The sequence below is a fragment of the Anopheles moucheti genome, chromosome 3, assembly GCF_943734755.1.
Source record: "Anopheles moucheti chromosome 3, idAnoMoucSN_F20_07, whole genome shotgun sequence".
Lineage (NCBI taxonomy): Eukaryota > Metazoa > Arthropoda > Insecta > Diptera > Culicidae > Anopheles > Anopheles moucheti.
In genome coordinates, this window is record NC_069141.1 from 54,868,399 (window position 1) to 55,075,033 (window position 206,635).

Sequence of the window (206,635 nt, forward strand, 5' to 3'; positions counted from 1 at the left end):
TAAGACATAGAATTCCATCATAGCTTTGCCAAGTTCAATGTCGATAAAACAAGCATAAGGAATAATTCAACATGAGATTTTTTTTTATTAATTTGCGGTTTTGTGTTCCACACTGATATTAACAAACTGGTTCGAGTGCTAAGCATAATATCGGAATTTATTAAAATAAATTTATACCAAGCCGCAATGATATCATTTCCCATTCCCTTAGAAATGTATAAACCATCAGATAAGTTGTTACTAGTACGATACGGAAGTAGCAAGGACTGCGGTTTTAGCTGCCAATCATTCGGAATGGGAGAAGTTTTCGAAAATGGACAAGGGCCCAGCTAAAAACCGGTGACGGTTTTTTGTGGGTTTTCCTTCAGTCATTGAAATTTGAAACGGATCCGTTAGAAGCAGTTGGCCGTTGACGAACCCGTTGACGTGTGCGGTGCGATTTGATTCCTTTTTGCTAACCTGGCCAATTAAAGCACGCCCTCCATCTAACACCTTTCACTAAAGCTTTGTCGCAGGCAAGGAAGGAAGTGTTGCTAAACGATCTATGCTAACTTGCTGCTATGGCTACTCGCGCGGGGGTACATCACGCCATGGCTGGAAATTGGAGAACAACACTTGAGTGTCGATCGAACAGCCGAGGGCTGTGTACGCTGTTGATCGTTGATACCTTCTCCCTAAAAAAAACACAACCAACCGAGTCGTTGACGCTCTTCTTTACGCTTCGAGCCCGCTTGGAATAGTTCTCCCCGCACAAGGTGCCGGTTAATTAGGGTCATTAGCAATTCCGTAGGGTAGCCGGAAATTGAACGCTCGGGCAAAGTGTTCAGGTTCCAACCGGACACCGGACCGTACAGGGAATAAACGTTCACTGGAACTGCGGTTATCGTAAGCAGAATTGAATCGGTTGTGAATTAGTGTGTAGCCGTCGGTGATCACATGATGTTCAATGAGAGAGAAGCACGTGGTAGTGTTTGCGAGATGTTTGGAAGAGGTTCTAATTACATAGAACGCGAACGTTTCTGATGTACTCCTGCAATGTACTGGATCAACCTTAAGGGCGTGAAGCCCCGCGAGTTCTGAGCAAGGGTTTGGTTGGTTTGATACGACTTGACAGATCGTGAACCACCAAATAATCGTAAAAGATAATAATTACATGATACACTGAGCCATGGCAGATAAGACGGTAGATAAATTTCAGATATCTACCGCATTAAAGGATTAGTTCGCTTGGTTAAAAATATAATCACGACAGCGCCATGCCCTTTGGGTAGGATGGGGTTTTGAGGAGGATTAAAAGATACCGCTTAGTGAGTGACTGACATTGGAGTATGCAAACAAGTTTGTGCTATTTTAGTGAGATTTCGTATGGATATTCATGAGGTGCTTTGGAATAATTATAGTTGACTTTTGACATGTAATGCTTTGAAAGTTGTTTTTTCTTCTACAGACGAACGGAATGATCTTTTAGAGGGAGTCGATTTTTTTCCACCGACCACCAATTAAAATTTTAAACAATAAATCCTTTAATTATCCAACATAATGTGGTTGCATAGATGGCTAATCTGTTGATTGATACTTTTTGCATACATCTTACACCATTAGGTGCAGGGCCGCAAGCGTTGATAAAATGTTGACAAATTTGTCAAATTTGTCACTTTTTGTGAGCTTTGTACTTCATTTTGTAGAAAAACGACTAAAAGTTGACAAAATTTTGCACCGCTTACTAATTAAGGCATTATGTTAATATTATTTTTATCGGAAAATAATCTCCTAATTTATTTTATTTTGAAAAATATTATATTTTATATTATTATATTATTATATTTAATTTTAAAAAATATTTTATTTCGTATTTAAAGTACATAAGCTTGATTTTTGAATGAACTGTTACTTATATTTTATCATTATTCCTCAAATCTCTTGATATTTACACAAAAATTAAAAATATGAAATCAGTTATTTTTTTGGTAACAACTGTCGAAAGCTGCTTCGATCATGTGGATATTCTTGTAAATTTATTTTGTTAAAGAGTACAATTGTATACGCGGCAACGGTATAGTGGTTTTACGCAGTTGACAAGCTGATTTTGTCACTTGACAAATTTGTCAGCATTTTGTCAACTCTCGTGGCCCTGCACCTATTAATTCGACAATTCGGTCGAATTAGATAATAACCATACCTCTCACTATTATCAAGCCGGCTAATCTGGCCTTGCAATAGTGTACGGAGGTACTTGTGTTGCTTGGAACGATAGTGTAGACAGGTTACTATTTGTTAAAGGTTGTCATAAAATTATGCTTGACAATATCGCCGATTAAACCGTTACATTTTCGCCACAACCTGTCCTGTCAGGGTTGGGTGATGCTGTCGATCTGATTGACAATCTTGTGAACAACCTTTTCGTATCGCTTTTATTTGTCTTCAGATCGTTGCGGGATGACAAATTGCTCGTTACTGGGCAGTGACTTTAAGACCTCCCGCGAGACAAATTATAAACATGATCGAGCAACATCGTCGGCCCACTTGCCGCCGATCGTACGCTGTAATGGTTAAGCATTACAATTATAACAACAAACGCAGGATGATGAAGTGCGTGCCACGAACCGATGGTGTAAGCATTTAATTATGCAAATTGTTTAATTATAATCTGGCCCGAATGAGCCGGGCGTTAAAGATCGCGATCGAGCTGTGGACAGTCTTTGAAGGTGTCTGCCAGACGTACCGTTTTGACGGTAGACGGTAGAGCAGATCATTCGGGGGCCGGTTTTGTTGGACAAGGGTGTATGCTGTGTTTTACTCGAATAAAGCGGTACCGAATTGAAAGGTAATCCACCAATCGTTTCGAGCATTAGCAACGTTAGTCGGGGTGAAAATAATTATGGGTTGGCTCAGTGACCAGCAATATATTTATTGCACTCCACCGGAGTCGCTACATGGGCAGGCGGTAAGGAACTGGCATAAATCTTTCGAACGAATTCCGGTCGATTTCGGATGAAAGGAAAGGGAAAGCGCGTGTGTGTTTATTTAAATTGGTGTAACTTGATTTGATACAGTGAGTAGGGAAAACGGTCCAGAAAATGGAGGAGTGAAAGTGAATGCTGTGGGCAAAAATATAATTTGTTTACAAGTAAGTCTTTTGCTGCACGATAGTGATTGAGTTCAATCGATTTTGGGTGTTGGAGTACACTCTACGAGGAGCACACTCGCTATAAAAGGCCCTCGCTATAAAATTGTCCTGAAGCATCAGGACAGTAATGAGTGCAGCGTAGGTGCATTAAATAATCGATCGAATTGCAACGAACATATGAAGCATGTACTCCGCACACCGGTGAAAGTGGTGTTGATGCCGTTCATACAGCTCCCAGTACAGAGCATCCCTCCCCGGGCGTTCGCGCGATAAAAGGAAATTAATCTCGCAAAAATACGGTGTACGGTTAAAAATGGGCGACGAGGAAATAGCCGAAGGAAACAGCTCGTAAAAAACGCCGCCCAACACACATGAATGCACTAACCTCTCGGTTTATGGTTTGGTTCGCTCCACTACGTGCTGCGTGTGATTATTTGTGTGCAGAAAATCCGGTCATAAAGTATGTCTATGAGCGGTGGGGTTTTTTTTATGAGTGGCGGTGCCATGCGTGTGCCGTTTGCCTACCAGACGCTGGGTCAGTCTTGGGAGAACGGTTACTTCGGGTGACTCTGAAGATGAGTGCCTATTTTGGGGTCGGGCAACCGGTCAGGTAGACCGGTAACATTTTAATTACATGCGTTTCTTCGCCAGGTGGCGCGTTCCTGAGTGGCGAATCTGGCACGTCCAGCTTGACGGATTTTCGTCTTCGTCTAAAGAGATTTTATTGGCGCGTTTCCGGATCCGTTGGGATGAACTTTGCGTTTCCGTTCAGTCCTTCCGAAGCCGCTTCGCTTTATCACCGCTTCGCAGAAAAGGTGCACTTTCTAAAGCGATAAATTTCTAAAACTTGCTAAATTAAACCACCGCCGCAACCTTTTTGCTGGTACACCCGTTTGGAAGTGCTTTCTCCAGGCGCTAGAAATCATCTCTTACCCTGGTGGCGCAGAAGATCGCCCGCTAATTGAAAGTGGTGATGATTTACCCGTCCATTCGCCAATTCTCTCGCGGGAGGGAGATTTTGCTTCTTTCACCGCAAAAGGGTTTTCCTGCAAATTCTGCAGCGAAAATTGGTCCACCCAACGGGTGGTGTGTTTGTTGGCGGTGTTTTATGTGCTGCAGATTAGTGCCGTTAAGCTACCGCAAATTGCATCGTCGGAGAATGCAAATCGGAATCGCATATGTGGCCAAAGCAATGCGGCCCAAATCCTTGGAAAGAAGTGTGTGCCAGATGGGGCACAAACAGAACAGCTCTCCCATGACAGTGTGTACCGCATTTGGAATCACAATCCGCCGTAAGGGAGGGTAATTATTTACAAGTGCGAGAGTTTCCATGTAGCATCATGGTCATGGAGCTGCCATGGGAATGCTAGAAATGAGCAAAATAAATCTTTGTTCCTGTTTTTATTATTCGATAATTCACATGTAGCTTGACATTTCATAACTTAGATTGATACTGGTATTCTTTTTTGAAACCTCGACACAATATTGTTTAAACTAGTTTGCTCGGGGGCATTTGGAATAATATTTTGATGTTAATTAAATGAGCATTACACCGTTGGGAAAAATCCAAAAAAACCTGGTCCTTTTTTGTATGATTGTAACCTAGCTAAATATCTATTGTAACCTAACTATTTTATGTAACACAGTTCGTGGGAAGCTAACTTATCTAATAACCTAGTTTGTCCTTATATCTATATTGCTATCCCTATTTGGGTGGGTATTACGTTTTGCAACATATTTGTCGAATGTTATATTGAGGTACTCAGATAAACATTGTAAGTTTGTTTTCCTATGAGTATCTTTTGTACTATGCCATGGTGGTTGGTTTAAAATGCGTTTCAAACATTTGTTTTAGAATATTTGCTGTCTTGCAATGTTGGGCTTTGCACATTTGGACCAGACCGGGTTGGCATAAAGAATGATCGGTCTTATTATGGCTTTCTCAAGTTGAGTTTTGAATTCCTATTCATGAAACAATAAAGGGACTTTACAGATTTTTCTCCACTGATGATTTTTTTTGTTTATGTGACTTTTAAAAATCAATCTTTTATCCAATGCAACTCCTAAATAAGTTACATAGTTGCTCCATGCAATATTCGAGTAGTTAATCATTTTATTACGATTTGGTATTTTATTTGAACTAGTGCAACGTGTGAAATGTATTGCCTCCGTTTTATCGTCGTTTATTTTTAATTTCCAAGTTTTGCAGTAAGCGACATTTTTTTTAATGCCTTGGTTAAGGTTTCTAGTAATTGGTCCTGGAAGATCGCAAAATCATCGGCAAAAGCAAAATATTTAGCAGACTTCGTTTTTGGGATGTCTGACGTAAATATATTAAAAAAAACAGGGGACAAAACGCTTCTCTGGGCGTAAACCGGCAGGGGGGATAAAAGGGTCAGATGTGGAAAATTTCAGCTTTGCAACTACAATTTGTTAGGAAGTAACGAATCAATCAACCTTTCGGACGGAAGTTGAAGCTAATGGGTTTAAATATTAAGCCACGATGCCAGACAGTGTCGAAGGCTTTCTCCAAATCAAGCAAAACTGATCCAGCAGATCTTTTTGTACTACGCTGTTTGGAGTTTGACAACCTATTAAGTTGGTCGGTGGTTGAGATACAGGGTATCCCGCAATTCTTTAACAGTTTCCCATCAATTTTTGAATTCGTCCCGAGATTTTTTTTATTGTGTCGCAGATATTTTTGAATCCGTCCCACAATTTTTTGAAAGCGTTTCATCAATTTTTGAATTCGTCCCGAGGTTTTTTTACGGTTTCCCATATATTTTTGAATTCGTTTGTCGGTTTTTCAATTGGGGTGGTCCGGTGATGTATAGGTATCGGCGCCGGTCTTCACTCGACAGGACCAGTTCAAAATCCCATCCAGATCAATTTTCTGTACACAGGACAGACTATCCGGCTACGGAAAAATAGAGACAAAGAAAGCCAGAAATGATAGGCCTAGGCCTTTTGAGGTTGTTGGGCCGCTACACAAGAAAGAACGATGTTGAAGGTGAATCAACCATTGGTGATAAGCTTGACGGTAAAATCTCTGAGGATTGTTACCACGCTAACCAAGCACCTCATCCGCAGCGGTCGATTTTCTCTAAACTTTATTCACCTCAAAGATGACATACGGAGGCCAACAGTTTTCTATGAATGCATCTGAACCTGTGATCTTCTCTCCCTTATATGTGGTTAAATACAATTACAGGATACTGTGGTTAAGCGAACGACAATCTATTTAAAGTAGCATTCCAAACTATTTGGGAAACCGTGAAAAAACATCGGAACAAATTTCAAAAATATAAGGGAATTGTGGGACGCATTCAATTATTGATTTGTGACGCAGTCAAAAAATCTCGAGACGGATTCAAAAATAACTGGGACGCAATCGAAAAACCTTGGGAAACTGTCAAAAAATTGTGGGATACCCTGTACCTTGTCGGAAGCCAAATGGAAATGAAGGAATAATTTCATGACGCAGAAGATGTTTAGATATTTGCTTTTCTAGTAATTTTTCAAATATTTTTCATATATATACATATAATTAGCGCGAAAAATAAATCATACTTTAACTGAAGTATGGTGGTACAGTTTCAAGCATTTCCATGTTTGTAGATGGCTATTATATTGCTATCGGAGGTATTTTCTTCCTTTTATTTCTCTCATTCACACCGGAGCTTTAAAACGTCGTCGCTAGTGATGACTTCATCGCTCTACTTTATCGCGGAAGTTGACGCCTTTGTTAATAGGCAGTGTCCGGTGCAGATAGACGCATTTGATAAGAAGTGTCAAAAATTGCAGTGAAAAGCGTGACTTAATTGTGACTGTACGGTTGATTCAGCGCGGATGCCGCCGACATCTTGTTTGGAGTATAATTGCAGGTGCGCTATTTGCGCAAGATGTTTGCGACCACTTGACGACGCGTGAAGTAGCCAAGATCACGTTTGGGTGGCTGTTTGTTTACGTTGCCGTAGAATCACGTGCGGCTGTACCCGGTGTAAATTGGCAAGAACCGACCCGTTGAGTGTTGATTGGCAAACCCTGTTTCGTTGGTATCATTGTTGCTGGGTGTTTTGACTAACACAAGAAGATGGCTGATGTTGTTGTATTTAAATCATTAAACAAGAGCATTCTTCATCTCTAACAAATGGGGAAGAAAAACGATTGAAACAATAATTATAATGTCTTGCTGATCACTTCCTGTGCTGGTGATGTTTAAAGCGATCGTAACACGGATGGAGCGATGGGTAAAACGGTTGATCTATACAGGTTTGAAGGTATACTGTCCGTAGATAGTAATTATACAACAGAACCCGCTCTGGTGACGACGACCACGAACGGTACGTGTCGGAATCTCGGAAGTTAATCAGTTGCCCGATTCTGTCACCTTACCGAGCATGGAGCACCTTCTCCTCTGCGCCATGGGTCGAAGGCTGACCTAGAAGGTGGTACCGGCTGTTCCGAGATCTCACACGTTTTTTCGTCTGCCCAGTGACGTCCGCGGTGTGTGAGATGAATGTCTCGTGTAGGAGGGTTAGGGGAAAACGGAACCACACGTGGCCTCCGGAGATCACCGTGTGTTTGCGTGCCTATGCTGATTAATAGCCCTTGGTACTGGGAAGGTGAACGGCAAGGTGCTTCTGAACGCGTCTAATTACACCCAGCCTAGGAGAGTGCATTTTTGCTTGATTAGATGAGCTTTTTTAATCGAAATTAAATCGAGAATGGATTTAATTTTTGTCCCCGAACGAACCCTTGGCATCTTCTTCGTATGATTTGCATGAAGCATCCCGGAAAGGTCGTGGATGCCACCGAAGGAAACAAGCTTAGCATTGATCTCTATTTTCCTTTTATGGACAGCATGATCTGAGTGCATCGGATGCATCTCGCACCTGTATGCATATACAGATTAATGCCAGACCATACGAGACGACGTTCTCGTTCTGGGGTCAAGCGGTTAAAATGTATTGCAAACGACACGATGTCAACGCTTCTGGGTGTTACGCTTTGGTCTCGGATTCGCCGATGCTAAGGTTGGGCAGCATACGAATGGATTTTTCGAGCCAGTTATGGATGTTGGAGGTTTTGTTTCCCCTTTTTTGACGTGTGCCGCAATGTCACGGGTGGGAATGTTTCCTGGGCGGGCGACATTTTGTTGCTCTTGACAGGCCATAAATGCTTGTTTTAAGGTCCAATGCTCAGATGGTGTAGAAGTAACGAGCGTGGTAATTATAGGTATAGTTTTTTTTAAATTCACCAAGGAAATATGTTCTTCCTTGTTCCTGAAGTCCATATTTGGGGTTGATTAATTACTTAATTGATCAGTTTTATTTTTGTATTTGTTTTGCAGTTGCTCCATAAATAAACAGCTCGCACAGCAGGATCAAAGTATTACTTTAATAAACAATAACTCGAATGTATATTCTTGTTAATGAAGGCGGTGCTTAATTTAACTCGAGCTGTGTCTAAAATAATATCTTCGCTTGATTATTAAAATGCTGCTCTCTAAATCGATTCAATGATACTTTTAAAGTGCACTCCATTAAAACCCATTTATCATCATCATCATCATCATCCTCGTCTTTCAGCATTATCATTCGAATGCGTACAGTTCATTACGTCCAGTTATGGTACGAACAGTTTCGTGCGAGTGACAACAGCAACCGGATTCCTGCAATTATTATGTTTTGCGGCATGTGCTGAATGTCTCTGCCCGCGATGAGGCCATCTTGAAGTTGAGTGATGCGTAGATCACGTTCATCTTCGAGTGCAGTGACAAGATGGGTTTAAGATTTGATGGAAAACTACGTTGGCAACTGTGCTGTTGGCATGCTGAAAAAATATCGTAAAGTCTTACTCTGCCCAAGAACTTTAAATCGTTCGATTTCATCGATTTAAAATCATTTTTAAAATGGTCACCCAAGGAGCAAGGAGCAACGTTTTGCGCTGCAAACATCCAATGTCACGGTCATGGTCGTTCGGTGATAATATTTACTTCTTGAAGCAATCCAATAACGCTGCATCCCCATCCAACCGGTTCCGGGCGTGTAACGCGTGCTAAAATTGTGTCCCATTTATTATGGTCAGTATTTTGTTTTCTCGCTCTCGGTGCAGCTCATGGGGATGTCTCTGCCCTTTAGGCCCTTTAGCACGTTTTTCGAAACGGTCCCATCTCGTTTGGCCGTGTTTCTCGCGCGGGGAAAAAGGGTCACTGTCGCCCGTACACGACGGATGGTGCATGGTGCGCTCGGTGACCGTCTCTCGGTGTGGGATGGGATGGCCCGGAGACGGCTGAACCCAATGGTCAATGGTTGTTGAACGTTGATTGTTGTTTTGATTAGGGCAAATAGTAGATGATCGTTATGTATGGTAATAATCGGTAATGCTTACGAACGGAGCACGGAGCAGCGGACCTGCAGAGGGACAAGATTCGTTGCCTCTTCTTCACAAACGCGCGCGTGATGACGCTCGGTCCATTGCATTGGTACGCTTTACGGGCGGTATTGGAACTGGGCAGTAATGAGGAATCGCGGGGTGGGTGGATAAAGTTCTTGATTTGTCGTACGGGGTATAGGTACTGAGGGGACAATCAATGGTTTGCATTAGAGTAAATGAAGAGAGTCCGGTTGCATCTAGCGTAGGATCAATGTTGGGCTGAAAAGGGTTTTTAATGACACTTTATGCGCCACACTAATCATGCCGATGCTGCAGTCCAACAAGCGACTGTAGACAAACGAGCTGGTAGAATGAAGACGTTCGGGTGGCAAATAAAATGATTTTCCAAAGTCTATTTCGTTGCAGTCTGTGTTGTACTTTTGTGCCTAACCACCGAAGTGGAACTTGACTGTTATACTTGTCCAGACATTTTGCAATGTCCAAAGATGTGTTAAATCTGCTTCGTCTTACACGAATGCTTTGTAGGTCTTGTCTGTTAAGGAATGGTCTATTGAACTTAATTGTAGCACGGACTCGATGTAAATAATATTCAATTATTTCTTAGATGACCTTCAGCTTATAAGACTGAATGCTTCTAAATTAATTCCTAATTAAATGGAAATCGTTGACAACAATGAGATACTAACGTACCGATGGTCCTGTTCTCTGTGTCTGCTTAAACCAGACATTTAAAACATGCGGCCGGCGAGGTCTTTGAATCCGGCCCGCGAGAAGGAATAACGAGAACATTGATTTTTATATCGATAGTTATATATTTTAATGAATATTAATAAAAAACAAAATGCGTTCAAGATTATCACAAAATCATCTCAATAGTGTATTAAAAGTTGCTTGCACCCATACAATGAAACCTAATATTCAAAAGTTAGTCGAAGATAAGAGAAAGCCTAGAGGTGTCAGGAAAATCAGGTAATTTATTATGTTAAACATGCAGAAAAATATAATTTTTAAAGTTCTTTACTGTTACTGATACTATAATACGACTGAATTTAATTTTCTTACTTATTTCTTCCTATGTTTACTTACAATAAAATAAATTAATCTAAAAAACATAGTTACTTGAAACATACAAATGTACGAGATCGTATCTCGTATCTTACGTGTAAATTTTTTGAATTTGAATATCTTTGCAAGAGTATTATGTATATTAAGTATATCCAAATATAACGGGATATGGGTTATGCCGTTTGTAACTATTCTGTAATTAAATCACGAAAAATGTCCAGGCTGGATGCATGTAAAGTGAATAGTCAGGCAGGTTTTGCAACACAGAAGTGATATTTTTAGAGTTGGCCCGTAAGATCATTTTTGGTAGAGTTTGACATCACTGGCTTAAACCAACAAGCTACACACTAACCTGCAAATTTTAGACTCCATCGGACATGACTCACTGTGACACTAATTCCCGCAAACGTTACTGTTCCCTTGATGCTCTGACTTCATTCATTTCTGCCAGCGTGGGTCAAAACCTGCCCGGCACCTGCATTTTAGGTATTTTCCATCGCGTCAACCGGCCGTCCGTCATACCGAGCCGTCATGTGATGTCTGACCTTGAATTATACAATTTCTTCAGACACGGGCGTGTTGTGGGGTTGTGTGTCACGTTTGCACCAGGCGCCCACTAATCCACCCACCCCGAAATGGTACGGTGCGGGCTGCACTACGTCTAAATGCTGTCCCGTCCGAACGGGTGTCGTCAAAAATCGCTCCACAGACAGTCCTCAGCAACCGCCACAGATTTGCCACCGACGAGGAGGAGGCGCACGCGAGTGAAATTTTCCTTTCGATGGTCGTTTTTCTTTCACTTTCAAACGGTTGCGACGGTGCGGCCAGTGTATGGGTGGGGTAAGTACACTGCCGATGCCCCCCCCGTTCTGTCCCGTTCGTCGTCAAATGTCGTCAAATGCCAGCGACAGTGACCTTTCCTTTTCGCGTGATGTTTGCTTGCGGTTTTGCCGTTCGGTACGCCCGTACTGCGTCGAAAAATCCGTTCGTCTAGCAGCTATTCTTAGTGAGGAATCCATACCGATGCCGCGCGAGGAACTGGGGATGGGGTGGTGTTGGTTGCATTCGCCGTACAAATTGCATCGCGTTTGGGCCTCGATGTGTTTTTGACAATGGAAACTGTTTAAGTGGCAGGGGTACAGTGCGAAGGAAACGGAAACAATTTTCCTTATCTAACAGTGGCGCCGCCAACACAACCATCGGACTTTGCGAAAAAAGGGACCTCGTTCGCACACTAGCTCTGCAACCCATGTACATCATTTGGGACAACACTTTAGACAAGACAGTGCGATTACCGCGGACGGCTGTGGTTGTCAGTTCAATGGTGGATAGCGTAGCGATAAAAATACATTAGCGTTCAATGAATTGCGCAAGACGCGCGCGTGTGTAGTTACCTGATGGGTACCTTATCTTAAATATTGGAATGGATTTTTTGTATTGAAGAATGACTTATGCACCGACGTCACTATCCGTCCAATAGAGTGTCCTGCATTGATATTGGAAGCAAAAGTGAGAATGCATTTGCACCTCCTCAGATGCAGAAGTTTTGTACATTATTTTATATTATTTTCCCTCCAAATTGTCCCCCTCTACAAACTCTGTGAATATTTGAAGCACTCTCTTGAAGTCTCAGACCTATAGACTTCGGAACTACGTTAAGGAGAGTCGTGGTCCAGGTGAGATCTGTACCCAAGTATTCAATGTTGTGTGGTGATCTTCGAAATCATGAGAACATTATACACTGACACCGAACGTAATGTGTGCTGAGGAGAGTTAAGACCATATTTTGAAGAAGTTTGTTTACTTTCCGTTCAATTCTTACGAACTCTGGTGAATTACGATCGGATGTAAATATACCTTCCTTTGCAGCAATGTTAGTTATGTGAAATGAACATGGATATGGACATAATCTAACTGTAGAGAGCATGCGTTACTGTTAAATCTCACTTACGCAATCGCCGTCGATCGTGTGAAGGTCAATTCGATTGTGAATATCACGGACTAGCAGCAACGGAAGTGTGTGGGACTTAAGTGTTCTACTTAAACGTTCCAACTAGACTAGTGGCCTTGGAAAAGAGAGTGTGCTATCGAAGCACCACGTTTAATACGCTTCCGTTACGTTTGATTTATTGGCACTTTGAGAAAGAACATTTGTATATGATCAGGTTTTGGCAGTAGCTGGTTGTAAGTTATGCAACACAGGAACCGCGTAGAATGAGAAACATACTTCCTACTTGAAGCACGTTATTGGCAAACACTTTTGGGCAACAGGTTTGGTCACAGGCGGTCTACCAAGAGCACACTGCTTCGGCGACCCTGAGCAGCTTGTAGCAGCGATAAGCGTCTTATCAGCGTCCAACCACACAATCGATAACACTGCTGCTGGTGTTGTGAACTTTAGGGAGAGGTTCGTACGGTCCCAGTCACTCTTTGCATCAGTCGATCTTTCGACCATGTGGCCAAAAGAACGTCCCGTGAGCGTTATCTATTTTTTTTTTAATTTCAGCGTAACGAAATCGATGGAATAATATAGGAAGTTTTGTATTTACTTTCAGATTTCTGGAGTACGTTCGTGTGAGAAGCGAAAGGATGGCTAAAAACTACTCGAAATGTTTGGTGCTGCTGGCCCTACTAGCCACTGTATGCTGGAGTACAAGCGAAGCCGAAACGACAGCTACGACGACATCGACCAAATGTCCACAGCAGTGCACTTGTGAATTCAACGCTACCATCCGATGTACGAGTGTGATTGGTTTGAGGAGTTTGGATAAGTCGCTGCCGATCGCCCGATTGGATCTGTCGGGGTTGGAGCTAACGAAGGTACCGGGAGTGTTGGAGAATGTGCGAAACATCACCGAACTGGACCTTTCGGACAACAGGCTCGCGGAGGTGAGTCACTTGGGTAAACGCATCCGCAAGCTCGATCTCAGCCACAATCGAATCACGTCCGCCAAGTTGGCCCGCATACCACCGTTCGTGGAGTCGCTTAACCTGACGTACAACGACATTACCTACCTGCCACTACACCTGATGAAGCTGAAGAGGCTACGCTACATCGAGCTGGCGAACAATCCGATCAACTGCACGTGCGAGACGTTACACATCCGCAATTGGCTTACGTCCCGGCATGTGTGGTCAGACCAACACATCAAGTGCATGGCACCGGCAGAGTTTAAGGGTCAACCATGGTTGCAGGTCCGTCAGTTTGACGTATGCAATCCGTCGGTGGTGGAGGAACGCAAAGAAGGTTACCGTTGGGATGACTATGAGGACGACAACGAACTGATGCTGGGAGATGCTGCTCATCACGAGGTGAATGATCAGGACGAAGATGACTTCAAGCGGGAATACCTGCCCGTGGGTGAGAAAGTGAAGCGCAACGAACCGCCGATCGTAGTGCACGACAATGAAGATGAGGATGGTTCTGGAGGTGGTCCAGCAATTGGCGAGGAGTCTCCCATTGGAGAGGAGGAACGACGAAAGGTGTTCGAAGGTCCGGCTGATGAAGGCAGTGGAGAGGATGCTTTTAGTGCACGTGTGGTCGATTCGAATGATGGTGAGGAAGACGAGGACGTAACGGATGATGGTAGCGGTAGTGGTGGAGGATTGTTCAAGGGTTTCGGACATATCAGTCATGAAGATCCTCGTGGTGCCACGACTGAAACACCGATCGATGATGGTCAGGAGGAGGAACCAGATGAACCTCCGATGGAACCTCCTAGCATTAACGAAGGCCTTGGTATCTTCCGGAAGGATGAAGATGACGTTTCGACCGAAACGGACTCGACCGAGACCACATCGGAGCCAACGAATGCGCGCGTAATGATTGGAGCGGCGGGCGTAATGAAGACGGCTAGTGACGCGGGTAATACTGGTGGATCCCAACATCCATCATCAGAGACGCCTTTGGTGGAGGAGGGTGCAACGGTAGCAACGCAATCCGAGGAAGACAACCAGAAGACGTACTTACTGCTGGCAATTCTGGGCATCATCGTAGTGTCACTGATCGTAATGGTTGTGTGTAAGCGGAAGCCTGACTCACGCAATCGGCGCGGCAAGTACGATGTGGAGACGGCCAACGGTCAGGGACGTGAGATGAAGGAGATGAACAAGAACCTGCTCGAGAAGGGACCGGGCGAACGGAATGGACATGGTGGTGCCGGAGCACCCGAACAAACCCCACTGATGGCCCCGGACAAACCAGACTACGAGCGGGTGTTTGGCGATCCACAAAAGACCGCTTTCAGTCCAGTGAAACCAGTGCGAACGTCACTCGAGAAGCCGATGGAATCGTTCAAACCGATTGCAGCCGAACGGCGAACGCACGAACCGGTACAGGGTGCACCGGCTACGGACAACAACAATACGACCGGTTTACCGAACGGGAACGGTGCACTCCACAACGGCGATGCACCGGCCGGTGTTCACAAGCCCAACCATGTGCCATCAACGAACGAGGACGTCACCGATCCAGACGGTCATCTAGCGGTCCCGATGGAATCGCCCCGCTCCAAGCGCTACAGCCCAATTTATGTGCCTACCTCACCGAAATCAGATCGCTACAGTCCGGTGTACTCGCCGGAAACGGGCCGTGTGAAAATTAAGCTTACCGAGACGCCGAAACCGAAGACCCCGATCCTGGTGACGCGGAGTCGTTCGCGGGCGGGCGATATCATTACCACGATGGATGATCAGAAATTCTAGGGTACGGTTGCGCAGAGGTGGCTCAAGCAGAGCAGCAGTGAAAAGACTACGATACGTCATACCTCGTGACACACACCGCCTGTTGCTCGTGACCGCGTGTGACGTTCGATTTTACCGTATACCGTGATATCGGGGTGTGTCGCGATTGAAATCGCTGCTAATCTACTAATCCTACCTCGACCAAGGTGAACTCCTGCGTGTTGGAATAATAGTCGAGATCAGGATGGACTGCTTTCATTGCTTTCATTGTTTTTCCCCTTTTGTGTGATCTTTCGTGAGTTGGTGCGTGTTGGACAAAATGCACAAAACCATATTATTTGCCTTGGTGCCTACCATCTTCCCTGAAGCACGTGCCGTAGTCTCATCTGTAAAGTCATCCTCTCACATGGGACCCTTGAGAAGCGATGATGATGATACCATCAGATGTAGCCTTTTCTAACCAATACGATCCTACAGAATCCTTCTTCCTGCCTATCGCAACGCGCTTGTGAATGATGAAGAGTTCCAGCTATAGAAGGTTTACTATATCGCGACAAGATCGATGAAAATGTACATAGTGTTTAGAAAAAGCGAGGGTCGGTGAGATCGTTATGAGAGGGGTAGGTGTAGAATAGTGGTAGTAGCAGTGGTAGTAATAACACCGTAACACAACACACACACACATGTATTCTAATTTGCCAAAATGCCAATTGCGTTCGATGAGAGAGAAAGAGAGAGAGAGATGCCTACAAAATTTATCCTAAAATATGAAAAGAACCTTTAGAGAAACTAACCATCGAAAAGAAAAAAAGAGGAAAAGAAACCATTAGTATGTAGATCGGAATGTAGGAACCGGCAGCATTGTGGTGCTGAAATGGGAACGTATCGTTAATCATATTCAGTAAGTCATATAAGATCGTTTAGGATAGAATGTAGAGAGATCAAATCGGAATCGAGCGTTCAGCAACAGAAGAGGGCAAGAATGTTTTGGAAACCTTTTTACGAGGAGCAAGAAGCAATGTTACAGCAAAAAGCGTTTACTAGTTCATGAAAGAGAAAAGGATATATAGGGAGAGTAAATACGATTACATTACTGTAGTTCGATCCAATGGTGCGAAATACCTAGAGGGGTAGCTGAAGAAGTTGTACATTAATTGCGAGGATCGTCAGGATAGACACAACAACACAAGCAGGCACACAGATAGAATGGGAGGGTGCGAATAGTTAGAATAATTATATGTGTGGTTGGGAAATCGGATGGTCTACGGCGAATATGACGATGTGTCGGTCTTTTTAATCGAGTCTAGGTTGTTGATGTTACTTGTTGTAAAAGTGGTATATAGGTGTGTCTTTTATACGGAGCCCTGTTTTATACAGCCTGGCTGTCACAAACACACACACACATATCCTTCATGTCCATTGCTTTCATCCTGTTTGTGGGCCACCATCAAACCGCCGAGGCGTTAACAAAGTGCAACACCACTCACTGCTGGTGCAATGAACATCCGTTTCCAGCGATGGAGATTGGGATTGCCACAGACAGAATCCGAAGAAGATAACCGAGTCAAACCGTTTTGTTTTCTGCTTCGATGCGTTTTGTGTAGGAAGAAATGTATTTAAAATTTTATAAATAATTTATACTTCGCGTGCGAAGCTAGAGAGACCGATTGTGAAAAATAAAAGCGACAAAAAGTGGTAGAGTAAAAATGAACGGTATTGCTTTGATTTTGGAAAGAAATTAGGTAAGCGAATGTTTTGCAGCTTTGAAATATGAATAATTTAAACATTTTGTAGAGGAAGTTGATACAACACGTAGACTTGAGCTTAAATAGTTTGTTCAAATCAACTATGAAATAAAAGGATTATTTATGTCAAACATTTGCATCTATTTTTGTTATTCAAGAAGAACGGGCCTGGCCGTATCGCTTATAACTATTAGCGACTTAATCTAAGCTACAGCTCACTTTCGTTGCAAGACATTTTCTTCTCCAAACTGTGCAAGGACACATTATCCCGGGTGTACTCGGCCGTTTTTAAATTTAATATGAAGTAAAGTTGTTAATTTTATTTATTCAATGAGCCTAATATGGTCCTTTTGAAGCTTAGATATACATATACATTTTACACGTAGTATAGATATAAATGTTCATATAAGGCTCATTGAATAAATAAAATTAACATATTGGGTAATATTAGAGAACAATTAGACTTCCAACGGCCAAAATTAAAGAGTGCTCTTTCCAACCGCTGTTACTCTCCTGCTTGTTCTCTCGCCGAATCGAAAGCTCGCTCGATGACTGTTTCAAACCTGAACGATATTCTCATGCTGTTCGCTTCTTCGGCGTCATGCGCTCTCGCTCGTGCTCATTATTGGATATTGCGCACACACATCCCAAAAGGTCGCGCGACCCAAAACTTGGAACTAATCGCGACCGTTTTTAGACGTCGCGTTTCGGTCTTGATTATGTGCCAAAGGAAGCAGGTTCATGAACCATTTCTCACCGCTTCCGTTATACGCCTGTATCTATGCAATGCGCATCATGAATTATTTCAAATTCAATATGGCCGAATACTTGTCCAACCTGGAAACCACGAACCAACTTGTAGGCCTAGGCCTGTTCTAGTTTTCCTCGACTCGTTTAAAATTATAAAAGAAAAACAGTGTCAACGGTTGTTTTTTCAAATATAATATTGTTTTAATATTGAAGGTGTTCACACGTACGTTGAACGATTCGGAGCGTGAACGGCCCGTTTGACAGCGTTCGCGCCTAGTTCTCGCCTGTTTCTACATACGTGTGAACACCGTTAATGATTATTTTTCAATGTCGCCAAAGGTTTTTATAATACAGGCAGTCCCCGAGATACGCTATTATAGCGGACCGCTATAACCCGGGAAAAATCCGCGTAACTCGAATTTCCGCGTAAGTCGAATCCTGGTGCAATTTCGTTTATACTTCAAAGTCACAAAGTCGACTTCCTGCTCCGAACCTAAATTATTCGACGAATCAGGCGATTTTTAGAAACATTACATTAATATAAGTTAGAAAGAAATGTTTATTGTGAGAAAAAAAGGTATTTTTGACCAATTTTGAGCATTTTGCTTAGATTTTGTGCTATAAACTAGCTCAGCAGTCAAATTTTCAAAAACCACGTATCACGGGGACTGCCTGTATATACATGCGAAATAGTTACAGTAGTCCTTTGTAGAACTGTCAAATAGTGCAGGATTTGCTTTCCTAACAAGTTTCAGTCGTCGTAAACAAATTCCTTCACGCTTCTTTGCAGCCAATCAACGAAATGAAAAAGACGTCAATCTGTTGTGGACACTGCTCGGGTCACTATATCGGACGGTGGAAGGTTACGATATCGATGCGGTGCTAAACTTCGAGAAGGATGATATTCCTCTGAAGGTAATACAGAAGCTTGAGGAGCGTGTCTTTACCAACGAAAACTTTGATCCGGAGAAGGTGAAGGCGGCGTCGACGGCTACGGAAGGATTGTGCAAATGGGTCATTGCGATTGCAAAGTACGATAAGGTAGCAAAGGAGATAGCACCCAAGAAAGCAGCATTAGCCGAAGCTCAAGCGAGTTATAATGTAGGTTCTTGAGTTCTTTTTCCGGTTATCTCACTACACCACATTAGCATCCATTAACAAACTATTGTGTATTATTTCTCCTAGTCCGCTATGACGATACTGAATGCAAAGCTGGAACAGCTACGTATCGTCGAGGAAAATCTTGCGGATCTCCAACGTAAGCTGGACGAACAGATTGCTCAACATGCAAAGCTGCAAGCAAATGTAGAGCTGTGTATGAAGAAGCTGCAACGCGCTACGGAGATCATTACCGGTCTGGGTGGTGAGAAGGATCGCTGGCAGACGGCGGCAGAAACGCTGGCACTAATCTACGACACGCTCACCGGTGACGTGTTGATTGCATCTGGTATCGTTGCGTACTTGGGACCCTTCACGATGCAGTTCCGGGCACAGCAGATCGAACAGTGGATCGAACGGTGTACGGATCGTGGAACCATCTGTTCCCAGGACTTCCAGCTCATGAACGTACTGGGAAACCCGGTCGATATTCGGGCGTGGAACATCTTCGGTTTGCCAAGTGATGCATTTTCGGTGGAGAGTGCTATCATCATTCAGTAAGAATTGACCAGGGGCTTTGGGAATATTTAGAGAATAGCGATCGTGTTTTTGTATCGATGCGATGGTAAGACTCGAGATGTGAAGTGTAATGTGTGCTCTTTTTCCTCTTTTTAGCAATGCTCGACGCTGGCCTCTGATGATCGATCCCCAAGGGCAGGCTAACACATGGGTACGCAATATGGAGAAGGCGAACCGTATTTGTATAATACAGTTAGAACACAGTAACTTCCCGAAACAGCAACGTCCGCAGATCCAAGGGCAGACGTAAGACAACACCGGCCACGCTCGCCAAGATGTTTAACAACACCGGACATGCTTAGACATCAAACACCCAGTCACCCGATCGCGAACGTGACTGCGTCACCGTGGGAACCGTGCATCAGCAATTCCCGTGCGTTCCGGAGTAGGCTGTAGCCAACAAATGTTCACAAAGATAGTTAGTTGCGGTATAACCTCGGTCTAGGAAAGTCGATTGTAACTTAGGATTAGTGAAAGAAAATAAAATACTTTTTTTTATGATATATTCATAGAAGAAAAGTTTAACTATACGTCTCTCACACCCTGACTATACACGCGTACTGGAGAACGCCATACAGTTTGGTCTACTAGTGCTACTGGAGAATGTCGGTGAAGAGATCGAACCAATGCTGGAACCGATTCTGTTGAAACAAATCTTCCGACAGGGGGGAACAATGTGTATCAAGCTGAGTGACTCAATCATAGAGTACAATGATTCGTTTAAATTTTACATCACAACAAAACTCCGTAGTCCCCATTACTTGCCGGAAATAGCGGTGAAGGTGACGCTACTCAACTTCATGATCACCCAGACTGGACTGCAGGATCAGCTGCTTTCGATAACAGTGGCGCGCGAACGGCTCGAACTCGAGACGGAAAAGAACGCATTGATCGTGCAAGGGGCGGAGAACAAGCGGCAGCTGCAGGAGATCGAAGACAAGATCCTGCAGGTCCTCTCGTCCGAGGGTAACATTCTCGAGGATGCAACCGCTGTATCGGTCCTAAGCTCGTCGAAAACGCTGGCCAATGAGATCAACGAGAAGCAAATCGTTGCCGAGGGGACCGAACGTCAGATCGATGCAGCCCGTCTGCAGTACACGCCGATAGCGGCCCACTCGACGGTGCTGTTCTTCACGATTGCCGACTTGGCCTGCATCGATCCGATGTATCAGTACAGCCTGAACTGGTTCGTAAACCTCTTTACCGCGACTATCGACAATACCGAGAAGGTGGATGAGGTACCAGCCCGCTTGGAGGATCTTAGGACCTACTTTACGTACAGCCTTTACGAGAATATCTGCCGCAGCCTGTTTGAAAAGGACAAGATACTGTTCTCGCTATTGCTGGCTACGAATCTGCAGCAGGATGCCGGCCAGCTCGGGTCGCCCGAGCTGATGTTTTCGCTTACCGGAGGTGTTGGATTGGACAATCTTGATCCCTACCCGCCAGCCGTTTGGCTGCCGGGCAAAAATGGGGATGAGATCTGTCGTTTGAAGATTTCGCCCCGCTGAAGGAACATGTGGTTCAGAACTGAAAGCGGTACTTTGACGACGATACATCACATGAGGCATCCATTCCGGAGCCGTGGAATTCCACGGTGACAGCGTTCCAGAAGCTGCTGGTACTTCGATGTTTCCGGGCGGATAAGTTGGTTCCCACGATCGAGTTATATGTGGCAGGTAGGTGAACAGTTACCCTATAGGATATCGGAGATTTGATTATTGTAGACTGACTGTTCCAATCAATCAAGCAATCAATTCCAGAAACAATGGAACCGAAATACGTGGAACCTCCGGCCTTCAATTTGGCTGCATCGTACGACGAATCGAACTGTTGTGTGCCATTGATCTTCGTGCTAACACCGGGTACCGATCCGATGGCCACGCTGATAAAATTTGCTGACGCCCAGGGTCTGGGGGCAAATCGGCTCTTCTCACTATCGCTCGGACAGGGTCAGGGACCTATCGCAACCAAAATGATCGACGAAGGTACCAAGTTCGGCAATTGGGTTCTGCTGCAAAACTGTCACCTCGCCCAGAGCTGGATGCCGACGCTAGAGAAGATCTGCGAAAGCTTCCAACCGGACACAACGCATCCCGACTTTCGGCTCTAGCTAACCTCCTATCGGACGGAACACTTCCCGGTGGTGGTACTACAAAATGGAATCAAGATTACCAACGAACCACCGAAAGGTCTACGCATGAACGTGTCGCGCTCGTTCATGAGCGATCCAATATCCAACGTCGAATGGTTCGAGGCGTGCAAACAATCGGCCAACTTCAAAAAGCTCCTGTTCAGTGCACGGTGTCGTGCAGGAGCGGCGCCAGTTTGGTCCGATCGGTTGGAACATACCGTACGAGTTTAACGAGACCGATCTGAGCATCAGCTTGACGCAGTTGCGAATGTTTTTGGACGAGTATGAAGAAGTACCGTATGTGGCACTACGCTACCTAACCGGAGAGTGTAACTACGGTGGCCGTGTAACGGATGATTGGGATCGTCGGTGTTTGAATACGCTTCTAGCAAAGTTCTACACGGCGCAGGTGCTGGAGAACGAGAGAACGGACACTTTGTTGGCCAATACGCTCAAGACACAGGTATGTCGGTTGTTAGGTGTAGTACATCTGTAGTCAGTAACGCCATTTTCTTATCGGATGCAAACTGAAGGATCGTACCGTAAGTATGCCAGGTATTCTTCTGGTTAATTCCCACAGTACCTCACTGATTAGTAAATATAGGTGAAATACATTTAAACTGCCTTGACTGACACACACTGGAACTTTAAAACAATTTACTTTTCAATGTTAAGTAACTTTATTATCTGAATTTAATGCTACATTGCCAAAATACCCACCATTAGCATTTGCTGCAAATGAAGGTAATGTAAAATTAGGTTAAATTGCCAAACCTGGTTAAAAAAATTTTAAACAAAAATTGATTATGTTTCATTCTACTAATTGGCTAAATTTCCATTGGATTTCCACATTCAATTGACAATGGTAGATTCTTGAGGATTTAAAGGTTTGTAAAAAATTGGAAACTGTTTGATTTTGTTTTTAAGTTTCATTAAATTACTGTAATCAATTCTTGATTTTCTAAAACATTAACGTAACGTAAGTAGTCTACTAATTGAGTATGTTATTCTCGCACAGAACACATCAACCGGTGTGTTCAGGGAAACTCCTGCCGAGCTTGTGATTAGCGTATCGTCAAACATTTTGAAGCTTCTTCCGCCAGAGTTTGATCGGGACGCCGCACTGGAGAAGTATCCGACCGACTATCATCAGGTAACTCGTCAGCTCTCGCACTGAGATTTCTCTCGATTACAGGAATGTTATATACACGATACTCCCTTATCTTCTGCAGAGCATGAATACGGTACTGGTGCAGGAGATGGTACCGTTTAACAATCTACTCATCTGCATCCGGGGTAGACTCCAGACGGCTCGCAAAGCCATGCAGGGTCTTGTCGCCATGTCACCAACCGTGGAAGAGGTGGTCAGCGCGATACTGGTCGGCAAGATCCCATCCGTCTGGGCGAAGCGTTCCTACCCGAGCCTGAAAACGCTCGGCTCGTACATTGCGGACTTTATCGCGCGGTTAGAATTCCTGCAAAAATGGTACGACGAAGGCCCGCCAGCAACATTCTGGGTGTCGGGCTTTTTCTTCACCCAGGCATTTTTGACCGGCGCACAGCAAAACTTTGCCCGCAAGTACGTCATACCGTGTTCGATAATGGGATAGGGAAAAGGGCAGGATGGGATCTGCAGGAGTCTATACCACGCGTCCTGTTTGATACCGTGCCATACGTGAGTACTGCTTAAGATGGTAAGGTTTTCCTGTCGCTAAATTCATATTTGCTCTTTTAGATTCTGCTGAAACCGATGAAAAAAGACGATTTTGTTCCGCGGCACACGTACCGCTGTCCGGTATACAAGACGGTCGAACGGCGCGGTACGCTTTCCACGACGGGCCACAGTACTAACTTTGTCATAGCGTTGTTGCTAAATTGTGATCCCAATGTGAAACCGGACCATTGGGTTTTGCGTGGTGCGGCTATGCTTTGTCAGCTTAGCACGCACAGCACGGAGGAAGAAGCATGAAGTATAAAATAGGCTCCTAATGCTTGTTTGCCCCTTTCTGCGATCAATGACGTAGGGGATTTTCGTTTAATGAGGGTTTTTCAGAACTACAAGTCATTTTACAAGCAAATTAAGACATGATACGAAAATAGACATGATACGAAATACATATTTAACAAAAGCAACTTTTTTACGTCTAAAATATACACAATAATTCAATTTTTACAAATATTTCATGGATATCTTATTAAAAATGGTTTGAGTTGCAAAACATAATATAAGCTACACGTGTACTGCTACCGTTCCGTCGACTCAACAATAATAAAGCACCAGGCACCGACTGATAAAAAATTGAGGTTGCAGCACTAGAAAACAAAATTCATCGCATTTTAACTAGGTCGTTACGCCAGGAATAGTAGTTGGAAACTATCACACAGGGAAATCAACCACCACCACCGAATCAACCACCGAAACGGGAAATCAACCACTGATCAGATGCTCTCACTATGCGGCAGATCTTGGAGAAGATGACGGAACAGCAACTCTATTCTTTCCATCTCTTCAATGACTTCAAGGCCGCATACGATAGCATAGCCTTGATAGTCAGGTTAGCCAGATAACGGTTACGACGCAATGAACTCTGTTGGAATCCCGGAGAAACTTGCCATACTAGTACGAATGATAATGACCAAAGTCGACCAAATTTCGGGGACCATCTTCTATAAGTCAAAGTGATAGACTTTCGTGACAGCTAGAAATTACGTTTAGTTATCTTCCCAAACGTTGGAGGACTCAATCCCCTCCTTTTCTGCGTCACCATCTACATGGGGTTGTCAGGATCATCAAGTGGCTTCGGATCATACCCCATTGCAAGAGCAAGGTAAATTGATTTGAGTCAAAGACCTATTAAAGTGAGTACAGCGGCGGATCAAACGGTAGGCGGTGTAGGCGGTCGCCTAGGGCCTCGCCGTGTCGGGGGCCCCAAAAAAATTGTGTAGTAGTAACTTTCCACTTTGCACTTTGCACTATGCAAAATTTGCCTCTTCCTTTCGAAGAAACTTGGTGAGCGAGAGTGTAAATTGTTCAGTTTTTCATCGGAAAATGTTTGCCACTTATTTTTGACGAAATTGTTGTTCAGACTATTAATACGGTTAGATTAGTGTTTTAAGATGTAGAGAAAGACAATTTATTATAGGACTTGTAAATTCAGTTCACCAAGAAAGAAAATCTACAGCATTTCGGATGAGGAACGATGTAACAAAAGAATAAAAATCACTGTAAAGTTTAGCATTACACAATTAACAAAACAATGGCTCATAAAGTATGAAAAGAAGCTAAAAGAAGAGAAAACAACTTGCAACATAAATATAAAAATAAAAAAGGTTACTTTAAGGTTAGGTTACCACGGAATTTAAAACAAAATTTAACAAACAGAATGTAAAGAAATTACCATTAAAATTGAAATTTATGTAAAAAACCAGGTAAGATAATTTGTTATAACTTTATTAAAGCCTTAGCTGTCTTCGCTTGACTTGCATAATTGCCAAACATTTTCAGTAAAAAATTAGCTATGCATCATAGGTATAGTACAGTGAAGATATATGTTCTCGTTGAAACAGATGTGATTTAAAACACACTTTTATTAATTTCAACTATTCGACAACTTCAATACTAATTCACCTTCTCTTAAGAAAATGAAAACATATTACTAAAGGGTGCACTCCAACTCATTATTGCATCATTTAATTGTTGACGAGTGCAAAGCGATGACATAATGGCAACATGTGTCATCGTACCCTTTTTAATTGTCACGAGGTTCACGTTAATTTCCACTACGAAATTATGCACTATCCGAGAAATTATCTTTCCCCTCCACATTTACTACTGCTGAAACTGCTGGCAACTAAATGTGCCGAATCTAAAGCCGTGTTTGTTTAACTGTAGCTGTAAACTGTAGCACAAACGCAGAAACAAAAATGGAAACATGCAGAAAAATAACTATTACATTATTTAATGAAAAAATCATCATGCAGTACTTTGTTTTTAGTATCTTTAATTTCATCTTTTATTAAAACATTCCAAATTTTATTTGATTGGTGTAACAAAGTACGGCAAAAGAGTAGAACAGGCCTACAAGTTGGTTCGTGGTTTCCAGGTTGGACAAGTATTCGGCCACCCAAAGAGAACAATTAGACTTCCAACGGCCAAAATTAAAGAGTGCTCTTTCTAACCGCTGTTGCTCTCCTGCTTGCTCTCTCGCCGAATCGAAAGCTCGCTCGATGACTGTTTCAAACCTGAACGATATTCTCATGCTGTTCGCTTCTTCGTCATCATGCGGTCTCGCTCGTGCTCATTATTGGATATTGCGCACACACATCCCAAAATTTTGGGTTGGGTTCGTTATTTTGTTGCGATATTTACTAGCGCCATCTATTGTGGAAAAAGCTTGTAAACATACAGCGTCCTCTAGCGGCAACGTTAGCAAGCTCGCGTACCTTTCTAAAAGCTTGGGTGCTACATAAAGCATGCATGGCGTTTTCTGCAGCACTGTGGAGTTCATAAGTGACATTTTTTGTTATGATTTAAAGAACTTAAATTACCAGTAAATAATTTAAACTTCTTGGTGTATTTTTAATTTAAATTTTTCAATTTATTAAATTTTGAATATTTTTTTTATTTTGCTTTTTGCATTCGAACATCTAAACTATTAAGATGTAATATATTAACTATGAAAAATGTGTCTAAAGAGGATCTCGTTCATACCTCGTTGAATGCCATTATTAGCTTAAGTTTGTCTCACGTTTATCAATGTAAAGGAACTTTATTAAACATTCACTTAAAAACTACCGTAATCAGCAATGTAAACTGCAATATATTTTGTTTTAAACTAGTAAATTTATCCCAACTCCCTTTTCGGAAAATGGAATTGTTCTATTTCTTCGGCACCAATGGTGCAATAATTTCTATACTGCTGGTTTCACTAGAATCACTCGCATTTCTCGCTGCGTCGTCTTCTATCGCTAACAGGATAGGTTTTACCCTACCCGAGGTAGACGGTTGTGGTTCGGTCACACTTACAACGGCCAACGCGGAAGCATTCATCTGTAGCGGTATGACGGCATAATCGTCCAGCTCATCGATGATGTGTTGCTGATCCGTCGGCTGGAAGTAGTTTTCGACTAGATTGATCTCGGACGAGCGGGCCGATCCGGTCGTCGGAATGGGTGGCGGTGGTCTGTCCGGTACCGGCGGAAGCTTTCGCTTTTGTTCGCGAGGTCCGGACATCAGCGGGCCACGCCTTTTCGCGTACGGACTCGACTGCCGATCGGCGAAATCCGTAATCTCCTCGATGCTTCCGTTCGGGTTAAGGTGTTGGAGTGGTTTAACTTTGCGCTTCGCGTAAGGACTGTGGCTGATGCCGGTGAAGCTTTCCATCGGTTCGTTGCGTAACGTCGCAACGGAACTGAGCCGGGGCGGTGGTGGTGGTGCCGAACGTTCACTAGCGGATGAGGGTTGATGGTTAAGGGTTAGAATATCGATCGAATGGTAGTGCAGCTCTTCGTCTTCCTCCCGATCGCGCTGCTCCAAAGGGACCGGTGTGGACGCGTGTACCTGTGCCTCCGTGAGCGATACGACACGGTTCGACGTGGGACGTTCGTAGATGGATCGTGCAGGCGGCTGATTGAACGCCGGTTCCAGCGAGGACGGGTCTTCGAACCGTCGCGACAGGACATCCTCGCTGCGAGTTCTCGCGCGCTGACGTGTTTGGATGCGCTCTTGTTCATCAATGTCATCGTCATCCTTGACCTCGGTTCCGGACGCACGGCGATTACGGCGCCGTTTGCGACGCTTACCGCTCAGCATCAGCTCGTCGAGCGAGGCGAACGAGGCCGCATCCAGCTTGGGAAGTAGTAAGGCATCCTCGTAACAGGGAGGTCTCGATTCCCGTGCATCTGGCGCATTCTGAGGTGCATCGTGCTGTAGCCGCACTTGATTATTTCGAGCACTGAAGGTAAGAAAATAGGGAAAAAACCATTAATAACAGTGGAAATTCAACTGCACGTGACAAGAGACTCACATTTCTCTTAACTCCTGCAGGTTCTGTTCCCGGTCACGTTCGGCAGCAAGCTTTCTGCGCGACGAAACGAATTTCTTCACCGACGAGATGAGACAGAACAGACCGAAAAAGGACAGCACGCCCACCATTAGCCAGGTCCAGATGCGTTCCGCGTTGCCAATCGTCTCGTACGGATACCAAATCGATCGGCAAGCACCTTCCCAGGAGGCACCAAAAAAGTCCTCCGGTGTGTTGCACTGCAGGTTCTTCCGATCGCCAATCTGTCGGAGGGAAAGGAAGAGAAAACGCGCCCTCTTAAGCATGCTTAAGTAAGCTCACCAGCGCAAAAACTCCACTTACTCTTCCCGGTGGATCGGTAAGATATTGGAAAAATTGAAAGAACTCCTCGCTGCGACAGTCACACCGCCACGGATTGTCACCCAGCCAGATTTCGCTCAGAAAGGGATTCTTCTCGAAAAAGTCCACCCGAAACGGTGTTGTGAATCGATTACCGGACAGATTAATGCGCACCAGCTCTGGCAACCCGGAAAGCGTTCCGTTGCGCATCGACGACAGCCGGCACATCGAGAGATCGAGCGTTTGCAGCGTACCGGAGGACAGTGTGTCCGGTATGTCGGATAGCAGGTTGTTGGACAGATCGAGCTCGATCAGCTCCCCCATCGACGCGAGCGCATCCCAGTCGATCGTGAGAATTTCACACCAGCTCACATTCAGATAGACAAGCGAATCGGCCGAGATGCGGCTGAACCGGCTGATGTAGTTCCGGCTGAGGTTGATGTGCGTCAGCAGATCGTTCGTTTGGAACAGCTTGCCATCGATGCGCGATATCATGTTGAAGGACAGGTCGAGGGTTTTGAGGTGCTTCAGCGCACGGAACGCTTCCTGGTGGATGCTGCTGATGGAGTTGTAGGACAGGTCGAGATGCTCGAGCAGTCCGGTGTCGGCGAACGAGTCTCGATCCAGCTGGCGGACCATATTGCTACGCACGATCGCGGTCATGAGGTTCGGGAACCCGTGCAGATCCAGCGTGTCTATGTTGCAGTGGGATAGGTTAATTTTGCGCAACGATCCCGACTGGACCGGTGTGTCGTCGTGGACGAGCGACAGCCGATGGTTGCGCGCGAGGTTAACCTCCTTCAGGGCGGTAAGACCGGCGAAGATAGTTGGCTGCAGTACGGCCAGCTTGCAGCTGTTCAGCTCGAGCCGTTTCAACGTGGTCGATTGCATGTCCGACACGGACGCGATCGGATTGCCGGATAGCTTCAGATGCTCCAGGCTGCGCAATCCTTGTATAACTTCGTTGCCGGAGATTTTCGAAATTTTACACTCACTCAGATCGAGGTAGCGCAGTGACAGGCTGGTCAGTACGAGATTGTCATCGTTGCTGGAAAAGCTGGTGAACGGGTTCTTCGCCAGGCGTAACTCTTTCAGATTGCTTGCTGGTAGCAGCAAGCGGTTCGGGTGAATGTCCGCCCAGTTGGAGATGTTATTCTCCGACAGGATCAGTATCGACAAGGAGGACATCCCGGCGAGTGCATCCGCCGGGAGGCGGGTGATGGCGTTCGCCGAAAGATCCAGATAGTGCAGCCGGCGGAACTGACCCAGCTCGGGCGGTATCGTTGTGAACGCGTTGTCGGACAGGTCCAGAATTTCGATCTGTGGAATGGCGTATCGATATTTCGGTTATACGCTCGGAAGAAGTCCCAGCTCGGTAGCGTACTTACATTAACGTCCGCAAAAACGGGAAGCTCGGTTAGGCCACGCCCGGAACAATCGACACACGCCATGCTTTCCTCACAGTCGCAGCTGCACGGTTCCGGGCATACTTCCTGTCCCGCACCGAGCACCACTATCGACCCGAGCAGAAACACTATCACAGGTACCATTGGTCGTTCCATGCTGTCGGAAGAGAGACGGCGGATTACAGGGTGCCCCCGAAAGTATTAGCACGATTTCTAAATGACGTTTCTAGTAAACGGATGACGTAAAACAGCTGATTCTTGATATGCTTGATTGTTTACATTCAGAGCTACTAGCTAGTGCATTGAAACTATTTTTTTCAATTGCGTCTGTTGCAATGCGGGCCATTTCCATCGAAAAGCGCAAAAGCATTCTGCATAAATGGTGCTCAACTCATAATTCGGAAGGTGTAAGTATCGGAGCCGTACGAACTGCCATTCAAAAGTTTCGGGAGGAGTCCAGCTTTGAGGATGCGCTAGAATGTGGCCGAAATCCTGATCCTGTCGATCAGCGCTTGGACCGGGACATAGCAAAAGCGTTCAAACAAAGAAAGGAAAGTTCCATTCGCGATGTCAAAAAGTAACATCCAACGTGCTAAGGCAAGATTGAATTTAAAAACGTATAAGAAGCCAAAGAAACCGAAACCTAGTACAAAACAGGCCGCATGTCTTAAATATCGGGCTCGGAAGCTGTACGACAAGCTGCTGTGTCGCCTATCCTCATGCATCGTGATGGACGATGAGTCGTACGTAAATTTTGACTACAAAAATCTTCCGGGGCGTCAATATTACACCGTGCTTGTAAGATAAATCTATATTTCCCCAACAAATCGGAAAAAGGCGATGTTGTGGCAAACCATTTGCGAATGCGGTATGATGTCCGAATGAAGACCGATTGAGTTATTTTGGGGCGCAAACCAAGGCACTCTCGAGAAAGCATTTTAAAGCTGCGGAGGCATCGACAGTTTTCAAAAAGACTGGAAGAAAGTGTCGAAATTCGTTTGGGACAAGTCTGTACTGAACCTGACGGGAGGTGTCAGATCAATAGTGCGATCATTGGCATACGATTAAACTTTTTTTTTATTTTAACACTCCACAAATTCTATTTATCGAATAGACATAAAGTTTCTGGAACAGGTTTTAATTTTTGTCTAACTTTTATATCGTGCTTATACTGTCGGGGGCACCCTTTACTTTCACGCCACTGTGGGGTGTTGCTATTTTGCAATCGCACGAACGCAATCACTACTAAAAGCACAAACCAGATAGGAAACTTCGAATAAAGTCTGTAATCGGTATGAATCATAGTACACCGCGTTTGGACAAGAGACACCTCAAGAATAGCAGACCCCCGTTTTATCTGTGTGTGTGCGTGTGTTCTGTTGGGGTTTCTCGTTGCGTTCGGGGGGTTGCGTTCACCGTTCGGAATCTATCACACACACCCTAGATAAGATAGCGATTATCTGTTCGCTGAGCATAGTAGGCAACATTTTTGGGGACAACATTCTGTCGGCACTGTTTCGATCGGAATTTTCGCCGCTGGCCGGTTTTATCCACACCAACTTCGGTCGGATTTATCGATTACAGCCCGATTTGCACCCTATTGTATAACCGGGGTGTGTGTTGGGCTAAACCGGATACGCAATATCTGCAGGCCACTTTGCGTACAATCGATCGGCAACACTTACATTTGCTCATGATAATCTCCACTCTCGCTGTCACACACTTGAAGCGCTGTCGCAGCTTCGTAACGGGCCGTTCTGTTTGAGTTTTCTCGTACACTAACACGCACACAATGACGCTTGGTTAAGTATTAACTAGTACGCTTAGTATTCGGAAAGGATGTATAGAATATGAATAATTCAACGAAACGACACTACACGGCTATGGCCCATGGTCCCGTAAGCGACTTAACGAGTGACATGATCGAACGGCGCGCTTGGAATGGGGCGTTTGTGTCGCTTCCGATGGGTTCCATCCCGGGGGTTGCCTCACAACACACCTATACCGGTGTGATAAGATAAGGCGTGTTGAGGAGTGCTTTCGTACGGCCGGGGGCGAAAAAAAAGCTCACCATTCCTAATGAACCCATTCTGCTGCCATGGTGATTAAGCGTGGTGGTGAATATGATTTAGTGAACCACTTTTCCAACACCACGCGCACTAGGGTTGATTCCTTCAAATGGGGCTAATATTTGGGGCTAAATGTTTGGCCTGGCGGTGCTTAATCGGAACCCATAAATTGTGCACAAAATCTGACAAATTCCACTCATAAATTTATTAATCACGAAACTATAAGAAGGTGGACAAGAAGGGGGCAGGGCAGGACAAAGAAAATGCGTATCTTATTGTGATAGTTTTCGCTCCGTTTTTCCCCGTATTTGCACCATCCGTTAGCGTTAGTCGGGTGCGTGCTGGAACATTCGCATTCCAGCCCCGTGGTGGGTAGGATGATAATTAAGTGAGCTTATGATTTGCTCATTGATTTTAATGAGCAGAAAATCACCCCATTTACGTCACTAATCGGAAAATGGGGGACCCCAAACCCGGGAACTATCGCTGGGCCCGGGCTGGATAATGGGGATGTCGCCCGGTGGGATCGGTTTTTATGAGCAAACATTTACTGGGCCATGTATCCTTCGGAACACGTTATCGCTATCGGGTACGACAACGAACGAAAGCAACATAATTGTATTGCAACCCTTGGCGCGTGCTAGAGTTTTCCCGATTTTTCCGCGCGTTTGAAGGTACGGCAGAGGGTTGGCATGTAATGACCAGCAGGGATAAAGTGTAAGAGTGCAAGTACGGACGGCTCGAAGGGTGAGCTCGAACGGTTCGCTTCGTACGCTCGGCTAGTCGCGTACGAGCTCGTGCCGAAGCAGCGCTTGGATTGGGGTAAAGTGAGATAAATATAATCCTTCGTGCGACGTGCGCCTTAAGACGATGATGATGATGCCGTGTGGAGTGTGAGGGAAGAGGAAAGAGGGACCCGCGGAGGGGGGGGAATTTTCCTGCCCATCGTGGAACGAGACGCGGAGTGATTTCAGCGGGATAGATGAACGGAACCTGTTGTCGTTTGATGTCCGTATTTCATTGGATTAATCGCTGCTGGATTGGACATAAGATGCGATATGGATGAAAAGTAGGAACGTGAAAATTGTTATCGATTTTGTGTTTTTCCTATCGGTTTTATTATGTCTTATATGCAGAATAAATGAGATTGATTTTTTTAATAAAAAGCCCACAATTGTTTTATTAGTGCTTTCCACTGCTGATAAGTGTTTACATTTTTTCAAGCGTTCTCCATGGAGTTTGAATCATTAAAATTGTTTTTAATAATATTGACAGATCATGTTGTTACTTAATACTTTAAAAAAATATATGAACTTGACTTTAGAGATAAATAATGGAGGATTTACAAACATCCAACGGCTCCTACTGGTTCGTGATTATCTGGTAAATGATCTGATTAGACGAGAACATTTTTCTTTTCAATTTATTGGTAGTACATCATGCAAATATCAATGATTAACCTATGGTATATTAACAATTTTATGCTAAGCAAATAACTTTCAAGTTCAAGTAATTTTCAATTGAGTTTTAAATACAATAGTTTTAATTTTAAATATACAGCTTTTATTTCAATTGGGTACATTTGTTATTGGCACCAGCCAATTGCTGGTGCTGTGGTTTGAATCGGACCTGTGTAATCGATTCTAGCAAGTGAAGGAGGATAATGAGGTTAAGAGGAGGAGGACATTGTTCAGAAGCACTTCTAGAGTTCTTTAAGGGAGTAACTTGGGATCACTGTTGTTCTCGCTATACATAAACGATCTTACATCTGTAATACCTGAAGATTACCTTTTTTGTACGCTGATAATGTCCGGAACGAGCGTTTCCTCCATTACTGATTGTCATACTTTGTAAACCATCTGTGATTAAATTGGTTGTTGGTGCGAACTTAACGATCTTTGAATATTTGTTGATAAGTTTTGTGTCGTCACGTACCATAGATATTAGAAGTTTCCTGACTATTCATACACGTTATCCAATTTCACGATGATCGCGATTTGGGTGATATTTTAAATACATAACTTAATTTTAATGTGAACTACAGATATACATTCAGTCCCAGCTCTGAGGATTCTTGGTTGTATTGGTAAGATTTAAAAAAATATTAATGTCTAAAATAATAGCTCTTCATGTGTGTTATGTCCTTGCTATAGTTTTGATGCTATCCTACCTATTATCCTGTCCTACCTGTAATGAGCTTCAATATTGTTGCTTTCAGTTTTTTTTTTCAACTCCTCCGTGACACAGTTTGAAAATCCGCTCGGATTACCGAATCGGTGGCCACACTTATTTAGTTTATTAAATATTACTTTTATATTATTACATCATTCAAATAAGATTTATAATCTAGTTTAAGCATTAAAATATATGTGACATGGTAGTCTAGAACACAAATGTTCCTACTTAAACTGTTTCGTAAAACAATAAAATCTTACATTTCCTTAACAGATCCTCACGTTTCACTCCATCAATCATCGCTTTACGGACGATAAGAAAAAAAACCCTCATTCTACAACTAACATCCCCAACGACATTAACCGAACAGCTTCATAAGAATACAAACACATCCTAGGTCTTGCGTTTGGTCATTGAGAAGAAAATGTCATTTCCGAAGCATTCACCAATCGTCGTTAGGACCCCGGGTGTTTCATTTTTTTGCTTATCTAACACACATCTAGTAAACGGGGCCACAGAAATCCTCAACCGCACTGATTGAACAATATCAATTTTATGGTTGCGCGCGCGACAAAACGGCCAAAATATGCAAATTAGAAATCGTTTTCCTCGCACTCACAGTCGCACATGATTACCGCTTGGTGATCAGTGGGCTGAGGGTACCGTGCATTCCCGCGCCGCTGATGTTTTCTTTCTTTTAAACGGCAATAAATGGTGGTTCAGCTGCGTTAGCGGTGGGCGCGCCTGCAATCGCTACATATGTCTTCCGGTGGTGAAGAGACGCATCCGAACGCCGAACTAACCGTTCTAGGCGCGGCGGTACATCGTCTCCCTGGGAACGGTGCCAGAGTGTATCATCTAAATCAAGCATAAAGGTCGATTTGAAATAATCACAATCAATGAACGGGGCATCACCCACGGGGGCATTATTTTTCCTCCGAGCTCATACACTCTTCTGCCGGGAATATCGCACCCGGAAAAGGTTGCGCTTAAATGACAATCGTAAAAAAATGCTATCGAAGACAGACAAAGAACTGCGAGGAATCATTGATAGAATCAGTGCAGCAGGGTGGGAGAAAAATGTCGTGGAAATTCTATTTAGTTTTCCCGCAGGTTTGTGGTCGCAGTGGGCATGGGAGGGTGGAAAACGTGGAATGCGCGATTGATAAGCCACCCGGTTGGATAGAATGAGAAGAGGTACGTTAAAGTGTGTCTCATTTGAATAAACATAATATAAGTCATTTCTATTAAATGCCTAATGGCCGTTGCGACGTTTTTCAGTACTTTGTACACAAAAAAATGTTAAAAGGGAAAAAAGGAATGCTTCAGGGATTTCATATAAGTATGTTTTTATTTGACTCTTTTTATTGCTTATGTTGATCATGCACATATGTATACCTCGGGAGGCGTTTTAAAAGTAGTATTTTTTTTTAATTTTCTTTTCTATATTGTAGTTTAATAAACTTTTTTCCTCTCCTTCGTTTTCTTTTGTCTGTTTTCGTTTTTTTTTATTAATTTTACATTATTTATGTGACACTTAAAAATAGTTTCATATGTTATTAATAAATTTATTCATTTTTTAATACTTTTCCATTTACTTCCATTTCCCTTTATCCATTTTTCATTTATTTTCGATATATTTAACATTAATGCATCTCAAAAATTTTAAAACAAAGCTAAACACGCCATTATGAGACGGCAATGGGGATGAATTATGCGACATAAGTAAGTACGGCCAAGCTCATCAATTTGGCGGCGCACAGATTCCACCACTTCGGCCAGGAAGGTTTTTTTTCCTGTGTGTGTGTGTGTGAGCGTTATTGAAAATAGTGATAGTGACTCGCGCACTGTTCTACGGAAACACGCCCTTCGTTCTGCATAAGAATCCCATTAATAGTGCCCACACCGAAGCGAACCAGAAGAATTCGTAGCAGAAGTTCACTAACGTTCACATAAATAAGCAAACTGTAGCTGAAATAAACGTCAAACAAAGTCCGATAAAGTGTGGCACAGCAGCGGGACGCGCGAGGCTTGAGAGCGATACAAGCGGGAAAGAGAAATGCATTTTCATTAGTGCAGTTGCACATGCCCGTAGAACGTGAACGGGCAAGGGGACAAGCAATAAAGGATGTAAGAAGAGGAGATCTTTCTTTTACCATTTCATTTGGAGCTTTGAGAAAAGGTTTTTTTTTGCGGGTGTGTGTGTGTGATATTCTTTGTTATAACGATAAGATACTTTTTTTCTTCGCGCGGGCAAATTTTGTATCGTTCCTTTCGCAGTGCAGTGCAGGTTAATTAATTAGAAAAAGTTCTCTGCTCCAGCGGAAAGCATTAGGGGATGATTTATGTATGGAAAGTGCAGGAAAATTGTGCCGGAAGGTAGTTTTTATCAGGAACAATTGTATGCTAAAGTTTAGTTGAAAAGGAATGATAATGTTATAACAAAGTATGATGTGTTCCTTGAGAGAATTGAGATCTTTTTTGCGTATGTTTGATATTAAAATTGACTGAAAAGATCTGTAAGTTATTTTAATTAAGGCACACAAATAAATCTATCCAAATTTGATTTCTTGTGCAAATCTTGGACATCTTTCTTAGACCACACCTGGCTTGCTGGAGGATTGTTCACTTTGTGGAAAACAAATGCTTCCTAAGTAAACATTACGACACCGTAGGCAAACACCCGACTGCTTACAGGACGATAAGAAAATATTATTTACACCCCGCCATTGGCCGGTAGCCAACGGATATGCTCGAGAGTGCACAAGAATGTCGACCCAAATGTCGGCTAATGGAATTATTTTTGATAGCATAGAGCACTTTGATCATCGTAATTAATCGGTCATCTTCGTTCGGGCACGTGCTTACCGTACAAAGCTGCAAACGTTTTGCAAGCGGATATGTGACGTTACGTGTTCGCTCCGACCAAACGACACTGGGCACTTCTCTGATTTGGGCAAAGCATTTGTTTAATTGCGAAAAGTGAATTGACCGGAGATGATGGTGACGAATTATGAGGTTGAAAATGAAGGCAATGTGTTACGGTAGGAAGGAATTTTCTTAAGATGGGATATTTATCTTCCGAAAATCATTACCGTGCGTGTGTCAATGGATGGATGTTCGGATGGAAGACGACGCTGGCCAGTACCAAATGGAAGGATGTGTATTTGTTTAGGATTCTTTCTTAAGGCACCGAGCGCAGATGGGTGGGACAAGCAAGATGACAAGGGATCAGTGTCCAGTTTACCTACACATTCGGCATGGAAAATCGTATCAAAAGCCAAATGAAGTTTGGCATGGAAATGTCGTGACATTTCGTCAGCCAACTTCCAACCAAATCGTATTATTAGCATGTAAGAAAAGCAATGATAAAGTCATGTTCGTTCGCTGCGCTGCCTGCCCATTGCCCTGCCATTCGATGGGCCGTTTTTGTCTAACAGGATAAGCATGGCTTACACATTTTGCTGGCCTTTCGAAAAAATAAAATCCGAAACCAGCCGGAATGATGCCACATTTTGCCAACAGACAAATCGCATAACGAGTGTAACACTCGTACCAAACAAAAGCAAATCTTACCCGCGGAAAGCGCACTCGCTTTTCGTAAATCGGATTTTCCATTCGACAGATTTTCGGCCGGGTTTGAAAGCCTCTTCTTTGGAATGCGCGTGTGTGTGTGTATGTGTTTTTTGGAACATAAGTTGAGTTCAGTTTGTGCAGGTCTGAAGTAGTGAAAAACCTTCACAGTACATCGCAACACAAGGCGCGGTTAGGGTTCAAGGGTTGACTGGCTGTATGGGATCCTTTTTTTTTGTACATCGAAACAAACATATTCAGCGGATTCTTTAAAAGGGGTAATATTATCATCCAATAAAACATTCGCACAAATGATTCGATTGGGACATTACTGGAGAGAGAGAGAGAGAGAGAGAGAGAGCGAGAGACAACGGTGGAAATTCGCCTTTCATTCCGTATGCTGGTAAGGTTGTGTTCATGGCGGACAGATGTGCGATATAAATCCGAGTGAAGTAGATGGTAGATATTTTTACTGGTCAATATATATGTCGTTTCTGGATGCCTAAAGAAAATGAAATTGCTATGACTAATCCTGGTATTGGTAATCGATCAGGTCATCCCCCAAATATCGTTAATGCATGCAAATGTTGGCAATGTTTTCGACATGAATCAAAGATGGTATAGATTAGGGATTACTATAAATGTTTGATCAACTTTTAAGAGTTGTGTGCAGTTGCTGTATGCTACTTTCAGATCCTTGTTTTGTGATGTTTTTAAAGAGATAATAGAGAGATGCTTAAAAGGGGTTGGAAGAAAGAAAAGCGAACGATGTAAAGTTTTAATATTAGCAATAACCTTTGCCAATATTTATTTATGTTGGTTTACGATTGGTCTGTTTGTTTCAGATCCAGAAGATCCTTCGGAGAAGTTTCCATTAAGGAAGGTGTTTGAAAGAATACTGTAGTAAATAAAATAAAAATAAATAAATAAATAAATAAATAAATAAATAAATAAATAAATAAATAAATAAATAAATAAATAAATAAATAAATAAATAAATAAATAAATAAATAAATAAATAAATAAATAAATAAATAAATAAATAAATAAATAAATAAATAAATAAATAAATAAATAAATAAATAAATAAATAAATAAATAAATAAATAAATAAATAAATAAATAAATGTCTATCCCTATGTCTTGAATGCTTCCCTTCTAACTTCTAGTGTAGCCTAGGCTTTTGAGGCTTTTTGACAGAAATAAATTGTTTTAAAAATTATAAACAATCCTGAAACAATGAGCAATGAATAAAAACGGAAGAAAATAATTATCTAATTCTTTGTTAATTCATTCATATCTACATTTACTTATTTTTTCTTTTTTGCTTATGCTTGCTTTTCATCTTATTGTACTGTTTTTTTAAGTTTATGTTTATTGATTTTTTTAATTACTTATTTCTTATCAATAATGTTGTTAACAAATTGCACGAATGATGCCATCAATTTTTTTATTGCTGCTCGGTTGTCATTCTTTAATGATAAAACCATTAAAAAAATAATATGTTGAATTCCTGCTTCAATTGTGTTAAGATTTCATACAAAACTCTTTTCATTTTAAGTCTTCTGTATCCTATAATGTCGTAAGATATAATATTAATGCCCAAGAATGCTTTCAATTTCAATAGACTTCATCTGCTGCTCCTCGAAAGTTTAAACGCCTGAAGGTATGCAATAACATGCTTTCTTCTGCAGATGAACCCTCATGCTCGTTGATCATAAGGATGCAACGATCATAAACTAGCCCCAATGATTTTATCAAACGCATTACTTTCCCCCACACTTCCCTTGCTTCGCCAGCTTATCTAATGGCAATAAAAGGCCCGCATTCAAAAGACTGTACGCGGCTCAAGAAGAAATATCACCTAGAAAAATAAAAACGGCCGTCACACTTAAATCCTGCACGGTGAAATTTATTTAGCGCCCAATAAATCAGTTCTGCCTACACTGCCAGACCATAATTACGTTGCGGGTGATGGTGGCGGATGCTGGCTGCGAAACGTAGGCGCCACAAAATCTATTTTCCTCGCTATATGCTATCATGCAAAACACGACACGTTAACGCCACTAAACCACGTGTGGTAAGAAAATGGTTTGGCCGGACGTCAAATAAATCGCGATGGTCGACCAAACCGCGGGGCGCGTAGCAACGGAAACCGGTGCGGTGCTAGCATAAATAAGACAATAAATAGATAAATACTTATCTAAACTTTTAGATCATGAATGATTCGCATCCCTCATAATGCTCGTAGGTTGTGGTTCGTTCCCACTTCCGTTAGAGAAAGCGAGGGAGAGTGAGAGTGAGATAGATTTTCTTACGAACGGTTGTAGAACAGATTTGATTTAAGATTTTGCTCCGTGCGTCTGAAGGCATCCGAGCAAGCAGCCACGGGGATATAATTTGAATAGGAACCACCGTGAGGCACTACAACCGTTGAACGAACCCGTAGAAGAAATGATGTAAAAATAAGGCTGTCATGGTTGTCTGTACTGGCGTTCCAGCGCAAGCAAACTCTTCACCGTTGGAACCTTATGGGCTTCAGCAGCTGTAAGCCCTAGCACAGCCACATACGTAAGTTCGTATCCTTCATGGGCCCGGTGGGACCAATGCTGGCCGAGCAAATCGGAACAATATTTCACATTAAACTAAATGAACGGGGAGATGAAGCAAAGAGAGTAAAACAGATCGAATGAGAAAGAAAAACCGCAACTCCGCAGTGAATTATTCGTCCCTGTGTGAATTATTAGGAAGTTGCCAGTAGAACCCGTGCGCACTGTTTCGTTTTGTGAAGGAAAGAATAAGAATAGAACGAAAAAAAACCGAACGTGCGGGCATACATGTGAGCGAAATGTAATAAAAATCTGATTTAGAAAAATTATGTAGGGCATATATTTCTATTTCATTCAAATTTCCACCTTCTCGTCGTGGTACATTGTATTTGCTGGGAACCTCTTTTCCCATCTCACGGGAGTGCTTGCGCTGAGGTGAGGTTAGCGAGCACGAAAGAAAGAGGGAAATAAGACGGGTTGTACTGAAATAAAGACAGGACAAGGTTCGTTTTATGAGAACAATTTTTCATACTTTTACTAACCAACTGAACTTCCACGGACAACTGCACGCTGCGGCTGGATGTGGATTTATGTGAAAACTCACCCACGTGGTAAGGGAGGGAGATTTTTCCGCAGTCCTCAAAATTAAACACTATTTCATCCCGTAATTTCCCTCGCGCAGAACACAAGTGCTGCATGGGTGCGTTAACTAGCATGATAAAGATTTATGAAATTTCACTGTAAAGGTGTTTCATCCATCAGCTTGGGTGGTGCAGAGACGGACAAGATTACATTTCCGTTTTCCGTCACAAACATCGGAAACGAAATCCATCGTAGTAGTCGGTTTGTGGCTTTCTGCATCACCGTCGCACATCAACGCAAAGTTCGCACTGTTGTACACACGCGGCAAAACGGAGAGGCAATGGGCGAAGGATGAAACAACTATCACACCGTGGGCAAACAATAATTTTCCTCCCGAAGACAGGTTAGCTGCCCCAAATCCTTGGCAGCGTAGAAAGGGCGAAGGAAAGGAAGCGGAAGATGTCACCCGAATAGGGCCGGAGGTTTTGTCTGACAGGTTGAACGACGCTATCTGAGGCCGGTTCGGAAATGTAGTTTTTCGGATAGTTTCCCTAGCAGCCGGATTCGTTTGTCGGGCTTAAAATGATTACCGCACGGTACGCGCTGTCAAATATCGAATAGAGTGGAGAAATGACATAGCATTTTAGTGTACGATCGAGGAAGTACATCATAATGGTTTACTTACGGTGTTTTCACTAAAAATCGGTTAATAAAAAAAATTGTTGAAGGAAGGAAGGACGGATTCATTAAAATAAATATGAACTGTCAAGATTAAGTAAAATTTCATAAGCAGTGTTGTAAATCTCTGATTGATTAAATGAAAGGCGGGGGCCTCGGATATTGCAGCGATAATGCAAACGTGAGTTAAAATCCTCTTAGTTTTGTGCTTGAATCAGCGGCGGATCAAACGGTAGGCGGAGTAGGCGGTCGCCTAGGGCCTCGCCGTGTTGGGGGCCCCAAATAACTTGTGCCGGTTGTGCGATTTTTGGAAATTTAGCAGCAGAATTAATTTATTGCACAAAATCTTATTAAAAAGGTAGAAGATTGATCGAATATTTCCTTAGATTTTATATATCCTTCTTTAGATAATTTTTTTTTATTTGATTTGCTATATCGGCCCGGTTACACTGCTACGCAAGAGCAGTATGCAGTGTATTCAAACTCCTTCTTCTTTATCGGCACGTCATCTTCAGGAAGTTTAAGCCTACCATTTCTATTTTTATTTTTACTATATTTACCCGTAGGATAGTCAGTACTGCGTACGGAGGTTTGGTGGTCCAAATGAAATTTTTCCGTGGTCCTGTCTTGTGCAGACCGGCTACGCTACCAATACACCATCTGGCCGCCCCGTGAACCCTTATATGAAACCGTGAAAATGTTTCGAAACAGTATTTTGGTGGAGTATTGTGTTTAGTATTTCGATTGTCATAATTTCTGCAAGTTTGCAAGCCGGTAATGCTGTCAGTGTACTACGAAATAGCTAGCATTGTCATAGATTATGAATAAAATCATATTGCAATCATTAGAACTCTTTTTTCCGTTTGATATGTGATACTTCATGGTTCTTGGAATATCATTTCTTTTTTTTTCTTGATTATTACTTATTCGAAGCTGGATTGTAGGTCCAGCTTATGTCCAACCATCCCAAACTGTCCAAACACTTCATCATATCCCCGTGTAGAATACTGTTCAAACTACATTGTTCCCAACAAACAATTCGATCTGGTTCGAGGCTCGAACAGGTCCGGTTCGAGCGTCGTTCGAGCCATTGTTCGAGCTCGCAAGGAAGACGCGTTCGAGCCTTTTCGATGAAAATCGAGCGGGACGTTTTACGAAAGCGCCATCTATTGTGCATTGCAGTAAACAATATTTAGGACAAGATTAATAGATGCGCAATATTTGTAAAAATAATATTAATTTTATTATTTGATGCTACCTACAATCTAGTAGAATCTTAAGCATTTGATCTGCTCTCATTAAATTGTTCGTTGTTCCATATATTGGGGTATTAATCTCCGCTGTAGATATATTGTGGTATTGTATCGTTTGAATCCGCTTTCCGATCACCCTTCTTTGAACCATAATGGCGCACAGCTGAAGAAAACAACAAAACCATCGTTGCGCGTTGTCTGGAAAAATATGTCCTTAATTAATGGGCAAGTTGTAACGAATGTTGATATCACTCACCGTATCCTGTGTTTGGCCGCGTCGCAATGTCCTTCCAACACATTCGTCATATAGTTGTTAAGATGAAGATGAAGTTATAAAATGAAGAGCAGGTCGAATATTGAGGATCTTGTACACCAAACCAGTCGCACGGCTTCTTTTGGATTCCATTTTGCACCTAGCATGGGAAGATCCAAACAGAGCGCTGTTTTCAAAACAACAATGTTGGCACGAATATTGTACGACATGCACACGTTATTTACTTACCAGAGTATTCAGAAACACCACAGATTGAAAATATTAACACCAATGAAAGATTGTTGCACAGATTTAACTAAAAGGGCAACTTTAAGCAGAGTAGATGTTGTTTGATCACAGGTCAGGCTTTGTTTACATTTCTATTTCATTCAATCTGTCAAAGCGGTAATCACCGCAGACAAAATGCAAACAAGCCATGGAAAAAGATGAAGAAGAGCAATAGATCGCACCAATTCGATCTTTTCATGCGGGAGGAAATCAAAGACGCAAACCTTTGACGCAAATTTAGCCAAGATTCGGAACCACTCTTGCTGATTTAGCTGCGCGCAGAACCAAACGACGCTTGATTCGACCAAAAAGGCTCGGACAACGTTAAAAAAATCGTCGAATTGTTTGTTGGGAAATCCATACGCTTTTAGATCATCGCCACGAAATCGTTGATCTATATTAAAAAAAGAACACGAAAAAAGATACTTGAAGAAATCAGGTATTGATATAAAAACGACATATTCAGTAAAGAACCTATCATAGTAGTCTTGCTAAAACATTGTCGTGCGTGCGGTCTCGTTTTTTTTGCATTGAAAACTCAGTTTCTTTGAGAAAAAATAGTTAGTGCTTTGTGGTGTTGTATCCCTATAATTGGCTACTGATTATCAAATTGTGCCTGAGGAGCACATAGTGTGTTTCATACTGATGTAAATGTGCAAGTGTAAATGTGACGAAATGATCGCAAGTGTCTTCACAATGAGCGAAGAGATCGACCCAGAAATTCTTGGATTTCTTGACGCACGGACAACCGATCTAAAATTGGAGCATCAAACTTCATACGTGAATCAAGCGAACGTTCGAAATTCACATTAATATGTGCAGGGCTACGAGGGTTGACAAAATGCTGACAAATTTGTCCAATGACCAAATCAGCTGGTCAACTGTGAAAACCACTATAGCGTTGCCGCGCACACAATTGTTTTCAGATTTCCGATGCCAGGAGAGCATGTTTTTCCAGAGGTGACATCTGCAGCTTGGGACAAATTTGCCCATTACAATTGCTATTGCATACTATCAAACACGTGAGAACGATCGCTAATTTAAGGAAAATGGATGAAACGGAAAGCATCCTTCATCTCGCTCAAACTTTCCGTCGGTTGGTACGAAATTCCATACAAAACCATCTGTTTTCAGATTTCCGATACCAGGAGATCATCCACGGAAGAGGTAGCACCTAGTACAGCAATTTTGGTCGAAAACCGCCGTAAGGTATGCAATTTTTATACACTAACTTTCCCGTTTTTCGTGAACAATTTCTTCGAAAACTACCAGTTTTCGAATGTATTGTACCAGGAGAGCATCCACGGAAGAGGTAGCACCTGTTGATTTTGCCCGCCTAAAGGTATGCAATGTTTAAACACTAACTTTCCATACAAACCAGCTGTTTTCCGATTTCCGATACCAGGAAAGCATCCACGGAAGAGGTAGCACCTTGTACAGCAATTTTGGTCGAAAAACGCCGAAAGGTATGCAATATTTAAACACTAACTTTCCCGTTGGTCGAGTAAAATTTTGCAGCAATTATATTCGAAAACCGCCGAAAGGTATGCAATGTTTAAACACTAACTTTCCCGTTGATCGTGAAAAATTTCTTCGAAAACTACCAGTTTTCGAATTTATAGTACCAGGAAAGCATCCACGGAAGAGGTAGCTCCTGGTATTGCGCCGTAAGGTATGCAATGTTTATACACTAACTTTGCAACCAACTTTCCGCCGTAAGGTATGAAATGTTTATACACTAATTTTTCAACCAATTTTCCGCCGTAAGGTATGCAATGTTTATACACTAACTTTTCATATAAACCAGCTGTTTTCAAATTTCCGATACCAGGAGAGCATGTACTTCAGGAGGTGACATCTTCCTTCCCCCTCCCCCCTTCCCCACCAAGATGGCGAGCAAGATGGCGGCCAAGATGGCGGACATGATGGCGGACAAGATGGTGGACAAGATGGCGGACAAGATGGCGGACAAGATGGTGGACAAGATGGCGGACACAAGATTGCGGACACAAGATGGCGGCCAAGATGGCGGACAAGATGGCGGCCAAGATGGCGGACAAGATGGCGGCCAAGATTACGGACAAGATGGTGGACAAGATGGCGGCCAAGATGGCGGCCAAGATGGCGGACAAGATGGCGGACAAGATGGCGGACACAAGATGGCGGCCAAGATGGCGGACACGATGGCGGCCAAGATGGCGGACAAGATGGCGGACACAAGATGGCGGACAAGATGGCGGCCAAGATGGCGGACAAGATGGCGGCCAAGATGGTGGCCAAGATGGCGGACACAAGATTGCGGACACAAGATGGCGGCCAAGATGGCGGACAAGATGGCGGACAAGATGGCGGCCAAGATTACGGACAAGATGGTGGACAAGATGGCGGCCAAGATGGCGGCCAAGATGGCGGCCAAGATGGCGGACAAATGGCGGACAAGATGGCGGACACAAGATGGCGGCCAAGATGGCGGACACGATGGCGGCCAAGATGGCGGACAAGATGGCGGCCAAGATTACGGACAAGATGGTGGACAAGATGGCGGCCAAGATGGCGGCCAAGATGGCGGCCAAGATGGCGGACAAGATGGCGGACAAGATGGCGGACAAGATGGCGGCCAAGATGGCGGACACAAGATGGCGGCCAAGATGGCGGACACGATGGCGGCCAAGATGGCGGACAAGATGGCGGACACAAGATGGCGGACAAGATGGCGGCCAAGATGGCGGCCAAGATGGTGGCCAAGATGGCGGACACAAGATTGCGGACACAAGATGGCGGCCAAGATGGCGGACAAGATGGCGGCCAAGATGGCGGACAAGATGGCGGCCAAGATTACGGACAAGATGGTGGACAAGATGGCGGCCAAGATGGCGGCCAAGATGGCGGCCAAGATGGCGGACAAGATGGCGGACAAGATGGCGGACAAGATGGCGGCCAAGATGGCGGACACAAGATGGCGGCCAAGATGGCGGACACGATGGCGGCCAAGATGGCGGACAAGATGGCGGACACAAGATGGCGGACAAGATGGCGGCCAAGATGGCGGCCAAGATGGCGGTCAAGATGGCGGACAAAATGGCGGACACAAGATGGCGGACAAGATGGCGGACAAGATGGCGGACAAGATGGCGGACAAGATGGCGGACAAGATGGCGGCCAAGATGGCGGACACAAGATGGCGGCCAAGATGGCGGACACGATGGCGGCCAAGATGGTGGACAAGATGGCGGACACAAGATGGCGGCCAAGATGGCGGACAAGATGGCGGACAAGATGGCGGCCAAGATGGCGAACACAAGATGGCGGCCAAGATGGCGGACAAGATGGCGGACAAGATGGCGGACAAGATGGCGGCCAAGATGGCGGCCAAGATGGCGGCCAAGATGGCGGACACAAGATGGCGGCCAAGATGGCGGACACGATGGCGGCCAAGATGGTGGACAAGATGGCGGACACAAGATGGCGGCCAAGATGGCGGACAAGATGGCGGACAAGATGGCGGCCAAGATGGCGAACACAAGATGGTGGACAAGATGGCGGCCAAGATGGCGGCCAAGATGGCGGACACAAGATGGCGGCCAAGATGGCGGACAAGATGGCGGCCAAGATGACGGACAAGATGGCGGACAAGATGGCGGACACAAGATGGCGGACAAGATGGCGGACAAAATGGCGGACAAGATGGCGGACAAGATGGCGGACAAGATGGCGGACACAAGATGGCGGACAAGATGGCGGACACGATGGCGGCCAAGATGGCGGACAAGATGGCGGACAAGATGGCGGACAAGATGGCGGCCAAGATGGCGGCCAAGATGGCGGACACAAGATGGCGGCCAAGATGGCGGACAAGATGGCGGACAAGATGGCGGCCAAGATGGCGAACACAAGATGGCGGCCAAGATGGCGGACAAGATGGCGGACAAGATGGCGGACAAGATGGCGGACAAGATGGCGGCCAAGATGGCGGCCAAGATGGCGAACACAAGATGGCGGCCAAGATGGCGGACAAGATGGCGGCCAAGATGGCGGACAAGATGGCGGCCAAGATGGCGGACAAGATGGCGAACACAAGATGGCGGACAAGATGGCGGACAAGATGGCGGACACAAGATGGCGGACAAGATGGTGGACACATGATGGCGGCCAAGATGGCGGACAAGATGGCGGACAAAATGGCGGACAAGATGGCGGACAAGATGGCGGACAAGATGGCGGACAAGATGGTGATCAAGATGGCGGACACAAGATGGCGGCCAAGATGGCGGACACAAGATGGCGGCAGAGATGGCGGACAAGATGGCGGCCAAGATGGCGAACAAGATGGCGGACAAGATGGTGATCAAGATGGCGGACACAAGATGGCGGCCAAGATGGCGGACACAAGATGGCGGCCAAGATGGCGGTCAAGATGGCGGCCAAGATGGCGGACAAGATGGCAGCCAAGATAGCGGACAAGATGGCGGCCAAGATGGCGGACAAGATGGCAGCCAAGATGGCGGACAAGATGGTGGCCAAGATGGCGGACACAAGATGGCGGCCAAGATGGCGGACAAGATGGCGGACAAGATAGCGGACAAGATGGCGGACAAGATGGCGGACACAAGATGGCGGCCAAGATGGCGGACAAGATGGCGGCCAAGATGGCGGACAAGATGGCGGCCAAGATGGCGGACACAAGATTGCGGACACAAGATGGCGGCCAAGATGGCGGACAAGATGGCGGCCAAGATGGCGGACAAGATGGCGGCCAAGATGGCGGACAAGATGGCGGACACAAGATGGCGTACAAGATGGCGGCCAAGATGGCGGACAAGTTGGCGGACAAGATGGCGGCCAAGATGGCGGCCAAGATGGCGGCCAAGATGGCGGCCAAGATGGCGGCCAAGATGGCGGCCAAGATGGTGGCCAAGATGGCGGCCCAGATGGCGAACAAAATGGCGGACAAGATGGCGGACAAGATGGCGGCCAAGATGGCGGCCAAGATGGCGGCCAAGATGGCGGACAAGATGGCGGACAAGATGGCGGCCAAGATGGCGGACAAGTTGGCGGACAAGATGTCGGACACAAGATGGCGGCCAAGATGGCGGACAAGATTGCGGACACAAGATGGCGGCCAAGATGGCGGCCAAGATGGCGGCCAAGATGGCGGCCAAGATGGTGGACAAAAGATGGCGGCCAAGATGGCGGACACAAGATGGCGGACAAGATGGCGGCCAAGATGGCGGACAAGATGGCGGCCAAGATGGCGGATAAGATGGCGGCCAAGATGGCGGACAAGATGGCGGACAAGATGGCGGCCATGATGGCGGACACAAGATGGCAAACAAGATGGCGAACACAAGATGGCGGACAAAATGGCGGTCAAGATGGCGGCCAAGATGGCGGACAAGATGGCGGCCAAGATGGCGGACAAGATGGCGGCCCAGATGGCGAACAAAATGGCGGACAAGATGGCGGACAAGATGGCGGACACGATGGCGGCCAAAATGGCAAACACAAGATGGCGGACAAGATGGCGGACAAGATGTCGGACACAAGATGGCGGCCAAGATGGCGGACAAGATTGCGGACACAAGATGGCGGCCAAGATGGCGGCCAAGATGGCGGCCAAGATGGCGGCCAAGATGGCGGACAAGATGGCGGCCAAGATGGCGGACAAGTTGGCGGACAAGATGGCGGTCAAGATGGCGGTCAAGATGGCGGACAAGATGGCGGACAAGATGGCGGCCAAGATGGCGGACAAGATGGCGGACAAGATGGCGGACAAGATGGCGGCCAAGATGGCGGACAAGATGGCGGACACAAGATGGCGTACAAGATGGCGGCCATGATGGCGGACACAAGATGGCGGCCAAGATGGCAAACAAGATGGCGAACACAAGATGGCGGACAAAATGGCGGTCAAGTTGGTGGACAAGATGGTGGACAAGATGGCGGACAAGATGGCGGACAAGATGGCGGCCAAGATGGCGGACACGATGGCGGACAAGATGGCGGACAAGATGGCGGCCAAGATGGCGGACACGATGGCGGCCAAGATGGTGGACAAGATGGCGGACACAAGATGGCGGCCAAAATGGCGGACAAGATGGCGGACAAGATGGCGGCCAAGATGGCGAACACAAGATGGCGGCCAAGATGGCGGACAAGATGGCGGACACAAGATGGCGGCCAAGATGGCGGACAAGATGGCGGACACAAGATGGCGGACAAGATGGCGGACAAGATGGCGGACAAGATGGCGGACAAGATGGCGGACAAGATGGCGGCCAAGATGGCGGCCAAGATGGCGGACACAAGATGGCGGCCAAGATGGCGGACACGATGGCGGCCAAGATGGTGGACAAGATGGCGGACACAAGATGGCGGCCAAAATGGCGGACAAGATGGCGGACAAGATGGCGGCCAAGATGGCGAACACAAGATGGCGGCCAAGATGGCGGACAAGATGGCGGCCAAGATGGCGGACAAAATGGCGGCCAAGATGGCGGCCAAGATGGCGGACAAGATGGCGGACAAGATGGCGGACACAAGATGGCGGCCAAGATGGCGAACACAAGATGGCGGCCAAGATATGTTGTGAGATATGGAGGTGGGTGTTTACCCGTGGGAGGTGGATGGTGACCTGTGGGAGGTGAGTGGTGACCCGTGGAGGTGGGTGGTGACCCGTGGAAAGTGACACGTGGGAGGTGTGTGGTGACCCTTGGGTGGTGACCAGTGGGTGGTGGGTGGGGACACGTGGGAGGTGGTGACTCGTGGGAGGTGGGTGGTGACACGTTGGGGGTGGGTGATGACACGTGGGATGTAAGTGGTGACACGTGGGAGGTGGGTGGTGACACGTGGGAGGATGGAGGTGACACGAGGGTGGTTGGTGACACGTGGGGGGAGGTGACACGAGGGGGGAGATGACACGAGGTTGGAGGTGACTGCTAATTGACGGCTTATTGACGGCTTATCGACTCTTAATTGACGGCTAATTGACGGCTAATAGATGGCTAATTCACGCCTAATTTACGGCTAATCGACGGCTAATTGACAGTAAATCGACGGCTAGTAGACGGCTAATCGTCGGCTAATAGTCGGCTAATCGACTGCTAATCGACGGTTAAATGGCATGGAATTGGAATGGAATTGCATAAAAAGTTGCGCGCCATCTACCGCCATCTTGCTCGGCTGGAACCAGGTGTCACCTCTTGAAAAACTTACTCTCCTGGTATCAGAAATCTGAAAACAGCTGGTTTTGTATGGAATTTCGTACTAGTCAATGGAAAGTTTGAGCGAGAGAGATGCGGGATACTTCCCATTTCATCCATCTCACTTGCACTTGGGATTTGCAACTATCATCGGGAAGCGCCGGGAAGTGTGCCGGGAAAGGGGGAGAGGGGGAAAGAAGATGTCACCTCTTGAAAAAATGCTCTTCTGGTATCGGAAATCTGAAAACAGCTGGTTTTGTATGGAATTTCGTTCCATTCGATGGAAAGTTTGAGCGAGAGAGATGAGAGATACTTCCACTTGCACTGGCGATCTCACGTGTTTGATAGTATGCAATAGCAATAGTGATGGGCAAATTTGTCCCAAGCTGCAGATGTCACCACTTGAACAACATGCTCTCCTGGTATCGGACATCTGAAAACAATTGTGTGCGCGGCTACGGCATAGTGGTTTTCACAGTTGACCAGTTGATTTGGTCATTGGACAAATATATCAGCATTTTGTCAACTCTCGTGGCTCTGCACATAATGGATCAAAGAATGCTATAAAACATAATCAATTGTTGAAATAGTTCAATAAATAGAAGCCCACCACAGAAATCAACCCTTAATTTTTGTTCATCGCCTAAAACATTGACGTCCCAACAAACAATTCGATCTGGTTCGAGGCTCGAACAGGTCCGGTTCGAGCGTCGTTCGAGCCATTGTTCGAGCTCGCAAGGAAGACGCGTTCGAGCCTTTTCGATGAAAATCGAGCGGGACGTTTTACGAAAGCGCCATCTATTGTGCATTGCAGTAAACAATATTTAGGACAAGATTAATAGATGCAAAATATTTGTAAAAATAATATTTATTTTATTATATGATGCTACCTACAACATAAAAGTATCTTTAGCATTTGGTCTGCTATTATTAAATTATTCGCTGCTCCATATATTGTGATATTAATCTCCGCTGTAGATATATGTGGTATTGTATCTTTAGAATCCCCTATCCGGTCACCCTTCTTTGAACCATAATGGCGCACTGCTGAAGAAAACAACAAAACCATCGTTGCGCGTTGTCTGGAAAAATATGTCCTTAATTAATGGGCAAGTTGTAACGAATGTTGATATCACTCACCGTATCCAGTGTTTGGCCGCGTCGCAATGTGCTTCCAACACATTCGTCATATAATTGTTAAGATGAAGATGAAGTTATAAGATGAAGAGCAGGTCGAATATTGAGGATATTGTACACCAAACCAGTCGCACGGCTTCTTTTGGATTCCATTTTGCACCTAGCATGGGAAGATCCAAACAGAGCGCTGTTTTCAAAACAACAATGTTGGCACGAATATTGTACGACATGCACACGTTATTTACTTACCAGAGTATTCAGAAACACCACAGATTGAAAATATTAACACCAATGAAAGATTGTTGCACAGATTTCACTAAAAGGGCAACTTTAAGCAGAGTAGATGTTGTTTGATCACAGGTCAGGCTTTGTTTACATTTCTATTTCATTCAATCTGTCAAAGCGGTAATCACCGCAGACAAAATGCAAACAAGCCATGGAAAAAGATGAAGAAGAGCAATAGATCGCACCAATTCGATTTTTTCGTGCGGGAGGAAATCAAAGACCCAAACCTTTGACGCAAATTTAGCCAAGATTCGGAACCAATCTTGCTGATTTAGCCGCGCGCAGAACCAAACGACGCTTGATTCGACCAAAAAGGCTCGGACAACGCTTAAAAAATCGTCGAATTGTTTGTTGGGTTCCATTCAAGCGTTGCCCAACAAACAATTCGACGATTTTTTAAGCGTTGTCCGAGCCTTTTTGGTCGAATCAAGCGTCGTTTGGTTCTGCGCGCGGCTAAATCAGCAAGATTGGTTCCGAATCTTGGCTAAATTTGCGTCAAAGGTTTGGGTCTTTGATTTCCTCCCGCACGAAAAAATCGAATTGGTGCGATCTATTGCTCTTCTTCATCTTTTTCCATGGCTTGTTTGCATTTTGTCTGCGGTGATTACCGCTTTGACAGATTGAATGAAATAGAAATGTAAACAAAGCCTGACCTGTGATCAAACAACATCTACTCTGCTTAAAGTTGCCCTTTTAGTGAAATCTGTGCAACAATCTTTCATTGGTGTTAATATTTTCAATCTGTGGTGTTTCTGAATACTCTGGTAAGTAAATAACGTGTGCATGTCGTACAATATTCGTGCCAACATTGTTGTTTTGAAAACAGCGCTCTGTTTGGATCTTCCCATGCTAGGTGCAAAATGGAATCCAAAAGAAGCCGTGCGACTGGTTTGGTGTACAATATCCTCAATATTCGACCTGCTCTTCATCTTATAACTTCATCTTCATCTTAACAATTATATGACGAATGTGTTGGAAGCACATTGCGACGCGGCCAAACACTGGATACGGTGAGTGATATCAACATTCGTTACAACTTGCCCATTAATTAAGGACATATTTTTCCAGACAACGCGCAACGATGGTTTTGTTGTTTTCTTCAGCAGTGCGCCATTATGGTTCAAAGAAGGGTGACCGGATAGGGGATTCTAAAGATACAATACCACATATATCTACAGCGGAGATTAATATCACAATATATGGAGCAGCGAATAATTTAATAATAGCAGACCAAATGCTAAAGATACTTTTATGTTGTAGGTAGCATCATATAATAAAATAAATATTATTTTTACAAATATTTTGCATCTATTAATCTTGTCCTAAATATTGTTTACTGCAATGCACAATAGATGGCGCTTTCGTAAAACGTCCCGCTCGATTTTCATCGAAAAGGCTCGAACGCGTCTTCCTTGCGAGCTCGAACAATGGCTCGAACGACGCTCGAACCGGACCTGTTCGAGCCTCGAACCAGATCGAATTGTTTGTTGGGAAGTCAAAGAATAAGCGACAATAAAAATGGATATTGCATACATTTAGGCGTAAGTGTCGTAGGCTTTCTTGGGCTTCCTTTCCTTGGCCCACCTATCCTACTTTTAACGATCATTTGCGATCACCTGAACGAACCGAAGCTCAGCATATCGACTCAGACCCCCTATGATTAAATATAAATTACAAACCAAAGCGGAAAAGCTGCTTCAACCTCTAGTGCATTTGTACACACATGAAAATTAGTTATGCATGCTTATCTTGCATAACTTGTTTATGAAGTGCATTAGAATTATTTTTTATTCGTCTCCAACAAAGCTATTTCAGAGTAAGAATATAGCAAAAAGCTATAATAAATGTGGTTATCAAAGGCTTACAGCTTACGATAGCTTTAAACCATGGGCTTTAACCACCAGTAATTTCTGTAATTTACGTGGAGTTAAAAATAATACATTTGGATTAAAGTTTTTTCCCTATTCTTACTAAAGTTCTAGACGAAAGGCAATGATTTCTACTGTTTGGCTTACCAATATACCTAGAATGCAGCCCAAGCGACCAGAGGAATATTTCTTAATAAACCGGCAGAATAGTTGGAGTACCCTGCCGTCACACAACGACTTAATGTCGAACACATTAATAACCCCCACTTTTATCAGCATGATCCCGACACGGTTTGGAAAGAAAGCTTCCGAAACGGCTTCACCGAATAGTGCAAGGTTCAGGTGGAAATTTCTTGAATCACGCTTTCTCACACGCTTCTTCCATCCTCCTTTCCAACGCTGGGTATTTGCAACTAAAATATTAGCCACAAGCACACTGGTTCCTATTCACAATTACGTGAATTCTTCCGGTAGCGCGAGATTTACTGCCATTCCGTTACGGGGTGCGCTCCGTTCGCTGGAAACGATCAATGAGGTTAGCATTAAAATGGGAGGACAGACCGCCACCCGGATGTACCACGCTGCCGGTGGTAATGCAAAGAAACGGTTAAACAAACTACTCGACGGTGTAAAAGAATGCCCACAGCGTCACCGACCAAGAAGGTGGAGCCAACCAACTCATCTGGGATGAAGTATCCTTCGTTCGCGCACATTCCGTGCCTCCCGCGCCTGTCGTCATGCGTTCCCGAGCTCCCGCAGCAGCCCGCCAGCTAGGCGAAAGATAATAAATAAATTATCTTTTATGCCCGCATGCAATAAATTAATAAATATTAAACCTTCATTAAATTTGGCTTGCGGTTGGTTGTTTTTCTTTTGCTCGGACGGGGCTCGTACGGTGTTTGTTCTAGATTCGGTACTGGCAGGAGATATTTGGTAATTAGTGGTAAAGCGGGGCAGCACTAGAGGGAGAGAGAGTGAATGAGAGGGGAAAGGATCCAGACCCCTGCATCCGTGTGTGGTTGTATGCATGTAGCTGCGCGGCACATGGTGTGCAAGAGAAAATAATCTTTTCTTAACATTAATATGCGAAGATGTAGCCAACGGAAGCTTTAGCCTGTTTTCCTGTGGAAAGGGCGGATCTTTTGCAGCGTGGCAACGTTTCGCTATCGTGCCGATGGTTTCGGACCAGTAAGGCTCCGACCATATCGTCTTTCACGTTCCTCTCCCATTGGGCGGGCAGGGTATGAAAACGGTCATAAATAGTTCGTTTGAAGGGGCAAGTAAATGCCACGTATGAGCGGGATTGTATGATTTGCAGGCTCGTCTTGGTGAATCGTTTAAGCCTCGACTTGGGGGCTGCTGGGTGGGGTGTTTATGTAAGGCGCTTTCCGGTTTGTTAAATAGGCATCGGCAGTAATAGTGAGCAGAGAGGCACTTGCTTTCGGTGGCAGCAAAAAGGACCGTTCACTTGATGGTTTGATTAGTTACACTTGATAAGATTGGGTTGGTAGCTTCTTCACCGTAGAGCGCTAGTTTGGCTTTTCCTGTACGGTTTATGCTGTTTTGTTTTCATTTCCTTTTTTTAGAGCCTGAATAAGTGTGATATAGCTGAATGCAATTTCACAGCAGCCTGGAAACAGTCGTAAAACTGCACGAGAAATAAAAGAGAACTATGATGGTAACATGCATGGCATGGTTTGTGTGTAAATCGAGTTTTTATTTTGCCTTGCGACCTTCATTTTTGCTTATAGTACGGCTAAATTGTCACAACCATTTTAGTCGGGTGTATCATTCTTTTAATATAACAACAACAAAGTAATAATATATAAGCTCTTCATTTAAATAACCTCCTTCCTGTTCTCTTTTATAAACTTTTCGGAGTTCGTATAGTAAAAAAAAAAACACAAAACGAATATAACAGCTAAGGTTAAGCCAAAAAGTGTGTTCGATTGGCTTCTAAATCAGAGATAAAACACTTTTTTTTTATTCATTTTATAGAAGCTTTGAGAGATAAAACACTCTCATAGAGCTTTCTCAATGCTTTTGATGATGTTATATCGCTGAAGGCTAAAGTTTAACCGTTGATTTCAATTATTATTACAATAATTCGTATTGCAATAGATACCAATTCATTATAATTAATAATTAATTACAGTTTCTAGCACACTATATTGTCTGATGTGTTTTGCATACTCTCTGGCGCCATCATACGGAGGTGCTGTGTGCTAAAGGTAATTTTCATAATTCCAAAGTAATTGTTTTGTGACATAAAATTATGTTTCCAATTAAACAAGTTTGCGGTGCTACTAATACTACTGTTATTTCTGTGTAAAATTATTTTAAGTTTTTTTTAAAGTGTTAATAATCCACAAAATGGCAGACGTTGCTAGGTTAGAAAGATACGTGAAATAGATTTTTTTTGAGTATTTCGATTATAAATATATACAGAGTACAGTGGAGGATCAATCCCCATGGAGGCCCAGGGCGGCATTTTTAAAGGGGGGCCTATAAATTTGCTACGGCATTATCGGTGTTAGGGAGGTGTACTTCAAACATGATTTAACAACACCAGCAAAGTCTCGGAAATGAACGCTCCCTTGCATACACTTCAGAGTTCTGTTGCGTAGCCCTGTAAATGGGTCTAGTAAGCTAGTCTATATATAAACGTTTGTATGCGCTAAGGAGAACCATAACGCCACTACTTGGCGCATATTTATTTACGATTTACGTACATTTACGATTACTGATTAGTCCAACGCCTTCTACGATTTTTCGCCCAAGAAACAGTTTTCAATCGGTTTACTTTACAGTAACAATCAGAGAAATTTCTTAGAAACCTGTTTCGCTCATGTTGATGTTTAAGACCATTGATTTCAGATTTGCAAGAACACAATTGTTTTCAGATTTGCGATACCAGGAAAACATGTTTTTCAAGAGGTGACACCTGCAGTGTGGAATAAATTTGCCCATCACTTTTGCATTGCATACTATCAAACCCGTGAGAGCGATCGCTAGTGTAAGGAAAATGGATGAAACGGAAAGCATCCTTATTCTCGCTCAAACTTTCCGTCGGCTGGTACGAAATTCCATACAAACCAGCTATTTTCAGATTGCCGATACCAGGAAAGCATCCACGGAAGAGGTAGCACCTTGAACAGCAATTTTGGTCGAAAACCGCCGAAAGGTATGCAATGTTTATACACTAACTTTCCCGTTGTTGAAGAAAAATTTCTTCGAAAACTACCAGTTTCCGAATGTATAGTACCAGGAGAGCATCCACGGAAGAGGTAGCTCCTGGTACTGCGTCGTAAGGTATGCAATGTTTATACACTAACTTTGCAACCAACTTGCAATGCAAGTTGGTGCATGCAAGAAACTTGCATGTACTAGCCGAGCAAGATGGCGCCCAACTTCGTACTTGCATGCAACAAACTTGCATACAAGCTTGCATGCAAGTTATTGCAAGCAATTTCTTGCATGCAAAGTTGCATGCAAGTTTGCATGCAAGAAATTGCATGCAAGAACTTGCATGCAAGTTTGCATGCAAGTTTGTATGCAACAAACTTGCATGCAAACTTGCATGCAAGTTCTTGCATGCAAACTTGTATGCAAACTTGCATACAAACTTGCATGCAAACTTGCATGCAACTTTGCATGCAAGAAATTGCTTGCAATAACTTGCATGCAAGCTTGTATGCAAGTTTGTATGCAAGTTTGTTGCATGCAAGTACGAAGTTGGGCGCCATCTTGCTCGGCTAGTACATGCAAGTTTCTTGCATGCACCAACTTGCATTGCAAGTTGGTTGTAAAGTTAGTGTATAAACATTGCATACCTTACGGCGCAGTACCAGGAGCTACCTCTTCCGTGGATGCTCTCCTGGTACTATACATTCGGAAACTGGTAGTTTTCGAAGAAATTTTTCTTCACCAACGGGAAAGTTAGTGTTTAAACATTGCATACCTTACGGCGGTTTTCGACCAAAATTGCTGTACTAGGTGCTACCTCTTCCGTGGATGCTCTCCTGGTACTATATATTCGGAAACTGGTAGTTTTCGAAGAAATTTTTCTCGATTAACGGGAAAATTAGTGTCCTGGTCCTGGTGCAATTTCGTTTATACTTTAAAGTCACAAAGTCGATATTCTTCTTTGGATTTATTTTATTACGTAGAAACAAATGTTTTATATAACCCAGGAAGATGTTTTTGATCGCTTTTTTACCTTTTCAATTAATTTTTTTGCTATAAATTTACTCTGCTGTAAAATTCCCAAAAAACACAAAATCGGCACAAAGTTTTTGGGGCCCCCAACACGACGAGGTTCTAGGCGACCGCCTACTCCGCCTACCGTTTGATCCGCTCCTACCGCTGACAGAGTTAAGTAACGACAACTACTAGTAAACCATTCAAAGAAATTTAATAAAATTTCAAGCCAATCGGTTTACAGAAGTTGATAAAATATTGTGTAAAATAGTTGAAATTTGTTTTTTTTTGTAAATATCGAGTCTGAACATTAAAAATTCAAGTATTTTATTGCGGATGGGATTACCATATAGATTAAGACTTTGAGCTCGAAGGAATTAAAAAATAAATAAAACAGTTGAATAAAACTGAAAAATAAAACAGCTTAATGTAATTACGATGTTTCGAGAAGCGTTGTCAACTGATTGAAAGATTGAAAAATCAAATTTTAGTTGATAAAAGAAGGTTAACTTACTCTGATATATTTTTTTTCCTATGATTGTAAGATCGTAAGTAAACATTCACTGTATCAACATTGGAATAGCCGTCTTGGCTACTTATGATTAATTTCATCTAAGTACAGAATTGTTATTACAAAACGAGAGATGTGTGGTGAAAACATTGGGAATGCAAATGGGAATATTATTTACACTGGCAGGAAAAGCCATGAATAGAAAGCTCCACGAAGTGTTGTGCATGTGAAGTGGTGTAATTGAGATAATAATTCATTAGACATGTGATTGAGTCTAATAAATGAAGCTCCATGCAACTTTCCTATTTTCGCTGCTCGTTAGATGTAGCAGATTAATCATCTGCAAATCAGTCGAGATTGCTTAATGGGATGCAGGAATGAGTTCACCGCCGTATGATTTTAGCGCAAAGGAATAAACAGGAAGCAACAAGAAAAAAAAACTGCAACCAAATCTCATACGCTTCCACTCCGCATCGTGTTGACAAACGCAATGTTAAAAGCTCGAAACGCCGTGAGACCTCCGTAAGACTCATAAATTACTCCGCAAAAGCTACCGGTGAGATTAAACGACTCGCAAACGAGACACGAGCAGCCCCGGCGTAGATGAAGTGAAATCGTTCAAAAAAGTACGCCATTCATTTTTCCGTGCCATGTGCGATGAGTAAGCCCACACCGCAACCTACGGAACCTTCGCCCCGCTCGGGCACAAGATAAGCCGGCAAACGGGAAAACTCATCCTGGCAAAGGCAAGTCGGAATGCTGGCCCGAGCCAGCATCAATCTGCAAACACCGACAAGGACCGTTTGAGAGTAGCGTAGCTGGTGCGAAGGACAAATTCTTCGCCCAAAAGTAGGTAAAAGGTAAATTTTTCTTTCCACTACCTACCGGAATAGGAGGAAGATTGGTTGTCTCTCTCTCAGGGTGCAAAAGACCTGCGGAACAAGTGGAGGAATTGCATGTTTGCCGTGTTTGCCTCCCCCCTTTAAGACGGCCAGAAGAAGATCTTATGAGACAATAAATCATGCACATAATCGTTTGGAGATAATAATAATTTAATTCTATTTTCTTTCACACTTTTGCGTGCGGACAAAAATCCTGCTTTCTTCCGCCACGCTGCGGCCACGATTATCATGCGCCCCGGCAAAGGAACCACCCCGGGAGAAGAAATTTTCGGATGTGTATGGAAAGTTTTAAGATTTATTGTTCCGTTATTTTTACACCTCGTCCACCTTTTGGGGCGTGCGAGGGCCGGTTTGGGAGGGTCTTGGTAAGGATTTGCACGACAAACGCTCCTTTCACGTGCGGAATGAATCCTTTTCACATAAAATCTCATCATTCCATATACTACCGCATTCCCTTCTCGTATGCCCTGCTGTTGAATCGCGTCAAAACGAAGAATTACGTGTAATTGTAATTAACTGCGGTGTGAATGTTTTTATTATCAATTTTACAACTCACACCACCATCGGGGGAAGTTGTACAAACCGCTCGTTATAATGCCATCTTTTTGGAAGGGAAATGAATATTTAAATTTTAAGCCCAACAAGACAAAGCAAGGATGTCATCTTACAGGGTTTTTCAAGCACGAGTAGTTCAGAAGGAATCATTTTTTTTATTATTTTACAAGTTCATCAGGAATGGGTTCAGGTATTTACATAAACTATGTCACATACGGAGAGTGCGACTGACCACCAAAATAGCATGAACAGACTGATCTTCTGTTATAGCGGTTTTGATAATAGCTGTTAAATAACAGATGAAACGGTCTGTACTACTAACAACGACTGGCTGGAATAAACTGCACTTTACATCTGAAACTACAAAAATACACATGTCTTCATATCAAAATAGCTTTTTTGATGCATTGGTGCAAATAGCAAATAGCACTATTACTAATTGGCAACGATCAGCCACAGCGGCGGATCGAACAGTAGGCGGAGTAGGCGGTCGCCTAGGGCCTCGCCATGTTGGGGGCCCAAACAAAATTGTGCCGATTGTGCGATTATTGAAAATTTTACAGCAGAGTTAATTTATAGCAAAAAAAAAAATAATTCAAAAGGTAACAAATTGATCAAACATATCTTCCTTGGTTATATCAAACATTTGTTTCTATGTAATAAATTAAATGCAAAGAAGAATATCGACTTTGTGACTTTAAAGTATAAACGAAATTGCACCAGTTAGGAAAGTTAGTGTTTAAACATTGCATACCTTACGGCGCATTGCAAGTTGGTTACAAAGTTAGTGTATAAACATTGCATACCTTACGGCGCAGTACCAGGAGCTACCTCTTCCGTGGATGCTCTCCTGGTACTATACATTCGGAAACTGGTAGTTTTCGAAGAAATTTTTCTCCAAGGGGATTGATCCTCCACTGATCGGCCATGCGCTTTCAGAGCAGTGCTTCTATTCCCACGCAAACGTTAACAAATTGCACCATTTGGGTGATCAAAAAAGAGACAAATTTATCGGCGGGATATTAATAAAATGCCAGAAAAAGAGTCCTGCAATGTGTGTCTAGCAACGGTACTTACTTTGAACAACTTTTGTTTAACAATTTTGGGGTAACAAGAAATAAAAATTTGTAAAAAAACAAACAATTTTTATAAATTTATAGACCTTATATATCGGAAAACTTGACAAGGTGCAGAAACTTTGAGCAGATTCATGACATCGGATCCAGCGTTATAGAAAAGTTCTAGAGAAAGATTAAATGTGAACGACTTCTTATTCTACTTCAATTGGAAAAAGCAAAAACCAGCAATGCCTACAACTTCGCCCCTTGAACGTGAAAACCCTGTAAACTTTTGGGTTAGCATACATTTAAGATGGCTTGTTTATGGAGAACAAACTGTGTGTATATTTTTTAAAAAATTCAGTTACTCATCCTCACACTGTCACCATAGCAACATACACGCGCAATCGTGCGTTAATCGAGGGAAAGGAAATATCACGCACCCATCGCACGCAAAGAAATGAAGTGGAAGGATAAAGAGCAGAAAAGAGATTAGAGTACCTATTCTTGGGCACTCGCCCCTTCGCACATGGACGTGGAGGGTTAAAATCCGGTGACCTTTTTTCCGCTTCACCCTCCACAAACCGATCCAAACAATGAAAATTATCCTTGCATTCAAAGCGCCATTGCAATCAGTGCAGAAATTTATAATCTTACACCGAGCAGCGTTTGACTAGATCGAATTATAAAAGGGACTGGCATGCCTGACGCTGTAATGATGGTTGTTGTTAGCAGCTTACAGTAAATAAAAAGAAAAAAAAGAAACAAAAAATCAATACCCAAACTTGTCATCATTCATATGCGAATCGCGGTTCCGGTCGAGTGCGTTTTGTTTTGATAATTTATGTACGAGCTTTGTGTTTTATATTTCTTGTTTTGCTTTCATACAGCTTGAAGAAGTATTTACGTATTTAATTTGCTTTGTTTCTAACGACCTTTACAATTTGTTTTGTTGGGTATTAAGAGCGCGTTTTGCAAACGATCACGTGCGTAATGACTACCGGTGTTCCTTTTTTTTGTTTCTCCTATGGCGTCGTCCTCATTCCTATTGCCCCCTCCAAAAAACGCTTAGTGGAGCTATTTATTGTGAGCTTTGCATTTCTATGTTTTGCTTAAAACGTTCAACTGCTACTGCTTTTGCGGGGGGATGGAGGTTTGCTTTAACTTAGCATAATAGTGCTACGATATCGGTCAATATTTGTTTTTTCGCTTACTTACGGGTACGGTTCTGTATCTTTATTTTCGCGATTAGAATTCACATACGGGAAGAATGCTTAATATTGGTTTTGAGATACAGCATGCAAGTGGCTGGGTGTACATCTACCATCCGTACAATTTTTACTCGTGACTTTCCTATAAGCTACACAATTTTGATTGGGGAAGGGGAAGTGTTGCATTTGTGTGAAAAGTGTTTAAGTGTATCGTGCAGCAGAATGGTGATGGGATGGAAAAATGCTCAAAGAAGGTGTCCTTAGGTGTGTGTGTATTATTTGTGATGCTTTAAACTTGAGCTAAATCTTACAGCTACGTTTGCTTCGTATTCTCTATTGAGCCTATCCTTCATGAACGTTCATTTCATTTTGCTTTATTTATGACTACGATTAAGATTAAGTGTGCTATTTACAGTTAAACGTTTTTCAATCATCACTAGCATGTGTGTGTGTGTTTTTGTTTGCTTACACTAACGCTTATATAGTTCGCACCCTAGCTCGCATCCGCGAGGGTGTCGCCTATGATTTGATTTTCGTCATACATGTTTTGTTTTGCTCTAAATTACGTATAAAGAATTGGGTTAAGAAATAAAATTATGCCAACATTCGTTACTATTCGGTTGGGATTAAGAACAGCAAACGAGCTGGGTGTGGGAAGGAAAAAAACAAGCAGAAACAAAACGAAACAAGTTAAGAATTAATCAACGGGAAAGGTATTTTATACCGTGCATTTGTGTACGTTTTTTTTTTCGATGTGTTTCGTCTTTGTTTAGCGTAAGGGAAATCATGAAAACTTCATGGTTTCTGATGTTTTTTTTTATACACACTAACTCAAGAGCACTTGCACTAAAATGAGCTAAAAATAAATAGTTTTCCCTTTTGCAGGCAAGCGCAACTAATAAAACCTACACATCGCTTCACCATTCTCTCGATTGATGGCATCCATGGCAAAACGGCTATGGCCTCAGGGCGGTATTGTTGCTATTAAAAAGTGCTCGCGCGCAAACGCACGCATGTATCCACCGGCACGAAGGGTAGCAATGAATGCCTGAAATGCAACTGGTTCACTAGCGGGTGTTTATCCATTGTATCGTAATCGATGTACTATCGGGCGCCCCGGGATCCATCAATAGCTGATTTAGTAACGCTGCTCACTCTGCTGGCACTCTCGGGTGAGCTTTCCCCATTAGGTATTTTCCAATTAGCGGTACCGCTGTCTGCCTGCCAGTGGTAACACCGTAAGCCTATTTGATGGGAGGATTTATCAAAAACCGATGATGCTTCACCGCAAGCGCCTTGCCACTATCATCTCATCTCGGCAGGAAAAAGCTAAAATGGGGGCACATTTTTCCCTTTCCCTCTTGTACCGCGAAGGGGTAGAACCTTTCCCTGTTGGTGGTGCATGTTTTAATGTGTTTTTAAATGCTCTCCTGTGTGCAACTTTGTCACAGCGCAAATTAGTGCCTGCGAAGGAAAACCGGAATTACTTTCCGGAAAAACACACACCATAAGTAGCTCTGGAAAATGGGCCTGCCCACCATCCCGAATGGGGAGAAGAAAAAAACGATTACCAAAATTATTATAACCTGATAATGTAATAAGCACTGTTTTGTCGGTTTTTCCTCGCTGGATACACGCGTACGTATCGTGGGGTACACCCCTTTTGATTGATCGATTCCTCTTCGGTGCAAAATAAGCCACAGCACTAAACCCAGCAGCCATTGGTTGCGGAGGGGGGGGGGGGGGGGGGGGGGTGGAGGCTGGAAAAATATTTGCACCCAATTTTCCAACTGGAAGCCGGGTGAAAACCGCGATTCGGTCTCGCACAACCACACCGGTTCGGAAATGAAATGCACCGCAAAATTATCCGCTCGCGCTGATTGATGGGAACCGCTACCGCAATATATCCCCCCACGGCGGTAAGTTGCCATGGAGGGGGGGTGGGGAGGGCGAGGTGGTGGGTGGTTTGGGAAAACCATGGTTGGGGAGTTTATTTTCCGCCTATTAATTAATAAATAATCATAAATATTATGCCAGTTGCGTGCCAGGTCCGTGTGTGTGTTGCCTGTTGAGCTTTCGAGCCCCCCCGGTGTACGCCTTTTCCCTTTGGTCGAAAAGTAATTCGACCAAGGGTGGCAAAGGGTGGCAAAAGATGGAACAGGGAAGAAAATGAGGATGATGCGCTCAAATACGAAATAAAAAGTCTCCCAACCGCACACACACACATTTACATCCCGATACTGCGCGATACAGGCGCAGAACAACGAGTTGAATGTGTAAGCCTTTTTTGTGTTTGTGGGCGATTCGGTAGGCAGGTGCGCATCGAACACTGGGAGTTGCTTTGTTGTTGAACCGGAAAATCTCTTCATTTCACCACATTATACCATGCGCCTCCATCACACATCAGGGGGTGATCGGGTGATGATTGTCGGCGTGTGCCGATGGTGTTGCTTTCCATCATTAAATCAATCGAACTTGGACGCATCCACCTCAACTTGGACCAACCAACCCCTTCCTTGGGGGTGGGGCATTTTGTGTGGCAGGTGCGCTCTTTCATGAAATTGTCAATCAGGTTTTCCGGCCGATGGCGTTTCGGGTGATTTTCATCCATTTTCCATCGTGTACGTGTGTGTGCGTGTGTGTGTGAAAAGGGAGTTTGAGGGTGGGGCATAATTTCCGCCCGTTCCAAAAATGTTTCGGTTCCGCTTTTTACCAATTCCATTCGGTTTTAATTATATAATTAGGAGCGTAATTCGCAACAAACTCCCTCCACGCACGCACATTGGGCGCGGAGCGGGTGGACACCGATAATAGCGCACCCAAATTGTTCATGGCGTACAGCATGGCGATCATAAAACGTTGCTGCCTGTGAGTGCGTAAAACAATCACAACAAAGAAGCGATTGCGTGCATCCACGCACACACACGCACGCAAAAAGCGGGTTATGAAGGTTGCAAAAATCGCCGCCAGGCCTTACATTGCATGCATTATTCCGCAAAAAGAACTTTAACCGTTGATCGTTGATGCGCTGATGAAAGCGCTTTTAAGCGCTTCCACGGAAATGGTGAAAGGATTTTTGACTCACCAACCGTTGCATTATTGCGACGCGGTGCTTGGGAGTGCGGAGTGATTTTGGGAAGTGAACATGATCAAGTAAACAGAGGCTCCTGGCGATCTTGGAGAGTAGGAGCAATGCTGGGACACAGTGCATCCTTTCGTTGAATGGTACGGCAAGAGCTTACCAGTTGTGGGACATGTGAGCGATGGATGTGCGTCCAATAATACACCTCGGTGCATTATTGTGTTTAATTATTCCGCGCCTACTTGGTGTATTTTTAATAGGATGTACAAAGCGTTTTGCTGACATTCTGGAACAAGGGTTTTTGGTGCACACACTATGGCTCACAAAATTATGAACGCGCTGCGTGGATAAACAATCTCCCGAGCTTTGTAAAATAAGCTTCCATTTTCAGGGGATTAGTTTATTGGAGTTCATTTGCAGCGTGTTGAAATCGACTCCAAGCGACTGTGGAGTGTCGAAAAAGAGAGAAATAGAGAGAAAGAGCAACAGTAGCGCTAGGGAAGAGTGGAATGTGATCTTCTTAATAGTGTTTCGATTCGTTGGTTAGTAAGACTACACCGTCTGCTGACGTGTATCCGAGCAACAGTAAATGACTAATACTTTTCTTACAATCCGTACATCTCGGAGGAACTGACGGAGGACACCGTGTTTGCTTACTATTCTAAAACGTTAGGAAACGAACTGTTTTGTTGCTCCAGCAGAATTCTCCACCAGTTTTGCTCCGCTCTGTTTATGGTCTTTGGTTCTTGAACGATCTGTGGGTCCTTCCTTGTTTGCCTGCGACGACTCAACCTAATCCCGATCGGCATGATGGAACGGATGCAGCTGCGATGCTTCGTGTAAGCCGGATAGATGCGGTGCATCGTGCAGCGCCGCCAGATGCGCCTGCTCGCCCAGGTTTGCCAACTGGGCCGGATCGTACAGTGACATCTTGAGCCGTTTACACTTGGCCCGCCGATTCTTGAACCAGAACTGCACGTTTTTGCTCTCCAACCGGGGGAACTTTTGGCTGCGGGGTGAGAATAATAATATAGAGCGATCGTAAGTTGGACCGTTGTGGAAATAATGTTACGCTTTTTTTAGAGTGCATAGACAAAGAACCTACCGGTAAGGCATACGGTTGAGATCCTCGGTGTACTTCAGGATGAGATTATGCGACGGGTGCGTGTTCATCGAGAACCACTGCTCCAGCTTCGGTACCTCCGTGACCGGATCGATGAAGGTTCGGTTGCGCTTCCGCCGCTCGTCACTGTTGAACGACAGGTTGAGACCACCCTGCCCGAGCGGACCATGACCGCCGGGACTAAACTCGCTCTTCAGGTGCATCCCGGCCGCACCCTGCATCGCGGGTATGTAGTGCGACATGTACATGATCGAGTGGGACAGCATCGGATTGTTCATCGGAAAGGGCAGCTGACGTTTCGAGTCCGGCGACGGTGACCGGTAGTCGTCCATGTTGCTGACGTCCGGTTCGTCCATGTCCAGATCCTCCGAGGCGGGCGAACGTGACGAACGCTGCGGGGAGCTGCTGCGCTCGTTGGAGTAGTTCGACTTTGGCTCATCGTTCATCAGCGTCGAATCGTTGGCGGACTCGTTGTTGCCGTTGTTGTTGTTGGTGCTGCTGGTATTGTTGTTGTTGTTGATGCTGATGCCGCTGGTGTTGAGACCGGTGCCGTTGTTATTGCTGCCCGCACCGGAACCATGGTTATTGCCCGCGTTTCCGATGTTGGAGTTACCCGAGCTATGCTCATGATTCGGTGAAGGTGATGGCGGCGGACTGGCCGAGCCGGAATTGTTTTCCTGCTTGATCGGTGTCTGATCGGAGGGCGTGAGCGGATGATTGCGTTCGTGGATCGTCAGCGAAAGTGGCAGCTGCGGTGACATCGGCCTATCCAGCTCGTCGTCCATTTCATCCTGCGACAAGTTGTCGATATCTTCCGACGGTGCGCTCGGCGAGCTTTTCATGTAGTCCGCCTGGGACAGCATCATACTGGGCGTCCCAAACCCATTCGTCATGCCTTGACGCATTTCGGCCCGCTTCTGTGCAGCCCGCGCATTCTTAAACCAGTACACCACGTTGTTCACGTCGAGCGGTTTCCGGCCACGGCGCGATTCCAGCGAGTTCAGCTGCACCACGTACGACTGGATCTGTTGCCGGGATGGGTGCGGATTTTCCTGGAACCAACGCTGCAACTTCGGCAGCTCCATCTCCGGATCGAAGCTGGTCCGCATGCGTGTCTTCTGGTTGGGATACTGCGAGTGGACGGTCTGCAGGGCGGGATGCACCACCAGATTGTGATGCTGGCTGGCGTGATGGGCTGCCGCGGCAGCAGCCGCCACCGCACCGCCATCCCCGACCAGCAACGCCGCGTCCCGTTTGGCCGCGTGCAAACTCGGAAAGCCGTGACTAGAGAAGTCGAGATGATCGTTCTGCTGTGGGTTCGCAAACGGCAGTATCTTGTGGGCGATCGGGTTTGGTTGCGGGGCCAGCTGGTTGCTCCACCACTGGTCGAAGTTACGGCGCGTCTCCTCGGTGATCTCGGGCGTAAAGGGGAACGCGTTCTGCAGTGGACTGCGGCATATTTGCGATAGCGTTATCTGAAAGCAAACGCGTGGGGAGAGAGAGAGAGAGGGTGATGAACAGATTAGTTTTCCGGGGCACGATTTAGCGCGTCGCTAACAGAAGGGCGAGATTAGACGGCATGTGCTGATCCGTACCCACTTGGTAGGATTAACCACACGACCTGCTGTATTGGCCCAGTGGCCACGTTTACGTATCACGGTGGGGTGCACACGGCTCGGGAAAGGTGTTAAGTAAATATAGCATTTATTAAACTCTCTGCTTTACCGTATCTTTTACGGTTACTAGCTGCGAGATTCAGCTCCAATGAAAAATAGCGCTGGATTCCGAACCTTACCTCCAGCGTTGGATAATATTTACGGTGATCTTGAGCTACACACGCAAACAGAAACTGTCTTTCAATATCCGCATTATTGTATCAACACCCATCTCAAGTACCTAATCAGTACACGGGTCGGCGAGGTAAATAGGCTCGGGTTGTCTTTTATTTTTCGTCAAATCATAATAGGGGATGAGGGCGATTTTAATTTATCTTATCACACCGACACCGCCGCACGGCGTCTTGTCATCGCCATGTCTGTGTGATCACTTCAAACGGTGGTGTTTCGTTTGCGAACCACACTTACAGCGAGGTCACTTTGAGATGATAGGAAGCGGGACTAGAAAGGTAACCTGAATGTGAATGCTTACCCGTAACCTTCGGCAAGTGCCATTTTTATCGTGCAGTTAGTTTGTATACGTTTTTTTTTTTACAAAGAATTGACACTCAAACAAATTGCTATTGTGGGAGGAGGATGTAGATTGCTTTAAAGTCTTCCCCTCAAAGCGTAATCACGTCACGTTAGCGTTGAAGCGAGGGTGAAATATTTCAATGCAAATAAAACCCTCTATGGAGCAGTTTCCTGCGAGCATATTTTTTTGAGCTGAAAAGTGTAAAAATATTATACTTCATCGCCAAAAGTTTATGAAACCTCCTATAAGCTCGGGTTCAAGTGTTGAAAATTGCTTCGTTCCATCCAAATCATCTGGAGGATCCTCTCAGGAATCAGCATCTTCTAATCTTATTAGGATAAGCGGAGCTGTTTTGCTTCTTTAAAGGTAGAAGTTTCACTGCACGAACTTCCCGTGCTGCTGCTGTACAGCTTTCCCGTGCACGATTAGGCGCCCGTTTGGTACGATCTTCGAGACGCGTAAGTGCCTATTGGAAGAGTTAAATCCTTAACCTTCACCTGCGGCGCATATCGTTTTGCTCGCGTACAGGATACGCGGACCGAACGCCGCTCCGTACCATTCTCATAATAAATAGATTTGTTTTTCAGAAAAGCATTCCCCCATACTAGCACGTTCCGTTCCAAGTGTGAATGGGCTGCAGGCTGGAATTAAGGATCGCTTGCCAATTCCGGTCGGCGCTTAAGAAATTCCGAACAACACGCAAGGATTCATCGTGCACGCACACAAACAAACACACACACAGTAGTACGGATGCTAGTGAGAGCGATATCAAGGACGGTTGCTTTTGTCCATACTGCCTGAAGATGTGTTTATCTCTTGGGATATCGTTGGCAGGTTGGTACCAACCGAACGGGGCCAGACGGTGCGGGAACTGTGGAACTGATCCGCTGTTAAAAGCCTCCGTTTGGGAATGTTTCAAAACAGTAAGGTGGACATAAATGTTGGTGAGCAGTGAAACTAAGCTAAAATTGATAGAAATATATTCCTTTTATAGTTGTTCTAGGAACAGTTTATTTAAAACAGAATTGTAATTCAATTTTCCACTATTATGGAATGTTTCGCCCACAACTGTGGGTGTTAACACCATATGCAAATAGCATACAATTCTACAAACAAGCACACCACTGTACATCTTGGCCCGAAGGCACTCTAGACGATGCCCCCGATCACCCCTAGTGATGTGGGGATTGGGATAAATTCTTATACTTAATACTTCTTATTTGTTTGTCTGATAGAAAACCGTCGAGACGAGATCGTACTCCTGCCCTTTACGGGCCCCCACCGTTCCGCACGTCCCCTTGCTCTCTATAATGCGTGTATTTGCGCCATTTTCTGCAAATCCGCTATTTTCAAGCTCACACGACGCCGTTGAGCGGGGAATGTTCTCATGCTTGTAAGTGTGCTTCACGAACACGAGCTCGTTGCCGGGTTGCGTCGACCTTTTGCGAAATAGGAGCACTGCCTTACACCGGTAAGCCGGTATCGGTATGCAAATGTGAGCATGGTTTCGTCTGCGTGTGCGTGCGTGTGTGCGTGTGTGTGTGATCATTATCATTAAGAAACGATATTAATTTTAATTTCGCTCCGTAAGAGATTACCGGGCAAACTTATAATCTTGCGAAATTCAATCTTAATTCTTTGAAATATATCTTGAACCGATGGCAAAGTCCTCGTGCGTTTAAAATCGGTCGTCAGTATCAAATCGGATCAAGACTTATCATTCGCTTCAGAGTTCGTAGCAGTGGCAGTCGTCGGCATTTTGACTGGTTAAGAAGGAAGTGGATAAATCGGTACCATGCTCATCAGGCTGTCAGTTGCGAGAGTGGGGGCCTACCGCTACCGTACGGCCATGATGAATTGGGGGATGGGTTTCACAACATCCGGGTTGTAGTTGTTGGGAAAGCCCGGAAAACTTATGATTAAAATCGTAGGCAACGCTTACAGCACGTGAAGCATCCAACCAATGGGGAGCAATGCGGGGAACGGATGAACTCTTCACATTGAGATGTTCGCGCGCAACAGTAGTAGCATCATAAAATCAATCACCCGGTTTTTGCGCCCGGCAGCGGGAAGTCCGTGGTTCGTGGCTTATGATTGATTTCAATTACCCCAATAAAACATAAAAGCCGTGTGTATCAATCAGGGCAGCAAATCACGGCACCGAGATTGTGTGTGTTTTGCCCGGTAGCCGATCGCAAACGTCTGAACGTGAATCTGAAGCACAACGCACAGCTTTTATGGCAGGTACTTCAATCGGGTTAGATGTGGAGAGATTGTAGAGCGTTTGGCCGGGGCTGAAGATATGGATCGCACGTGGGGGAAGGAGTAAAACCACCCAGAGGTGTTGTATGCTGGGTAGATAAGTTTGGCAACATGTATGGCAGGCTTTTTTTGGAAGCAAAAAGCCACCAATCGTATGTTTTATCTGAACGTTGATAGGGCATTTCGAGAAGCAACTCATTACAGGGTTGATAAGCAGAAATCTATCAACAGTTTAGGATCGAGATAGAGTACCTAATATCCTCTAGAGACATCTGTTCTTTATTATCTTTATCTTTATTTAAAGAACAAATCGTTTTTACTATTGCTTTATTTTACAGTATTCTTTGAAATTTGCACATGTAAGATTGTCTAGGTCATCTTAATTCTAGTCTAGTAGCGATTTATTTCTAAATAGTTTATGAACAATTTTAAGCTACAAAGAGCTCCTTCTCAAAGCTTTAAGGCATATTTTTTAAAAAATTTATTTGATTTTTTCAAGAGGAACTGACATTTTAACACAAATCATATTTTGTGAGAATCATTAAGATTTAGAAGTTAATGTTGTAAAACATTTTCAGTTCTTGGTGCCGTCGAAACTCACTGCTACTGTCCATCGAAAAATGTCAAGTAATGTCCTTGTCAAGATGCAGATCTCTCATTCGTTTTGACTACAACATTGAGAATAGGTTATTGCATCGTGCGGATAGTGTTAGACTGAGGTGTCGTTCTTGACAAGCAACTCAGTTTTAGACCTCATATGACAAATCTAATTAACCGTGGTAATCAGACGCTAGGCTTACTGTTTGGAGTGACTAAAGATTTCCTTGACCCCATGTGCGTAAAATCCTATTTTGTTCGTTGGTCCGACCAATCCTAGAGTACGCGAGTATAGTTTGGTGTCCTTCAATACATGCCTGGAGCCAACGCATCGAAGCGATCCAACGGAAGGCAACCCGATTTGCCATTAGGCTTCTTCCCTGGAGAGCCAACGACACACGCCCAGACTACGCAGTACGACGCCTGCTCTTGGGACTTCAGCCATTGGCGGATGATGGCGGGACAATGGCTCAATGTATGTTTGTTGCTGGCCTCATCGGTAACGATATTGATGCACCGGCTCTTCTTAGCTCCATCAACTTTTTTGCCCCGTCCAGGAATCTAAGACAACGGGAAATAATTGAAACTACGCGGTATAGAACCACTTTCGGTCAAACAGATCCCGTTAATGTAATGTGGACAGTTTTTAATGCTAATTACAATGTGTACGAATTTGGTATTTCCCAACCGGCATTTCGCGAACGTCTCCGTTTCTGTCCATCAATGTCCAACTCGTCTTGTTAGGTCTGTTGTCTCTTTGTCACATTACCAACTAAGTATTCATTAAGACACGTGCATGTCCGATGAAATAAATAATAAATAATAAATAATAAAGATATTTCCTACCTATATTTGATGTTAAATTTGATATTTTATGGAAAATAGAAGCGAGTAACATAACTTTTGTGGATTTTTTCTTAAACACGTTGTACAAAGTTTACCAACGTCATTTTACGGATTTTGGTTCTTTAGTACCGAAGAAAGTATTTTTTTGAAAGGAATAATATCACTATAAACTTATGTAAGATGGTTATGCGTAGTGCACTGCAACAGCTTTGTCTGCTAATTCAAAATCACATTCAATGTTTCCTTTCGGTAAAAGCTTACAACAAAGCTGACCGATTAGTCAAAACAGCATCAGATTAACGTTGCTCTTCAGTTGCCGATTGTGCTCTTTGATGAGTGAAAAATGCAAAACCGACAACAAATACGAGCAACTTTTAATCAAAATTCATTAAAACCTTTAAACCATGCAGATGGAATGAAAATAGCACTACAGCAATGAGCGATTGTTAAAAGCATTTTTGTGACGTTAAACAGTGTTTAAGAGGATGGTGAGATTTCCAAACACCGACAAAGTCATCCATTCATCCCAATAGAATCGGATTCCCCCGGGCTAGCGGCGGGGCAGGCAGGTTTGGAACCGAATAATTTAATTAGAATTAGCTAAGTAAAACCACTAACGTTCGGGCATGGTGAGGTTATTGCGGAATGTTAGCAATCGAACGCAGGGCTGGCACATTAACCGAAGGGAAATGTTATTTCCTTTTCCCTTCCATCGCGTTCTTTCTGCAATTGAACTGAAAGTGAACCATTTCACCGTCTTGAGATGGCATCCAGCTGCTGTAGAATAAATATTTGTGCAAGGAATTTAGCATTACTACCATCCCCTTGCTGTTTCGACGGATCCCGTACGCGTGGGAGCATTTTTAAAAAAAGGCGAGGAATAATGTCTTCGATATGCTAAAATGGAGACTGACTGGAAGAAAAGCTTACCTCATCGAGGGGGCAGCCGGTCGATCGTAGCAGTGCGTGCGACTGGAGAATGAGCAGCTTCAACAGTTTATCCTTAATTTCGGCCAGCTGGGACGGTTTGTTGCGCAGGATCGTAATCTTGAGCGTTACGACCGAGGTCAGCTCGCCGAGTATGTCGCTGACCGACACGAGCGGATTGTCCGAGATGGCATCGAGCGATAGGGATTTCCAGTTCTTGATTGATATGGAGCCTGTGGAGTTGAAGTTGGTGAAATTGAAAGTTATTGTGTTAATTTCAAATAAGTTAATATAAAAAGCTTCAAATCAGCTTCAATAAATAAAGAAATAAATAAGACAGGTAATAAAATGAGTGGGAGTGTCTTCTAAAACTATTTTAAATGTACAAGTCAAAGTGAAACAAGCTTAAAGTGAGCAAATCCAATTTTTTTTAAAACACTCCTGAATCTAGTCGTTACAGCTAAAATGCTTAAGATTTTCGATAGCATCCTAATAAGGATAACGATTTGCCTTCTTTATCACAAAAACGAGCCACTGCACCTACCTCTAGCTGCATTGGAGATCTCTGTGGAGTAGCCGAGCCGCTGGAGCGCGGTCGTAACGATATCACAAAATGGTGTCGAAGCCGGGATGATGACGTAGCTGTCCGTTTCGATGTTTGGCCGCCGCTTCCAGGGGCTGCGGGTGTCAAAGTTTAGCGTCGCCTGCAACGAACTGACGGACTCAACCACGCAATGAAGCGGCAAGGATTTAGCTGAAATAAAAGCGGAAGAAAAAGGAAGAACCGAGTCAGACACAACACAACCATTTAGCCCGAAAGCTTCACTTCCATTTCCGGGCGATACCGGGCGCCGGTGTCACTCAAACCGTGCCATTTCCCTTTTTGTGTCGATAAAATCTTTCAATAATCTTTTCACCGAGATGAAGTGATGGACCCTTCCTTCCTTCCGGGCGGGGCGGGAATCGCTTCAATCTTTCGCCCGCTCCCGAAACGGGCGAAACGTCAATTCGATGCCGCGGGATGGATTTTTGCGAAGCGCAAAATTTTAATCCCTCATCGAGGAAATTTGGTGGCAGCACCAACGGCAGCACCGTCTTGAGCTAATTCCATTTCGAAAATCATAAAGTCAACATTTTAAAACCGTTTCATCAGGGCAAAACGCCCCCGCCGGCAAGCTTATAGTTTTGTGGAGCGGCACGGAAAGAAAATCACTTAAAGAAATTTGCCAATACAAAATGTCTAGAGCCCGGAAGGGATTTCGGTGCACGCCGTGGTAAGTGTGCTGAGTAGTGGGACGTAAAATTATCTCTTCATTAAATTTGATTCCCGGGACGCGGGGGGTTGGTTTGATTGAGACTTTCAAGTCATCTTCAAAGAGCACGATGCGGGTGGCGGCCCGAGTGGTGGCGATGTCGGTTCAAATCGTACTTATCCTTCGGGAGTGATAAGACCAACCGGGGATGGAAAAGCGTAAAGCGATGGTGAAAAATTGGCAGGCTGGAAAATCTGCTACGGTACGCCTTTTAGCGTCAAGCGTCAAACATCGCAAACGACCGTCAATCCGCTTTACCAGTTTGACGACCAACGTACGGCAGGTGCCGGAGGTCGTCCTTTGGAGGACTTTTCGTGGAAAAAAATCTCTTCCTGGTTGCTGATCGCCACTATCTGATGGAGAGGTTGCTTTGAGTCGACATGTTTTACCGGTGAAGCGTTCGCTCGGTGCAGTGAAGCAATGTGCAGGTGGGAGATGTAATGAAAAAGGTAGGAATGCGGGAGTTTAAAAGATGCGTCGACAATTTGTAGTCAAGTCAATCGAAATCAAAGCTGATGGTGCAGAAAATCGTTGTTACTTTTGAATGAAATTCTTTCCTAGAAGGAAGTCGAATGAGGCCTCATAAAGTACGTTATTCTGTTGCTCTTGAAATAAAATTAAAATACATTTTTAACCAACGAATTACCCACAACAGTGTCGAACAGGGTCGAAATTTTGTCAATATTTTCATGCATTTTTTTCATCTCGCACGATCCTTGTCTTTTACAAAAAAAGTTAATAAACCCCTTAATTCGACCTCAAAATCCCAAAACCCGAAAGTTTAATTCTCCCCACCAAAAAAATATGCTAAAATACAGGTGTAATTCACGTACAGGACATAATCCTTCAAGAGAGATTAGTTCATTCTTGAGCTCCTTCTCTTTTTTTCTATTGTTTGCTCCTTCCCGCATTGAATGTCCTTTCCTGTTCCGGGCAGGGATAAGACGAAAAACGGACTAAGCCTTCCCCCTTAATGCGGAAAAACACACGGTGACCCCTGGATCGCGGAAAACACGCGGTAGGGAAAGCTCTTAAAAATCTGATATTCATCCGCACGCCGATGCGCCTAATGTGTGTGTGCGTGCGTGTTTTAGTGCGAGTCAGTCTCTTTACCTGGCACCATCGTTACGGTCACAGCCATCCGTTGGGGATGGCACACAAGAGATTCATCTCCAACTCAACGTCAATGTCCTTTACAAACCACAGCACATGATCGTGCGGGTGTGTGTGTGTATGTTTGGTGATGAACAACAGTAAAATAGATAAAGGTGACCGAAGACAACACTGGTTGTTTGTGTGGAAAGCAGACTGAATGCAACCCCTTTTTTTCCCTCCCCCCCAAAAGCACCTCACCGTTACTCCCGCCGTCCCATCGGCGGAGGACAAATCCTCGATCCTAGACACGCTCTCTTCGGAATGTATTATAAATAAAGGATGAAAGATTTCCACTCATCCAACTTAAGAGGGTTCGAGTCCTCGGGCATTCGGATTAGCGTCGTCTCCTTTGGATCCCCTTTGGAGCAAGCGGAAACTGTGAAATCCATGCTGGATCGATGGTTGGAGGTACGATGGGGAGATGGGGAGATGGGAAGAGAGATGAACTTTTTCCTGCGCTGTTCTATCCACTTCTATTGAAGCGTTTCGTATCGTTGAGCTGGATGAAAACTAAACCACCTACTTTGGCTTTTGTTAAAAGGATATCCGTCTATCCGTTCACCATTGAACCGTTGAGATTGTCATGTGAAGAGTGGGTTGTTTGCGTTCACTAGAGGACTCTAGCGGGGATGGGTGTTTGGCAGCTTTGCGTGAAAAATGTGTTTGCAATACTGTTTGACAATGATTATTTCCGATGAAATATTGTAAAAATAATTTTAATATTTTTATTATTACTGTTACTAATATTGTTATTATAATAAAAATATTAAAAACTATTATATATAATAAAAACTAACTAACTATATAATAAAAACTTATTATATAAAATAATATTGTCATTAATAAAATTATTGTTATTATTATTTTTTGACACACCTATTGTTTGCTTCTCGGAATTTGCAATATTTTTGCTTAGTGTAGGGTGAATCTGATTCAGATTCGTGAAATGTATTCATGAATCTTTTGAGAGTCGGCTCCTGATTTGAATGGATTCTCACCAAAGATTCATATTAATGACTTTTTTCAAAAGATTTATTAAGCTCAACACTAATTACTAACTAACACTGACTCTATTCTCTCTCTCACACTATTGAAAATTATGATAAGCTGCAGGAGCTAGAGTAGTAGCCAGGACGAAAAATAAAAACGACAAAAAGAGAAAGGGATAAAAAACGAAAACGTGAACAAAGGAAGAAAAACGAAGTAAGACAGAAGCAAGTTACTAATTAAAAGTAAATGATGATATAGACGACAGACGAGAGCGGTTGAAAGATGAAATAAGAAGATGATAGACAACTCTTGACAACCTCAAGAGTTCTAGACCTGACATTTGTAACTTTCTTTGACTTTATTTAGAAGTACCTGAATAGTCAGTAAAAAGGAATGGTCTGGAAGGGATTTTGGACCTTCAATGACGTGTGAAGTCCGGGACCACTATAAAGTACAGCAAGATGGTCAGAATAACTTAGAATAATATGTTTAAAGTGTACAGGTACCTGTGTACTGTAGATGTTAAAGATCAAGTGGAAGAATATATGGATTTTTTCCAATTTTTTCAACAGCAATGCTGGTGTCACATAAAAACATAAAAGGTTTCTAAGGATCATTGCAGTTGAAGGTTTTTCCAATGCTAAGTAATCGTGGCATAAAATGTGTTTTATTAGAAGATCAGGACTACGAAGATCGCAATTCTAACGTTGTTTAATGAAGCAATTTTTTGCATTTAAGTTAAATATTAATGGCGTTAAATAATCGTGATAATATTTCTCCTTCGTCTTGTTTAGAATCGATCTTGTTAATGCATTACTTCCTGCGGGAAGAACAAAGTATTCCCAAAACCCCGAATGCACCAACATCCGCACTAAACGGTTCTGTCAGACACGGTTCGGTTCACACCGTGATGACGCCGTACCCGATCGAGGCATGCAAGCATTTTTGAGTCTTCCTTGGAAAAACAACAGTACTCTCATTGAAGGATGCTTGAGAGCTGCTAAGACGGGCGAAGGTGTTAACTCATCTGCATGGCCGAGCCAAGCTGGGGACCAGGGTGAACACACTGCTTTAGCAAAAGGGGATTTTTGATAGTTTCTAGCACACCGTACATGCTGCCCGGCCGGGACGCCCGTTGACGATACGATGCGATCTGACGTGGTGCCGGTAAGACGGATACTTCAAGACACCAGACCAAACGATGACGCGATGATGATGGTAATCGTCGGGTGGAGGTGGGGGCCAAACGAAACAGGCAAGTGTTATTATGATTAAAAAGGAAGTTTTTCGCTACTTTGCCCAAAAATCCCATCTACCCTCCTCTATTTTACTGGATGGGAAATTTATTTTCCAATCGGGTAGAGGAACGTGCGGCTCGGCCGCCTCGCTTCAAAACCCATCCAGCCAGGGAAGAAGATGCACACCATTTGATGTACTACACCTCGGTATGTGTGTGAACGTGCCCGAGTAAGCAGCGCTGCTGCTAAGTCCCTAGTTAAGAAGCATCAGGATTGCACCCGAAAAACCGTTCGAGTTTGTATGCAGTTTCCTTACACCGGAAAAATGGCAGAACCATGCGAAGCGTTTTAATTTGCATAACACGCTTTTCGGAAAATAATTGTAACAGCATTATGTACTGCAGCTGCAGAACTTTTTGTTATTAAAGACGAGAACAAAAAGAACAAAAAAAAAGTCCCGATGAAGAAAAGCCGTCAGTGTGTCGTAAGCTGGTAGCGTTTTTCGCTTGTCAGTTGCGAGCGGCTCGGTACGTCAGGATTTGGAGGAAGCTTTAAGAAACTGAACACAAACCACCGGGCGTACCGAATCCCATCAAAGGGAAGGGGATTGAAAGTTCGTGAACTTTCATCGCATCGGTAGCAAGACACTGTTACCATGTACACTGTGCCATTGTTCTACTGCACACCGAGGTGGTGGCGGAGGTCCTGTTTCTTAAAGTTACCGAAAGGAACGGTTCATTTCACGCGCGCCACTTCTACGGCACACAACCGACAAGGACGACTTCCATTCGGAAAAACCGACAAAACGAAAGCAGTGCATTATTAAATGTGTTCCGATGTTGCCCACCCCATCCGAAAGCGCTCCGAAGGTTGGTAGAGTAGAGTGGTAAAAATTCATCATCGTAATACGCTGCCCTGCGCCGTCAGAGGTTGGTGGGATGTGCGAAGAGAATATTTTAATTAACCCCTTTTTGAGAGAGATTAAAGTATTTACGAATGTGTAAGCACTGATACTGACCACCGGTGACTTCTTTTCCCGCACGCTTTCTCTGGGTGGCTATCTCGGTTTTCCGAAACCCCTCCGGGCACCCATTGCGTCCGGTGAGATGGGTTAGAATTTTGCGCCCAAGAGCCTGTCCATACCTGTGTGTTACCGGCTCGGCTACTACGCTATGGTCAAGGGCTGTGTCTTTAGGGTGGTCAGTTTTGCTTTCAACAATCTGCTTCCTTCGTTCGCTCTCGCTTTGCCAAACGATATGAAATATGAAGTGTAATCCCCTATGTTAACTCGATAATACCTCTTTAGCCATGGGGGACACACCCGACGTACACATCTCGATGTGTCTTTTGAATCCTTGCTGTACCTCTTCGTGGAATGCCTTCCAGTAGGTCCATGCCAGTGGAGGGTAGATCCCACATCCCACTACGTCCACTAACCAGCAGTTGCAGGAGCACAAAAATTTAAAACTATTAGCTCTACCCGTGTGCCTGACCCTGATAACTCACCAACCCGGCCACCACTGGGGTGCATTTGGGTGGAACGGTGTGAGAGTGACCTTTTGCGGTGGGCGATGCGTTTTAACTCGGCTGTGGATCTGAAGAACTGAAGCCGACCTGGGATGTGGTCCTTGGGAAAATCCCGTTTTGTTCCGAAGTCGATAGACAGTGGCTGCCTGTAAGACAAAGGGCAAGGAAGGGGCGAGAGGAGAGGGGAGGGGAGGGGGAAACGAGCAGCGAAAGCTTAAATCCCAGGCCACAACAAACTGATTCTGATTCTTGCTGATTGTCGACATGTGTTAGCTTAACCTGTGTGCCCCCGTACGTTTCGGATGTGGCCGGAACCCAAGGTTCCCGGTGCTAGGCCAATCCCGAAATCCTGGTGCTGCACACGTGTGTGGTTTGCGTGTGTGCCTGCATTGCTCAACTGACCGTCCGGGGAGGATGACCGTCGGCAAACGTATGTCTTTGGAACCGAGATATCGTCAATGGGGTTAAAAGTTTTAGGCCCGTGTTAGATGTCCGGTGTGTGCGTCTCGGGCGGGATTTAAGGGTTTGTTAGGATTCTGGATTCGGTGTCTTTGAGGAGCATGACGTGTTTCTGGGCGCAATATAGATATCGAAAAAAAAAATGCTTCACTGGTGAGAGAAAAATGTGAACAGTTTTGATAACAAATGCTTGTTTTGATTACCAGAGCTCACTGAATCGATCTCAAAACCCGGAATGCTTTTCCTTCCAAATCCCAACTCCCAATTTCGTATCCACTTTCTTACTTTCGGTCGCTGGGTTACGTCTTATGCAAAAAGGGTTGACTTATCTGTTTGGCAGTACGGGGTTTGCGGAGCGTTCGGTTTATATTCCACTCGGATTTATCGTAATGTATGCTTAAGCGGCACAGGTGTCTTACGGTGGCTAGCGCAGACAGGAAGCAACTTAAAACAATACCCCCTACCTACAATTTGAAGCACGAGCAACCGAAGATGCTAAAGATGCCGTTTTGCCCTTCTTAATCCTTACCCGAAACCTGGCAAACTCGTAGCAGGCGGTGTGGAATTTGTCACTTTCCAGCTGGTGGATTCTGGTGCGAATTCCTGTAACTAGCGCCATGCCATCCGGTTGGTGTGTGTTTGTGTGTGTGTGTGTCCGGTTTCCGGTCATCCTTTTGGTGTGAACCGTTTCGGGTTGGACCAACTAATGCTACATAATCGTCTCCGGTTCGTCGGACAAAACAAACACCGACCTGTCCCCTTACTGCTCTCGAACCCTCTCCGTCTCGAAGTCGAATGTCTTAGCGCACTTTTCTCAAGGAGCATACCTTGAACTCCTTGTGCATGTGTGTTTGTGTGGAATAAAAGGGGGCAGGCTTTGTTTTCCTTCCCGGGTGGTGGCGGGTTGTACCAGACGGGGGGAAAACCTCGAAGCCTTACAGGGATGCGGATTTGTGCGAACAAAATCCTTTTTCCATCAGCAGCGAGAGCTTGTATCGATTGGCGCCCGGTTTTGGGTGGAGAGTACCGTAGAAGCCACCCACGGTTTGGAGGGAAACCTTGGGAAGGGAGTGGTGTGTCCGGGTCAAAGGCAAACAATGGGGCGATTTTGGTACGCCCCGAAGAGCGTACCGATTAGATTTCGCAAAATAAACCAACTGAAACGGACTAATCCATTTCGGTGTATATTCACGGTGGCGGAAATCTGTCAACTCTCTGGGCGGTGAACTTGCCACAGTTCCACTATTCCGACAAACGGAGACACACACACACAGGGCACAATGGACCCCGTGAAAGTGAGCAGTGCGGGTGAAGGATGAAGTATTTCCGAGGTTTCGGTTTCGAGATTTGTCACCTCCGCGACTCGCCATTCCTCCCGACGGGCTGTCGGAGTTTCGCGCGGAGATGGGCAGGATAGATTGATACAAATCCTACGGTCTGCGGCACAGACTACCGAACTATCGATACGCCGTGGCGCCGCGTACGGAAGCAGGGACAAGGATAACGAAAGCCACTTTGGAAGCATCCTTCCCAGCCGGGTTGGCAGAGTGAAGGAGATTTGGAGAAAAGTTTGACGGCAACATGCTCGCCGCCGTAAGCATCGCCGCCCTGGGTTCATTGTTGACCTACGGACATTTCTGATCGAATCGGGGTTGGATTGCGATCGGTTCACTTGCTCCCGGTAGGGATGACACACACGGGTGGAAGTTAATCTCATCACTCAATTGCCTGACCTGGCGGACGACCGGTGCCGGCAACGGGAACAATTGGGACAAAATGTCCCATCCGTCGTAGCGTCGACGCGTCAACTTCACTTTCGGCGATGGCAGTTAGTGGGTGGATAGTGTTTGGATAATGGAACGGGGATGGTGATGCAACAACAAAAAAGTAGCGGCTTAGCCCGCTTGCCACACTAACGCCGATCGGTGAAGGTGCTCAGATTGGATCCGGAGCGGAATGGGATCCGCGTGCGAACGGACGCGGATTAACGATATCGGAGACAAACCGACTCGCAAACGACGACCAAGGTTGATATAGACGGTTTTACTTCGATCCACCTAGAAGCCGTTAATATTTAACTCAATTTTAATGATAGCTCAGATCTTTGGTTATGAGTTTGGTTATGAGAATAAAAAATCGTGATAGGAGGTATGACTTCTTTAAAAATAAATTGCATTAATTGTTTTCATTTTTACAGGAATGTTTGTGTTTTTTAAATTGTGTTTTTTGTACTAAAATATCTTTATTTAAAATATCTTATTTTAGATTTTACTATAACTATATTTAAATAATTTAATAATACTACTATTATTTCCATTCCAGACTCCATTTCGAAAAAAAAGGATATCATAACCTTTCCATCCAGACAGTGTGGAATCTTCCGTTTCGAATATCCGGTATCAGTTGATGAAAGTCAATTAAAATAATTCCAAAACAGCTGAGACAAGCGCTGGTGTGGCGATAAAACTTTTTCTGCCAACCCACCGAGCTTGATCCGCACCCAGCATCCAGTTAAATTCGAACCGAAAGCCGGAGGAAAAGTATAGGTCCGTGTGGGTGTGTGTGGGTGTGTGTTAGAGAAAAAGAGAAAGAGAAAGTAGTCACGGGAGAGTGAGAAACCATTCCTACATATCCTGCCATGAGGAGCTTTATGGACGGTGCCGGCACCATCGATGGTTTAATCCTTCGGGTAAATCCCTTTATAGAAAAGTAACCCAACCAGCAACCTCAGCTCAGCTTACTTTCCAGAGTTCCCAACCTCTAAATCACACAAAAACACACACACAGGAAACTAAACCGGATTTCCGTCCAGCGCCCGGTCGGTCGTTTTTAGCACAAGACGGATGGATGAATGGATGGATGGATGGACCCGGTGGTGGATTAAACTTTGTCAAATATAGCCCATGACGGCGAAATGGAACAGCGGCCAAGCTACCCCAAGTCACTCGGATCCTGTCTCGCCCTTGTTTGGCCACCGTACCCATGAGCTATTTACATTTGGATATTGCCAACTAATAAGGTGCTCACAAATCACTATCATCATCCCGGTTCGGTTGGCGGCTTTTTCAACAATGTGTGCTGGCGCTGGGCCCATCTCATCAACATCGGGTTACGGGCAAAACGCAACATGTGAGAGTCTCTCGTACCACGTGGTCCACGCCACGCGGCCTGCGCTTCCGCGCGTAAGTCTTACCCTGGAGTGCTCGGAATACGGTGTGCGTCTTAAGATGCTGGCGCAGTGAGTACGCTCCGGAGAAAATCTCAACTAATTAGAATGGGATAAGCCGGTGCTCACTATGTGGCGAAGTGAGGAACTAGGGCGAAGTACGGTAGGGGTTAGAAGGTTAGTTCTTTGCCTTTGGTTAAAGGCGGAATTATTTCTTCCATTTAATTCCTTCCTCGCATACCACACTCTCTCTTCCATTGCCACATTGGGATATTGTTGGAAAGTCGAGATTCCCAACAAGCCCGCGTAGGACACTGGAAACATTAAGGACACCGGGGGAGAGCGTGTCATGGGGGGGTAGGTATTAGAAGCCACACGCACACACACACACACACCCCGGCCTTGTGTGATGAATAATGATAACAATAGTAAAACTAGCAAAGACGACGCCCGATAACGATAGGACAGACGCCGGGACGACGACTTCACCGATGGGATCAAGAGCCGGCCGCATCACTTCACTTCCAAGTTTCCCCGCATTCCAATCCTTCCAGGATCTTATTAAGGCGTTCGGTTTAAGTCGAACCATGGGTACCGTGCAGTTCCCGGCAACGCACCAATACGCAAGCTGGCACAGCTGCGGCGAGCCCTTCGGCAAATCTGCAAACGGAAAGGATTAAGCAATTTGTCGGTACCGGTGTGCGTTTCCGAACGCTTATTTCGATTTGCCGAGCGTGTACACTCTTGTGAGTCGAGTGCGTGGGATAGCTTCCCGGTTTTGATAAGAAATACACGGCCACGGGGTGGGAAAAAGATGGCGGCGGAGGTGGCGGAGGTGGGATTTTACGATATGTTTATCGTGCTTGCGACGATGAAGCAGTTCCTTCGAAATTCGTGTTCACCGAAACCTTTCGCATGGTCTTGCACCTGTGCTCACGCCCGGGACACCGGCCTCTCTTTTCGATGAGACTTCGTTGTAGAAACGTCCTAGATGAGGGAGTGAGGGTGAGCAGTGGAAACGACTCGGATCGGAGGTTTAAGAAGATGTTTAAGAATATATTTATTTGATTAATAATACCTTTTAACTCTTCGCCCTCCGCCTCTTTTCCTATTCATCCGCAACCATTGGTGGTGGGTCCCTCTGCACTGAGATGTTGGCACCGATTGCCAAAGCCTTCACCGCCAAAGGCTCGAGACAGGTTTTGTGTGCTAGGGCTCCTTCCGAGGCAGCACGACACAGTGGAGCCTACCGAAGACGGTTGATTTACCGAGGCTTGGGTAGACTGTGGGCGTCTCGAGCCCACGGACATGCGAGATGAGTTAATGTCGAACTACGAAGACAACGAGCAATCCGGCGCTGCTAGAGCGTTTCGAAATCCTTTCGAGCGTTTGAGATACCTCGTGGTATGGCGCGGGGGTGCTATATTCCTAGAAGAGCCGACATGGCATAGCAAGTAGCCAAGGTTCTTATTGGAAGTATTGAAGAAGGAGATTTAATCAGCATGGTACGAGCGGCCACAGCGGCGGAAGATGAGGAAAGGGAATTTAGAGTTCCCTTCCTTACCCCCATCCCACGGAGCTGTTCTTGCCCCGATGAGCTCTCGGTGCCGTGCCATAACCGAAGTGAGGGATTAGAGACTTCAGGAGCGATTTATGGAAAATTATAAGAGCAAGGGATAATGATATAGCGGGGTTCGCGTTTTCCCGTCGCTCGCGTGGACTTGTTGGTTTTCGGCGATGGGGAATTATGTACCGAAGTACCGGAGAGTGCGTGGAATGCTTTGCTTTTGGTTGAATCGAGATACTCCACGGCACGGTGCGATAGTTGCCGTGATAGACCTATAGGGATGATTACCCCGGGTAAAGCTAACCGGCTCTAACCAATTTCCAGCTGTAATCGCCTACACGCCCAGACGATGACGTTTGGTTTCGGTAAATTCTGTGCAACTATAAAATGAATGATTCATTATAATTGCTTTCAACCTAAAAAAAAAAATTGTCTCCTCCCAATCCTTATCAAGAAAAGTCATCCTCCAATCCAAACCCGGCCTGTGATTAGCTACCATCCCTTCCGCCTTCAGCTAGTGTGGGGGTGGAAAAAGGACACCCTTATCCCACACCCGCTCGGTAGCCGGCATTAAATGTATATCTTCGCTTTATCGTGCTTCTTCAGGAATCGTTAATAAGCCCGCTTGTCTCCAGCGTGGAGTCCGAACCGCAGGTCCCCGCAGTTTGGCGCAGCTTGGAAGGAAGACTTTAAGTGGAACAAAACATAATCCGACTCGATTGATTTCGTCTCGGCTAATTCTTCCTTTTCCTTCCCCCCCATGGTATTTAAGCGCCTGGCGCCCCCCAGTCGATACACTTCCGTCGTCCGGCGTCTTAAGTATGTCCCGTCATTCATCCGAACGGGACATTCGCCTGGTTTTTTTTGTTTTGCGTTGGCAAACTTCATTTTTGAGGTTACCGATGTCACATTCGGGGCCATGGTAGGTTTCGATCGGGCAGGGAAGGGATAAGGATTAAATCCTTCATTAAAATTAATTCAAGATAAGAATTAAGAAAAACAAAATCAGCCTGCCACTGTGCCGCGGCTGGGGCAGCAGCTAGATGATTAAGTCTTTTGGGGTTGGCTAAGGGAACGACGCCCTTTCTTGTGTGGCATAATTTGTGTTTTGTGCAAGGGATTTCAGTACAAAGTGTGCAAAGAGTTTGCAAAAAGCCCGTACTTTATCTACTGATTATCATATTTGGAGGCGGAACAAAAAATGAAATTGACATCCATCAAGGAATTAAAGGCGGTTGAGGCTAAGTTAAACATGCAAACTTTTAAGCGATGTGATGGACAGTAGATAATGGAACGAAGTTGATTAGCGATTTAGGGTTTTAATAAAAAATGGAGTCGAAAATGTTATTATTAAAATATATCAACTATTAAAAATATATTAAAATTTTTATCTTAAGGTTTTTCCATCGACAGGCAATGATCACTTACTACAGTAGATATCCAGGGAAAGGCATAAAATCCCATCAAGACAACTTATCAATAAACGCATAGGAAATGGAGCAATGGATCAGACGTGACAGAGGGAAATAAAATTTGCCAGAAATGTCACCACGAAGCAACGAACCAGGCAAGCAAATCCTCAAATCTGTAGCGTGAAGATTTCCGTGAAGCCGAATCAGGCACAGCACAATTTCTGGCTAAGTATGGTGATACACAGATAGGAGCAGAAAAGTGAGCCGCGAGAAGGCAAATATTATTCAACGAGCAATGAGTGATCAGGCAGTGCTTGGATGTTGACTCGAGATTCTTTTTTTTCTTCTTGCTTCTCCATTTTGCTTCCTCCCTTCTAATGCCAATCGGGCGGATTATTGGCGATACCATTTATTTTATCATAACGATTATTGTTTCCTATTACTGTAAAGGGCACGGGATCGTTCATTCCTTGGTGGGTGCCCGCTGTAAGCAGCATGTTTGTAAGCGTGGAAAACTCGAACGTCTGCCTTGGATTGAAGGTTAGGTCGTTGCTGATTTGGTTAGCTTCTTCTATTTGCTGTACGAAGAATTTTATTACCATCTCCATTCTCCTGCACCAACTGGAGGCTGATCGATCGGTGCAGCAAACAGCAGCAACTGGAAAAACTTAGCCGCGAATGCGGTTTTATTTTCTCGTGGCAGCGGAAGAACGAGAAAATCAGACCATTTGCGAGTTCATCATCGGTTCAGTCGCATTATGCGTTCACAACCCGGGTGCGCAATGATATTCGCGTAAGTGGGTGGTGATTATGTTGGCTTTTATCTTCCCTTTCTCTCTTTTTCTTTTTCTCTCTCTCTCTTCATCACTCTCAATATCCCTCGGTCTTCCTGTTTTCGCTAAGATAGAATGCGATTTTATAATCGTAACAGTCAATCAGCCCTTGGGGTTGCCGGGGATCGATCAGCAACATTTCTCCTGGTCACCACCACCGTTAGCTTCCGTCACCTGTGGCATCACCACAGTCACGGAATGCATATTAGTGGCATTACCATTTGCTGCTCATAGCCGTTCGTTCAATAATATAAATTTAATTCCATAATAAGCGGATAACTTGCTGCGTAACCGTTTATTTCGTCGGGTGTTTGCGGCATGTTGTCGGGAAAGGGGTTTACTCATTTCTCTCTCTTTCACTCTCTCTCTTTATCTCTCTCTGTCTATAAAATACATAAAAGAAATGTTAATTTAATGTGTCGCTTTTACTTTTCTGTGAGGATGTTTTATCAATTGCATCGGTTGGTAAAGCCTACGTGCGGATTATGGACAGCATTACTCAATATCGGATTGATTGAATTGTGCCTTTAAATTGGTAAAAGTTCGTACAATAAATGCATCAGGCATGAGATTAAATACTCATAATTTGAAGCATCAGTTAGCTTCAATTCTATATTCGGGAAAACTAACAACCACTTTTATTATTCACGTTACATTACCGTTCATGTTTCGGTTGGTTTTTATGTTTAAAATTAATTATTTCCCATCTAGGCACAGATGTAAAGTAGTGCAACCATCATTCGGTACTGTGCATCGGATCGAGCAAACGTACCCATTTGTTGAACAGGATATTTGCACCGTTAAAAATCCTTTCCATAATCCTTCTTTACCATCCTGCCCAATCCCGCGACCCGCTAGCTTCAGCACGCTCAGTGGTTGAGCTATAATTACCATAACCAGATCAATTAGTTGCCACCGATGAATCAAACCAATGCAAACAGATGAGTGAAAAGCGCATGAACGCAAGCAGACTGCATCGTTCTGTACTGCAACGCACACCCATCGGCCACCGGCCCCCACGAAGCAGGTGGTAATGAGTTGCAGGGTGTCAATAATTGAATCGAACGGGGCACTAACCGGGCGAGCTATTTTCAGTCCGCTTACCATTTGCAAAATACTCATCCGCGGCATCGGGATTTTCTTCCATCATCCCCTGTCCCTGCTGCGTACCCAATTTTCCCACAGTTGAAAAATACGAAAAAAAATAAAATACAAGCATTAAAGAGAGAAAAAAAAATAAAACTGCTCCCCGCTGGACATAATTCGCGAAACCAATCATTCGCCCATCGGTCGAGGGATTAATCTTATAAGCTTTTTCACTCGATACTTCCCGCCGATTACGCAAGGGATTTGTGGCCAATTGATGGTACACAGTGGAATGATGATGATGATGATGATGATTCGATTCGATAATTACGCAGGTGGCGTTTGATGGGGATGAATGGCGATTTAAAAAAAAAAATACTCAAATCTATGGCTCATTGGTTGGCTGATGGATGCGTTTTGGGTGGGGACATATAATTAAATATTTAGTTTCTTTTGGCTATCGGCAAATGAATCAAATTTAAAGGCAAAAATAAAGGATCGAAAATTGTTGGACCGGTGGTGGAGACGCCTAGCTGCTTGTAATATTTTGACAATGCGGTTTTCAAATTAAAAGTAATTTGTGAGATAAAAAAAATTAGTGAGACGAGAACACTTTTTTAATTTAGTTTTGAATATGGTCATCAGTTCTTACATTTTTTGACAAAAAATTTAAGTCCTGCATTGCCACTATCCATTGGAATTCTTCAAAATAATACATTCCAGCATACCCTTCACGGACAACTTAGTTGCAGGCATGTATTTCTTCCAACCATAAATAGGTAAAACCATCCATCCACAGAACCCACCCACCCAACCCTGTACATCCTTCCCTTCCCCTTACCCCATTCATGGACGGTTAGACTAAAAGCGCAACGCATTAGTACATACAACTTGCACCCAAAGTAATGCCGTTTGTCGTCTGCTTAAAAAATCAATACGCCACAAGAGAACATGACACGAAAAATAAAAGAATAAAGGCCACGCGAAGGAGGAGATTATAAATTTTAATACCTGCCGAGGTTTTGTGCACATTGCGTCTCCTCCCCCCACCCGGGCCACAACAAACTACAACCTGCCGCGCGGCTCCGATTTGTGTCCGTGCTTCTTTTCTAGCCCATACCGGACCCCGTGCTGGCCAGGCTCAAAATGGTATTGATGCGGTAAGGTGGTGGCTCGGTCTAGAAAGGGGTTTACGGTTACACCAGCCACGTTCACGTTGAGCTCCCGTTGGCAAATGGCTTAGGTTATGCTAGCTGTAGGTCACGGGGTGTAAATCAGATTCAGGACCGATTTTCCTGTCCATTTTTTTCCTGTTGTTACTGTAAACCCCTTTTTTAACATGGAAGTGTTGAAACGGTGGAATGATCCAGCGAGTCGCTTCAGGAAAGCAAGAAGACGAAAGAAACCCCGATGTAATATGATTAGGAGTTTTGCAACTGAGCCTAAGACACTGCCAAAGGGGGTAAAGCTTACATTCCCGCGGTAGCGGGAGTTGGAAATCTGTTTAAACAAATAAGATTGTGAGACCGTGTCGGGTTGAGAGTTCGCATGGTGGAGCTTGTTATCATAGCTCCTGGTCAGTCCAGTTTGACTGGCGATTTGGAACAACAGTTGTAAACCCGGTAGAGAGTTCATTTTTGAGTGCATTTTTCATGTTTTTTCATTTGAATATTTCATCACACAGCAGAGATCTTCATAACTTCAATGATTCAGTAAGGGAAGATTGATAAGTGTATCCGGACACCGGATGGAAAGCTGTCCATTTAGAGCTCTCAACCCCTATTGGTACGATTCGATTGGAAATGCAGGAATGCAGCGAAGAACAATTGCATCAAAGGCTGCTTTGCTGTCTTCACAGCAGAAATGCCTTAAGTCGAGACACCGACGATTCCTCACCGGGCATGCACAAACCGAGAAGATCCACCAACTGTCTTCGGGAAACATGGGAGGAAACTTAAGATCCACCCCGTCTGATGATTGGATGAGGGCCCTATTGCCCAATGCCACCGTTCGTCGAACGCTGCGCGTGCATTCGAAAAGCGAATAAAAATGATCTTCTTATTGTCGAAGCGACACAGACTGAGGTTCGATAGTGGCCAGATAGTATAAGTCGCCCGACTCAAACCCCCTCCCCAAGTTTGGGCATCGTTTGCGAACGTCGTGCGAATGCATCAAGACGAGAGACGAGATAAGATTTATTCAAGATTCAATCAAGAGACGCAATCCACCTAGCGAAACGTAAGGAAATTATCTGTCAGAGGTTTTGTGTCACCGGCTCGTGGACAGCACAAGCTCGAGGGTCAGCTTGAGCGTGTTGGGTTGGGCGAACAGACGGCATCGTTCGGTAGGAAAACGGGGTTGACAATATGAAGAAGGGATGGTGGCTTTCGATTTGACAGGTGCGCCACATTTGCAAAACGTGCAACGGTTCGGAAATGGGGGAAAATGGGAGATCGAGGAAATATTGCGGAAAGCAACAACCCCAGGCACCGGTGGAAGATGCTAAGTATGATATATATTCGTTTAATACTTTATAGGAAAGGAAAAGATCTTTATAATTTCTACCCCATCGATTCGCCCACCACGGGGCCCAAGTTGCTCTTCTTTCCAGTGCCCTTGCTTAAGCCTTCGAAACAGAATACCTTGCTCTTGCATTGCAAATACTCATCATACTCCATTGTGAACACATACACACACACACCCGGTTCCCGTTCATCGACGCTCAGCTTCAGATCTTAAGACAGCAGTAGCACTGCAGTCGTCTTCACTGTGCAGTCGTCGTATAAACACGTTCGTCTATGAAATAAAGCGATCCCAATGAAGCAGAAAGGTCTTCTCTAAGCAGGTGATACGCTAGTCAAGACACATAGTCTTCACCGCCGTACCTCCCTGAACCTTCACCAGTTCAGTGGCTGCCGGGCTTTTGCACGGTTTGTCCTGCAGACCGGCAGACACCGATTCGGAACGTGTATCGAAGGATTTTCAGCCAAATCCGTCCTCGATGCCTTAATCCTTTTAGGCACAGCGTACGGCAGACAACCAGACCGGGCGCATCTCCGAAGGATGTCCCCGCTGGTCGGATCGTTTCTGTGGCATCTTCGATGCTACCGGAACGATGACATCCACCCCGCAAGGGGAGAAGAAACTGTCGAAGGCTTTCGGCTACGGTACGGATGCATCCCGTACCTTCCGATGCCGGTCCTGGCCACACGGTCTAATGCCCGGTCCGAGCCTCCACAACCGTTGTATCCCCATTATCCCAAGACAAGCTCCAGGCCTTTGCCTTTCTTCCCAGTGATGACGATTTCTTTCCCCGCAGTGTCTACACTTCGAATCATTTCTCACTCGCCGAGATAAACTGTGGCAAACTGTGTGTGTTGGTTTTGTTTTGCAAAGTTTGTGAAATTAATTAACTCGTCCATCTTTCCGGTTGTTGCTCACGGCCAGTGGGGCACCGTCGCAAAAGTGCGTACTTGCGTATGGCCCCGAACAACTGATTAGCCGGCGTGCGTGAATGTGACTGGTGTGGTGCCTGTCGGCACGGTTGTGGCGGGAGGTTGAGAAATGTTGCTTGGCAAACTTGGGGAAGTTTTCGCAGTGTAAATATTTATTGCTATTGCGCTGACCGGGATGCCAGGATGCTGCGATTGGAACAATATTGACTGGAAAATGAGTTCCCATTATCGGCGAGATGGACTGTTGGCTAAATGTTGATTTGTTTGCAGGGCAAAGTTTCCGTCCGAATGGTTTGACTTTTGGCAGTGTGTAAGGCTGTTTGTGATGTTATTAATAAATGAGTTTTGCATTTTTTTATACGTTTCATTTAAGATTTTTGTAATCAATCAATCGGTTGAATCATAATACGGCGAAAGCCGTAATAATGGAATTATAAATAAATAACAATCAATTGGTTGAATGGTTATAAATGTAAAGGAATTGTGAAACATTGAGAATTGTCTTGCCTCTAAGTCCATGAAGTGTGTTAATGGTAATGCTACTAAGACAAGGACTACCTGTCCTATCATCATCCAATTTAATCCAACAAAACCTTTTTTGGTATGTTAAATTTAAATAGGGTAGTTCAAGGAATGAAACAAGAACGAACTATAGACATTCACATTTTTCACTTACAGTAAGAACTACGACAAATATTAGAAAAAAACAATTCAGCTCTTGGAAGCCGATTCTAAAGAAGCTGTAAATAAAAACAGAATGTTGAAAACATCTGGGGAGTTAAATACTAATTTCTATTGCCAAAAGTTTCTTCACTTTATAAGTATCTTTTATCGAAAGCTTAGGAAGCAAGTGGTTGTCTAACACGTGCAGCTTATTTTTTGTATTCTGTAATAATTGTTTGATAAACTTAAAAAATAGAATAATGAGCTTTGAAACCTATTTCATGCCGGGGGTACATTATTATCATTTGGTCATCTGCCGAACCAGAGATATCTCAAGAAGAAAACTTCAAATTTTTAGTACAAAATCCTTATTTTTTTGTTACTTTTGTTGGATTTTGTTCAATAAATTTTACTAATCGTTATGCGGTTATTTTATCACAAATTTATTCTGTTTTAGAACATGTTTAAATTAAAAATTTTTAAATATTGCTTTTTCGATCTTTTAACACTAAAAAACAATGACAATGAACCTCAATGACAAAAATTAACTCTGGAGTATTCCTGGCACTAAAAGGCCCGCCTTAATTATTACCTGATATCTTCAACAATAAGTTGGGCCACTTATTTTAATAAATACATCTTCTCGAAAAGAATATTTGTGCGAATGAAATTCGAGCTGTTGGAGATCACTTTGGAACGAATTGGGTGGAGTCGAGTACAGTTAATAAATAACTAAAAATTAAATAAAAAATCCGAACATTCGTTTGATTTGCTAAAATATTGTATTGTTGTTGACTAGCCTATTCAAGATGTTATCGTTGTGCTCAGTGCATGACCGTCCACGTCCTTCCGACACAACTGCGAGCAATTAGCATCCTGCAATCCTTGGGCTATAAAAATCTCACCAATCAGGAAGCAACTGGTTGGATTAGTAACTCCAGCACATCGTGCCAAGTAGCAGCAACGAGGGCATCGTTTGCTACCCGTTCCTATGCATCGATGCCCGCGTGATAAAGAAGACCGACGAAGTCAGGCGTACGGAAATCCATCGCTTCACGCCACTACTGCTCCAAGTCGAAACTCATCCGCCCCCAAGACGCGTTGCCGATGTGAAAACAAAACAAAAAAACAAGCCGTTGCACGCTTCTTACGCCACCAACCAGGGGTACCCCCCCCAATGCGTTACAAACAAACGGCACCAGCTAGTAGTGCCGCCCATGCTCCAACGGTTCCTTCACTTCACTACCAACCCATGGCACAAATATCATATTTTCCTTAATCTCTAATCCTACTTTATCTTGTTATGGCAGAAACGTATTCCCTTTTTCGGTCCGTTCGTACCGGTCAGCTTTTGCCTACCGTCACCGTTTGTGGTTGTCGTGGTGGAAAACCATATTCATATTTCCCCCCCCCCCCCTTCCACCTCCCACCCTCCTGATTTCTCCACCCCCAAACCGCGCCACAAATACCGTGGCCGTACCTTGAAGGTTAACCTGGTGAGTGCAATTTGCGAGTGAAGCATTCAAGTCAACTTTGTCACAAGGGGCCGGACCTGATTCCTGAGGGGGTGTACATTCCGGTGCACCCAAACACACCGGCAAAAGTGTGTGTGTGTGTGCGTGGTTGTGCGCAAAATGATCGGTCAATGACGGCGCCTCGAGTTGTTGGATTTATTCGAGCTACAGCCTCAGACAAGGGCCGAGAATCACCAACGGGACGTAAAGTCACACTAATCCCCCCCCCCCCCTCCCTCCACCACCTCCACGAACGCGTGGTGACCTTCGAGAGGTGTAGCGTGATTGTTGGATTTGCAGTTTTGCCCAGTAAAACGACTATCGTCTCGGCGCTTCAAGATTGCATCGGATGCTAATCCCTTGCCGTGAAGTTTGTTTATGGACGCGCGGATTAATGTGCCGAGAATGGTGGCCCGCGTCTGGGACGTTTCGCCGGTGTGTGTGTGTGTGTGTGTGTAATTAGCATCCGGGGCGGCAATGGGGGAAAACAACACGACACGACACTCACCCCTGAAGTTGGAACGGTGGCGGCCATCTAAGCAACAACCGATTAACCCTCAGCATCGTAAGATGGCGAGATGGGGCTGTCGACTACGTGGAACTCACCCGATTAATCTCATCTCACGCGGGAGAAACGATCTCAGCATTTTCGCTCTCAGAGAGCCGAGCAAGCGTTAGAGTTTCGCCTGTATGTACATAATGTGCGCTCGTGCACCACACGCGTGTTCGGTTCGCGCGAGTATACAAAACAAACGTCGAACATAGTCGAACGCAATAGGAAATCGTTCAAGTGGGAACTTCCATTTTGGTATGTGTGTGCACGTGAGCAGCCATTCCTCATCCGCTTAATCTCATCCACCACATCAATGGGGCTTGTGCTGCGGAAGGGCAAAAGCGCAACATCCGGCTCACATCCACACCAACCCCCGGGGTTTTTGGGGGTAGTTCTTTGCCGTTCCGTTCGTTCCGTGGCTGGGTGCCGATGCGAACGTGTCCCCCCACCGTCGTTCACTTTCACTCGCAGCGCTTCATGGGCTGGCGCTGGCGAAGGGATTAACACATACTGGGAATTAGAGCATTAGCTCGTGAGTTTGCCGGATTACTTTTGCCGGAGGGGGTGTAGGATTCAGTTTTTGCGCGCTCCGTGCGCCACCGTTCCAACGGGTGCACCGGAAATGCGGAATGTGGCTACACATACAGTTTTCGGCCATGGAGGGCTCATATCCTTCCCTTTCCCATGCGCGAAACAGGAAGTTGTTATGCGGATGAGCGTGTTTTGAATGTCGCGAGCCGGACGGATGGTTCGCAAAGTGTCGACTGCCATGTAAGGGGGGAGCGCTTTTCAAGGGAAGGTCTACGCAATTCGTTAGAATGGGAAGCAATTGGAATTTGGCGCCAGTTTTACCGCTGTTTGAATTGTGATCTTTATTTTTGTGTTAATACGTATACAGCAGGTTTACTATTTGCCACCACGATTTGATTCTTTCGGTGCAGTACAAGACAGCTAAAATTTCTGCTAAAATTAAAGACAAAGTTTAAATATTAATGAGTAGTACTGAGGCGAATATTTGATGTAGAAAGCAATTATCATTAGAAATGTTAGCATTGGTGGAGCACAAGGCCGCTCCTTATATGCAATTACTAAAACCTTAATCCTCATATTCTAATCGATGTTAAAGGCAAAATGAACTTACTTATTCGTGATCCTTAGAACCTTAGAATAAGAAGAAGCAATTTTAATCCTTCCTTATAAACTCCACCCCTCCAGCAAGTTCCAACGCACCTCGTCCTACCACATTATAACAAAAATAACTCTACACACACACACACCCGGGTAGGCCGCAAAGTTTCCTTTCGGATCAGTTTCCTTGCATAATCCTTCCTCAAAGTGGACCCCGGCCTGGTGACGTCTTCTCCGCATCAGGGTGACGTTTTATAGTTTTCTCAACCGTCACCCGTCCGGGATGCTTCACCGATATGTGTGTCTGTCTTGCCACTCGCAAGTCGGACGGGATGGAAGCGAAAATGCCCCCTTTCCCCCCTCCCCCCCCCCCCCCCCCTCCCATCACTTTGTCCAAAGCTGCTTTAAACCTTACTCCTTCCGATTCCGCAGTTTGAGGGGGTTTGAGGTGGGGGGAGGGGGGAAATCCATTTCTTCGACTTTTCTTAAATCCAAAATCTATAAATTCTATAGAATTTTCGACTTAATCCTATCGTCCTGCTTACCACCCAGCATATATACATACACACACATACACAGTGTCGCTCTCTTCCTTCGCTCTCACACGAGTGACGGTTGTCTTCAAGATCGTTTGGGAAAACTCACTTCACTACACAAACGACCGCTCGGTCTTGCTGTCTTCGACTTCCGGCACCATACCGGAAGCGTCAGCTTCACGTACAACAATCGCTACCTGCGGGAAGATTTTTCCCCATTTTCATCACTCGCCCACACGCCCACCCATGGGTCTCCACACGTCTTCTCGGTCTCGGTGGTTCATCCCCATTCATTCCGGTGAGGTGAAAGCTTTCAAACACATACAAACAGGGAGTGAGTGCACGGGACGGGAGTCGTTGGGGTGGTTTCGGTAAATCTTTACTCCACTTACTGGTCCGTCGTATGAATGGCGAAGGATCAGGATTTCCCTTCGCCTTCTCTCGATTTCGCTCTCGCCTTGGTCTGGCAGTATGTACTACTGCGAGAATTTATCCCAAAAACCACACCAACCAAGTCGAAAGAAACCGGCATTAACGGTGTATGTGTGTGTGTGTGTACAATACATCGTCCTTTGGTGTGTGTGTGTGTGTGTGTGGCGAGACCACCATCGCGAGCAACGGATATAGACCGGGTGGTCCTCGAAATTCTTCCAAAAACAGCTGGCGAAACGGTGGCTCGGTGGAGTAGTGAGCGGGATGGGATGGTGGTTGCAGTATCAGTGTTAGGATAGAGATAAAGCTTCTTAAGGATTCTTTCCTTCCCTCTCTTCCCGGTCCCACATCATACTCCCCTTCTCCCTCTACCAAAAAAAAGGTAACCAGTTTCCTTTCGGTCGTAGCCGGATATCTTAAGAAGAGGTGAATGGGGTTTGGGTTTTTGGGGCTGATTTTGTGCTGCCCGGTGCCGGCAGACTATTGCCTACGGAAAAGGGAAAGGTGGTGGTGAAAAAGGGATCAAGAAACAACGAGAAAACGGTGGTCGGGTGTAAAAAGGGATTTAACTTCCATTCCTTCCCCGCCCGTGCGGTGCAGGCGCGCGTTGGATTTTGTGCCCTGATATGCCCTCACCCTACAGAAAGATTTCGACCACATTTCTCGACCTTGGGCACTTGAAATCCGGACGTCGGTGGATCTTAAGTGGAGCGCCAAACGGGATACCACTGCTTGCACCACGAGCAGCACGAATAAAAGAAAGCCAAACCCGGGAGAGTTGACAGTTTAAAGCGGTGGCACCCTTGTGTGGGAAGACAATGGGGTAAGGTGGGTGATGGTAGTTTGGTGTGTCGTAGCAGATAAACATAAACCGGAATAAATCACGTCGCACAATCCATTCGCACTCCGTTCGCTGCTGGAAAGCAAATGGAATGGGGGGGATGAATTGTGTTCACTTCGCTTCACACCGCTCCACCGATCTTACCATCGAGAATGAAGGATTCTTTTCCTGCAGCTCTTTTTTTTTGTCATTTCCCGTTACCATATACGTTACTCAAGACGTTATACCCTTTCAGCGACGGTGGCACGAAACGTTTCCTAATTGGGTGACGATAAATCATAAATTATAAGTACACCACCACTATATTTCTCTGCCGTGCTATTCGTTTTCCCCCATTGGCAGGGGTGTAGGGGCTAGCAGTATTGCTGCTGGAACCCCTTTTTTTGTAGTTCGCATTTGCCTTCTTTCTTACAGTTAAGATATTTGCCATTTGATTTCCCCGCGCCCGGAAGAAGTAAGACAACAAAACTTTGATCCAAACTTCCACCGCCAGATTAGTGCGTTTACGCGTTTTCGATTCTTTTCCACCGAGCCAGAGGAATGATAATAATAATAATAATAATCCCACCCCGGTGAAGGGCGTACGGTGTAGTGGGAATTGGCAAAGCGACCCACCCGACACGAGACCCGAACAAACGAAATACGCACAACTTAATTTGTTTGTAATGAAAAGCCATCGCGCGAATGGCGAGGGAAGAACGGAGAAGGAAGTCCTCCGGAAAACCCCCGCCTGTCTTCCATCCCTTCCGCTTGGCACGCTTACCACCCCTTTGCCTACAGGGGCGCACTCCTCACACTGATCGGAGGGTTGGAAAAATAAATTGTTATCGTTTACTATTAATTAAGTGGTGTACAGGCAGGACGTCACGAGAACCGATAGAGTGCCGAAGAGGAAAAACCCTTGTTAGAGACACACACCGAGCAAGGATTCCATACCGGTGCGGCAGTTAACATTTTCCCCCTATAGCGCCGGGTAGAGCGCGTGATTCGAAAACCATCAGTTGCAATCGCATGCAGCAGACCGGGACGCATTTCGACCGTACGGTTTCGGATGATCCCTGCCGCTGCTTCTTCATCTCGAACGCGAACGCCACTCTAATCCTCCGGCCCAGCTTAAACTCATCCGTTCCGGGGAAGAGTGAAAAAGGGAGAGTGGGGAATGGAGACAACGGCGGCTTGTGTTTATCTATCACTTCGTTCAACGTCAACCATCCGTCAGAAACGCACACCCCATAAATCTCGCCGATGCTTTGGGATCGGAAATTCAGCGAAATTCGGGCATACATACAACCACGGCTGTGGCACACATACACGGGCAGGAGAGGCAATCGGGTTTATCCTTTTCCTGAAGTGAGTGCGCCCTAACTACTCCCGGTGCAGAAAGAGACCAGAAGTGGGATAACTGTGTGTACGGGCGAGCGTACTATGTTCGTGGATCAACGCGTCTACAGTGCGGAACGCACCTGTCGCACCATTTGATGTTGACTTTTTACAATCGCGCAGTAATTAATATTATAAATAGTTTGTTTTTAGTTAATTGAAGGTGAATAATAACAATTAAATGTTACATTTGTAATAAATTTATTTTAAAAATAATAAAAAAAGGTGGAAGAACTAGACAGCCCATCACTGTAGCAAACTTTATTCACCACCGGATTGAGCCCAAAAGGATCAGCCCGAACCCATTCCCGGGGTTGGGAGGGCGCTAAAATCACGCATCAACAGTTCAGATTTCGATTCCTTTCCTCCTTTAGTCTGGGATTTCCTTCCACTTCTTTCGCGTGCATGTGCCCGCTTGTGAATGTGTGTGTGTTTGTGGATTTTTCGAAGTTTCACCCACAACCTAGCGCGATTGTTTGCGTGACTCACATTAGCAGAACGACGGGGGGAATGGCATTTGCGTCAAGATGCGTTTGTGTTTTGCGGGAAGATGGGAAAGGGGTTCCTGGTGCCCCTTACGCCTTTATGCGCGGGATATATGGGATTAGGGATTAAATGTGGCCCGAACGATGCGATGTACTGTTGAGCAAGTTTGTTTGTGTTTTTTTTTAAATATTGCTTAATTATTAATTTATGTTGAATTTATTACTGTCTTTGTTTTCAAAACTTTAGGAGTATTTAAAATTATTTTTCAAAAAAGCGAGTAAACTTTTTTACGAAAACAATTACCGGTTTCAGTTATTGAATAATACATTATATTTGATTTTTTTTATAATAATATATAAATTATTATAATAATAAATTATTATTATTTTGAAAGAAAATATAAAAGCCTTTTGAAATAAATAAGATTATCTCGAATTGTTATCAATAGTTTAAATAAGTATTCATAAATATTAATTGCTAGCAATAGTAAAGACATTATTTAGAATATAAAATTTACTAAACTCTCCACCGAACTTTATGTTTTGCTAAATCAAATACAATGTAAACATGATTAATCTCCCCACTATCCGCTTGCCTTAATTAATCAATCTCGCTTACGCAGAGTATCGTTCCGTGATCGGGGTTCAAGGTTCCGATTCGATACGATTCCATTATTCCTAAGCCCGAACCGAGCGTACATGCTCGCCTGCCGCTCTAATCCGGTTGAAGAAGGTAGCGGCAGAAGAAACACCAGCCCAGGGACACAAAAGGCCACAACCGCACCATCCTTGGAGATCCTTCTGGGCCCACTGTTTGCTATCGGCTTAAGACGCAACTCCTTGCACAACTCCTTTGCTTACGGTCGTGATACGCGGCGGCGCGGGGCAAAAGGATAAAAAAGGATTGCCGACGGGACGGGATGGAACTGGGACGAGTGTGGCCGGGCTCGAGAGGTTCGAGAGCTCATACTCAAGCATGAACACGCCTGGCGACGCCGTGGGTTGAAAGGATGATAAAAAAAGGGGGAATGACGACAATGGGTCCCGTTGGCCGAATATCCGGCCCTATCATTATCTCTATCCGGACGCGCGCGCTACCCACCGATATTGCACATTTCAGGAGATTGCTAACATACGCGCACATACAAACACGCACACACACACACACCAAGCCACGTGCACATGTATACGGACGCAAACACAAACACGGCGGAAAACGGATAAAAAGCCGCGGATCAAGCATCCCTTCGAAGGGGTGATGTCGAAGGGGCCAGCATTCGATCCGCTTGCCAAATCTGCACACAAACACGCTCACTTTTCTCATCCGACTCACACACACACACAAGGACTTTTCGGGCGAAGAGATGGAAATAATATATAAATCCTTTATCCCTAATTCTTTATCCTTTCAGCGTTAGGGGATGTATTATGTGTGTGTGTGAGAGATTTTTTTTTATTCGCTGATTCGCTATATCGCGCGGATTGGTTATGGAAGGCACTAAATGTGTGTTAAAGGGAGAAGAAGGTAATGGGTGTGTGTATGTGTGTCTAAGGTACACATACAGCCAAGAGAGAATTCCATGCCACGTTCGGTTTGGTACGGTTCCATTCCGACTTGATGGGATTAGGAGTAAATCCAGATAAAAGGATAAAGCATTATTCTTTGCTCGCAAGAGGGAATGTGTCCCCGCTCCCGTTCGCTTCCTTCCCCATCCCTTCATGTTGCACACATTCAAAGCTACGTGTGTATTTCCTACCAAGCTTGAATATCCTTTTCTTGCTGATATCCCACACATCCTACCGTTTCGATGTGTGCGGGGCGGCACGAGTCCTTTCGATCCGGATCCGGACCAGCTCTGGCTCAGTCTTTCCCTCCGGTATGATGTGTGAGATCTTTGTTGGAATATTCCGAACCGTTATTCCTCGTGTCGTGCCGGAGAAGGAAAAGTTTTCCCTGATCCAATACGTCTCCAAACACACGGCCCCATACCGCATCCCGTACGGCCCGTTCTGCCGGAGCCGTGCCAGTGTGGCGCACAGCAAAAAAAAAAAGAAAAGCCCGGGAAATCCATCGCACCGAACCGGACGCGGCCGTGGTGAAATGAAAATGCGAACGCGGAGGGATTTATTCCCGGTCTCCCGGCTAAGGATTTACTCACAATAAATCTTATCTTGCGCCCGACAGCTAGCAGAGGGACACACACAAACACACAAAAACGCCGGGATTTCGGATCCCATGTCCATGCTGCACCGTGCCCGTGCCCCCCCTAAAGCCTCCCCGGTGCGATACGATCATCCGCATCCGGGATATGGTGTGGGGCAGCTCGAATTTCGGCGCAAATGCAGGTTCGCTTTCTTCGCCTTTTTTTTCTCGCTGGTGCTGGGTAAGGATTTAGCTGAGACGATGGAAAAGCGAATGGATTTGTGGATTTCTTTTCTGGGTGCCTAGTGCCGTACACACCCACCGTCTGGCCACCTACCTGCCACCAGTTGCCAGCCCGGCTGGTGGTAAAGGCTAGAGTTTTATTTTTAATCGATACGACGTTGTTGGGTTAGCGCTCGGTTGAAGCATTTTTCAGACGGTGATTAAAAATTACGCTGCCGGTAAAAGAGTGGCTTAGCTTAAATGGAAAAATCATTTACAATGTGAATAATATTTGCAACAAAAAATAATGATGTTATGCATTTCTCGAACCAAACACAAAAATTTTATTTAAAAATTATAATTCAAAATAAAGCTAAAACAAATAAATCCATCCATTGCTTTAAATGAATCCTTTCATAGTCAATTTTTTAAAAATAATTTAAAAACATTATTTAAATAAATTGCTGAATACTGAAAAATACCTTTTTGGAAGTTAAAAAGAATGGTTGCAAGCAATTTTATTTAAAAAATATAATTCAAAATAAAGCTAAAACAAATAAAAACATCCATTGCTTTAAATGAGTCCTTTCATAATCATTTTTTTTTAAATAGTTTTAAAAACATATTTTAGGAAATTGTTTAATATCGTAAAAGAAGAAGTTTTAGGAAGTTGAAAAGAATGTTTACAAGCAATAGTGAAAATTCAAGAAACAAACATAAAATTATAAACGAAAAAAAACTAATTTGAATTGTTGTTAAATGAGAAAAAAGCACATTAAAACAAAACACTAAAAAACAATAAGAGAAACAATATAATTTCAAAGCAAAATCTTCTAATCGGACTTAGAATATGAAAATAATTCTTTCAATGCTTCATAAAATGTTAAACATATAAAACAATGCCTATAATTTGCATAAATATGTTTCATCATACATGATTGGTACAACAGCAAAAAAAAAGCACGCTAAATCAGTCAACAACCTTACCCAGTGTGCGTGCTTTAATCTACCAGCAACCAGCGCTAGGTCGGCGGATAAAACGGAGAAATGGATGTCGTCGACACCGACTACCGACTCGGTTGGAAATCTCGAAGTGTGTGTTTCCTACACACCACCGGGGCAGTGCACACGGGAACCAGGGAGCCGGGAAGAAAACTCGGCAAAAAGGATGAAGGATGGATTAAGTCGATCATGTGTGTGCGTTTCTATTTTGAGCTGGCGGGTATATAGAGCCTTATCGAGATGTTTTGTGCTTGGCGGAAAACGGATGGCAACAGCCGGGATAAAAACCGAGGGGGGGGGGTGGGGGGTGGTCGGCACGAGGTCGGCCGGTTCCATTGTATGGGTGGAAACCGGTAGCTCCGGAGAGATGAGCTAAGACGGAAAGATTTTCCCCTCGCTGGCATCCCTCTTTCGCCATAAAGCCCACCCGCTAGTGCTAACCTCTGGTGTCGGTGCTCCGGATCCGTTTCATCCGGGCGGATGGGTAGGTGTCTGTGTGTGTGTGTGTTTGCATGCATGCCTGACGGTTGTGTTTGAGGAAGGATTTAGTCTCATCCCGGTAGCAAACCGATGCGGACCGAGCGAACCGCGCGATCCTTCGCCATTCCGAAACCGAAAGCCATTGAACTAACAGAGAGAAGGAGAGTGGGAGAGCAAGAGACGCCGCAGACGTGGAAAGGTGGCGTGGTCGGAAGCTTGGACGGCAGAACAATATCCTTGCGAGACGTTCGCAATGGAAGATTCGTGATGCTTCACACGCCGCTAGACTGAAAGGAGCAGAGAGAGAAAGAGTGAGAGAGGAAGGGAAAACGTTCTTCCCATGCCTTCCTTCGCCGGAAGTGGGGAGGACCTTAACCAGTAAATCTAAGAACGTCGTCGTTGTTGCCGGCGTCTTGTCGAGTTTATGTATGTTCGGATTAAGGAAATCCTTGCACGAGAGGATCCTTCGCTCCAAAGGCTACCGAACGCGAAAGCCGAATGTTGGAACTTGCATCCGAAACGGAAGGGGAAAAAGGGGAAAGGCGTTGCGGTTAGGGGCACAGAATAAACGGGGAGAGCATTTGGATTTAGTCCCCGTCCCATTGCCACCATCCACGCCGGGTCTGCCCGGTAGCCGGGAATGCTGATGATGAAGGTCGGGATTTTGAAGAGGTAAAATCGATACCATTTGATTCTGGCAGGAGCTACCGGGCAGTGTCATCGCTGTTACCACCATTGGTTATGTCCACCCAATACGTGATGTTGGGGAGCAAAAAAAAAGAACCGCGCGAAAAGAAATTATTCATCACGGCGATGTGCGCCAATGGGTGTTATAGGTAGTGTGCCTTTGTTTTTCTTCTTGTTGGTTCAGGCTCCACTAAAAAAAAACACTTGGCAGATTTGGCACAATCACGAGGATTAGAGGTTCGCCCGTTTTTCCTGAAGTACCACGAAATATCTCCATTATTGAGTAAGGCCCCGGGCTGGGTTTTCAAATCCATAGCGAAAAAAAAACGAGGAAAAAATGCACATACGCCACGTTCCGTTCGGTTCGTATGGATGGATCTCCGGTGAAGATCAGCGTCACACTATTTTTTTTGTTTGCCGCTCGCTCATACGACCAACTACCGGGACGGCTTCTCAGACGGCCCATCAACAGATGCACCTGCTATGGGAGAGGCTATCGAGGATTAAGTGTTTGTCCGGTTGTCCCAATACGGGTGTTGTCCCCCAAAAGACCGGCAGCACACCGTACAAATTGTATCCTTTCGGTGTCTCGACACTACGGCCGACGGTGTGAAGGTGGATTGGTGTTTATACTCTTTATTTCGCCCGTATGAGTGTGTTGCCCAGTCGAGGCTTTTGCTTTCCCATGGCTCAAGAACATCCCCGACCGGTGCGCGATGGTGAAGGTGAAAATCGCGGCTTCCATTGGGGGGAGCCACGATGCGATAGATAGACACATCGGTGGACGGATGTTTGGTGGCCTGGGTTTTATAGGTTAGAGCGACGGTTATACATAAATAAAGGCTAAATCCCCTTTTCATCCATACCCGGGGCCAACTCGGGGAAAGGTGTACTGCCAGACTGCCACCGATGAGGTCACCATTTCGCGATTTCGGTTCTCCCCAGCTCAGCATTTGTTTCTTGTTCGCGTTTGTTTGAAAGTTGGTGTTTTTTGTGTGTGTGTGTCGCGCTCAGTCGTATTGAAAATGTCGAAATGGTTGTTAAACATCCCGCGCCACGATCGTATTGCTGATCGCGTACACGCACTGTACGCCTGATCACCCCGGCCTGCCGGCCGGCCAGCCGGCCGGGATGCGTTCAACTCATTCTTCATCGATTCCCATAAATCCTTACGGGGTGGTAGGTCTCACTCGCATCAGCTGACGATGATGGTGCTGTGCAAGTTTCTATACCAGCGCTCCCGAAAGCGAAAGGAACACAATCTCCATCCGCTCCATCCGGGGCGCGTAAAACGGGCCGGTGCCAGCACTTTCGCAGACCAGTTTAACGGTCGCGACTCTAATCGCGTTGCTACTGGCATGAAAAACGCAGCAAAACAAAAATGGCCACCGGCAACGGCCAGCGTGTCATCGTCGTTACCTTCTGTGGTGCGCTCCAAAAACCCGGGCGACCATCCGCGAGGTGTAGGCATAATCCCAATTCGACGACCTGTTTTTTGAAATCCAAGAGGATTAAGCACCAGCAGTTTGGCGTTTTTTTTTTTTGCTCGCTCGTTCGTTTGTTGTTGCTTCAAATGTCCCGGTCGCGGGTAGCTATTTTTGGGCCCGGCCAATGCCAACGCTGACAACGGTGCGTGAGCATCCGGAACCAGCCGGAACCGTACCGGGGCTGTTGCAGTTTTGCAGTTGCCGGATTTGAGAAGAGGATTTTCCAGCGGGCTATACATACACAGGATACGAACGAATTCGCTGTCGCTGGCCACGGAAAGGATTGCGCGATGGGATGGAATGCTCGCTCGTTTGCTGGTTGGTGCTGGTTTGCAGGCGATGGAAGGCGAAAGGCGTAAAAACGAATAAGATTGATACTCAACGGTGAAGTGCACAGCAAGAAATAAAAACACGCAAACATTGTTTGTGTTTGGTTTGTACACAGTAACTGATTTCTAACGATTTGGAATATTTTGCATCGTTCAATATTACAGCGCATCTTGCTGTTGTACGAAGAGATCCTGAATCACCTGCCGATAGGAATCTCCGAAACAAATACATATAGTTTTCACCAACCCAGAACAAATCCGTTTCCATTTAGTTCAATCTTCCTGTTGGAATCCTTGGAACGGTGTCCGCTATCGTGTCCATTGGTCCGACCGCCCAAACCGCGGTTGTGTTATCATATTTCCGCGAATTTCCCCCGAGGCGCTAAAATGCAAATAAACGAAACAACGCCAACAGTATCCGAATAATGATACCGGATCTAAATCTCGTTCATCCGCGGTGTCCATTCATGGCTAGACGCACACACACACACACACCAACCGTGGAAGGTATCACCGGTTTGCGATCCAAATGCGTACGATCAAACGGCCATCGAACGATCCGCAAATCGCTTCCACCCTTGCCGGTTGGTCAATCGATTAAAACTCCTAAACGACCGGGGTGTGCAAGCGCGAATCCTTCTATTCGCGAGATTCTTGCACGAACTACTACGACTGTTCGCTTCTACGCGTTCACATTGACCCGGTGACCACGCGCTCAGCTATGGGCGCGGAACGATTTTTCTAAATCCTGCTAAAATCTAGACTCACTTCATGTGCGTGGAGATGCAAACTCGCAGGAAAGGTTTGAAACGTACAATTTTACATCCCGTTGTCGATGCAAGGATTAAATCACTTCCTGCAAAATGGTGAAACGATGGGAAACGAAGGATTATTGTATGTTTTCCATTTGTTGTATCATGAAGTCTAACTTAAATAGATTCAGATTGTTAGGATCTCCATTAAAAAATGTAAAATTATTGTGAAAAGTGTTACTAGTTCAAATTAAAATTTGATATAGATCGTACGAGTTGTGAGAATAGAGTTCCACTAGTAATTAATCTTTGGTTCTCTTCAATAAACTTCACAAAACTGACATCGCCGTGATTATTTCATTTATAGAGTTCATTTAGTTTATGAGTAAGATATTTCCCACATCCAGTGTTCCGGTGCAATCGAAATCAGTGAGGTTACTAAGGAGATACGACGTTGAGTTCGCTGGAATACCCTCACATTAGCGTGTGGCCGGATCCTCCCAATCAATGCACCATGGCAACCTGTCCTTTTACCTAATCATTCAGTTTGTGCTTTGTTTGTGTTTACCATCTCAATGCTTTGAGGGAGGGAGGCAACAACGAGTGATTGGGATTTAAAATAAACGTTACGATTATTGTTGATGGATCAGGACTACAAGACCCAGACAACAAAACACACAGGGTTTGGGGGAAATGGAGTAGAGAGCATATCGTTCATTCAATTGTATTTATAAACCAACGGATTATGATCAATTAGCGCACCGTAGGGCCGTTTGCATGAGTTGATAGCAAAAGAGCTAAAAAAATGCATTCCCATCCGTTCAACACTAAACGTCGCCTAATTGAGCGATGAGTCGAAGATTGAGATTGCGATAAAAATTGTCGGATGATGTAAGCTTTGCAATAAATCGTACCCGATACCGAACAAACTCGCCTCTATTTAGCCAGAGCTACGGTATAAACTGTTCTTCCGGCACCGTACGTGACTGGCTCGAGCATCAGCACGTGTTTATTTGTCCATTTCGTGCTCTTTGATCTGCTGACGGCACTGCCATTCCCGACAGGAAGAGTAAATTGATATCCGGGAAACGGACCGATTTATACGCGCCACTTCAATTCTTCATCCCGAAAAAGGGTGGAGTATATGCAGATTTACCGCACTAATGGATAGCAAGGCGTTAGAACCTTCGGTATTGGAGAGTTCGTTGATCTTCTGAAGAATTTTTTGTTCTCTCTCTCTCTCTCGTTGCGTTTCACAACATTACTCCCAGCCCTGGGGTTGATGGGCAAAATGATGCATGATGGTACGTTACCACCGGCAGGCGAACTCCCTGGATTTAGAAGGATCTTCATCCGCACGCATCGATGGATAACGCATCTTCAAGCACCGAAGGGCACGTAGCATGCAGTTTTGGGAACAGTTTCCCCAAAACAACACTGGATGTAGCCCTAGTCGGGAATTCGGCAACAACGAAGCATGCTTTTGTGCTGTGTGCTCGTGTTTATCGAAGGATAATTCCCTCTTTTCAACAGCGGCAGCCCAGGCACGCACGCAACAGCTCGGGTGGCATATCACATCACGCGTTTTCGATAGGTTTACCCCGATATCGGACGTCATCATTGTGGATGGAAGGATAATGATGATCACCGCCACCACCGGTCGCCAGTAACGCCGGAAGCTTTGAAGGTGATCAGTGTAAAATCATGTATTCTATGTGGCATGGCGCAGGGATGCATGGTTGGACTGAAACCAGGTTCAATTAATTGAGATTTTTTGTTTGCGGTTTCTTTGCAATCGATGCAGTTTCATTTAATCTCCTTCGCTTTAATTTATGTAAATCATTATTTCATTCCGCGATACGCTGTAATTGGTTGTGTTTAATGGTCTAAATTTTCTTCGTTTTTGTCACTTTTTTTATATTTTTTTAATCTCCATTCAAATTTTCATTTAAAATTTAAATTACTTCGCCTAATGTCAGCTATTTTTATACAACATATTTAGGCCAATATTCAACCGAAGGACATTCACACACAAATGCCTTGAATTTTGTTCCAAACGTACTGTTGATGCAAAAGCCCACTGTTATGCCTGAGTCTGTTTCCATGTTAGAGGGACATTACTAGTCCCCTTTCACATTCAATACCAGTAGAGCGGATAACAATGAATAAATCCTTCGGAAATAAATAAATCGTGGATTCAATTTCGAAAAGCATTTCAATTAATCAAACCTACCCGGCCTACGAGGAGGGTTATGGGTAGAATGGGAAAGTCCATGCTGCGATTAAACAGTGTCCGGTTTAGCATTAGGAGCAAATAGTGCGTTCGATATTGGACAAAATTATTCGCATAGTAGCATGTTCGTGTGTTATTATAATTTAGTTTCACTTCAACTCATATGTTTTGTATAGCCTTTTATAGCAAAGAAGAATTTAAAAAAATAAATAACAGCAGTGTAAACGCCTAATATGTTAGCCTGGGAGACAAAAATGATTCATGCGCTCAAAACAAAACCATCCCCACTTCGGGATAAAAGAGGGTGGCAGGGTGGTATGAATTCCCCACTATCTCTTACCCAGCTACAGCTCAATCCATTAAACTATCCTATGCGGGAATTAGTTAGTTCAACAGTTTTGCCAGACTGACCTCTCCACTTTTTACGACCTCGAAACACGGGCAAGTGTGATACTCGACAAACACACCCCCCCATCTACACAAGCACCCTTACCATTTCCCCAATGGCGTGTGGGTAAGTGAAAAGCGACGGCCTGGAAAGCCCCCGGTCCGCGTCATAGGCTCGGGTGATGCGTGATTTTACCATCCCCCACGCAGCAAACCCCTAACAGCGAGACTTTAATCTGGCCTCGGAGGTCTCGCGCTTAGCGCATTGGTGTTTTATATGTATTTAACGGATTATGCGCTACATGGAAGCCAGCACAGGCAACCCCATCCATGCCATCCCCATGTTGTCCCCGAGCGTACCGGACGTGTTGTTGGGTGAGCAAAAATTTGTACTCAGAACACAAGCATCACGCCATACGAGCTGGTCGGTCGGAGGGCATGGGACCGGTGTCGCTTTTGTCGAAACTTTGCAGCGCGCTGCACGGTGTTTTGGGATTTGAGGATGGGTCATAATTTAAAAGATCACGCATCGATGTAATCCAGGAAGTTTGGGGATCCTGGACACACCTGGTGGAAGAGGGCTGCATGCTGTGTGGTGGAAAGGGAGGAAAACAGGGATGAATAAAATCGTAAGAAGATTAATTTAAAGCAGTCGTATTCGCGATGCAATGTGCCCGTGCCCGTGTAGCTGACACAGGATGGGAGAAATTATGTGACACGAACAGGAACGCCTCATCGATCAATGGAATATTCATAATTTTAGCCGTGCTTTGAAATAGGAATTAAAAATACGAATCAAGCAGAGCTCTCGATAGGTGCATATTAAATCATTACATTAAAATGCTTTGCAAGATTAGCAATTTTAGTTATGAGGGTTTTTTTGTGTCAAATAAATTTTAATTCACTGTGCCAATAATTCCTTCCAATGAAAATACAAATTAATTTTCAAAATCAAAACGCTGCCACGCTTCTGCGGCTGATGGAAGAGTGCGCTCGAATTAAATAGCTCTTCAACAGCAGCAGAATAAAAAAACGATAGCATTGCAAAGGACTCCCGCTTAACCACCGATTTGTGGACATTACTTTGCCAATTGCCACTCGAGCTCGCGCCACGAAATTAAAATTGCCCCGTGGGAGCAGAGATGGTGCTGATAAAATGTTTAATATTTTAAATGGAGTTTGCCTGCAGCGAAACCCTCTTCAAACATCAAACGCTGCCAACTGGTACGCTGGTTGCGAATGTTTGTGCACTGCTACTCACCGTTCACTTTGCTGAAGTCGAAATCCTGCCTCCGATCCTGCATGGCGGCGGCGGCCGCTTGTACGGCGGCCACCGGTGACTGTAGTATGGTCCGATCGATGTGTGGACCGTTGACGGGGTTGCCGCTATCACGGCCGGACAAACCACCCGGCCCGTTCGGTCCCGGTCCGTTGTTTTCCGGCGCCGTCAGTGAGTTCGAAACGCTGATGCGTGGCGTTACGGAGCGATTAACGGTGGCAGCGGCTGCCAGCAGGGACTGTGACACGCTGATGGCCGGATGGAGGTTGGTCGCCAGTTCCACGCGCGACTGGCCGGAAGTGGGTGCGTTGGTGGATGATCCCGCCGCACCATTGCTGGGAGCCGGTAGGTGATGGTTCGCGGAACCGTTTACATCGGTCGATTGGGAACGATCTGCGGGCGGGTCGGCGGTGCTGCTATTGCTGCTGACCGACGAGGACGACGCGGCCGTGCCGGATATTGCCTTTGGGCTAGACATTTCTGCGTCTCGTTCGGTGGTGTGAGACGGGGATACTGGCATCGATGAGTCCTTTTTGGGAGATTTGGAACGCGTTAGGGCAAGAGCTTGCGTCTGGAAAGGGAAGAGAAGGTAAAAATGTTGATTTAATACGAGCCATCTAAAGCAGAATATTTATAGTAATAGTATTATAATCCTCAAGAATATTTGATAATAATTTCAAATCAATATCTTGTTGTCAAAGTTATAAGTAGTCGTCCTGATGTGAAATTGCACATATATAATTGTTTACACTTTCCCTGGCACTTCCTGTGGCTAGTCATTGTTGACATTTGTTTATAGCCGCTCGCGTCCCAAGTGATACCGTGAATGTTTTCACTGGGGCAGCGTTACAATTATTTGTAATTGTGTTAGTGCTAGGACTCTTTCGGATTTGTAAATTTTCCACCATTGTAAGCCAAACCGCGAAATAGAACGACACGCACGCCGAAGGGCCAACCCCGGAACACTCGCTGAAACTTCACTTCACTGGTTTGAAAGAAACTTTTAAACATAACGTTTTTAATTTTCATTTTTTTTTCAGGTTGTTGTTTCAGCTTATTGGCAGTATTTCATACTGCAAGCCTCTTTTTATTATAACAAAAAAAAGTTATTCTTTTTGCTCCCAACAATCGATTCAAATACTTAACACGCAATCTCACTAACCCTTCTTCTCTGTGGCCGTACGAAATGAAATCAGTTTCAATTAAGTTAACAAACACCACCGTTCGTTCTTCGATGCTCCCTGTTTGCACCATTCGGTTGACCTTATGTGCATGAAATCGATCGAAATTCCAAAGCACCAGAGATTGAGAGAATGACGGCCGACTGACACCGACACCCGTCAGTGTATCGGTGACCAGGCGCGAAGCGATTTCTGGGTCGGATTGATTGTAGTTGGACTAGTTTTAGAGATGGTGCGAAACGTCATCCTGCCATGATCGACGATCATACGAATTAAGTCTAATCGGGAACGCGCCTTGGAATGATGCGCTCTCGGTCCGATAAATTGACCGATCGATTAGAATCACTTTGCAATAGTGTAGCTCTATTGAAGGAAGCAAACGGAATAATCTTACGATTTTGGCGTGTGACGTGACGTGTGACGGCGTGACGATTGTGACAGAGTGACATCAATTAATGTGTTTCATTAGTTTCAGCGTCTTTCAGGATGTTCTTGATACTGTGGCATTGGTTTAGTAACGCAAAATCCTTCAAGTAAGTCGAACCACGTGTATTTCACACTAATCTACTAATGTTGTCGTGCATAAATGTTACCATCATGAATAATCCCCCACCGTAAGTGGACTGGTCTGTTTTCTCTTTATTCTCTTCACATTCTTGTTATAGCGGCGTACACTCGCAATCGTACTATCGGGCCCAGCTCTACGGGTCAATCGATGTTAAGTAGTGGCCGCGGAGCAAAACGGCTTTGACCATAATTGAACGGGTGGAGAAGCGGCAAGCGTTCGTGCGGCCGGCAAATGGAGTGTGGCTTCTGTAAAAGATCAGTAGATCGGGTGGAAGATAGTCATCGCGGCCGGAATGTCGTCTCAAGAAGGTGTTGGCTCGCCTGAAGCTACCGGTTGGTGAGATATTAAATTTAAAATACTTCATTTGTCTTGTCACCAAACACAATAATTAATTTTTTTTCAATCAACTAATAATACGCTTCTTGCTAAGTTCTTGATAACACATTAATATAGATAGTAAGCTTTGCATAGAAATTATCCATAATATCTTTCCCTCAAATCATATACATTTCTAAGCCATTACATCATCAAACATCATCATCACGGACAATCGCACACCGAACTAGGGCTGGTCAAGTTTATTTGCCTTCAATTGGGATCAACTTCTCGAAACGGTACGATCGCATCAATGTCAACCGACCATTAGCTCCACCAGCTGGCTGACGACATTCGAATTGCCCGATCGAAGCGGGCTTGGCGGCGCACCGACGTGCACCGAGACGGCCGGAGATGGGTTAAGATTAAGATTAAGAGCCATCAGGCGTCCGAAACGCTGCTACGCTAAGGGGTAAATGAAGCGAATGATGACGCTGTCGGGCAGCCATCTGTGCTCGGCTTTTCGGAACGGCACTAGACCATTGTCTAGCTAATTGTAGCTATTATCACCATGCTTGTCGGTTAACCCCATGAACATCTCACCGCGTGTTTTGTTCGCAATGTTTGCTGTTTACTTTTGTCCGGTGATGATAAATTTATCCGTTTCTGCTACTGTTCTGCATGGATGTTTCTTTTCCCTCTGTTCGTTTCGTCCGTTTGGATCTTTTGTGTTGCCGGTTTTGTTGTTACCTTCACTCATCCCCAGAGGGCGCTAACAGCAAAGTAGCAATTAATTGAAGGACAATTATTTAAATAATTCTACCCCGTCAAGGGTTGATACGCTGCTGTACGGACAGGACACTGCCAGCGATGCAGGTTAAACATATGTTCTCTGCCATGTTTTGTCCGCATGGAATGTGTTTTCCGAAAAAGCGAGAGAGAGAGAGAGAGAGAGGGAGAGAGTGATAGACAAAGATACCAAACGAACAACCGGAAGGTAGTTTGAAAAAGGGCTAAACCCTCATCGGTGAGGACGGTGTGCAGCGACCGCAACATGAAAACTGCAGCCGAAAGATGGTCGGTTACACGGAATAAGGGTGACACAATACATACAATTGTGCCCTAAAACGCACCTATGCAGCGCGAGTCATCCTGCCGATGCATCCTTTCCTGTTCTGTTTTCCCACTCCCATCTTCGCACGGGGTGCATCCATCCGTTCTAAGCAGCAGCAGCACTAGGGAGATTGCAACATAATAACCGTACATGGGGCCTCATAAAACATCTCATCCGAACGCTCGCATGAGGGACAATTATGTGGCACTTCCTTTCCCGGCAGCACCAGCAGGGAACGGTTTTAATAACGATCAAAAATTGTGTAGCAATAAAAACGCATCTCGCAGGATACCGCAGAAGGATATCGCTTCGTTTCGCATGCATCAAGGGACAGAATCGGACAAAAAGGATAAGGGTTCGTATGCAAAAACAAAACAAAAAAAAAGCCATCATCATCCTTCGGCACACCAGCCACACGGCAAAAAGGACACCCGACAGAAACGGGTTGACAGCGTCTCACTCTCACTCTCTCGGGCAGCAATGAATCGAATGAGGCACTATAGTGAAAGGACTCTAAATTGGTGGGTTTTATTGCGCAAGCAAAGGGTTTTTTTTAGCACTCACTGGCCAAAGAGAACAATGTTATGGAAGCATGAAATGAGAGAGAGTGAGAGAGAGAAACAAGACGAGTTTGCTCACGACACAAAGAGTCAACAGAGGCACATTCCACAGCAACCTGTTGCATCGTTATGTGGTGGCCTTTTTCCGGCAAGATGTTCTAGACCCTTTTTTGTCACCCCACCGACGGTGCTATTATGTTGCCGTGTGTTTGATGCCAAAATTTTTATGGCCGTACCGAGCGGCCCAAAGGTAACACAGGCGGAGTGCCAAAAGTAGCGCGCCGTGCAACGCGGCTACGTGCACACCTCACAAACGTCGTTTAGTGGTGCTGCTTACCTTTGGTTTTATGTTCTCGGTTAATGTAGGATTAATTAGACGAGGACTTTTGATGACACCGGACGGGACCGAGAGGAAGATGGAGTTGATGGAGAGGATTTTCAGCCCAAAAGATCGCGCAACCATGTTCGTAAACTGGTGCAAGTGCAACTGCATCCGGGCATGTACAAGTTGCGTCGCGGCTAAGACGCGAACCTGCATTTCTACACCACCAGATGAACACATTAAACTTTTCAACACCAAGCCCGAAATTATGATCGGTAAAAGGGTGAAGATTTAATGTGCGGGACATCCTGTGTGTGTGTGAGAGAGGACAGTGGACAATGAGCGAAAAGGTGCATGGCCGATACTATCGACGGGAATAATTTTAATGAGCCGGCTGTAAGTGTGTGTTTTTTATGTCGAATATTTAATCGTATTAATGAACCATTGCTGCATCCCTAAACACAGGCGGGTCAGGAAGTGGTGAAGATGTTAATGTTGTTTGTTACATTACTGGGATGGTTTGTTTGTACTTTTAAGAATTTGTTGCATTATAGGTTGTTTTATTGTAAATTTATTTTTAATTAATCTTAAAACAAAGCAATTCCGTTTGTAGTTGAAAATTATTGATATTTAACGCGCTTTAAGTTCCCGTTAGGTTGGCGGCGATGTTAACAAATGTACTAAGCTAAACATTAGATAATTTAAATTAATAAAGAATTAATTAATTTTAGAACCGTTCGAAGTTCAGTGTTAATCACGGAAGCTATCTGCGGACCCTAATTCAAGTAGCAAAAAAGGATACAAATATTGTTATGATATATTATAGTTATACATCGATAATTTTGCATTAATGTACTAACGGTTGTAAGTGTAATTGTTTTCGTCTAAAACAGTACAACAGCTGATGCGATAATGATCTAGAAATGGAAAACTTCCAATAAAATTATTTTGAAAGATTGATTATCGCAAATATAAGTCCCATTCATAGGAGAAATATAAAGTATTACAACACACGTTTAATTTAAGATTCGCAAAAAATACCGTTAAGTATGTAAGACGACAGGGAAAACTGTTTTATATAAGAAGTCAATAATGTTTAATATTTTAATAAAATATGTTTTGAAATCTGAGCGCAAAACATAAAAAATAAGTTTCAACTTATGTATTTTTTATTTTTGATTTAAAATCATTTAAATAAGAATTATATTTGTACATCTAACAGGTGGGCTGATAATTGTTTGGCCTGTGACAGTAAAACACTTTTTTTTGGCCAAATTTTTTTTTTGTATTCAACATACGTCCCTTCAAGGACGATACACCAATTATAGCGGTCTTTCAATTTTTCGATACCATTTTTGTAGTAGTATTTGTCTTTTGCCTCAAAAAAGGCCTCAATTTCGGCGAACACCTCTTTATCCGACGAAAATTTCATTTTCAGAGGACATCCTTTTGGGATCTGAGAAATGGAGTTAGTCACTGAGAGCCAGATCTACGAAAAACGGTGGGTGGCGAAGCATTTCGTGGCCTAATTCATTAATTTTTGCCATTGTTTTCACTGATTTGTGGCACGGTGCGTTTTCTTGACGGAACAAAACTTTTTTTTCTTCAAAAGCGGCCGTTTTTTTGCGATTTCGTCCTTCAAACGCTCCAATAACTTGATTTAGTAGTTGCTGTTAATGGTCTTTACTTTCTCGAGATAGTCGATGAAGATTATTCCTTGCGAATCCCAAAAAAATGACGCCATAACCTTGCCAGCTGATTGTTGCGTTTTCCCCGTTTTGGAGCAGGTTCATTGCGTCCAGTCCACTCGGATGACTGTCTATTGGACTTTGGAGTGAAGTGGAGAAGCAAAGACTCATCCATGGTAACATACTGACGCAAAAACTCGGATTTATTTCGCTTAAACAGCTCCAAACACTGCTCCGAATCATCAAATCGTTGTTGTTTTTGTTCAAATGTGAGCTCGCGCGGCAGCCATTTTGCACAGAGCTATCGCATATCCAAATACTCGTGAACGATATGTCCAACACGTTCCTTAGACATCTTTAGGGTGTCAGCTTTCTCGATCAGCTTCACATTATGGGTGTTCTTAATAATTTTTTGATTTTTTTAAGGTTTTCTTCTGTAACCACCTCTTTTAAGCTTCCACGATGTTCACCGTCCTCACCACTTTTAAATTTAGCAAACCAATATTTTATGGTTGATTCTGGTAGAGCAGTGTCCAAAGACTCTTCATCAAACCAATTTTTGGCTTCAACTGTATTTTTCCCCTTCAAAAACCAATATTTTACCATCACGCGAAATTTCTTCTTTTCCAAGATTACTCAAAGCACAAAAGTTGCGTTATACAAAATGCTCTAGCTCATTAAGTTATGGCCCGAGTGCTGTCAAATTTGGACAGAATTCGTTTGAAAGTTGGTACAAACGAAATTTGATATGGATAAAAATCTTCTAGTGCGATAAATGCGTTAGGCCAAACAATTATCAGCCCACCTGTTATTTCAACTATTGAATTAAAAACAATATTTAAATATAAGTATTCACTTTAAGTGATTTCTTTTCTACATGTTGATCTTAAATAAGAATTTTATTCCAAACAGAAAATAAACTAGATTATTTCTCTGGATTCAATTTCTTATTGTCAAGAATAATGTCAAGGGTTTTGGAAAAGCGATTTTCAATGAAAAAAGCTTCGGTTGCTATTAAGATTAAGGAGTTGACTTAAGTTTCATATTCCATGCATTTGGGTATGAAGCATTGCATTCCAAATTCATGCCATTTCCACCCAAGGAAATTGGTGCTACATTCCATTACAAATAATTTCCATCAGTATGCGAGGTGAAAAGTCGCTTAATACGTTCAAGATGCTCGCTTTAACTGCTGATCGCTTCCGTTAAATTCGTCATACGAAAAAAAAACCCCCATCACCCACAGCAAACCTTCCGGAATCCGAAGCGAAGGATCGGCGCCTGTAACCCACCAGAATGATTGGGTGTGAAAATGATAAACATCATCGCCTGGGTAAGCCGGAACTTGTTCTCCACCCGCTCGCAATCGGTAGCATAATTGCATCTCTTCATCTGCAGCGAGCAAGTCGAGTCGCACACACAGCCGAAAAGCAACAACAACAAAAAAAAAAGGCACACACGGTAAAGAATCAACAAAACAGCACTGGCTGGGTGAAAAGGAAAACCAATTCAATTCGACTCCCAGAACAAAAAAAAAACGATGCTACGCGCGCACGATGACATCGGGTGCGTGCCGCGGTAGCAACAGTCGTTTAACATTTTATTTAATTTAAATATAAGCGACTGGGCAATTCGTAACACTCCCGCAGCCATCGTTCTCTTCGCGTTGCCCGGTTGGGTGCGGGGTTGCATGGGTGTTGACGGCCCCCACCGATGGTTTGGCGCTGAAGCATAAAAGTGGCATCATAAATTCGTCGTCAACCGGCTGGCTGTCCTCCCTCCGTGTGCCCCGTGGTTGTGGGGAGATGGAGTGGTCGTCGTCATATTTTTTTTGTTTGTTGTTTGCTGCCGTGTTCGTGGCTGCCTCACTTCTTTTGTTCGTGTCCGGATGAGTTTTGTTCTTTCGGTACGGACTGTGGCGCCTCCAGTGCCGCCAGTGCCGAACGGACGGCGTTAAAGCGTGTTCATCTGGCGAAAGATTGAAGTGGATGGTTGCTTGAGTATGGATTGTTTTTTTTTCTGTTGCTGCTTGCTGCCCTCAACTATCTATAATATGGTTTTGATTCGGACGTTTTTTCGCTTCCAGTTAAGGTGCAGTGTGGAGGTGTTTTTTTTGTGTGTGCATCGTTTGCTCACTTGTTCAATTCCATTTTTTCTCCATTTCCTTCCGAACGGACGGTTCACAACCGTTTTTTTTTGGGTTGTAGAACGATCATATGCTCCCGTTTTTCCGTATGGACTTTCCAACTCGCAAAAAATCACACTTTTTTGCACCACCCTGCCCGCCGCAAACTGCATAAACACAGTCAAGTGGCGCACGGGGTTTCGTGGGTCACGCCGTTTCGCTGTTCCACGCTCTCCTTTGCACTCTTAATCTCGCTGTTCGCATCTCTGCTTTCCATTCCAATTCCAAGCACCTTCTGTATGCGGCCGCAGTAGTCCGAACATCGCGGAATCATAAGCGAAGCAAACCTCACAACGCGTCATTTATTGGGTGCCAACATCGAACGATTGAGTGTGCAGGGAAGGATTGGTTTTGCTTTTTTTTGCTTTGTAAGGGATGGTTTTTTTTTTGTGGAATGCAATTCTTATTTCCACAGTTTGCGGATCATTATCCGTTTCATCCGAGCCGAAGATGGTGGAATATGTTCGCATTCTTGAGCAGCATTTTGTTTAATCGCACCAAAAAAAAAAAGGTGTTAACTGTCTGTAAATTTGGTAATGAGTAATTTGCAGGGTTTTCAGTATGACAATTTGGGCATTATTTTTGTATTATTTTTAATGAATTTTTCAATTCAATTATTCAATTATAACATTAAAGACTGATAACCAGATTAAGTAAATTAATTCAAAAAAATATATTAATACAATTTAATCATTATGTAAATTAGTAATTTAAAATTAAGTACTTCATTATGATCAAAATTTTTGTTATAAACGTAAATTTTTGAAAAAAGCATTTTTCTAAAATATTTTAATTCTTACGGCATTTTTTAAAAAGTAATATTCCACTGTGCTTTTCGTATTGCTTGGAAATAGTGGACCCGATAATGATTTATTGCGTTGCAATACCTTCAAAGCATTGTTTAATCCATTCAAAAGAACAGGGTTGCATTTTTGTGTGTTGTTAATCTACCACAACCAATTGATCATTAATTTTATGCATCGAACGCTCTTCTTCATATTTCGTTTCGTGTGGTGGTGTATCGGCTTTATTGCAAGCCACCGCACGATCAAAACCGCAAATCGTCTTCAAGCTAATTTACACAATATAATCCTCTCAAATGATCGGTGTAGAACGTTGGATTTCTTTTTCTTCTCTTCTCCGCATGATGTGCAGTTTTGGATTCGTAAAAAAAAAATTGCAATGTGCCAAAAGAAAGAGAGAGAGAGCGAGAAAAAAAACACCCCAAAACCTCCGCACTGGAATCAAATAAACTGACACTGAAAATCCAATAAAAAAATGGCATACCGAGCTACCGAACAGAAGCACCCCGAACAGAAGAGTCGCCATTATTATTATGCGCTTAATTAATGAACCATGCTGCGACGGGTTTCGCGGTGGGTTGTTGTTTGGCTGGCCGCGTTCTCAAACACCGTGGCACCAGGGGGAACACCTTGGAGCTAATCTTTGTTAAAATATTATGAAAATTTCTGTGTTAACAACAGTACAACTCCACTCCGCGATCCGGATGGAAACGATGAAGCCGAACGAGCATGGGCAGATGAAATTATGAATAATCATACTTTTTTGCTCCGCATCTTCGTTGCCGGCTTTTGTGTATGGGTGGTGGACAAAGTGGAAGCTGTTGCTGTTTTGCCCTTCCATCTCCCCTATATTCCCACTAATGAAGCGTTGCGTACGGTGGTTGACTTTTGACGTGGAGCTATCTCATCCTTTTGTCCTGCAGGATAGACATTTCGCGTTCCCGCGTTCCAGCTTACGCCGAAAAATGCTTCACCCCTTTTGGGGCACCCTTGTGGCAGGCGTTTGTGGTTGTAAGTTTGACGTCGCGCAAGACGTCGCACCAGAAACGCACCGGAGAACTCCCGAATCCCGGACCATCCGGGGAGGCAATCGAAGCATCGCAGGGCAAGAATGATAAGGGAAAAAATTAAAACCAGGAGCAACATCTTAATGACAAATGATTTATTGTAATGAATAATAATAAAAGTTTCACCCTTTCGCTCGTGCTGGAACTTCCAGCACTTCCAGCGCAAGGATGGCAAAGTTGAGCGTCATGATATCCTCCTCTCTTGGATGTTGGAGGTTGTAGTTGCAGGTTTTTTTCTGTGGTTTTTCAACCATGTACCTGTTCAGGCTGTGTGTAGTGATAAGTGAAGTTGGCGGCGTTGGAGCGTAGGCATCCAGATCAGCGGTTTTGATAAGACGAGACAGCTTCTCCAGTCTGCTGTGTCGCCATTTGCCAGCAGCGGGAAGTAGTAGTTGCGGGAAAAACTTTTTTTTTGTTGTGCAACCTCACCGTGACAAGCTCGAGGTTTCGATCGGCCGTGATTTATTGAGCCCACTGCACTAGAGTTTACTGGAATTCCCATGCACTTGGAGTGGGGAGGACCTCCATCTTACCCTCCTCTAGCCCTACATCCATCCACCGTGGGACAGGCGCGTGTAGCGTCAAAACACGCCCCACACGGAAGCGCCACACATCAGCTTTGTTGTTGCTAAAACACGTTCAATGTTCAATCTATTTACGTGCGTTCGCGGTGCGCATCCTGCACATGTAAGTTGCACATTGCAACATCCCCGTTGACGGTTGACGTTCGCGTGTTGGGACTCGCCCGCAAAAGGGGTTCTGTGGCGACATCCGACACCCGAGATCCGATCCGGCGCGATCGCCATTGGCTTCAATTGAAATTTATCAATCGATTGATATCAATTTTAATCAAAACCAATCTCGAATCCAACTCCGAACCCGCGGTCCAACGTTGCGCCGGTGCGAAGGGAAATCGGTAGAGAATTCTTTGCTGACGCAAGAATTAGTGCCAACCGTTCTAAACCGTTTCGCCTTCGAATAATAGAACGTATCGCCCGGGCAGCGGGTTTGCAAAAGGGCATTGCGCAAATAGACGTGGCGCTTAAGTGGACGAGTGATTTATTTTGAACTGGTGCTAACCCTGCGTGTTGCCGGCAGTAAGACGCTTGTAAGCGAGCTGGTAATCTGAAGCGCTCACACTGTCTTCTCCTCGCTAATTAACCGATTTATGGAACGAATCGGGATGGTGTGTACTGTATTGTAATGGAACAATATGACATGCATGCGTGTTGGGCAATGATTTATCATACGCAGGAAGAGGCAACAATACCGTTTTGTAATTCGGCGCACCACACCTCGCAACACTTTATATTTATATTTAAATTTATATTTATATTTATATTTATTTTATTTATATCCGTTTTTTAATCATTGCACGGGAAAGATATACAACTCAAAAATAGTAAGATGTGATCAAAAAATGATTAAAAATGAACAGAAGAAACTGATCTATAACTTCTGCTGTTAAATCAATAAATTTGAATAATTCGGTCTAGTCCTTGATCGTGAACAGAACATCTTTAGTATCAAAATAATTTACCATATAAAATAGCAAAATTAACAAATAAAATTAAAGCAAATATTTTTTTTGTCGTTAGAGATGCCTACAACAAATAAAAAGGGGAAGAAAGATGACGCTTTTATGTGTTTCATATCGCCTCTCTTTACTGCATAATTGTTACACGTAAAATGCTAAAGACATCATATAGCCCTTTTTTACCAATGCGATAAACACTCACCACAGTGTAGCTGGTCTTTGTTTGCAGCACACAAAAACCCACCCCTGGAGTGCGTTTTTATTACATTCGATCGTTAAAAAAATGTCATTTTTTTATGTTACTTTCTCACTTCGATGCCATCCCTCGTTTGCTGCATACAAAAAAAGCAACGAAACAAAAAAATGTTAACCCCACACACATAATCGTTTAATTTGCTTCCGAGTGTTCGACGGTTTTTCTTCAACTGATGTTACCTTCTGTTTTCTCCATTTCCACTCCATTTGTACCGTTTGCTTCAGGAGCGTGTTTTGTCTCCGTGTTTACGTTCTACGTGTACGTTTTTCTTACTCCCTAAAGAGTTCATTTGTTACTCGCTGATTGCTTTCATTCTTGAGGCTTTTGTTTAACAATGCTGTCACATTAGCTGTTACACGATTGTCTGACTTCCCCATTTGCCCTTTTCGGGGACTGACTCACCTGCAAAAAAAAAAAAAACCCAACCAGCGTTTGATCGTTGATCGCATTTCTTCCGTTTCTGTTCTTGATGATCTAGTAAAGCTGCGATAGTGGTCGGTAGGGTTTTTGCTGTTGGCTGCTTGGTGGTGTTTCTGTTTCCCTTAATGCTTTCCTCGTTTATTTATCGTGCACTTTGCATGCCCACTTCCTTTCCCATCCATATCACACTCGGTTGCCCTTCGCAAGAACTGATCCGTTGCCGTTTTCTGTTATGCTGGTTATGCTGCGCTAATGTGCATGCATCGCCGAGCATTGTCGATCGAACTTTGGAGCGAGAAATAAGAAAAAAAAACAAAACACAAAACACGAAGAAAAGCAAACAAACAAGCGAACAATACCCGGAACACCGGAACTACTTGTCACTGGAGTGCGATAAACAAAAGCAAAAAAGTGCCACCCTTCTCGGCGGGTTTTAGCACTATCTGTGGTGGATTTTCGCAGCTACCCGTTCGGGAGCAGGCGTGGGAGCATTTTGCTGACCACGCACAATTCCCAGTGCTGCATGTACGCTTCACCTTGCGATAGGCCCTTGCACAGGCACTGAAATTGTTATCAATTTCGTCCTACATTTCACCCGCTGCACCGAAAACTGCAACGTTGTCAAACCCAATTTTTGTGTCGAGGGAATAAGTCATATTACACGACTATTTCCTGGGAACGCGGTACGGGAAACTCACTAGCCGTCTTTTTGCCGGTTTGCTTATCTCGCAGCGGAAACATCGTCTCATCTGCAAGCTTGAGGTTCTTAAGCTAGGAGCGCGTAGGTTCAAGGGAATTTGCATGCACCATCGGACGGCATTCGATAGCTGAGCCAGCCCGATAGCGAAATCGACGTAAATAAGTCGTTCCGCTTAAGCTTTATCGGAAATACGTTGCGACAAGGCAATAAACTGCTGCGGCAATCCAATAACCATCTCGGATGATATTAAATGGCTGTGATGGTTAGGAATTTGAGTGATCAAGTGACTTTTTATATTGTCTCACACATTCGACGCCTAGTGCAAGTTAGTGAAGATTGCTGCATTGTTTGCATTTCTTGGGCCCAGGAAATCACTATCGCAATATGAAATGCTCGGAAGATAGATGAAACTCATATATCGACAATTTTACATTACTGACTTAGATTATTTTAATGTCGAAAAACACTACTAAAACGAAAACAAAACACTCTCAAAAAACGATAAATAAAGATCGTGCTCTTCGCAAAAAACCCATGCACTAAAATTATTGTTTTGTTGTTCATATCTAACTTACACCAAGCAGCTGTTCTATTGATTCCGCTCTTGATAAAAAATGCGCAAAGGAAATTTTATTCTAAGTGAACAAGAGTGTCACCGACAGTTGGGTGACGCAAGACCATTGAAACATTTTGCGTCATCCATATATGACAACCATAAGTGTTAAAAGATGTTAAATTTAAAATACTATTTATTTATTTCAGTTTTTCAATATGTTTTTTTTTTAATTTAAAAACTGTGGCTCATCGCCGTATTGTCAGTCACATATGGATTGAAAAGATTACAATATTCACAGAGTAGCCTTTTAATTTTCATTAGTCTATGCGTACTCGGCTGTAATAATTTTATTTTCAATAAAGTACCATCGATTTTTTCTAAAGAATTAGCTACATTTATTGAGCAATTAAACATAAATGAGGTCTGAGAAGACCAAAAAATTACCGGTAATTAATGTTGTATTATAAAAGTATCTAAGTATTATGCATTATAATTTAAATTTAACAGCCACATTAGATTAATGTTCATTGACGATTCAACAACGTCGAATTGAGGCAATTATAATGTTCTTCTGTATAATATTATCTAACAAACCATTCGCCTAAAACTCGTAATCATCTCGTAAGATTACGAAACCACGAAACATACAACATAACCCCAATTCGTCCGGCGTGCGGGTTTTGCACCCATAGATTGACATTCTGCAAGTAAGAATTAATGTGCGGTAAGGGACAACCCCAAAAACCTCAAACATGTTGCATTTTCCTCTGGTATGTTTGCCAAACCGCCCCCTTTGCCAGCGTCCAGAAATCCTGCCCAGCATCGCATCCTCTCCCCCCATGATCCAATGAGACAGAAAGGCGCAACCGAAAGATCACCATAAAATAAAATACTTCAAACCGAACATAATCACTCGGGGGGCCCGTTTCGTAAAAGGTGATTGCTACTGAAATTTATTTCTCCCCATTTTACGTGCGTTCGGGGGCGAAGGCGACCAAACTGGCCAGCGGGCAACATGCAGCATTGCCTCCGGTGGGGGGGGCTGTGCGTGGTGTCTGTGTGTCGGGCTTTGTTCTCGCTCCCTGTTGCACTTGCACCGAACAAGTGGAGAAATATTTTTATTTGTTTGATATTTTCCTACCAGGTTCGATCGAGACCAAAAACGTGAAGCAAGGTTACGCGAGGGAAGTGTTGGTGGCATCGGAACAGGTACCGCCGTGGATCGCGGCTCGTCATCAGCTTCGTCATCTTCATCACTGTCAAAAGAACGCGATGGGGTTCGAGTTTTCTTCACGATCCTCTTCGCGGCTTGTGTGCCGATGTGTGTACGGGGTATGTAGTCGAAGCTTCAGCAAATGACGATGACGAAATGTACATGATCCTGGGCGCGCTCTCGGCTTTACGAGACAAATCGAGAGCGTATGCAATTTTTAATGCATTCTAAATACACACAACAAGTTTTTCTGCCTGCTTTCCTTCCTGGCAGGTTTCCCCATACACCCATCACCCAACGAAGGGAAGGAAAAAAGCAACAAAACATTTTGTCCTTTTCATCCATCAAAACTCCGTCAACGGTAGCAACAGACGGCAACAGCAAGCGGCGATCGATCGAGTGACGATCGTTGGATGATTTCTTGCCCACATGTTTTTTTCCGTGGCCTTTTCTCTCGCTCTCTCTTTTTCCCTCTGTTTTGTTCTCCTTGTCTCACACTATCACTGTTCTGTCGCATTGCGTACAGCCTTTATCCCTGTTTCCTTATCCATCGTGTCCCTTTTGCGCATTTGCACAACGAAGGGAATCGGGCCGGGCAAGGAGAACGGTCGCTTTAGTACTATCAATCTTGCTCCCCGTGTTTCCTTGCCATCATCAAATGCCATCGTCAAGCCCTTTCTTATCTGGTGCGTTCGTTCTTTAGTCTGCGTGGTTTTTTTTTTCTTCTCGCTGCTGCTTTATACATTTTGTAGCATTTTTTCCCTGCATTCCCTTCGGTTTGCTGCTACGGGAGCTGCGCTGCGGGTAAGTGTTCCCAATTTACACATGTTCGCTCATTCCATTCTACCCCCTTGCCCGGACCCCCGACACACCCGCCACTTCCCACCACCCGGTTGCAGTCCACCAGCACACACACACACTGCGCACACAGTCCATCATTCTTGGTCGTGGTGCTTTCGAGCGGATGAAGTTTTTCGTGGGGTTCGTCACTTGAATTTCATACAAAAGACTTCGATCAACGACTCAAGCAGCAGAATGCGTCCCGTGCCGCGCTCCCGCACGCAACTTGCAGCGCGATTTTGTTTATCGCTCCGTGCGCTTCCGTGGCACTGATGTGGAAGGTTTCGGTGACGGCACCCGTTGCCCTTGCCCTTGCATCGGTGATAGTGCGTATCGCGGAAAACGGAACAGTCACCGATGGGATGACCGCAAGCCGGGCGAGAGAATGGGATAAGGCAATACAAAAAAAAAAAAATGTGGACAGACAGGCGGACAAGATTACGAAGAACGCAAAAACGCAAACACGACCCGAGCGAGCAGAAAATAATTACAAATACGAACGACTATTAACTGGATTTCGTTAAATTAAATGCGACCGGGTACGAGGCTGCATTTGACCGTCGACGGTGGCCCTTGCTTAAGCGCTAGCGCTGCTGCTTACGCTGAGCCGAATGGCTAGGGATTGCAACTAGATTTCATCGGGCGTCCCGCGCCAAAGAAAAGCCAGAGAAAATGAAACCAACGAGAGTGGGAGAAAAACGTGCGAAGTGTAGAACGTGTGAGTGGATCGGTTTAAGTATACGCGGCACCACCGGCACCCGGTTTTGAGTGACAGCTACTGCTACTGACTGACAGCCCGCGGACATCCACCATCTTCTTGGAGAGCGGACGCGCAATGGTGCTGTTTGTTCTGCAGCTACCGGTATTAATTAACAGCCCACTGCCGATCCGGAAAGGTCGATAAAGCCGGTGGCCGTGTTCGCTGTTCGTGTAATAATTGAAAGTATGATTTTCAAGCTATTTACATGAGGCTGGCGGGTTGTATGCTTATGATGAGTATGTGAGAATGATGGGATTGAGATTTAATTTTAAACAGTGTCGTGGTTTTGGACTCTGTTCCTCAGTGATCGTTTTTTTCACGGTCGTTGAAAGTTCAATTACTAGGATTCATCAAAGGCTTAAAATTACAGAGTTTGTTTTATTCTGTGATTGCAATCCCTTGAAGTGTAAGGCTTCAAAAATATTTTATAAGATTCTTCTAATTTAATCCAAATAATTTAACATTTTTACACGATGTTCTAGTAATTGTCAGGAGGGTTTGTATTTAAATTGGTATTTTTTTGTACTAAGAGCCTGACAAAATTTGATAAATAGAAAATGCTCTGTTCTTAATAATCAACTCGCATTTTGACTGAAATTCAAATCTTTGAGTACTTTTAATTCCCTTTTTTTGCCTAGATGATTGCAATGTTGTTTTATGTGTTAAGTACGCATAAACATTATATAGAATAAGCATGTTGGTATTAGCAACATAACCGTCAGGAGATAACGACGAATAGTATTTGAGGCTATCACACGGATGATTCGATAATTCCAATCAAAAATCAAAATAGCATATTGAGTTATCGTTCAAGTATCTTTTTTTAAAATATTGTTAAAGTACAGCTTTCTGCTGATTTAATAACTATGTAATTAATAGTCGAAGATCAAACATAAAGTTTGTTATACAAATCTATATAAGAAGTATAAAAAAGCGCTAGAACTTATAACATTCCTCAAACATATTCTTTTGAATGCGTAAACTTTCATATGGACAATTCATTTTGAGTTGTTTTTGATTTGAGTAGTATTCATTTTGATTATTTAACAAAAAATAATTAACTAAGAAAAATGTTCACATCGTTATATTAAATAAAACACTTTTAATTAAAAATTAAATAATCATTATAATTAAACCACTTTTTTCGCAAGACCTGGCCTGGCCATATCGACTTATTTTTACCACAGAGCAGGATAGTCAATCTTTACTACAAGGGATTGTTCCGGCTGGTCCAATAATTAAAACTCTTCTTCAACACGAGCAAACTGCAAATATTACAAAACAATGAGTTTGCCGACCAATACCGACTATGTTGCATTTTAAAAGCGTTAAACGCAACAAAACAAATGCACCTTTTTTTGTCTACCTTTGCGGAGTGTTAAGATTGATGATGATCAATAAACCGATTCATCGACTGCTGTAAGTGAAGTTGCGCATAAACACCTCCAAACTGGCCAAGATTAACGCATTCGATGAAGGTGTGGAACATTCTTTCGAAGACGAACATCAAAAAAGAGGCATATACTTTAGCCTGAACCTGAAATATGAAGTGCAAGCCAAACGGTTAATCGAATTTACCTTCTGCTGGCAGGTGTATGGTAGTGTGTGAGTTCCTTTCAGGTGCATTCCGTTCGATCCTGTGTGAAGCGTAAGCTCGTTACACAAATCAGCGGTTTGTACCAGTCGATAACGCAAGATTCTTAATCCATTCCAATCGTGACGGGATCATCATCAGCTGCATTTGTTTGAACGTTGCATTAAACGGGCTGGACGGTTTTAATAACAAATCGAGGAAACAAAACGGTTCGACGCGACAAGGGAGCCCCGAGCGGGAAGGCGCCCAGAGAAGAAAGCAGGGAGCAGAAAGAAATTAATCATATTATTAAATTTTGTTCGTCAGCGTTTCATCGTTACACCGGGGTTGTTTCTGTTTTTTTTTGGGAGGGTTTTGCGCCCGATTTCGGACTGGGCGACTTCACCATTAAAGGGCTATGATTACCATCCGATTCCGAAACCCGCTTCCGATCGATCCGCAGCCGAAAAACCGAGAAGGAGATGCACCGCGGATCGCGCGCATTCTTTGCGATGCGCGCGATTTAAGCCCTCGGGACGATTATCGGGATGGGACATGGACAGAAAAGAAGGAAAAAAAAACATCGAGCCAACGCACAAAAAGACCCCAAGAAACCCAAACTCCCCTTTTCCAGACAGCTCAACCAGAACCAAAACCCGTCATATCCCGTTTTCATATCATCGTTATCGTCAATTCGTCTTTGAATTTCATTTTACATCAAGCTACAGCTTCATTCAAATGGTCGCATCACAAATGCACTGTATCGTTGCACCCGAAAAATCCATTAAAAATGTGTACACCACCACGCTGCTGCACAGACCCCCGAAACCGTCGCTGGATCGATCACCGACCAGCGCTCCGACGGTCGATCGCGTGATGGATTCGTCGCGACCAGGATCGCCTAAGGGGCGGGCAGGATCGCAACAAGAAAACGGAGGAAAAGCAGCTCCCCTCGACCCATCCTCGACCCATCCTCGACCGTCCTTCTGTCCGGCCTTGATTTGAAGGGCCATTGGCCGAGAGTTTTTGGAGGGTGAAGTTGGAGTTGGAGTTGCACAAAAAAAAAAAGCAAACTACAAGAGAATTTTAATTCATTCTCAATTCAAATTTCTATTATCCCTTCGAGTGCTGCAATTGCAAACTCAGCCAGGTCCCCCCGCGGTGGGCAGCTACTTTTTGGGTGGGTTAGTGCGGACACGGGGTGGTTAATTTTGTCCTGCTGCTGTCCTTTCGGCCCCGCAGCACGATGATTATAGGGGTGCTCCGCTCGATCGATCGCTGACGAACCTGCTGACGCGGAATCGAGCACACCGATCGAGCTTCCTGAACCGCTTCCGGGCATCATTACGTGTTTCTCGGTCGGGTCTTTCGAGAATCAACGCGGGCAATGATCGGTCGTACGGAGTTGGCCCCCGGGGGCATCAGAATTAGATTCGATCGTCACCCCAAAAACCCCACCGCCCGATCAGCGCGCGTAAAAGGGGCTGTGTGTGTGCATGGGCTCTAACCATTTGGAGTTGCTTGTCGCTTGCGCCATGCGGAACCTCCTATTTTCCTGCATCCCCCCCCCCCCCCCCCCCCCCAACCGGCTCGATCGCGCAGGAAGCTTAATGAACGTTTAATTTTTCCAACCTCTCTATCCGTACCGGCCAACTCTTCAGTTTTTGGCCACACATTTTTATCCTTTTTGCCCTCCGTTTTTGCCATGATTCGTTCCATCCTTTTTCGCGATTTTGCAACGCAGAATCATCTGTCCAGCGCTGAGTGTTTGGACTCCATCAAAGCAAACGGGCAGTGTGTGCTTTTAATTGAAATACGGTCATCTACGCTGCGGCCAGGTCAAACCACCGGCCCACCGACCTGATTGCCCGTTTCGGGTTTCTTGGACAGTGGTCATCCATCCATTCTGGGAATGCTAGTTGCAATGCTGCTTTTCTGGCAATTCGAGACCCTCCCATCTTCTTGGGTGCACTCCGACGCTGCATTGATTTTGGACCCTCATTGTATGCGAACGACCAAAAACCGGAGTAGAACCCGAACGGGGTAAAATTATTATTAGTACTCCTCCTGTTCATGTTCTTGCCTCATTTCAATACAACTTGTGCTGCCTCTCTAGAAAAAAAAACCCCAGACGTTCCGAGAGGACAAGAGTAAGAACCCTCACGGTGGAGCTCGGTACGGTAGTAGGGAAACCGAGGTGAGGTTCATTTATCAAACCGTGGTTTTCTTTTGCAGGCAGAAGAAATTTGCACTCGCGTCCCGGTCCCAAAACCAATGCCGATGAGGACGAAATGAGACAGACGACTCTTTATAAATCAATCTCGTCAACTGTCAATTTCGGTAGCTACTGTGCGAGTGCGTAAGTATGTTGCTGCAAGTGCAACGGGCAAGTTTCATTTTCTCCACCCAACTTCCCTCCACTTTTCTCTCCCCGCGTCAATTCCGCTGTGTAGTGGATTCTGGTTGTAAAGCTGGTTTTTGTAGCAGCTTTTGTGCTGATTATTTTTTCGAGTCCTTGTTCGTTTTTCTTGCAGCAGATGAACCTGCGTTGATAAATGGTTGTTGTGGATAAATTGTATGCGGTTTTTTTTTCGGGGAGGATTTTCAGTGCTGTTACAATGCACCGAAAGCAACTGTATCTGAAATGCATCATCAATGCATTTAAAAAATGTATTAAAGACTTTTGGATGTAAGCATTCTGATAACAGTTTAAAGTTACATTATTACCATGTAAGTATTTGCATTCTCAAGATAAACTTTTTTTCCTTGTAACTTGTTTAACTGATGTTTTTTCACCGCTGTGTTGATTCAAATCGATTTCATAAAGACTTTGGAGAGCTGAAAAGCATCTCGAAATCTAAATCGTTTTTAAGGATAGTGTGAAAATTATTACTTAAAAATTGAACCAGAAATTCAACCAAAATCCTGTTGATAAATTGCTCAATAGTACGTTTTTAAGGTAAGTTTATTAAAATTAATTTATTACTTTATCCTGGCCAAGCACAATGTCTAATGCCAAAATGCCTACAAGCGAAATTTAAATAAATGAAGGAAATAAAGAAATTGGTGGAACTAGAGAGAACAACGTTCTTAGAGAGAACAACCAGAACAACCTTAGGAATTCTGAAAAGTGTGACGAATACAACGTTATTCTTAAGGCCAACAATTATTATTTTTTTGATACTAAAATACACTTGGCGGCATGAACAGTTGGCTTGGATCAAAGACGGTAATTAAGAGTTCGTTTCTCGTGAAAGAAAATTGAGAAGTTTAGATTTGTTGTAGGACATGTTTACACACCTTTTTTTTAGAATAAACCATTCCATCGTGCCTATTCTTGTATGTAAGCTAATGCAATTGAAGTCTTCAAATTGGATTTAATGAATTGACAAAAGAGGTAACGAAAGAATTATTAAAGGATCATCTGAACTTGGCTGAACAATAGTAGATATTAACAAAAGCCTTGTCCAAAAATTGCATACCCTATTGGAAAAAGGAATTTTTTAATTGCTTAGAAGTTCACAGAAGTTTAAAGTTTATAAGTTTTACTGAATTGATGTATAGTTTACCTTAAATTTAACGTTAGTTTAATCAAGCAAGATCATCTCCAGACTAGATCATACCTGTGAAAGAAAAAAAGATAGAGAGCAGTTTTATAAATGAGTCTCAAAGAGGTTTAATAAAATATTATAAGCTCTTGAAGTATCCAATCAATTGAAAGCCACGACAACCTATTTAACCAGGCAATCGAAATGCACGATTAGCCCGATATGTTCACTTCCCAACGGAATGCAGCGACTTATCTCAAAGCATAATAATCCTTAACACGCTCACCCAAGACGATAAGTCGGCCCTGCGGCTAGCTGCTTAAGGGATGATTACTCGCCGAGCTTTGACTCGCAATATTTGGTCACAGCTATGCGCATTTCGCGCGCTATTGCGTATGTCAGCGATGCGTTGCATTTCAAACTGCATCACCAATCGATCCACCGCCACCGCCACCGGTTCGCAATTGGTTCGCATAGCAGCGCGTGAATTTTCACGTGATCATCGTCCGACCGTATCAAGACACTCCACCGACGCGCCGAAAAATGTGCTGTGATTAAATTTCACAGATTTGTGGAATTCGCGGTCCCGCGTCACAACAATGCAAACCCCGGGGGCCGGTGGCCAATTAAACGGCCGCCGTCGGTGCAATTATCTACCCCGTGGGCGACGCTGTTTGTGCTTGCCAGTGCCGCAGTTCACCAGTCGAAGGCGCATAGTTGCGAAGGTGCGAAGTAATTTTGCCTTGTTCGGTGTTGTGCAGCACCGATCGTGCTGATCGTGCTTTTTAGCAAGGAACGTGTTTACAAGTGCCAGGAAGTTTTGATGCATTTCGTGAGGGTGGGTAGGGTGGATGGGAAGAGTCCTTTTTATCAGTGCGGCTTGGTTGGAAGTATTTGAAGCTTCGATAAAATTGTCCATCATAGTATCGGAATAATGTGAATTGTTTTAAAATGCGAGTGAAGTAAAATGAACCATCGTGTTATCTGCGTGATTGCATCGAAAGAAAATTTGCTGGATCAATGGTTGACTAATTCTTTGATTGCTTTTAACATGATACTTCAATAACAATAAATTTATCCATCTTGCCGCGTAATTTACATAAATTGATTTAAAGCGATCGATCGATTCTATCGATTCTTAGAATTTTTCAATTTGTTTTTTAGTGTTTTATTATATTTCTATGATGCGTTTTTGTATTCCTGTTTAGGATTTTATAAATTTATTTGTTTCCTGTGTTTTATTGGATGTATTTTAAAATTTTAAAACATGCAATAGTTTTCAACACTGCATAAAATACTGAAATTATGACTACAAGTATAAATATTTGTAAACATTGTACGTAAAGAATAACATGAGTGTTACGTCTGTTAGCCAGTTATAAAAGCAGATTCAATATATTTAGCAGCATTTTATAGGAAAATTATTCATAAAACTTGTAGAAAAACCACAAATACTTTCACTAGAATTCTTTAAGATATTCAACTATTTTCCTTGGCTCGGTAAAACTTCTCCATTTACGAGCTCATTCCAGCAAATAAAAACAGTAGCCAGAATCGTTCAACGCATGCATGCTTCGAACGCATATCGACAACCATCGACAACCTGCCCGGGACCCGTGGCCAACCGTCATTCTTGCGACATTCCATCAGCTTTCCAAAACTGCCGATACTGAATGTCCCCCTAGACATTGTCCCTTCCGTGGTCCCATATCCTGACGCTTTGTGTGTGTGTGTGTGTGTGTGTGTAAAGCCAAGATCTACTCGGTCCGAAACCGCAACCGCGAACGAGGCGAAAGAGTGAACGAACAACAACGGTGGAGACGACGATCACTAGGGCTCACAGTGCCTGCAATCACAGCCTGCAAGACAGGCATCGTATCGCATCTTTTATCATCATTATCATTCACCTCTGTCGCTTTGGCTAATGCCCCGTGGTTTTGCGGAATCGCAAATGTTCGATCAACGCACACACACGCACACATGTATCGAGATCCATGGAAGTGTTGTAAGGTGTACCGTACGGTGAGGGGTAGGAGTGAAGGTAGAGGATAAAAAAAATAACATACATGAACCATTGGACAAATACCGAGGGCCACGATGGGATGCAGTTTCGCGATGATCGCTTCTGTATTTTCTCCATTTTCGTCGTACGCGTCCATCAAAACGGAGCCCAAGTTTTACGATCACCAGCCATCGTCACCAGCCTCGGGGGAGATAAGAGAGCGTGCTTCGATGCTAATGGAACGCACCAGCGCGCAACAGAATTACAACCACGGCCCGCCGGTTGCACGTCCCGCTACGTACGAAACGCAGTCGGAGTTTAACATTTCCCGCAGCGCCGTTTAAAAGGAATTTCGCCGAGAGTTTTTGGAAAAACCTGGCGCAACGAGAGGCCGAGATTATCGAGTCTCGATCGGACCGCGGGATCGATGGTGAAACGCATTGGGGGAAGCTCCGAGCTCAAGCCGAGGAAAGCTGCAAGGATTCATCACGGTACGCCTTCAATCGCATCTCAGCCGGGGCCGAAAAAGTGGAACTGTTTCCCCTTTTCCATGGGCACAATTCCGGCTAAATGAAAATAAATGTCGTTCGAATAATTTTTTGGGCAAATTTTATGTATCGCTTCGGATGACGGAACTGGTGGCGGGTTTGCTTACGGTTAGTGTCCCGGCTGTCGGCATGCGCATTCTCAGACCGTGTACAGGAGCGTTTACGTCCGCTGCCAATCCACGGGCACGCCGTGATGAGCGTTTCGATGACGACGATGTCGTAACATTTGTACAACATGACAGTGGGACGTCCATCACAGACAGACAGTGGCAGGTGGTGTTCTAATAAAACGCACTATAATCCGTGGATATTACTATAAGAAGATTGTTTTTGTCGCTCATAGTGAAATACAAAAGAAATTTTAGTGTTATAAAGAACATTTTTCATCGAAAAAAGCACTTAAAGGAAATTTCATAATTTTCATTCTTAACTTTTCATTAATATTTGTATTTATATGAATATTTTCGTTACTATTTTTAATATTTTTTATATAGTTAAACTTATCCCTTATGTTTATAGTTATTAGTATACAAATTTTCCGCTCATGAATTTCTGGCAAAGTTCATTTTTTAAATGTTCTATTTTTAGATCAAAACACAAAGAAATACAAGTATTTCTCATAGGGTCAAGTGAAGTTTTTTTATATTAGATTTAGTGAAATATTATGTGTTTAGTATGTAATAAATACGATAAATATGGTATTGCATATAACAATTGATATGTGGTCTAAAACCGGGTAACATTGGACCATTTGCTGTCCAATACTTATTTAGAATTTTGTGAGGCCAGTTAAAAAGGTTAAAAAAGCAGAACCTGTAATTGTGTAGCTTATTTACTTGATTAATTTAAGCACAATTAATGGCCTTAGCTAATAGGAAACGATGTATTTAAATGGCCCAATGCTACTGCACGTCAATTTCCACTGGTAATGATCATACGGTGGGTTTGACCCCCCTCGGTGAAGACTATTAAGCAGTTAATAAGCATCGAAAAGGATGCTCCTTATAATGCGACATGCTTGAGCATTTGTTCATAAAATAAAACAAAAAAAAAACTTCAAACCCCCCCCCCCCCCCCCCCCCCCCCCCCCTTCAGTAGAAAGAGAGAGTGGACACACGCACCCGGAATGTCTTTATCCCCTTAAATTGTGCGCTCTTTCCCTTTCTTTCGGTACGCAACCACTCCCGATGCCATCAGGGAAACGATTGTTTAATTCGATTTTACTTTACAATGATACGTATTATTATAAGTACTACATCAAGATGGTCGGTTGGTGCGCGCATCAACATAATAATTCGTTAGCAAAAACACTTTCGAGCGTTTGTGCGTGAAGCCAAAAAACAAAAAAAAAACACCAAAAATATACACTAAATCACATACACACGCATGCACAAAGTAGAGCACCCCCTGTCGCATGGAGCGCATGGAGAAAAAAATGCGAGGAAAGGTGCGCAATATGTAAAAAAAAAATGCATGTTTGCCGGACAAAACATACATCGATCTTCGTCCATCCATTCCATCAACACGCGGCCAGCCCACTACGATGCGATCATTCGCATCACACGCACTCATACACATAAGGGCAGGGTATGCGGAGAGTGCGTTGGCTTCCTTTTGGGGTGCATTCATCCCCACCTGTCTTAGTGGTCCCTTTCGTGTTCGTCCCTCCGCCGCAAAAAGGAATCTGTCGCACGGCAGCGAAAATGCATGAACCCAGGACACGATGGAAGGGAGAACGCGCGCTGGGAGGACCGAAAATAATTTGATATAATTTGACGTTTGATACATGATCTTATCCTCTTTTCGCGCTTTTCGTCATACGGCGTTCGTACGATGAGGCGGTTCCCCACCGGGATGGGGGTACCAACCACACTCACACGCGCGCATCGCGGGACATTGTGCCAGGGAGGATAACAAACGGTGGCAAAGTGTATATTTAATCGATCATTGATCTTGGGCGAAAATATTTTTCAGCTACTGCATTCTCAAGTGCATCCTCTCCGCGCGGTTTCCGCCCTTCCCCTTCAAACCCATCGGCCAAGAATCTTCCCCCTGAGCGGGCCTGATTGGAAATCGGTTTTTCGTCATTCTGCCACATTTTTGCGCACACAACCAACCGCCCCGGTGAAACATTCTTACCTTCCCTTTTCATCACGCCAAACCGCCTGCATCCCAAAATGCACTTGCTGCGACGAATGTCGTACGATAAATTATTGCACAAAACCGTCCGCACAGCAACAGACCTCAGCTCGTTTTATGGTGTCTGTTTTTTTTTTTTCGTTGTTTGGTTGCTTGCTTAAATGATCAACCGACTGAGTGGCGATCGGGAGAAGATCATTATGTTATCCGGCAATCCCCGGCCGGTGTTTCGGTTCCGACCGCTGCTTGCGGGATGACACGATGAAAACTCGTGTGCTCGCACACACGAAAAACACAGCGTCCCATCATCTTTTCCTTTCCTTTCCAGGCACGTCACCGGCACACCGGCTCGAAATCACATCAGCGATTCGCATTTTCTTGTGGCGATATCTGTCACTACTGTGCGGGGGTTTGCGGTAGTGTTTTGGGTCGCGGTTTTTGAAGAAGATTTAAAACACGATGACACTGTCGTGTCATTCGCTGGTCGTGTTTGTTGTGTAAATCTTGTTAAAATGTCACATTAGGGATATGAGCGAGAGGGTTCTGTTGAATATCTGTGGGGTTTTGCTGAATTGCGCCGAAACATCCTTCGCCCGTTCGGCAATCGAAACGGTATGAAGAGGGAATTTTGTACGTACGTATTTCGTGTTTTATTTTCATCCCTCAAGCTGCCCTGAAGGTGGTATGAAGGATTGCATTTTTTGTGCTTTGGTTATATTTGTTTTATTTCTTCCCGATACACATATGCTCCAGAATGTCCCCACGATGCGGCCAGATACGATCTTCATGACTTCTTTTGGACGCACGCATCCGATCTGGATCGCCAGATCGACGATTTATGAATTCAATTTGCACAAATTTCGGGACCCCGGCAATCCCAGCAAATACCCCCCCGCCACCGTCGGTACAGCAAATGAAGGACGTCTGCCACGTTGTAAGTGCTGTTTTCCCGAAACAAAAAAAACCATCCCCAAACGTCAACCGAACATCACATCAGACGCTGACAGTTTGGACGAATGGATGACTCGTTGTTTGTTTGATAACGGTGCATCATGCTTCCCGCACTGGGAGTGTGCAGTACTGGTGAAGTTGCGCTGGGCACTTCGCTTTTTTTCGTAGATAACCGCCTCAAACGGTTTTGATGTGGAGTTGTGCGTAAAAAAAACCCCAAACCGTAGCAGCTTTTCAACTACCAAACCCCGTCAATGGTATATGCTAAAGCAGAAATGTTGCAGGAAAAGAAATAAATTGTTAACCGCGTGGATTCGAATGCTCGCGCCCAAGACATAATGATGCATCATAAATGCCTCATCGTATCGGGTGGAAACAAGCGACCCCATTTTTTGTACGATGTGTGGCTTTCCCTATCAGTCCCGGCACAGATTTTGCGAATTGGACCTGGATTGGGGGGTGCCTTTTGCAGGCGTTGTGTGTGTGTGCTAGTTGATTAGTTTATAATCGTTATAATCATATCGAGTTGGTTATCTGATTCGATTTTCGCACACTCGCCCTGCCTTCCTATCTCTTTCGCTCCTCATATATCCTATTAATAAGCGAGAAAAATGAGCCGCTTTAAACGCTGCTTAGGCGGCTTTTCACAACTTTTGCATCCCAGACACATTTCACACCCTATTAGGAATGTCGTACTGTCAGATGAGAGAAGTGCAAAAGAAAAAAAAATACTCACACACACATACGCTCCAAAAAATCATCATAAGCAATTTAAACTAATGCCTACCGGCGCTTACACCTTTGGGGTTGGATTATTTATTGTTCCGTAATAAATTGTTCCACTCCACCGAGCGTCGCGCAAGTACGCCGTGCGGGATAGGGATCTAAGGGGGATCGTGGATGGAGCGGAGATTTCGCACCTCCGCACGAGAATGTCGCAAACAACGATGATGAGCTGCGGGCGTGCTATCGAAGCATTATGGCAAATCTTTATATCATCCGAACGATCAGTGTGCGGTTGAGTTGAGTAGCGAAATGGTCGAACCATTCGCGACACGTTTGGGTTTTCGATGAGCTTTTGCAAAATAATCGGATTTATGCCGGGGGTTTGTTTTCTTATTTTTATAACTAGAAGAAATATTCGTTATTTCTTCAATAATGTTTCTAATATGTGTATTTTCTTATTCTATATACCTTTCCTTTTTTCTTCTACGTTCATTTAAGTACTTTTGCATTATCGTGTAGCTTCTATATATTCTGAAATTTTTGGATTATATATTAAGGCTAGCATGTGAATTAAAATTTAGTTACAAAATGAATTGTTTTAAACTGTTCTTAATTTCCTTAATGTTTTCATGTTCAATGTTGCATTATTATCTTGCAATAAAATTATTAAAACTGAATAAATTTGGAAATTGAATAAAGAATAATTCGATGTTCGATTAGTGACCTATTTGTGTGTCCGCTGGATGTATAGTCAATATAAATGAATAATAATTGAATTAATTGGATACCAAAAAAATTTGTATTGCATATATTTTTTAATTTAATTTTTTAATATTTTTAATACAAAAATAAATAAGGCTAGGTAGTATTACTGAAATCTAAATAATTTTCTTAAGGGAATCAATCTAAAGTACAGTTCACATCTTTTTGGAGTCATTTTTTTTCCCTGAACAGTACCTTATCCCTAGGACACTCGATCTTTATTTCATATTAATGTTATTTAAATTTCAAACAACAATTCTTCTTAAACTTGGAAATAGTTTTCTTAATTGAACCATATTACGTTGAACATTTTAGCTTGCAAACTAAATCACTGAATATTTCTTATTTGATTTGAATTGTCTTCGTTTTGTTTTATAAATAAGATTTTTAATAGATTAGATTAGATTTCAGAGATTTCGATATTCGAAGGGTGAATGAATATTTCAAAACATGACTTGGAATTTTGGTCAAAGTGTTGAATATTATTAATGTTACTAATAAAAACTGAACTCCTTTAAGTCACCTATTTTCTTTTTTGACTAACGAAAAAAAAAACAATAATTGGTTCTTCTCACATTCAATGCTCGATTCCATTCTCGCAATTTTAAAGAAGTTGTTGACAGTTTATTGCGGTGTTGCGCAAAACCACACCCAAGGATTACAACGCAGCTGTGTTGTAACACCGGTTTTAAAAAATAAGCCAACACGCAAGCGAGAAGAAACCGCCACTGCTCATCTCCTTTAAGCATCGCGCCGCTGCGAACATTCTGCCGAAGAACGTTCTGCCATCGACTGTTTCGTTGGCGCCTATCGCAACAAGAAGGTAACCGCTGCGAGCTGCGCCACGATTCGCCAGCCGGTACCGAGGGCCCGAGCCCGTTTTCAGCTCCGCGGGTGACAGGAAGCAGCTTTCACTCATCCATGGCGCGATTCAACGCAAACCGCGAGTTTCTGCTACCGCTGGCGGCCATTTGCAAAACGCGACGGGATACTTTTGCAGCCATCGGTAACGTAACGGGGAGGTTCCCACCGGGCCCGGACCGAAACCAGACCGAACGGAACGGTAGGATAAATGGGTCGTGCGCGTTTTTTGGGTGCGCGATTAACCGGCGTTACACACCTGGACGATCGTACGCGAACCTTTGCGCAACGAATGCGCAATACAACTGCCTCGCCCGGGCATACACGAAAGGGTGCGGGGCAAGACGGGATCTTATAGCCTACCCGTAACACAGGATGTAAAACCACGCAGCAGATAAACCGTCTGTGCGAGCGAATTAACATCAAACGGGCGAAGCGATATTGAGGGTTTTAAACGTGTTTATTTGCCTTAATACACACTAACGCGTGATAAAGATAACGCGCATACACGAGTATCAGATGTTGGGTATGGGATCTGGAACACGGGTACTGGGAGTAACCCCCTCCTCCCCCTACCCTTCCTTTTCTGACAGGTACTGGGTGGTACAATAAAGTCACAATAATTATTGTCAGCCAGATTAGCGAAACCACCGCATCGTCAAGGCAACGGCTAGTGTGATCCACATGTGATGATCAAGCCGCGCAGGGGTTGACACCGACTGCTGAGCTATGCAACGTTTCGTCATTGGAGGGTGAGAAGTGAGACTCACACAAACTCACTGTTTACAGTACGATTTAATGTGCTGGAACACTTTGCAGCTAGTGTCACTTCAAAGAAAATGGGTGGCCTTGTAGCAGGGGCGAGGGAGAGAACTTACTTTTACTAAAAATAGCTATCTTAAGGTTTATCTACACACGAAATTGTTACCATATTTTGCTTTTTTTTTCAAAAGAATTCTGGCACATCTTTCCAACAACGCTGAGCGCTAGCGTGTTTGTCCACTGCACCAAAAAACCTGCGGAAAATCGTTCGTTGCGGAACCGGTCGGATCGAATCACGAAACCATCGCGCTTCAAAGCGCTTCGAGATAATCACTCATAAAACCTCCCTCGGCACGGCCCGGAATGAAGCAACCCCCTCCCCGACGATGACGATGATGATTAACCGCGAGCGGCATCCTCAGTCATCCTCGGTGGATTGATTTATAGGTTAATAAATTTATTAGATGTGATTTGAGTATAAATTAGTCAGCCGCCTAAAGTTTTTGGGGTCCGATTAGAAGATCCGATCGCCTAGGATAGCAAACTTCAGCCACGCGGACGTATGAAGTCTTCATCTCCGAAGCCCGCGAATGCCTCGGAACGTGATAGCGTCAGTCAAAAACGGCAAAATGGCCTAGGCAGTAGGGAAATGTAAATGGGCGCTCGACGATGGCACGGCCGATGGAAGCGATTATTTATGCAATTAAAGAGTTTTTAAAGAGTTGCGACGTGCGCAGATATGGGTGTCGGTTTTATTAATGGCTTGTCACTGGGTATTGGAAGTGAGTCAAGAGTTTGATAAAAAAAAAACAACAAAACGAAAAAAAAAACATGGTTGGGGAATGGTTAGTGAAGATGAATTTTAATGTTATTGTTGAAACTTCAACTCTGCGTTGTGAGGTGAAAAATACACCCCAGCCAAGACAATGGGGGTAACAAACCGTTGCGCTAGAAACCTCTAACGCAACTGTTTGACAGCAGTCGCAGGCAGTAACCCCCGAAAAACGAACCGCGGTTCTAACGTTCTAATGCAACTTTACTCGGCAGTAACTAGCCAACGACCCTGTTTTTTTTGTTCTGGCGTTACTGGATGGTGTTGAACCGTTAATTGTTTGTTAATTATTTTAACAGCAGTACGGGAAAATAAAAGAAAACCCACCCGCGCTGTACCTGTCAGTGGGGCGCGCGCGCACTTTATGCTAAACCGTCACAATTTTGCCAGTTGACAAGTCTTTTCCGTCCCGAAAAACGAGGGTAGATTTAAACGGCCTTCTTGCAGTTCGTCAGCAGGCCACGAAGGCGAAGAAGGAGCAGTTTCGTTTTCGTTTGGGGTAAGGGAGCGAGTTGAGGGGTTGATTGTTTTTTTTTCTCCTCGGGCGTCAATTCGCGGGGAGGATCGATTAATCGTGCATGCATATGTGTGTGAAACCGAAGCCAGGTGATGACGCTCTGGTCTAAAGGGGTGCGGGGCACACTGGCACACTGTCCACAGTCGGTCGACACACAGTACCCACGCTGTCAGGGTTGATTGGGTAATGGATTTTCGTTATCGGCTCTGTTCAAGCGTAAAAACTAACGGACAGAACGATCGATTCGATTGACGGTTTTTTTTTGTTGTAATGTTGCTGCTGTCGCTGCTCGTTACTCGTGCTTTCCCTTTTCCTGTGCCTTGTTTGTGGGGTTATGGTGGAGGTTTTCCAAAAAAAAAAAAACAGAATACATTTCAGTTTCACTTTCATGTGTGTTACCTGAAGGTGTATTTATATCTTCGCGTTATTTTTTTTTTTTCATTCTTCTCACCCTTATTTGCGTATCCCCACCGATGTGCACTTCCGCAAAGTAAATGAAAGAAGGGGGTTGGGAAAAGGCTCCCGCTTATCGGGACACAGCAATACCGATTCTGCAGCGGGGTGGGGGAGGGAGATGGGTTTGTTTTGGGTTGGGTGTTTGTAGAAACCGACAGCGGAATCGAATAAGCTTGCTGATGCTGATAAGCGCTAATCGGGACATAATCAGCGGTGCGCTTAAAACGGAACCCCGGTACTGTACGAGCCAATCGATTACCTGTTAGGTGGGAGCGCGTTGCAGCGTGGTTGTCAGTGGCATAAATTATGTGCCAAAAAATTAGCCTTCAATTAGGCCAAGCAGTGATTCGGTCCATATTTCTTTTTAATCGACTTCAGGAATAAAAAAACCGCATCAATCATCTCACGGCAGGATGGGTCTTAATTTGGTGAGCAGAATTGTGCCAAATCATGATGAAATAAAGAATGAACAATAAAAAAGGTTTTAAAGTCACCAGCGGGTGTTAAGATTATCCACTACGAAATCCTTGTTCTCACCTTAATCTCAACTCACCCACAAAACTCGAACTCGGGTTTTGATAAGAATATCAAACACAAAGTTCCGCAAAATATGAGCTGATTGCACGCTCTCGAATACCCTTCTGGCAACGTGTTGGAAGAAAATACCTCACGTCATCTACAAATACGACCCAACAACGCATCACCGGTCGCTTATCAATGTCACACTGCCGCTAGTGGTGTGTGGTTGATGGGTGGGAAAGCACTTAAAAAATGTAAACAAACCACTACCCCATATACGTATCGTGGAACTCTTCCACCCTGGGTCTGTGGAAAAAAAAACAGAATGCGGTCATCACTCACCCAATAATTACTGGCGAGTGTTACTCATACCCAATCGTACCACGGAAATAATGTAACCTTCGCGCATTGAAAGACTTGATTGGTTTAGACGGAGATTATCCTAAAAGAAGGTTTACTAACGGATAAGATCGAAGATATTCTGAGGATCTTAGACAACAATTATCAAGTAACCTGCCCGATTCTTCATTTTTTTCTTGCATATTCTCTCTTTTTCTCTCGCCCTCTGCTCCGTAATGCTCATGTAAAATTGTTTTAATTGCACTTTCCCTTAATTGAAAGCGGTCCCTTGAGGTCCGAGAGCACAACATATGCCGTACGGTGATTATTACCTTCTCCCCCTCACACACAGCCATGCAGAATGTTCTTACCGGTTCCATGTCACTGAGCACAGAGGACTGACTCTGAAGCACAAATAAAAAACACCAGTCACAATCCTGGGTCCAAGCTAGATGAGCGACTGTGAGGAACGTTTTGCAGGAAGACACTTTTCACGCATGGCTTACGCAAACTGCCACGTACCACCATATCCTGATGGAAGCACACCCCTATGTGAAACAGAATGTCTACAAAGAATGGAAAAAAAAAAACATTCAAATGTCCCAGGAACTCCCCAGGAACACCGGGATACCATCATCAACAATGAAGCTAGTACAAAGCAACCGAGTACAAATTGCAGCCACCTTTCAAGTGCATCCCGGATGCATTGGCTGCCTGCGCCGAAAACTTCGTCAACAATAGCCGGTGAAGAATCCACTCCACAACGCCGCATCACCTTGGCTCCCATTCAACTCCCCACGTCCGCGTCTCACCAGCAAAAGGGGTTGATGGTAGTTAAATAGATATCGAAATAGATTATGTTAATTACAGGCTCCGGTGTGGTGCAGCAGGCACAACGCCACTGACTGATGATGGTGATTATCATTATGATTATATATTGCGCTATATAAATACTTTTCTGTCTCATTGCGCGATCTCCGCCGTTTGTTGCGTTTGCATACCGGTCGACGAATCTCGCACGACGCGCACCTTTTCCCGCTTTGTTTTTGTGACCCCGTTTTTTGCACAATCAGCACAATGGAAGGAATTAACTATGCTGCTCGACCGAATGGGTTTGGTCAGTTTGGACGGTGACTAATTTAAGTCGGAAGTTGTAAAAAAAAAAGCAAGCGATCTGATCCTTCCCTAACCTGCCCGTTCACTGACCCTCACATTCGTACTGTTGGCCGTAAGGGTTTGATGATGGTTTCAGTTTCTGCTAATTCGAAAGACGGAAGCACCAGCGAAAGATGAATTCTGAAGAGCAGTTGACCGTTGGAAGATGATGGATTCTTATGGATATTTTGTGCGTGTGAGAATATTGTGAGATGATGGCAAATCGGATAGAAAGAGGATTGTGAGGTTAATAGCTCTGGAAGTACAAGAAATGCTAACACCATTGTATTCTTGTGTTAAATGTCAACTTCACATAAATGAATTTTTTATTTATTTTATTTAATTTTCCATCATGATGGCTTTCGCCGAATTATCGACACCGTAGTGTTGAGTGGTGTACAATTTTACAAGGCATATCCTCCTTGCAATTTGCCTTATTCCGGGTTTGAACTTAAGAATAGTTCTTTGAAAATTTTCAATAATAAATAAAATAATTATTTGAAAACCGTTTGCCCATGGCTGAGAGCTGGTAGTGTTGCCATCGGGCGGTGATGATTATTTGGAAGCATGTCCATAATTCTTTATCGAAACCCTGTATGTCTAATCGTCCAATTGAACGTCACAAGAACGCATGAACCGTAAATAAAGGAAAAAGCGGAATAAAAATCCATTTTCCCATGCACAATCCCACACACACACACACGCTGCCCTTAATAACTCACCGTAGCCATTTGTTTCCGAAAAATTAGCCTTTTTTTCCCCGTACTTCCTGACCTTAATTACCGATTGATCATCCGTCTCGGCACAGCACAGCTCCCATGTGTGTTTACGGTTCGGCGATCACACCGCGGTGCCACCACATTACGAACGGGATGGGTTTGGTCCGGCCGGAAATCCAACAGTTGCATAATGCTGGCGCACCATTCCAAGCGCATCTTCTCACGTTTGCATATCGCCATAAATCGTAGCGCCATTAAAGCCAGGACGACGCCCAACGCACCTTTATTCGGTATCGATTCTTGAACCATGAACAGTCGATCGTTTCCTTTCGCGTTTGGGTGTTTATTTCGGTTTTTCGGGAATAATTTTATTTTTACGAATTAAAAACCACCCCGTCCCCGATAGGGGCTGAAATCTATCAAGCGGGAGGGATAGTCCCCATCGTCCCCATCCGCTGCTTAATCGAATGTGACGGAACGATACGAATCCTGCGTCCAGCGATTGTTACATCCCGAAGATACAACCCACCAGGCAGGAAGTTAATTTTCAACCGCTTCTTTTCCACTCGTTCGTTTCGGTTTTGCTGCTTTGCGGAGGGTGGATTTTTTTCGTACAGCAAACTGTTGCGCCTCACAGTGCGTGGTGACGCGCCCGAGATAATGACTCGTCTAGGGTTGCCTTGGAAAGTTCACATTAGCTGACTTGAGTCGCTGAAGGAAAGTCCTGCCTTTACACGCGTTCTCCCCCTATCGCTATTTGCATGCAGGGACCGACTTTTCTTTGCTTGCAATCGGAAAAACAACGAGGGTTGCTCGTGAAATTGCAACGCATTCGGTGCTCTGAAGAAGGTGCTCTGGCAAAGTAAATAAGATCCTACCCTGCACACGCACATGCACTCTTCGAGAAAACAGGATGAACTAATGGAACCACCCTGTTTGGCTTTTAAAGTATCGTCCCTTCGACCGCTTCACATTAACCCGAAGGCGGGGGGATCAGTTCGTCAATCGATGGCAAAACCGTTCGCTGCCGGAGCAGGCCATGCATGGCTCATCAGTGAAGTGACATCTGTCAATTTAGCTTCCTGTCATTGTTTCGTTTCGTACGTGTACGCGTACGCTTGTTTTTTTTTTTTTGTCGCCCGCTCTCACTCGACAAGGGGTTGCGTACTGGCAGGACTTCCGGTCAAGATCAACGACGAGGTGCTACGGGCTCTACCAGCCGTGCTCATCCATGGATCGAACGGAAACCAGCATGGACAAACTGCGAGCACAGTGGAGTCGGTTACTGTTGTTAATCACAATCCCAAACATTACACCACTCACACACCGCGAGTGCCTTCTGGACTTTGAATCGATGCCGCTGCGTACAATAACGTGCCAACAATCGTTCGAAGTCGGTAACGCATCTGCACGCTAACACCGGCAGGGTCATAAATTAAAATCCCAAAACTGATAAAATCCGCGTTTCGATGTATTAAAGGATTATGTGCAGCCAGGGCTACAACGCGGCTTAAGGGCATCGTGGTGGCATCGTATGTGATGTGTGTATGAGGGTGGAAAGGGATGGGGTTTACATGCAGTAGCCCCAATTTCATCGGGGGGTCCCCAAAAGTCACGAGAGGGGAATGGCACTATGCACCACATGGCGCCCACCAACACAGGTTGGGTCGGATCGGAACCCCATCGGAACGCAATCGGAACGCAAGTTGTATTGGGAGTTAGAAATTGCCCAGTGCCCTTGCAGGTCATTGTATCGAAGGGTGTTTGACACAATGTGTTCATTTGATTTTAAGAATTATTTACATTAATTTTTTGCATTTCAGAGTATTTCAAATAAAAATTCTTTGCATTGAGTGAAGGAATGAATGAATGAATGAATCTGATTCCCAAGTACAACATATTATATTGAAAAAAAAAGTTTAAATAGTTCTTATATTCTTTTTCAATGTGAAAAAGGATTTTTTATGCAAGTTGAAGAGGTATAAAAACTGCTAGAATTGACCTTTTTACTAGAAACTAGTTTGATTTATAATTCGTACGTATTTAAAAACACGATTCCGGAGCGAGTCATGAACTGATGTAGTTTTAAGAAACTTGAATATACATAAATCCTCAAGGATTTTTGTAATTAATGAATTTTTGATGATTATTTTTAATATTTTAAAAATTCCAGACATGAAAGACTACTCACTAAATTTTCATATGAATGACTCTTCTCAAAAGAATCATCAAGTATTACACTTTTTAAAATATTCATTTAAAAATGACATTGTGTTTTTGGGATATTTTTGGAATTGAATTTCCGAAGTCCTCCTCCACGAATTTGCTATCCTCGTTATTTTGAAGTGTTATTAATTTTCCCAGTAATAATTCTTAAAACCTGGAAACTCCTATCAACCTTCTAACTCTTCCAGCTGTACATCAGCCTTACTAATAACCGAGCGCACTCCAATCCATAATTCTCCCGTCCCTAATGCCGTTCACACTATTTGTCCCCCCCAAAAAACAAAAAACACCTTTTTTGTTCACTTTTTCGCTGCGTTCCTGTTTCTCGTGCCGTTTTATAGAAGCTTAGCATAGTTAGTTCAATGGATAAATGGGTCTACAACGAATCGCACCCGGTTTCGCCGAGCCTATGAGCGTCACCAGGAAAAAAAACGACACCCCCGAAGAGTCACACCAAACCGCCAAGAGTCGCACCGGGTCGCGTATGAAAGAACGGAAGCTAATCCGCGGAAAATACGGACCGTTCGGCTGGACTGTGTGGTCGCGAGGCCCCGGTCAGGTTAGTACGTGTGTCTTCTTCTTGCTTTTCTTTTTTACCCCTGCCCTTTTTCGCCCGCACAGCCCCGGGGTGGGTTTGTTAGGATGAAGGATTTTTGTTGGCCCACTGTGCCGTGGCTGTGGAATCTATCGATGCTGTCGGGTCTCCACGCTGGCCCATTGTTGCAACGTTGTAATACGCTCGCCTAGAAAGCTCTTTACATAGTGCCCGCGCTCGAAACGGCCGGGCGTACCCAAATGGGGTTGCATTGAAGCGCAAAAAAAGGGAGAAAAAAGGCACCCGATCGAGTGCATATTTTTGCGCTGGCGGAGCAAATTAAACCCATTCCGCGAGTGTGGTGCCGCGACACTAAGTGCTGACAAATGGCGGAACCCGCCAGAAGTCCAGACCAGATTCGATGCTGAAAGCAACGACACTTTCGCCACAAATCATAACGCCGTACCGGGTGCCCCAATACCTGGAATCAATCTGGACGGCAAATACGGGCGGGGTGGACCAACATCATCTCCTCCTCCCGTTACCGTTGTTGTTTCAACCACCCTGGGGGCTGGAGGGTGTCCTTTTCCATACCACACGGCCTTCGGCGATGGATTAGTGCGAGTTTCCGAGCTTGCGCTTTTAAGCTTTGCACAGCGGTGATACGATTTACGAGCTTTTTTGTTTTTTTGTTTTGCATCCTACCCGGCCGGCCGGCTGCTTGTATTGCCGCCCGTTTAAAGCATTGCTTTTCTTTTTCACTCCACCGTGCTCACAACATACTCCCGGGGAAGGGGGTGGATTTATCTGGCAGAAGAAGCGCAAGACGAATTAACATAAATTCAATCGCAAATCTTAATCATTAACTGACCGTAGCGTTTCTGCCGTTGTGCCGATACACATGCGCGTTATCAGCCATAAAACACACACACTCGTTCGCTCGATTGGAAGCTTTATTATTAAAATGTATTTTATTTTATATGCCGCACGGCCGGTTTCTTTTCTTTTCGACTCCCGATAGGCAAACCGCACTGGGTTTTGGGGTTTGAAAACCGATCCAACGCAACAGCGCGACAGATGCGGCTTAAGCAGATGGAACGCTTTATGGATTAAATCATTCACGGACATAATCGGAATCGGTCGGCCACGGGGTGCATACCATGTTCGATCGTGACGGGGGGAAGGTTTTTCGCTAATCCTTCAACGGTTTTTTTTTGTTCTTGTTGTGGTTGTTTTATTTGCCGCTGTATCTTAAGGATCCCTGCCACGGGTAATTGGTCCCGACAAAAAAAGGTGGGATTAGCATTTTAGCTCCAGCGTCTGCGATGTTCGGGAGGTTTTTGGTTAATCGGGGAAGAAAGTATCTACCGTTGTGGAGCTTATCGGGCGAAAGGCACTTTTCCTCCCATGGCCCATGGTCACCGATCGATCGCGCAAGTGGTACGGCGCAGGGGGTTCCATTAAGCTCACCGGAATCACCCAATCAACTTTCAACGGTTGAAAGGCGGGAAACGATTTCGGTAGCCAGCCCGATGATGAGGATGATGATTGAGTCGAGCCATTTTTTGGCGCAAATAAAAAGCCAACCAGCACAACAGAGCCGGAGCATTAAGCAAAACACGATCGTAAAGTTAATACCTCAACGAAAGGGGGGATTTGGTGCGGCAAAAGACGGGACAGATAGCTGCGCGAAGCCATTTCCAATCCGATTGGAACGAGGGGGGAGGTTGTTGCGTTGTTCGAACAGAACGCCAACAATCAGCAGGACATTCGGCTTTTTTTTTTCGAGAGCGGGGAGGGGTTGGATTTAAATTCTCACCTAATTTCATGCGCCTGGTTGCGAGTCGGTTACGTTCGGTGCAGATCGCGTCAGTATCGCCGGGTTTTTGGAGTGAATTTCCGACCGAAGAAGCGGTGGGTCTGGTGGCTTGATCCGATCGCATATATTACCGATTTCCTTACGCGAATGCCTCATCATTCGTTGATCGTATGATCGCCCCAGTGTGAACCAACTGCAGTAGCTCACCGTGAACGTAAAGAGCACGAACAGGGACACGAATTATAATCTCACCAAGCTGTATTTATTTTAGCCCCTTAGCTCGTCCCCGGCCCGTCAGGCGGCTTTTCTGGACCGGGGCCTTTAAGATCGCAATAAATATTAGCCAACCCTCTTTGATCCTTCTGGCAATGGCATTGGTTTTCCGATTTTGGCAAAGAAAGAGGGAAAAAAGAGAAGCAAAAGACGAAGCAAACAAAAAAAGCATTCTGCCACATTTAATCTGTAACATCTTCACGCACACGCGAGATCGTGGACGTGGATCGTGAGGTGGATCATGATCGCGCCCGATCCGAAGAAGCTTCAATGAGAGTTTTGAGAGGTTTTCACTTTTCTATGTTTAATGTTTTAATGTTTTTTTTTTGTTTTTTTTTTGCACAACGAAACGCAAAACGGAAGGATGATACGTAAGCGATCTTGTTGTGGTCACATTCCGGCTTAACTTTATCGCACCGGTTTGGGGCGATGGAGCGGGATAAACCGTTGGGCGGAACTGAGAAGAGAAACGCCATCTGAAACGAAACCTCACCGCGCGAGTTGGCTGTTAATGTATGAAAATCCGTCAAAAGATTTAGCGTTTTCACTAATCACCCCAAATCCGCCGACTTGCTTGCGAATGAGCTTGTTTCGGTGGAGTTTCGTTGCCTTTTTATTTCCTCTACTGAGGTCGTGTTTTTTTTTGTTTGTCAAGCGAGAAACCGAGTAGATAGCGATAAAGCGAGAAATATTGAGAGCGTTGGGTGGTAAGGCAGAAATAAAATTAATCCCACAGCACGATGAGGAACGGTTTCGGGATGTTTTGAATAATCTTGGATTTAAGAAACCAAAAAAAAAACCGAGAGCATCATAATTCTTCTAGCCCGTTCATCGGTATTAGCGTCAATGAGGTGACTAACCTGGAATAGTGCAACAGTGAGGTTTTAATAGTTTTAATAGGAGCTGTTCGTCTCCAAAGTCACATCGTTTTGGGTACAATTGAACAGTACTGAAAATATTGAAGAATTTATGCATCACCAGCGAAAAGAAACACCACACGTTGACACTAACACGAAACCGACTTCATGTGCGATTAGTATGATTGAGCGAGTTTTAAGCCCCAAGGGTTCTAAAGTTTCCGCTTTACATTCCTCTATAAATAATTCTTCCACACTCGGTTTTTGGGGAAATAATCTTATCCGCCTGCCCGGTTTTCCCCTCTTCCTGCTGCTTACTTTCTCCACCACCATGTGTGCTTCCTGCGCGCTACGCGCCTTCAAGACGAATGTTGACGGACGGATAATCTGTTCCCTTCCGCCGTTCGGTTTCCCTTACAACCCACCCGTTTTGCGCATCGGTTAGGAAATCTTGCGTGCAATCGCAGGAAAGTGTCGCAACCTCCCGGGGGACCCCCGAACCACGCAAAAAGGCCGCGAACAAATAATCAGCACGACCGCTCTGCTCTGGTGCGGGACCGGGCGAGTTAAGACCCACGTACCGAGCGGATGGTTGGTGACACAGAAGAAGAAAAAAAAACGCACAACCAGAACGCGCAGCTCGGCAACCGTGAAAATTTTAATCCCACATATATTAATCATACAATAAATTAAAATAATCCAATCGGATTTAAATAATTAATTTATTTTGTATATTATTTATTCCACATCTTACCGTGGTGGTTAGAGTGCATCTGCCTCTAGACAGCGAGTGCCTTTACGTGCGTAGTGTCTTGGGTAAAATTGCGAATACAGAAGGCGCCCCCTCCCCCCCATGCGTTCCTTTCTCTGCGGATTTCTTGAACAAATCCGTCGTACTCGAACGTATCCCCAATAGTGGCTACAAATCACCACACGAACTTCATGATCCGACACGAGCAAAACGATACCCTTGATTGGTGGCGGAACACCGTGCGGATCAAGTAAAACGGTGTGTACCACACTAATTACTACTTCCAGGGATTGTGACCTTTACTCGACCAAAGTGTGTGTGTTCTGCAAATAACTCCACGTGGAAAAAAAGCACATTTAAAAAAGGGATAGGATGGGTAAGGGCAGAACTCATTTCTTTCACCCACAGTCACGGAATTACTGGTGTAAACGTACTCGCAATGAACTTCAAGTTACGCATTATTTGCTTTTATATTTTTTAATAAAAAAAACACCCCAAGAACCGAAGGACATTCTGGAGGTGAAAGTCGTCGGTATACTCTTTCTGTTACTGCTAGAGTAGTTAACTTTACAGCACACTTTTACACACACTCAGAGCACACGCACCTTCAGACGCACTGTAACTGCCGAACGGAGTGCCGAAGAAACATTCCGAACCTCGGCAAGTCGGGCAAGGCGGCACCGTGCGGCACAAACCGAACTGAACTGAACCAGGCGCGGCTGCCTTAATCCGGGATTATATTTATTTTCAGGCGAGTGAGCTATAGCTTTGGACGATTGAAATACACAACTAGTGAAGAATTCTGTTTTTCTCCGTCCAAACGACGTCGCCGGATTGCTACCGGAATGTTTCAGTCGTCCTTGAATAGAGTGAGCCGAGTGTGTGTGTTTTTTTGTGTTGTGTCTCTTGGTTTTGAAGTAAATTTTAGAAAAAAATGCTTCAAAAGTTGAAAAAAAACGTCTTGTTACTAGTATTTATAAAATATTTTAAATTCCATTATGACGGCAATGCCGTATTTTCAGAATTTATAAAATAATCACTAAAATCTCTAAAATTCTGTTAATCAAGAGCAGAATATTTCTATTATTTGCTAAATATACAAGGCATGTTCCCTTCCGATTTTTGCATAAACCTAATCACTGCATTAATTTGTTACTCTTCGCACATGGGACGGGATTTTGTATGTCGTTTTTCTTTTGTGTTTCTTTTCTTTCTCTTTTTGCTCTCTGCCACTGCCACCTCTAATCGCTGTATGCATTTCATTCATCATTAAAGCGCTTCTCCACCCGCCGTCGTGCGCCCATCATCGTTCGACATCGGGCATGGGCGTTGTAATTACAGCGAGTTACATCCATACGCTCGCTCTCCACAACAAAAAAGCACCCGAGAGCCGGCATTAATTTTTACACTACCCCCCACAACTCTCCACTGTCAGCCATTTACACCTTTTCAGCAAACCACGGAGAAGATGGCTCCGAAATGCTCAAGGTGTTCACAAGGTGCCCGAGCGCACTCATTACAAATCGGGCCCACTGCTGCTGCTGTGGAGTAGAAAATCAAGAACCATTTGCTTTTGCTTTGCATAATTTATCATACGTGGCTTTAGGAGTGTGAGTGTGTGTGTGTGTTTTTGGTGGGTGGGGGGGGGGGGGGGAGGTGGTTGCAAGCAGTCACAAACCGTATCCATATGTTCCGGTTCCTTCAACGGCAATGAATAAGATATTCAATAATCTCTGCTGCTCGCGCAGGGTTTTTTGCGCGGGGCAGGCTGCAACCCAACGGACGTACCGGTCTGGTGGAGGATTATGAGAAAAAATCTCCCATATCCCAGAACCGATTTCCACTATCTTTACGCCTTGTGGCCGCTACCGTGCTCGCCAGCTCGGGTCGGGTGGGTGGATTTGATGGTTCTGAACGAGGAGGGCATTAAATATGTGGTTTTTTGTTTTTTGGCTGAAAAATACATTTCAATCACAACTGAGGGAAAGACTTCGAGGCATTCCAGGCGGTCAGAGTAAGCTTTTTGATGCAATAAGTTGTTGGCAAAAGAAAGAAACATTTTCATATGCCGATTAGCCATTTTTCAGCCCCAGCTCTCTCTCTCTCTCTTTCCCTTTCTGTTCATTTCGCTGACTGTGCACCTCCAATGTAACCTTTTGTTTTTTTTTTGTGCTCCTTTAATGCCACGAGATTTAAATCCGCGTATGTGGTTGTATGGGGATCGAGAAAAAAAAACACACACACACACAGAAACCAGCCGGCCACTTAATGCGCGCCAAGAATCGTAACGTGCAGATCAAATCTCTTGACAGCAAAGCCGCGCTTCGGTGCTGGACAAAGTAAGCCCGTACGGTACACAGCCACTCGTACGCCCGGCCAGGCGGGATGATGGAATCGGGGGGTTTGTTCTAGCGAGGCGAAATCTTGAAGGTAGCACCAGCACCATCGTTGCCAACCCGGCCGAACTGATCCGTCGGCGCGAGGGAAAGGATTAAGAAGATTAAAGCGCGCACGTTCTACTCGAGTGCCAGCATGCTTCGGCAGGCCGGCCCCGTACCCCTGTGGTCCCCTGTCCTGTTAAGCCACTGAAATCGGTTCTTGCTCATTTTTCGAGCTTGAGATTTACGTGTGAAAAATACATCCCCCTCCTCTTGCAATCCTTCACCACGTCTTGTGACTCCACAAATCTGTTTGTGGAGAATTCTCTTGTCGCCAGCTAAACCCACAAGCTTATCGAGATTGGCTTCGGAAGGTTGTTTTTTTTCTCCGTACTTAATGCCGAGAGAAAACCGAAAAGAAAGAAGGAAGGCTACAAAAATGCACATCCACCACCGACCGGCGACAATTGATTGCGTTCCGATTTGTCCGCGATGCGTGCTGCTCGCTGCCAACACAGGGTGCAGCGAATCGGTAAATGCCACATAAAAATATCAAAAGTGATTAACCGTCGTGGCCACCGACCGCCCGATAGGGCGCGCAATTTTACGATCTTAATCCCCCGGGGTCACCTCCGTGCAAAGTGCCCCGGGATGGGGCCGGATTAGTGTGCGAGTGTCGAGATGATTGAGAAATGAGTCAGCAGTCGAGCAGGCGATGGTACGTTTTATTCTCACCGCGTAACACTAGCCGCAACTCTAGCGCTTGCAAACAGGAAGGCCGGAATCGTGCCATGCCAGATAGCAGGCGCTCACACGGGGTTGGGGAATTTTCTTTTTTCTTTTGTTTTTCCCCGTGGCCAAGCGGGAATGAAAATTGATACGCGTGCGGGTCGCGTAAATCAATTCGTGTGTGTTTTTTTTTTCGTGACGGAACAAGGGAAAGGTACGGATCAAGCTACAATGTTTAGTGCACCGTGAGCGATCCTCTTAAGATTTGTGTCCATTTGTAGGGGGCGCGGTGGGGGGGGGGAGTGATTTTCTTGGTCGGAGTGGAAAAATAAAAGGATCAGCTTGCGTTTTTCTTTTGTCGCTGGCACGGGAACGGATTACATCACGCACTCGTAACCCCGAAGGGCGACCTTTTCGGGCGTTCGCCCCACTTGGCCTTCCTTCCCATCAAAAATCATTTACACCGTGCCTGTGTGTGTGTGTTGTGCGCCCCTACCCCAAAAACCGTGGGTGACATGCTAATGCGGGTCAACGCATGTTAGTAAGTGTACGTTTTTATTTACTACAAATGCTTCAACCGCGACGATGACACTGATTCCCACTAACCTCGCCACACGTGGTAATTGATGTCACGTTCGGCGGTTTTCCCTTTCCATTCCACGAGGAAATTTATCGTTAATTCGATGGGTTGCGTGAATTGTCGTGAAATGTTACCGATACAGCATAATCTTCGGACGATAAGCAAGAAGGATTACGGCAGGTAATGCTCTTATGCTATCAAGGTTTAGAAGAATTGTAACAAATTTTAAGTGAGTTTAGATCTACAGAATTTGACTTGGACGACCCCCTATTAAAAATAGTTAATTCATATTGCTCCATAAGTAACTATGTCGATCTTAACACAAGTATAAATAATATTAAATTAATCTTGCGTAGCACGTTTTAAAATGTTTCATGTATACTGTGAGGTTTGCTAAAGTTATTTTGGCCAAATTAGGCAGGATAACTTTTTTTTAATTAATAAACAAATAAACAAAAACCATGTATATGGAGTTGTTTGGAAACAGAATGTTATTTTAGAGAACTTAAAATTTACCAATTGTTCAATAAAAAAATCAAAAATGAATGGTAACTAGCTATTTATTAAACATATACATGAAAGTTTATGGCATAATAGTTCCAAAATTTTACCGGAAAATGAGGAAATATCATTATATTGCCTAAATTACCCACAGTTAACCCATTACATCCCAGAGGTACAAAAACCTAATCCAAATTTCATGACACTTTCTATTCTTTCTAGAAATGAAGAAAAAACGGGGGGCTAGGAAATTATATTCTATTGGCCATCTCATTGGCCAGAAATCGAGTTATCCAAAGGATAAAAAATGCATGATTTATTTTTTCCTAACTAAATGAGTTTTTTTCAATTTTTGCACTGAAATTAATATATTCTGACGTATTAATATACGACAAGATCCTGATACTAAAAATACACTTCAATTATCAACTGGCATTCTTGAAAACTAGCTGAGCAATTTAGTTAAATAAATACAGTAAATGTAAATAATTATTAATTAATTATGTAAATAATTATTTAACAAATAATTTTGCTTAAGAAATTACATCCCAGCAATAAATTATTATACTGAAATATTGCATAACGCTAAATTTATGATTTTGCAGCTAGTTCAACTATGAATAAAGATAGATTTTTACAAAAAATGGTGATAATTCATATCTTTAAACCATTACAATTTCTTCTCAAATATTTAAATTAAAAACCATGATAGTCTGTAATTCGAAATAGCGTAAAATCTTACTTAAAATATTTATTGCATTCGAAACACGCATGCACTTGCACTGAAGCATCATTAGGTGAATCTTTGCACCGGTTAGAACACACTCCCCCGTAATGCATAAATACCCCTTTTTGGCCGTAAACACTTCAACTCATTCTACCATCACGATCATAAAATGGTAAAATTCTAACGAACTCTGCATTCACCGTTCAATTAGAGGATCATTTTTCAAACTTCCTTTGCTGCTTCGGTTCCGATCAATGGAAAGTGCACTGAACCCTGCGGGGGCTGTTCCTTCGCACGAGGAAAATGAATACAATATGCAAAACGAAACAAAAAGAAACTTGGAAAAAAGGAAAACAAAACAAAACCCTTTTTCCTTCGCTTCGGGGGAAAAAAGGAGTTGCCCTTTTTTTGCAACGGGACTGGAGATAAATTTACAATTCTATCTTCGCGCTGGCATGTGAATGGGTGAACGAGAGTCAAAAGATCATTGGATGCATCCTGGATGGATGGATGTTGCGATTGTACCATTGGATGCAGGATGCCATGTATCGGGTCACCAACACAAATGGGATAAAATCTCGTCCACCACCAGCCACCAGCAGCTTAAAGCCGATGGATTAAAGGATGGTAAGGATCCTTTGCATCGACATCCTTCAAAGGAAGGTGTGCTAAGGTGAGCGAACCAATGGTTCCGGCAAAACAATGCCCTTTAGCGCGAAACAACAACCAAAGAAAAAGGTGCGAAAAGGTGCGATGCGAAAGTCCTTGCAAAACGGAGGACCCCTAGGAAAAAAACAATTCCATAAGCTGTGTTGAGAGTGTTGTTTTTTTTTCCCCTGTCTCTCTCGTGTTTGTTCTATTGCTCCTCTTGGTGCAATAAAACCGTAATTCGTTACGTGCCTACCGAGGTGTCCTCTTTGCCACCTTGTTCCTTACTCGCACCGGATCCGTTTGCTCGCAGGATAAAAGAGAAATGCAGGAAAGCCGATGGTAAGATAAAAATATCAGTGTGCAAACACAGTGTTTTTCGGGATCAGCCCCGAAACCCATGTGCGGTGTGTAACCCTGGATCGGTCGAACGGTCGAACGATAAGACGGGCAGGAATTGGGACGAATTAGAGACGGAATAACAAACACCGAGCCTAAGCCAAAACAGGACCTTTCCATCGCCACCTTTGCCGGAGTGTGTGTTCCTTCTGGTGCCCCGATTAGGACTGGGGCGAAAACTGTTTGCGTTTCACATCACCGATCAAGGATCGGTGTATGTCCTGCTATCATAAATCAACGTCTTAAGTCGTCCTTTCTTGGTGGCGTGCCGGTAGGTTCATTAATCTCGATTAACGCGACACGCACGATCGAACCCGATCGACCCCTTGGTAGCATCTTCCGAATGCATCCGTAAACCTTCATTTATCCCGAATTCCCGTACCCCGGACTTCCGTTTCTTCTTCAGTGTTTGAAGTTGGGTAGCGTTCCCTCGGAAGGGCGCGGATTGAATGCGGATTATAATCCGTGATCTTTTCCGTGTTGCGTACGGTCGGGACACGACACATTCTCACTTGGAGCCACCCCGTGGCTATCCGTTTTATGCTTTCGTGAAGATCAACGGTGCGGGAATAAAAACGGGATTAAATATTCCTATCCCCCTATTCTTGGGATAACTGCTGTCTCTCTTCCATGGTGACCTCACCATGGTTCATTCCGTCTGCGACCGTTCGGTACGGCGGGGAAGAATTTGGGATTACAGCAAGACGGAAGCATTAATTCGATTTATGACAATTAATCGATTGTTAGCTAATGAGGCAGATTTCTCTACCGGGCAGAGGATTAGAGACGTCCCCCTCTCACCACGTTAGAATTCCCGTGTTCTACGAAACGAACATCAGCCGATACGTTGAATCATCGCCCAACGATTGCAACTTGTACCCGCGCTTCCCGGGTTCGTATGCGTTTATCGCATTCTTCAACCACCAAACGACGCCGAAGGTCAGACACAGGCGCTTCCGACAGTCGAGACGCACCCGATGAATAATGCCCTTCGGTGACGGAGTGCAGTCCGATAGCAAAACCGTCTGCCGTCTGCCGGTTTTCCTAGCATAATCAGTGTAATGTTTTGCAGCATGCGTGTGCAACAGCGTGTCCCCAGTCCACCCACATCGCCTAACGTATCCTGAGCATAACGCTACGAGCGATCCGATAGTGGAGAAAGTGACCGTGACTGATATCAGACACATCCATTAAGTACGCAACCTTCCAGGCAATGCGGACATTTTTTTTTGTGTGTGGTCCGCTTAAGACCGGATGTGCTAATCTGATCTGCGAAATGGAACTGACTCGGGGGCTTATCAAAAGCAGGCAGCTTAAATAATAAGGGATCATACTTAAGGCCGCAATCTCTTGACTTCATTTTCGACAAGAATTTCCAGTCAGTTGCATATGCAATTGATCACTTGATCGAGAATTTGGGAGGAATCTTTATGAAATGAAAATCCTTGAAATGAAATCTTCAAGAAATCTTACACAACCGCTCATTCTTGTTGTCCAAGCTTTGTTTTACTTCTGTTCGCTGTAATCCACCTTCCACTACCAAATATCCCATTGTTTCAGGATGCAATTATGCATAAAATTGTAGCTTATCCCTCGTATAACACTCGAGGATAGAAAAAGATCCTGTTTGCACGAAAAGATCACAAGATAATCCCGATGTTAACAGGATTACGAGATAAGCATCTCCAACTCGGGATCTTGCAATTTGCAAATGACCCAGAAGCTGCCAAAAGTCAAGCACGGTGTCAAGCGTACAAGCTCATTACCATCAATCCCGACCATCTACCCAGGGGATGATCCCTGTCGTTGGGAAGTCGATGGTCATGAAGGGTTTTCCTTTTGGAGTTGTACAGGTACGGCACCAGAAGAAACATTCGTCCTTCGACCGTTTAGGACCTCCCAGCCGGGTTCGGGGTTTTTGGTTGTCTGGTAATAAACTACACTCGCACTCACCTGTTCTCCAGTGCTGGCGGCGACCCAAGCTTCAGCGAAGGTTTCCATTGCACTCTGAAAATCCATGCTAAACAACATGCACCACGCCGTGTTTTTGCAGGGTCACCGTTACAATTGCAGGCCTGGTTTTCTTCTCTCTCTCTCTCGCACTCGGTGTTTTGCTAACTTCACCTACAATTACACTCTATTGCTCACTAATCACAACACACTGCGGAACGATCGTGCGGAACGATGCCGGTGCAAGTCAGTGTTTTCCAGGTGAAACAGCACCGCAAGTGTACCGAAATGTCATCACACATGCACGAGAAGTCGTATTGATCACAGCACTTTTCTTGCACACCGTACCATTCTACACCATTCTACACGCACACGCACGAGTGTTGGAGTGGTGGTTTAAGAATTGCAGAAACTTGCCCAAAATTCATCACCCACCGGTATGGCTTCGTAGCATTTGGGCAGCAAATTCGACCGGTTGCTCTAAAGCTAGCTGCCGCACTGATCAACCTCCGATGTTCGATTGCGCGTTGCGTTCGACTCGACGGCTAAGGATTAAATGCTAACCGATTCGCCCGTGCCGAACCCATGAAGAGTGAGCCTCACGATTCCTTGTCTTGCGGTGCAAGGTATGGGGGGATGGGGGGAGGTGACTGTTTGGGGTGGATGTGGGTTGGGGTGGTTCACATAATCGGGTTCCGGAAGCTGCCGATTTGCGCGCCTTCCGACAAACACTCGCACTCGATCTCGGATCAGCTCCCGCACGTTCCGATTCGTCCTTTTCTGGTGTGTTTGGGTTTTGGGATGGAACACTCTTACGAAGGGGGTGGAATGTAACCGTCACCCCCCTTCGTTACTACCGATGATCCTGCTGATAAGTTCGATCAAAGTTGTGAGCATAAATTGTACAGCTGATCGAGATAAAACCGATGTAACTTTGATCATGGACGACGAATGCGAAGCATTTACTTTTCTTTGAGCAGCAACTCAAGAACGTTCGTCCCTCTGCTTACTTTTAGCATTCACATTTCTTGATACCCCGTGATAAGCATTCTAACTTACAACTGGCCTAATCATGCATCACCACAACACTTCGGGGCACACACAATGTTCGCGAGGTTTTTCGCTGGTCTTTGACTGATCACGTACCACCACACGTATTTCAGAACGTTCACGCAAAATCGTACGCACCGTGCGTGTATGCCAGGCGTACCGTGTCGTACGATAAAAGAACACACGGAGCAGAGTCGCGCAGCGGTCCACTCTGGTCCGGGAAAAACAAGGAACTAAAAAAAATTACGCTCCACTCGTAGCGTGTTGCCGGATCCGGAAGATTTCACGCAGGCAGGGTTCGTTTCGAATGCGCACGAGTGAGACGAGTGGATGAGTGTGTTGGTGCGTGCTCGCTCTGGCTAGTGCCGGCGAGATTGGGACACGATGTTGGTACGAACTGGGTTCGTAAATTCAAGCGATTAAACAGTGCCGAACAGTTGTTGCTACAGTGAGGCATTAGATGAAATAAAATTTAAATTATGAATTTAAAACGACATTGTAGTTGTAAAGGATTGTTTAAATGATAATTTATTTTATTTAAAATTTACTGGCTCTGCATATGTAAGGAAATGTCTGGATTACTCAATGGATTTAAATTCTTAAATGAATTGGGAGAAATTTTCTAGCACAACCAATTTTAAGAACATCTCTTAATGATCTTCAAACAAAATGGCAATGATCCACCTACACCTCTACATGCTATCAAGAGCGACAAAACGAACATGTTCGTGACTTCAAAACGAATGGGTATCTGACGGTTTGTCCTACTAGTGTTTCTGGATAGTATAGCTAATTTCAGAAAGGACTTGCCCTTAATATTCAAGTTGGCTTATCACGGCATCGAAGGTTTTAGATACGCATTACTCAGATGCTTATCATTTCGGAGAACAAAATATGTATTTAGCTCAATTAACTTAATGCCTCGAACTTTACATGGTTAAAGAACGGTACAAAATGTATAAACAAATTTGTGCCTTCTATTCCAAAAGAGACAATTGTAAGAGAGATCTTCATTCAACTATTCATCGTCTCTGTATTACTTTACTTGCAGTCTCACTTCCCATTTGTTCAGCACTGTATTTGTGGAATGTTATCGCACGAAGCAAATTTCATTCGCACATTTTCGTGACTGTCTGCATTTGACATGGCAAGAACGAGACGGCAAAGCAGAGCGAAAGAGACAACTAGTGCAACGGGCTTCCGAGGATTCACGACAAAAATTTGAATGCCGCTTCGGATGCAGATCTCCAATCGAAGGGATAATCGGTGCCATTTGTTATTGTAAAATTGTTATTAATGCAGGCGCCATGATGGTGGAAGAATTGTTTAAAATTTTGATGGTTCTACTACCTGCAAGTTGATAGAAAATTGAGGAAATGATCACTTCTAGCATGTTTCCTTGGATGTCAGTTAAATGATATCATCTGTTCATTTTTTATCATAAAACGAGTTGAAAGGAATTATTTGATTTGTTTATTAACGTTCAAATAATGAGTTTCTACTTATATTCATGGGCTCCATTGTGTTTTCCATAGCCTTCTATGTTAATCTTGCAAAATACACTCTTTTGGTTACATTTCTGCCCTCCGTAATTTATTTCCTTTTGAACAATCGCCAATGTTTGCACTTTTTTTTGCTGCTGCAATGCACTTTTTGGACACTTGCATTTCTTGAGGAACTCACACACACAATTTCAACCTTTTGACGCATGTGCTGAGTGGAAAAGTGGGCGTGTTTTAGGTTCGTTAGGTGTGTGCGTGAGTGAACTCACGGTGCATTCATGCATTCGTGTACACGCTGTGCCATCCACTGCAGGGTTCGTTGACGAGCTGTAATTGTAGTCGATTCGAAATTTGGGAAATTGGTCTAAAAATAATGTGCAGAAATGTTTTCAACAAAGCTGTGTTAGTTTAACCAGGTGCAATTTCTATTACTATCAATTTCTAATACTATTGCACCTTGGACTATAGGTTGTCTGCCAGTGTACCGGTGTATCTTCGAGGTTCGAAGGTTCTTGGACCGTAATTTCTGGCTCCACCTTCCCGCACTTTGCTGCCCGTGGAACAGAAGTCTTGCACCCAGCATCCGGGATGTGCGCCTTGTAATGCAACGTGGATAATACGCAACGTTCTTCCGGTGGAACCGCTCAGACTCAGCGCGATCCCGTTTGTCTCACTCTGCCAGCTCCCCAATTGGTTCGCTGTTCGCATTCTCGGCTAAGCTTTTCGCATCTTCGGTGGATCTGGCAGTGGGTGTCCTTGGTCTGATAAACCGCCTTTTTTATCTTCTTTTGAAAATGAGCACTTCCTAGGAACATATATTCTGCTGCATGTAGCTACGTTGGTATAGGTGTTTTATGAGTATTTTTTTTCCCCTGCAATGATGATCGAGAAATACATATTTTCTACATGCTTCCGTAAGATGTGTTCGTTTTTTTGTAAACATTTTTGTGCTTATCCTTCGTACGGGTATATAACGGACTGCAAGGGTATCTCGAGCTTGGAATTACAAGATTGTTGTTGTCTCTTGTTTTCTACTGTATTAATATGAATTTACATGTTATTTACTTTTACAGCAACGAATTTTTTTTTTCTGTTGTCATTTATGGATTTTTTTATTATTATTAACCAAAAATGTTTCGTCGTTTCATATTTCTGTTTGTTGATATCCTACATTACTTTGCTGTTGGGCTGCGACATAAGCTGCTAATTTTGGGTTTACAAAGAATATATTGACTTAATAAAAGCAAAAGTAACATTCTAAACTGCCCCTCTTTCTGTGCGTTACGTGACCATGAATATTGTATTATCTTTCCAATTTGGGCAGCATTATTTGCTAATAAAAACCTCATACCAAAAAGTTGTGCCATCGTTTCCCATCGTAAAATTACCACATTTTCTTAAAAGCAATACCGGGGTTGCGCTTTTGCGGGGAACTAGGCAGAACTCCTAATAAGCACCTGTCCAACACCGTGTCAACCTTTACGTAGGCTCCAACCACCACGAAACCGTTCTGCAGAAGGATAAATGTCCTTTCAACCGCACCAACTCCACCGGTTCTGCCACCACCATCTGCCTACTTCCTGTGCTGCTCCGCACAAGTGCACGCCACCGTACGAGCTCCAGCTCCAACGTTCCCAGGGTACCGGGCTCGGTTGCGATCTAATTCAGAGCGGGATAAAATTTAATTATTTACAATCAAAGTTTTATATCAGCGCATATAATGACATTGTAAATTTTCATATCTTCTTTAATGTGCAGACTTTGCCGCTCGGTTGTGGTTGAGGCTCTCCGTTGCCGCTGCAATTGAGACGTGCGACCTGCACGTGGGATAATGGAGATGGGTGGGTCCCGGGGGCTGAAGGAAGGCTGGCCAGCAGTGAAAATCGAGCTCGATCGGTAGTGAAAACTTCGCTGCGCTTAGTTCGAAACTATGCTGCGAAGCGTTGTGTTCGGATCGTTCGTTTGTGGATGGTTCCATGAAATGTATCTATGCTTAAAAAGCCAACTGAAGCAGAAACTGCATCCAGCTGAAGCTATTAAAAGTAAACAATATGATGGAATATGCTCTGCTTAGAGTCAAAGTTAAGGTGAGGAAATTTAATTTATTTGTTTTGCTGTTTGTTGTAAAATGTAACCGAATTGGATTATTTCTATTGTTGAGGAAATCTTGATTCGTACGCCACCAATAATGTTGGATTAATTTTCCTTGGAGAACGGGAGCCTTTTTAATTTTTAAACGATTCCGATTCTCCCGCAATCGGAAGCATGTTCAACTAAAGTATAAATATGCTTTATGGGTGGGAATGGCTTCCACCATTATAAAGTCGACCACCGACCAACACGGAACCGTGGACTGAGAACAGACGGATGTTGCGTGAAGTCGTACGCATCTCCGAGAAATTGGTAGCAGAACGTACACGGTGGTCCACCTGCTAGCATCGAACCACGTTGAGGCTCATTCGCTGGTGGAAAACAGCCGGAAAATATTACCGACAAAATAAGCTCCAGACCGCGCTAGTACGCGCTAGGTGCAAGTTTTAAAGGATCTTTTTCGGGTGGGAAATTTCCCTTCGCTGTACGGTGGCGGTGCTGCGTGAATGTTTTCAGATGAACTTTTCCACGGAAGCGATGTGATACGCCCTGTGGGGGATGAAGTTCTGGGAGTTATTACGTCGATTCGTGGATGGTCAGCGCGGGTGCAGGATGCAGGGAACATAATTCTCACCAACGCGTGATATATGGGCAGTATTTGTCTCAATTAAAATTACAACGAAAATGGTCACTGTGGTGATGATACTGATGCTACATCGTCTTGACGATGACTTCACCGGCCGGATCGACCGAAACGATAACCATTTCTTCCCGTCTCCCTGCATTAGTTCGCATAGCGCAGGAAGAAGGACTGTGGATGGTTTTAAGTAGCAAGTAGTGGTAGTTAAGAAAATTGTTCGAAAGACTTTTCGGTGGTGTGTGGTAGAGATTTCTTTCATGTTGCATGAAGTTTTCCATACTCCGGCGTGTGCAGTAGTGTGCCTCCAAAGCCCTCGTTCGATGTTTCGATACAAAAACCAATCCGGACTAATTGGCACCGGAGATCCATTAAAAATAGTTGCCACTTTCCAGCACAAGCGACAAGAGCGCTGGAAACTTCAAACGCCCGGCAGTTCTTAATGGGGAAAGTTTGGCCCCAAGAAATGGTATGGGGCGTGCTATTAAAATTTTTCAAGATCTATAAGTTTGAGGATTTCCAAGGCGATGGGTTCGAAAGCTGTCAATTAAAATTTGTTTCTATGATATTTTGCAACTGAAAATCGTGGAACTCGGATTATGCCTAGAGCTGCAAATTGGTAGCCGGAATTCATGAAAAATAGTCGTACATTAAGTGCGGTTTATTATACTTCTACTTATAATTCATTATTTAACTATAAGATATAAACGATACGAGACACAATAGAGATAAAAAATGTTTCAAATTTATAACCTTCCAATTTAGAGGATTACTAAATAAGCTATAGTAGTAAAGTATTGATAATTACTGTTAACAATCATTTCAAGAGTATTCTATTAAATTTTCGATATAAAATTAATAAATCTTTATAGAATTGGGATGGTTTTGCTCTCCCTGAGTTGTCATGTCACATGCCCTGCTAGTGGTAGTGGCAACGTTAGTTATAAACTAGAAGGTCGAATGGACCAGTTTAGGTTGTTTAAAAAAGACCGCTTTCTTAATGTATTATTCAGAAAGTAACGTAAAAAGTGTCTTAATAATGTAAGATATTTGATTAGTTTAAGTAACTCTCAACTTCACTGGTACCAATGGAAAGATAAATAAGTAAGACTTTTATAGATTAGCAAAAGTTGATACACATTCATAAATCATCCAGCAGTGAACACTTAAAGCGCAAAAACAAATGAGGTAAGGCTCAAAAGTTTTTGATCATGATAAAACAAAATCTTCCTGTAGCACCTATTCCTTTGATTGGAATTTTTCCAAACTTCAGAACCATCGCGCTAAATCAGCCGACGAATGGCAGCAAAATCGATACCGCTGCTAGAAATGAGAGGGGCCCATCGTACCTTTTTTTCCAAATGAGCAATCACATCATAAAGCATAAGGCATGTCATCGTCATCGAAATCCCCAAACGCTTCCTATGCTCGCACCAGCAAAAGCAGCAAGGTGATTCCGTACCGTTCTTCTTTGCTTTGAAGCTGAAAAATCCTTCGCTACCTTTAGATGGGACGTCCACGTTTCCAAACCGTTTCCCATTAACCTGGGGACAGGGAAAGAACGTACCACAGATGACAGCAGGCCTGAAACGTCCCATCTTCCTGGTCCACGCAAAAAGGCGTGCGGACAGTGATTTAGCGACAGTAGGCACAAACAAGACGGGAAGGCTGAGTGGTGGTCTTTCCGTTTTACTGACTGCAGCGGGGATGGAAGAAAGGTTTGATGGCGATGGTCCTGGCAGCCGGAAAGATGAGATGTGGTTGGAGTGATGGCATTTAACAGCTATTACAAGAAGTTGTCATCGATAAGAAGCACTAGGAGCCAAGTTTTATCAGTCGGACGGAAGAATAAAAGGTAAGAGTGGGTAGAAATGGAGGACAGAGATTCTTTAGGGACAGAGGTGGAGTGAAATGTAGTGCCAGCAGGGAACGTTTGCATCCGAAACATAACAACAATGTTTTTTGTGCATGTAATCCCCAATAAACTCCCAATCCTTGCTTCAGACGTCATCGGTCTGATTGATCGTGCTGGGTTGTCCAATCGTTGGGATTGTGTACACTCGATGGATCAACTCCTCTGCCCGATGAGGTGAGCTAGACTATCAGTACGGTAAATATTTGTCTCCTCATCGCCTGCATCATATGTCTAGCAGCAGCTATTGCTTCATAGAATCGGTCGATCGATCGTCAAGTTGATCGGAGTCGACATATGCGCGTTACCTAATCTAATCTGCATGGGAAGGGGAACCATCCAACTCCTGCCGGTTGGAGCATCGGAACGAAACGGGCATGTAAATCGATGCTTTAATTAGCATCGGCTTCAATTGTAACGAGGCCAACGGCAAAATGGTGGGATACTATGTGCCCTACAGTCGTACGACAAGGCTTACTGACAAGATTGGGGAGCATTCACTGCGTTGCTATCTGCTTATCTTGTCCCAGTCTGAGTCAATCAGTTACCCCCGGCGTATGTTAATTCAATCAGCACCCAGTTGCACTTCCATTCGGTGGAGGCTCCCGTACAAATTACGAGTGACGATGAGCTTCTCATCCAATAATCGTTATCAGTCCCGGGGCGGGTGTCTTATCGGCTACCTCATCCTCGCTTTTATTTACGTGCGAGCAGAGAGTGCGGATTTTTCGACGCAAGATATCACGACCGGCTATTGAGCTTCAATTGCCATGTGCTGGCCGCATGAGCTCCGGGTGTGGATGGTTAGTTGCGTACGTGGAGGGCCTGCACGGGATGATTGATGCACGCTTAATCAAGGCTGAGTCTATTGAAAACTTAATCACGTTAACAGGTCGATTGATTTGGGCGTTTTGAAAGGTATTTCGCTAGGCTGGCCAAAGAAGTATTAGCTTGTGACAAGAATTTGAATGATCTGTTGGTCATCAAAGGTGTGTGGTATTGATGGGGATGCAATGAACACTGCTTTTCGGAAGCTTGCGAAATATCAAATGATGTCTGCAGTAGCGCTTGGAAATAATCAGAATTATACAAATCATGTATAGTTAAAGAATCTGTCTCTAATTTGAAGACGGATGCCATAATCTGATATATTGTATTTTGAGATGATCGCAGATCATCATTCTTCTTGATACTTTTTTTTTAAACTTGTTTAAAAATTGCACCTGAAAGAACCTGGCGGAATAATCCATCAATGTGTTTACGTTGTTGAATTAATTGATCATCTTTAGGTTATTTCATCATTTTAGTTGTTGCGACAAGCAACTGCGTTTTTTCAATTACATAAAAACACTAATGCATAATAAAACGCACAAACAGGACTTATTTTAGTACACTTTATTGGTGGAGCTAAAAAATCACGTCCTTGTTCGCCGGGTTAGCTTTTTAGATTGCTATTTCTCCTGGATCCTCTAAGTTCTGGCGTGCTCGACTCCATCGGTTGCTCCGCTCGATGTGGCGCCCTCTATAGTCAAACGGTAGACACCAGCTGTAGCATTCGAATCGACCTTTGAATAATATTCAACATTAGTCATATAGTATGTCGTTACATATGCAAATTCATGGAATTGAAATTTGCTCGAGTTTATCAATGTTTTGGGGAATTTAGATTAAGTAACATTTGTGTGTTATACTAAATAATAGGTATATGAAAACGTCCTCTAGTATGTAGTGTACTCACGATCGCTCAGATGAGATCATTTATGCTTGTATGTTGAAGAATGCTATGATGAATTCGAAATGCGAGCGATCTTGTGAACCCATGTTGTGATATGTAGCCTGAAACACCCAAAGCAATCGATCGGATCGATAAATTTCGATAAATTTTGCTCAATTTATTCATTGTCATCAGTTCTTACATTGCTCCTAGTGGAGTCCTTGTCCTAGAATTCTTAGATTCCATAGCATATGGCATAACGTGATTGTGATTTATCTAATAAGAATAATTAATGTATGGTTCATCGGTAGATTGTTTCGAAGAATAGTTTTGTAGATCAAAGATTCTACACAAATAACATATCTGGCTTAGAACGCCATTCTTGTTACTTAGTATTTAGCTAAAAATTGTATTAATTGTAATTTAGTATTAAAAACAAACAGATATCTCAAATTGTGTTCTGAACACAGTATCAAGAATTAAATAATGTAAATATTTTAATCCTCTTGTGACTTACATCCAGACAACAACTATTTGTTCTTCAATTGCTCATTAACTTATTGTTGCATATTTTCCTATTTTTATGTTGTGTGAATCAGCTGATGATGTGACGCACATGGACCCACTAAAACGAACCTCGATAAAATGGTTATATGCCAAAGAAGAACAAGCTGGCAAAGTGTTGAGATAATGTTCCCAACTTCGTTGAGCTCATGTCTGGTTTCGTCATTGGAAAGAACGTGTACGGGAATAGCTCGTCTGGTTAATTCTGGTTCAGTGCCGGATATATTTCAACACTGCGCAGTGTTTAAACTGATAATGTAGAATTTCCCCGTTGAATGGTTAATTCCAGCAATGTGTGTTGGATAGCGTGATCAAAATGTCACGTGCTCGATCAAATGTTGCCTGCATTATCCGCGATCCAGTTGGCTAAACATATACCGGCATAGTGCGCCATATCGCGAAATGCAAACAAGTGGTGCAATCAGAATAAGCAATTAACCACTCGATAACCGTACCCTAACCAGGCTGGATCATGAAATGTTGATAATGTCGGTTTGGATAAGCATGTTGGATATATCGGCTACAAGCTAAAATAGTCGCTGGGCTAAGCTAAGCGTGCTTGTTTGTCGATATCTTCCCTTACTCTGTCGGTGTGCAAACATCGACACCCGACGAAAGGTGTTGCCGATTAGCGCAAGAGAGTGGAGAAAAAAAAACCCAACAAGCTACAGGCGAGGACAACCAATTTTTAAAAGTGCCTCCCCCCTTCCCCCCGCCTTCCCCCCTCCTACCGATTTCGAGTCGATGATGACCTGGCCCCGCGATGAGTCCTGATAAGCTGCGCTGTGTCTTGTGTCTATCTCGAATCTCGGCTCTTGCGGTTTTGACACCTTTCCGCCGTTTGGGTCACACATCGAAGAACATCTGAGCCGACTACTATCGAGTGAGTTGTTGTTAGCTGTTATCACCCATCGGGAAGGAAGCCTTTGCAACGTGGTGTACTGTAGCGGCCACAAGGGTGTAAAGGGTGCAGTCGGCCGAAACGGGGTGCAGGTTGTTGTGTCGAAACGGCTTCGGTGCCACGTTCTATCCGGGTAGGATCGTACACCTTCCGGAGCTTCAATCCAACAACGGGGTGCGGTAGTGCTTTTCAATAAGTTTAATTGTCAATCCGTGTTCGGTTAGCGGTGGATCGGTTGCGGGGTTGACGCTGCGGCTGCGGCGACAGGGTCTTTATCATTGCCGTGCGTTAAACGACACATTAACAACGACGCGTACTAGAGGGAGCCAAGCGCCTCCACGTCGACATTAGACTAAAAGAGAATTTGTAAGCGGTGCCCCATCATTTCCAACTGCTGCGTTTGGGGTTCTTCACAAACATGAGCAGCAGTCTGACCACATAAGAAAGTACCGAAAATCAAACAAATTGATTGTCAAACTTGATGCCAATGGTGCGAGGGAACGGTATTTCGTAACACCATTGGCACCGAATTCGAGATTGACCACCTCATCAAAACCAATATTATGCCCTTATCGAAGCAATCTGGGCTGCTTATATGGTGGTTAGGTAAATCACGGTGGATCTTCTTATCTGTTGAAACACACTTTTTCTGTACAAATGTGAATCCAGCGATGGATAGTCTGTTGCTTACATGGTGGCGTGTGATTTTATACTAGGAAACTAAATAAGGGGATTTAATATGAATTTTAAGGTTAAAACTAGAACCATTGGTTGTATAATACAATCTTGTTCTAAATTATTTCCCAAATGATGATAATGACGATCAGGATGATGATGAGTCCCCTCTCTTACAGCGGTTATGGTCTGAGAGCAACGAATTTATTTCTAGGACAATTATAATACATAAAATTACATTAAATTAATTATTGTTACTTAATTGACTTTTATTTATTGTACTAAACTTTTTATTAATTGCAGCCAAATTTGTTAAATTATGGATTTATTTTTAAAAATATTATTAAACAAATTCTACTGCTGAATAATGCAGAATTATCAATAATTATTAACTTGGATCTCATAACTTACTGACGATCTTCTTTGTCACAGTATAGAATTCAGTTTAAACTAAATTTATCCAAATTAATCCACCGTTTTATTATCAAAATATTTTAATGTAACAATAATGTAATATTTAATATTTTAATATTTAAATTTCATACAATATTTATTTAATAAAACTACTGGAAGATATCGAAGCTGTAAATTATTCCTTAGCTTCAAACCTTCCTTGCTTAAAATCCGTTATACAAGAGACAGCATATTTTCCAAGGAAAATTAGAGAAATTTTATCAAGCAAGAGAATTTATTAGAACATTATTTAAGACAACTACCACAACCGAAAATATGTACACAATACCCGTCCAAAAATTGGAAGCAAATATGGAGAAATCTACACAATTTCGTAATATGACAAGCAACCAGAAAAACCTTTACTTCTATTTAATTCACGGAAAGGTACACAACAACGAAACACTCAAGCGAATGAACATTAGAAACTCTGAACTATGTGAAAAATGCAATCCCTGATAACCAAAAGAGCGATTTTCAAACAATTTAACAATTACATAAATGCAGTTAATCAAAATTCCGATGTAAACATGAGTGAGGAATTATTAAGTATAGAATTTTGGACTAAGATATTTTATATTGAAATACAGTTTTTGTTTAAATCTTTAAAAAAAGTCCTTTAGTGTCATATTGCCTTCAATTTCACCAGCAATATTTCAAACTGCACATTCATGAATGGCAATAAAAAATGCATGCCCATCACCATTAATCGTTGGTCAGACCCATAAACCTTTCATTAATAAACAACTCTTGCAGCCTTACGGGTTTGAAAACATAATAAAAAAAAAACGCCCTTAAAGTTTCGGCCCCTTCCTAACACAGGCGGGCATTAAAAATAGATGACATCGTTGCCAACAGCTTTTGCCCTTTTGTGAAGTGGGAGCTTCCCATTTTCTCCCTTTCTACTAATCACAAAGAAAAAAGAAATAGGTTGGAGATCGAAATGAATAAAGCTGCAGCAGAGGCGTGCTTAGCACAAAAAAAAAGTGGCGTAAAGAGGCGATGCTGGAGCAAAACCGAAATAAAAGATGTATAAAAATGTGAACAGCAGTAAAAAAAAAAGTGGCGTTTTAGGAAATACTCCATCAAAGAGCTTTACCATGAAAGATTACAAAGAATAAAAGCGTGCTTAGTGTGTGCTGGCGCGCTGGCCCCGATTTGGGTGGAGTCTGCAGTGAGCGAAAATGAAGCGGTGCAGTGAAAATGTGAAATACAGCTAAGAAAAATCGCTTCCATTTTCCTCTTACGCAGGGATGGTTGGTATTTTTCCTTGCTTCGCTATGTGTGTACGCGAGCATGAAAAAATAAAACATGAGCTGCCAATGAAGGATAGAGCGAAAACCCCAGCAAGAACCTTACCCAAAGTCGCCAACAATCTCGGTAAAAGCGGCCATTCTGTTTTATTTCTTGTCTCCCGCCTGCAGTGTCCTTTACCCCTTGGTGGTTGTTATCTACTGGGAGTAAGCTCCCTTTTCTGTAGCATTTATGTCTCGTCGGTGAAGAGGAGAAAAAAAACCAGGAAAATAGCGCGAGCTTTTTGATAAAATACTTTGTTCAAGCATCGCAGCACTGAGGAGAGCAGGAAAGATCGGAGGACTTGCAACTGAATACGCCTGCATTTGAAGCCTGTCGTTTTACCGTCGAGATATTTTCCTGTTTTTTTTTCGTTCTTCTGTCATCTCCATAAAGCCATCCTTATGTTTAACGTTGTTCCTCGTTTTCTAGGGGTTTTACGAGTGTACATAATGAGCGAATAGCTCGATCGGGAAGGTTATAAGTATGCGAGGGAGAAAGAATGATCCACGTTGGATCGTGACGATGGGCGAATAAAAAAAAACTGTATATAGAAAAAAAGGAAACCCCAATAGATAATGCAAGCACGCTGCTCGGGAAAAGCATAAGCCCCATTCGGAAAGATGGCACCATAGGAGGAGGAAAATAAAAACGGAAATTTTTCCCAACCGTTTCGAGTCGTGCATGGTTGGGTCAGATTCGCGCGCCGTAGTACATAAGAGGCAAACGTAACGCTGAGCCACTGAACGCTATCATCTCTTGCTAGCCCGTTTATCTGCTTGCATATCTCCTTGTCTTCGAGCGTGCTAAGGCATGCCGTTCCTTCGCATGCCGTTCCACGGGGAGCATGCGCGGATTTGGTCTGGGAAAAACCGAAAAATACCAACACACCGAACGGACGGGCACGTGGCATATAGAAGCATTCTTCGTCCCGTCACCGCCAGTCTCGGTGCTCCCCGATCTCCACAGGATGATAGTGAAGAAAAGGCGCCGGGAACGATTTTTAGGCACCGCCCTGAATTCCGCCCGAAAACCCGATTGGAATTTGCTTTTGGGTTAGCTTTTCCCGATCCCGGTACGAATCCGGGGTGCGTGGATAAATCGTTCCGACGATAGCGTTTTGTGGATACCGGACGATGTGGTCTACGGGCCAGATCTCGGGTTGGAGCATTGCGTCAACCAATCAACATGCGGGTTAAACGCTCCACTTTACTCCTACGTCACAAGGAAGAATTGTGTGCATTAAAGTAAGGGCCCCCTTGTGTCAATTGTATTGATTTTTTATTTCATACACCTGCACACCGGTCATACGAGGGCAGGCTTCCCTGGCTGTATAGCGTCCGGTATCGATTGTCGTTTTCGAGCGCAATGCTGTCCTCTGCGAATGGTTCACAAGTTGAAGGACAGCATCGTCCGCACATGGTACACCATTAGTCCGAATTGAGGTTCGTCGGCGACCCAAAATAGACCCAACGCGTGGAGCTGACGTCCTAGGACGATTGGCGGCCCCAAAGTCAACAAAAACGTAGAGGAGACATGAATGATGTTTGCATTGAAGTCGTCGGCCTAGTATGGTCGTTGGCAGGTTTCCTGGAGCTAGGGAATATTTTTATCACTGACCGGGGAGTAGGTTTCTGTCGCACCGTCCATTCGGATGAAAGACGTCAGTGGTTGCTTCTTTGAATTGGAAATATTGGAACACATGAATATCGATGCTTCCCGTAGACAGACAACCTTGTTCCTAAGGGTGAATGGTGCAGGAAAAAAAATAGTAATAACTGCATTTTTTACAAAATTCATTGCAAATCACAGCTTCAAAACCAGTCAACAAATTCCAGTAACAGCATTTCTAATTTTAAATTTAGTCGTTGCGCTAAATGTTATCAAGATGTTACCAATTCTTTTCTCTAAGCCTAATTATTACTCTTATTCTAACTCTAATTCTAACTCTAATCCTAATTCCAATTCTAACTCCAATTGCCTTTTCATGAAATCAAGAAAAATTTATTCGAATGATGATTGATGACAATTTAACATTAGCAGTAATCATCAATACAATCAAAAGGGAATAAAATACTGAAATCTTTTTAAAATCTCTCTTTGATTTTATACAAACAATTGGTCATCGAACTGTATAAGGTTCATTTAGTCTTCAATTAGTAAATGGATCGTGGACTTTAATTTACAAAAACTAGAAAATCCGAACGTTTTAGATGCCAAGCTTTACGGTCAGATTCAATGCAAGACTGATTGATTTTCTCCTTTGTCTAACAAGCCTCTTTAAGTTATGAGAATTAAAAATAACGCAAGCATTAAATGCTATCGAAATTCGTTGAGTTTTATCGAATATTATAAGTTTATTATCTAAAAATTCATAGAATCAAGAGTTTAAAAATTGATGCACATTGTCAAAAATTGGTGACTTCGAGACAAAAGTGCATGCGTTTGAGACAAAATTTAACACCATCAGCCCTATAAGGCATAAGGTCCATCGTTTTATTTGGGAAATATCTGAAGAGAATAATTGAAACAGAACTAATTTTTGTTTTGTATTGAATTTTTTACATTGTTTTTTTTGTGCAATCTAAAGTCTTGAGCTACCAGCTTCGATCTATTCAAAAAATAAATAAATTTTACACAAATTCTTTTGAACTAGTAACACCGTCAAATTGGAAATCTTCGCAAAAATGTGTTTTCAAAATACAATGCAGGGGTTAGGTTCTATTTTAGGTTTCAAAAGATCGAGTGTCAAATGTTGAACACTGAAAATATTGGAGTACAGCTTGAAAAGAATTCAAAAATCAATCTCACTTCTTCATTTGAAGTAGGAAACTAACAAATATATTCATTTTTCCAAAAAGTAGTTTCATAAATTATAAATCAATACCATAATCAATGCTTTTCGTTCCTCGGGTCGTTATATCTCATGTCAAGAATGACCATACCAGGTAATGGGTGAAGCGCATCCGTTTGATCCACTATCTGATGGTAAGTGTATGAAGTGGCGCTTTTGGGCCCTACACGCCGTGTGACTTATTCCCGAACGTGTAGCAATCTACTCGTGCATTGAAGATATCTTTCGCGGTACGATGTACACTCGATAAAGGCGATGTTGATATAGCTTCACAGACAACTAACACATTGCCGCATCCGAGCGCGAGGAATGCAACCCGATAGCAATCTACCCTCCCATTATCTAGTCCTGTGTTTTTCCCACTTCTAAGTGTTTCAATGATGTATAAGATTTTTACCGAAACCTGGAAGTGTGGTTTGTCGCGGCGGTGAAGGGCAAAAGAAATTAGAAAATGTTTGCCCGGGGTGTGGATGAGCAAAAGTAAAAATAAAAAGCTCAACACGAGTAACGATTGCCGTTAACTGGAAGGAGCGCGAAAGATGGCGCAGCGTGTTAACATTATCACCTGAAGGAGATATCACACATGGCGGCATTTTGGGCGGCAAACTGTGCTGTACGAACGGGCAGGCCGCGATCTATCGTTGCGAGCGACCTGCGTCACGATGGTGCGCTGCTTATCGTGTTATGTGATCCATTTACTAGTTTCAACTCGATTCCATTAGCCAATCGTTTGCATCGTCAATAACCTCACAAGGTTTATTTGCCTTCCAATGAGTAAAGCAATGCAACTAATGATGATTCAATTTCACGCTCTTGGATTTAAAATCATTTTGTTTAGAAGAACCGCGAATGACTTTTTGGTAAGCAGAATGTGCTGGAAACAATTTTTGGAACCAATTTATAAAGACACTAAAAACATACTCGGTAACAATCATCTTTGATCCCAGACTAGTGATAAGACTAGCGAGGCCATATACCTCGCCTTTTCTCGCTTTTCTCGCCAAGAAAGAAACGAGCTGGGATGGCGATAAGGTGTTTGGCTAAATTAAAACGAAAATCAAATCACCAATACTTATCATCTCGTGTAAATCTTATCTTGTTCTTCCGTCCTCCGCGCCAAAAGCTAAAGGAGCGCGGGGTATCACAAACTTCCCCCCCCCCCCCCCCCCCCCTCCCGAGGAAGGTGAACATGTTTTAGAAATTAATCAAAATTTTCCACTCCAACCCGTGCGGTAAGGCGCACTTCCCAGCAGGTTGAATCGTGTTGTAGCTGGGGTTTTTTTCTTCCTCTTTACAACCAACTTGCCACTTAACTCGTCGCGCTGCCTAACGCGTAAGACACTACACATTTCCACAACTGTCCGCAAAAGCTGTACACTATCACGGTTCCGGTTTCCCCGTGATGGGACGGGTGGGGTTCGGGTGGTTGTGAGCGTAAGGGTCAGGGGAGTAGATAATGAAAAGCGCAAAGCGGCACGCTTTTATCCTTTTTGATGGACAACCACTACGGTTGCCCGGGAAGCGCGGGAGGGCGGTTGTGTACCGGGGTGTGTCGCCGTGATGTGGTTTTGCTTGAGTGGCGTAGTCTTTTGGCGGTCCGGCCCGGTTCCTGTTCAATGCCGAGATAGCCGTGATTAAATACAATCGAACACTTGATAGGTCTTGTCTGTAGTGGGCTCGATCGGGCAGAGACAACCACAGCGGACGATTCCACTATTTACGCAACTTCTGAAGAAGCACCTTGTCGTAAATGCAATCGTTTTATCGTGGGGAAGCGGCAGTCGAGCGTTGTAAATCTGAGTTTAGTGGCGAGGCAATAAAGATATCAATAAACCTAGTTAGTTGAAACTAGTTTTAATTTTGTTAGCTTGTTTTTATTTTTGATATAACATTATGACAAAAATGCTGCAAGATAACGTAAGTCCTTTAAACATAATCGCATCCGGACAAGGATGTTTCTTCCGTAATAAGGTGGTCTTTCGTCCAAATTAAAAAAGGCAAATTAGCTACAACATACATGAAATGATTTTTTGTTTAATCCCTTATGAACATTAACAACAACTGATGTATGAATAATGATAACATACATGTTATTTACACGAGTATTCTTTTCAATCAAACGCTTCACTTGAGACAGGTAAATAAACTGTACCTAACCATAAAAAAGTGACAGTTACAATATAAAATATATAAAATTCAACTTGATCGAATTAGACCTTCTATTAATATAATGAATACGTCTGTACATTACAACACATTTGATTTAAATGGTAAATTATTTCAACACATAAGCTTAATCCTTGACAAAACTATAACTGGGACCACTGACGCCCCGTCTATTCCAAATAACATAACATCTTAGATACAGATAGAATTTTAAGAGACATGAAACTGCTACGAACAGACTTCAGAACCACCAAATATTATAATAATGACAGATTTTCGCAAATGAAGGGCTGTTATAGGCGCTAGTATTAAAAAATGCTTTTCACACTATGAATGATCAACCTTAAAAATTGTTTGAGACAGCTTTTTTAAGGATTCTTCGATGTTCCATTGCTGTTGCTTATTTATGAATGACCGTCTATTGGAACAAAATTTAAAAAGAATGACATTGTGGTCTCTATTTGCAGTTCTAGGATTGCAAAAAACAACAATTCTCGAGATACACGGCACCTGATGTTGGCGGATTCGCATATTTCGCAGATGAATTTTGTAGATTAATCGATCAGTTAGTTTATAACACAAATTAAAGCATAAAAACCATGTAAAACATGTTTATGGATATAGTGCCTTCTAGTTGTATGAAATAACGTGATGCTTTAATTTTTTTATTGATATTTTGTTGAAAATGGCCATCAACATTAAACAGAATTGCGTTTGAATTTAACATAGGTGAAAATGTCACTTGGGGACATTTTGCCGGTTATACACTGCTTGTATGCAAATAGCTGTTAAAGAGTTAAGTAATTATTATACCCTTAACAAAAGGAACAATTCAACGCTAATCAAAACCGTGCTTAACGGTCATACTCAAACCGGACATGTAAGATGAATAGGGCCTGAGACAAACGCAAACGATGCACCTTATTTGTTCCGCTTCAAATTAACGCTCCAATGTTCTTAATTTCGGAAATATTTCCCTTCGACAAAACCGCAGACAAGCGCATGCAACGGTAAGAATGCACTTCATACGGGCGTTGAGACCACGCGGCCGTACTACCGTGGGTCATTAGCTTCCACAAACACACAAAGCATACACACCCGCCGGAATCTATTTGTACAGATTGACGCTCCCCGGAAGGCTGCAGATCAGTCCAGTCCAGTTGGAGTGTCAAAAAAGGCATTCGTTTCTTACCGAGTGCATCCGTCCTAAATCCAGCAAACGACCGATTTGTGTTTGCGCTCACCGGCGGAGGCTGGTCGTTGTGTTTGTTTTGATTTCCTGCCATAGTTTCGGGACGTCGAGTGGACCACGGTGGGATTTACCTTGCACTCGGCGTACGGGTGTAGGGCTAGAAGGTATTCGGGAGTTTTTTTTTTCGGCCCTAGGGGGCCTCACTTCTCACCCAATGAGGCATGATTAAGGTTTGGGAGGTTTTTGTGAACGGTGAAACCGGACAACAATTTGTACGGCGATGAGGACGATCCGTGATGAAGGGTAAACTTGATCTCCGTTAGGCGAATGGAAGCGTCAGTTTAGTTTTCTCAACACGGTAGCCCTTTTTGGGCAGTTGAACAAATATTTAGAGCCACTTTAAACTGTTCAATTGGTAGGATTTCTGAAGTTGGGATTCTGAAGTAAAAATTCCTTACAGCCAAGGACGGATTTAGTAAAGATGATGTTTGTTGAACAACCAACAAGATGATTCCTTGAAAATAATCCTTTTATAAAATGTTGTGCCATAATTTTGGTGTTTTAAAACGGTCCTTTCTTCAAAGAAAGTATAATTTTTAATATATAAATTATGAAAACACTAGATATGCTCACACATGTGTCTAAAACCAAGGTTTATTTCTCATAACCTTCAACTGCACTTGAACACCAACCCTGCAAGCAGTTACGTTTTTTTTCCACATTTGATCAGCGTCCTTTAACATCTCAAAGTCCAATCCTCTTGAAATGTCTTTCCTTCCCATTGCAGGGACAGTCTTGGGTCAGTTTAAGCAAATCGGCTTACAAGAATGAACCCAGCAGACCTAGCCATCGTCTTTATCCGACCATCGGTGGCCAATTACCTTCCACTGGTGGGCAGTGCGATGATACACAAAATTGCAACCGTTACAGAAACGATGAAAACCGGAACAAATGCAGAAAAAAAAACAGAATGAAGAGTCTTGTTCCATTTTCCCCTTGTGGAAGGAACCATCCCCGGGAAAACTGACCGCTTCTTGGCTTGGTACATCCGAATGATCCGATATGTACCGATACAAGTGGATGCTGAGCTGGTGTATTGCAGGTCACTGTCCCTCGTCGCTCGTCGTGCTATTATTTGCTCGCCTGTGGAACAATCTTATTTGCTCACCGTCTTGTCCATCGTGCCTTTGGCTGGTATTCGGCTTAGAAGCGAACGTCATCGCAGGACACGATAAAGACGACAACTGAGCCTCGACTCTCGAGGCAAGCCACTTTGGTATTTATTTTTTATCTTTCGATTTATTTTCTATTAGCAAACGATAAATAACCGGGTCGTCGAGTTGATCTGAGCTGAGCTGTTGTCGGGTGCGGTCAAAGCATAAATTGAGCCAAAAAGGAGCAACATGCCCGGAGAAGAGACAAGACTGGAAGTAGATCTGAATACGTCTTTGGGATTCGGTTAAAAAAAGACGTAAGACCATGCTAGGAAAAGACTAACAGCAAATCGAGTCGCGATCTAAAACGTGTCAGCCGGACGTATTCCCCAAAACGGTCCAAGGTGGAGCGCTCCTGTACGAGCATAATGCCAGCAGCAATGGCAAATGCAATGAATACGATATAAGAGGCTAAGGAGCATCCTGGCAGCAAATAACTCACAGGGTATATGACAGATGACTTTATGATGTATAATTTATAGCTATATTATGCTTGTTATCGGGCTTAGCATTGGATGCTGGTGCTTTTTTGCGTCCCCATTCCAGTTTTCCGCTTATGTTCCTTCGTCCTCGAAGGAGGGAAAATTCGGAAAAAAACCCAGGAAAAACTGGTGGCAAATGGGCTGATATTTGGGCGCTTAGCTGTGCGGTGGTTGACAAATTGGAAACAAGGGGACGTTTTGTGTGAGTTTTTTTTTGTTTTGGTTTGTACGTTGAGCATAGTAAAAGAAAAACATTGTGTTGATCGGATTTGGGAAAGATGTTTTGTCCAAGCTTATCATTAGTCGTCCTGTAGATAGCTGTGGAAGACAAGACGAAGAAAAGTTAATTTTAATTATGATTAAGTATATGTTGAATTAGATAGGAACGATATTCTCTCTTTTCATTGAAGTGCACATAATTATGACAAGCAGATATTGCTTTATGTTATAATTAAACTACTGAAATACAAATAACAGCGTGGGTTAATATTATCGAAATCATGCTAATTATAATTAAGCATTAAAATAATGAAATCCTTAAATATTACTTTTATTACTATTTTCGTTGATTTATTGTTTTCACTTTCACAGGAAAATTATGTTCAAAAATACAAAAGTTCGTAATATGAAATTGAAACAGTTGAAACAATGTACTAAAGTCACCATTTCAGGTCATCTTGAAGCACAAAAACTGCTCCCATATAACGCATAGCGTCATGTGCAACGGAAGGCAAAGAACCAAACAAAGTACAAAATGGCATTAAAACGAAAGAGGAAAAACCTACCCAAAACCAACATTAATAGCGAGAGTATGAAGTGCGGATATTTGCAAAACAAAAGCTAATTTAAGGAGCATTAAAAACAAATACCAACCTCGGTTATGAAACCCCGGAACAACGGACCAACAATCTCACCAAACGCTGGAAAAATCGCGTAAGAAATCTGCACTGGGAACGGTACGCAACGGTGGTACAAAGTTGGCAAGCTCCGGTTTTTAAAACAACAATGCATCACCGCACTCGTGCAGTTCCGTATTTCTTTTCCAATGCGACCGCTGCGACCGTTTCCGTGCCGTGCTGGAAGCGATGAAAAGTGATCGCACCGGAAATAAGTGGCGTCGAAATAAATTGTTTCCTTAAAACCGCATCACAACGAGCTCGCCCATCAGTCAAGCTGGGTGCTGAGGTCAAGCTACTGACTGAGGTACTGAAGCAAACGTTAAAATGAAAACAAACAAAAAATCAACCCTTCACGGCGCAGAAGGGTTCGCACTTTATTGCAGCGGAAAAACTCAACCCGGTCCCGGTTGTCCGTTTTGCTTCTGCTAATGGGATTGTAGCCCGGAAGGGGTTTTGGGGGTTAGAGGAGGAATAAATCGGGTCATACTTTTAATTTGCCTCAATGCAAAACTCATCCACGAGGAGCACGTGGTTCGGTGGGTTTCGGGCAGGGCTCCGCTTACATACAGTCGGCCACTAGAATGACCGTTTGGGGAAAAACAAAAGCCTTGAAGAAAAACAAGGTATTAAACCTTATGCTTATTTCCTCGTTTGGTGAATGGATGGATTAGGAATCATATTTATTTTAATGGTTTTAAGTGTTTTTTTTGTGTGGTTTGTGTCTGTTTTGCATGAGGAATTCTGCTCACAAGTGCAAGTGAAGCTTACGGGAAGAATAATGAGCTGCTGAACGGGATAAAATTTTAAAGAATGTGTTTTGCAAAAAAAGCGTTGGAAAAGAATTTTCATTAAAAGAAACAGACAATTAATATGTATTTTTGGAGAAATTAAAGCATTGAATACGTAACAAAACTAACAATAAAATAACAAATTTAACAAAAACGCTTGTGTTTGGCCTATACATTTCAAAAGAACAGACTGGATTCTAGGAAAATTTCTTCTAGATATGTGGAAATTGTGTCGTTAATAAAAAAAAGTTAAGTAACAAGAAAGAATCATTTGAGAAAAGTTATGATGTTTTTATAATTTCTAGATTTGAAAAACTATATCCTTAAAGTAACAAAAGATATCTGTAAAAAAATGATTTAGTGTTTGGCAGTTCTAAATATTCCGGAATAAAAAGGCAGATTGTCTGGGTGACATAGGCGTCATAGAAGGCGTTATATATAACCGTCCCATCTTTATCCAAGAATTTTTCGTTCCTCATAGTACCCTTCCTTGACTCAACGGTTATGTGGAAAATTCGGGTAATTATTTTCCCGAATCTCTCAACCAGTGTCCAAGCGGCATTGATTTGGTGAGTTCTCTGTACATCCAGCAATCTCATTTGACGCTGGAAGGACATCTACAAAATGTAGTTCTTGCAACAGTCAGGTATTTTGAGTTAAATGTAGGGAAATTGATTAGAATGCTCCTCTTAATTAGAATACGTGGAATATTGAGTAGTGGAGATCTAGTGGTCATGAGACTCATATTTTGCTTTGACCAATACAACAATCTACTTCTTTGAATCTCTAGCTTCTTCTGTTTCAATTTCTTGCTAGCCCATTCGTTGACATCTATTGTGTTGTCTTTTCCGGTAAATTGTCTATGATGTACTACAAGTCAACTGAGGATGAAACAAAGGGAAAGAAGGGAAGCTATCGTAGTCTGTTTTGAGCGGCATTGTTCTATACTGTTCTAAACCTATTCGTTTTTCGTGTTGTTCCATCCATTCTTGATTAATTTTGAATACCAGGGGTGGATCTATTAGAAAAGGGACATGATCAAGGCCCTTCATCATACATACCATATTAATACAGCAATTGGATCCGATCGTACAGCAAACGGTTTAACAACAAAATTGTACGTTTAATAATAGCATCAACAATGCCATCAACATCTTGCATACTTGAAATACGGTTTAGAATAATATGACATTCGAGCACACAACTCATAATCAAGAGAAGCCAAAGTGTTAGAAGAAAATGCCTGGCCAATATGGTGCAAATAGCAGTCGGCTGAAATATAAATAAATATAAAAACTAAACGTGTTCATATTCTGTTTAGAAATGTTTCTCAACATTAATCTTCTATGTTTTTTTTTCTGTGCTGTTCAAAAAATTATGAAAGCAGGACTATCATCATTGATATGGTGCGCCATAAAAATTAGGAAAATGTGATATTTATTCATTAGCTTCCCACGTCGGGTGTCATCAGTGAGGTTTCCGTAATTTCTTTTTTCAAGGGTTTCAAGGGTTTCTACCTGATCATCCTTTTGTGGGATGCTACGGATGTGGAAAACTTTGTTTTTTTTTCGTTCGCTGCACGAAACCGCTCCTATTTCATCCCTTCACTGCCACAACGCGTTAATTCCGGTCCATCTGGTCGTCCTCAAAATGAAGCAAGATTTGCCCACTTTGCCAACCCACGGCACGAACGGAAGGGGAAATTAATGTCTTCTTAAAAGTGTTCAAACTGGAGCGACAACCAAACGGTATCGGAAAAAGAGAGTATGGTTTGTTTTATCTTTTGAAATGGACGTTTTCTTCAGGAATAAAAAAAAAACAGGCGGACATATTTCCCGTATCAAAATCGTTCATTGCGGACGAACTGATGGGGGAAAAATAACATTATCCCGGTTGTATTTTTTTTTGTCAATACATGCCGCGTTGACACGCACGGACGATAAGAGCACGGGCAGGGAAAAAGGATATTTTTTAATGAATAAGATCAGAAATTTTTAATTGAACTACCGAGATTGCCCCGTTTCTTTTATTTCCATTTTTCCTTTTGGTCGACACCCACTTTGCCCACGTGCTTCGCTTGCTAAGAGAAGTTCGGCAAGGTGGTTGAGTCTTAATTTTTCTTTTCATGCTCACTTAAGCTAGGATTAATCTGTTTCTTGGTGCATGCTTCGGGAATGAATGGTTTAACGATTGAGAAGCTTATTTTGTGTTTGGGCGGTTCTTTTTTGCTTTATTTTTTCCGTTAAACCAAACGGACAGCACATTTTCCTTTCGGGTCGTTTGAAACAGGCAGATTAGTTAAGGTTGAGTTTTCCACCAGTTTCAGCAGTGTGTCTCCAAGAGACTATGATTTTTGGTCACGTTCTCAATTAAAAAATATGAGGAAACATTAATCGGGCTTCCGTTCTTGGATTAGTCGTACGATTTCTTTGCAGGAAGACGAATAAAAGATGTCCAATTTCTTAAATGGAACAGCATCTTTTTGCTTCATTAGAAGTTGCAGCATTTTTTCCGATGCTGTCCTTGTGAAGGAAATTAAATCAATTTCAATGATATCATGTGTCATTTCACGCATCGTACAGCGCATTGAATTGTGACGTTGGATTAGCCGACTGTCACTGATTGATTGGCCGACGTGGTAGCGATCAATTTAGCCATTAATCGACTCGTGACCATACTCGTACTCGTCAAGCGAACTTCAAATCGCATTTCGCAGAATAATTGTAATCTCTCGCAGCTAGCGATAACCGTTTTATCTATTACAGCCTTAGTCTCATTAGACGAGTACGGGTAGGGTTGTCCTAAAATGCCGGAACACCGGTAAGCGATAAGCCGGTCGACAACTTGGTCAGTGGTTCAAGACACTCTCCGTGTCTTTAGCTTTATAAGACCGACGGACACGCGCTAGTCCACTTGAATGTTATTCCATAGCGCTGCTTACGGTCTCTGAACCGGGCCCTTTAAGGCTGTGGGTAGCCCGGGGAAAAGGTCCCGGTTCAAGTACACCGGCACGGGCACATGTGTGGGGCGGGAAGGTAATAAATATGGCACGGTAAGAATCAATCACACGCTCACGATTTTCTTTGATTTATTAAAACAACACACTTGATCCGATCTGTTTGTCGATCAATCGAGGTGCTATGTTCGGTGAGGTGCTTTATCAGTGATATCGTTACATCGAGCCTACGGTCATTCAAGCTCGGTTTCACACAAATGGTAGCATATTATACATCATCACGTATGGGTAGACATGGAAGAAATATGAACAATTATATAAAGTTACATACGAACACTTAAAACTAAATCCTACAATTACAATACTACATTAAAAAACGACAATTTAATTTAATTAAGTTAAGATTCAGATTTGATAGATGATAATAGATGTCAACATGACAAAGAGAGAATTTGAAAGCATATTCTTAATATTTGGAAGATGGATCTTTCAATATGAAAGATTGTGAATATAATTCAACACTCGTTAATCGAACTTTACGGTACACGCGTTGAAATTTACATAATTTTACATAATTTTTACATAAATCCAGTAAATAATACTAAATAATAATAAATATAATAATAAATGAAAATAATAAATGATGATAAATAAATCATAATAAATGTATAAATAGACAAATAAATAAATAATGAATAATTACATCTTCTTCTTTACCGGTACCGCAATTCATGTAAACCTGACGCCTTTACGAGATACACTACAGGGTCGCCCTCAAAATGTACACTTTACGATGGCCATAACATTTTCTTATATGGAATAAATATTGACTTGGTAAAGATATATCTGTAATGATATAGATATCGATACAGTTATAGTGTGCGTTAAGATATGCACCAAATCAAATATGTATATAATCATATATTATTCTAATTCTAACTATATATTTTATTCCCAAAACTTAGTTTCTCTTTCCTTATGTTAAGCACTAGTTTTTATTAACTAGTTTCAAATGATCGTCTTTTATGTTTAAAAAACGATCATTTATAGTGCTCTGGTTTTCTTTTCCGGATTATAAGCTAGCTATGTAATTTCAATTTGTTTCCTATGTTTTTAAGTTGTTCATGTAACAGAAATACGAAATTTTTGTTATTAACATTTTCTTACGTCGAGCAATTGGTTGGCTCTGGTATGAATTCATTTTGATCAGTTTTGCGTGAAACTCATTTATTTGATGAAATTCATAGTCTCCACTTATTATCCTCGTCTTATCACTGTTGAATGGAGTGTTTCTCATTTTGCCCGGACTGTTGCTTTCCCGGGTTTGCGAGTTTGTCGCCAATGCAAAGTAGCTTATTGTGTGAACGGTTTCGGTTCACTTCCACAATGCGATGATTCCGGGGGCTAAGGGACTTTCTTTTCGGTTCGCTCAGCCTCATCGTTGAGCAGCATAAAATCATTTGAATTATTGATTCATACAATTCATAAAGCCGAGCCGTTCATCGTGCCGTTTTGCAAGCCCCGGCCCCGGAGCACCCGGAAGCTGACGGGGTGGGCTGAACAATTGTCGGGCAGGCTGTAAGGATGGTCCAAGGATCAACATGGTAATGAGGTTGGCTGTGTTGCCCGGATAGCACATCGCTACAGCGCCAGTGCATTGTGAAGCGTTACGCCAACTGGCACAAAGAAACGGTTCCCTTCAAGATGCTCCGCTCGGCAAACTGGACGATGATGAATGTGAAGGACGACGAGCAGTATGGTTGATGCTTGATGGTCGGTTGGTTTGATGGTTGTTAAAATTATGTAAACAGTTTTAATCCTTCGCCGGATGGTGGATAGCGTGCGCAGGCAAAAACATTCGTCTTCCGCTTGATGTGCATGCAGAACAAAGCAACGGGCAAGATCAGCGTGGCAACGAGCGCGAGATGAACGGTGCAGAGCTCAGTGGGAAGAAAATAGGGAAAAACTTAAGCGTCCCGGTGACAAGAGACTTTAGAGTCCATTAATAATCACGACTCTCAAGGAAGGAAACCATTTTGACAGTTGTTTGACAGGATTAAATGGCATACCAGCAAACGTCCACGTTTCTTCGCGAGCTACTAGATTAAGCAAAATGTGAACTATCCGAAATAAATGTTAATTTATCTAAATTTGGAAGCTCGTGTACAGCATAAAAGACTCAAATCTTGCAAAAGAACTTTCGCTATGATAAACGTTACTTTCTTAAGCGTAATCTTTCCCTTTTCTTTCGTTTTTATGATAGTTCATTGAAAACGCTTCCGCCACTTACTTCTCACACTCGCGTCCTAGTATTTGGCTCACACGAAGCTACCTTCAACCGTAAAGTTAATTATGCGTTTCAATCAAATTTCCACTCCTGGCAGGCAGCTCACTTCAAAGGAACCGTTCCCGATACAGCCGAAAAAAGGGGTTAACTCAATTTAAAGGCAGCTAATGCGCTCCCTAACCATGCAAAGTAGCTTCTTGGTTTTCGCTTACCGTGGTAGGTTTGGTAATTCGATCAGCGAAGATCAATACCCGTTGCTGTCCTAGGAAAAAGGATATCCCCTGAAATTGTCAAAAGTGCCACATTTTACCCCCGTTTGTCATACATCTTAGCGACCGTAAATAATAGAATTCGTGACTTCGGTACGCGACTGCAGAAAGTGGTTTCAGTTCCTTGCCTGATTAAACGCTGCTTCCGATGCTTCCTAATCATTCGGTGCGATCAAGCAAAATGAATCGTTTTTCCACGTTGTGAGTGCACTTATTGCAACCTTGCATTAGATAAAACAATGGAAAACAATACGTTTCGCTTTCCTTTTTTTATGCGCAGCCAATCCTTCAAAGGAAGAATCCTGAAAGCGTCTTAGCGTCATTAAAATGAAACCTCCTGTAGAACACGAAGAACAAAAGGCAGATAAAAAGGCACTCTTTTCTCTTTACTCCTAGTGCAAAAACATAATGCTACTTTTCTTTTTTTGTTGCTTCGTTATGGAAAATGCACTTTACCTTCTGCGTCTTTTATGGTTTTCATTTAAGGTCAACGTGCATCCCGGCTCTCGCCGGTTGATTTATGAACATTATTGAAACGAAAGCTATTTCGCCTTTTGTAGTATTATTTTTTTGTTAAAACTTTAATTAACTCCTTCATTTCTTCCTTCCCACATTGCATTACAAATACCTGGTTGTATGGAGTGTAGACGATACTATTCGTAATAACCAATAAAATTAATTCTAATGTGTTGTCTATTTCTGCAACTTCTTTGTTCAACAAAATTCTGGAAGTCTTAAGCTCCTAATTTAATAAGGAATCCCTCTTATTCCGAAACTGTCTGACATGAGTATACCGGTAAATTAGAGTTAAAACTGTAAGGTGGAATTGTTAATAAAGATACTAAGATTTGTTATTAAAGATAAGATGTGAGGATTTATGTTATGAAAAGCTAATTATGTTTCACGAGTATGCCCGTTTACCACAGAAATACCTGTTTGCACATCAACCATATACAAACAGAAGTCCTTGGGACACTGATGAGCCTTTATCGTCTAATCAAACGGAATCCAATCAGGTCCAATATGAAAGCTGATACTTTTCACTTTCCACTTTATAATTGTTCTTTTCCAATTTCGGAATCGTTAGTCTATTCTAACCTATCTTTTCCAATCTCCACATAATTAATTTCTACCCATAGAGTAAATATTTCGTAATAGCAAACCTATTCAGTACAAAGCACCTGCGACAGCACACTCATTTTCTTTGTAAACATGGTTCATTATGAATAAATTCAACAATATTTGTGCTTAAAAAAACAGAATTACCTGTTCGATTCGATGGCAGATTTATGAGCTGCAGATGATCTCTGTGGAGATTTCCTTTTGCGATATCTTCAAAAATGTATTTGTTTCCGGAAATGGTGAGCTCTCTGACGATAAGGCATTTATCTGCATGATATTAATACTCATATCTAATATCTAAACTGCATGGTACAGGAAGATCAACTCCTCAACTAATGTACGACGAGAACGAGAGCTTTCAGCATTAGACAGACTAGAAAAAATGGACCTAATAAAGCCTAATTGAAAGAAAGTATTGTCTACTAAAGACATTCCTTCACTTGTCAACATATTTCTTGACCATAAGGCATTCGTTGAACTTTTATTCGCATATTCTTACCGAACGATCATTGACAGTACGAGCACATGAATACTATACTAAAGAAAAGAAGCCAGTAGCAAATAAACTCAAGCCACTTCTACATCAAAGGGCAAGGCTTTTCGACGATTTTTGGGCAATAATGAAATATCTTAACTTAAAGGTGTGAATAATATACAAAGAAAACAGCTGTATGCATTGTATGCTCAAAAGGATTCGTATTTTGTAGGGTCATCACCACGAAACGAGCACTCATATTGCAATTGATGCTTGCACCTGAAGTGTTGAAAAAACAGCAAATAACACTCTTCTTTTACGGTGTTGATTAAAACAAACACAATCCACTGTCCCGTGTCCCGCTCACTTCAACCTTACGAATGTTTTGGCTTAAATGAATTTAATTACACGATAACTCCCCAAGCGGGATATCGTTTTCAATCCCGGGGACGATGGTGGAAAGAATTTAAAAGAATCATTTATTTAAAAAAAAAAGCAGACCAGTAAATTGAGAACCTCCTTCGCCTAAATGACCACAGATTCATTTCCCGGTCACGGTTGCTGGACGAGCGAGCAGCAAGAGGCAACTTTCCGCATCACTTGTCATGTTATTATTGCTCGCTTAACGATGACTCCACTCGCTTAAGCATCTTCACCCGCAAAAACTGTGATTGTAATGAGGAAGAAGCTGGTTTGTTTTATATTTTTTTGGTTCTATCCTGCGCTATTTCGTTTCTTTTACGGACTGCTTAGCAATTGCGTCCAATCGTCCGGCGGTCTTTAGCTGTAGCTTACGCCAAACCCACCGCACCGGAAGACAATCGCACGCTGTCACAATCGTCCATGACGGAGCGGAGCGGGTGAAAGGAAGTAATAATATCCTTTCGCGCTCAATTACAATCGCAAAAAGCGTGTAAGTCAAGGAAACGGGTTTCTTTTCCACACTGCCGGCCACAGTAACCCGTTGCAAGGGGGAAAAGATGTCCATAAATTGACTCCGGCACCAACGGCAGCCATCGCCATCGTGTGCTCGGGGAAGGAATCATACCGCCCACCGTACCACCGGGTAACTAATGCAGGACGTTCGATGAACGAAGGAGATAAATAAAATGGGATTAATTTATAATTAAATGATGATAATTTCCGCGGGCGCACTGCATGGGGAAGGATTTCTGGTTCCGTGGTGTACGGAGAGAGACCGCCGAAGCCGAAGCCGAGACTCTTTTTCCGAAACATAACACACAAAAAAGGGTGACCGTCAGTTGGGAAGGGGTCACCGAAAAAAGGGGTTTTACCGAAATCCCACCCAACCAGTAACCGGTAGCCGTAGCAATTGGAACGTGTTTTAGTGGGGTTTATGTTGGCAGTTGGAGAGCCAAACTCAGCAATACGCCTTTTGTATTAGTAACGCAGATGATTTCGACAGGAGCGCTTCCCATGGTAAGCTTAGGTGGTTATTAAGACGTAAGACGTTGGTTTTACGCGTTTCGGTAAGTTGGCAAAGGACGAGACATCGGTGGGCATCCGATGGAGTGGTAGTGGAAGGATTTGTTGACTGAACCATTGCAAGAATGGGAAAGTTTTCTTAAACTAGTTTCAGTCGCCATATGCACGATCAAGATGTAAAGCTTCCAACGCGGACTAGAACAGTTTCTTCATGTGGAACGCACTTTCAGCGTGTTGGCGATAGAGTATGATAACGATTTTGATAAGAGAATCGTTTGTTTGCCGTGTAATTTGAATTCGGTATTTGGTGGTGGTATTTCAATTTCCCACGGCAGCATTTCTTTCACCGCTGGCATCTTGACGTAGCTTTCAGATGCTATTTACGCTTTTGAATTATGGCAAGGAAAATTACAACGAATTCCTCTCGAGAAGCAATAAACAAGATAAAGCTACGGCATGCTGGAAAGTGTTGGTTGAATGGTTGAAAACGTTCTGTATTGTAGTTCATTATATGTTCTGCAAAAAAAAGAAACTTTAGATTGATTAATATAAAACTTATATCTTTTCAGTAATGTTTTAAAAATTCACATCTAAAGTATTATTCTTAAATGTTTGAATTAATTATTCAAATCAGCTAATAAATTGTGCATACACGTTCAAACACTCGTAATAAGCCAACTGGAGAACTTCGGTGGGACTACCCATAAATATTGTATTGTGAGCGATATGAAAAAAACCTACCCAAACAATCACCACACTGATGTGCTACGGGTGTTATGTTAAATGAAAACAAACATTTTAAGACTTTCCCTCTACACTGAACAGCCAAAACCAGCCCCAAATGCACACCTTACTAGCACCGATACAGACGAAAAGCTTCCGAAAGAAAGTCGATTCATCTCTACATTCCCTCCGGGGGGGTGGTAGAAATGATTCCGCTTTCCGTTCAATTAAATTTCGCTTAAAAACGCATTCCTTCGGCCTTATGCTAACCGAATCGAAAATGAGTAAATTTCTGTTCGAATCGCAAGCAAAACAACCGCCCGACGTAGGTCTCGTGCACGAATGGTTAATTCAATGGCAGATACGATCCACCGTGTTCGTTTGCACCATTTAGTCGCCGTGTTCTGTTTTGCGCTGCTTTCTCGTTATGTTTTCAATCATCAACCCGCCAAATCGAGTCCCATCCCCCTGTCCCTGGGGGGGTGGAAGGCAAAACCATCACCGAGTACCGAGTGGGCTTGGGTAAGGATCTCTTCGGAACGCATTAGTGTGGTTATTTATGACACCGGCTTGATGGGCAACCATCGAACCATCCGAACGCGAATCGAAAACGATTTTTCGCCAGCTTCTCGTTACCCGAGTGGAAACCGACCGGGCAACATGGGCAACTGGAATGGCGCCATTTTAGCAGCAGCTGGAGGCAAATGCTGGTGGCAAATAAAACTGCTGCCAGTTTGGAATGGTGGTACAGTCGATCTCATCTTCGAATATCGAGCCATTCGCGTTGCGGTGTACGATTTTCTTTCCACCAGTTAAACCATCTTGGATCCAGCATAAATATGCTAATAATAGACATAAACATAGCCACACCCGAAACACACGAAACGACACGGATCTGCTTCTTCGGGCGGCATGTTTTTCCCCAGCTTCCATTCCCATTTTCCCATTGATTACGTTCCGCTGGTCGGAACAGAAATGGAAAGAAACAAACTCTGCCCCGCTCGGAGCGCCCTGTAACGGAACGCATAAAATAGGAAATTGTCCTTTCGGAATTGTCAGCACACAACGGCACAAGGGAGGAGGTAGGGTGGAGGGGACAGTACGGGAACAGGGGGTGTGATTTTCCTCCATTAACCGCAAACAAACACATGGGAGCACTTCAAATCAACAGCTCGTGCTGGTTTCTCGCTTTCGCTTGCTCGCACATTGGGAAAATCGGATCGTAGGTGTGGAAAAGCGTATAAAAGCATCCCCTTTTGCGGTGTACGCCGACAATTCCTGGCAAGCAACCGGAAGTCGACTCCGTCCGTCGGGCAGGCGGTTCAGTCGTTCGTTTGGTGCGGTTTGCCTAAGAAGCTCAAACCGTCGGGCACAACCAGCGCGCGGGAAGAAAACAGACAACGACTACAAATTTGGACGATATGTTTACAATTTATTCACCATTCAGCAGGATCGCTGTGTGGGTGGTTGGTTTTTGTGGGGTGGAGCCGGATGGGGAAGAACCAGAAGGGATTTCTAACACTCCCTAGAGTTAGTACTCACCCGGGTACGTTCCCGTGGTGCTCTTTCTCTAAGCTCGAAGCACAATTCTTCCGTTACGGTTCGTTGTCATATGCGTTGATGTCGAATGTGATTTGATTGCGGTTTGATGAGCAGCAGGTCGTGTGAACAGGAATACAAACGGGAGCGCAAAAAACAACACCGTCGATTTTCGGGAACTTGCGTAAAGGGAGGTTCGCCTCCGCACAACTTCCAACTGGGTAAAGATTTTACTTTGAATGTAATGTTTGGAAAACTCGGTTACTGGTTTAAAACGGTGACGAACAATGCTATATGGGTGACGTTTGGAACAATCGGTGCGATGCGATGTGACGATAGAACGTTTGTTATCATTTGGCAACTATCTCGTAAGAGCTGGTTCTAGCATAAGTGTTGGCATGCAGTGTTGGTTATTGGATGGTTGCTAATTTGCAAAAAATATCGGTTATCAGCATAATAACACAATTTAATCACACACAAAAAAATCACTTTGTACCGTATTTTGTTAAAAAAATTAATGTCTATTTAATGATAAATTAATAAACTACATAGCAACCCAAAATCTTGCACCCTTATCACTTTCATAGATTGTCCTACTCCAAATACACTTACAGGTGTCATTGCTTCAAAATATGCAATCCGCTACGCAACGACGCCTTAAGGTATGCAATTCTTGTGAAAATGTCATTTAATAATATTTATTACAGAAAACGGATGTTTTCTATACTTCGGAATATTAATTTAAAAATATTTTTTTTTGTGATTTAAGTGATTTAAGTCTTTTCGAGTGTATTATTTATATTTTCTCTTACTTGCTTCATAATTTGCCTTCAAAGAGTCTACAGTTGAAGGGTATAAACTATGGTGCAATGTGAGTGCATGGAGAATATTTGAAATATTTTTGAAATGTTAAGAACGTATTGTTTATGACAGTACCACAAAATATAATAAAATTACCTTTCTTGCTTGAATTATAATGGTTTATCATAAAAGTGTTATTGTACTGAGGCAAATGTGTCAACTTGAGTAATTGTTACTAAAACCTGTTCGAAGAATGCCGAATTCATTGGAATTACCATTAAAACATTTTTTCACGTTAATGAGCTCCAAAAGAAATAAATGCAAAAACAACTTTTGCAAACAATCTTTGAAGCGTTTTAATATTGGTTAAAATTGACGTGCTTACGACGTGACGTGATTTTGAGTGTCATAGACTACTAGGCCAAGCTACTTAGATAAAATAAAAGAATTGTATAAAAATAGTTTTTTTTCGAGGGTGGCATTAGTATATGTCAGGAGTAATTAAATAATACATTTCAATGCCTTGTAAAGATTAGCAATACTTAAATTTGCAACTAGCGGCCACTATACGTGTCTGTTTTTAATTTATTCGGTAATGGCAACAATTTATGGCAAAATAAACGAAAAATGATTAAACTGTACGCGGTAATTGTCTTTTTACTAACGGAAGAACGATAAAGCCGCATATCTTAACTATCTTAGACTAGCAAACCTAAAATGCTTTGACAAAATTTAGTATTTTTGGTAATTTTCGCAAAGTTTACATATTTGAAAGTTTAAATTTACATATAATTTTAACTATTTTCCTATTATTTATTACAATTCATTAATTATTAAGAAAAAGATTAGTATTGATATATGAAGCAAATTAAGCAAAATATTGCTGCCAATTGTAAAAAAAAAACCGCTGTGATCCATGATAGTTAAATAGATAAATATACGAACAGAAAAAAACAAGCATGCAATTCAAAATGATTATGACCAGAGTGTCCCGTGTCTAGAAGCACACTAAACGAACAAAGTGGAATAGAAACCACATCCGCCTCGCCGGAAACGATGAATGTCACAAAAGCGTGACTTGTGTCGTTTTGTTTACGCGTTTCTTATCTCAACGGAATGATTCCGCTTAAGCTCTGGTTTTTCCCGTTTTTAGGAAACTCATCGACAAAGTTCCTGCCCCGTTAGGGCCCTACATACACACACACATACAATCAATTTAACGTTCAGTCCAAGATTTCAATAGGACAACAAGAAGCAAGGGATGTTAAGGAAAGGCGCAAAAAAAACGAACCGATAGGAAACCATAGCGAAAGAAATAAAAGTGCCAGAGACATCGGAAAATCTTCCAATTATCTCACCGGTTGTCAGTCAGTAGTATAGTCGGAGTAGAGGAAAACCTTTTCCAATCGGTTGGGCGAGGAATAAACGTGCGCCAAAGGGGACAGAGTGGCAGAAAGAGAAAAAATGTAGGAGGGAAAAGATCATAACATCGTGCATTGGTTATTTTTTTGTGGAAGGTAAATGAACTAAACGGTAAGGCGTCGGGGAATAGGTGAAGATGTTTCCTTTATCACAACGGCGAAAAAATACTTATCTTCCACTGCTAACATGGATGTGGGTAGAGGGTAAACGACCGGTAACCGGGTACAAGCATTAAAACATAAAAAGAAAAAGGGAATTATTTCTTTACGCTCGATCGGTTTTCTTTAATTCAATATTTGCGCTCCCGCGTGTGCAGTGAAGCGACATTCGCGAAAGATGGTTTTGACGAGAGGAGGAAAATAACTAGTAGAAAAATCTTCTAAGCTGCGTTTTTTTTTGAAGGCACGTGATAGAAAAGCCAACAGAGAAAAAAACCACACCAAACCATCAGCATGACATAAAGCATTGCGATCGTGAAAGATGATTAATCAGAAGCGAAGGAAGAAGAAAAAACACAAACCGCAAAAAGTACTCCATCTACCTTCATTTCCTGTTGGGTGAATGTTTCGGGTTGACATGTTTAGAAGCGATCGTTCGTCCGTTTTGGATGGAAAATCCATTCTCGCGTGGGTTGCAACGGCATACCGTTTCATGGAGTTTCCCAAACACACTTGGCGCGTATGTATGCTGCGCCTAATACTAATTTGACAGGATGTTGCTGGTTATGGTATGGTAGGTTGATGTAAAACCTACAAAAAGTAGCCCCAAAATAAACCCAATTTAAATGACACCCCGACGGTCCCAGTGAGGAAAAGTTGTGTTGGAAAAACTGGAGAAATGTGATTTCCTTTTACGTCAATGGGCGTTCTGGATGCGAAGTGTGTAGTGGCAGTGGTCAGTAAACTAAAAAAGAATAATTACAGCAAAACTAAGTAAGTTATAAAATTTTTTATAGAAATTTATCAACGCTTGAAAACGTTTGCTTTATAAACGAAATAATAGACATTTCATGGAAAAATAAATAAAATGACTAAAAAAATATGCATTTTTATGTTTTTGCTTTACTTTATTTTTCTTTTGTATTTGTAGCTATAGTTTAGTGGTTTCATTATCTTTTTTCTCAATAAATAAGCTTATTATTTATTGAAATAAATGAAGCATAATTTTAATGTTCAGAATTATTTATCTGTCAAATTTATTCATCTAAATTTAATATCATTTAATAATGCGCGGCCGTCGGTGTATTGGTAGCAGCGCTGGTCTTCACACGACAAGACGGAGGGAAAATCCTATCCGGACCAAACCTTCGTAACAAGGACTGACTATCTGGCAACCTGGTAAGAATAAGTCAATAAGCCTTGACCGTTCTAACGAAATAAAAAACTAATTTATTTCGTATGATTTTGACAATACCTCGCCATCAGTCTCACATCAACAGCTGAAGAGAGTACAAATTCCTCAGTGAATTGCTTATTTGGTTTTTACCTTATCCAGGGCATGCTTTTTCTACTGTTTAGTCATGTAGTTTTTAATCTAAAATTTTTAATTTAAAATTTTTTTAAATAAGTTATTTACGTTTATTTTTGTATATATTATTATTTTCTTTATAGTGATATCGAAGCGATCTGACTAGCCAGCTTCAAGCAAGGGAATAAAATTGCCAACCACTGGCCTGTCGTATTGACACTACTCTTTCACAGAGCTCCATTTGCTATGCAAACAATTAACAAACTCCCAACAAACCCAAACGTTGTGCGTTAATGTTTTGTTGCTCTTTTTATTTTTTGGGCAGTATCTATCCCTCATATTTTTGCCCCTTTTTTTGCAACAACCATCCGACACATCAGGGTACATCCGCCCCGCGAATGTTGCGGCCAATGTTGCATATGCGGTTTGCGAAAAATGTGCTTCCGGTGCTGGTCGAGATGGTCACATGGAAAATCCATTTATCCTTATTAATTGGTTTAGAAAATCTAGCAATCTTTTCGTGAAACTCGTTGTTGTGACCTTTGACAACAATGCACCGGTTCAATCAGCATTTGTTTACCGTTGTTTTTTTTTTTTTTGAGTGTTAAAACATTCTAAAATGCCATCAAATTTTTGTTCCACAGCTGGAGGGAAATATGCACGCTGTGGAATTTTCCCCGCATTCGACCAGCACAAAACATGCAACACTAGGGGGAATATGGCCTTTTCCCATAACAAGTGGTTTAGCCCTTTTCCCTCCATTTCTATTCGGAACATAGTCCATAAAGCTGAGGGTGACTGCTGAATAGGTCGGTTGGTCTCGTTTCAAAAGGGAAGAGATTACATTCGCTTGATCCTTTAACATGTGGGGTGTAAGTGTGTGTGTGTGTCTGCTTGTTTGTATTCATACCCAGGGAACACAGGCTGTAGCGATTCCTTTCGTGCGTGGTTGTCATGCCGTCATTTCGCACACGACGGGGAGAAAAAAAACACAGGCAACCGTTTAAAAAAGCGCAGGGATTCACCATGTTCGATATTTTATTGATTCCAATTAGAGGCCATAAGGCTAATGATGTTTTTATCCCTGTAAAGAAACGGGTCCCGTGGTGATAATAGTGCTGAGCTGCTGTTGCTTTCCTTCCTCGATTATGGTCGCACGTCGATGGTGTAGTCCATTCCTTATGCTAATCGATGGAAATTGACGTGAATTGAAGGGTGACTTTGTTGTGAGGGAAGTGATTTGAGATGGATATTGTGGGAATTGAGGGATTTTGTTACGAGTTTTGTTTCTTTCGACACATGTGTGTGTGTGCGCGTTTGTGTAGGTTCATAATTTAATGATCCCTGTTTTATATCGGAAAACAATTTGCTGCAGTAAGTTTGTTTTTCGATGGTTTTACGTTGACTAATGGATTAGTAAAATAGGACCTTTTATTGTGAGTTGGATGCGAAGTTATTTATTTACAATAACCATAACCAAACGAAACAGTTGCACGGTGGCAGATGAAAACATATTGATTTAAGCTATTTTTTATGCGATCGAAATTGTACATAACGTGGAGACTATCATAAATTAATTTAAATTTAGAAGACGAAGCACATTTTAAAGACAAGATATTACACCGAATAGAACATAGGACTGCCGAATTATATTGATTTGGCATTTAAAAAAAATCGAATAGAACGAATATTTTAAACAGTCAATTTCTTAGTCTTGGTGAATAACTGACCTTTCTTTACAAAAAAGAACAATAATTGATAGAAAATCGGGTATCTTACACTATCCTCCAAGGATTTAATCTGCAACATCTCTCACAACGATAACTTCTGTAAAATATCTTGCAGCCGTTGACGAACAGCATGAAGGAAATGGTTTCCCTAATTCCAGTAATGACCGACATATACAGAATTCATCCCAAACATAAAGGTAGGTGGTGGTGTAGATACCCTTAAACACACACCAGGCGTCATCCGATTCTGAGCTCTCAGGTCGACAGAATAGGACATTCCGCGAACCATTGTTTTGGGGTTTACACACGGTGCAATGGAGGCGCCTAGTCACACCACGTGTTCGTGAGAGACGACATGTTCCGTCGACACCACGGCGTGATTTCACCTTTGTTCCATTTCCAAGTTTAAAGAGAATGAAAAAAAAGTAAGTCAATTGTGACGATCCAAAAGAATGTCAACGCAACGCTCAAGCACTTCCCAACTGACGCCTGCGAAGTCGGCACTAGGATTGCGAAGGCGCCTGCGATCACAAAATTGGAAGATCCGCATTCCAAACTGTATTGATGGATAAGGTGCCTATTTGTAAGATTGTGAAGTTTTTATGGCTCATTGTTTTCCCAGTCAATCCTCTACATCACGATTTTTAGAGTATTATTTTGTAGAAGTTTTGAGCCTTCGTGGATACATTTACCTCTTTGTTTGTACATTTCATTAGCTTTTATTTAAGTTTTAGTTTTAATTACCGGATTGAAATTTATCTCTTTATTTTGTGTAACTCCAGTGTTTCATAATTTTTATGGCATTTTCTAACATATTGTTGATGCACCATCCATTCGCTTCCTTCAAGGCGGTCTACATTTTCAAAGATCGGACAGAGCTATGGAACACCATGCAGCGGTTTGATTCCCTGGGAAGCTAGTGCGGATGGATAGAGTACAGTACAGTGTATGAGCTTAGAACAAGCTGTTGGAATCCCACCGGGAACTGAAACGGGGGCACGGACTCTCCCGTCTTAAATTTATTACAGCTGTGGAAGGTTGCAAGTAAAGCATGGGCTTCGATATCTGGAGCACAATTCTCATTAGGATATTTTATTTCATTGGCTTCGCGGATGACATCGACATCAAAGGACATCAGTGGCGGTGTATGAAGAGTCTATCCGCCTGAAACGCGGAGCCATAACTGTTGGATTGCGGATTAATACCACGAAGACAAAGTACCAATTTGCCGGGAACTCTGAGCGTGTTAGGGCCCTCTTGGTACTAGCTCCTCAACACGTGAACTGACACGATCTTGAGGTAATAGGGGAACTCTGTTATCCTAGTACTTCTTAGGATCGAATCTTCAGATAACAAACTGAGCAACAAAATCCAGAGGCGCGGGTTGAGTTGGGAAAGCGTGCCTACAGTTGACTCCACAAATTTCCATGATCGAGAAAACTCCAACAAAACAAAAAATGCAGCATATAACGTACCCCGGTAGTTCTGTATGATCATGTGTCATGAACGATACGGAAGAAGGACGTCAAAGATTTCTTAATTTTCGAGCGTTAGGAGCTACGGGCTCTCTTTGATTGTATAATTATATATTCAATTAGGTGGTATATTTGACGGACTGAGGAGATGTCCTGAATCCGACAGGTGATGTCAGCGACAGCTAGTCAGCGACTCTTTCAGCACGATGTGTAGAGGAGCGCTGTGAGCTTATCGAGTGGTTTAAGTGCCATGGCGGAAATTGGATATAGTCGGAAATGGAGGAGAGCAGCCCTGTACTGATTCGTCTCTAATATTGATAGATGATATGATCATGCCTGCATGTGCTCTGCTATGAGAGAGCCAAAAACAAGAGGAAAAGGAAAAATCAGAAGATTAAAATCTTAAGACCGAACCTTAATACCGATATCGTTTCATGGTCAAAAGGAGTTAATCAAGAGTTAATCGTCAAGGTCGCGTAAGAGCCATATATTGCATCATTTTTATAGCTTTGTGTCATCGCCGTAAGTTAATACAGTAGATGATTAGCACAAGCGGGCATGAAAGGGAAAGCTTGATTTAATCATTAACACATTGCACACAAAACCTAAAACATCCAACCTGTTGCACAGTTCATCATTCAAGTACTAAGTCGAACTTCAACCTTTAATCCACGATACTTCCTTCCTTTTTCCCAGTAATCCGTCGCTCGGGTTGTCCACCTCGGGTTCACCTTTACACGCACGAAATCGCACGTACGATAAGAAAACGGCGATTGCGGCCGGCTTTAACAGGGGCCGTGGTCGTAGCCGCACTACTGACCGGTACGCTTAAATTGGTTTTGATTGAATTAGGGTATCTCTGAATCTTCGCCGCCCGAGCCGGATGAATCTTCGCGATCATCGGCACACACCGCTAGACGGCTAGATCAGTCTACGGTTTCATTCGCGACCCGATGGCTGCCCGGTGCAAAAGGTGTAAAGTAAAGGTGTTGGGTTCGATCTTTGCCTGCGCTCTGCGTTAGATTTGGTGGGCTGGTGTGATAGGAAAACTCCCTTTTAGGGAATGAGACTGAAACGTATCTCGTAAACAGTGAGTGTGCGGAATCTGATTTTAGCCGATGAATGGAGTCGCTAGCTTATCAACATAGTGTGCGTGTGTGTGCGATAAAGATTACAGCGGGTTGGCATTTTTTGGGATGAATTCTCTAGCCACGGAGATCATTGCCCCCGTTGCTGTGGGATGGCGCCTCGAAAAATGCTCTCCCTACAGCGCTTACCGTCCGGAATTGGCATCTTTCGAGGTACCTCCACAAAACTGCAAAACGTTCCGCGGAAGTGCAAAACGGGGTTTCGGGATCATGATTTACGGCGTGTTTGTGACCAAGCTGCTGTTGCTCTGCCTCAGCATCCCATCACAAACACAATAGATACATCGCGACGAACAGCAGATAACGAACTCGCGTTTATCAGATCATCCGCAACGGTGCACAACACGCGGGGGTACCAGCCCGATGGGAAGACGTCACAAAGATGTCACCGTGATTGGGAACGCGCGAGATTAACTCGATCTGTACCGTGTGCGAGAGCAGGGGCCGGGCAAGCACGTTCTAGAACTGTGCTGTACTAATTTTGGCTGCTGCGTTCCTATGACGTCCTCACCATAGTCAAACCAGAACTTATTTGAAGCAATATTTTGTTTGGAACCATTCTAGCGGTGGAACACAATGAGCTGGGAAATTGGAACCGTGTGAAAAACATCTGCACACTGACCACCGATCATCGTACGAGTGATCACCGTTTAGAGTTTGTGCCGGCACTCTTTGGATTCTCGCTGGTCGCTTATCGCCTTGAGCCTTGGTGCAGGCATATATCATCCTTAATCCACCGCGGTACTTGCCGCCCTTGTATGGTAGGGCTGCGTGTGCGCAGCCCTGTAGGGGTTAATCTCTGTTCAAACGATTCTCCCTCTAGCCCTTCCAGCCGCGCTTCTTATCAGCGGCATTCCCATGCGGTGCATCGAAACCTACGGCCCGGGCCCGTCTTCTTATCGCCCATATATCAAGCTCCACTGTTTGCTATGCCGGGAGATGAAGATCCCGCATTCTCGGTGGCCAGACCCTGTCTGCGCCTAATGCCTTGAGCCGTCAACAAGCTCTCGCGCCTGTCTGCTCTGGCCACGGTGGCCCGATGACAACGGTCGGTCATCACCGTGATCCACCTCGTGAGATGGATGATCTTCATGAGTGTGTGTGTGTGAGTGCATTTGTATTTTCTTCTTCCCACCAGGAAGCAGTCCGTATCGGACTGGACAAAACCGTACGCCGAAGAGTCAGCAACGGGCAGAAGTCTGCTGGAACTGCAGCCTGACGCAGCTTCACGTGTTCACGTCTAGTGAGGATCCACAAGGGACGGGAATTTCACAACCATTCAATGTGATCACTCGACGTGTTCTTATTTCGTTCCCATTATTTAGTTTTGCGATTGGTGCTATCAAAACGTGAAGAACAGTGAAGGTGCTGTGATGTGATTGGGAGGAAGCGATTCGGTCGGCGGATTTGTACACAACGAGTTTAACACCCAGAATCGAAGCTTCAATCTCAGTGTGTGTTTGTGTGAAGTTAGATTGGATATCGAAATGACGTCCGAAAAAGATATGGATGTTGGCGACGAGCCTCGCAATGATGAAAGCACGGGGAACGGGCATCGTGCCGTTGCTGATGCTCGACAAGAAACCGATCGTGAGAATGAAGGTGTCGATCGTGATCATATGACCGAACAGTTGGTAGTGAACGAACACAAGGAAAACTATGCCGTGTACAACAATGGCAAGAAGGCGGAAAAGATACCGGAGATGGAGAAGATGCTACCGGAGGATGTGGAGAACATGTATCGGGATATGCCACTCACCAAGGATACGTCTTGCGGGTTGTGGATATTCCAAGGCCCTATGTTGCAAAGGTAATATCATTGCTGGATTTGGTTCCAGAATTCCAGAAGCATGGATCTCAAGTTGTGCGGTGATCCAGCTCCAAAACCTTCTTGTCTAACACGATCAATCTTCGTCTCATTTTCGCGAATTAACAGGTTCGCCAACAAGAAAGTGTACGTGTTCATGTACGGTGTGGTGGGTTGCATCTTTTCCGCCACCTACGCATACTTCAACGGTACGATCACGACGCTGGAGAAGCGCTACAAAATTCCGAGCAAAAACACGGGCATCATCTCGGTGGGGAACGACATCAGCGCGCTGTTGCTGTCCGCCATCTTGAGCTACTACGCCGGCAAGGGCCACCGGCCGCGCTGGATCGCGTTCGGACTGCTGATGGTAACGGTGTTCTGCTGGCTGACGGCCCTGCCCCATCTGCTGTACGGGCCGGGTGAAGCGGCCCTGTCCCTTACCACCGAGTACGGTGCCACGTACGATGCGAACCAAACGCTCGAGGTGCTGGAGGCACAGAAGGCCAAAACGCTCTGCAGAACGAATGGTGAGGCGCGGGTTTTTCACGGTTTGCTGTCACTTGCGTTGGAGATTAATACAGGGTGAATTTGGGGGTTTATTTATTCCAGCAACCCGCGGTGCGGAATGTGAACGAGAGGAGGGCACACTAGCACCACAGATTGTTCTGTTCGTGGCGCAGTTCATCTCCGGGATCGGTAGCTCCCTGTACTACACGCTCGGCGTCTCGTACATGGACGACAACATCAAGAAGTCGAAAACGCCAGCCCTGGTCAGCGTTTCGTACTTTCTGCGCATGCTGGGCCCGGCCATCGGGTACGCGCTAGCGTCCTACTTCCTGAAGCTCTACATCTCACCCTCGATGACACCGACCATCAGCAACACGGACCCCCGATGGCTAGGGGCCTGGTGGATGGGTTGGTTAATTTTGGGTGCCGTCCTCGCCTTCTTCGCCATCTTTATGGCGATGTTCCCCAAACAGCTACCGCGAGCCGCGGCAAGGAAGCGAATCGCGCAGGAAAAACGCCGCCTCGGCATGCAGCTCAGTGATGCGTCGCGGCGCGAAGATGAGCTGCCGGCCTCGTTCAAGGATATGCTGAAAACGTTCAAACGTCTGCTGCGCAACAAAATCTTGATGCTCAACAACATCGCGTCGGTGTTTTACTTCTTCGGCTACATGCCGTACTGGATCTTCACGCCGAAGTACATCGAAACGCAGTACAAGCAGTCCGCTTCTACGTCGAGCCTGGTCACGGGCACGGTCGCCCTGTGCTTCTCGGCCATCGGCGTACTGCTGTCCGGATTGGTCATCTCGAAGTTTAAGCCGAGAGCGCGCTATATGGCCGCCTGGAACGTAATCGTTGGAGTGCTCTCCGTGATGGGCATGATCGCGTACGCATTCCTCGGCTGTACGGCCAGTGAGGACTCCGTCATCGTAAACATTCCATCGCAGTACGTAGTTCGTTCGGACAGGGAGTTCGGAGCTCTAAATAATTGTGCTGATGGGCAAACTGTTTTCCATTTCCTCACATAGAACGGACCTTACACCGACGTGCAACTCGGCCTGCCAGTGCGACTACGTCAAGTACTCTCCGATCTGCGGTGAGGACGGTAACACCTACATTTCTGCCTGTCATGCAGGCTGCAAGCGCCAGAACCAGTACGGTGATCTTAAAGTAAGCTGACATTGACTTGCAAGCCTACCCGTTCGTTCACATGCGATCACCGCGGTAATCCCTTATCTTATCGGTTGTCCGGTTGCTTCCCACAGATCTACGGCGAGTGTTCGTGCATAAGGTCGGTGGCAAATTACACCAGTCCGCTCTACACGCAGCTGCTTGCGGATGGCAATCGCACCAGCGGCACGCGCGACGACAATGCAGTTAGTTTCACCACCAGCCGTTTCGTTGACGATCCATCTTTCCTTAATGTGAATGATTTTCTCTCTTTCTTTTGCCGCTCAGTATACCCTCGGTGGATCAGCTATAGCCGGCCCGTGCCCACTGGACTGTCACCGGGAGTTCGTCACCTTCCTGGTGGTAATGTGCTTCTTGAAGTTTTCCGGCGCAACCGGACGGGCGAGTAATTTCCTCGTGTCCGTCCGCTGTGTCGCCGAGAAGGATAAAGCCGTTTCGATGGGTTTCGGCATGATGGTGCTGAGCCTGATGTCCTTCATACCGAGCCCGATCTTCTTCGGTCTGGTGCTGGACAAAACGTGCCTCGTGTGGGGAAAAACATGCACCGGCAAGGGTAACTGTTGGCTGTACGATGGTGAAACGTTGAGGTAATGCCACAACCACCCTGCAACTGCTTTTCGTGGGAGCTATTGTATCATCTCGATGTTTTTCAATTCTAGATATTTGCTAAACTTCATAGCGGCCGCCTTCGTGCTGGTGGGCACACTGTTCGATTGTGGCGTGTGGTATTATGTAAAGGACTTGAAAATATTCGACGACGAGGTGAAAGACAAGGAGATTGCGCTGGCCGACAAGGAGGAGGAAGCCATCACGGATCGGCCCACGTAGACGGACGGGCAGTGTTGGGAAGAATTTATGCTTTCCCCAGAGGTCACCAATTTTGAGGCAGTTTTGTTTTGTTAATGCAAAGAAAAAACCAGGTTTGTTGTATAGTGAAACTATGACGATTATTTAAATATTTAGTTACACGTTAAGACATAAAAACACACACTATGAAGTAGATCGTTTTGTTTTATTTGGGTGCGCAGTGAAAGAATTTAATGGAAAAGAGTTATTTACCAATGTAAGGAACTTAAGTTACTTGTTATTTACATGTCACATGTCACAATAAATTAAGTCTAGTAAGCCGGAAATTACAGGCATGATTGTCCGTTTCTTGTTTGTCTTAGACGCTGCAACAGCCTGTATCACCTTTTCGATTTCAAACTTTCCGTTTCCGCTCTTGTCCTACTAACATATGCTTAGGTTAGGCTTTACATAGTTTTTAAGTTACTTTTGTTAAACCCTTTGGGTGGATAATTTTAAGTAATACATACAAATGCAAGTGCAAATGACGTAGAAGGTCGTAACTCCAAGAAAAGAGAGAGAGAGAGAGAAAGAGATAAAGAGAGAATATTTATACAAATAACAAATAACGTAACTCTCTTATTCGACGTTAGCGACATCTGTGACTTTTTTCAGAAACTATGATAGCTAAGACATACACCTAAAAGGGCTTTGCGAAAAGCGCTCTCTGATGGAACATCTGCAAACTAAATGCTTTGGAACGCTTGATTCTTACAATTTTATTGTAGTTTTAATTTAAAATAAATTTTCCGTTACTTTTATATTTGATTCAGCGTGAACTTAGGTTAAACTATTACATATTCAAGGCTTTTGATTTGTGTAAAACAGTGAAGGAATCCCTGGACAATATTACTACCATTGTGGTTTATAAACAGCGGATCGTGAATCAAAAGCTTGTGTCCATTCAAATATTGCTCTAATTGCTCCTTGACTACAATTTCAAGAATTTCCGAAGAAACGACGAAAGTCTTCCACATTAGCAGCACCGTTCACGTTAGGTATAGGTATTACCAATGACTCCTTCTATGTTTTTGGAAAACTATCACTCTCTAGTGATTCGTTAATCACTTTGAGAAGGCTTCCTCCCAATCACGTGGAAGCAGTCCTGAATTGTTTTTGGATTCACATTCCCAAGAACTGCCGTTCTAGTCAGGTTGAAACAAATCGGTTTCAAGTTCATTTGGTATGATCTTTTGAAAACTGAATTGATGCTTTGGCATTTCATTTCTTAACAAAAAGTCAGGGTCACTGACAGAATTATTGTTTTCATTTATTTTTAAAACAATATTTACAAATAAACGAGTTAAACTTGTTACAAATGACGGAATAATCTGATTCAACCACATCATCAAATCTAACAACAGAAATGCATGGTTTGTTCGGTTGTATCATAGTTATCAGTACTTTCCAAAGCTCTTTATCGTTGCCTTTATATTCAGATACCTCATTACAAAAGTAATTTCTACGTGTTGTTTTGAGACTCCTACTATATAAGTTCCTAAGCCTGGCCAGCCTATTCAGACCAATCGTAACTCGAGTACGAGTAATAAATACTAATAAAAAGTATAAAACTGTGAGATTTCCTTTGTAGATGAACAAGGTCCACTAAGAGTTTAACAAAAAATTAATAATAGTAATGCACACGTCGTTGAGGAAATAAATGAAAACGCAGGACATAATATGCAGCTTCGGTATAACGTCACCTACCTAGAACTCTCGGTATTGTTTCTTCACTTAAGACAACGAAAAATCTCATTGAAAGTCTATTTTGACTCATAGTAACCACGGCTCTTAGAAAATCCAAAAGCATTTAACGATTTGGATTGTGATTGGCATGACATGATTGCCTTGGTAAGTATGGAGAATTTGTGAATTTGAGAATTATGAATGAATTTACGCTGCGTACAGTTTGAACAAACAATTGACTTACTGTTTTCCGCATTAATTTCACCCACCTTAAAGTCCATTGCCAGCCATTCATAGCAAGCACTTTAATATGTTTGTCGCTTTAGATTCACTCTGTTTCCCGTCAAATGTGCAATACTAAAGGTTTATTCTACGGAAATCGATAATACAGGCTAAACATACATCCAAAACCCACATTCAATTAGCCAAAAATCCTTTATTTTTTCTGATTTTGTTTTAAACGTACAAAAATCACATTACGAATTTTGGCCATCGATGGATGATAATACAATCAAAAGTAACTATCATCCAAACGATAATTGCCTTCATAATCTAATACGCTTTCCCGTTGCAGTACGTGAGAGAGCGAGTTGCAATTAATGGCACTAATTAAACCATAAAATTATCACTCAATGCAATTTCATGCAAAGCCCTCATCATCAGTTCTAAAAAAAAACAAAATAAACAGGACAATCGCACACACACAGCTAGGTGGATGATTGACCTTTAATGATTGCAATTGATCCGAAAATTATAATTCCACCCGAAACGATTAGTAGTTGTTAATGAACACAGCCAATAATTATGCTCGCAACAAACAGTCCGGATCGTGACTAATGACCTTTCAGCACCGGGAGCATTGGCGGTACGTATTCATTCAACAAAATATGATCCCACCATAAACCGTTTCGTGGCTGTTTGTTGTCCACGTGAAGCACTTGATACCGGGCTGTACACTATTTGTGCTCCGGTTGGGCTATTCGTGTGCGAGATCATGGTCCCGAATGGGTCAACGAATTCACAAAGAAT

At 43.6% G+C, this 206,635-nt stretch overlaps 4 protein-coding genes and 1 pseudogene across 4 annotated transcripts; 3 read left to right on the forward strand and 2 right to left on the reverse strand.

The window, feature by feature from the left end:
* Positions 1-13,152: 13,152 nt before the first annotated feature.
* LOC128301979 (protein windpipe) lies at positions 13,153-17,055 on the forward strand. Its single transcript, XM_053038674.1, has one exon. It carries the CDS (start codon positions 13,181-13,183, stop codon positions 15,293-15,295), a length of 2,115 nt encoding a protein of 704 aa, XP_052894634.1. The 5' UTR covers positions 13,153-13,180; the 3' UTR covers positions 15,296-17,055.
* Positions 17,056-17,835: 780 nt separating this feature from the next.
* LOC128302841 (dynein axonemal heavy chain 7-like) lies at positions 17,836-23,602 on the forward strand (annotated as a pseudogene).
* A 2,821-nt stretch (positions 23,603-26,423) lies between these two features.
* On the reverse strand, positions 26,424-31,158 carry LOC128301978 (uncharacterized). Its single transcript, XM_053038673.1, has 5 exons — positions 31,034-31,158; positions 29,331-29,505; positions 27,946-29,262; positions 27,607-27,866; positions 26,424-27,534 (listed from the first exon to the last, which is right to left on the reverse strand). The coding sequence occupies exons 2-5, from the start codon at positions 29,502-29,504 to the stop codon at positions 26,460-26,462; spliced, it is 2,826 nt and encodes a 941-aa protein (XP_052894633.1). The 5' UTR covers position 29,505; positions 31,034-31,158; the 3' UTR covers positions 26,424-26,459.
* Positions 31,159-65,161: 34,003 nt separating this feature from the next.
* Positions 65,162-158,455, reverse strand: LOC128301474 (uncharacterized). The gene is made up of 6 exons (XM_053037976.1): positions 158,326-158,455; positions 109,438-110,026; positions 73,266-73,475; positions 72,725-72,954; positions 65,882-67,374; positions 65,162-65,785 (listed from the first exon to the last, which is right to left on the reverse strand). The coding sequence occupies exons 1-6, from the start codon at positions 158,401-158,403 to the stop codon at positions 65,569-65,571; spliced, it is 2,817 nt and encodes a 938-aa protein (XP_052893936.1). The 5' UTR covers positions 158,404-158,455; the 3' UTR covers positions 65,162-65,568.
* Positions 158,456-201,056: 42,601 nt separating this feature from the next.
* On the forward strand, positions 201,057-204,014 carry LOC128303585 (solute carrier organic anion transporter family member 74D-like). The gene is made up of 7 exons (XM_053040581.1): positions 201,057-201,379; positions 201,506-201,906; positions 201,989-202,829; positions 202,912-203,053; positions 203,149-203,259; positions 203,342-203,661; positions 203,734-204,014. Exons 1-7 carry the CDS (start codon positions 201,057-201,059, stop codon positions 203,900-203,902), a joined length of 2,307 nt encoding a protein of 768 aa, XP_052896541.1. The 3' UTR covers positions 203,903-204,014.
* The last annotated feature ends 2,621 nt before the right edge of the window (positions 204,015-206,635 follow it).

What these genes read in the sequence shown, in the direction of transcription:
- LOC128301978 (XM_053038673.1), bottom strand. Translation starts at nt 29,504, where the DNA reads ATGGAACGACCAATGGTACCTGTGATAGTGTTTCTGCTCGGGTCGATA. An exon ending in CCGTTTTTGCGGACGTTAAT is followed by an intron (nt 29,263 to 29,330) that starts GTAAGTACGCTA and finishes GCCATTCCACAG; the next exon opens with ATCGAAATTCTGGACCTGTC. An exon ending in TTACCGATCCACCGGGAAGA is followed by an intron (nt 27,867 to 27,945) that starts GTAAGTGGAGTT and finishes TCCCTCCGACAG; the next exon opens with ATTGGCGATCGGAAGAACCT.
- LOC128301979 (XM_053038674.1), top strand. Translation starts at nt 13,181, where the DNA reads ATGGCTAAAAACTACTCGAAATGTTTGGTGCTGCTGGCCCTACTAGCC.
- LOC128301474 (XM_053037976.1), bottom strand. Translation starts at nt 158,403, where the DNA reads ATGTTGTTTAGCATGGATTTTCAGAGTGCAATGGAAACCTTCGCTGAA. An exon ending in CCGCCAGCACTGGAGAACAG is followed by an intron (nt 110,027 to 158,325) that starts GTGAGTGCGAGT and finishes TTCCCTTTCCAG; the next exon opens with ACGCAAGCTCTTGCCCTAAC. An exon ending in CTCAACCGTATGCCTTACCG is followed by an intron (nt 65,786 to 65,881) that starts GTAGGTTCTTTG and finishes CTCACCCCGCAG; the next exon opens with CCAAAAGTTCCCCCGGTTGG.
- LOC128303585 (XM_053040581.1), top strand. Translation starts at nt 201,057, where the DNA reads ATGACGTCCGAAAAAGATATGGATGTTGGCGACGAGCCTCGCAATGAT. An exon ending in ATCGTAAACATTCCATCGCA is followed by an intron (nt 202,830 to 202,911) that starts GTACGTAGTTCG and finishes TTCCTCACATAG; the next exon opens with AACGGACCTTACACCGACGT. An exon ending in ACCAGTACGGTGATCTTAAA is followed by an intron (nt 203,054 to 203,148) that starts GTAAGCTGACAT and finishes TGCTTCCCACAG; the next exon opens with ATCTACGGCGAGTGTTCGTG.